The following is a 254,406-nucleotide window of genomic DNA, read 5'->3' as shown; positions in this document are numbered from 1 at the left end:
TTGAACCCAGTGATTTCTGTTAACACCCTTCGCCAGAAAAAAAGTACATATTTACACCCCCGCCGCATGTGAACATACTGTATATACTTGGGTATAAGCCGACCCAAATATAAGCCGAGGCACCTACCGTATTTTTCGCTCCATAAGACACACTTTTCCCCTCCTAAAAAGTAAAGGGAAATGCGTGTGCATCTTATGGAGCGAATGCAGGGGGGGGGGGGAGGCAGGCGGAAAAAGCCCCCAAGAGCCACACAAACACTCCACGCTGCTCATGAAAGGGAGCGCTGAGCAGAGCCTGGGATGCATACAGGCTCTGCTCAGTGCTCCCTTTAAATAATATTGTTTTTCTTGAATTCCCCCTCTAAAAACTAGGTGCGCCTTATGGTCAGGTGTGCCTTATGGTCAGGTGCACCTTATGGAGCGAAAATATGGTAATTTTACCACAAAAAACTGGGAAAACTTATTGACTCGAGTATAAGCCGGTTCACCACACCACAAACCTCCTGGTGGGCCGGGGTGCGTGTGTGTGCGCACACATGCACACACGGCAGAGGGGGCTTCTCTCTCCCCTCCAGCCCCTCTGTCCTCCTGCCTACCTAGGCTGCTACCGAGAGGCAGAGGCTGGTGGCGGCAGCGGCGGAGGAAGAACAAGCAGCCCGAAAGAGCTGCTTTTGGGCTGCTCATTCCTCTGCCGCCAACAGCGACAAAGGTGGTGGAGGAGGAAGGAACAGCCTGAAAGGGCTGCTTTTGGGCTGCTCGTTCCTCTGCCGCTGCCACCACCAACAGCGGCAAAGGCGGCAGAGGAGGAAGGAGCAGCAGCCCAAAGGACCCTCACTCAAGTATAAGCCGAGGGGGGCTTTTTCAGCATAAAAAATGTGCTGAAAAAGTAGGCTTATACTCGAGTATGTACAGTAATTCCCAATGGTTTGCACAGTGACTTCCGGCAAAGCCTGCTGTTGCTTAGTGTTAAGTTGTGGTGAACATATTAGACAACACAGTGATTCTTCAAACAGCTCTTGTTTATTCACAGGCCAGAACAGCACTGAACTGAAGGCTTCAGTCAGCCTGCTTATATAGAGCTCCAGTACAACGTAACTGTAACAACTTTCTGTAACTATCCAATCACTGAACGTCACTTTCGATCCCTTATTTGCATATCTGGACCTGAACTATCTAAAGTATCCCCCTGCTGGCCCAGGGTGAGAACTTCAGTACATAACAGAAGGGATACCATATTGCAGGGATACCTTGGGGCAAGAGGGTCCCAGACCATGAGGTGAGGTGAAGCAGCTGCCCTGGGCATCAGAACCCCCCGAGGCAGTGCCCCAAAGGCACCCCACCTTCCCTGCCACTGGTGGTGGTGGGGTTGGCAGCACGCCCAGCTAGGGGAGAGATTTGCCCCTTGTCCCAGCACAGTAACTGAAGCATTTGAAAGCAGCCAGAGATCATGGAAGTGCTCGTGCTTCCACAAACCCAGGCTGTTTTTGACAGCCCTGCATGACCCCGTGGGCCTTTTTCTGGCCGAAAAAGGATGTTATTTGAAGTTGGGGGTTGTTGAAGCCTTGAAGGCCCCGTGATTTCAGCCTGCAAATGCTTCCTGTGGCCAGACCATTCAGGTCCAAGGCCGTTCTCATTCAGGGAAGGAATGTTCAACAGCAGCCGTCTTACGGAAACATAAATAATTCTTACCACATGCATTGGGGAAGCTGGATGTTATTATATCAGCTTTCCCCACAAAGTTCATGCGCAAGGCATTAAAGTTCTCTGGCTAGCAGGGGCTGTTAAGTGTGGTGTTACGAGGGCGTAAGAAGCAGAAAAGAGATACAAGAACGGACAGTTTTTCTTCCTAGGCTTTTGTGCAGAGTGAGGGAAATGGAACAGATGGCACCCATAGCTTCCAAGTCTCCTGCTGCAGCTTTTGGTTTTTTTAAAAAGGAAGTCAGGGGTTGAATATGCACAGGACTTCATGCCGCATCTAGTTCAGGGCTGACTGAGATATTAAATGTGTACACACTCTGCAATATTTGGGGCTAGCGATGATGCACCCATAAAAGCCCCAGAGAATAAGTAGCTCAGCCAATCAGCTGGGTTGTTCTTCTGAGAAGAACTCAGTATTGGGCCAATTGGTCTTGACTCGCAGGGCTCAGCAAACTTTTTCAGCATCTATCTATCTATCTATCTATCTATATCTATCGGGGGAATGAATGAATTCCTATGCCCCACAAATAACTCAGAGATGCATTTTAAATAAAAGGGCACATTCTACTCATGTAAAAGCACGCTGATTCCCGGACCATCTGTGGGCCAGATTGAGAAGGTGATTGGGCCGACTCCAGCTCCCAGGCCTTAGTTTGCCTACCCATGGTTGAGTGTTTAAAATGCAGTGGTACCTCAGGTTAAGACTTTAATTCGTTCTGGAGGTCCATTCACCACAGTTCAAGAAGGACACTGACAAACTGGAACGTGTCCAGAGGAGGGCAACCAAAATGGTCAAAGGCCTGGAAATGATGCCTTATGAGGAACGGCTAAGGGAGCTGGGCATGTTTAGCCTGGAGAAGAGGAGGTTAAGGGGTGATATGATAGCCATGTTCAAATATATAAAAGGATGTCACATAGAGGAGGGAGAAAGGCTGTTTTCTGCTGCTCCAGAGAAGCGGACACGGAGCAATGGATCCAAACTACAAGAAAGAAGATTCCACCTAAACATTAGGAAGAATTTCCTGACAGTAAGAGCTGTTCAACAGTGGAATTTGCTGCCAAGGAGTGTGGTGGAGTCTCCTTCTTTGGAGGTCTTTAAGCAGAGGCTTGACAACCATATGTCAGGAGTGCTCTGATGGTGTTTCCTGCTTGGCAGGGGGTTGGACTCGATGGCCCTTGTGGTCTCTTCCAACTCTATGATTCTATGATTCTTAACCTGAAACTGTTCTTAACCTGAGGTACCACTTTAGGTAATGGGGCCTCCTGCTGTCACCGCACGATTTCTGTTCTCATCCTGAAGCAAAGTTCTTAACCTGAGGTACTATTTCTGGGTTAGCGGAGTCTGTAACCTGAAGCGTTTGTAACCTGAAGCGTCTGTAACCCAAGGTACCACTGTACTGGAAGTGAGATGGCTTCAGTAGAAATGTTATAAGGAAATAAGTATAAATAGATTAATAGAGTATTAAAGGAAAAATAAGGTTAGAATGTGTTAAGATAATTATAGGATAGAAAACAGAGGAAGATGGAAAGGAATTGCTGAAACAACTAATAGAAGTGGAATACAAAAAGGGAGGTGTGAGGAGGTCATGGAATTAAGTGAATGAAAGATAAGATACGGAATGTGTTTTAAACTGTTTTTGTTTGGTTATGTTAGTTTAATGTGTCAGTGTTATTTAGTGTTTTTGTATTGTATTGTTCTTTTTTTCCCCTTCTCTTTTTTTGCTTGTTGTGTTGTGTTTAAATTGTTGGAAAAGTAATAAATATCATTTTTTTAAAAAAAGGTACCACTGTACTGAAAATGACAGAGTTGACAACGCCATAGAACACCCTAGGAAAAGCACCCACATCTGTCAAGCTATGATAGTATCAGCAGCACGTTTCTAAATTAAAAGTGAACTGAAGTTTATGTTGAGGGGTAGACTATAAGTTTACAGAATGACTAAATAGCCCAAGCCAAGTTAGGAAGGCATGTGGGGAGGTTACCCTACATTTCTTTCTGCACAGATTGACTTTCCATTGCTCAGGCTATGGAAAACTGCCTGTTCTACCTTATTTTGACAGGTGAAAAGAGGCTCAGCATGGATTAATGCCGGCCTGGAAATGGCACAAATAACTCAGGCACGAACTGCAGAATCAATGCCGAGTGCAGAACTGCATCAGCAACAGTCCAAGGCTGCAGAATGTATCCCCCTGGCAATATCTTTCGCTAATGGAGCCTCTAAATCTGCCTGTTTCATCAAGATGTGGAGAGCTAAGAGCTCTGTGGTAACAAGCCGACCGAATTCCTGTACTCACGTAGCTGGCAAATCTAGGTTTCTCTTCTGTCAAGGGCTTCTTCCAGAGCAGGCTGGCTTTATTTCCTGTGTTTTGTTTAGTTTAAATAGATCACAATGAATGTTTCATAAGGGATATAGCAGGGGTGGGTGTCCAAATGTTGACGAACTACAATTCCCATCATCCCTGGCCATAGGCCATGCTGGGATATTGAGATGCGAGGGTCCACGCCTTGGTCCTGAGCTAAGTTTCCCCTCCCCTCACAGCTCTTTGAGAGAAATCAAAAGACATTGGGAGCCCAGACCACTATTTGCAGTTTTGTGGCGCTTGTTCACCGTCAGTTTTTCAGCATACAAGGGACACGATCCATTCATTTCTACACACATTTTTGCAACATGTCCGCCCAGACTTTAAATGGCATTACGTTGAAAAGAGAACACAGTACATGTTACTAGGGAACTTTACAGGCACAACTGAGCAGATAAAAGTTACAATGCGGCAAGGCAAACCCCACTTGCTCCTAGTTCCAGAATGCAAGCCTTGCACTTGAAAATGGACAAGATCCTCTTCTCCAGTGCAACACACACACACACACACACACACACACACACACACGAGTTTCCTTCTCTAAAGCACCAGCAAAACAAGATACATCTCTACCTCGGATGAATACACCCCTACCTGCCTCTCAGAACTCAAGAAGCAATTTTGGAGCAGCGCGATAATTATGCCGTGGCAGCCTTGATAGCGTTCAATATCACAATTTGTATTGGCGATACGAGGAGCCAGAAAAGTTTCCTGTTTTGATCTCACGACACTTGAAAACAAGGTTGTTATGGTCTACCTTCGGAGATAATGTTAGATCCGTGCCCTACTCACCTTTCCTGGCTTGTTTTATCTTGGGACTCAACATAGCCCTCCTGATTGCAAGTACAATTTACTCCTCGTCTTCATCATCCTGCCCTCCTCTTCCCCATCTTACTGGTACTCAGATGAATCCCCTCATCGCAGCATCTCTTGTCCTGTTTGTCTGCAGCAAGCTCCTGCCTGCACCAGCCTCTTCTCTGCTGCCTTGCATTTAGCTAAATAAACCATCGTGCATTATTTATCCACCAGGCCAGAATTAATTCCCATCCAGAACCAGCCATTAAGTGCCTTGGTAATTAGTGCCAATAAATCACGCGGAGAACAGATACAAAAGGCCTGGCCTCCTCTGGCTCTGTCCTTCGTCTAATTGGCTGGGCAAGGACTTGAATGCTCCAGCCCCACCTTCTTCCTGGCTTCTACCAAACACACAGTCTATAATTTGGCAAGCATCAGAAACAGATTTCTCCAAGCCTGGAAAAATAATGCGCAGCAAGGCAGTGTAGACCTAGGTAAGCTGTGCATGGAGGCAGAAATAAGCAGCTATTATAATAATGATCATATACTGTACATATGGGCGTGGGACTGTTTGTTGAAGTAAGGGTAGCAAAATCACAGCTAAGAAGCTCAAATCATATATATATGACAGATACCCTCAGATATGCAGATGACACAACCTTGATGGCAGAAAGTGAGGAGGAATTAAAGGACCTTTTAATGAGGGTGAAAGAGGAGAGTGCAAAATATGGTCTGAAGCTCAACATCAAAAAAATGAAGATCATGGCCACTGGGCCCATCACCTCCTGGCAAATAGAAGGGGAAGAAATGGAGGCAGTGAGAGATTTTACTTTCTTGGGCGCCATGATCACTGCAGATGGTGACAGCAGCCGCGAAATTAAAAGACGCCTGCTTCTTGGGAGAAAAGCAATGACAAACCTAGACAGCATCTTAAAAAGCAGAGACATCACCTTGCCAACAAAGGTCCACATAGTTAAAGCTATGGCTTTCCCAGCAGTGATGTATGGAAGTGAGAGCTGGACCATCAAGAAGGCTGATCACCGAACAATTGATGCTTTTGAATTATGGTGCTGGAGGAGACTCTTGAGAGTCCCATGGACTGCAAGAAGATCAAACCTATCCATTCTGAAGGAAGTCAGCCCTGAGTGCTCACTGGAAGGACAGATCCTGAAGCTGAGGCTCCAATACTTTGGCCACCTCATGTGAAGAGAAGACTCCCCGGAAAAGACCCTGATGTTGGGAAAGATGGAGGGCACAAGGAGAAGGGGACGACAAAGGATGAGATGGTTGGACAGTGTTCTCAAAGTTACCAGCATGACTTTGACCAAACTGCGGGAGGCAGTGGAGTGCCTGGCGTGCTCTGGTCCATGGGGTCACGAAGAGTCCAGACTTTAACATTTGAAAACTTTACTTGTGGAAACTTAGAGTTACAGATTACTAATTAAAACGTAATATTTACAGTCACATGCTTATTCAAGCATGGGCCTAAAGTCTCTTCTTCTAACTTCCAAGCAGCTGTATTTCCCTGTCTTTCCAGAGCTCAGCACTCAGCCTTCTGTAGCTCCTATGAGAGATGTCCACTTTTACCTTCTCCTGCAGTGTGGTCCTCTTTCAAGCAGAGAAGAAGCACTCCAGCACTCCATTCAACTTAGCAGTATTCACAGTGGATCTTAAAACACAGTCATCTTGCTTCACATGAAATGGAGTCTCTCCTAAACTAGATAACCTAAACTAGATAAACCATGTGTGAGGGTGCTGTTGGCAACATCTGGTCAATTGCCCAGAAAAGCAGAGAGGCAGGGACACAGCGAGCTTTTCCATTCTGTTTTTATCAAGACACCTCCATGAAGCACCGTTCAGTAACTAACGTTGCTCTGTGAAGCTCCACCCTCTTCTCTGTTACTTCCCTATTCATCAGACTCCTCCTACTTCTGATGGCAGCTGGTCAGGACCACTTGACTTTGAGCTTTCTTCTCTGCTATCCTCAACGAACACCTGGTTTGGGGGGAAGGTACAGGTTCTGGGAGGCTCTCAAGTGACAGTGTCTCTTTCAACTTCTGCTTAGGCTCTGCCTGTTGAATGCTATCAAAGTCCTCCACCTCATCTCCCATTATCTCCCAGCTTTTGCCCTCATTGTCCTCTGGAGTGTGCCCTCTGCCAAACCCCTCCTGGAGGTCTATACTCTCTGCCCCTTCCTCCTCTCTGGAAGACCCCTGGGGAGGTGGTCTCCACCACTCCTCTACATCTGCCCAGTCCCTGACACCATCTGACCAATGTTAGCCAAGCACATGAGAACTACTAGAGAACTCTCTAGAAATCAATTATGGATCAATAAAATTTAAACATACAATTTCAGTGAATTAATTTACAGTCGTACCTCTACTTACATATCCCTCTGGATAAGGAATCTTCAGGTTACGGCCACGGCAAACCCGGAAATGTATACTTCTGGCTTTGCACAGAAACATGCTTCTATTTATGTACTTTTTGGGTGTATCCGGAGGGTCCACTGTACTATACTTAACCCTGTTGCCTTCCCATGCATAGAAAGGAGGAGGCTCTCTAGAAAGAAGGCAAAGGCCACAAAGTTGATGGCTACCATAGCCTGGTCCCGGATCCTCCCTGACATTTTGGCAAGTTCTGCAAATTCTGTCATCTTCACCTGCCACTCCTGGATGGTTGGTATATCTTGTGCTTTCCATCTTTGGGCCAGGAGGCTTCTTGCAGTGGCCGTCGCCATGTATATTCATTCTTATAGACATCCTCAGGTTTGAGCACCGCATTGCGAAACTTGCATAAGTGCAAGTTTTGAAGAATAGCTGTGTTTTGGTTTGCTCGTTGTTTTGGAAAGCAGAATTTGAGAGATACGGCTTTAAATGCACACAGGATAATAATAGTAATAATAATAATAATAGTAATAATAATAATAATAATAATAATAATAATAATAATAATAATAATAATAATATATTATTTATACCCTGCCCATCTGGCTGGGTTTCCCCGGCCACTCTGGGCAGCTTCCAACAAAACACTAAACACAATAACCTATTAAACATTAAAAGCTTCCCTAAACAGGGCTGCCGTCAGATGTCTTCTCAAAGTTTGGTACAGTGGTGCCTTGCAAGACAAAATTAATTCGTTCCGCGAGTTTTTTCGTCTTGCGATTTTTTTCGTCTTGCAAAGCACGGTTTCGGGAAAGTTTTGGAAAAGCTTCAAAAATCACCAAAGTCTTCAAAAACCTCAAAAAAGGTTACCACACCGCGTGCTATGAGTTGCTCCTCGAAGTCAAGTCGCAACTGTATTAACGGTTTTAAGACAAAGGAAACAAACTTGCAAGACGTTTCCGTCTTGCGAAGCAAGCCCATAGGGAAAATCGTCTTGCGAAGCAACTCAAAAAACAAAAAACCCTTTCGTCTTGCGAGTTTTTTGTCTTGCGAGGCATTCGTCTTGCGAGGTACCACTGTAGTTATTTTTCTCTTTGACATCTGGTGGGAGGGCGTTCCACAGGGCAGGTCCTATAGCGTTGTCCTTAACAGCCAATTGGTCTCCAGCAATGAGCAGATCACTATGTTTGGATCCACTTCAACGACAAGCTTTACTGACAGATTCCGAGATCAAACTACTTGCCCTACATGACAAAGGGGTTTCCTACTCAAAGTCATCCTAAATTGGACTGGATACAATGCAAGAAGGAGGGGCATTCAACTTGCTTTGAGCCTTTTGAAAGAGGACTAGGCCAAAAGCAGAGTAAAAGTGCAATAGAGAAAGTGACTCTCATTTGTTCTCAGGATTATCGGGTGCCCCTTGGCCTTTTTCTGCATGGACACCTGAGTCTGAGGGTACTTCGCTTGCTCCTCCTGAATTTTCAGAAAAAGCTTATTTGTAATGAATCCATGTGGCCACATGATGTCATTATTGCCTCAGAAAAGATGAATGAATGCTCTTTAAAGCTGGAGACAGATTCCTCTTTCTTTTTTTGAGTGGCAAAAGTTATTCATAACCTTTCACTCCTTTCTAAACACAGTGCTGGATTTAGGGCGGTGTAGGCGGTTCTCCCGCACAGGTGCTAATAATAACCTAATGAAAATAAAATTAAATAAAAAATAAAATAAAATAAAATAAAAATTTACTTATACCCTGCCCATCTGGCTGGGTTTCCCCAACCACTCTGGGTGGCTTCCAACAAGAGATTAAAATTGTTTGGACCAAGTCCCCCAACCAGTGCGGCAAAGTTGCTAGGATGTCATGCTCCTTGTTCTGGTGATTACTCCATAACAATAATAACTCCTGGGAGACTTCCAACAGAATATTAAAAACACAATAAAACACCAGTCATTAAAAACATCCTTAAACAGGGCTGCCTTCAGATGTCTTCTAAACGTCAGGTAGTTGTTTATTTCTTTGACATCTGGTGGGAGGGCGTTCCACAGGACGGGCACCACTACCGAGAAGGCCCTCTGCCTGGTTCCCTGTAACCTCACTTCTCACAGGGAGGGAACCGCCAGAAGGCCCTCAGAGCTGGACTTCAGTGTCCGGGCTGAATGATGGGGGCCATTTAGGGCTTTAAAAGTCAGCACCAACACTCTGAATTGTGCTCAGAAACGTACTGGGAGCCAGTGTAGGTCTTTCAAGACTGGAGTTATATGGTCCCAGCAGCCATCCCAGCCACCAGTCTAGCTGCTGCATTATGGATTAGTTGTAGTTTCTGGGTCACCTTCAAAGGTGGGTCACCCACATTGAGTGCATTGCAGTAGTCCAAGCGGGAGATAACTAGAGCATGCACCACTCTGGCGAGACAGTCTGCGGGCAGGTAGGGTCTCAGCCTGCGTACCAGGTGGAGTTGGTAGACAGCTGCCCTGGACACAGAATTGACCTGTGCCTCCATGGACAGCTGTGAGTCCAGAATGACTCCCAGGCTGCGCACCTGGTCCTTCAGGGGCACAGTTACCCCATTCAGGGCCAGGGGGCCAAATCCTTGTGACTTAAAAGCACAATTGATCACATTTGATGTTTTCTTATCTCGGAGGGGTTTGAATTTGCTCTCATTGTCTCAGAAAGTGTTCCCATGGGCTTCTGTTAGGAAGGTTATTTAACTCCTGATCTTGTAGGACTCTGTCTGCCATCAGCCCCAGCAAATGTGGCCAACGGTCATTGCTGATGGGAGTTGGAGTCTATCAACAACTGAAGAACACGAGGGCAGGTTGTGTGTCGCTCTAACCCCTTGACTCTTCATTGCTCCGGCTATTCATAGGTAAAATATTCACCAGATTGCAGAGGGGAAAATCCTTAGAACTGCAGATAGCCTCCACACCAGTCTTTACCCCTGCACATAATGCTTCAGTGAGTACACATGCTCCCACAGCCTCCCGCCTCCAGACGTAGGCATATTTGCATGATTCCACTTTAACAGAACGGAGCAACCAATATTTTAGTTTCGTTTGATATACACACCCAAAAGTCGTCTCAGAGAGCTTGGGCTCCCTCCCACCCCTCACCACTCCAGCTAGCCTTTGGGGGGGCGGTGCTGGAGCATACCAGTTCCTCCCAGTTGCACTGGGAGAAAAAGACCGAACAGACTTTTGCCAGGCAAGATAAATGAACCAGGGTCTGCTTTCCAGGTGGCAATCTTCATAGCCCCAAGCCTACCTTTTGCATCAATGAGAACAAGTGAAACAAGATTGAGTTTCTATGACCTCACATTCTTAAAATAGCAAGCGCTAAGTCCACCCATTCATACTGGGGCAACAGCAAGGGGACATCTGTTGTTATAGGGCTGCATGAATGGTGAAGACACTGCTGGTTCATCAAGCCAGGGCTTTGCCTGGGCCACAGCAAATGAGTATGTGTGAAATGATTTTGGTACTTGTTATGTACTGAAGTTCTCACCCTGGGCCAGCAGGGGGATACTGTAGATAGTTATGCAAATGAAGGATCGAAAGTGACGTTCAGTGATTGGATAGTTACAGAAAATGGTTACTGTTGCATTCTAAAGGTAAAGGTACCCCTGCCCGTACGGGCCAGTCTTGACAGACTCTAGGGTTATGCGCCCATCTCACTCAAGAGGCCGAGGGCCAGCGCTGTCCGGAGACACTTCCGGGTCACGTGGCCAGCGTGACAAAGCTGCATCTGGCGAGCCAGTGCAGCACACGGAACACCGTTTACCTTCCCGCTGGTAAGCGGTCCCTATTTATCTACTTGCACCCGGGGGTGCTTTTGAACTGCTAGGTTGGCAGGCGCTGGGACTGAGCAACGGGAGCACACCCCGCCGCAGGGATTCGAACCACCGACCTTTCGATCGGCAAGCCCTAGACGCTGAGGCTTTTACCCACAGCGCCACCCGCGTCGCCGTTTACATTCTAGTGGAGCTCTATATAAGCAGGCTGACTGAGCTCCTCAGTTCAGTTCTCTTCCAGCTTACAAATAAAGAGCTGCTTTGGAAGAATCGCTGTGTCGTCTGATATGTTCGCCCACAACTTAACAGTACTGTGATAGGAATTTTATGGTCTTAGATATATAGTAATGTTCATAACCGCACGTACATAGATCAGCACAGGAAGACTGACCTGAAGCCATTTTGATTCCTAAACTGAGCAAATGTTTTCTCTGCAAGGTCAAAATGGAAAAGCCTCCCCATTGTCTTTTCCTTCACAAATCCTGTCTTAAGGGTATGTCTGTGTTTGAACAGGGTGTGAGCCTGTGACCTGGCCCAGGAACTAAGTATTTATCACTACAAAAGAATGGCCAGGCTCCCCAGGCAATCCAATCAAGTAACCTGCCAGACAGGAGATAAACAACAACAGGAGAAAAACAATATTCAAATTTCTGTTTTAGACCGCCTTTTGTGTGATGTATCTGAGGGGTGGTCTTAGGTTACACCCCTTCTGTGATGTATGTATGATGTTTCTGGGGGTGGTCTTGATCTACAGGGTGGCAATTTCAAAAGTCTTTATAAGGCCTTGCACGCCATTTTTCTGGGTTCCTCCTTCTCTCCTGCAGGTGAGGGGAGCACCCTGTTGCAACAGATCAATAAAGATCAAGCTTACTAGCTGCTTTGCTTCTCAATAATCTCTGGTTGGCCTCTGTTATTCTCTCCTACCAATAGGGAACCTATGTAAGGACTCTATATGGGCTCTTGGATACCCCATAAGGGGAAAGGGAAATTTTTCTTTACAACAGTACTAAAACCCAAGGCATAGCTTTCCAAACTGTGTGTCGCGACATGTTGGTGTGTCGACTGCAATGTTTAGGTGTGTTGCACGAAGGCTCCCTGTGCTCCTCCTGGGGCTGGAAAGGGACCAGTTTAACCTCTGGTTTGCTAGTAAAACTGAATGAATGTGTTGTGAAATGATGCGTATCTAAAAAGCGTGTTACCAACGTGGAAAGCTTAGATATAAGGCTTAATATTGCTTAGAATCATGTTACTTGAGAGCAGTGGCAGCTGGGGCTCATTGGACCTGGTGGGCTTGCCCCCTAAACCCTAGAAATGATTGTTTGTTTATTATTTTATTGATTAAATTTGTATACTGCCCTAGATCTGCAGATCTCAGGGGCGTTGCAACGTTAATAAATAAGCCAGCAGTGGCTGCCAAAATGAAATGAAATGCAAGCACAATCTTAAGGCTGCATCAGCAGAAGAATAGTGTCTAGATCATGAGGAGTAATGGTTCCACCATATTCCAGACTACTCTGGCTGCATCTAGAATATTGCATCCAGTTCTCGGAGCCACATTTTAAAAAAGATGTTGACAAAATGAGGCCTGCCCAGATGCATAGGTGCCTTCAAGAAGAACATATGTTTAGAGAAGATTGGGAAATGTTTATTGAATGTATATGGGGAAATTGTGTACACCTGAAAACGTTGGCAGCATTAAGATAAATTCAGCAGTGCAAATAAGGTTTGATGGATGTATTAATGGAATATTGGATCGTTTAGTTTTTGTAAGATATGCAGGAATCTATGATATGTAAAATGAACCATGGAAGGAGAAGAAGGGAAGTTGAAATATACTCGGAGTCGAGAGTGGATTTCATGCTCTTTATTCAGCTCATAGTGGTGAGGAGGAATGGAAGTTCCCCCACAATATCTGCTTTATATACATTATTTACACAATGGGCTGCACATGATTGGCTAATTCCGGGATTCTCCTGTAGGCCAATCAGGTTGCGGATTCACTTCCACCTGGAGCTGGATTGGGTGGCTCCTGCGGACCAATCAGACTGCTGCATTGTTCTAGGACCAATCAGAATGCTGCATTCTGAATCCTATTGTTCTAGGACCAACCAGACTGCTGCATTTTGGATCCTATTCAACTCAGTACATAACAGAAGTCATTGATATTTTAAGGATGTTAAAATGAGTGTTTTAAATTGTATAACAGAAAATTTTATTAAACATTTATATAGTGCTACCTCCGGTTATGAACTTAATCCATTCTTGAAGTCTGTTCTTAAGCCAAAACTGTGTTTAAGATGAGGCGCGCTTTCGCTAATGGCTCCTCCTGCTGCGCAACTTCCGCTCGCATCCCGAGGCAAAGTTCGCAACCGGGAGCATCTACTTCTGGGTTAGCGGAGCTTGTAACCTGAAGCATTCGCAAGGAGGACGGTACGTAACACGAGGTTCCACTGTATATAAAAAAGAACGGGCAGCCCCCCACAAAAACTGCAGCAGCTGTGCGTGCATGCCGCATGGCATGCTCACCTTAACTCGCAGCATTGCACATACCCCGTGGCCAGCGTTGAATTTTCTCTTGGGGGCCCCCAAAAAATTTAAAGGGAAAAAAAAAACCTTTCCAAAATATAAGATGAAAAACAAATAAAATAAAACGTACATACAGCAACAGTGTTTTGTGTTGTGTAGGCTTCTATGGTGTAAGTCATGGGCCCCGCCTGCTAGCCTGCTCCTTAAAATATCACTGGTTTGCTCATTTCTATATACAGTGGTACCTCGGGTTAAGAACTTAATTCGTTCCAGAGGTCCGTTCTTAACCTGAAACTGTTCTTAACCTGAAGCACCACTTTAGCTAATGGGGCCTCCTGCTGCCGCTGCGCCACTGCCGCACGATTTCTGTTCTCATCCTGAAGCAAAGTTCTTAACCCGAGGTAATATTTCTGGGTTTGCGGAGTCTGTAACCTGAAGCGTCTGTAACCCGAGGTACCACTGTATAGGGTGCCTACATTCTGCACGGACTGGTTGCATGACAACATGTGCAAATGGCTTGAGATACCTATTAGGTCCAGAAATTACCATATAGCATATATTCAACACAAGAAAACTGTGACAATTTGTTGTTGACAAAGGACAGCTGGGCATATAAAGGGCCCCATTACCTTCAGTAGCTTAGGGCCTCATCAAACCTAAATCCGGCCCTGCCCGTGGCGTGCACACGAAACATCAACCTGTAGAAATGGGTGGGTGGGCAGAGGCTCAGAAAGTTTTAGGTAAATGAGTTCTTAGCAGAAGCAACTTTCGAAGCAAGGGCTTCTCAACTGAGAGCAGCATCTCTAGCCAGGTGCTACGCCAAACTCCCACATGCCAAGTCCCCCCTGCCCCCCCCCCCCAGCGCCACCAGACAAGCAACCCCTGCCCTTGTCGTGCATTTTCGCTCCAACAGAGCTTGTGGTCGGCTCTCCTTTGCTCCACTTCTGCTTTTGCCAGGAAATAAGCACACAACTGCCTAGTCAAGTGAATCTCAGTAGAAAGTGATAGGAGAGAGAGAGACAGCTCTAAGATGACCGGCAGCTCAGAACATGCTGCTGTTGTCTTTGGCTAGAGGCGCGGCCGGCTCCAGCGAAACACCAGCCCAGGTATGTTCAAATGGCCCTGCCCTCTCTCCAGTTCCCCTTTCAGATCATTGCTGGCTGGTGCCTTCTGTCAAGCTGCCGTCCCAGAGAACAGAAAGTACGTATGTGAGAGTTCAGGTTGTGGCAGCGTGGCAAGAGGGTGGCCAAAGGCAGACACAGGGCGCTACTACCAATCATAGAAGCCGAAAGAGGAGACAGAAGGCAGAGAGGTAGGAAGACTGGGCTGAAGTACAGCTGAGAATTTTATATCTGCTCCACGCTTCCCATACACGCATATCCTGATTTGCTAATTATTAACCTTGTCTCCCCTTTCTTGATTCTTTTCTGCTGTACTTTCTGTCTGTGCTGGTAGCACAGATATTTCCACTTAACACGGGGAGTCATAGGGCTCCCCAACCCGACACTGGGAATTTGCAGATATTTTATCTCTTTTTCCAAAGGCAGGAGGCTGAAAGGAGCACAGGGAATTTCCTGAGCTCGGGAGGGTCAAAGTCAACAAAGGGGTGTCTCTTAGCCAGAGCTATCCATTTCTCTGCAGGGCTTTTTGAAAGCTCTGCAACCTTTCTCTAAAAGCAAAGGGTGGTATTCAGTTAGGTTTTGCTCAGTGTAAAAGGTAAAGGTAAAGGTACCCCTGCCCCTAGGGGCCAGTCTTGCCAGACTCTAGGGTTGTGTGCTCATCTCACTCTATAGGCCGGGAGCCAGCGCTGTCCGCAGACATTTCCGGGTCACGTGGCCAGCGTGATAAGCTGCATCTGGCGAGCCAGCGCAGCACACATGGAACGCCGTTTACCTTCCCGCTGGTAAGCGGTCCCTATTTATCTACTTGCACCCGAGGGTGCTTTCAAACTGCTAGGTTGGCAGGCGCTGGGACCGAACGACGGGAGCGCACCCCGCCGCGGGGATTCAAACCACCAACCATGCGATTGGCAAGTCCTAGGTGCTGAGGTTTAACCCACAGCGCCACCCGCGTCCCTTTTGCTCAGTGTAGACCCACTTAAATTAATGGACATGGCTAAGTTTCATTGGGGACGCAGGTGGCGCTGTGGGTTAAACCACAGAGCCTAGGACTTGCTGATCAGAAGGTCGGCGGTTCAAATCCCCACGACGGGGTGAGCTCCCATTGCTCCTGCCAACCTAGCAGTTTGAAAGCACGTCAAAGTGCAAGTAGATAAATAGGTACCACTCTGGCGGGAAGGTAAACGCCGTTTCCATGCGCTGCTCTGGTTCACCAGAAGCGGCTTAGTCCTGCTGGCCACATGACCCGGAAGCTGTACGCCGGCTCCCTCGGCCAATAAAGCAAGATGAGCGCTGCAACCCCAGAGTCAGTCACGACTGGACCTAATGGTCAGGGGTCCCTTTACCTTTACGTTTCATTGATTAGGGTTGGTTTAGTTGAATACCACCCAAAGTGATGTACTATGAAAGAGCCCATTAAGGTGGACTGGTAGTGGTTAGACCGGCACAAAAAATGATTGACCTCTCAGCTTAGCCTGGTTGTAAATCACTGGGTTTTGGGTGTTGCAGGGAGGAATTTGGCCAGATTATACTCTCGCCTCCCAGACTTGTTTTCTGACTACTTATACAGAAATAACCAAGGCTTGCAATGGTGTAGCACTAGTAAATGCACTTCTTCCACCTTTTGCAACCTGAACCTTTGTAAGCATGCTCAGATAAACTTCTGAAGTTTATAAAGAACCCAAAGTTTTCTCTTCTCTCCTCCAGAAGCCATATTGGACTTTCTGAAGCAGCTGACACAAAGAGTTCACTGGTACTACCAATTGAGAGGGGAATTTGCTCAAAACAGTTTTGTTTCTCCTTACGCCTATTGTATACAGTTATCAAATGCACTTTGCTCCACCGTGGGCTGTTAAAAACGGTTAGATGGGTTTCATTTCCTGGTTCTTAGGCACTAAAAGCCGTTCCTCATGTACCTTGCATAGCCTCTTTGTGACCAGTTAAGAAAGCAAACTCAGGGCTAGCAAACACATGAATAACTGTATTGTTAGAAAAGTTGGGTGCCACCCCCCTCTCTCTGCTGAACAGTGGCAAGAGCCCATGGTATTCCAGGCACTCACCTGGGGTCTGAGAATTGAGACATGGCAGAGACTGCCGTAGCTTTCCTATCACCTGCCAGTTACCCTGATAACATTCCAACCCCCCACCCCCAAGTCTCTGTTCACACGCCAGGGAAAGTGGGGAGGGCAGTTCTCTTGTATTGCCAATGGCTCTCAATTGCCCTATATACCATATTTTTCGCACTATAAGATGCACCACACCACAAGACGCACCTAGTTTTTGGAGGAGGAAAACAAGAAAAAAAATTATTCTGAATCTCAGAAGCCAGAACAGTAAGAGGGATCTGGCTTCTGGGATAGCCTCTTGCTGTTCTGGCTTCTGTGATAGCTGTGCAGCCTGCATTCACTCCATAAGACGCACACACATTTTCCCTTACCTTTTAGGAGGGAAAAAGTGAGTCTTATAGAGCAAAAAATATGGTAAATGGCTCTTAATGGCTCTGGCTTGGCCTAGGAGTTCCTCTGCAGCTGGTATTTCTCCCTTTCCATCCCAAGTAACCAAAATCCTACCATTTATTAATTTCTAGGGTTTAGGGGGGGGGGTCCAAATCTTCCAAATTACCTGTCTGGATAAAGAAATAATAGTAGGGCTTGTGGAATAGTGGGCTGTTGCTAATTCTAGTTAGAGCAATGCTAAGATGCTTGTGCTACTTGTGGCAAAAAGTCAGGGCCAAGTTGGGAAGCATTGTGGAATTTGGTTTCATTTGCCGCAGCTGCATGGAGTTTATTTCAGATGATGTTTCTTTCAGCTGGTAAGGGGAGAGAGAGAGACTTTCTGCTGTCCATCAGGCAATGGCTTTTTCCACCTGCCTTACCCTAGAAGCCTTTTCCAAACCAGGACTTTGAGAACAGAGCTGGGAAGAAAAAAAAGAGGTGTTCAGGGATATTTGAAAATAATAATTTTATAAGTTGTGCGTCCTTGTTTCTCAATTTGACCCTTTTACGTGGTTTTGTATGTTTTGTGGTATTTTATGCATTGCGACTTGCTGTTAATTTTATTGATTATAGATTAGTAATTCTTCATTGTAATAAGTGTCAACTGATTAATATTTGCTAGTATTTAATTTCACCATTTGCTATTATATTATATTGGATTGTTGAATAATGCTTTATTTAATATAAGTTTTTTTTTAAAGTTTGTGATTTTTTTGTATTGGATCAGATTGTTATGACATGTGTGACCTTTGCTGTCTATTTTGTTGTTTCTTCAGCTCGTAAATGACCTTGGGTATTGCAATATAGAAAGGTGGTATACATAAAGGGACGCCTGACCATTAGGTCCAGTCATGACCGACTCTGGGGTTGTGGTGCTCATCTCGCTTTATTGGCCGAGGGAGCTGGAGTACAGCTTCCGGGTCATGTGGCCAGCATGACCAGAGCAGCACACAGAAACGCCGGTTACCTTCCCGCCGGAGTGGTACCTATTTATCTACTTGCACTTTGACGTACTTTCGAACTGCTAGGTTGGCAGGAGCAGGGACCGAGCAACGGGAGCTCACTCCGTCGCGGGGATTCGAACTGCCGACCTTCTGATCGGCAAGTCCTAGGCTCTGTGGTTTAACCCACAGCGCCATATTAGAAGTGAAATGAAAACAATGTTGCTGCTCTAATTTTTTTTGCACCATTTTCCAGCAGAATTGGGGTCCCAAACCCTTTGCTCACCTGGAGATTTGCCTCCCATGCACTGTTGCTAATACATAATCTTAGAACCCGTTCCAACACTACCTTAGCCTTGTGATTCTTCTCATTCCATTCTGCCAATATAGGAACTCATAACTCGGATAGGATGGATTTAGAAACCCTGAGGTCAGTTCTGGCCCCGGGTAGGGGAAGTGCCATCGGAGTGTGTGACACAACCGCGTCAGTGAACTATAAATGTCAGCTTTGCATGTTACCACAAAAATGTAGGAAGAAGCTTTGCTCCAGCTGCTTCCATGGCACTGCCGTAACCTCTGAACTGTCACTACAGGGTGATGGGCTGCTCTGTACAGTGAAATGGAGACCTTGCTCTCAAACCTTTCCCACCGTTGTCTCAGCACAGCAACTCATCTGTTAGTGTAAGACACCCTGCAAAAAAATGACATTTTGGTCTTTCTTCCCAGATCACTTTGACCCAAGCATGGAGGCTGAGCTAGAGTTCCCAAAACAGCTGGAGAAGGAGACGGATTCACCTGACAAGAATGCAGGCCGGGATCAAGCCCAAGCTGGCAATGTGATGGTAGTCAAAGCAGAACCTGCTGAGCTCAGTAAGGAAGATCAGAGCAAATGCCCTTACTTCCTATGGGAGACCTTAAGCAAGCAGTTCATGGAATATGGGGAGATGAATCCAGCAGAGCTACAAAGCCAACTTCTGACCTTCTTGCCCATCTTTCTGAAGGTTGGTTGGATCTCTACCTATTGCGTATTTTTGTTACAAGGTCTTGCTCATACTGAGGGACGGGGTTGTTGTTGTTTAGTCGTTTAGTCGTGTCCGACTCTTTGTGACCCCATGGACCAGAGCACGCCAGGCACTCCTGTCTTCCACTGCCTCCCGCAGTTTGGTCAAACTCATGCTGGTAGCTTTGAGAACACTGTCCAACCATCTCGTCCTCTGTCGCCCCCTTCTCCTTGTGCCCTCCATCTTTCCCAGCATCAGTGTCTTTTCCAGGGAGTCTTCTCTTCTCATGAGGTGGCCAAAGTATTGGAGCCTCAGCTTCACGATCTGTCCTTCCAGTGAGCACTCAGGGCTAATTTCCTTAAGAATGGATAGGTTTGATCTTCTTGCAGTCCATGGGACTCTCAAGAGTCTCCTCCAGCACCAGAATTCAAAGGCATCAATTCTTCAGCGACCAGCCTTCTTTATGGTCCAGCTCTCACTTCCATACATCACTACTGGGGAAACCATAGCTTTAACTATACGGACCGAGGGACGGGGTAGGATGGTCAAAAGAACCTCTCTAGTGTGTGCATGTGGGGGACAAGGTGGCAACCCTCCCCACAAAACTGCAACCACTGGAATGTCAACAGCCACCATTTTACTCCCTCTCAGCAACAGTAATGGGTTTCAAGAGGCGCGCAAACAGAATTTGACTGAATAGGAATGATTTTGCTGGGTACCTCGGTTTTCGAATGTCTCTGTTGATGAACATTTTGATTTTCGAATGCTGTAAACCTGGAAGTAAATGCTTCAGTTTTCAAACTCGCCTTGGAAGTCAAACATGTCACGCGGCTTCCGCATTGAGTTTTCCGTACTGAGGTTTCCGTACTGAGTTTTCGGTTTTTGAATGTTTCGGCACTTGAACAGTCTTCCGGAACAGATTACGTACATTCGAAAACCGAGGTACCACTGTATGTCACAAAGTAGAATTTGCAGAATATCTGGGAATTTTTTAAGTGGGAGAGAGAAGATTTACATCCACACACTATGGTATTGCAGAATGACCTCTTCATGGGTCACCATGACTTACACTGGTGTCTGGAGGTTGCTGTTGTTCTCCCTTCCCCCACTGCTGAAATTAGGTTTGAAAGAAATCTTCTTGTAGCCAAGAGAAGAATTTTTTCCAAGCCTATTTGATCTTCTTGAAGGCTGCAGTTGGGAAGAGAGAGTTAATTCTTGCTACCCCAGTTGCACTCTACATGAAATCCAGCCCACACCTCTGGGTGTGTGGGTGTGGGTGTGTGTGTGTGTGAGAAAGAGAGAAAGAAAGAGAAAGACCCACAACTAGGGTTGGGAAATCCCAGATTTCAGGGTCCAAACCTGCGACTTAGCAGCGGCCCCTGGTGATGTAATTAAGCATGACAAAGTTAACCACAGCCGCTGAGAGCATGTCATTCAAATGAAAAACAACAGTCTAACAAATGAGGAAATATGTCACTGGTTGGAAATTAAGATAGAAACCTCTGATAAGGTGGAGTGTTCCTCTTGTGGGTTTTCTCTTGTGGGTATTTCTTTTTGCATTTTAAGCTGCATTTTAAGCTGTGTTCTAACTTATATTTTAATCAACTGGGTTTTTTTAAAAAAAATTATTATTATTTTACTGTATTTATATTCAGTGTTAGCCGTCTTGGCCGGGGAGGGCGGGGTATAAATAAAAAATTATTATTATTATATATACAGTGGTACCTTGGGTTAACAACTTAACTCGTTCTAGAGGTCCGTTCTTAACCTGAAACTGTTCTTAACCTGAGGCACCACTTTAGCTAATGGGTCCTCCCGCTGCCGCCGCTGCACGATTTCTGTTCTCATCCTGTGGTAAAGTTCTTAACCTGAGGTACTATTTCTGGGTTAGCGGAGTCTGTAACCTGAAGCGTCTGTAACCTGAAGCACCTGTAACCCAAGGTACCACTGTGTGTGTGTGTGTGTGTGTGTGTATTGCTGTTGCAAAATTGTACACGCATGTGAACTATTCTTGTGACCAGCCAGTTTTAATGACGCAATGGCCAACCCTGTACTGTATGTAGGCTTTTAATTTCCTTCTGATCTCAATATCTAACCTCTCCCACCAATGCTTATACTACTACAGTGGTACCTCGGGTTACATACGCTTCAGGTTACACGCGCTTCAGGTTACAGACGCTTCAGGTTACAGACTCCGCTAACCCAGAAATAGTGCTTCAGGTTAAGTACTTTGCTTCAGGATAAGAACAGAAATTGTGCTCCGGTGGTGCGGCGGCAGCAGGAGGCCCCATTAGCTAAAGTGGTGCTTCAGGTTAAGAACAGTTTCAGGTTAAGAACGGACCTCCAGAACCAATTAAGTACTTAACCCGAGGTACCACTGTACTATATTATTAGCTACTCTTTAAGGTGTTTAGGGAAAACAAACAAACAAGGACGAGTCATTTTAAGAGTTCACAGGAATATCTAGCATGAACATCCACATCTGAGATCACCTGTGCAGGTCTACCTGTCTGGAATATTAGCAGGGCGTGGGGACAGCAGCACAAGGCAGCTCAACCTTACAAAGCTTTGCTTGAAACAGAAGCAGAGATGCAAAATTTATTCCCCAAGCTTTGTGTTTAAGATGGGAGTTGTTGGCCACTGGAGGACAAATTGCAAGGATCCTCTTTTTTCACACCAGGAACAGAATCTTCCAAACTTGTTCAGCTAGATGGCTCCATTGGAGTGGTTTTGAGAATGCTGAGGTTGCAGGTTCGATTCCCATAAGAGTCTGTTGCATATTCCTTCATTGCAGGGGGTTGGATAAGACTGTCTTCAGAGTCCCTACCAACTCTGAATCGATGATTCTGATTGAAACATGGACACAATTTATTTCCCCAAGCTCTGTGTTCTGGGAGCCAGAAATACTATGGGGCTAGCAGAAGTCCCTTTTGTGAATCAGTATAGCTCAGTCTTCAGTCCAGATTTTAGTTCGGAAAAGTCTTTCATTTTTCCTAAACACGCTGTCCACCCCACCATCATTTTCCCCCTGTGTCCTGTCATAGAATCCTACTCAATATGACCCAGAGTAGAACTCTGACGTATAGTTAGCAGAGTAAAAACTTAAACACTTCGCAGGATTCCCCAAAAATAGACCAGAGGCAATTGTATTTCATTCAGCAGAGCTTTACTGCTACTGAAGGCAAATGAGCATCATGGTCACAAATCCAGTATATTCAGGATTGGCACAGTCCATAAGAAATCCAGTTGCAGCAGACTTAAACTTACAATAATTTATAATAAGTCTAAACATTAACACTAAGCATACACACAAGGAAAAGAGATAGAAAGAGAAAGTGAAACCCAGGCTCCTTCTGGCCTAATAATAATAATAATAATAATAATAATAATAATAATATAATTAAGGAAGGAAGAGAGGGGGAGAGAGAAGGAAGAGAGAGAGAGAGAGAGACCGAAGGAGAGAAAGAGAGAGAGAAGGAAAGGAGAAAAGGAGAGAGAGAAGGAAGGGCGAGAGAGAGAGAAAGAGAGAGAGAATGAAGGGACAGAGAGACAGAGAGTGAGAGAAGGAAGGAAGGAAGGATTGGAGAGAGGGCGATAAGGAAGAGAGAGATAGAGAAAGAAAAGGAAGGGGGGGAGAGAGAGGAGGGAGGGAGAGGTATATAAATTTATACCCCTGCCCATCTGGCTGGGTTTCCCCAGCCACTCTGGGTGGCTTCCAACAAAATATTAAAAATACATCAAAACATCAGTCATTCAAAACTTATCCAAACAGGGTTGCCTTTAGATGTCTTCTAAAAGTCAGATAGTTGTTTATTTCCTTGACATCTGATGGGAGGACGTTATAGTAAGCATGATCTTGACAGAAGAGATAACAGAACCTGTTTAAGCCAGCTCTACTCGGCTTCTCTGAAGGAATAACCCAAACATCATGAACCTTCTGCTTGCGTCTTTCACACAGAGAAGCTTCCAGTACCCTCTAGAGTTAATTAGAATAGGAAAGATCTCTACACATCACCTCAATACTTTCTGCACTAATAAATGCAAACTGACATATCCAGTGATTTCGTTATGCCCATTACTGGGGCTTCTGATTAGAACCCTCCACCTTCAAATGGGATTGGGAACTTCCCAGTCAAACATTTTATTTTCTTCAGCCTCTGAGGCAGACCCCACTACACTTGCTTCCCCCTGAAATTATCCACCTCTCCACTCCACTTCAAATAACAATAAATATATCCTCCAGTCAGAACTCTCCCCTCCCCTCTCGTTTCTCCTCACGTCAGTCTCCTTCAGTCAGTCCTTGCCCTTGCCTCTTTGGACTCACTTGAGAAGAACCAAAGGCCAATCACAGGCGGGAGAAGCCTGTGAACTTGGGATTCGGCTGGCACCTCTTGTGCCTCCCCTACTCACGGGGAAACCCTGTTTTAGGGATCCGGAGTGACGTGGGGTGAGTGGCGCGGTGCTTTGAATCAACCGCTTCTTTCACGGAGTGAAGCCGCATTGCTGTTGCCGGAGAGCGCTGACTTTTTCCTGTGGACAATTGGACTTGAAACAATTACCCGTGAGTAGACTGGAAAATTTGGATCTTCAAATATTCTAATTTGGCAAAGTAGCGGGAAGGCTCTAAACAGGAAGTCCGCCTCCCGTTTTTGTAAATAGATTGAAGCAAAGGCGCTACAAACTAAAGTCTCTGAAAGTTTTTGGATAAAGGATTAAAATTCCACTGGTTAAAAATATCAAACCCCCCTTGGAAGCAGGAGAAGAGGGGGGAAGCTGTGGACCCAGGGAGAACCTGCAGGAGAGAGGGAAAAGTAAACTACCACTGCTCTGAACCTGGGGACCGTCTGCCTGATGACGTTTGGGGAAGGTTCACTGACAGAACGGATTTGACAGATACTTAAAATTAGAAAGATACTGTTTCCATTGATCTCTTCTGAGTTTATTAAAGGGTGAAAAATAACTGAAAATCGAAACTGTTTCTGTGACTGAAAGAATTGATACATTTTGAAACTGCTACCCTCTAGAGGGAGCATGTGAAACTGTTACAGGAGTGTAACAGGGTAAACTCCAGCTGCAAGATAAAGTCTCTGAGATTGACCTTGGACTATTCAAAATGCTGATAGAAGGTATTGTGACTGCATTACTCAAAATAAATCATTCACTTGAATAGCTGCACAAAAATGTAGATGACATGATCTTCAAACTTGACAGCCGGGAACAGAAAGTGACTAACTTGAATCAAAAAGCAAGCAACAACATGGACTTGGTACAGGAAAATATCTTGGCAAGACAAATGGTGGAGGAAAAGGAGAAAGATGCCGTTGTGAAACATAAAGTAACTCAAGAAGGATCCTCAGTTCTACAGAGGCAAATCGAGGATTACAAATGGAGGCCCTGCATGATTGATTTTAGCAAAAACCAGAGCTTGAGGATGGGACCCTGGCTTAAGGATGGGACCCAGGGATTAAGTGACATCTGGGACATGGGTTGGGGCCTGGAGGAGCTTGAAGCTGTGGGGGCCTATGGACTTGGAGGAATCCTGAAATACGTTCTGAAATATCCTATGGACCTTAGTTTCAAGTATGGAAATTTGGCTGAGCTGTTCAGAAGGAACAAAAGTTCTGTTAGGTTGGAGTTTTCCCGAGATTTGCTGCTGAGTATCAAAGAATATGAAGAAGATCCACAGAAGGGACTTGAAAAGAATTAAGAGCCTCGGACATAAGATCTCCAGGTTGATGGAATATATGGATTTGACGGAAAGGACTGGCAGAATCCGAAACCAGGGAGAGGAGAGGGTGGAGGAAGATTGGGAAACTAAAGCTTATATTTAGAAATTTTGCAAAATTAATGATTGTTAGAAAAATCGTGGAATGTTATTATATGGATTTAGTAGAAATGTTAGAAGAAGTTAAGAATAGATAAGTAATTTAGTTATAAAGGGAAATAAGGTTAAAAAAATATGTTATTTACAAGACAATAAAAAACAGAGAAAGATGGAAAGGATTTGCTGAAATAATTAGAAGAATGGGAATACAAAAAGGGAGATGTGAGGAAGTCGAGGAAACAAGGAAATGAAGGATAGAATATGGAAAAGGAGAGATGTATTTTAAACTGTTTTGTTTAGACTTATTTATGTGTTTAGCTTAATGGGATTGGGTTGGGGTTTATATTATTTGTATACTGTATTGTATTGTGACTTTTTTTGTTTTTTTCTTTCTTTCTTCGTTTGTCTTTAAATTTTCTCTTTTCTTCTTTTTCTGTAATCTTTAAAAGCAATAAATATTATTAAAAAAAAAAGAGAAGAACCAAAGGCCACCTCACTGTCCCCTCCCTCTTCTTGAGCCCAGACCAGTTATTTTCCTTTCTCTGTGCTTCCTCCCAGCACTGAGTGCTTGTCCACATATTGCTTGCCCCACACCTATAAAGCCTGGGTCTGAGTGGTTTTTCACTCGTCTCAGCTCTCCAGGCACAGGTCCAAGTGCTTTTCCATTTGCCCCCACTGGTTTCTCCAGGAAAACCCGCTCCTCACTGCTGAACTGGAGCAAACATTAATCTGGAGGGAACCCGACTGACATTTGCTCTGATTCAGTGGTAAATAGCAAGGTGGCAGGGCAAGCAGGAGTTTGGAGACGGAGGTTAATTGGGAGAAGAGATGAGGACAGACTTCCTCTCCAAAGTCTGTGCAATAGCTTGCAGAGAAGGAGGTTAATTGGGAGAGGGAAGCGGTGGAGGAGGAAGGCAGACCCTACCAGAATGACCGCTCCCCACATTAAATGGGGGCACCCTTTGCATGGACGCACACAGCCCCTGGACCCTGTGCGGCTCCATCAGCATAGGCTTGGCTTTGCCTTCCCCCAGGTGGGATACCTGGAGGTCTCCGCCTACCTCAGTCAGTTGTCCAATGCCGCCTGGGGGAAGCGTTGCCAAGGAGACCAGGCCAGGTAGGGGAGGGACTACCTGCCCACACAATAGAGGGAGGATCTTACCTGGGAATCCTCAGTTGGCTCCAGAGCTTCTCCCATCATACCCACCCTCAGTTAAGTCTTATCTTGCAGGTTAACCTTTTCTTCACAGGTATGCGGGCGCTGCTACGTCAAGGTCGCTGTTGAAGGGCCGGAAAGGAATTCCCCTGCATTGGCAGGTTTTTGCCTTTCCTGTAGCAAAACGTCACAACTTTGGCGGTATCAGGCCTTGGGCAGAATCCTTTAGTCTATCTTCCTCTTTGCAGCGGCGATACCAGGGTTCCCCGTTAAAGGGGTTTTGAGGGGAGGCTTTGACCGCACACCGAGAGGTCATCATTGCTCTCCCCTGCGGCAGCGGCGTAACGGGGGCGGCTATCTCTGCTTGAACATATGTTCTCCAGAGCTGGCCCATCCCCCCCCCCCACTGGATAACCCTGATGTTCCCCAGATCCCTGGCTGGGGACTGGGGAGGGATAAACACCCAATGCCTGAGCCAAGGTCTACCCACATCTGAAACATAATAAAGTTGTGGCCAATTTAATCCCATAGCATGTTGTCTTGAGTCGTTATTCCACATGAGGGGGGGCCACCCAGGGTTTGGGGGACTCCGCCTGTCCACGCAAAGGAATATGCAGCTGTATCCTGCTAGACAGAAGCTTGCAAGCTTCCACCTGCCTCTTGGGTGGGGGCAGCAAACCTGGACACTCCAAGTGGGTCCTGAAGATACGACAACCCTGCCCAACACAGGTTCTCTAGTTTCACATGTGCCCACAGTAATCCCTACCCTATGTCATGTTACATTTGATTTCTAACCTCCTCATTTTCTCAAGTCTCATGAGTCTTTCAACTGGCTTCACATGATTAAAATGCAGCATTATTTTTCAACATATATATAGATAGATTTCTAAGCATAGTCACAGGACTTTTCTTGAGTGGGCTCCAGCTCTGCCCTTTAAACCCCGCAATGGCCTCCATTTCGGAAATTAACTTACGCCCTCGTTTTCATGCAACATGGGAATTTTAGCCAATACAACAAAAAGTTCCCCTGCAATGTGATTCTAATGAAGGCGGGTGACTCTTTCAAAATATACCCAGGCGTCATAACATTTCTCTTCTTCCCCTGTCCATCAGTTCCCCACCAAAGGAAAGTAATAGAATTTTCAGGGCCTCCTTAGTCATTCTGACTCACAGCCACATGATTCAGAGGGGAAATGCGATTTATTCATTACAATTGCACGGCCAGGGGAACCTAAGTTCACCGTACAAAATAAATTGTGTTGTATCTTGTACTGAATGTCCATAAAGGTACGATGCAAATACAAGTACATTTTTGTTTTTATTTTATTTTGCAGTCTCTGTTATGTGTCATCCTTTAAATCCTGCCAAGTCTGTCCCTCCAGAAGGGCCACTACTGGTTTATTCCCTTGCCATTTTCCTCTGCTCTAAGTCCTCCTCCTCAGCTCTCTTCTTCTCTGCTTACAAAGCAAAAATGGACACACACCCCCGCTCACCCCGCACCTCTGGTTTCCTAACCCCTTTTTTCTACTAGGCAAAACTAAACAATTGTTGTTGTTTAATCGTTTAGTTGTGTCCGACTCTTCGTGACCCCATGGACCAGAGCATGCCAGGCACTCCTGTCTTCCACTGCCTACCGCAGTTTGGTCAAACTCATGCTGGTAGCTTCAAGAACACTGTCCAACCATCTCATCCTCTGTTGTCCCCTTCTCCTTGTGCCCTCCATCTTTCCCAACATCAGGGTCTTTTCCAGGGAGTCTTCTCTTCTCCTGAGGTGGCCAAAGTATTGGAGCCTCAGCTTCACAATTTGTCCTTCCAGTGAGCACTCAGGGCTGGTTTCCTTCAGAATGGATAGGTTTGATCTTCTTGCAGTCCATGGGACTCTCAAGAGTCTCCTCCAGCACCATAATTCAAAAAAATATAGAGCGCTTAGTATGACAGCACCTGCCAGAACAGGGCACACAAGATTATCTGCTAGCAGATTTGGGAGGCTGGTGATAAACGTTATGTTACATGTTACTGCTAGGATAGCAGGAATGGAAATTAATGTCCGGGAAGCAAAATCAGTGTATTTAATACCAAACGGACACACACACCATTCTTACTATTTTTGAAATATGTTTTAGGCCTGGGATCAGTCAGCTGGCAACATCTGCATCCCAAACACCCACCTTTTAGCAAGCGAGACGTCGAAGCTTCTGGCGAAAGAAATCAAGAAGAAGCTGAATGGGAAGCCTGCAGGTGAACCATAATAATAATACTAATAAATTTTATTTATACCCCGCTCCAGCCAAGGCCGGGCTCAGGGCGGCTAACAACCAATAATAAAAACGAGTTGAATGAATACAACTTAAAAACAAGATTAAAATACAACATTAAAGCATTAAAACAATTAAAATTAAAATGCAGCCTCATCACAGGAGGAGAAAGGAAAAAGAAAGAGGGGGAGGGAATCAAATTGACTCCAAGCCAAAGGCCAGGCGGAACAACTCTGTCTTCAGAATGTTGCTTCTTCATGTTACCTGAGTTGCAGACCCAGTTACAGTGGTGTAGCATGGGGAGGACCACTGTGCTGGTCCCGAGGGTTAACCGTGCAGCGAGGTCCGAGTCCAGTCCGAGGTCGAGGGTGCGGTATGGATGCCGTCCATCAAAGCTGAAGCGGAGTCCAAGGCAGGGAGTGGGGTGAGGTCAGGAACTCTGGCAGAAGAGCAGGACAGGGTGCAGGCAGGAACAGGCTACCAACAACCTGGGACTGGGGCTGGCTGGCTTTTATCTGCCCTGAGACATAGGGCGGTCCCGGTCCACAGGTGACTCGCCTCTCCTGGCCTGGAGGTGAGGACTCCTCCTGAGAGAACTTCGTTCCCTCCGCCTCTCTGCCCTGAGCCTCTGCAGCTCAGGAGAAGCTGGAGGGTTACCGGACCCAGAGGCAACCTCAGCTTCCCCTGACAGGGCTGAGAGTGGAGCACCTGCAGGCAATGGGTCCTCTCAGGAGCCAGAGCAGACTCAGCTGGTGCCTGCACCTGAGGATCCAGCACAGGTGAGGACCCTTCAGGCTCAAGCCCCAGGCCCAGCTCAGCTGGTTCTGGAGGCGAGGACTCCCGTGCAGGCTGGGATTCCTCAGGTTCAGCCTCCGAGTCCGAATCCCAGGCCATCACAACCGCAGGGGCAGTTGTCCGGGGCACAAAATTGTTAGGAGTACACAATGGCAACACCCAGAGCTGCCTCAATACAGCTGTGTGCTTCTGTCACTGGGCTCTGTTGAAAACGGCTTCTCCATGCGGGCCAGGAAGTGACCAGACAATGGACCGACTCTGCGTTTCTTATCTCCGCGGTTGTGATCTCCTGGGTGATGCGGTTGAATGCGCATGTGTACTCCATCCATTCCCCTCCCTCCCACCCCCTGCTCCATGTGGCCCCGGGTTCTGGCAACCCTGTGGAGGCCCCTAGGTAGGCAGTCAAAACCTCAGGGAGCCCTACTATTATCTAGTGGGATAATATTCAACTAAGAAAGCTTGAGACGCGGGTGGCGCTGTGGGTTAAACCACAGAGCCTAGGACTTGCCGATCAGAAGGTCGGCTGTTCGAATCCCCATGACGGGGTGAGCTCCCGTTGCTCGGTCCCTGCTCCTGCCAACCTAGCAGTTCGAAAGCACGTAAAGTGCAAGTAGATAAATAGGTACCGCTCTGGCGGGAAGATAAACGGAGTTTCCGTGCGCTGCTCTGGTTTGCCAGAAGCGGCTTAGTCATGCTGGCCACATGACCCGAAAGCTGTACGCCGGCTTCCTCGGCCCATAAAGCAAGATGAGCGCCGCAACCCCAGAGTTGGTCATGACTGGACCTAATGGTCAGGGGTCCCTTTACCTTTAAGAAAGCTTGAATGCAATTTTATTTCAAGATCAAATCAATATTATTTTGATCCGTTGTCACGGGGCCCCTAAAAGGCGTGGGACCCATACTCTGGTGCCTACACTGCCTGTTTGGCACTGTGGCCCTGCTAGCAACCCATGCTACGCTAATGCCCAGTTAATATTCCCTGGGTGAAATGGGTCCATGTTGGTTTGACCCCGCAGAAATTGGGACCGCATTTATCCCAAACTCGGCTCCCGTCCCAGAGACTTGTTTATCCCCATGTCAGAGTGTTGGTTCATAATGAAATTTGGAGGGGAGGCCCTTCCAGAGGAAGGTGACTGACAGCAGCAGGGATAAAGATGGAGGAACGTAAGCTCCGAGGGAGAATACACAGAGCAGACCACTGTGGGTGACAGCTGGAAGAGGGCGGTGCCTTTTCCTTGGACGATTGAGACTCGCCATGCCAAAGGAGAAAGGAGATTCTCATAGAGAAAGGACTGTGCCAACCATGACCAAAGGCTTTTCATAGAATCATAGAATCATAGAGTTGGAATAAACCACAAGGGCCATCGAGTCCAACCCCCTGCCAAGCAGGAAACACCATCAGAGCACTCCTGACATATGGTTGTCAAGCCTCTGCTTAAAGACCTCCAAAGAAGGAGACTCCACCACACTGCTTGGCAGCAAATTCCACTGTCGAACAGCTCTTACTGTCAGGAAGTTCTTCCTAATGTTTAGGTGGAATCTTCTTTCTTGTAGTTTGGATCCATTGCTCTGTGTCCGCTTCTCTGGAGCAGCAGAAAACAACCTTTCTCCCTCCTCTATATGACATCCTTTTATATATTTGAACATGGCTATCATATCACCGCTTAACCTCCTCTTCTCCAGGCTAAACATGCCCAGCTCCCTTAGCCGTTCCTCATAAGGCATCGTTTCCAGGCCTTTGACCATTTTGGTTGCCCTCCTCTGGACACGTTCCAGTTTGTCAGTGTCCTTCTTGAACTGTGGTGCCCAGAACTGGACACAGTACTCCAGGTGAGGTCTGACCAGAGCAGAATACAGTGGCACTATTACTTCCCTTGATCTAGATGCTATACTCCTATTGATGCAGCCCAGAATTGCATTGGCTTTTTTAGCTGCCGCGTCACACTGTTGGCTCATGTCAAGTTTGTGGTCAACCAAGACTCCTAGATTTTATAGACCTACTGGTAAAGAGCTGCTGCTTTTAGGCTGTTTTAGGTATTAGATATTTTATGGTGCTTTATTGTGAAGCCACCCTGATTATGTACTTGAGGGATGGGGCAGAAATCGAAGTAACAGAGACACAAACAGTGGGATGAGAAGAGTATGTTCTGTAACAGCCCTACTCTTGGGCCTTGAGCAGAATAGAGTACAGTGGTACCTCGAGTTAAGTACTTAATTCGTTCCGGAGGTCCGTTCTTAACCTGAAACTGTTCCTAACCTGAAGCACCACTTTAGCTAATGGGGCCTCTTGCTGCCGCCACGCCGCCGCCGTGCGATTTCTGTTCTCATCCTGAAGCAAAGTTCTTAACCCGAGGTACTATTTCTGGGTTAGCGGAGTCTGTAACCTGAAGCATATGTAACCTGAAGGGTCTGTAACCCGAGGTACCACTGTATTGCAGGCATCTGTTCAATAACCTAAGCATTCTGCTGTTTTTCCCCCAATGTGTTTCTTCCCCCTTTACTCTTCAATGGCAGAAGAAGCCCAACTGGCTGTGTGGCAATTTCTGCAACGGAAGGACGAAGAAGAGCCGGATGATGGTTATGTGCTCCTGAGATCTGTCTACTTACTTTCCCTTGATCACATGGTGAGATAAAACATTGTCCTCCTCTGCCCCTGACTTGCCACTCGAAGGAGCTGGTATGAATTCCCCTGTGAGCGCCATTCACTTACCTGAGTCAGTTCTAAGTGAAGCCGTTTCCACTTCAATGATATTGAATTCAGCTGTTACACAAAACCTATTGCGTGGCGAGTTCCCACCCCCCCCCCAGTGGAAATAAAGACACATGACAAAATTTATTTAAGGTTAATGGGCTAAATATGGCCGCAACTTTATTGGTTACAGGTGATGAGCGGTATTGGCTCAGGCATTGGTCCTAACAGACTATCCGGCTTCAGCCTGTCTGCTTGAAGACTGGGAAGGGTTAACCACCAGTAGGGGGAGCCCTGCTGATGCACATCAACTAGGAACTCCCCCGGGGTCACCGCTCAGGGGCGTGCCTTAGGCCCTCACCTCAATAGGCTTCGGACGGGGCCACACCCCCCGGAATCCTTTATCGGACTACCCTTCACTATGCGGGGCAGGTGATGGCGCTTCCTCCCCTCTTCCATCTACAAAACAATACCAATGCCTAACCGCCATTACCAAGAAAGTTGTGACGATTTGCTACGAGGTAGGTGAAAACCAAGGGGCTGGTGCCAATTTGGCAAGTGGAAAAATCCCTACCAGGCCCCTCAACGGCGACCAACCAAGGTCCATAGCAAGGTCAAGGAACGAAAAGCTTAAAGGGCGGGAGGGTGGGAAACAGGAACAGCTGGTATGCGGGAAAAGAGGGAGATCCCCAGCCGCGCCTGCGTTTAAATCTGGCGGGCCACACCTCCAAAGCCAGCCGATTGGCTGGCCAGGGGGTGACACGGCTGGGGATTCCCCCAATCGCGTGGGGGCTGGGACGCCCGCAATCCCACCTCCTCTGCAGGTTGGAAGTGGCTTTAGTTTAAGAAAGTTTGGTTTCTTAAGGTCCTATTGTTACGAAGTTTGAAAACTTCTAGCTGAAGAAGGTAGGTCTCTGCATACCCAATTGATCGCTGCTTATTTAGGGCAGTGGTGAGACTGAGGGCTCGTCCACCCAGCTGCTTGCCCCATGGCTTGAAAGTATAGGTCCAAGTGGTTTTCTTCATGACCTGCATTTTCTAGGCATGGGTGCAAGTGGTTTTCCCCTTGCCTTGCTCCTTACTCAGGGAAAACCCACTCCTTCGTGCTCAATTGCAAATGGCAATACGGGGAAACCCAAATTGCTGTTTGCTCTGGTTTCCCCCAGGGCAAAACAGCACGATGAGTGTGGATGAGCCGTGAGGCTGTGTGGGCACACCAGCAGAGCTTATCTAGTCTGCCCTATACTGCAATGACCCTGCTGCTGCCCTGCCCCATGCCAGCCCCATTTAAATAAACTGCATCACCAGGGCCAGGAAGGTGGCTCCATGGCTGCTCCCCACCCCACAGGCTAGTGCTGTCCATACCAGAATGCTTTTACAGATTGGGCAGCAGCCATGGAGAGAGTGCAGGATGGTAAGAAGAGTGAGAGGGTGACCTTCAATGTTTATTTAGGCCAGTACCTCCAATATGAAGATAGCTGTGCCCCCCATACTCCACTAGGGTCACTGCTAGCTCCTTGAGCTGTGGGTGTCTGCTATCCTAGGCTCTGACAAGCCCTGTTTGTGGTTTGAATTAAGACCTCTGCCTCACGACACCCTATAATTAGTTATACGGTGGCAGTGTATGAACTTGCCAGGGCCGGCTCATACATGGGGCAAGGTGAGGCAACCGAACTCAGGCGGCAGGGGCAGCAGATCCTGATGTATATCTTTATTCCCCTATTGTTCCTGATGTTGATTCCTCGCCCCTTCTTTTCTGGTGGGGAGGGGGCACTGTTTTTTGGGGTCTCCTCAGATGCCAAAACATCTTGGGCCACCCCTGGCATTCGTCATATTCTAGTTTACGTACCAGCTGATCTGTTGCCTCAGCCTAACAACTCGTCGCTTTCAGCCTTCTCTTCTCCAGGCGAACATAACTCTCTTTCCAGCTTTTCTCACAGGACTGTTTTCTACACCTGAAAGAGGCTGGTAGGATAGAAGCCCTGAAATGAGGGTTAATGCAATCAGCTTTGCTTTCCCATATCCAGGAACGAGGAACCCGGTGGAATATAATCAAATCTGGGCTCCCAGTCGCCCTGTTCCAGTGTCTATATTTCTTCTTTGCCTTTCCCCTGGAGGAAGCTGGTGGAAACACTGGGATGAGTCACTCCGAACATCAGGCACAGGAAATGTTTGTGCAGGTAGGGCTTGATGTTGTTGTTTAGTCATGTCCAACTCTTCGTGATCCCATGGACCAGAGCGCGCCAGGCACTTCTGTCTTCCACTGCCTCCCGCAGTTTGGTCAAACTCATGCTGGTAGCTTCGAGAACACTATCCAACCATCTCGTCCTCTGTCGTCCCCTTCTCCTTGTGCCCTCCATCAGGGTCTTTTCCAGGGAGTCTTCTCTTTTCATGAGGTGGCCAAAGTATTGGAGCCTCAGCTTCACGATCTGTCCTTCCAGTGAGCACTCAGGGCTGATTTCCTTCAGAATGGATAGGTTTGATCTTCTTGTAGTCCATGGGACTCTCTCCTCCAACACCATAATTCAAAAGCATCAGTTCTTTGGCAATCAGCCTTCTTTATGGTCCAGCTCTCACTTCCATACATCACTACTGGGAAAACCATAGCTTTTACTATACGGACCTTTGTCGGCAAGGTGATGTCTCTGCTTTTTAAGATGCTGTCTAGGTTGGTCATTGCTTTTCTCCCAAGAAGCAGGCATCTTTTAATTACGTGACTGCTGTCACCATTTGCAGTGCTACCTCAGGCAAATGGAGCATCTGAGCATCTCAGGATGGGGAAAATATCTCAAAGCAGGAGGTGGTGTTATTGTGTTTAAGCCCAGGGAAGGGTCTGCTTGGCTAATAGCATCTGATTCTTCCAGTTGTTCTTTGCTTCCAGACAATGCTCAACATTTATGCAGAAGACCAAGGGGTGGAGGAGCTTCTCATGGCTACTGACCTTCAGTCTCTAATCATAGCAGCAGCCTCATTTTGGGACCGAGGTAGCCCTTCCTGGAAAGGACCCACAAGCCGCGTTCTCCGAACAATTTCAAAGGCCCAGTCCAGAAACACGATTTCATACTTGCAAGGTAAAAAGAACCATGTTCTTCTGTACTTATGAGATGGAGATGACCTGCGATCATCATAGATATCATGGATCTGTATTGGTGTTGTTTGGGTTCAAAGATTATTTCCCAGGGCTAAGAAGTGAATGATATCCCATAAGGCAGGCATAGGCAAACTCCAACCCTCCAGATGTTTGGGACTACAATTCCCACCATCCCTGACCATTGGTCCTGTTAGCTAGGTATGATGGGAGTTGTAGTCCTAAACATCTGGAGGGCCAGAGTTTGCCTATGCCTGCCATAAGGTGCTTCCCACATAGACTTCATTGAAGAGTGCAGCAGCTGTGAAGAAAGCAGATTATATGTAGGGCTAGGTGATGTCTGGTTTTCAGCTTTGCGATATATCAGCAGCTAAACATCACAATATATCGATATATCACAATGTTTGCAATAAGGATGGAGCTATGTAGAGACATTGGCTGGCTTCACTGTTTTCATCACATTGTGATGATTGCATAGCAACACATCTCATGATTCACAATATATTGTGATATCAAAAATTATGAAACCAATTATCATGGTATGGACTTGAAGCTGGTTTTGAACAATATATTGATATATTAGGGCTGGGCAATACATCAATATATATATTTTTATGTATACATCAATAGGGACGCGGGTGGTGCTGTGGGTTAAACCATAGATCCTAGGACTTGCCGATCAGAAGGTCGGTGGTTCAAATCCCCGTGATGGGCTGAGCTCCCGTTGCTCGGTCCCTGCTCCTGCCAACCTAGCAGTTCGAAAGCACGTTGAAGTGCAAGTAGATAAATAGGTACCACTCTGGCGGGAAGGTAAACACCGTTTCCATGCGCTGCTCTGGTTCACCAGAAGCGGCTTAGTCATGCTGGCCGCATGACCCGGAAGCTGTACGCCAGCTCCCTTGGCCAGTAAAGCGAGATGAGCGCCACAACCCCAGAGTCGGTCACGACTGAACCTAATGGTCAGGGGTCCCTTTACCCTTACCTTCATACATCAATATATCATCCAAAATCAGCCCTAACACACATCATGAATGGTGATACATTGCCAGGTCAAAAAGTATGAAACCGATATCACAATATGGACTTCAAACCAATTTTGGATGATCTATTGATGTCTTGCCCAGCCCTAAGTATATGATAGGGATTATTAGCAAAAGGACTGAAAATAAAACTGCCACCATTGTAACATCATTACGTAAGGAAAAAGGCATATTGTTTTGGTCACTGTATCTCAAAAAGGATGTTGTACAGCTTGCAAAGCACAGGAAAAGGCAACTCAAATGATCAGGGGGCTGGAACAACTCTGCTATGAGGAAGGGATATATTTGGACATTGTTATGGGGGCGGGGAGAAGATGAGTAAAGGAAGGCGGACATGAAAGAGGTTTATAAAATGATGCATAGTCACTTTGAAGGTGACTCGGAAACTACAACTAATCCAGAATGCGGCAGCTAGACTGGTGACTGGGAGCCAAGACCATATAACACCGGTCCAGAAATACCTACATTGGCTCCCAGTACGTTTCCGAGCACAATTCAAAGTGTTGGTGCTGACCTTTAAAGCCCTAAACGGCCTCGGCCCAGTAGACCTGAAGGAGCGTCTCCACCCCCATCATTCTGCCCAGACGCTGAGGTCCAGATCCGAGGGCCTTCTGGTGGTTCCCTCATTGCGAGAAGTAAGGTTACAGGGAACCAGGCAGAGGGCCTTCTCGGTAGTGGCGCCCGCCCTGTGGAACGCCCTCCCATGAGATGTCAAAGCGATAAACAACTACCTGACATTCAGAAGACATCTTAAGGCAGCCCTGTTCAGGGAAGTTTTTAACGTGTGATATTTTAGTGTATTTTTGGTTTCTATGGAAGCCGCCCAGAGTGGCTGGGGAGGCCCAGCCAGATGGGCGGGGTATAAATAAATTATTATTATTATTATTATTATTATTATTATTATTATTATTATTATTAAGAAAGTGGAGAGAAAGGCTTTGTCATATATGAGTCATCCAAAGAAAAAATGAAATCAATTGGCAGGCGATTCAGGACAGACAAAATAAGCGATGCGATAGCAGGGAATTAATTTATGGCATTTGATCCACAAGATGTATTGTAGCGCTGGCCAAGAAGTAGTGGTCTGATTTACCCAGTCTTGGACATACCCTTGGGTACTGAAAGTGGAAGTGTTGAGCTTCCGTAGTTAATATTTACCCGTTTTGCTTTTTTAATTATTCTTTCTAGCTATGGATTGCATCAAAATTTCCGTTCAGAGTTTGTCCAGGCTTGCTGACTCCCTGTCTCCTCGTGATGTATGCGAAGCAGTCAACATCATCCTGTGCTTTGTGAGGGATTCGTACCTGATCTCTCCTGCCTTGCTTTTGGAGTTTGAGAACAACGGGGGCTATCAGCTCCTGCTGAAAGTGTTTCTCAGGCAAGTCTGTTGATACAGCCTGTTGGTTGTCACAGAGTGATGACTGTGTGTTTTTTCGTTGAGTAATTCTATTGTATTTTGTCGCGAGACTCTTGATTTCATTAATGCATGCTTCTTAGGACTCAAGCTTTCTAGCCACAAGTCCATGCTTTCTTGGTCCGTGTCCAAACTCTGCTTTTAATTTTGCCCTGCCTCTTTCGTTAGGAAAGCCACCTCTTTAATGCTGAGCAGAAACTAATGGCAATTTGGGTTTTCTGCAGAACTGGGTTTTGCTCCAATTCAGTGGTAAATAGCTGCTGTTGTTTTTTCAGGGAAAGGGCCGGGGCAAAAAACCCAAAGAGCCTGGAAGTGGAGCTTTAGAGTTCCATTTGACAAAAAACTCAGTAGAGCATGAGACTCTTAATCTCAAGGTTGTGGGTTGGGGCCCCACGTTGGTTGAAAGAGTTCTGCATTTGCATGAAGTTGGACTAGATGACTCTCATAAAAGGTAAAGGGACCCCTGACCATTAGGCCCAGTCGTGACCGACTCTGGGGTTGAGGCGCTCATCTCGCTTTATTGGCCGAAGGAGCCGGCGTACAGCTTCCGGATCATGTGGCCAGCATGACTAAGCCGCTTCTGGCGAACCAGAGCAGTGCATGGAAACGCCGTTTACCTTCCCACTGGAGCGGTACCTATTTATCTACTTGCACTTTGACGTGCTTTTGAACTGCTAGGTTGGCAGGAGCAGGGACCGAGCAACGGGAGCTCACCCCGACGCGGGGATTCAAACCCCCAACCTTCTGATTGGCAAGTCCTAGGCTCTGTGGTTTAACCCACAGCGTCACCCGCGTCCCAGATTCTCATAGCCCCTTCCAACTCTACATTTCTATGAAAGCACAGCCCTGTGCTGAGAAACATGGCACAAAGGGAAGTCTGGATGAGCCCTAACTTCACTTTATTTCCCACCATGGGTTGCAAATTTAATTGTTGGGTCTCTGTTACACCATACTGAGCTGTGTTTGGTCCTTTAAAGACCAAAACAATATGTTTGGCAGAGAACCCAAGATCCCCAATCCTGAGTTTACATCCAACATCCAACATTCAGATTTCTGGGTTTTCTAACATGTCTGCTTCTTCTAAATTCCTGACCCAGAGAGGGACAGCTCTGATGAGTTCCATTTTGTTCTGGTTCTGCGTTTTAATTTTGGGTAGGCAGCTATTAACTCTTTTCAACCAATATGGCGAAACTGTTTGAATCACGACAGGAGGAGCACCAGGCTAGTTGTATTAAGCAGCTGTGCATTGTTCAAAAGGGGAGATTAAAGTATGGTTACCAGATATCCCCATTTCCCGGGGACAGTCCCCGAATTTACAAATCTGTCCCCGGACAAAATCCGTCCCCGGAATGTCCCCGGATTTCATTTAATGTCCCCAGATTTATATTTGAAGTGTTGTAGATTTATTAGTAGGGAATGAATGTTGCGTGATTGGTTCAACAGCACAAGACACATCATATGGGGACTTCCGACAAGCCAAAATGGCAGGCGCCACGGCAGAGAGCAGCTCCTGAAGCCAGCCAGAGCCAATTGCTCTACCAGGCTGACTCCGGGCTGCTGAGACTGCCGCTGCCACCGCCACTGCCTAGGGGGAACCGGGGACGCCCGGTGCGTAAACGGGGGGAACCGCTCACCCCCCTATGACCCAAATTGAGACAGGAGCAAGAGTGTCCGGCCAATTGGCTGACTGCCCAGTGGCGCTCCAGGGCCAGGAAAACCCCAGAGTCGACACAGGGAGAAGGAGGAGAGGAGAAGAAAAAAGAGAAAGAGGAAGGAGAAAAAAGAGGGAGCCCCGACCTTGCCTTGTTGCCGCTGCTGAGGAGAGGTAGGAGAGCACTGGGAGGGCAAAGACACATGGCCAAGCCCAGGCCTGACCTGAGCCTACTCCATGGTGGCTAGCGCTCCTAGAGAGCAGGCCAGGACCCAGAAGAAGGCCACACGACAGAGGAGACCGCAGAAGTGAAGATCGTTCTGCCCGTACACTGAGGTCCAGCTCCAAGGGTCTTCTGGTGGTTCCCTCGCTGTGAGAAGCCAAGTTACAGGGAACCAGGCAGAGGGCCTTATCGGTAGTGGTACCCACCCTGTGGAACGCCCTCCCAGCAGATGTCAAAGAGAACAACAAGTACCAGACTTTTAGAAGGCATCTGAAGGCAGCCCTGTTTAGGGAAGCTTTTAATGTTTAATAGGTTATTGTATTTTAGTGTTTTGTTGGAAGCCGCCCAGAGTGGCTGGGGAAACCCAGCAAGATGGGCGGGGTATAAATAATAAATTATTATTATTGTTGTTGTTATTTTAAAAAAATAACTTTTTCTTCCTCTTTTGGAAAAAAAAAAGTGTCCCCAGGTTCTTTGAAAAAAATAATCTGGTAACCTTAGATTAAAGGCTCCCCTTGCCATATCCTCCCCCCAGTGAATTGTGTTCCAATCTGCACCTCTGTCCAAGGATGGGGATCAGTTAGGTTTACAGAAGAAACCAGATTCCACTGTTCCTCCCATCACTATCTGGACAACATGATGTCATAGCTAGTCTGATTATCTCCTCCCTGGTCTTGAATTAGTCAGTCCTAATTTCAGCCTTGGGTATCTTTAGCTGTTCCTTCTCTCATATATGTCTTCTTGGGAATTCTGCACTGCAGCAGAGGCAGTGAGGTGCCTGGTTGCTGTTTCCACATGTGATAACTAAGTTCTCCATCTGCCTTTCCAGATATGAAGGGCTGCTGAGCAGCAAAGAAGACGCCAGTATTAAAGAAATGCTGGATTTCCTGGCACAATTGACTGTTTGCGGGAAAACAGAACTGAAGGTTTCAGGCAATATTACACCTCCCCAGCTGCCGCAATTCAGTGCTAAACAGTCCCCTTCTCCAGGTATGTATCATGTGGCCAATGATGTGACGGAATTTGGCTGCATGGCATGAAAATGTGAAAGGGGATGCGGGTGGTGCTGTGGGTTAAACCACAGAGCCTAGGATTTGCCAATCGAAAGGTCGGCCGTTCAAATCCCCGCGACGGGGTGAGCTCCTGTTGCTCGATCCCAGCTCCTGCCAACCTAGCAGTTCGAAAGCACATCAAAGTGCAAGTAGATAAATAGGTACCGCTCCAGTGGGAAGGTAAACGGCGTTTCCATGCGCTGCTCTGGTTCTCCAGAAGCAGCTTAGTCATGCTGGCCACATCACCCGGAAGCTGTACACCAGCTCCCTCGGCCAATAAAGCGAGATGAGCGCCGCAACCCCAGAGTCAGTCATGACTGGACCTAATGGTCAGGGGTCCCTTTACCTTTACCTTTATGATTTGTGGGGACATGCAACCAGGAATTTAAACACAGCCTGTGAAAAAGTGAGCAGAAATCAGGCATTCAACACTTCCATGGCTGCCAAGAGTAGTTGGTTCACAACATAAAAAAAGAGATCAGAAGTGTGTTCCTTCATTATGGATCATTTCCATAATTAATTGGAAAAAATGTTTTAAAGCACCCCCCCCAAACCCCCAGAGTCCTTTCTGTTGGGGATAATTCAGACTGAAATTCCCAGGTGTCAAAAAAGTTATTTAGGTTTGCTGCTACTGCGGCCCGTGTTTTGTTAGCCCCAAAATGGAAAACGAGCGAGGTCCCAGCCAAAGAAAAATGACAACTTAAGTTGACGGAATAGGCACAACTTGCAGACTTAACATATAGAAAAATAAAAGAACAAGAAGAACATACTTTTAAAGAAGATTGGAAAATGTTTATTGACTACGTGGGAAATAATAGTGTACAGCTGAAAACGTTAGCAGCATTAAGATAAATTCAACAGTGTAAATAAGTTTTGATGGATACAATAATGGAATACTGAACGGTATAGTTTTTGTAAAACGTGCAGGGATTTGTGATATGCAAAATGAACCATGGAAGGAGAAGAAGGGAAGTCATTGATATTTTAATGATGTAAAAATGAGTGTTTTAAATTGCAAAACAGAAAATTTAATCAAAATTATATACAAAAAAGAGAAGTGTGTGTCTTCAAACAGTAACAGTTTTAATTCTGAACATTTGGACCAGAAGTGGTCATGCTTTGAGAATCCCCATCTAATGCGGGCTTCCTCAATGGAAGCACCTCTCGTTTAAGTGCCAAACATACCAAACATTGCAGCAGGACCGCCATCGTTAATTTCCATAGCATTTACATGACAGCAAAGCTTGCTAGATTTTCCCCAGTAATGTCTTACGAAGAGAGCTGTTAAGACTTTTTATTTAAAAAAAGAAGTGGTTGCAAATTTTTTTTTTTTTTTTTTGCTCTATAAGACTCACTTTTTCCCTCCTAAAAAGTAAGGGGGAATGTGTGCGCGTCTTATGGAGCGAATGCAGGCTGCGCAGCTATCCCAGAAGCCAGAACAGCAAGAGGGATTGCTGCTTTCACTGTGCAGCGATCCCTCTTGCTGTTCTGGCTTCTGAGAGTCAGAATTTTTTTTCTTGTTTTCCTCCTCCAAAAACTAGGCGCATCTTGTGGTCTGGTGCGTCTTATAGAGCGAAAAATACGGTAATCACCCAGGGAGAATACCAGAGAAATTGCTGATGCTGTTGTTTTCCCCCCACAGGAAATACAGTGAAAAACCTGAAAGCCTTCCAGGTGCTGGAGTCCCTTTTTCGGAAATCGAGCAACGCAGAGCTCTGCCAGCACATCTTGCTGGCCCTGAAAGATATCTGGACCTGGAACCCCATGAACTTTTTCCTCCTGGAGTGGTCTCTGCAGCCCATTTCCCAGTTTGTGGGCATCATCCCTCTCAAGCCCACGCTGGTCCAGAGACAGTTCTTCCAGTTGGTGGAGTCCTTGGTGCTGGATCTCTCGTACATCCCCCATGAGATCCTGAAGGATGTTCAGGGCTTGATCAAGGAGAGTCCTGATCCACTGTGCACTTCACTTGCTCTCCGCTGCCTCCACAACATCACACAGAGGGACCTGCTCTTCACAGATATCTTCAGAGACTCGGGGCTCTTGGGAATGCTACTCGCGCAACTGCGCAAAGAGGCGAAGATATTGAGAAAGAAAGGTACAATGCATTAACCACACCTCTCTCTATGTCAGCGGTTCTCAACCTGTGGGTCCCCAGATGTTGTTGGACTACAACTCCCATCATCCCTGAGCTCTGGCCTTGCTAGCTAGGGGTGATGGGATTTGTAGTTCAGCAACATCTGGGGACCCACAGGTTGAGAAAGGCCGCTCTATGTAGTGCAGTTTCAGCCAGGCAGCATGGATGCTGGTGGCGCTGTGGTCTAAACCACTGAGTCTCTTGGGCTTGCTGATCAGAAGGTTGGTGGTTCGAATCCCCACTATGGAGGCGACCAGGAAGGGGTTCATATTGAATCCTGCCTATAACGGAGCAGGATTTAACACTCCCACCCCCACCACTAGGGCTGAGCAAAGTCTGGTCTTCAGTATCATTCTATATCACCAGCTTAACATTGTGATATACCTATATATCACGATGTCTGAAATAAGGATGTAACTATGTAGAGGTGAACGAGGTAATGTCCTGGTAACTGCTACTACAAAGTGGTCGTTGGGATGTTGGTGGCTCTGTGCTCTAAACCAGTGTTTCCCAACCTTGGGCCTCCAGCTGTTTTTCAACTACAATTCCCATCATTCCTGACCACTGGTCTTGCTAGCTAGGGATGATGGGAGTTGTAGTCCAAAAACAGCTGGAGGCCCAAGGTTGGGAAACACTGATCTAAACCACTGAGCCTCTTGGGCTTGCCGATCAGAAGGTTGGTGGTTCGAATCCCTGTGACGGGGTGAGCTCCCGTTGCTCGGTCCCTGCTCCTGCCAACCTAGCAGTTCGAAAGCACAGCAAAAAGTGCAAGTAGATAAATAGGTACCGCTCTGGTGGGAAGGTAAACGGCGTTTCCATGCACTGCTCCAGTTTTGCCAGAAGCAACTTAGTCATGCTGGCCACATGACCCGGAAACTGTACGCCGGCTCCCTCGGCCAGTAAAGCGAGATGAGTGCCGCAACCCCAGAGTTGTTCGTGACTGGACTTAACTGTCAGGGCTCCTTTACCTTTACACCTCAGTCAGATAGTGGCATCCCTCTACTTCCTGTTTGCTCACCTGTTCAGCTTCAACAGCCCTTGCCAGTTCCTCGCGAGATGGCATTGTTTCCTTTCGGGAGTTGGTTTTCCTGCTTGATTTTAGAAATGGCCCTCCTCCACAAGAAGCGTTGTTGCTGAGGCAATTGGTCCGGTTTATTTTTATCCAGGTGGAAACCAAGCAGCCTATCAGGATCAGGCGATGGAAAGAGAGCTCACCAATAGGACACTGAAGCTGGTGGCTGCTCTTACAGGAGGATCTGTTAGGAACACAGGTAAGAAGAGTCCATGAAGCGCTGTTGGCCACTGTTTATGGTTATGTGTCCCAGGGACTGGAGAGGAGACCCCTTATTCAAGTATGGAGAAGTGACCCACACTGGTATTCTGGATTTCCTCTCCAGAAGGGCCAATCTGCTTTATATTTAGTATTGTTCGATTAAGGATAAATAGATTGTCTTTGCTGGATTAATTTCGGTTTCAGACATTTAATAAAAAACTGGCAATTTTCGCTCCTGTTTCTTTTTTTGGATAATAATTTTTATTAGTTTTCAATTGCAATCTAATAATAGCCTCATTATAACAATACCATTTTATAATACAATTAGTAATACCAATCATCCTGATACTGAATTATATAATTTAGGGGGTCCCCCAAGTGCTAGAATTGATTGATGATTTTCTTTATTTCTGCATTCCAAAATCTTAATAATTTCAATTACATACTGGTCATAATAATAATCCCTTATACAATAACTGCAATATTAATAACTTCTATTTGTGTTGACACATTAAATGATTTATAGAACTACAAGTGAGGCACTCAAACTATATCCTTATTCTTCCTGTGTGTGGCAATTATTCTGTCTGTGGTGTTTCTTCGTGTCTTTGTAAAATGTTATGTCCGTCTTTTCCCAGTTGTTGCTGTTATCCATCATGCCTTGGGCGGAGCTGATATCCCATTGCTGTTCCAGAAATTTCTCCCTCACTCTGTCCCATGCTTCCTTGTTTTGCAACTTTAACAACAGCTGCAAAATCCACTCTGTCCCAATAAATAACCTGTTTTCACCATTTTCCCTCTCAGACTGGGAAAATAACAGCCAAATGAAGCCTTATCTCAAATTTTCACTCCCGTTTCCGTGTTTGCTAGAATTGTCCAATATTGCTATGTGTGATACTGCAGAACGCTTAAAGATGGGGGCCCTCTAATTTGCTATTTTCATGCTTTTTCCATGCATGAGTGAATTTCTAAGCCATTGTTTCCCAAACTTGGGTCTCCAGCTGTTTTTGGACTACAACTCCCATCAGCCTTAGCTAGTGGCAAGGGATGATGGGAATTGTAGTCTGAAAACAGCTGGAGAAACACTGTTGGGAAAACACTGTTCTAAGTGCGTTAACTCTTCTCTAGAGTTAGAACTGACATTATTCACTATAATCCTTATATTTGTTTTTGGTGATTCTCGGCTAGCTAGCTGGTCCTCTCCTTGAAGACCCTGGATAATTTATGCAATAGGATAAAACTAATATATCTTCAAACTTATGTCGGTATGCAGCAATCCAAGGTGTGGTGTGGTCATGGATCAGTTAACTATGTTTACTTACTGCTTTAGTGGTTCTCAGAGACTACGGGATGGTGCCATATATCAAGATTTTTATAGACGATGAATTGTACCGAAATGATACCCTGACTATCTTGGAGCATCTCTCAGTTATCAACCCTGAGGAGTACATGAGCATCATTGTTGGGGCCTTGTGCTCTTCTACCCAAGGGGAACTGAACTTCAAGCTGGATCTACTTAAGGTGATAAATACGAATTGCTCTTCCTTGTTTATTTAGTTCCCCTCCCTCTTTATGTAGTAATACGTGATGGCTGGGCTTGATCCTTTCTACTTTTGTTTTCTCCTCCTGCACTGAATGCTAAGGAAATTCTATATTATTGATTGATTGATTGATTGATTGAATGATTTTGTATACCGCCCTTCGCTGGGGTGCCCCTGAGAGGCCTGCGTCCTGGCGCAACGGACCACTAAGTCCTATGGGAAAGACGGCTCTGTATAGAAGCGCAACAGGCTCAATGGTAATGTTTGTAACAAATTTCTTTACTAGTTACTTCCTAACATGCGAATCATGTACACCATATACAATCCTTAAGGTATATAACCTATTTAATTAAATCCAATGCAGATATATTTCTTCCTTCTTAATATATTCTTATGTTACACAGTCTCCGAAGGATTAAGGAAAGGTCACCGGAATGTCATGGAAAATATTGATCATAGTATTATCAAGTGTCTATATTTATATTACCATATTTTTCGCCCTATAGGATGCACTTTCCCCCCTCCAAAAATGAAGGGGAAATGTGTGTGCGTCCTATGGGGCGAATGCAGGCTTTCGCTGAAGCCTGGAGAGCAAGAGGGGTCGGTGCGCACCAACCCCTCTCGCTTTCCAGGCTTCAAGAAGCTATCCGCAAGCCTTGGGAGCCCAGTAGGCGCGCCCCAGGCTTCGGACAGATATCCGCAAGCCTGGAGAGCGAGAGGGGCTTGCGGATAGCAGCCTGTTCAGGGGGCTGGGGTTGGGGGAAGCTCGGGCTTCCCCCGCCCCCAGCTCCACAAGCTCCGGGAGCTAAGGCGAGGTTGCGCAACCTCGCCATCGCTTCCGGACCCCCAGCCCCGAGGCTAAAAACGAAGCCAGGACAGCTAGCGGGATCCATCCCGCTCGCTGTCATGGCTTCTTTGCTCTTTGGGGCTCGGGGGGAGAAATAATATTTTTTTCTTTATCCCCCCCCCCCCCAAATAAGTGCGCCCTATGGGCCGGTGCGCCCTATAGGGCGAAAAATACGGTATATAGAACTATTAACGAAACAAAGAAATGTCCAGAAACCTTGTTCTGCCTACCCAGCTACCTGGGCCAGCCTGCCTGTGTCTCTGCCTGGACCAACGTGCCTGTGTCTGCTACCTGTACTTGGCAATCTCATCAGCTGTATTGTCCGTGACATTCCGGTGACCTTTCCTTAATCATTTGAAGACGGTGTAACACAAGAATGTATTAAGAAGGAATAAATATACAGGGACGCGGGTGGCGCTGTGGGTAAAAGCCTCAGCACCTAGGGCTTGCCGATCGAAAGGTCGGCGGTTTGAATCCCCACGGCGGGGTGCGCTCCCGCTGCTCGGTCCCAGCGCCTGCCAACCTAGCAGTTCGAAAGCACCCCCGGGTGCAAGTAGATAAATAGGGACCGCTTACTGGCGGGAAGGTAAACGGCGTTTCCGTGTGCTGCGCTGGCTCGCCAGATGCAGCTTTGTCACGCTGGCCACGTGACCCGGAAGTGTCTCCGGACAGCGCTGGCCCCCGGCCTCTTGAGTGAGATGGGCGCACAACCCTAGAGTCTGTCAAGACTGGCCCGTACGGGCAGGGGTACCTTTACCTTTACCTTTAAATATACAGTGGATGTTCGGGTGGCGGAACGTGATCCGTGCGGGATGCACGTTCGCAACCCACAGTGGCGCACCTGCGCATGCATGGGTTGCGATTTGGTGCTTCTGTGCATGCACAAAGTGCAAAGACTCTCCGCCCTGGAAGAGAGGGGAGTGGTTGTGGGCGGGAGCCCGAGCACCGCCCCTAGCAGGGGGCGTTAGCCCCCTGCCTCCACCTCTCCTGGCTGGCGCCCACGCCCCTTGGCAGGCACCCAACCAGGTGCCTCCGAGGGGGCGTGCTCAGGAGCCTTTTGCTGCAGCGCCAGCCTCTCCCCGGCCTCATTCTTAGCCGTCGTCTCGTCACGAGTCACCCACCCTCCACTCCCTTTGAGTTAGGGCTTAGGTCATTGGCCTTGCTATGGACCTTAGGTTGGTCGCCCTGGTTGTCCAGGGGGCCTGGTAGGAGTTTTTCCATTTGGCATTAGGCCTTTTGGTTTTTTCGCCTACCTCGTAGCAATCGTCACAACTTTTGTGGTATTGGTGGGTAGGTTAGGCATTGGAATAATGTGTTGTGGTGTGTCGAAGGGCTAGGTGTGGCCATCGCCTATGCCTTCAATTTTTGGGTATTCCGTTAAAGGAATCTGGCAGTCGTGTATTCTGTCCGATGCCTGCTTGGCGGGAGGCCATGGCACGACCCTCGGTGACATCAGGGGTGAGCCTATAGTTGGATTAGCATCAACAGGCTCCACCTACTGGTGAATAAACCCACTTGTTTTAGAGATCCAATGCCTAAGCCAATACCTTTTCACTGCTGTAATCAATAAAGTTGTGGCCTTTCCTTGCCCATTAACCTTATATCATGTGTCCTTCTGTATTCATTTCACATTGCGGGGGTCAGGTCCTTGAACCACAATTTAGCGCTTCTGCGCATGCGTGACCACCGAACCCCGGAAGTAACCCGTTCCGGGACTTGCGGGTTTCGGTGGTCCGCAGCCCAAAAAAATGCACCCTGAAGCGTCTGTAACTTGAGGTATGACTGTATATTCATTGGATTGAATTAAATAGGTTATATACCTTAAGGATTGTATATGGTGTATATCCTGGACTTGATTCGCATGTTAGGAAGTAACCAGTAAAGAAATTTGTTACAAACATTACCATTCACCCTGTTGTGCTCTATATGTTGTAACTACCCCATCAAGAGGGGACGCGGGTGGCGCTGTGGTCTAAACCACAGAGCCCAGGGCTTGCCGATCAGAAGGTCGGCGGTTCGAATCCCCGCAACGGGGTGAGCTCCCGTTGCTCGGTCCCAGCTCCTGCCAACCTAGCAGTTCGAAAGCACATCAAAGTGCAAGTAGATAAATAGGTACCACTCTGGTGGGAAGGTAAATGGTGTTTCCGTGTGCTGCTCTGGTTTGCCAGAAGCAAGAGCAGGCAACCTCCTGTCCATCTGGTCATGGGAGCCACCCACTAACAGTGCCTCCCATCTTATCTGGATTGAGCTTCAGTTTATTGGCTCTCATCCAGTCCATTACCGAGTCAAGACCATGATCCAGAACATCCGCTGCCACACCTGCAGATGTAAAGGAGAAACAGAGCTGTGTGTCATCAGCATATTGCTATTTCGTAGCAGGCCCTATTCATCATTGCCAGTACATCTGTGAGAAGGATTTCAGGCCAGATGGGAACACTATATCAGCTATGTAAACAAGTCAGTTCTGACTCCTTAGTTTTGCAATCATTTCAAGTTTCTAGGAGTTGATCAGATTCTTTAAAACAGGGCTTGTGTTCTAATTTTCTGCATCCCACCCCACAGCTGGGGTGGGGTGGTCTCCTGCCCCCAGAAAGGTTTAGACAAACATTTCTTACTATAACCCTACCTTCTAGAATGAAAGAAAACCGCAACCCACTCAAAGATGCCTTCCATCCACTGAAGAGAATAAACTTACCGCAGTTGATCCAACAATCTTTTTAAGAATGAGTTTGTTGCATTACCTGATCCAGTGATAAGCAATGCAGCTTTGGTGCCTAATTCTGACAAATTATAACTGTGTTAATACATAATGTAAGAAAATGAATTTGTTATATACAGCCCTTGGGACAGTGATTACATTATGCACAAATTCAGATTGATTTGCTAATATATATTTAGCTGTAAAACCCCAAGCTCAAATGTGATTAGCTCTACAGTATTCCAGAGTGGCATGAGGTAGGCAATTATGAGGAATAACGAATAATGCAATGTGAAAATAAATTCTGTTAGCTGTAAATGAGTTAGGGGGTTCCACTGCAGGCAAACCTTTTATAGATTCAAGCCAGAAGGACAGACAATTAAACTATAAGAGAGTTAGAGCGAGAAGAAATGGAGTTACTCCTGACCTTTCTAGATATGTGTCAGAGCTATCCTGATACTTTGAAGTCCAACTGATTAGATTTATGCTCTGTTCAGGAGCCTAGTATGATACATTAGCATGCAAAACTGAATGACAGTAATAAAGTCCTCCTCCTGTGTTTCTGGCAAGCCCCCTTCTCACCCATTTGATGGGTTAAGGGGAAGAGAGAAAGAGAATTTGTGTGCCGTGATGGAAATGTTTCACCTCATCTACTTGGTCTGTGAGCACTTAGAAAAGGATGCTCTGAATAATAGGCACCAACTCTATGGGGCTGAGGACAGCACCCCCAAAAAGGATGTGGGGACAGCCCCCAGCCCTCCCCACAGCAGCAGTGGACCCCGCCAGGCTTCCCTGGGCCTTGTGGCCTGCTCCCAAGGTGCGGGACATCACACGTGTGTGTCGCACATGTGACGTCATGCGTACACAATGAGCTCCCCGCAATGTCGCGCGGAACTGGCTGCCTCTGCTGTCATTACTAAGAACCAGCATGGGTTTCTAAAAAACAAGTCATGCCAGAAGAATCTCATTCCTTTTTCTTGATAGAGTTACAAGTTTGTTCCAAGCGCCTTATTCTGGACAGTTCAAGTTTCTCAACCCTATTTTCCAGGGACAGTCCCGGATTTACAGAAGCCCTCTTGGTTTCTGATTTGATCCCAGAATGTCACACTTTTCCTTAGGATGTCCCTATTTTCATCAGAGAAATGTTGGAGGGTATGGAGTTATGTGACCCACGAGTCAAGGGGATGAGTAACTATACCACCTTTAGAATACATCTGAAGACAGCCCCCCCCCTTTTAAGTTCAATGTTTTAATATATTTTCATATACAGTGGTACCTCAGGTTAAGTACTTAATTCATTCCGGAGGTCCATTCTTAACCTGAAACTGTTCTTAACCTGAAGCACCACTTTAGCTAATGGGGCCTCCTGCTGCCGCTGCGCCGCCACAGCCCGATTTCTGTTCTTATCCTGAAGCAAAGTTTTTAATGTAACCTGAAGCATATGTAACCCGAGGTACCACTGTATGTTGGAAGCTGCCCAGAGTGGCTGGGCAACCCAGTCAGATGGGTGGGGTACAAATAATAAAATTACTATTATTATGGAACGGGACGTCCCTATTTTCATCGGAGAAATGTTGGATGGCATGTTGTTGCTTTTTAAATGGAGGATCATTCAGTCGAGGGAACCCCATTTGCATTTCGGTACATCCCGAAGGTTTACAACCTACCACACTGAGCCCTAGGCCCAAATCACTCCTTTAAATTCCTAGGAGTTTATCTCACTGAAGACCTTACTTGGAAAATAAATACAACCAGATGGTTACGAAAGCCCAACAGAGACTCCATCTCCTCAGAGTATTGCAGAAGAACGATGTCAATCAACATTTGATGATCTCCTTCTACCGGTCCACAATAGAAAGTGTCCTTTCATACTGCATCACAGTGTGGTACGCTGGTTTGACATCTTCTGATAGGAAGTGCCTACAGAGGGTGTGAATACAGCACAAGATATTATGGGCTGTCCCATGAATCCACTGGATGAAATAGCGGAAGAACGTTGCCTCAGGAGAGTGAGGAAAATTCTCAGGGATGATTCACACCCTGGCCGGCACTTTCTTGATCTCCTGCCCTCAGGCTGAAGATATAGAAGCATGATTAGTCACACCAACAGGGTAAAGAACAGCTTCTATCCGTGGGCTGTTAGGCTGCTGAATGAAAAGATAACAACAAGGCAACTGACTTTCAGGTTTGGTGTGTGTGTGTCAGTAAACGAGGGGAATTAAGACTAAGAGAGGGGTGCTCGTGTAATCTCACTGTATACAAGTTGTACAAGTGACAATAAAGTATTTCAATATTCAATATTTAAAGTTTACAGAGCAAATGAAGTGATGACTAAGTATTTTCTTCCTTTCTCACTCTCCAATTCCAAAGTCTCTCCTGAGGACACTGGATAATCCCAAGGGCCGTTCAGCCTTCAGAACCAGCAGTGGTTTTAATGGGCTGCTCTCTCTGCTGGCTGACATGGAAGGCGCGTTGCAGGATCCGCCCTCAAGCTTGTGGGCCCCGTTTGGGCCTAGCCACATAATGGAGCTCGTATTGCATATACTCCAAGCAATAGCGGCTGCTATCTATTCAGACGCTGTCAACGGTGATTTTTTCCAAAAGAACGGGCTCTTTGACAAGATGGCGGAGGACCTTGGCTTGCTAGGCTGCTTCTCAGGACAGAAGTGGGGTCAGATTCCAGTACAGCTCCACGCAACACGGTCGTTTGCTGAATTTTCAAATGCAGCTGTTTCCTCACCCGAGTCCTTTCCTACCTGGCTTAAAAGCTGCATAATTATACTCAGTTTCCTTGACAACATGGCCAAGAGGAACCCCTTCGAACTCAAGAGCTACTTGGTGGACATGAAACTAGGTGTAGATCAAGTCCCTCAAGATGTAAAAGAAAATAAACCAGAAGAAACTGAAGACAACTTTGAGCATTCAGGTGAAAATAGAGCACCTGTAGACCTACAGCCAGAATTCAAAGACAGGTAAGTTTTTGACTACTATAAGTACTAAAAAAATGTCTAAAGATGCTTCTGTTATTATATTTTTACAGCATTCTTTTCATATGGTAAGTGAAGGGGGAGACATTTTATTCAGCTTCCATGAAACAATATGTGAATTGAAATACATGGATCCTTCGCGGTTTGCACTACTCTGGGTTTCATAAAAAAGCTCTTCAGGCAAATATTGTGTACTAAAAGGTGTTTGTTTTTTTAAAAGGAAAAGTGTGCATAAAAATGTGTATGTTTGTGGGGGGAAAACACAAAATATAATAGGGGAAATTGCTTGAAAAATGTATATTGTGAGAAATTGCATACAAAAACCTTGCATGTCAGGAGAACTGTGAATGGAAGTGCTGGTGGATTTTCACGAGGACTGTGGCAAACTGAATTTAAGTTTGGAAAAGTAAGAATCTGAGGGAAACTGACAGCAACCGATTTGTCCATCTCCATGTGCAGTAATTAACTGGCAGCCTGCTTCTGTGCATGTTGACACAGGATAAAAGCTCAAACGCCGTATAACATGACAGGAACAAAACTGCCTCTAACTTGGTTTAGAGCCCAGCTCGGAAGACAGTGATTGGAAGTGGGACCTTTCTTGGTATGAAGTGATGGGCTGAAGGAAGGTTCAGCATTTATGCCCACGGGCCTATTTTGTGCTCTAAAATCAGACATGCGCAGAAGATTGCAGCTTGGCAGCCTATTTTTTAAACAGCTGTATATTTTGCTAGTGTTGTGGAAATATAGAGAATGGCCTTGCAAAAAAAGTTGGTCTTTTTTTAACAAGGGAAATTCTGAGGGCCATATAACATAGTACAGTGGTACCTCGGGTTAAGAACTTAATTCGTTCTGGAGGTCCGTTCTTAACCTGAAACTGTTCTTAACCTTTGTACCACTTTAGCTAATGGGGTCTCCTGCTGCCGCCGCGCCGCAACTGTGCAATTTCTGTTCTCATCCTGAAGCAAAGTTCTTAGCCCGAGGTACTATTTCTGGGTTAGCGGAGTCTGTAACCTGAAGCGTCTGTAACCCGAGGTACCACTGTATGTTGTTCATAGATGTTTTGAGAATGGTATGCCCAGTATAATGTGTTCCTCTCTCAGCGTGCCTTAACATCTGTTCCAAAGTGTCCACCAACCCTCTGGAGCAGATTTTGCAGGTACACGTGGAAGTCCTGTTACACAAGAGGAGGTCTGTTGTGGATGCAACCCAAAGCACAGTACACTGATACCTCTAGTTACGTACACTGATACCTCTGGTTACGTACTTAATTCGTTCCGGAGTTCCGTTCTTAACCTGAAACTGTTCTTAACCTGAACCACCACTTTAGCTAATGGAGCCTGCTGCCACCACGTGATTTCTGTTCTTATCCTGAAGCAAAGTTCTTAACCCAAGGTACTATTTCTGGGTTAGCGGAGTCTGTAACCTGAAGCGTATGTAACCCGAGATACCACTGTATACTCTTCTGCAGAATTATGCAGCATATAGAATTATGCTGTGCGGCTGGATGCGCACCTACAATAGCATGACAGTGTGCTGGAGGGCCACAATGACAAGATGGTTGTAACTGACAGCCTCCCCTTCAGATCTCCGTAGTTTCAAATGCCGCCAATACTTCTTTTTTTGTGAGGTTCCCATTATTATGTGCAGTTGCCAAACATCCTGCTACGGCTTCCTCCTTCGACTCCTCTGTATTCCCACTTCCTCCTCAAAGAAGCCGTTTCTTCAGAGGCCTCACGCCAAAGAGCAGCGAGGAATCAAGAATGAGCCGTCCATATGGAAACCTGCCTTAAACAGAGTCAGGCCACAGGCCTACCCAGATCGTTGCAGGTAGATCTCACCTTAGGCTGGGGTTATGTTCCTGACTATTGTGTGCATAAGCAAAATTATGTAAAGCCCGAATGAGCCCTGGAACAGCCCTGTGTGACAATCTCTACATGTCCAAAACAGGATGATGATGATGATGATGATGATAATAATAATAATAATAATAATAATAATAATAATAATAATAATAATTTATACCAGAGCCAGGCTCAGGGCGGCTAACACCAATAAATCACAGTAAAAACATAATAGGGGGGAAAACCCAATTTAAAATACAAGTTAAAGTGCAATTTAAAATGCAGCCTCATTTTAAAAGTAGCCAATAACTTAAGACCATAAGGGGGTTGGATAACTCCAAAGAAAATATGGGCATCCTACCATACCCTCTGACGTTTCTTTGATGAAAATACAGTGGTACCTTGCAAGACGAATGCCTCGCAAGACAAAAAACTCGCTAGACGAAAGGGTTTTTTGTTTTTTGAGCTGCTTTGCAAGACGATTTTCCCTATGGGCTTGCTTCGCAAGACGGAAACGTCTTGCAAGTTTGTTTCCTTTTTCTTAACACCGTTAATACAGTTGCGACTTGACTTCGAGGAGCAACTCATAGAACGCGGTGTGGTAGCCTTTTTTGAGGTCTTTAAAGACTTTGGTGATTTTTGAAGCTTTTCCAAAACTTTCCCGACACCGTGCTTCTCAAGACAAAAAAAATCGTAAGACGACAAAACTCGCGGAACGAATTAATTTCGTCTTGCGAGGCACCACTGTAGGGACATTCTGGGATCAAATCAGAAACCTAAATCTCTAAATCAGGGATATCCCTGGGAAACAGGGACACTTGAAGAGTCTGTTTCTGCACCAGGAAGTTGTGAACTAAGCAAGAAATTCTAGCATAATCAGTTTTATGGGACCTCAACTTGCAGCCTCACCAATGAAAAATGTATCTTCATTGGCTCCTATTTATCAGTTATTTTTAACTTATTGCTTTAGTCACATCCAGAAAAGTTTCTTACCCCTGAAATTTGTAGCTTTACCACAGAACTGGGGATGGCCAGAACTTGGTCCTGTTCATAATTTTGTGCGTTGCCATGGGAGCTGCATCCCATGTTAATTGGGCGTTTGTGTGCGTGAAACAACCACGTGGAAAGTCATGTGGGTCTTTCCTTCCCACATGTTGCCTTTCTGGGAAGAATGGCAACAATCCAGTGAGAAATAACCACATGATCTGCCTCACCTTATTTGTTGTGTCAACCACACGGTGGAACCAGTAGGGTGGACTTTTGTATGTTACGTAACATAGAAAACCTATTTACAGTACTTCCACGAGAGAAATACTCCCCACCCACCCAGTGCTTTTATCTGTTCCTATTTTATCTGTAAGCCAGCCATCTTGAATCATTGTCAGTGAAAAAGGCAGGCCATAAACAGATATAAAATATAATATAAAAGTAATAATGAGAATAACCTTATAACCCACACTCAGGCTTCTTTCGATGGGGAAAGGTCTGTAAGAGGGCTTTCTGCCCGTGGATGGGCCATCATTTTCTGCTAAGGCAGACCTCTACCGTGACCAAAGTGTTTGTTTTATGAAAAGCGTATGAGGAATGAGGCTGTCGGGAAAGAGTTGGCATTCATGGGTGCAAGCGATGTTCTCTTTCTGCTGCCTAATGTGCTGGAGCCCAGTGGGCCTGCAAGCCAGGAGGAATCTGAACAAGAACAGAAAATTTGGGCATGTTTGCGGCAGTGGTGTTTTTCTAGAAAAAAGAGGTGCTGGAACTCACCACGAACGTTTCCCTTGTTCTCTTACGATGGCAAAGGAGCACCCCTGAGAGAGGCTGGAACCAAGTTCCTGTGAGTTCCAGCTGAAGAAAGAAAAAGCCCTGGTTTTCAGTGATATCATTCCTCCCAACCAACCTCCTGAGCGATGTGAATTTGGGAATAAGTTCTAGCATAGTCAAAGGTAAAGGGACCCCTGACCATTAGGTCCAGTCGCAGACGACTCTGGGGTTGTGGCACTCATCCCGCTTTATTGGCCAAGGGAGCCGGCGTACAGCTTCCGGGTCATGTGGCCAGCATGACAAAGCTGCTTCTGGCGAACCAGAGCAGCGCATGGAAACGCCATTTACCTTCCTGCTGGAGTGGTACCTATTTATCTACTTGCACTTTGACGTGCTTTCAAACTGCTAGGTTGGCAGGAGCAGGGACTGAGCAACGGGAGCTCACCCTGTCGCAGGGATTCGAACTGCTGACCTTCTGATCAGCAAGCCCTAGGCTCTGCGGTTTAACCCACAGTGATACCCGCATCCCTTCTAGCATAGTAGAATGTGTCGTCCCCCCCAGGTTCACACATTAAAAATGTGAGGCTTGTATTTATCTCTGGTGTGGTCATTAGGCAGTTGGGGGACACTGGTGACAGTTATGAAAGTGCCAGTTTTGACCTGCCAAGTTCAAGCAAACAGCAATTAACTTTAATAATATTTAGAAACGGCAATCTTAATTTTTGTTGCAGGGCAATCTGCAAGGAAGCAGCTGGCTGAGAGTGAAGTAAGATTCTTGTGGCACTGGAGGGCAGTATGTGTGTTCTGTACTACTATAGAAGCTGCTTTGTAAACTGATGTTCATACAGTGAAAAAGCGTTTACGAACAGTTTAATTACTAGTATTCAGTATTTAGGGCTCGACCTTTGTAAAGCACAGTCCTGTCATCATTTGTCATGGAGCATCTTTGAAACAGATGCCCATTCTGGTTGGCATTTTGCCACCATCCATGCGTTTCCAAAAGTTGGGGACTGCTTACTTTTAAAAAATGATTTGTTAATTGACAAGTGCAAACTCTCAAGCATTTGTAGAGGGGCAGGATGAATGCTCTTTCCTCTCCCTATCCTGTGTCAGCCACAGGACTGTTTAGGAGAATTGAGAGCTTGGTTTCCCGGCTGCCATTTTTTGAACCAGCCTGAACATCGTGAAGAAAGGTTGATGTAGCTTGGGAATGTGTGGCATTTTGCTTTGACTGGACAGCAGTGGAGCTGTTTCAAGATCCAGGAAGGGGTCTTTTTGTTACTTATAAGAATTCTAAGGTCTCATAAAACATAAAACATAAAACATAAAATATACAGTGGTACCTCGGGTTACATACGCTTCAGGTTACAGACTCCGCTAACCCAGAAATATTACCTTGGGTTAAGAAGTTTGCTTCAGGATGAGAACAGAAATCGTGTGGTGGCAGCAGGAGGCCCCATTAGCTAAAATGGTGCTTCAGGTTAAGAACAGTTTCAGGTTAAGAACAGACCTCCAGAACGAATTAAGTTCTTAACCCGAGGTACCACTGTAATTTAAAAAATAATATAAAATATAAAATAAATGTTCAGAAGTCCACAAGGTAAACACACACACGTGTGTGTGTGTGTGAGAGAGGGCGAGAGAGAGAGAGAGAGAGAGAGAGAGAGAATCGTTTTTACTGGTTTTACAAATACAAAATACAAATGAACAGAGAATGAAAAAGTACAGTCAAACCCAGGTTGTCGAACATAATCGGTTCCGGAAGACCGTTCGACTTCTGAAATGTTCGACAACCGAGGTGTGGCTTCTGATTGGTTGCAAGAACTTCTTGCACTCAAACGGAAGCCTTGTCAGACTTTCGGGTTCCGAAAAACATTCGAAAACCAGAGCATTTACTTCTGGTTTTTTGGTGTTCGGGAGCCGAAATGTTCGAAAACGGAGCCATTTGAGAACCGAGGTTTGATTGTATATTTATATAAAGAGATTCTCTGAACTTCAAGACTCGCTCCCCTCCCAATCTCCTCTATGGGGTCTCATTTTAAACATCTACTACTGCATATTCATCCATGCTCCAATTTTTATATCAAACCATATTATCCATCGTAATTTTTACACTAGAAGTGACATCAAAATCCTGCCTTTGTTTCTGTCTGCTTATAGTGGTCTCATAAATAACTCACAATTTTTTCCCATTCTTTCATAAGTTTTTTTCCTATTGGTTTCTGAGTTTTCCAGTCAGTTTTGCCATCTACACGCATAAGTATATAAACCACATGTCTGAAAAAGTATAGGAGAGCAATCCTGAAGCCATCTTGACTCTTAATTACCTCAAATATTTCCTCTGCAGAAGGAAATATCTTGGAAAAGCCTTTCCCAATGTCCCCCCACCCCCCACTTACAAATCCTTCAAATCCTGTCTTAAGGGCATATTTTGTGTGTGAATATACCTGTATTCAGAACTAAAGTCTTTACCATTTCAAAAGAATGGCCAGACTTACCAGCTAATGCAATCAGTAAATATCAGGTATCTTGTCAGACAGCAGACAAACCACACCCTCAAATTTCTGTTGTAGACCGCCTCTTTCTGTGAACTATGTATGACGTTTTCTTTTTTTTGGGGGGGGGGTGTCTTTGGCTAAGCGGATGGGCAATTTCTAAAGTATTTTAATCATTCTTGTGCATCCTTATTCTGGGTCCTCACCTCCTTGCAAAGGGGGTGGGAAACTGCGTTGCAACAGAAAAATAAAGATCTACATTGCATTTCTGCTTTATTAAACTTTATTAGAACTATACATACAATACATTTTACAAAAACAAAGCAAACAAAAGCAAAACACAACAAACAAAACAATACAGTCACAACAAACAAAAACACCAAAAAAATGTTCTCTTGACTTCCATTCATCCCCTTGTGTTATCTGAACTTCATTTTCTACTTCACCCTTTTTATTTTTATTTTTCTAGATGTTTAGAATTACTTTTTTATTTATTCCTCTATTGTCTTGCAAGATTCAGTCCAGACCTGTCAAAGCATTTCGCTTTTTACAGTGCTGATTTATATACTCTCTAAAGACATTCCATTCTTTATCTAGTCTCTGTTTTGAGTTGTCTCTTAGTCTTCCCGTCATTTTGGCTAATTCTATATATTCTATCTTCACCTGCCAGTCTAATATGGTTGGTATCACTTTTCCTTTCCAATTCTTTTGCTATTAAAATTTTAGCTGCTGTTGTCGCATACATGAAAATTCTTCTGATTTTTATTTAAAAATTTTTTTTGTATTTCAGTGGTCATAATGCCTAATAGGAAGGCTTTTGGTTGTTTTTTTTAAAGGAATGTTTACAGATTTTTTAAAAAGTTCGTTGTACATTGTATCCCAGAATTCTCTTATTTTCACACAACTCCACCACATATGCAACGTTTTACCATCTGCTTTTTTACACTCTGGTGTCTCTTCAGGTTGTGTAAATCTTTCAATTTCTACATCGCATTTCTGAATGCAAAATGTGTACTCTAAGAATGTGCTGAAGCGCCTCTTCCCTTGTGCTGTGTGGAGTGTGTATGTGTGTTTAGGGCTCTGGAAAAGGAAAGAACTTCATTAAATGCTTTTCTAAGTGGTAAAAAGAGCTCCAGTTTTTCATGAACTGTGCTGTGCTGGCGGTTGGTGGCTTCCTTATAGAGGCAAGGCACCTGTTTCCTGAACTGAGCTTGCCCTCCATCATGTCAACACATGGTCATATCAACCATGAAAGACTTGTCCCCTAATTAAAAGGTAAAGGTAAAGGACCCCTAACTATTAGGTCCAGTCGTGGACGACTCTGGAGTTGCGGCACACATCTCGCTTTACTGGCTAAGGGAGCTGGTGTACAGCTTCCGGGTCATGTGGCCAGCATGACTAAGCCGCTTCTGGTGAACCAGAGCAGTGCACGGAAACGCTGTTTATCTTCCCCCCAGAGTGGTACCTATTTATCTACTTGCACTTTAATGTGCTTTTGAACTGCTAGGTTGGCAGGAGCAGGGACTGAGCAACGGGAGCTCACCCCGTTGCGGGGATTTGAACCGCCAACCTTCTGATCGGCAAGCCCTAGGCTCTGTGGTTTAGACCACAGCGCCACCCACCTCCCTTTTTTTGTTTCCCAATTAGCCAGTGTCAAAGCTTCTAGGCAGTGCCGTATTTACATATAAGCTAAACAAGCTATAGCTTAGGACCTCTCTTGGGGACCCCCCCCCCAAAATTTAAAGGAAAAAACACCTGGGTGTACATTTCTAAAATATAAGATAAAAAACAAGTAAAATAAAACCTACATACAGCAAGAGTGTTTTGTGTTGTGTAGGCTCCTATTATGTTAGTCATGGGCCCCGCCTGCTAGCCTGCTCCCTAAAATATCACTGGTTTGATCATTTCTATATATAGAGTGCCTGCATTCTGCATGTGCAAATGGCTTTAGATACCTATTAGGTCCATAAATGACCATATAGCATATATTCAACATAAAAAACAGCGATAATTTGTTGTTGACAAAGGACAGCTGGACATATAAAGTAGCTTAGGGTTTCATCAAACCTAAATCCGGCCCTGCTTCTAGGGAACAATGTCCCCCATTTGGGAAGTTCTCCTGGTTAAGTTGCTGTGGATGATTTATATCAATCCACAGATTTCGGAAGAAATACATGGGAGTCCAGAGGATTCCGTTCAGCTGCCTAATATGATAAATTCCTCATTTCTGAGTTGGTTTTCATGAAGTTATAAAATGAGATATAACCCAGAGATTTGCTCAACGTCTCTACAACGTTCTCAGCTGAGATTTAGCTTCATGGTGGAATTTTGTATTGCCAACACATTCAGTGTTTTGATCACTTTGCTATTATAAATATTTTGGCTATTGTGTGTGTATGTGTGTGTGTGTGTGTGTGTGTGTGTGTGTGTGTCCCTCATATGTGTTGTTGTTAATTCACTTCACATGTATGGAAGTGTGGGGAACCTCTGGCCCTCCACATATTGCCGTACGACAACTTCCATCGCCTATGGCTAATGCATCCCCCCCTCTAAGTCTCTTATTTTGGGAGGGACCTCCCCAGGGCTCACCTCTTGCTACCTTTATCATCACACTTTCTTTTGGTAAACTGATTTCTTTGGGCTTGCAACATCACCGATGGCATCCAGCTCCAGCCTTCCATTCTCATTAAAATTACCAATTATCTTAAAGCTATTTTTGTATGGTTTGTAGATTATTATATCCAGTTCAATATGCAGAAGACAGATTTATTATGTTTCACCTTAAAGCTTTACTTTTGCCTTTCAACAAGTTAAGAGATTGGGCATTATCTTTGTTTTGACTCATATTTCTGCTCTTCCGTCAGTTCTCTTTCTGTAACATGAGAAAAATATATATGTTCCTTTAAATCTGCTGGCTCTGTTAAATCTCTTATTCAGACCTACATTCTGTCCTGCATTGACAACTGCAACATTTTATTCACTGGTCCTCCTGTTTCTCAGCATCTTATCTCTGTTTTCAGTTCTGCTTTCTTCATGTTTTATATGTTTTCCTTCCCTGGTTTCCTCTACTATTTTGCAGTAGGTTAAAACAACTTTTAACAAACAGTTGTCTGTTGTTGTTTAGTCATTTAGTCGTGTCCGACTCTTCGTGACCCCCTGGACCAGAGCACGCCAGGCACTTCTGTCTTCCACTGCCTCCCGCAGTTTGGTCAAACTCATGCTGGTAGCTTTGAGAACACTGTCCAACCATCTCGTCCTCTGTCGTCCCCTTCTCCTTGTGCCCTCCATCTTTCCCAACATCAGGGTCTTTTCCAGGGAGTCTTCTCTTCTCATGAGGTGGCCAAAGTCTTGGAGCCTCAGCTTCACGATCTGTCCTTCCAGTGAGCACTCAGGGCTGATTTCCTTCAGAATGAAGAGGTTTGATGTTCTTGCAGTCCACGGGACTCTCAGGAGTCTCCTCCAGCACCATAATTCAAAAGCATCAATTCTTCGGCGATCAGCCTTCTTTATGGTCCAGTTCTCATCTGTTTATCCCACTATAAGAAATTATATTGTCAGTACAACCTTTCTCTCGTGCATTAATTTCTTAATTTCTTATTTGACTTATTTCCTGTTCCTGCACTGATGTATAGCTTTTACTTTTTGCTTCTCTCCCAATGCTAGTTCAGTGTCCCCCCACCTTTCCTTCTGTCTCAGGTAGTTGGTTTGTGCGTGTTTTTTTAATTGTGAACCTGTGAGATGTTTTTGATTTCTTCTGCCACCTAGTGCATTTTATGGCCGCCTGTAAGGGTTGGGCATTTGCCATTTAAGATACGAATCTACCAACTTCTGAAATTAGTTTGTGTGTGTCCCGTATGTTTTGTCCAGGTTATATTTGATCCTAAGAGATGTGATTTTGGATTACAGATGCTTGAGGAATTTCATCTGTGTGAGTCTGGATGTGAATGGACCTGATCCACATCTCATGGACTAATGTGTTGATTGTCACTTAATCACCCATAGGTTTTTGTAGTTTCCAAATTGTCCACTTCTCTGCTCATATTTTGAGGGAATATAAAAACACATATTTTGAGAGAAAAACACATTTATAAATACATGTTTAGATACTTATTTAAATGTGGTGTGCATGTATGTGGATCAAAACATTGCAGATTAATGTGGAAATGGAGCAAAATGAATTTATGGGTGAACATATTGTCACAGAATGGAAGCGGACCGATTCCACCGTTTAGATTGTGGAAGGATCTGTCAACTTAGGTCCTCCCAGTTTCTCATTTTCCTGCCAACTTAAATTGGGTTCTTCACATTTCTACAGCATTTTGTAAACTTTCTTTAAAAAAACAATCCTCGTGGAAATTCTTCGATATTTTTGTGCAACTTTCTCCCAATAAGCACATTTTTGTAGGCAATTTTCACAAGCAGTTTCTGCTGATATAACACGTGTTTGCACATTGTTTTCACTGGTATATTCATTTTTATGCACATTTTAATCTATTATATGCATTTTTCTAAACGTTGGTTTGTTGAAGAACTGCATTGCAAAATTCGGATTAAGTGCAAATTTGGAATTGACCTGTAGCTCAGTTCCATGCATGTTTGGTAAGCATAGGTAGGATCATTGTGTATCTCTGATTGCAATATCAAATACTGAGCTGTCCAGCAAACTGAAAACTATAGTAGCTAAATGGATCTTACATTTGTCTTAGTACCAGGGAATATGAAGCAGTGTATTACGGTCATGTTCCTGCTCTGCTTGTGAACTTCTAGACTGGGCTATAGAAAAATGCTGGAGTAGGTGGACTCCTGTTTGACCCAGCAAGGATATCCTTATGTTCTAAACTGTTGTCTTTTATTACACACTGATGTCTATCTGCCCATACCTCTAGAGTTACGTTAACTCTCTCCATGTCTTTTCTCTTCAGGTTAGATGCTGAGGACGGGGAAATTGTGTGTCCTGGGGCTCTTTGTGTCATGGTGAAACTGATTTGCAAGCTCTACAATGAGGCTCACCCAGAAGTAAGTCCTGCCTTCATAGTCATTTGTTGGCTTTTTGGTTCCTTAGATTACAAGGCCCCATAAGATCAAAAGCAAATGTTGCATTGCTTTCAGATTAAAGGATTCCTTCCAGCCTCTTTTGAGTGGAGCCTAGAAGCCCCACTTTGGGAAAACAAATGGAATTGCTGCAGCCTTTCTTTGCCCTAGTACTCAGCTCTGAAAGATGGGGAGGCATCCACTGAAGGCCAACTTCCAGAAAGGGCAAAGGTAAAGGGACCCCTGACCATTAGGTCCAGTCGTGACCGACTCTGGGGTTGCGGCGCTCATCTCGCTTTATTGGCCAAGGGAGCCGGTGTACAGCTTCCGGGTCATGTGGCCAACATGACTAAGCCACTTCTGGCGAACCAGAGCAGCGCACAGAAACGCCATTTACCTTCTTGCCGGTGTGGTACCTATTTATCTACTTGCACTTTGACATGCTTTCGAACTGCTAGGTTGGCAGGAGCAGGGACCGAGCAACAGGAGCTCACCCCGTCACAGGGATTCGAACCGCCGACCTTCTGATCGGCAAGTCCTAGGCTCTGTGGTTTAACCCACAGTGCCACCCACGTCCCAGAAAGGGTAAAGGGAACCTTTATTCTAGAAAGGTTTACCCATCAAATGATCTCTTTACCCATCAAATGATCCATCTGCTGACAAGGGAGGGGGCAATTTGTATTTTTATCAGGGTGTTGCCCAGCCCAGTACTGTCTCTATTTTATTTCTCCCTCTTTATGCCAAATCTCCTTATGTCCCCCTGAATCTGTGCAGAATTTTAGGGCATTTGGGAAGTGTGAAATTTTAGGGCATTATGGGTAACTGAGTTCTTATTAATCTATTATTCTCTCTGTATCTGAGATCTGATGATTTCATCCCAGAATTCACACAGATCAAATTCCTTAAGCATTCCAAACTGAAAGCACAAGCTCAAAAGCAAACATTATTAATTTAGAATATTTATATCATGCTTAATAATCCCCAGATGCTTTCAAATGTATGAATCTGAATGCAATGGGAATAAAAAATGGGAATAAACGAGAGCAATACGTTCATAGGATCTGCAATGTAGAGAAACACAGGTACGGTTCCCAAGGCTATAAAGTTGTGAATTGCACTGGAAAGGAGGAGATGAAAACTACTTAAAAGTATATGGCATGTTGCTGAATGACACTGTTGCCCTTAGACTTCACCCTCATGCAAAGTTGTGAGCTCGTCTGCTGATTTCTAATTGCACCTCCTGTATCCCTGACGAATTGTGGGAGTGATTTGTAGGAAAATCAATCTATAAGCTGGGGAAACAGAGACTAGTTTCCTGCCACCATTAATTTTTTTTCACTAAAACCCCCTTTTTACTGGAATGAGCATCCCTGAAAACAGCACATTTTATTCAAAACAAGGCAATCTTGTTATTGGCAGGACTGCTGTCATAATGAGAACAATCAATTCCTTGTACTCCATTATGGCCATATTGAATTTATTTGGGAGATTACTTGTTTACTTAGCCAAGATCAACATAGGTTTGCTTTTCTTTTCTTGACCTTGCTTTTCCCCCACTGAAATAATTATTAGGAAGTGCAATATTTAAAGCACAAAAAGCATTAGAAGCTACTTTAAAATATCTAGATTAAGATGCTCTCTCGGTTCTTGGAGAATTGGAGAACATGGTCCCTTAAGAGTTCTTGTGAAAAAACTCTTAGAGATGGAGAAGAGTCCATTTGGGCTTTGAGCAATTTCAGTGTGTTTCTTTAGGACTGGCCTGAACTAGTCATTAACCCATCCAAACCCAGCTCATCGGCCATGTACTTGTGGCCTAGTGCCACCCTAGCTGTACAGACCCAAACAGAAGAATTGTTAGGCTGGCAATAAGAAGACATATATTGTTGACTTCTGCTGCAGCATGGTACCATTGGCTCTACTCAGGACTGGGAAGAGGCCAAAGATATAGCAATAATAGCTCATTATGGTTTTCAAAGTAGTGATGTATGGAAGTGAGAGCTGGACCATAAAGAAGGCTGTTCGCCAAAGAATGGATGCTTTTGAATTATGGTGCTGGAGGAGACTCTTGAAAGTCCCATGGACTGCAAGAAGATCAAACCTATCCATTCTGAAGGAAACCAGCCCTGAGTGCTGACTGGACGGACAGATCCTGAAGCTGAGGCTCCAATACTTTGGCCACCTCAGGAGAAGAGAAGACTCCCTGGAAAAGACCCTGATGTTGGGAAAGATGGAGGGCAGAAGGGGAAGGGGACGACAGAGGATGAGATGGTTGGACAGTGTTCTCGGAGCTACTAACATGAGTTTGACCAAACTGCGGGAGGCAGTGGAAGACAGGAGTGCCTGGCGTGCTTTGGTCCATGGGGTCATGAAGAGTCGACTATGACTAAATGACTAAACAACGAAGCTCATTATTATATTATTTAAAATCCCACCATGCCCCGACCATTTTCTTTTCTTTTTTGGATTTTTGGCAATATTTACAAAATCCCAAGAGTACGAAAAGACAATTGAAACACACCCTGCTCGCCAAAAAATGCATAGCAAGGCAAATCATTTCTGCAAAGTCACACGGAATTTGTTCTTTGCACAGTTAATACAAGGAGACTTACCATTAATTTTGCCACTTTTCTCTCAAGTTTATGTAGCTATAATATGTATTCAGCTAGCTATAACAATGAATTCTGATTAATTTACCACAATACCATGCAGTTTGATACCTCTCTTTCTTCATGTTTTGTGACCCAGCTAGATTTGCTTCCCAGATGTGCATAGCCTACAAAGGTGTTAATAAAAAAAAAAGGTAAAGGACCCCTGGATAGTTAAGTCCAGTCGAAATCGACTGTGGGGTGCAACACTCATCTCCGCTTTCAGGCTGAGGAAGCCAGCGTTTGTCCACAGATAGCTTTTCCGGGTCATGTGGCTAGCATGACTAAACTACTTCTGGCACAACAGAACACTGTGACGAGTGCCAGAGTGCACAGAAACGCCATTTACTTTCCCACCACAGTGGTACCTATTTATCTACTTGCACTGGCATGCTTTCGAACTGCTAGGTTGGCAGGAGCTGGGATAGAGCAATGGGAGCTCACCTTGTCACAGGGATTCGAACTGCTTACCTTCCGATCAGCAAGCCCAAGAGGCTCAGTGGTTTAGACCACAGCTAACCCGCCACCCGTGTCCCTGCATAGGCTATAGGGAGACTAGAGGGCCAATTATGGCCATTCAGGTTTCTCTCTGTGGCCCCCAGGACTCTTTCCAGGCTACAATCCCTCTCGATGAATTATCCTTATAGTCCTCATGGTTCTCTGCCGGAGCTAGAACAAATTTGAGACAAAACTTCTGAAAATTCTCTTCTGCGAATTCTGATGGTGAAAATAAGTGTTAACATTAACCATATATTCAATATGCGGCATCAGACATTTGTGTTCAGTTCCCAGTAGGACTATAATATGATAGCTGGCATGGAATAGCAGCTAGCTTTTGATGAAACCTGACTTATGGCAGTGAACATTTGATACAATCTGACAGCAGGCAGGGAACTATAATCGGTATTTGACAGTTGCCTTGAAACAGAATCTAATAACTTTATATGAACCCCATTCATTAATCCTGTCCATCACTACAAGCAAATTTCAAATTTTTATTCCGAAGCTGGATGCTGAATTCCGGGGTGAGGTTTCTACATTAAAGTCCGGCTCTCAGATTTGGAGAATCCGACAAATGCTGCCCTTTTTTATGATTCTGATTCATCTCTAGTTTATGTATATCCCATGAGAGTGCAGGTTTCCTTTGGAGAAATTAGCAAGCCCCTCATCTTCTTTTTTAAAAAATTTTATTGAGTGTTTATTTAGTTACTATATAATAGAATATAAAATATAGAATATACAAAATATAGAGTATCGAATATTACATTTGTAGATTCCCGTTTTCAGCAGTACATTCCATTTCGTATCTATTTCATTACTGAACACGTGTATAAATAAATAAATAGTTTTCTTATTTCTATGATGGTGACTTCCCTCCACCACAGCTCAACATCTTTTGATATATTTTTAAACTTACCATTGTGTTATATATATTAGTTACCTTAACCCCAAGAACAATCTTACGATAATTTTTTTCTTAGCTTTACCAATGCCTATCGATAAATTTAATTTGGAATGAAGTTTCATCATATATTCTTCCAAGCAGACCCATTCCTTCTTGAGTTTCTGATTCGATGGAAGTCTAATGGCTGCTGTCATTTTGGCCAGCTCTGTAAATTCACACAATTTGTTTAACCAATCCTCTATTGAGGGGACAATGTCCCCTTTCCAGTTTTTAGCTATTAGTAACCTGGCAGCAGGGGACGCTGGTGGCGCTACGGGTTAAACCAAAGAGCCTAGGACTTGCTGATCAGAAGGTCGGCGGTTCGAATCCTCGCAAAGGGGTGAGCTCCCGTTGCTCGGTCCCTGCTCCTGCCAACCTAGCAGTTCGAAAGCACATCAAGTGCAAGTAGATAAATAGGTACCACTCCAGTGGGAAGGTAAACGGCGTTTCCGTGCGCTGCTCTGGTTCACCAGAAGCAGCTTAGTCATGCTGGCCACATGACCCGGAAGCTGTACGCCGGCTCCCTCGGCCAATAAAGCAAGATGAGCGCCGCAACCCCAGAGTCGGTCACGGCTGGTCAGGGGTCCCTTTACCCTTTACCTTTAACCTGGCAGCAGCCATGGCAAGCCCCTCATATTCTTTTCTTTCTGTTCCCTCCCCTCTGTCGTTTCAGCTATCATGGGAAATCCAATACGCTGTGGCCAATCACATCCAGTCCTTGATGAAGATGGAGAAGAATCGCCAGGTGGCCTGTGGAGCTGGCCTGCTGAACGCTCTTGTTACCTCCTGCTTAGAGGTGCTACACAATGACAACAACCCCTTGCATCTGCCTCTAATCAGACTCTTTGAGAAACTTGCATCCCAGTCAATTGAGCCCAATGTCTTAAGGTACTTCCTTTCAGGGATTTTGGTTCTGGAACATTAGGGACTTGTGGTCATCTCCTCTTGAGGCAAAGGGGGATTGAACCCTCTTTGTAGCTAAGATGCTTAGTAGATGCTTTGTCTGCATCAGGGGTCAGCAAACATTTTCAGCAGGGGGCCGGTCCACTGTCCCTCAGACCTTGAGGGGGCCGGACTATATTTTGAAGAAAAAAATGAACAAATTCCTATGCCCCACAAATAACCCAGAGATGCATTTTAAATAAAAGGACACATTCTACTCACGTAAAAACACGCTGATTCCCGGGCCGGTTTGAGAAGGCGATTGGGCCAGATCTGGCCCCCGGGCCTTAGTTTGCCTACCCATGGTCTGCATGTTAAGAAAAATCTGTTGTTGGAAGCACAGAAGTTGACAACCACGTTCAGAATGGTGTCCCTTCCCGAAGATGGCATTTCTCAATTTGTGCTAATGCAAGTTATTTGGCGTACTTTCATGCTGTATTTGATTAATCTGCATTTATGAAACAAATCAATATTTGCACTTTAAAGTACAAAAACCAACAGAACAAAAACTAAAGAAGCCTGTTATAATAATCTGAAACATGCTTACCGTATTTTTCGCTCTATAACACGCACCAGACCATAACACGCACGTAGTTTTTAGAGGAGGAAAACAAGAAAAAAAATATTCTAAATGAAACAGTGGATGTATGATTTTTGTGGTTCATGCTGTGGCCACAGACATGTGATCCGACAGTTTGGAGTAGCCCAATGCAAAAATCCTGAGGATCCATGTGGATCCATGCTTTGTAACCACGTTTTTGCACCACTGTGACCCTAGGCAACAGTGGGTGCGTGATTTTTTTGGTGCAAGATGTAGCCATGGACATGCTATGTGATCTGATGGTGAATTTGGGGTGACCCAATGCAAAAATCCTGAGGATCCATGTGGATCCGTGCTTTGTAACCACGTTTTTGCACCATTGTGGCCCCAGGCCACAGTGGGTGCATGATTTTTTTGGTGCAGGCTGTAGCCATGGACATGCTATGTTATCTGATGGTGAATTTGGGGTGACCCAGTGCAAAGATCCTGTGGATCCATGCTTTGTAACCACATTTTTGCACCATTGCAGCCCAAGGCAACAGTGGGTGTGTGATTTTTTTGGTACAGACTGTAGCCATGGACATGTAATGTGATCTGATGGTGAATTTGGGGTGACCCAATGCAAAAATCCTGAGGATCCATGTGGATCCGTGCTTTGTCACCACGTTTTAAATAGGGAGGGAAGGAAAAACACAGAAGGGACAAGAAGCACAAGAGGGGTGTGCGGAGAAGCAGCTGGCTAAGAATGCAGGGGAGGAGTTTAACGGGGTGGGGGGGGAGGAAAGGAAGGCAAAAGTCCCCCCCCCCCAAGCCAGCCCTCTCTCTCTCTCTCCCCCACCTGCATGTTTTTCGGCTGCCTGCGAGTCCCTAGAGCACGGAGAGGAGGAGGTGGTGGGCTGGAGCCTGCACGCAGTGTGACTAGGAAAGAATTAGAAGGAAGGACTCGATCCTTTCCTTAACCCTCTGCTTGCCAGGAGGGCAGGGGATGAGTTTGAGCAAACGCAGCAACAGAAGCGGGTGGGCAGTAAGACCCTGAGGCAGAATGCAGGAAAGCAGCAGCTTCCACCTTCCCTCCGCCCGCCCGCCCGATCTTATTTTTGCCTGATTTTTGCCGATTTTTGCCCCTGCGAGTCAGCTCCAGGGACCACACATTCGCTCAATAACACGCACAGACATTTCCCCTTACTTTTTAGGAGAAAAAATCTGCGTGTTATAGAGCGAAATTTACGGTAATTTTTCCAGCACTGTTGGCTTTGGCTACCAGTTTAGGATCAGTCCCAATGGATAAGCATACTTATCTGTATTATAGATATAAAATGAAGCTTCCAAGTATATACACAGCTAAAATGTATATATATGTGTGTATATATATATATATATATATATATATATATATATATATGCAGGTTTTGGTGTCCTCGGGTATCTTCCCGTGTAAAAGTTGGGGTGTCTAGGCGACGTTTCGACGAGGTCTCACTCGTCATCTTCAGGCTGGTGCTTTCGGCTTCTTGTTACTGGAACAGAGCATGCTCTGTTCCAGTAACAAGAAGCCGAAAGCACCAGCCTGAAGATGACGAGTGAGACCTCGTCGAAACGTCGCCTAGACACCCCAACTTTTACACGGGAAGATACCCGAGGACACCAAAACCTGCATTCCTGTACCCGTGAAAATCTACGAAAGCATATATATATATATATATATATATATATATATATATATATATATATTTATTACTGGCGTGTGCCTTACTTAGTAGCATGCTTAGATTTCAGATAAGGATTAGCCAAACTGAATTCATTTCTCACTAAAATTGACAGGCTGAAGACTAAGCTATACAGTATTTAAATTAATTTATTTAGTGAAATGGAAGCATGGCGTACAAGTGAATTGGTGTGTGTTGATAACTGTTTTTTGGCCTCTGACCATCTGTCACTGCAGAAGAGCAGCAACTATCATCCCCACCTGACTGCCCCCCCCTTTCTTCCAGTAAGGACTGGGCTCCCTCTGGAAGAGTGGAAGAAGGCAGATTTTGGCAGCTGCTATTTTTTTACTGGGTTAGGCTGCCTCACACAAAGGTTCCTGTCGCCTTTGCTTGGCCATGTGAGCAAAATCTTACTTTCTTTGACTTGCCTTTTTCAGACAGTTCCTTTGCCTCAGGACAACATGGCTGCCTGTAGCACCAGGGCCTGGTGTAAGTCCATCCTCAACTTCTCTCTGTGACAGAAGTGGTTCATGTCATGCATCTTGGAATGAAGGTGAGGCTTGGCCAGGAGCAGAAGTTCTGCAAAGCTCCTGACTGGCATTCTTGGGTGGGAGCTATCTGGCTTCCTGAAAGTTCTTTGGCAGTAATTGTGTTTTTTCCATGGATGACAGCAACAGTTCATAGGCGTAGCTGCCCTGAAGAAAGGGTAGGCTTTGTCAGGAGCTCAGCCTACTCTTGAGTAGGACCCTGGTAGAGACACATGCCCGACTGGCATGTTCCCTCCCTCCTGGTCAATCATTCAGGAGCTTCAAAAGCTTTCTTCTGCCCAAACATCACAGCAACCAATGCCAAAAGACACCGGCACACTTAGGGATCCGCAGAGTTTGTGCATCATGCATGACAGATCTCAGCAACTCAGCATTTTGGCTAATCTACTTTATTTACATATAAACACACATGGAGCACTGCAACATGGCTCCCTCTCTCCAGCATCAGATAGCAAAGAGAGAAAGAACAAAGGACAACTGTCCCACTTCACTGAACACAGTAACACAAACATCCTGTCTCTGTCACTTCCCACTCTGTGGAGTCAAAACATACACCGTCATGTGATAGACAAAAATCCCATGACTGCAATCATGGAGCAGGAATTCTAACAGGCTTCACGTTGCTGGAATAGATTTGCTTTTGATCTGATCCTTCAGGGCTTTTATAACTTTCTTATGCCCTGTCTAAAGTAACAGAGCCTATATCATACCCTCCAACATTTTCCCGATGAAAATAGGAATGTGTCGCTTTCAAAACTGCAATAGCAAGTAGCCGATGTGTAGCCACACCTGTATTAGATAATGTTACTGTCTTTTATTTTCAAGCAAACTAGATTGAAAATCAACTGTTTTGCCATAGGGTGGCGCTGTGGTCTAAACCACCAAGCCTCTTGGGTTTGCCAGTGAGCTCCCATTGCTCTGTTCCAGCTCCTGCCAACCTCGCAGTGTGAAAGCATGCCAGTGCAAATAGATAAATAGGTACCACTGTGGCGAGAAAGTAAACAGCATTTTTGTGTGCTCTGGCACTTGTCACAGTGTTCTGTTGCACCAGAAGTGCTTTAGTCATGCTGGCCACATGACTCGGAAAGCTGTGTGTGGACAAACGCTGGCTCCCTCGGCCTGAAAGCGAGATGAGTGCCTCAACCCCTTTTTACCTTCTAGGAGAAAAAGGGAGAAGTTCATGGCACCTCTTTTTCTAGAAAAATAGCACTGGTTGTACAGATCAGCCCTCAGATCACAGTCCTAACTCCCAGTTGTGGAATGCTTTGCTGTGTTCCTATAGCTACATTTCTTCTTCCTCCAGTTGCACCTCTCAGAAGTTCTTCCTTGAAGGCAGAACCCAAGATCCATAACAGATTGCATGACACTATGCGTTTGCCGTTATAGGTTCCGTAGTCACTACAGCGAAAAGTTCCGCAGATCTTCATCGGGCTTCCCTGGGCTCAGACGCATCCTGGGTATCCAACAGCTCTGCCGTAGCTCTCCAGGCAGCCATGAGCCTGGTCTCCATGACGACGCCACGCAGCCTGGATTCCCATCATGCCTGCCTGGCACCTTCATTTGTGGAATTTGACATGTCCCTGGAAGGATACGGGTACCGCATTTGCTTGTGCCTCTCTAGCTTGGCACTAACACCCTCTGCCTTTGGCCCCATATATTTTGCATTCCATTTGCAAGAATGGCACACAGCTTCATTGTGGTGTCACATTTCACATTGGACACATAATCTGGTGAACTGGGTTGGATTCCCTGCTCTTCCACATGCAGCTGCTGGGTGACCTTGGGCCAGTCACACTTCTCTGAAGTCTCTCAGCCTCGCTCACCTCACAGAGTGTTTGTTGTGGGGGAGGAAGGGAAAAGGAGATTGTTAGCCGCTTAGGGTAGTGATAAAGCGGGATATCAAATCCAAACTCTTCTTCTCTTCTTCTTTCGTATTCCTGTCACTTTGCCAGCTTGCAGACAAATTGCCTATTTCTGAGAACAAAACAGGTCATGGGTCAAATGTACGGCAATTCCATGCTAAGGGTTTCTCAATTCTACCCTGTGATGATTTATAGCAGGGGTCAGCAACCTTTTTCAGCCGTGGGAGATGGCCGTGAGAGTGCCCCTGCCATTGAGATGAATGGGGAAATCCTTTCACACCCAGGGCCTGCATATGTACTTGAGAACCCATCCAGTGCGTGTACCCCCTGAACCAAGATCAGCATCTTTGATCCCACCTTCTGTTGATGTAGGATTAGGCAGCCTTTTGAGTTTGCCTGGAAATCTTCATCCCGAAGAGCAGAAAGGAGGCTAATTTGTAGACACATGATGGTGGTGGTGCTACCACTATTGGTGATGCATAGCCTCCTTGGCTGCCTATGCTTTGAGGTCCTCCCAAAGATTTTCAGTAAGCAGGTAGCCCAGGAGGTAAGCATGAAAACCTCGTCCCCATGTTTTCCTCACCTTTTCCCCATTCTAGAGAGCAGTTTCTTTTCACGAATGGTCAAATCCATCAGAAAATATCGTTACTGGGCAGTAAGAGATGGAGCCTATCCAGCCTTGGCCCTGTTTCTGTGGAACTCCTTCCTGTTGGATATAGGTTTAAATCCCATCTTCATTAACATTACACGAGCCTCCAAATATTTTTGTTTCAGTCTGCTTTTAATGGAGGTGCTGTGCTGGATATTTAAACTGCTACTGTTTCTTTTCATTTTCATTGGTTTTATTTTAACTGCTGTGCCGGCTGTTAAGTGCTTTTGTATTTATAAGGAGATTGTTTCAATGCGTTGTATAGTTTAAACGTTAACTTGAGTGGCCTTGGGAGGGCTTTGCACTGAAAGGTGGCATATAAAATATTGAAAGTAAAATAAATGAATGAATGAGGAATAATAAGGATTAGGTAGGGGGGAGTCTAGAGCAGGCGCAAAGCTGATTGCGAGAGACGTATTCAAGTAGTCTTTTGATTGCTATCGATCTATCAAGATACCAATATTGTCTTGTCTTTCTGTGCTTTTCCAGTTGTCTGTTTCTTCCAGCATTGTCTACTGTTCTGGGCCCCAACGCTGAATCCTCCATCTTGGGAGGAACTGGGAAAGGTAAATATTTCCAGGTGAACATAAAGTCTGGTGCAAACTGTGAGAAGGACTTAAAACTACCCACATGATCTACACCCTTCAACCATTTGAATGTGGGGAGGGAGCTGACTGGGGAGGAGCAGGAAGCAAAGGAAGAGCAGAACCTTCTTTTCCCTGGCCAGCTATCGGCTGGCACAGGGAAACGGGTGGCGCTGTGGTCTAAACCACTGAGCCTCTTGGGCTTGCTGATCAGAAGGTCGGCGGTTTGAATCCCCACAACGAGATGAGCTCCTGTTGTTCTGCCCCAGCTCCTGCCAACTTAGCAGTTCGAAAGCACACCAGTGCAAGTAGATAGATAGGTACTGCTATGGTGGGGAGGTAAACGGCATTTCCGTGCACTCTGGCTTACATCACAGTGTCCTGTTGCGCCAGAAGCGGTTCAGTCATGCTGGCCACATGACCTGGGAAGCTGTCTGTGGACAAATGCCAGCTCCCTCGGCCTGAACACGAGATGAGCACCGCAACCCCATAGTCGCCTTTGACTGGACTTAACCACCCAGGGGTCCTTTACATTTTTATCGGCTGGATAGGTAAAGGTGAAGGTACCCCTGATCATTAGGTTCAGTCATGGGCAACTCTGGGGTTGTAGCGCTCAACTCGCTCTATAGGCTGAGGGAGCTGGTGTTTGTCTGCAGACAGCTTCTGGGTCATGTGGCCAGCATGACTAACCCGCTTCTGGCGAACCAGAGCAGCACACGGAAATGCCGTTTACCTTCCCACCAGAGCGGTACCTATTTATCTACTTGCACTCGGAGGTGCTTTCGAACTGCTAGGTTGGCAGGAGCTGGGACCGAGCAACGGGAGCTCACCCCAGCGCAGGGATTAGAACCGCCGACCTTCTGATCGGCAAGCCCTAACCTCTGTGGTTTAGACCACAGCGCCACCCACGTCCCTTTATAGTCCCCTTCAATTGGAAGTATAAAGGAGCTGCCTTGTTCAATGCCAGACCATTCAGTTCAGTATTGTTGACACTGACTAGATGGCTCTCCAGGGTTGCAGGCAGACATGCTTCCCAGCCCTTCCTCAAGTTGCCAGGGATGGAAGCTGGTACCTTATGCTCTGCCACTGAGCTATGACCCATCCCCTACACTTTACAGGTGTTGAAGCATAAGGCCCCTACTTACCAACTTGCATTCTGACTGTACATTAATTCAAATAATTCAGGGGAGGTCGGGTAGACATTGAAGTCATCCCACAGGGACAGGGATGGGAAGGCATGCTTCACAGGTTAATATTTTAGGGAGCACTCCTCCCCCAGCCAAGATGATAAACCTGTTCAGTGCCCTCCATTCAGGTTCTCCACTTCTTCTGTGTGGAAAGTGAGGTTGTGCTTTTCAGGAGCTCAGCCTACACTTGAGTAGGACCCTGGGAGAGACACATGCCCGACTGGCATGTTCTCTCCCTCCTGGTCGTTCGTTTGGGAGCTTCAAAAGCTTTCTTCAGCCCGAACATCACAGCGACCAATGCCAACCGACACCGGCACACTTAGGTGAGGCGTTCTCAAAGTAAAGGAAGGATTGAACTCTGATTAAAAAGAATACACACAGAGGCTTGAACCAGCAAGACTCGGGGAAGGGTGCGTATAATAATCTCTCCCTCCACCCCCTGGCCCAGGTCGTTTTATTCACAAAATAACTTTTTACAGAGTGTTCGAAAGAACCAATCAGATGTCTTCTGAGCATTTCAACAAATCCCACGTGGGGACAAAGTTAAACTACCAAAACTAATTAAGCACACGTATTTCTGGGGTAAACAAAACAGAACTACAAAGGAGTGCATCTGGCAACCCCTGGAGGTGATAAACAAGCAATATACATGATAAGAAGTATGGCCAGGAAGACAGTGATCATTATCACCTTCAGGTGAGATCTGTTTCCTGGCCCTAAGATTAACATCCTAAGATTAACATATCAGAAAACCTACATCAAAGAAGCTTGCCCACTGTCTTTGATGACCCAGGATGCCTGCCTGACGAAGCAACTGGCAGTGTACATGACTGGTCAAGAAAGAGAAACGGAACAGGGATGCAGAGGTGTAGATTGATCAAAAATCATATCAAAATAGTTTAAACTCGGTCAACACAATGCTTTCATTGCTGACACAGATGGCTTACTGTATATTTGTTATGATTCCTCATAGCGACCGCACCTGATCACTACACTTAGGGATCCGCAGAGTTTGCGCATCATGCATGACAGGCCTCAGCAACTCAGCATTTTGGCTAATCTACTTCATTTACATATAAACACACACGGAGCACTGCAACATGGCTCCCTCTCTCTCTAGACAGCAAAGAGAGAAAGAATAAAGGACAATAGTCCCACTTCACGGAACACAGTAACACAAATATCCTGTCTCTGTCACTTCCCACTTTGTGGAGTCAAAACATATACCGTCATGTGATAGAAAAAAACCGCATGACTGCAATCACGGAGCAGGAATTCTAACAGTGCTCCCCTGACATTAAAGCTCCTGGAGGCAGACACATTTCCTTGTGCCTCAGGATAACTTTGCACTACCTGCAACCAGGACAGTCCAGGCGCATCGCTATCGGTTGTACTTGACTTGCAACCTTCCTTTCTGGTTCTCTAGGCCCCAGGCCGTTCCCCCCATTGGATGGCCTGACTTTCTCCTCCTGGTTCCTGGTCAGCAAGATGGGCTCTGTTCACAGCGGCCACCCTCTCCGGTTCCTCACGCTGGTGCGTCACATGGCAAGGACAGAAGAAGAATTTGTCTGCTTTGCTGTGAGCTTTTCTCCCATGGATGGCTGCCTGACCATCTCCACTGAGGAAGTGGCATTCCAGGCCCTAGGTAAAGCCTGTGTAGGGTGAGGGCCAGGGCCCATGAGTGGCCTTGGTGAAAATGCAAAAGAAAAAAGCTTGCTAAGATATATAAGACAGAATCAGATAAGTGCTGGAGATGCAAAGAGGTTGAGGGAACATTCTTTCCTAGGTGGTGGACCTGTAAAAGGGAAAAAGAGTACAGTGGTGCCCCGCACGACGAATGCCTCGCAAGACGGAAAACCCGCTAGACGAAAGGGTTTTCCATTTTTGAGTTGCTTCGCAAGACGATTTTCCCTATGGGCTTGCTTCGCAAGACGAAACGTCTTGCTAGTCTTGCGATTTTCCCCCCGCTTCCCCCCCTTTTTCTAAGCCGCTAATAGCCTTTTAGCAGCTAAGCCTTTAATAGCCACTAAGGCGCTAATAGCGCTAATCCGCTTAGCCGCTAATAGGGTTGCTTCGCAAGACGAAAAAACCGCTAGACGAAGAGAATCGCGGAACGGATTCTTTTCGTCTTGCGAGGCACCACTGTATTGGGAAATAATCCACAATGAATTGAAGAAAATGTTTAAAAGTACTTTTCAAAAAACAACAACACCCAGAGTCCTTTTTGTTGGGGATAATTCAGATGGAAATTCCCAGGTGTCAAAAATGGTTATTTATGTATGCTCCTACTGCGGCCTGTGTTTCGTTAGCCCCAAAATGGAAAATGAGCGAGGTCCCAAATTGTACGTTTCTGAGCACAATTCAAAGTGTTGGTGCTGACCTTTAAAGCCCTAAACGGCCTCGGTCCAGTATATCTGAAGGAGCGTCTCCACCCCCATTGTTCAGCCCAGACACTGAGATCCAGCACCGAGGGCCTTCTGGCAGTTCCCTCATTGCGAGAAGCCAAGTTACAGGGAACCAGGCAGAGGGCCTTCTCAGTAGTGGCACCCGCTCTGTGGAACGCCCTCCCACCAGATGTCAAACAGAACAACAACTACCAAACTTTTAGAAGACATCGGAAGGCAGCCCTGTTTAGGCAAGCTTTTAATGTTTGATGTACCACAGTATTTTAATACTTTTTTGGAAGCCGCCCAGAGTGGCTGGGGAAGCCCAGCCAGATGGGCGGGGTATAAATAATAAATTATTATTATTTTATTATTATAAAGAAGAATGGCAACATAAGCTGAAAGAATATGCGCAGCTTGCAGCCTTAACATATAGAATAAGAGGACAAGAAGAACATATGTTTAAAGAAGTTTAGAAAATGCTTATTGAATATACGGGGGGGGGGGGGAATTGTGTACGCTTGGAAATATGGGCAGCATTAAGATAAATTCAACAGTGTAAATAAGTTTTGATTGATGTAATAATGGAATACCGAATGGTTTAGTTTATGTATCATATGCAAGGACTTATGTTGTGCAAAATGAATCATGGAAAGAGAAGAAGGGAAGTCATTTTAAGGTTGTTTAAATGAATATTCTAAATTGTAAGAGAGCATATAACCGAAGGCAAAGCCAGCATGAGGTGCCTTTTCTGGCAAGGAGAATCTCCCAATTTCCAGATGCATTACTGACCAGAGAGTAGGGTCTCTTTGTGGCTCCCAACTTTCAAGTCCAGGGCTAAAGCCAACATTTTCTTCTTTTCTTCTTTTTAAATACTGCATTTAGCTCCCTGCACTTCCCCCCTTCATTACACCATTAAGCAAGAAGGAACGAGGTCCACCCATCTACAGAACGGTTCGCAACCCTGTTTGCAAAAGAAACATTCAGGAATCTGCTAGGCTCCCCTCCTAATTAGTGCTACTTTGAAATTCCCTTCTAATCTACTTCTTTGTACATCTGTTAATTTCTGCTGCTTCTTGTTCCCAGTTGTGGTATCAACCCCAAGAAAACCTTCCTTCTTGAGGTTCTTTCCTGCAGAAATCTTGGATTTATAATGTCCTGAAACAGGGGGTGGTTCTCCACCTGGCACTGTAGGGGACAAACAATTTGCTGGCCTTGCCTTCTGCGGGAATAAGAGTCAAACTTTTGCTTGTCCCCTTGCTTGCTGACGCCATGGTAAATCCAATTTCTGCGTAAAGCTGAGCCAATGTACAGATTCTGTACTTAACAGTCACCGTTTCCTTCTGAGGGTCTTGCCACATACTTTCACACAATAAATAAGCAACGGGTGCTTATTTGTCCGGTGGGGGGGGGGCAGACATTTTTCTAGACTTGAAACAGCTCTGATTTAGGGATATCACATTTGCTAACACTCAAACTGCAACGTTTTAACATTGGGTCTTCTGCCACGATTGTGAGTGCTGCGTGGAATGTCATTGCACAAATGTTGCCGGCAGCTGCACGGATAGTCTTAAGATTCCCCAACCCCTCCTAGTCAAGATATATTTCTCCAGGGTTCTTACCCAGAGGAGAGATGTATTTGCAGTCACTGAGGAATCCTAATGTTGTTGTTGTTTAGTCGTGTCCAACTCTTCGTGACCCCATGGACCAGAGCATGCCAGGCTCTCCTGTCTTCCACTGCCTCCCGCAGTTTGGTCAGACTCATGTTTGTAGCTTCGAGAACACTGTCCAACCATCTCATCCTCTGTCGTCCCCTTCTCCTTGTACCCTCCATCTTTCCCAACATCAGGGTCTTTTCCAGGGAGTCTTCTCTTCTCATGAGGTGGCCAAAGTATTGGAGCCTCAGCTTCACGATCTGTCCTTCCAGTGAGCACTAAGAATGGGTAGGTTTGATCTTCTTGCAGTCCATGGGACTCTCAAGAGTCTCCTCCAGCACCATAATTCAAAAGCATCAATTCTTCGGCGAACAGCCTTCTTTATGGTCCAGCTCTCACTTCCATACATCACTGCTGGGAAAACCATGGCTTTTACTATACGGACCTTTGTTGGCAAGGTGATGTCTCTGCTTTTTAAGATGCTGTCTAGGTTTGTCATTAGGAATCCTAATATCCACTGACAATCAATAGGAATCAAGTCCTTTCATGGCATCTAGTACTTTAGTTGGAATGTTACACGCTTGTATTTGTTGTGAATGACTTGCTAGCTTCTGCCATTGCAGACATGATGGAACCTGAGTTTGGAGACCTTGGGCGGTCCTCTGCCTTATCTCAAGTCCAGTTCAGGTGTGCCAAGCTGCTAGTGACCAGGCAGTGGCATCATCTGGCGGTGACCGTGGCTAAAGAAACGAAACAGACCTGCACCATTTCAGCCTATGTCAACGGGCAGAGAGTTGGCTCTGCAAAGGTAATCACTTTGTGCTCAGGTGAGATTGACGCTGGGCTTATTCATGCTGCCTCTCGCCCCGCTGCTTTCTTCCCGGGAAAACTGCTCCCGGGAAAAAGACAATCCTAGAAAAATAGATATTGATGGCATTTTACCATTGCACTGCGGAGAGCGTATTAACTTATGGTCTGTGTGTGTGATTTGGGAGCTGCACGGCCAGGGAAAAAACAATGCTATCCAGGGTTGTAAAGACTGCAGAGAGAATAATTGGGTGCACTCTTCCCACCTTAGATCAAATCTATGCTTCCAGGTGCCATAAGAAAGCGGAAGAGATAGTGCAGGATAGTACGCACCCCGGAAATGATCTCTTTCAGCTTCTGCCTTCTGGAAGAAGGTACAGGGTTATAAAAACTAGGACTAGCCGTCTGAGAAACAGTTTCTACGTAAATGCAATTCTGGTTCTAAATGCAGCATAAGGGGTCTCTATAGTATAGTGTATTTTAAAATGGGGTTTTAGAGTTTTTAGGGGTTTTTGAATGTTTTATGTAGTTTTGTAGTAGTTTTATGTAGTTTTTATGTAGTTTTATGTAGTTTTTCAATTTAATTGTTCTGCATGGGACAATGACAATAAAGATATCGTATACCGTATATTGGAGAGAAGGCTTCTAGCTTAGCCTAGCCTAGACCTGAGTTCCAGGGGGAGCTGACTGAGCTACCCAAACGTAGCATAGCCGTTCAGCAGTTCCTTTTTCCCCCTGTTGCAGATGCAATACATCCAGCCTCTCCCAGGCAACTTTGTCTCCATGGACCCATCTTCCTTTATCGACGTCTACGGTTATGTGGCTACCCCACGGATTTGGAAACAGAAGAGCTCCTTGACTTGGTGCCAGGGCCCGATGTATTTGTTTGAAGAAGCTCTCTCCGTGGGAACCCTGCAGCTTATTGCCAACCTTGGTCCGAGATACTGTTGCAACTTCCAAGCGGTGGGGTTTAAAGGTAAAAGTTGTTGCATGGCAAGTCCCCCTCCCCCCTTGTGAAATAAAGACACAGGGCACGGTATTTAAGGTTAATGGGCGAAAAAAGGCCACAACTTTATTGATTGCAGGAATTGAGCGGTATTGGCTTAGGCATAGGTACTATCAGCTAACCGGCTTTAGCCCGATTGCATGATGACCAGTAAGGGTTAACCACCAGTAGGGGGAGTCCTGCTAATGTACATCAACTAGGAGCTCCTCCGGGGTCACCACTCGGGGGCGTGCCTTAGGCCCACACCTCCATAGGCTTTGGACAGGGCCACACCCCCCGGAATCCGTTTACCGGACTACCCTTTGCTTTGGGGGAAGGTGATGGCACTTCCTTCCCCCCCATATCTGCATAACAATACCCCTACCAATGCCTAACCGCCAATGCTGAGAAGTTGAGACGATTTGCTATGAGGTAGACGAAAAACCAAATGGCCGGTGCCAATTTGCCAAGTGAAAAAAAATCCTACCAGGCCCCTTAACGGCGACCAACCGAGGTCCATAGCAAGGTCAGAGTGTTAAACTAAAGGGTGGGCGGGGTGGGAAACCGGATCTGCCACCCCTCGACCAGCAGATTGGCTAAGCAGGGAGATGACATGCCCGAGGATTCCCTCATTCTCGCGGGGGCTGTGAGCCAGCCCCCATGTGCGTGGGGAGGGCGTGGGCCCGCAACCCCACCTCCTCTCTATTTTGGAAGTGGCTTTCCCGCAGCCACTTTTCGCCACTGTTTTAAAGGTTTCCGTCAGAAGAGAAAGAGAGCTCCATTTGGCTGAGTGCCTGCCCTCTGTATAGGCTATTCCTTGCCCTGTCAGCAATGTCTAGGCAACACAATGACCATATAAATACGCAATAGACAATCTTTATAGAATCCCTTCAAACCATAACAAGTACAAAATGAAATCTTTAGTCTCAAAGTCTCTGAAAATCTTTAAATGAAGTGAAGTACCAAACTTTGTGGGACGCGGGTGGCGCTCTGAGTTAAACCTCAGAGCCTAGGACTTGCCAATCAGAAGGTCGGCGGAACAGGGTGTGCTCCCATTGTTCAGTCCCTGTTCCTGCCAACCTAGGAGTTTGAAAGCACATCAAAGTGCAAGTAGATAAATAGGTACCACTCCGGCGGGAAGGTAAACGGTGTTTCCGTGCGCTGCTCTGTTTCGCCAGAAGTGGCTTAGTCATGCTGGCCACATGACCCGGAAGCTGTACACCGGCTCCCTCGGCCAGTAAAGCGAGATGAGCGCCGCAACCCCAGAGTTGGCCATGACTGGACTTAATGGTCAGGGGTCCCTTTACTTTTGCGTGGACAGGCGGAGTCCCCAGATCCCACGCGGTCCCCCCATCATGTGGAATAACGACTCAAGACAACGTGCTATGGGATTAAATTGGCCACAACTTTATTAAATTTCAAATGTGGGTAGACCTTGGCTCAGGCATTGGGCGTTCTCCCTCCCCAGTCCCCAGCCGGGGACCTAGGGAGCATCAGGGTTATCCAGTGTGTGTGTGGGGGGGATGGGCCGGCTCTGGAGAACATATGTTCAAGCAGAGATAGCCGCCCCCGTTACGCCGCCGCCGCAGGAGAGAGCAATGACGACCTTTTGGCGTACGGTCAAATATGATGTCCAACACTGAACAGTGATTCTGGATATTGACTACTGTTTCGTAGAATTCTTTGCCAGCGTGGTGGCAGAATATCTTTATTTCGAATGAATGTATGTAAATGAAAATATCAAATGCTGTGGAACAGTGCTCATGTAATAATGTAGTCACAATGACAATTGACTTTTACTCGCTGAAAGTAACGCAGCGAGGTCTCCCTGACTCAATTCCTTCAGCTTGAGACGTTTCCCCTCTAGCCTATCACTCTGGAGCCCTCCCCAACAGACACGGACTGGACATGGGGTTTGAGCACCCCCTCTGGGCCTGCCTGGTCCATTGTTCAGCAACATGTAGGACTCTCCTGGAGCAGGTTGTGAGAGAAAGAGAGCCAGCAGGACTGATTCTGTCCTGCTTCCGGATGGTGGAGCTGCCTTCTTCTGTGTCGTGAAATTCTACTCAATATTGATCCAGAGTGGAACTCCGACATTTAGTTAGCAGAGTAAAAACTTAAAGACATTGCAGGATTCCCAGAAAATAGACCAGAGGCAATTGTATTTCATTCAGTGGAGCTTTACTGCCACTGAAGGCAAATGAGCATAATGGTCACAAATCCAATATATTCAGGATTGGAACTGTCCATAAGAAATCCAGTTGCAGCAGACTTATCTTAAATGTACAATAACTTATAATAAGACTAAACATTAACACTATATACAGTGGTACCTTGGTTCTCAAATGCCTTGGTACTCAAACAACTTGGAACTCAAACACTGCAAATCTGGAAGTAAGTGTTCCGGTTTGTGAACTTTTTTTGGAAGCTGAATGTGCTCCATTTTGAGAGTTACGCTTCCGATTTGAGTGCCACACTTCTGTTTTGAGTGTTACGCTGAGGTCTGTCTATTTATTTTGTGCTTTTGTTTTTGCGGCTCTCTCCTTTTGTTTTTGTGACTGTGTGGAACCCAGTTCCACATTAATCATTAATTGAATGATTGTGTGACTGCAGTACATTGTTTATTGCTTTCATTTTATGGATCAATGGTCTGGTTGGATAGTAAAATTCATGTTAAATTAGGGGTTGTTTCGGAACTTGAAATATGGGTACCCCCAACAAAAATTTAAAATTCGGCTTTGTAATTCGGAATTTATGTGATGTGATTTGATTTGATTTGATTGGTCGGTTAATAAAAATGATTTATAAAATAATAATTAGGGGTTGTTTTTTTAAAAGTCTGGAACGGATTAATCCATTTTGCATTACTTTCTATGGGAAAGCACACCTTGGTTTTGGAACGCTTTGGTTTTGGAATCGACTTCCGGAACGGATTAAGTTTGAGGACCAAGGGTCCACTGTACAGAACACCACACCAGAAGGAAGAGAGATAGAAAGAGAAAATGAAACCCAGGCTCTTTCTGGCCTTGCTATTATAGTCAGCATGACCTTGACAGAAAGAGATAAGAGAACCAGTTTAAACCAGCTGCACTCAGCTTCTCTGAAGAATAGCCCAAAGCTCTAGCACCTCCCAGCTCGTTGCTTTTCCAGCCTCTTCCCCATTGACCTACCACCAAGACCCAGGGTTCAATTCCTTGCCTTCCCTGTCCTCCCTTGGGGGGCGCGCAGTCAGGCAATTACAAATTTGCTCATGTGTTTTTCTGGTTTTGTGCAAATCTGGTATTGAAAGAGCTATATTGTATATGAATGGGGAAGGATGGGGTGGGATATCCTCTAATAACTAATGCTGGAGGGAATTGGTCCTTTCTCACCTAAATGATTGCTTTGCCTCACACTGAGAGTAGGCCATCTCCTTGCGTTGTCCTTAGGCGCAAGCTCTTGTAGCAGTGTACTGACTTCAGCCTTGGTAGCACAGGAGAAGATTTCATTTGGAATCAACGCCATGAACTCATCTTATACCACAATCAAAAATATAAAAGACTTCTATGGCGAGGTGGACGGTCGCCTGATCGCTAAAGAGGTTAGTGCCTTTTGGCCTTTTGCTGAACAGTGAAATGAGAGATTTATTATTATTATTATTTTACAATTTCACAAAACACAGGAGGCTGTAGGATAACCCACCATGGGAGAGGTCTTAAAGGGAGAGCACTGTGGCCAAACAAGGCACAACTCTTACTCTAAAAATGTAGCCAGTTAGCTTGTTTGAAGGTCCAAGTAAATTGATTCTGCTTTGGACATCTAGCAAATTCAGCCATGGGTCTGTCATTGTTCTAAAAAAGAGAGAGACTTTTCTAGAAATCTTTAGGCCTGAGTGTGAAGCGAAAGCTGAAAGTTCCCAAAATCTGACCTGAAACAGTATGACCCAAAGTTATGTTTTTTAGTTTGCTTTTTCTTCATGGAGAAAGCCAGGAGCCTGGGCAGAAAGCAGGGTTAGGGGGCTTCTCTTCTAAAATTTAAACTGCACATTTTTTTTGAGCCTCTGAATCTACTGTTTTTGTAAACACACAGGAAAGCGGGTAATGAACATGCACTAGAGCATAGTTAGAAAAACATGATGTGCTGGGTGTTAAGTTGTGGGCGAACATATCAGACGACACAGCAATTCTTCCAAAGCAGCTCTTTATTTGTAAGCTGGAACAGAACTGAACTGAGGAGCTCAGTCAGCCTGCTTATATAGAGCTCCAGAACAATGTAACTGTTGCAACTTTCTAAAACTATCTGAACGTCATTTTCGATCCTTCATTTGCATAACTATCTACAGTATCCCCCTGCTGGCCCAGGGTGAGAACTTCAGTACATAACACTGGGATTGGTCTTGATGACCCCTCCCCCATGGTCCCTTCAAACTCTACGATTCTAAGCTACATGGACCAATGTACTTGGATCAAACTTTTGACATTTACTTTGTCAGATTACTGTTTCATCCAGCCTAGAACTGCCTTTCCCAGTCCTGTTACCCGGGATCTTGTTTACGTAGACCAAACCTAAAGCTATGCATGCAATGTATGAGCAATGTGTGTGTGTGTGTGTGTGTGTGTGTGTGTGTGTAAAAAAGTGTTTGATCCCCTGCTAAATTTGCCCGTTTGCCCTCTGACGAAGAAATGACCAGTCCATAATTTTAATGGTAGGTTTATTGTAGCTGTGAGAGACAGAATAACAACAGGAAAACCCCCAGAAACCCAGAAGACAAAAGTCAGAGATTGATGTGCATTATAATGAGTGAAATAAGTACAGTATTTGATCCCTTTGCAAAAGATGACTTAGTACTTGGTGGCAAAACCCTTGTTGGCAATTGCAGAGGTCAGACGTTTCTGGTAGGTGGCCACCAGGTTTGCACACATCTCAGGAGGCATTTTGTCCCACTCCTCTTTGCAGATCCTCTCCAAGTCAGTAAGATTTCGAGGCTGATGTGTAGCTGTTGTTATTCCGTCTCTCACAGCTACAATAAACCTACCATTCAAATTATGGACTGGTCATTTCTTCGTCAGAGGGCAAACGGGCAAACTTAGCAGGGGATCAAATACTTTCCCCCCTCGCTGTATATATATATATTCTTGTAATTGCTGTGAGCTGCTAGACTTGCTCTGAAAGGCATCACATTTGAGCTCTGAGGTCACCCCCCCCCCCGAGCCTCTGGGTCTGAGCCTCAGGCATTCTGGCTTCCACATATGAGATAAGGAGATTGCAATGGCGCATTAGGTCCTAATGCAGCCTGTGTATCGCAAATCAAACTCTTCCCCCACTTCACGTGACTTACCAGAGGCAGAAGCGGTGACCTGGGAGGCTGAATAAAGTGTGAAGGTTTTGCAAAGGCATTAGACACTCTTGAATGTGCTCTGTTCATGAAGGGAAGCCGAGCGCCACAGGAGGCATCCATGCACGCCAATAACATCAGTGCGGTGTTGAAAGCATTTGCCAACCTATGCAAGATCCTAGCAAGGCCTTTAAGCCTAATGGCATCTTTGAAAATAGTCCAGAATGTTTAAGCTATTTCCTTGTAGGACTAGAATGGTCAACGGCTCTGAATTTCTCCATCGTATGGTGCTCAAGAGGGATGCGGGTGGCGCTGTGGGTTAAACCACAGAACCTAGGACTTGCCGATCTGAAGGTTGGCGGTTCGAATCCCTGCGATGGGGTGAGCTCCCGTTGCTTGGTCCCTGCTCCTGTCAACCTAGCAGTTCGAAAGCACGTCAAAGTGCAAGTAGATAAATAGGTACTGCTCTGGCGTTTCCGTGCGCTGCGCTGGTTCGCCAGAAGTGGCTTAGTCATGCTGGCCACATGACCCGGAAGCTGTACGCCGGCTCCCTCGGCCAATAAAGCGAGATGAGTGCCGCAACCCCAGAGTCAGACACGACTGGACCTAATGGTCAGGGGTCCCTTTACCTTTTACCTTTATGGTGCTCAATAGGTTTTTTTTCCTTTCAAAATTATCCTTGCCATTTACCTGCCTTGTGTGACACAACAACTCCCTCTATTTTTCAGCTGGAGCTCTCTTCTCGTGACAGCACAACGCCAGTTTTCATGTCTCGAAATACTGCAGGGAAACTTCCAGGCCCTTTAAGAACTATCGGATCAGTTGCTGTAGGCCTGTACGGTAAGCAGAAATGAGGGCCATGAACACTGAAACATATTAAGAAGTATAACCTAACTAACTAACTAACTAACTAACTAACTAACTAACTAACTAACTAAAATTAAGAAGTCTGACCAGAAGCAGTGCACAAAGGAGGGTTGTAAGACCGAAAGCCCTTTAAACATCGCTACAAATCACGTGAAAGCCTTTTTCATTTGGTGGGTGGCTACAGTTGGCGTGATGTTTAAACCGCCCAATGGGCTGAATTAGCACACAAACATTTCTTGGCTGTACCAATTCTGTGGTCAGGACACACAGGATTGGCCGACACCCCAACCACCCCTGGACCAATGGGGGCAAGCGACTGGAATTTAATTCTTTAGTGGCGAAGCTCTCAGCTACATCAGCTCCTAATGTGCAAGCGATATGCAAAAACAGTTCCTGCTAACTAGCTGTCTAGGCAAACTGTGACTGCAGACCCATGCTCCCCATGCCCCCCCCCCCACTATTTGGGGGCACCTGCCTGTCCCTGACAACTGAAAGTTGCAAGTCCAGGTCACCTAACTTTTCCCCTTACCCTGTGCAGATCACTCAAGAAAAATGACTTTTTTGTAGCTAGGACAATGTTTCATAGGCTCTTGCTGCATATGTAATTTCCCAAAGCACTCATAAGGAGGACTTTACCAATAAAACCAATGAACTTTTTGATAGAGGGAACTGAGCTGTGCTGTCTTAGCACTTTTTGCAAATATATATATATATATATATATATATGTCTTAGTACTTTTTGCAAATATATATATATATATATATATATATATATATATATATATATATGCAGGTTTTGGTGTCCTCGGGTGTCTTCCCGTGTAAAAGTTGGGGTGTCTAGGCGACGTTTCGACGAGGTCTCACTCGTCATCTTCAGGCTGGTACTTTCGGCTTCTTGTTACTGGAACAGAGCAGGATCTCAGTGTTTGAGTTCCTATAAATACTGTTGAGGGGTGTGGTGTATAGCCTCCAATGTTCTGGGCAGAGAGGAAGTTCCCAGGCTAGTGTGCCTTTTCTTCTTTTGTTCCTTAATTACTTGAGGGATGTCTTGAGTGATTTCTTGAGTGATATCCTGAGTACCACTTAGGTGGGTCATTAGGTGTGGATTAGTTGCTAAAGCCTTTGTGTCTTGACCTCTTGAACTTTGTGAAGAGTTTTTCTGAGAAGATGGCTGTACTGCACTTAGTTGTGCTCTGGCTTGGCTTCGTGTATAGGGGCGAGCTGTGGTTTTGTGGCCTGTGCCAGCCAGATCTGTGTAGGGATTGCAGGGGGGTGCAGCATCCGGAGGTGTCAGTTTTTGTGGGGAGGGCTAATTTCCAGATGTCTGGCAAGCGGGATGTGTCGTCACGCTTGTTCATGTTGTGAGGGTGTTTCTCTATCTCGATGGCTTCCATGATTATTCTCTTGTGGTGATGTTCCATGTTAAAGAGCAATTTGGAATCTGCAAAATTAATGGAAGCCATCGAGATAGAGAAACATCCCGCTTGCCAGACATCTGGAAATTAGCCCTCCCCACAAAAACTGACACCAGATCCAGAGGCACACAGAACGCCATCACCAATCAACCACACCAGACCCAAACCCAGACCCTCTCCACAGATGAATTACAGACACCATCCAGTAGCCAAACCATGGTGGCACCTCCGGATGCTGCACCCCCCTGCAATCCCTACACAGATCTGGCTGGCACAGGCCACAAAACCACAGCTCGCCCCTATACACGAAGCCAAGCCAGAGCACAACTAAGTGCAGTACAGCCATCTTCTCAGAAAAACTCTTCACAAAGTTCAAGAGGTCAAGACACAAAGGCTTTAGCAACTAATCCACACCTAATGACCCACCTAAGTGGTACTCAGGATATCACTCAAGAAATCACTCAAGACATCCCTCAAGTAATTAAGGAACAAAAGAAGAAAAGGCACACTAGCCTGGGAACTTCCTCTCTGCCCAGAACATTGGAGGCTATACACCACACCCCTCAACAGTATTTATAGGAACTCAAACACTGAGATCCTGCTCTGTTCCAGTAACAAGAAGCCGAAAGTACCAGCCTGAAGATGACGAGTGAGACCTCGTCGAAACGTCGCCTAGACACCCCAACTTTTACACGGGAAGACACCCGAGGACACCAAAACCTGCATTCCTGTACCCGTGAAAATCTACGAAAGCAAATATATATATATATATATATATAGGTAGACCTAGTGATGGATGTTCTGCTAGGTTTTACTCAGCATAGACCTATTGAAATGAATTTGGTTATGTTCATTGATTTCAGTAGACCTAGTTCGAGTAAAACTTAGTTGAATATTTCCCTTCCTCAATTGTTCTACCTTTGGCATTTATTAAAATTTTGTTTTTTTAATAAGCTTTTCTTGGGTAGCAAAAGCACATACACTGTCTCTGCTTTCATTTCATGGAGCCATTTTCTACAGATCAGTTACATTTGATGTGAGCCACGAATGTTATGGACAGTGCAGTGGTACCTTGGTTTGCAATCGCTTTGGATTACAACCGTTTTGGATTACAACGTCAAACCCGGAAGTGCGTGTCCCTTTTTTTGGATTACAACCCATTTTTTTTTTTTGGGGGGGGAAGGCCCCATTGGTGAAAGCACACCTTGGGTTACAACCTGTTTTGGTTTACAACCGGACCTCCAAAGTGGATTATGGTTGTAAACCAAGGTACCACTGTATGAGGTTGTGGGAGAAAAGAAGGTTGTGTGTGTTAAACTTTAATTATTTTACGTACTGTATGTGCAAATATTTTGTGTTAGTGTCATGTGGGTACGTTCTCTTTCTATTCATTTACAGTGGTACCTCAGGTTAAGTGCTTAATTCATTCCGGAGGTCTATTCTTAACCTGAAACTGTTCTTAAAGCACCACTTTAGCTAATGGGGCCTCCCGCTGCTGCCGCTCCGCCGGAGCACGATTTCTGTTCTCATCCTGAAGCAAAGTTCTTAACCCAAGGTATTATTTCTGGGTTAGGGGAGTCTGTAACCTGAAGTGTATGTAACCTGAAGCGTATGTAACCCGAAGTACCACTGTATTCGTTTTTGCTGGCGGTGACAGAAATTGGGGGCCCCTTTAACTTGTTTCCTTCCTGTAACTACATAGCTAGAAAGATGCACAATTGTATGTAATAAAGAAACCTGATTCTGCTGTTGGGCTTTCCAATCTCTTTTCTCTCTCCTTGTTGCTTTCTATGTTTTTGATTTTTTTCTGAATGGGACTATAGCGAGTTTGCCTCCTCACTTTATTCTCGCCTTCCTTACAGGGACCCGGGTTTTCCAGTCCTGCCCAGCAGCGGTCAGTCTGAACTACGTAGGAGGCCCTGCGATTATGCTGGGTCTCCTTGCCATGGCCCACGATGACCACACTGTGTATGCTGCCGTCAAAGTCTTGCACACTGTTCTCTGCAGCAGTGCAATGAGCGAAAATCTAATGAGACAGATTGGTGGGTACCAGGTGAGATGTTAATTCCTTTTCCACAGCAACAGTGGTCTTCCTTATCCCTTCACGTGGTGTTTTATTTGGGCAGCTGTTTACCAGCTCCATCTGGTACCTAGGCTGAGACCCTATCTGCCCACGGACTGCCTCACCAGAGTGGTGCATGCTCTAGTTATCTCCCGCTTCGACTACTGCAATGCGCTCTACATGGGGCTACCTTTGAAGGTGACCTGGAAAATACAACGAATACAGAATGCAGCAGCTAGACTGGTGACTGGGAGCAGCCGCCGAGACTACATAATACCAGTCTTGAAAGACCTACATTGGCTCCCAGTACGTTTCCAAGCACAATTCAAAGTGTTGGCACTGACCTTTAAAGCCCTAAATGGCCTCGGTCCAGTATATCTGAAGGAGCGTCTCCATCCCCATCGTTCTACCTGGACACTGAGGTCCCATGCTGAGGGCCTTCTGGCGGTTCCCTCACTGCGAGAAGCCAAGTTACAGGGAACCAGGCAGAGGGCCTTCTCGGTAGTGGCGCCCTCCCTGTGGAATGTCCTCCCACATGTCCCAGATGTCAAAGAGAATAGCAACTATCTGACTTTTAGAAGACATCTGAAGGCAGCCCTGTTTAGGGAAGCTTTTAATGTTTGATGTATTACAGTATTTTAATATTTTTTTGGAAGCCGCCCAGAGTAGCTGGGAAAGCCCAGCCAGATGGGTGGGGTATAAATTATAAATTATTATTATTGTTGTTGTTGTTGTCCATCAGCTTGGTTTGCCATTCCTCTCTGGTCTTCTTTCCACCTGGGCAGCTGTTGTTCCATACATAAAAAGTATTTTCTGCTCCTTTGGAATATCAGCACCTACAATTCCTAATAGATTTTCACTGCACTCTTTCTCCAACAGACAGAGGAAAGTAGCATTCTATAATTGCACAATCCAATTCAGTATTGATGATTTTGAATTTTCAGAATTACTTCCGTTCTTCAGTGGAAGAAGATACACTGGGGAAGGGGGGGATTTCTTATTCCACCCACTCTCTTTAAAAACCAGGCTGTGCCAGTTAGACAGCTTTTGTCAACTTCAATATTTCTGTTTCCCATTTTCCCAATCATAAGTTTGCCCCATTTCCACATCAATTTGCAATTTTAAAAAATAAAGTTCTCACAAAAAGTTGACATTTTACTGCACATTCCCCCCGATATACCTATTGGTGGATGTACTTTTTCCTAATATATATGTTTTTGCTATCAGTTCTTCCTAGCGTACTGCATTTTTATACGTGTTTTCTCCTAATCGAAGCATTTTTGGTCTACGTTTTTTTTGGGGGGGGGGGGTTTGAGAACTGCACCGCAAAATTCATATATTGTTTCAGGAAGTGTGAATGAGGTAGGTCTGCGTTAAGGTTGTGAACCAAACTGAATTCCTCCTCCATCCATTTGCAGCTCCTGGCATACCTGTTGAAAAGAAAGATCCATTTGTTAAACAGCAGAATTCTGCAACTCGTCTTCGCCATTGCGGGCATTGCTGAGATCAGCCAGGACGCCCCCACTATCAAGAACTTGGAGGCATTCCAGCATATTGTCTGCTGCTTTGAGGTAAAGATGCCAAATCTCTTTCATACTTTTTTTTTGGGGGGGGGGGCTTCCCCACTCTATAGAAAGCAATCTCATTCCGTATAAGCCTCACTGAGTGAGGCTGCTGACCTGTGTCCAGGTCGCACCATTTTGGTCAGCATGCAAAGTTTACCTAACGAACAGAACACAAGCCACTCAAAGTTCTGAGTGCTGTTCCTTTTGGCTTTCAGCTTTGGTGCCATGCCCCTGAAAATATGGAGATTTCTCTCTTTGAACACCTAACAGAAATCCTACAAACTTCAAGGTAGGTGGGCTGGTCAGCATGTTCATGGAGCCTGGAATCAGGGGCTAAACACATGCAACACATTTTGTGGGGTGAAGGTGCGGCCACAACATTTGTTTGAATTCAGCGGTCGCAAACATCCAGTCATGCACATTTCCTCCATTCAGTTTTGCTCAGCTGTTCATGGAGCAAGGGGGGCAGGCCTGAAATTCTCCTTATGCTCAGCTTTTAGAACAGGGACAGACTGCAATCCACCAACTGACCACTGACCAACTCCCAAGGGAGCCCATGCTACTTGCTAGGAATCTTACAAAGAATGCTATGTTACATTGGCTCCCAGTACGTTTCCGAGCACAATTCAAAGTGTTGGTGCTGACCTTTAAAGCCCTAAACGGCCTTGGTCGAGTATATCTGAAGGAGCGCCTCCACCCCATCGTTCTACCCGGACACTGAGGTCCAGCGCTGAGAGCCTTCTGGCGGTTCCCTCATTACGAGAAGCAAAGCTACAGGGAACCAGGCAGAGGGCCTTCTCGGTAGTGGCACCCGCCCTGTGGATCGCCCTCCCACCAGATGTCAAAGAGAACAACAACTACCAGACTTTTAGAAGACATCTGAAGGCAGCCCTTTTTAGGGAAGCTTTTAATGTTTGATGTATTACAGTATTTTTATTATTATTTTTTTGGGAAGCCACCCAGAGTGGCTGGGGAAGCCCAGCCAGATGGGCGGGGATAAATAATAAATTATTATTATTATTATTATTATTATTATTATTATTATTATAAATTCAAACAGTTTTTAGTTTGAAAGAAAAGCAGCTGGGTGAAGTCCTAGCGTGAAACATGGTCCCATGCTGGTTTCCCACTGGAAATTACTCTCCAATTTTTGCTATTTGTCCCCCAAATGTGCTGTTTACTTCCAAGGATACAGTCAAAGGCAAATAGCAGGTGGGGACGCTGATCTTATTTTGTCCATGAATAGAGATAAAGGACTCATGTGGCTATTGTTACTTCAGAACATAACTGGAAGCTTAAGAGTGCTTTTTTAAAATGCGTGTTTACTATAATTTGTAGCTTCACACTAAAACAGACCCCGTGGGATATGTTCTTAAAGGCACATTCAGGAACATTTAACAGATATCAGGAATGCCTTACAACTGCCAAGAAATCTCAAGTATGCACTCTTCTTTTGTAATTTTAAAACATATTGGAGACCTGTGAATTCTATTTCCTTCTCATTAAAAGGCCTTCCAGGATCCTGATAATGTTTTCTACTGACTTTTCTAAGAAAAGCATTTATTTCCACCGACGTACAGCTCCAGAAATCAATACTTTTGTTTGATTTGAACTCTCTAAGTCAGGGCAAATATCAAAGAAGAGTTATGGGCCTGAGGGGAGGAGGTAAGGAGCAAGAGGTGAAACGATGACAACAATTTATCCCCCTGGCTGACACTGAAAACTATTTGATTTCTCCGTCAGTCTTTTGACGGGTTGCCAAGGCAACATCAGAAGTCAAAGGTCCAGAAGGTAGAGCAATTGTATAGGAGAAATGCAGATTTGGTTGTTTTCATCATCTTCCAAGAAAGGTGGCTAGTGATCCTTTTGTCTGTTACAGAAAAGGAAGCTGGGATATGGAGCTTGCTCATCGGGTGAAGATGGTACCCAGGCTTTTTATTCTCTTCAGTGACCCTGAGATCACACGCTCTCGCATCGGCAGGATCTGTACCGTACTGTCGCATTTGCTGCGCTACCATTTCAGCATCAAAGATATTGATTGGTATTATCATTCATCTTTCACAAAGTGTGTGTGTGGGGGGGCAGGAAGAATCTATAGGAAGTAGGATCGAGACAAACACATCACCCTAAACTTTGCACACACACCCTTTCAGGTCTTTTACCAGTTTATTTTTTGAGGGATGGGTTATGAACGCTTCTCCAGTTCACCCATTGTGCTGAGGGGAGCCGATCAATACCTCCATCTTCCTAGTGACTTGCAGTACAGCGAGGGAAGGCAGAGAGCATCTTCACCCAATTTCCTAGGGAATAGTTCTGTGACTTTTTAGAAACTAAGAAACACAAAACATGGTTCTAGGAATTAAAGTGGGTGCCATATTAAGGGATTCTGTGGTGAACAACTTATCACATTTTTTAGCCAATTAGAACAGTGTTCTGAGCTCACACTAAGAAAGATGCTAAGTGTTATCGTGCAGAACTGGTAACGCTACTGACAATTGATCGTTTCCCCTTTCTTTGAAAGGGTCGGCTTGTTCTTGGTCTACACTTTATACCCATCCTCTGTGGATGAAAGCCATACCTGCCCGGACTATGAAGATGGTAAGGACTGCCGAAATTGGGAAATTTTGGAGCATGATCCACGAAGAAATAAAGAAAATATTAAGAATATCATATAGTAAAAGGCCAGAGGCATTCCTTTTAGGAATTTTAAATGACGATATTCCAAAAGACAAAACTATTTTTTTCTTATACGCAACGTCTGCAGCAAGAATCCTGGTGGCTAAGTACAGTGGTGCCCCGCAAGACGAATGCCTCACAAGACAGAAAACCCGCTAGACGAAAGGGTTTTCCGTTTTGGAGGTGCTTCGCAAAATGAATTTCCTATGGGCTTGCTTTGCAAGACGAAAATGTCTTGCGAGTTCCTGCAGGGTTTCCCCCCCTTTTCCCTCCCTTTTTCCCAAGCCGCTAAGCTGCTTAACAGCTGATCCGCTAAGCTGCTAAGCCGCTTAACAGCTGATCCGCTAAGCCGCTAAGCCGCTTAACAGCTGATCGCTAAGCCACTTATCAGCTGATCCACTAAGCCGCTTAACAGCTGATCCGCTAAGCCGCTAAGCCGCTTATCAGCTGATCCGCTAAGCCGCTAAGCCGCTTATCAGCTGATCCGCTAAGCCGCTTATCAGCTGATCCGCTAAGCCCGCTAAGCCGCTAATGGGCTTGCTTCGCAAGACAAAAAAACCGCAAGACGAAGAGACTTGCGGAACGGATTCTTTTCATCTTGCGAGGCACCACTGTACTGGAAAGGGAATCAGTTACCCACTAGGGGAGAGTGGCTATGTAAGCTCTCAGAATACTTAGAATTAGCCAAATTGACAGACATAATAAGACAAAAACCAAAAAGTGAAGTAAAAAAAGAATGGGAGTGCCTAAATGAATACCTCAAAAGTCAAGGTTCGAGGGCAGAAATCTGGCTGAGTCTGGAAGAACCTTGTGAAGTGAAAGGATATGAAAGAAGGATTTATCTCTAGATGTTAGGATAGAGATGATAAAGAAAACAGGAAAACAGGAAGACACAATGAGAGATAAAGGAGGTGCTGTGGGATTGGTGGAAGTCAATGTCTTGTTGTTGTTGTTTTAGTGTTTATAATATTAACTTGTAAGATATGGATTTGGTTGTTGTTGTTTGTTTTTTTAGTTTTCGAATGTTGATTTTTGTGTGTTGTGTGTTGTTATTTTTTGATATCTTTCGTGTTGTTGTTGTGTGGAAAATACTAATAAAATTCATTTTAAAAAAAAGAAAGGAAGATGGTAAGGACTGGCACTGTGTTGAATATTCAAGAGGTTCCATTTACACAAATAAATAGTGATTTCCACAGCTGCAGTGATGCAGCTTGGCTATTGCCAAGGCTACTATAGCAGGGATGAGTGGGCTGGATGAGTGGGTTAGATTCACACTAGGGGCGCAGAAGGGATGGAAAGGCTGACAGCATCTGGAGAGCACCATGTTGGCTATTGCTGCCTTAGAGTGTGGCTCTTTTAGAAATAAAACAATTCTCATATTCATTTTTAGTTCTCGGCTGTTCCAAACCTTTAGGAACTAATTCGCTTTTGCCTCACCGGGGGGACAAATAAGATTAAACCAGGTTGTTCAGAACTTCATGCACATCTGTTTTCGTCTTCTGATTTTTAGGCTTAGGCCAAACATCTGGGAAAATGATTTGGCTGCGAAACCAGCTGCTGAGAATGCTGCTAGATGTGATGCATTCCGATCAACTTTATTTTTCCTCTGAGTAAGTAGGATTATGGGGCAGAGGAAGGTGAGAGGTGGGGCAGGGCACCAGATGTTGGTGTCACACGGGGTGCTACTAAAATTCAAGATGCCAAGGTCCGTCACTGGTCCTGACAGAACAAATGTAATAGTGTGGTATTGAATTTCACCCTGTGGAGTGCCAGAGAGCTTTGTGAAGCTTGTCACTATGCTGAATTTCCAATGCCCTGCTGAATTACCCATGTAGTGCCATGGGCACAGGGCCCTTTACAAGAATCAAACATTACCAATTGTGTCTCTAAGGTAAAGGTAAAGGGACCCCTGACCATTAGGTCCAGTCGTGACCGACTCTGGGGTTGCGGCACTCATCTCACTTTACAGGCCAAGGGAGCCAGCATACAGCTTCAGGGTCATGTGGCCAACCAGAGCTTCTGGCATCCCGCATTGTGTCTCTAGGTGGCGTCTTTTAACCAGGTTGTCCTCCACACAGGATCCAAGAAGAGGTGTTCCAGACTCTGGGGCCAGACTGGTTCATGATGTTCACACAAAGCCACGTACACCCAAGCACAGTTGTGCTGGCTGTGAAGTTTCTACTCCATTTTCTCCACAATCGCACACTCCTGCATAAATTTAAAGAGGGGATGATGGCTGGCCTCTGGCTTGAGAACAGCTCGGCGGGGCTGAATATTTTGATGGGTAGGTCCTAAGTACTGTATTTTTCGCTCCATAAGATACACCTGACCATAAGACGCACCTAGTTTTTAGAGGAGTAAAACAAGAAAAAATATATTCTGAACGAAACAGTGGATGTATGATTTTTGTGGTTCATGCTGTGGCTACAGACATGTGATCTAATGGTGAGTTTAGGGTAGCCCAATGCAAAAATCCTGAGGATCCATGTGGATCCGTGCTTTGTAACCACGTTTTTGCCCCAGGAAACAGTGGGTGTGTGATTCTTTTGGTGCAGGCTGTAGCCATGCACATGCTATGTGATCTGATGGTGAATTTGGGGTGACCCAATGTAAAAATCCTGAGGATCCATGGGCTTTTACCTCCCCCCTCCCAGGCAGCCTCCCCTAGCGTCCCTTATCTCTCTCCCGATCCCACCGATCAACTGTTTCCTTTCAACACTCCCTTCCCTCTTGTTTGCCTTAGTGTCTTTTCCTTAGGTAGAACAGTTTTTTGCTCCTCCTTTTCTTCTAATTTATCTCCTTATTGCTTTAGTCTTCCTGTTTCCCCCCTTTGCAAGTTTGCTGTCTTTACTTCCCCCCTGCCAGGCAGCCTCCTTTATCTCTAGCGTCCCTTATCTCTCTCCCCAATCAGCAAACTATCAGCGGCTTTGTTCCAACACTCCCATCCCTCTTTTTTTTTTTTTAAAAAAAAAGCATGATCTGCTTTTTGCCCCTGGGCAATTCAGCTCCAGGGACCACACATTCACTCCATAAAATGCACAGACATTTCCCCTTACTTTTTAGGGGGGGGGGGAAGTGTGTCTCATAGAGCAAAAAATACGGTATACTTGTTCTTGTTACATCAAGCCTGATCAATGTTCTGCCATTTCTGAGTGGTTTAGGAGAGTGTTACTTTTGTTGTTCTTGTTGTTTTTTGATTTAGATAATTTAAAGAGTTGCCCCCATACCTCTGAGTGCAACCCATACCTGCTGCCTGGATTTGCAGAGCTCAAAACATTTCTGAGCAAGTTTGTTCATGTCCCTGAGATCTACTTTCTTCTGTCGGGACTGTTTTTGGCCACCCCAGTGTTTGAGCCACCAGATGAAACCAAGGTAGGTTCTTGAAAAGTAACATTTCTCCATAACAGATGAAAAACGGACCTAGTTGATAATTATGCCAGAATGTCGATCTCACTAATTTCAGGACATCAGTCAATGCTCTGTGTGCTGGCAATATTCTGCACAAAAGCAATTTTGTGGTTCTACGTATGGTTGCATCAAGATTATTTTGGTGCGATGTGCATAAGTCTAGCCCTTCACAGTAAAACACAGCACAGAGAAGGCTCTTAATAAAGCAAATCATGGGTGGTTTTTTTGCAGTAATTAATGTGCAATGTGGAAATGCAGAGAGGGAGAGAAGACATGAATAAATCGGAGGAACTGACAGCCATGACCAAGCGAGCAAAGCACAGTGTTTGTGCTTAACAGACTGCTTTACTCCAAGCGGTCCTAGGGTGGATTTCAAAAATGTCACAATTAAAGCAAGTACAATTTACATAAAAATAATAGAACCAAGCAACCAGTAACAGCAGCAAAACAGCAGCACACAGCAATGCCATTTCAAAAACCTTGAAAATGAAAAGTAGAATGTTGGTTTCGATTTGGAAGCACGGCGAGGCGATTTGAAACTCCAGAATGTAATGAGAATTTTGGAAGCACCCCTATTATAAAATTCAAGACTTCCTCCAGACTCACTGCCCCATATGTCAAACTTAGCCGTTTGGTTGTTTGGTGGAGGAATATGTAGCTGCTGCGTTTAGACACGGGAGCAAGTCCTCCTCCTGTAGATTCACAGTAAACCCTTCTTTCAGGCAGATTTGGACTCGATGTTGCAATGGCTGCTGTACAACCACTGTAAGGATGCTGTAGCCAGAGTTGGGTTGTGCGCGGAGGGAGCGGTTCTGCTGCTCGAGATGGTGAAGTCCATAGTGAAACAGGTGAGCGCTGTACTGGGAATGTTGCAGGCTAGAATCGGATAGGCTGGAGGGATGCTTGAGGGCAAAACACCCATTCTACAGTGGGGAAGGGAAGACTGCCAAATGGTTGGCACTTGGGAGTCAGGCAAAGTGAAGTCACCTTTGAAGGTGACCCAGAAACTACAATTAATCCAGAATGTGGCAGCTAGACTTGTGACTGGGAGTGGCTGCCAAGACCACATTACACCGGTCCTGAAAGACCTACATTGGCTCCCAGTATGTTTCCAAGCACAATTCAAAGTGTTGGTGCTGACCTTTAAAGCCCTACATGGCCTTGGCCCAGTATACCTGAAGGAACATCTTCACCCTCATCATCCAGCCTGGACACTGAGGTCCAGCTCTGAGGGCCTTCTGGTGGTTCCCTCTCTGAAAGAAGTGAGCCTGCAGGGAACCAGGCAGAGGGTCTTCTCGGTGGTGGCACCCGCCCTGTGGAACGCCCTCCCATCAGATGTCATCAGATGACTTTTAGGAGACATCTGAAGGCAGCCCTGTTTAGGGAAATTTTTAACGTTTGATGTTTTATTGTGTTTTTAATATTCTGTTGGAAGTCACCCAGAAGTTATTATTATTATGGAGTAATCACCAGAACAGGGACGCGGGTGGCGCTGTGGGTTAAACCACAGAGCCTAGGGCTTGCCGATCAGAAGGTCGGCGGTTCGAATCCCCGTGACGGGGTGAGTTCCCATTGCTCGGTCCCTGCTCCTGCCAACCTAGCAGTTTGAAAGCACGTCAAAGTGCAAGTAGATAAATAGGTACGACTCCGGCGGGAAGGTAAACGGCGTTTCCGTGTGCTGCTCTGGTTTGCCAGAAACGGCTTAGTCATGCTGGCCACATGACCCAGAAGCTGTACGCCGGCTCCCTCGGCCAATAAAGCGAGATGAGCACCGCAACCCCAGAGTCGGTCACGACTGGACCTAATGGTCAGGGGTCCCTTTACCTTTAATCACCGGAACAAGGAGCATGAAATCCTAGCAACTTTGCCTCACAGGTTGGGGTAGCTGGTCCAAATACATCTGGAGGATCACCTGTTTCCCCATCCCTGATCTAAACTGATCCTAGCATGAACACCTGACTGGCTCAAACGGAAACAGGTAGAAATTGGCACAGGGTGATTGAAAACTGCCACTGCCATAAGTTGGACGTGACCAACAAGCCACCATGTTAGTTAAACCAGGAGTGGGGAACTGTATCTTGGCCAGAGGGCCAGGTCAAAAAGCGCCCAACCCTCCATTGGTCACTTTGACTGTCAGTCATGTGATGTGACTTTGCAAAAATGACCCTGGAGGGCAGATGTTTGATGTTTTGCCGTGCTTGATGTTTTAATTTGTTGGAAGCTGCCCAGAGTGGCTTGGACAACCCAGTCAGATGGGTGGCATATTAATATTAATAATAATTAATAATAAGGCCTGCAGCAGAGATTTCTCATGCTGGGTTAAAGGCTTCTTGAATCGGTATGTTAACAGACAAATCCTATGTTTGTATCCAAGGGACGCAGGTGGCGCTGTGGGTTAAACCACAGAGCCTGGGACTTGTCGATCAGAAGGTTGGCGGTTCAAATCCCCACAACGGGGTGAGCTCCCATTGCTCGGTCCCTGCTCCTGCCAACCTAGTAGTTTGAAAGCACGTCAAAGTGCAAGTAGATAAATAGGTACTACTCCGGCGGGAAGGTAAATGGCATTTCCATGTGCTGCTCTGGTTTGCCAGAAGCGGCTTAGTCATGCTGGCCACGTGACCCGGAAGCTATACGCCGGCTCCCTTGGCCAATAAAGTGAGAGGAGCGCTGCAACCCCAGAGTCAGCCACGACTGGACCTAATGGTCAGGGTTCCCTTTATGTTTGTATCCAGACTCCAGCAGGTACAGAGGATTCGTGGGAGATCACTTACCCAGGGCACATCATGCAGTTCATCTACCTCGTATATCACAAATACTCCGAGGATCCTCTTTGGTACAACTCTGACTTCCTCCAAGCCTTAGCCCTGGTCATCTTTCCCTCTGCAGTATCTCAGGTATGAACAGCCAATTGTTTCATGGGCTTATTATGTTGATTCTGTCCCTCAGAAGACAGTGATGTAGCGACTGTTGACATGAGCAAAATTACATATCTGCGCCCCTAAGTGCAGGATTGCTTTGTTTGACCAGAGTGAGGGTCAAGATCCTAGCATGGGTCCTCTCCACTAGGATCCAAGTCTGGATCATGCCCTTCCCATCGAAATCCACCTCTGTGTCCTTTTCTGTTAGAAACTGATGACACTTTTCTTTTGACTTTAACGTATAACAATTTTTCATTTCTCTTGCTACTAGTTTTTGATGCATACAGTGCTTATAATAATACATAATAAATTTTTATTTATACCCCTCTCTTCCCGGTTCAGAAAACCGGGCTCAGGGTGGCTAACAACAAATTTAAAACACTTAATTGTAGAAGCAGCATAAAATACAGTATAAAAAATGAATAACCATAAAATTCAAAGTTCAGAAATCAGTTTGGGGGAAATCCATCTAATAAGCATTAGATAGTCACCAGGGCTAGCTGGCTGAATCAGTCCTACTTAGCCTCAGATCTGCTAAAATATTAAATAAAAGGATCCAATTTTAAAAATTGTGATATTGCATTGTACTGACTATTATTATTACAGTGGTACCTCGGGTTAAGTACTTAATTCGTTCCGGAGGTCCGTTCTTAACCTGAAACTGTTCTTAACCTGAAGCACCACTTTAGCTAATGGGGCCTCCTGCTGCCGTCGCGCCGCCGGAGCACGATTTCTGTTCTCATCCTGAAGCAAAGTTCTTAACCTGAAGCACTATTTCTGGGTTAGCGGAGTCTGTAACCTGAAGCGTATGTAACCTGAAGCCTATGTAACCTGAGGTACCACTGTAGTATTATTATTATTTTATTTTCTGCACCACCCTTTTCTATGAGAAGCCAAGAATGAATGCCGCTATCCAGTCCAAAATATTGTTTGAAGAATGTCGCTCCCTGATTCTTTTTCTCTTTCTTCAGGGCAGTATTTCACCTTCCAACAGCCTGGCGACTGACTCTGACAGTAAGAAAAACAATGCCATTTCCGCTTCCCTGCACCCTGCTAGGAAACAAGTGTGGGACTTCATCCGCCTCCTCCTGATGGAAAAAATGCTCGTTTTCTCCGCCGAGAGACAGTGGCACCCCTTGGAGTTACTTCTTGAGGTCGGGTCCATATGACAAAAATAGCACCCATCCCTTGATGCTGTGTCCTTATGAAAACACAATAAAACATCAAACATTTAAAACTTCCCTAAACAGGGCTGCCTTCAGATGTCTTCTGAAAGTCAGATAGTTGTTTATTTCCTCGACATCTAGTGGGAGGACGTTCCACAGGGCGGGCGCCACCACCAAGAAGGCCCTCTGCCTGGTTCCCTGTAACTTGGCTTCTCGCAGTGAGGGAACCGCCAGAAGCTCCTCAGAGCTGGATCTTAGTGTCTGGGTTGAAGGGTAGATTAGCCAGCTGTATTACTTTAAAATAATAATAATAATAATAATAATAATAATAATAATAATAATAATAATTACTTATACACCGCCCATCTGGCTGGGTCTCCCCAGTCACTCTGAGTGGCTCCCAAAAGAATATTAAAAACTCAATAAAACATCAAACATTAACAACTTCCCTAAACAGGGCTGCCTTCAGATGTCTTCTAAATGTCAGGTAGTTGTTTATCTCTTTGACATCTGATGGGAGGGCGTTCCACAGGGCGGGTGCCACCACTGAGAAGGCCGTCTACCTGGTTCCCTGTAACCTCACTTCTCGCAATGAGGGAATCGCCAGAAGGCCCTCAGAGCTGGACATCAGTGTCCGGGCAGAACGATGGGGGTGGAGACGCTCCTTCAGGTATACTGGGCTGCTAACCACCAGAGCCTTGAGGTGCAGTGGACAGGAAAAGGGGTGCTTTGAGCTCCCCCACTGTTCCTCTCCCCACTCTTCTCACATGAACTGGGGCTCCATACACAAGCATAGTCTCCTGAATGGGCTTGAAGATTCATTGTTAGAAGTTCCTTGGAGACTCTTGGCTGGGAACAGGCTTTCTCTTTAGGGTCTGCCTTATTGGTACTTCCTGCAGACTCTGATGATTGCTATGTTATTGCTGTGCAGGCTTCTGAGGAGAACGCCACTGCTGAGCAGAAGAGGTGCTTCCAGACAGAGCTGTTACTTTCCATCATAGATATCTTCTACATAATTGGCCAAGAGGATGGAGAGGCCTCAAACGCACAAGGTGAGTGCCGCAAGTAGCTAGGTCTACTCCATATATGGGGAGAAAGAAGGTAGGAAGGCTATGGTTGAAAGACCTACATTGGCTCCCAGTATGTTTCCGAGCACAATTCAAAGCGTTGGTGCTGACCTTTAAAGCCCTAAATGGCCTCGGTCCAGTATACCTGAAGGAGCGTCTCCACCCCCATCGTTCTGCCCGGATGCTGAGGTCCAGCACCTAGGGCCTTCTGGTGGTTCCCTCACTGCGAGAAGCCAAGTTACAGGGAACCAGGCAGAGGGCCTTCTTGGTGGTGGCACCCACCCTGTGGAACGCCCTCCCACCAGATGTCAAAGAGAACAACAACTACCAGACTTTTAGAAGACATCTGAAGGCAGCCCTGTTTAGGTAAGCTTTTAATGTTTGATGTATTATAGTATTTTAATATTTTTTTGGAAGCCGCCCAGAGTGGCTGGGGAGGCCCAGCCAGATGGACGGGGTATAAATAATAAAATTATTATTATTATTATTATTATTATTATTATTATTATTATTATTATTATTATCATTATCATTATCATTATGGATCACTGGTCAACATCAAGTGGACCAGACCAACTGGTGGTGCTAGGAGTCTTCCGGAACTCAGTGGACTTGGGACTCAGCTACATTAGTAAAATAAAATTTTAAAAAGATTTTTAAATGCATTATAACACTGGGACACCAGATGGCGCTGTGGAGTACCGTCTTTCAGCAATGTGATTTCCCACACGTTTTCCTGAAAAATTTTTTTTGAAGTGTCTAGATCCAGCCTTGGTCTGATCCAGCGAGAGACATTTCTTATGTTCTTTGAAGCAAGAGTGCTCACGACCACTCAACATATATTACCAATATCCTATCTATAAAAAGGTGCTTAGCGCTTTTGCCCTTTAAATGTAAAATGTATAGAAAGGGAGCACAGAAAAAGTGCATTTGAGTGACATTTCCCCCCTCTAGAACTCAGGATAGTCCAATGAATGACAGGCTGCAGACTTAGTACAGACATAAGGAAGTGCTACTTCACAAAATATTCATGGGATTTGTTTTCACAAGATGTGGCAATGACTACTATACAGATTAGGAATGAGCTAAATCAATATTTCTGGGTTGTGTCATTTTCACGTGGGTTCATAAATCTGTTCCGTCACATTTCCTCATCAACCTGTGAATTATTATTATTTTTATTATAAAGAAAATACGTACGATAGTTTGTATCCATCATGTATTTTAAAATGTGTTTCCTCACGAAACGCATATTTAAATTGGCAATTTGTCTCAGTGCATGAATTTCTAAATGTATCGTACCCCAAGATGCAGATTTTAAAAATACGCTTTGGATATATTTTCTGAGCTGAATTTAAAAGCACTTGAACCTCCTTATAATTGTAACTTCATTCAGTCTCCTTCAAACAAACAAACAAATGACTTTCTCCTTGCCACCCATGGGTGTTGCCAGATTCTGTCCAACAATATTTTTTTTTGTGGCGTGGGGATTCCAGAGGTTATTTGCAGAGTCCCGCTATCCAAATCATGGGGACGTGGGTGGCGCTGTGGTCTAAACCACAGAGCCTAGGGCTTGCCGATCAGAAGGTTGGAGGTTCGAATCCCCGCGATGGGGTGAACTCCCGTTGTTTGGTCCCTGCTCCTGCCAACCTAGCAGTTCGAAAGCATGTCAAAGTGCAAGTAGATAAATAGGTACCGCTCCAGCGGGAAGGTAAACGGCGTTCCGTGCGCTGCTCTGGTTCACCAGAAGCGGCTTAGTCATGCTGGCCACATGACCCGGAAGCTGTACGCCGGCTCCCTTGGCCAATAAAGCGAGATGAGCGCCGCAACCCCAGAGTCGTCCGCGACTGGACTTAACGGTCAGAGTTCCCATTACCATCTAAATCATTAACCTAGCACGATATAATTTGTGTCTAGCAAGCCACGTGAGCAAATGGTTTAGATGAGGTTTATTTTTTAGACTCTGGATAGCATAGGACCAGGGACCCGGGTGGTGCTGTGGGTTAAACTACAGAGCCTAGGACTTGCTGATCAGAAGGTTAGCGGTTCGAATCCCTGCGATGGGGTGAGCTCCTGTTGCTCGGTCCCTGCTCCTGCCAACCTAGCAGTTCGAAAGCACCTCAAAGTGCAAGTAGATAAATAGGTACCGCTCTGGCGGGAAGGTAAACGGCCCTTTCCGTGCGCTGCTCTGGTTCACCAGAAGCAGCTTAATCATGCTGGCCACATGACCCGGAAGCTGTATGCCGGCTCCCTCGGCCAATAAAGCGAGATGAGCGCCGCAACCCCAGAGTCGGTCACAACTGGACCTAATGGTCAGGGGTCCCTTTACCTTTACCCTTACTATCTAAATCATTAACCTAGCACGATATAACTTGTGTCTAGCAAGCCACGGGAGCAAATGGTCTGGATGAGGTTTCTTTTTAGACTCTGGATAGCATAGGACCTATGCCATTGGGAAACAACACAGAAAGTGATGTAAGGAGCACAAGTTACCAATTGCCAATGAGGATCTGGTGTCTAGGGGATGAGCTTGGCTCTTTAATGATCTAACACTCCTGGGTGCATCAGCAAGATAAACTTGCTGTTTTCCACACCCTTGTCCCCTTTTCGATCCACTACGTTACAGAAATGGAAACCTTCTTTTCTACCTTGCAGGGAACGGTGGTGCCAAAAATGCTTCGGAGCCGGCCATGCCTTCACTTCTCGTGAATATTTCCTATTTTATCCAGAAGCTGGTAGAGAAGCTTTACGCAGGAATGTTTGCCGCTGACCCTAGAAAAGTTATTCTTTTCCTTGCAGAGCAAGTGATTGTGGTAAGGGGCTTCTTTGCTTACTTTCCAATGCAGCTCTAAAGTCTCCTGGTGCAGAAAATTATCCCAAAACTTCGTTCTATCAAATTTAATTTCCATGGGAGGAGGTGGTAGTTTTGACAGCTCCCTGGTTATATTCTTGTGCAGTCTACTTGGATGGGGAAAACAGTGGTTGGATACAGAAACTCCCGCACAAGAGAGGTGGGGGTAAAGAATAATTATTGTGATGCACACCCCATTATGCATCTTACCAAAAGCAGTGGGGGAGAAGACAACAGCTTCAAAGCCAGGGCACACTATCAGCAGATCAAACTGCGCACACAGAATAGGTGTGAGGCTTGTGGAAGCATACTACAACTACAGATTTATTAATCATAAATCAGGACAAAGAAACATGTCGTCTCTCTCTCTCGTCTTCTCAGAGAGAATGGGGAAAAAGCAAAAGCTATACACAACGGAAGTTCCCAGCAAGCTGTGCTGGAATGTAAACAGACATGTGACACGCAACAGTTTCACACGTCTGCTCCTTAAGGTGGAATGGAAATGTCAACAGATTCCCAGACCATCTGCGGGCCAGATTTAGAAGGCGATTGGGCCGACCCCGGCCCCTGGGCCTTAGTTTGCCTACCCATGTTCTAGCTGGTTCAGCTTACTCTCATGTGTGGAGTACTGATGCGATAGCTATCTTCAAATATCTGAAGGATCGTCGCACGGAAGATGGAGCAAGCTTGCTTTCCCCCCTGCTCCGGAGTGTAGCACCCAAATCAGTTGATTCAAATTACAAGAAAGGAGCTTTTGACTCGACATTATGAAGAAATTTCTGACAGCAAGAGCTGTTCAACAGTGGAATGGGCTACCTCAGAAGGTATCCATCTTCAGAGGTCTTTAAACAGAGGCTGGATGGCCATCTGTCATGGATTTTTTAAAAGCTGTGGTGATGGTATTGCAGGGGGTTGGAAAAGATGACCCTTAGGGCAGGGGTCAGCAAACTTTTTCAGCAGGGGGCCGGTCCACTGTCCCTCAGACCTTGTGGGGGGCCGGACTATATTTTGAAAAAAGAAAATGAACGCATTTCTGTGCCCCACAAATAACCCAGAGATGCATTTTAAAGAAAAGGACACATTCTACTCATGTAAAAACACGTTGATTCCCGGACCGTCTGCGGGCCGGATTGAGAAGGCAATTGGGCCGCATCCTGCCCCCGGGCCTTAGTTTGCCTACCCATGCCTTAGTGCAGTGTTTCCCAACCTTGTGCCTCCAGCTGTTTTTGAACTACAACTCCCATCATCCCTGACTAGCAAGACCAGTGGCAAGGGATGATGGGAATTGTAGTCCAAAAACAGCTGGAGGCACAAGGTTGGGAAACACTGCCTTAGGGTGTCTTCCAGCTCTGTTATTCTATGATTCTTACAAGGGCTTCATGGTGGCAAATGATGGGCAGGCATGTCTCCACTATATGCAGTTTCACCCAAGTCTCTGTCCCCTACCCACAAGTCCTTAAATACCCTTTTCAAGATGGGTGTGAGCAGTGGCTTTTCCCCCTTTAAAAAAAATGTTTAGGGGTACTCTCATTTTGACTCAAGAAAACCACCATTTTATAGTTCAAATCTGGGGAAATTAATACAGTCAATGGACGAAACTGACCACTCACCGTGCTAGATTTCAACTCCTACTTCACACATTAAATGCCCGCTTCTGCCTGAGACTCAGAAAACACAGTGACAGGAAATGAGGCCGCCATCGGGGGTAGCAACGGAACTGATGATTCACTGTGCTAGAGAAGAAACTTTTTTTAAAAAAAAAAACAATAATTAATTTATTCTCCTATTAGATTTACAAAATGTTTAGGGGTATGCATACCCCTGCATCCCCCCAAGAAAAAAAGCACTGGGTGTGACAGACACTCCAGTCCTGAACAACCAAAACACAATTCGATGAGTGATACACCAGAAGCAAACAAATCTACATGACGGTGAAGTTGCTTGACAACCTAGAGCAGCGGTTTTCAACCTGTGGGTCCCCAGATGTTGTTGGACTACAACTCCCATCATCCCTGAGCTCTGGCCTTGCTAGCTAGGGGGTGATGGGAGTTGTAGTTCAACAACATCTGGGGACCCACAGGTTGAGAAAGGCTGACCTAGAGGAACATGCCTGCTTCCATCTTGAACAAGAAGGCATTTTCAGTAACGAAAAAGGGCAATTTGACTATTTTTTTTTGCTCCATGCAAAAAGGGGTCCACTATTTACTAAGGCCTGAATCTTGGATGCTGGGTCTAGATCCAAAGGAAAGTTGGCTTTATGCCAGGCATGGCCAAACTTGACACTCCAGATGTTTTGGGACTACAACTCCCATCATCCCTAGCTAACAGGACCAGTGGTCAGGGATGATGGGAATTGTAGTCCCAAAACATCTGGAGGGCCAAGTTTGGCCATGCCTGCTTTATGCTCAGACCCAGATCTGCTATGTTCTGATGCTTCTTATTTTCTTCTTCCAGGTCACAGAAAAGGGTTTTCTCCACAAGGAAGCCGTCCTAAGCATTCTGTACAGCAACTTGAACCGAGCCATTCTGTACTACCTGTCTACCTCCCTTCCTGATCAGCAGAGGCTGCTCAGTGTTCTACAGACTCTGCAGCAGCAGTGGGACGTCATCTTTGCAACGCACAACTCTAGCCTGGACTTCACCACCTGCCTTCTGTATTGCCTGTTGCAATTCAGGCCCATGAGGTAGCAGAGCCGTCTTTCCCATAGGGCTTGGTGGTGCGTCGCACCAGGGCGCCAGCCTCTCAGGGGCGCCCCGGCAAGTGGGGGAGCTGTGTAGCTTTGCCGGAGGCCTCCCCTTTCCCTGCATGCCCTCCAGCTGCGCCCTGCCAACCATAAGGCTGGTGGACGTGCAGCTTCCCTCCCAAGCCTCCCGCAGAGGCCCTTATACAGTTCTATGGCATGGCCACATTTGTAAGACCGTGCATGGTTTTGCTCAGCCTGTCCCCAAAAGAACTGACTCTGCGACGTTTTGCATGTGCTCCTCTAATGATCTGTGATCCGGTTGGGTGTCCCCCCAATAACTGTAAGCAAACGTGCTGTTCATTCAGTCATGCCATGCCTCTGTTTACAGCATCGATCCAGAAAACCATGAAGCAAAGCAGAGAGCAATGTCGGATTCCCGTGTTTTCCTGGACCCAGGCGAAGGAGGGGGGAGGATGGATGATACCTCTGCTTTAAAGAATGGTAATGTATACAAACGCGGGTGGTGCTGTGGGTTAAACCACAGAGCCTAGGACTTGCTGATCAGAAGGTTGGCGGTTCGAATCCCCGCGACGGGGTGAGCTCCTGTTCCTCGGTCCCTGCTCCTGCCAACCTAGCAGTCCGAAAGCACGTCAAAGTGCAAGTAGATAAAGAGGTAGCACTCCGACGGGAAGGTAAACGGCGTTTCCGTGTGCTGCTCTGGTTCACCAGAAGTGGCTTAGTCATGCTGGCCACATGACCCGGAGGCTGTACGCTGGCTCCCCTTGGCCAATAAAGCGAGATGAGCGCAGCAACCCCAGAGTCGGCCACCACTGGACCTAATGGTCAGGGGTCCCTTTACTTTTAATGTATACAAATAATGGGGGTTCTCTTAGGATAGCACTGTGTTACACTGTGTTCCTCCAAAAGCTTGCCACACTATGACAGTGAACGCTCACACCTTCCCTTGTGGGCGCCCTTTGCAGGACTGTGCGCAGCACCTCAGGCCACGTGGGACTCACCAGCTGGTTGGGCTGGCCCGCCTCCCTGTGCTACTCATTGGGGGTTCCCACCAAACCCCAGTTAACCTATCCGCACTGTTGGGAGGCGAGGCCAGTTGCATAAATTGGAGCTGATTTGTCTGGAAGCTCAGCCAGGCTGATAGCAACAGTTGTCCTAAGTCCCAATTCTAGAAGGGGAAATTACCTTGCTTCCTGGTGGCACCTTCTCCCACCAAACACTTTCCCCATTTTTCTTTGTTTCTAGTTCAGCAAGACATCTGGAAGACAACTGAAGCCATCTGGATCCAACTTCTCTCTCAAAGGAGAAAGGATTTGGAAGATGCCTACAAGATGTCTCTCTCTACAGAGACAGCAGTCAGCGCTGAGAAACTGAAGATGACCGACACGAGTCCTTTCTGGGAGGAAATCATGAGAAAGGCTTGGAAGCATTTTCTAGGTCTCTGTTCTTGAGTCATGCAAAGCTTTTAACAGAATCAACTTCACAGAATGTTTTTTTTTTTAAAATGGCTTGGAGACTGGTCTCTTTTGGAGTTACCTGTCATGATACCATTTGATAAGGTAAAAGGTAAAGGGACCCCTGACCATTAGGTCCAGTCGTGACCGAATCTGGGGTTGCAGCACTCATCACGCTTTATTGGCCGAGGGAGCTGGTGTACAGCTTCTGGGTCATGTGGCCAGCATGACTAAGCCGCTTCTGGCGAACCAGAGCAGTGCACGGAAATGCTGTTTACCTTCCTGTCGGAGCGGTACCTATTTATCTACTTGCACTTTGATGTACTTTCGAACTGCTAGGTTGGCAGGAGCAGGTACCGAGCAACGGGAGCTCACCCCGTCACGGGGATTCGAACCGCCGACCTCCTAATTGGCAAGCCCTAGGCTCTGTGGTTTAACCCACAGCGCCACCTTGTAAACTTTACCATGACATTTTGCTGCCTGGTGTCAGAAGGCAGGATAGGCCATTGATATTCCCCTCACGAAAGTTCATAGAAATCAGGTCAGCTGACAGGATGTCCCCTCCCAACTCTCTGAGAGTCACATGGCTTTCTCCAGGCAGGCAATCACCTGATTCGTTTCAGTTTACACCACCAAAAGGAGATGGTGACCCAAGCAAGGCAAAGACTGATGGGCCCAGAGGTTGGGAATGAATGTAAAACTAAGGCAAAGTCAGGATCCTGGATGAAGACCAAGACGCAGTTTAAGTTTAAGACCACATTGAGCAGTGTACCATCCCCTGACTGCATTTGGCCTCCTAAATGGCTGGTGCCATTTTCTACAGCCATTGACTTCTTCTAGGCTGCAGTAATCATCATCATCATCATCATCATTCAATATATATACCCCGCCCTTCTGGCTGGGTTTCCTCAGCCACTCTAGGCGGCTCCCAACAGAATATTAAAAACACAATAAAACATTAAACATTTAAAACTTCCCTAAACAGGGCTGCCTTCAAATGTCTTCTAAAAGCCAGATAGTTGTTTATTTCCTCGACATCTGATGGGAGGGCATTCCACAGGGTGGGTGCCACTACCGAGAAGGCCCTCTGCCTGTTTCCCTGTAACCTCACTTCCTGCAGTGAGAGAACCACCAGAAGGCCCCCAGAGCTGGACCTCAGAGTCAGGGCTGAATGATGGGGGTATAAGAAAGTGTTCACAAGAGCAGAATTCAGGGCCCCCACTCCCCTGTCTGTCTCTCTTTTTCTTGATTTAAAAATAACTTTTATAAACAAGGATCACAGGAATGATAAATGATACAAAAAAAATAGACCAAGTCTTCTTATGTCATTCGCACATCACAAAAATACAACACGTGGTTCATTAATAGTGGTCAATGTATAAGTTCTTGGTTGGTGAATTTACCATAGCTAAATGTCCAATAGGGAGCCCTTGCGATTAGATTAAGTATGAGTAAGAGTCATTTTTCCTCTTAGGTCACCAATGAAACATAATATAAAGTGTTGGTATACTATAGGTGAATGTGTTAGGGTTGCTTCCTGTTGTTGTTGTTATGAAATGAGCTGAGGCGATTATCTGGAGTTCCTCAGATTTCTTTCTCCCTTATCTGGAGTTAATTTGGGTCCAACCAGCACATATGAGTGTTTGGTGGGTAATGAAAGGACTGTCCCAAACCCAAGATACCTTAAGGGGCTGGTATGTGACCATCTAGGGACGCGAGTGGTGCTGTGGGTTAAACCACAGAGCCTAGGACTTGCCGATCAGAAGGTCGGCAGTTCGAATCCCCATGACAGGGTGAGCTCCTGTTGCTCGATCCCTGCTCCTGCCAACCTAGCAGTTTGAAAGCACGTCAAAGTGCAAGTAGATAAATAGGTACCACTCCGGCGGGAAGGTAAACGGTGTTTCCGTGCGCAGCTCTGGTTCGCCAGAAGCGGCTTAGTCATGCTGGAAGCTGTACGCCGGCTCCCTCGGCCAGTAAAGCGAGATGAGCGCCGCAACCCCAGAGTCGGTCATGACTGGACCTAATGGTCAGGGGTCCCTTTACCTTTACCTTTATGTGACCACCCACATTTGCCATCTTATTTGGGTTTTAAGCCAATGTTACTATAATGACTTATGTAAAAAAATATCGGGGATTTTTGTTTGCTGATAATTTTTTGCTAGGTCGCCTCCACCACACTTGTAGAACTGGGGAGAGGGGAGGACTTTTAAACTGGTGTGGACACGCTTTCAACTTACCGTAAATCCCATGCGCATACCTGGTTCATGTTCTTTGTACCTTCTGACGTATTTCCTAACCTGTAGAAACCTTTGCCTGCTTTGGTTTCAACAACTGTTTCTTCCCCTTGGTCTTCAGCGTCAGAAAAGAAAATTCCCCAGAGCAAGATTCCAGCTCAGCCTTCAGACAAGCCGCGTTCTTGGAGTGGAAGCTGGTCTCCAGCGGTGAAACTGACCCCCAGCCGGAACCTGAAGCAGACAGGATACAAAACGCAGGTAACATGCATCTTCTGATCACCTGAACAAATCTTAGGCTTTAGGCAAGGCGTCTGGTAAGAAAAAACAAAACTCAAAGGGCCTTGGCAAGTGCCTGGCATCAAACCAGGGTGGTAAAGCAGGGGCGAAAGTAGTCTTTATTTCCCTCGGGTCAAAGACCCAGTTTGGCACCCCCAAGTGCATTTCTGTGCGTGCGTGTGTGTGTGTGTGTGTGTGTGTGTGTGTGTGCGCGTGCACACACACACACACACACAGGCTGGGAGCCTCAATGGCCCCCCTCTAGAGACTTCACCCAGGACAAAAAGCCAGACTAGCTTTGCCTCAAAATGTATCTGCTACTTTTTGTTTGTTTCTAGAATTTTACTTTTTTTTACAACATATCAAAAACATTCACAACACTTACCCCATATTTCATATCTATACATTTTAAGAATTGCCAAACAATTATTAACTTCCTCTTTAAACTGTTAAATTTTTACAGAACCCAACGTAAGAATGAAGACTGTTCTGTTTCAGCTTTATTTATTCTCAAGTTCTTTAAAAAAACCCTCTGTTATTATATATTAAAAACAACAACAACAACAACAACATTTTTTTATTTATAGCCCGCCCATCTGTCTGGGTTTCCCCAGCCACTCTGGGTGGCTCCCAACAAAATATTACAGAATAAAACTTCAAACATTAAAAACTTCCCTAAACAGGACGGCCTTCAGATGTCTTCTGAAAGTCAGATAGTTGTTTATTTCCTTGACATCTGGTGGGAGGGCGTTCCACAGGGAGGGTGCCACTACCAAAAAGGCCCTCTGCCTGGTTCCCTGTAACCTCACTTCTCACAGAGAGGGAACCGGCAGAAGGCCCTCAGAGCTGGACCTCAGTGTCTGGGCTGAATGGTGGAGACGCTCCTTCGGGTATACTGGGCCGAGGCCATTTATTTTTACTTATAATCTACATCAGGGGTCAGCAAACTTTTTCAGCAGGGGGCCGGTCCACTGTCCCTCAGACCTTGGGGGGGGGGCAGACTATATTCTGGAAAAAAATATGAACGAATTCCTATGCCCCACAAATAACCCAGAGACGCATTTTAAATAAAAGCACACATTCTACTCATGTAAAATCACGCTGATTCCTGGACCATCTGTGGGCCATATTGAGAAGGCAATTGGGCCGGATCCAGCCCCCGGGTCTTAGTTTGCCTACCCATGATCTACACCAATGTGGCCTATGCCATGTTCGTAACAGTTCATCCACTCCATCCGATCCCTGTTACTAAACAGAATAATTTATCTAGAAAGTTTATTTTCCTCAGATTTCTTTCTCCCTTCCCTGACTCCCATCCAGTTAAACCCAGCTCTTAATACCCCACTCAGTGATTGCAGGTACTGTACCTCTGCCTTTTCCTAACAATGTGCTATTAAAATTCCACATTAAATTAAAAACCCTATTCCCGTTATTTATTTGTGGCCAATTTTCTTGTTTTGAGTTGAAAATGAAAGATAGGAAATGTGGAGGGCCTAAAAATGTAAAGGAGGCAGCGATCCGTGGGGGTAAGAGAGGTTTGACTGGGAGTTGCGTGGGAGAAAAAGTCATCTCCTCTGACACTGAGGTCGCGACCCAGTCGTTCTCCGTCTGCTAACGTCTTGAGTCGAAATATATTTGTTATCAGCATAATTTGGGCTTTTTCTCCAGCAGTGCAAAGTACAGCAAATGTTTAATAAGAAGGCTCAAGGCTTGTCCTTTTCCTCCTTTTGTTGAGCGACTCGCTTCCAGGTGTGCTGTGACTCCATGATACAATTGAGTGCTGGCACCAACTATTTGCCTTGGGGTCTGTTTAATTATTTCTTAAAATTAATTTTGATTATTACAGCTGATTACACCTCAGTGAGCAAAGTAATTGATATTTGTTAATGCATCCCAAGGAACGCTTTGTACAACATGCTTTTTGCTGTTGAAGGTTAAAGACTGTTATTGGTTTTCCCCTAAATATGCCCACATCATTAGTTCTCGCAGCAGAAAAGGTTGCCATCTGGAAAAGGCAGCACAGAGACATTATTCAGGCACAAGTGCATGAAATTGGTGTTTCTGCGTCTTCTGTCTTTCTTCGCTGAAAGGGAGAGGCTCATAATTAAAGGAAGAGCTGGGTTCTGGGACATTACTCATTTTGTGTTCTTCTTTATCATGTCAGCGCCTGACAGCTCCGAATCTGATAAATTGTGCTTTCTAGTGTGACACGGAACCAAGTTTCCAAATCTTTCCCTGCTCCAGGCAGTTGTGTGTTTATGTGCTTCTTAGGCCGGCCGGCCTGCTCTGCAGTGGACAAAGATACTTGCAAGAGATTGTCTCTGTAGCAGTCAGATACACAAATGGGTGCAGACTTATTTTTCATGAAAGCAAGATGGCTTGAGTGTCTCCCCTAAGGCCAGACCTGACCTTCTTTTAGCTCTGGTGCACTTTGCAAAGAGATTAGCCGAGTGTGAGGATGGCTGTTTGACTAGGACTCAATTTAAGTCAAATACCATGGCTTAACCAGTGGCCAGCAATAAATAAATCAATGTTGTTCAGACAGAAAAGGAGCAGAAATAGGAAGTCGTTTAGTGATATTTCCAATCAAATTTTGTTCAGTTTTTGACTACTTTTTAAGAGTAAATTTAATACGTGAGTGTCAAGCACTTCCTTTCAAAATTTGGATTTGGTAAGTTAAAAAATGGTTTACTTACAAATTTTCCAAAGGTCAGATTTATGCGCTTTTCGATACAGGAGTCAGAAAAGTTGCACAGGCAGTAAAACGAAGCTTAGTTACAAAGTGGCAAAAGTTCCGAGACTATTGGCATAGGAACTCAAGAGGGGCTGGTGAGATCCATGCAGCTGAGCTGGAGCAACCAGCTCAAACCTTTTCACATGCTGAGCTTTTCAACTAGACTGAATACAATAGGCTTGATTACCTGTTTCCTCCCAAGATGCTGGGAAGTGATAAGTCCTGCAGGACACCTTACTCTATGGCATTAACCCCTTCGTGTATTAATTAGACTTAACCATATTGGTCTTATGAGGCTGGTTATCCCAGTGGCATAGCTTACCTTACTGCCACCCGGGGCGGACAGGCACACCTGAAGGTGCACACACAAGGGGTGCAGAGGGAGCGTGGGTCTCCAGAGCTCCCTTGCACGCAGGAGCCCAGCCAGGGAGAGGGGCAGCTTCCACCCTGCGGGAAGCTTCTACCCTGACCCGGAAGCCTGACCCAGGAGTGCACAGCCTGGTGGCGCCCGGCCATTGTTCAAGCTTCAGCCTAGTGGAGGGGTGGGACACAGATATGCTGCCACTGCCTCTCCCCTCCTCACCAGTGCCTCTGCCCCCAGGTCAGGCCTGACTCCCGGGGGCCAGGAGGGCTAGACCTGGCTGCGCTACACCAGGTTATCATGCCTCGCACAACGGAGCCTTGGGTTGGGGCAGAGATGCTGCCTCTCTCCTCCCCTGCTTCCACCCCCCGGGTCAGGCCTGACCAGGGAGTGGAGCCACTGGGCCAACATGCGAGGTTGGGAGAGCAGCCTCCATTGCGGCCCAGCCTTGGCCCGCTCGCCCTCCCTCTCTCTTGCTCGGCTTAGGGGCAGCACTCGGTGCAAGCAGGCATTCCTTTGCCGACCGAGAGTAAGAGCTTCCACCGCCAGCAGCCTAAAGGGCAACTGGGCACGGCTTGGCCTTGTCTCCCTGCAGCTTAGTGCCGCCCCCCGGGCACCCCCCAAGCTACGCTAGTGGGTTATCCCACATGGTTTTTGTCACTTCTGTATTTGGCTACAGCGAGGAGAGAGATAAACAAGGGCCCAGGTTGGGTTGACACCTTGGCTTAGCACACTGAAGTGTAAGGTAAAGGATGGTTAAGTCCAGACAAAGGTTGCGGCGCTCTTCTTGCTTCAGGCCAAGGGAGCCGGTGTTTGTCCACAGACAGCTTTCCGGGTCATGTGGCCAGCATGACTAAACCGCTTCTGGCACAACGGAACACTGTGACGGAAACCAGAGCGCACGGAAATGCCATTTACCTTCCTGCCACATTAGTACCTATTTATCTACTTGCACTGGCGTGCTTTCGAACTGCTAGGTTGGCAGGAGCTGGGACAGAGCACCGGGAGCTCACTCTGTCGTGGGGAATCGAACCACCGACCTTCCAATCAGCAAGCCCAAGAGGCTCAGTGGTTTAGACCACAGTGCCATCAGCTCCCTATGGAAGTGTAGGAGCAAAAAGGAGGAGGGACAAGCGAAACTGCTGTGAGCTCCTCTCTGGCAGCCTGTATGTTCTTGCAATCCTAAAAATCCATAGTCTAGCTTGACATGTTGTGTGAACCAGATCAGTGAGTGCCTGATTGGAAGATTACAACTTGTTATAGAAGATCTCTAAGGATGGTCTGAAGCTCAACATAAAAAAACCCAAATATCATGGCCACTGGTCCCATCACCTCCTGGCAAATAGAAGGGGAAGAAATGGAGGCAGTGAGAGATTTTACTTTCTTGGGCTCCATGATCACTGCAGATGGTGACAGCAGCCACAAAATTAAAAGACGCCTGCTTCTTGGGAGAAGAGCAATGACAAACCTAGACAGCATCTTAAAAAGCAGAGACATCACCTTGCCAACAAAGGTCCGTATATTTAAAACTATGGTTTTCCCAGTAGTGATGTATGGAAGTGAGAGCTGGACCATAAAGAAGAAAGGTAAAGGTAAAGGGACCCCTGACCATTAGGTCCAGTCGTGACCGACTCTAGGGTTGCAGCACTCATCTCGCTTTACTGGCCAAGGAAGCCGGCGTACAGCTTCTGGGTCATGTGGCCAGCATGACTAAGCCGCTTCTGGCGAACCAGAGCAGCGCACGGAAACGCCGTTTACCTTCCCGCCGGAGCGGTACCTATTTATCTACTTGCACTTTGACGTGCTTTCGAACTGCTAGGTTGGCAGGAGCAGGGACCGAGCAACGGGAGCTCACCCAGTCACAGGGATTCGAACCGCCAACCTTCTAATCGGCAAGCCCTAGGCTCTGTGGTTTAGACCACAGCGCCACCCGTGTCCTATGCCAGAAGAAAGGGGACAGCAAATGCCACTGAGCTCGGTGAAACATCTAATTAAACATTTTTAGGATTGCTCAAGGGACGTGGGTGGCGCTGTGGTCTAAACCACTAAGCCTAGGGCTTGCTGATCAGAAGGTCGGCGGTTCGAATCCCCCATGATGGGGTGAGCTCCTGTTGCTCGGTCCCAGCTCCTGCCAACCTAGCAGTTTGAAAGCACATCAAAGTGCAAGTAGATAAATAGGTACCGCTCCAGCGGGAAGGTAAACAGCGTTTCTGTGTGCTGCTCCGGTTTCGCCAGAAGCGGCTTAGTCATGCTGACAAACATCGGCTCCCTCGGCCTGTAAAGCGAGATGAGCGCCATAACCCCAGAGTCGTTCGCGACTGGACTTAACTGTCAGGGGTCCTTTACCTTTTTAGGATTTCTCTGCTGTTCATGTTGTGTTAAGGAACGGTCTACCAAGCTGAATTGCACAAAGCCCTTTGCAGACATGGGGTTTGCATAGCAACTAAAGCAAGCAGGCGGTACATGTCAAAATCCCTTTTGAGACTTTCTCTTGCTATTATGTTTGGTCTGCTATTTCTATTCTTTCAAGAGCCAAACAAGCAAACATATAATTATATTTCTGTGCATCATTTGTGTAACATCTTTATCTTCATAATAGAAGGATAATTAACATCACTAATTATCTAATTAAGTTCATTAAGCATCTACCGACAGTGCACTATGAAGCTGACATTATGTTCCACTGTCAACAAATGCTTTGATTTCTTAAGTAATTAAAATGTAAATTAGCATGCCATTAAATACACAAGGGGAGTTTTGAATCTGAAATTCATTTCAAAACTGCTCATGGCAACCCTCTTTTTTTTTGCTTTCCTTCAGTGAAACCTATTGCTATTAATGATGTATATTAAACTCTTTCCCCTTTGCAACATGAATGCCTGCTTTGATAACTAGCTTGCAACTAGAACACTGTGATGTAGCAAAAGGCAGGGAAATCATGTGAAGATACTGATCTGGGTGGGTTTTGTGAGTCCAGGAAGCTGTCTCTGGTTTGTATTACTGAAATATATGTTAATTTGCGACACCATTGCTCACACAGAGAGACCGCAGGTACATATATGTTGGTCTAGCGACATGTTACCTAAACGTTTCATAATATGACTTTGGCTTTGAGGTTCTTGTGAATGAGGGAGGCCTTGAATCTTATGTCATCAAATGAATCAGAATCAGAAGAATCTTTATTTGCATCAGCCACTTTTGTTGTTTAGTCGTTTAGTTGTGTCCGACTCTTCGTGACCCCCTGGACCAGAGCACGCCAGGCACTTCTGTCTTCCACTGCCTCCCGCAGTTTGGTCAGACTCATGTTTGTAGCTTCGAAGACACTATCCAACCATCTCGTCCTCTGTCGTCCCCTTCTCCTTATGCCCTCCATCTTTCCCAACATCAGGGTCTTTTCCAGGGAGTCTTCTCTTCTCATGAGGTGGCCGAAGTATTGGAGCTTCAGCTTCACGATCTGTCCTTCCGGTGAGTACTCAGGGCTGATTTCCTTCAGAATGGACAGGTTTGATCTTCTTGCAGTCCATGGGACTCTCAAGAGTCTCCTCCAGCACCATAATTCAAAAGCATCAATTCTTTGGCGATCAGCCTTCTTTATGGTCCAGCTCTCACTTCCATACACCACTACTGGGAAAACCATAGCTTTAACTATACGGACCTTTGTTGGAAAGGTGATGTCTCTACTTTTTAAGATGCTGTCATTGCGCATCAGCCACTAGCCATAGCAATAAAGTAAAATGTATCAAGATAGAGGTAAAAACTTAACTATAGAAAATACATTTTGGGGGTTTACATCAACAATCAAATGACAGATCTTTTTCTAATTGCCCCCGCTAAAAACCTTGCAGTTTTTGCTGTCACCTGGTCACCTTGATCTGCTAGAAGAAAGAACACAGTAGCAATAGTTGAGCAACCCAACATGGACAATAATAGAGGGGCAATAACTTCACTCCTTAAATCTTTCTAAAGAGTGCAAGAAGCACATGAGCCATGGGCTCAATACTACCATCTCCGCAAGGACATCACCATTTTCCCAGTGGAATATTTTGAAATCGACCCTCAAGTACAGCCGAAGGCAGCATATTCAATCTTGCGAAAGTGAAAGCGCGCCTGTATTTTGGAATTGTTAAATTTTGCAGATAGGGTGCCAAAGTGTCAAAATGACTAGGTGGAAAATAATCATACCACGGACAAAATTTCCTTATTGTGGCCAAATTGTTCTGTCGGTCAGTATCATATAAAAAGGGAAAGGACCCCTAACAGTTAAGTCCAATCGCAGACGACTCTGGGGTTGCGGTGCTCATCTCGCTTTTTAGTGAGCGGGCGTTTGTCCACAGACAGCTTTCTGGGTCCTGTAGCCACCATGACTAACCCGCTTCTGGTGCAACTGAACACTGACACCAGAGTAGTGCACGGAAACACCATTAACCTTCCTGCCGGAGCGGTACCTATTTATCTACTTGCACTTTTGGCGTGCTTTCGAACTGCTAGGTTGGCAGGAGCAGGGTGTGCTGGTCCCAGGGGGGATAAGGTACTATTACCGTAGGCCAAGATCAACAGGGAGCCGGGCGGGGTAGCAGGAACGATGGTAGGGCAGAAGCAGGAAGCCAGGCGAGGAACAGGAACACTGGTAGGGCAGAAGCAGGAGTCCAGGCGAGGAACAGGAACACTGGTAAGGCAGAAGCAGGAATCCAGGCGAGGAACAGGAACACCGGAGAGTCAGAAACAGGAAGCCGGGCGAGGAACAGGCACACTGGGAGTGCCGAACAAGGACTGGGTAAAGCAGATACTTCACAACGACGTTGCTCCCGCAACCTGGGACCGGGCTGCCTGACCTTTATCTTCTTCTAAGGCCGGGGGCGGTCCCGGCCCCCAGAAGCCCCGCCTCTCTTGGCCTTAAGGCGAGCACTCCTCCTGGGAGACACCAGTTCCCTTCGCCTCTCTGCCCTAAGCCTCTGCAGATCAGGAGAGGCCGAAGGGTTACTGGGCCCCGGGGGAGGCTCACCTGTAGCCACTGAGTCTTCCAGCACCTCTGGGGCCTGAATGATTTCACCTGGTGCCTGCTCTTGAGTTTCCTCAGCATCTAGGCCTTGCCCCAGTTCAGCCGGCCCTGGAGGCGGGGACTCCTGTGCCGGCTGGGATTCCTCCGGATCGCTCTCAGACTCGGAATCCCAGGCCATCACACCATCCCCCCTCCCAGGCCCCCCCCTCACTTGAGGGTCCGGACCCGGCTTGCTGGGGTACGCTGCATGAAACTCCCGGATGCAGGCAGGTGCGTGGACGTTGACCGCTGGTTCCCAGGAACGGTCCTCTGGCCCATACCCCTTCCAGTCAATGAGATACTGCAGCCTTCCCCTGCGGTATCGGGAGTCCAGAATGCGTTCCACCTCGTACTCAGGCTCTCCCTGCACCAAAACTGGCTGCGGTCGGGGACGGTTCGGGTGGAACTCGTCGGGTGGGGCCACCGGACTCAGAAGGGACCTGTGGAATACCGGGTGAACATTCAGGTGTGCTGGCAACCGGAGACGGAATGCCACAGGCGAGACCTGGTCCACGATAGGGAACGGGCCGGTGAACCGGGCGTCCAGCTTCCGCGAAGGTCGAGAAGGGTGGAGGTGGCGAGTGGAAAGCCATACCAAGTCACCGACGTGAAGTTCCGGCCCCACCTGGCGGTGGCGGTCGGCCTGGACCTTGTACGCCTCCTTGGCCTGGCGCAGCTGCTCCATCAACAGCTGTTGCTGGGACTGGAGCTCCTGAAGCCACTCTGTCACCGCAGGGACTGCAGATGCCGGCAGCACATCCGGAAACAACCGTGGATGAAGGCCATAACTGGCTTGGAACGGGGTCTGCTGGGTGGACGCATTCACCGCATTGTTATAAGCGAACTCCGCCAATGCTAGGTGGTCGACCCAGTCGTCCTGCTGGTAGCTGCAGTAACACCGGAGGTACTGTTCCAGCACCGCGTTCGCCCGTTCCGTCTGGCCATCAGTCTGTGGGTGGTAAGCAGATGAGAGACAGACCTCTGTTCCGAGGGCCTGGTGCAAAGCACGCCAAAACCGGGACGTGAACTGAACGCCGCGGTCGGACACTACACGCTCAGGTAGGCCATGCAGGCGGAAGACATGCTGAAGGTACAGCTGCGCGGTTTCCTTAGCTGAGGGTATGGATGGGCAGGGGGCACAGTGCACCATCTTCGTGAAGTGGTCGGAGAAAACTAGAAGGCAGGTGCAGCCACGAGACGGGGGTAACTCCACTACAAAGTCTAGAGAAACTGTGTGCCAAGGACGTGGTGGAACCGGCAACGGCTGAAGAAGGCCGGGGGGTCGCCCGGTAGGCCCCTTGGCCCGCCTGCAGACGTCACAACCAGCGACGTAGTGAGCCACGTCAGCCTTCAAACGGGGCCACCAAAACTCACGGCTTACCAGATGGGTGGTCCGATACCGCCCAAAGTGCCCCGCCGCTGGAGCGTCATGGGTCATCCGGAGAACCTCAGCCCGCAGCGGCCCTGGTGGGATGTACAGGCGCCCGTGGTGCAGCAGAAGACCCTGATGCGAGACCAGCCCTGGATACTGAGGGCATGATCCTTCGGCCAGTTCCCGGAGTCGTTCCTGGGCCCAAGCGTCGACCCGCTGCTGTTCCCGCACCCGAGCCTGCAGTGGCTCAACCTCCTGGGTGGCCAGGAATGCAGCTGGTGGTAGGATCGTGGTGGGTGCTGCTTGCTGAACCGTGTCTGCGTTGTCTTCAGGTTTCCGGGACAGGGCATCCGCCTTCTGGTTTTGGGAGCTAGGGATTTAGCGGATCCGGAACTGGAACCGGGAAAAGAACAACGCCCACCGGATCTGCCTTTGGTTCAGCTTGCGGGTGGTCTGGAGGTATTCCAGGTTCCGGTGGTCGGTTCTCACCTCCACCGGGTGTCTTGCTCCTTCAAGATGGTGGCGCCAAACCTCAAAGGCCACCTTGATGGCCAGTAGTTCCCGCTCCCACACGGTATAGTTACGCTCCGCTGGAAGGAGCTGGCGGGAATAGAAGGCGCAGGGTAAGAGTGGCGCTTCCGGTTCGTGCTGCTGAGACAAGACGGCACCGAGAGCCGTACTGGAGGCGTCAGTCTCTACCACAAAGGGTCGAGAAGGATCCGGATGTTGCAAGATTGGCGCTCTCTGGAAACAGGCCTTCAACCCTTGAAATGCCTCCTCCGCCTCCTTGTCCCAGGAAAACGGCGTCTTGGGGCGCAGAAGCCGGGTCAACGGGGTGGTGCGGTGAGCATAATCCGCAATGAAGGTCCGGTAATAGTTGGCGAACCCCAGGAAACGCTGTAGGTCCTTGCGGTTCCGAGGTGCCGCCCATTCTCGAACCGCTGCCACCTTCCCAGGATCCATCTGCACCCCACCTGGTGAGAGTCGATGACCCAGGAAGTCCACTGACTGCTGATGGAACTCGCACTTGCTGAGCTTTGCATACAGACGATGCGCGCGCAAGCGCTGCAGCACGGTCCGGACATGGCCCTCGTGGCACGCCGGGTCACGGGAGTAAACCAGAATGTCATCCAAGTACACCACCACGTACTTGTCTAGCAAGTCCTGGAACACGTGGTTGATGTACCGTTGGAACACAGCAGGCGCGTTGCACAAACCAAAGGGCATAACCAGGTATTCGAACTGTCCGTACCGGGTCCCGAATGCTGTCTTCCACTCATCCCCGGCGCGGATCCGAATCAAATTGTAGGCTCCCCGGAGGTCTAGCTTGGTGAACACCTGCGCCCCTTGCACCCGCTCCAGTAACTCCGAAATAAGGGGCAAGGGGTACCGGTCCGGGATGGTAATTTTGTTCAGGGCCCGGTAATCATGGCAAAGGCGGAGCTCCCCACATTTCTTTTTAACAAAGAGCACTGGCGCAGCAGTGGGCGAGGTAGAAGGTCTAATGAACCCATGCTCCAGGTTCTTGCGCAAGAAGTCCTGCAAAGCCTCGCGCTCTGGCTCTGTTAACGAGTATAAGCGACTCACCGGTAGAGGCGCTCCGGGCTGGAGGTCTATGCCGCAGTCAAAGGACCGATGCGGCGGCAGCTGGTCTGCCCCCCGTTCCTCGAACACGTCGTGATAGTCCCGGTACTCAGCGGGGAGCGTTGCAGCAGCCTCCTCAGTGGGCGCAGCTGCTAGCATCTCAGTCTCAGCAGGAGAACTGGGGTCTGGGAAGTGTACAGTCCGTTTGACCCAGTCAATCTGCACATTGTGAGCCTCTAGCCAGTCCATCCCAAGCACCAGGGGGAACCGGGGCATGGAGGCAATATCCAGAGTTCGCATCTCACGGTGCTGCTGGAGGCACAGGACCAGGGGCTGGGTCTCTTGAGTGACGGCGCCCGAATGCAGTGGCCGTCCGTCGATTGCCTCCACCTGTACCGGTTCTGGCTTGTTCCGAAGTGGCACCCGATGCTGGGCAGCAAAAGCAGCGTCCATATAAGAGCGGGTTGCCCCTGAATCCACCAGAGCATGGGTGAGAATCCATGGCCCTCCTGGAGGGTATAGATGTACCGGAACCATAAGGTGTTGTAATTCAATTGGTGCGGCCCCATTCTGTGCTGTTTGGGACCCCAGGTAGCCAGGGCCATCAGCTACTGGGGTTGGCGGTTTCTCAGGACAGGACCGTGCATAGTGTCCGCTTCCGCCACAATAGAGACATAGATTCCCCTCCCGACGCCGCGACTTCTCTGCGGGGGAGAGGCGTGGCCGCACTGCCCCAAGCTGCATGGGTTCCTCCAATGACTCAGCTGGGCCTGTGGGGCTGCTGGTAGACACTGGGGCCGAGAACTGGAGGTGCCGGCGGCCCCGAGCCTGACGCCGGTCCTCTAGCCGATCGTCTATCTGTAGACTCCGCTGAATAAGGGCGTCTAGCGTGGTGGGGCGTTCCATTGTGGCCAGCTGGTCCAGTATCTCATCTGAAAGCCCCTCGAGATACTGGTCCCGAAGAGCAGAGTCGTTCCAGGTCAAGTCCTGTGCCAGCAGCCGGAATTCTGTGGTATATGCGGCCACCTTGGACTTGCCCTGTCTCAACCGCCGAATCGCCCGGTTGGCTTGACTCCCCTTCTGAGGGTTGCCGAACGCGGCCTCCAACAGATTGCAAAACCCCCCGTAGTCTGCCAGCAAGGGGGAGTCTTGCCTGAGCAGCGGCAACGCCCACTTGGCCGCCTGGTCCTTTAACAAACTAATCAAAAAATGCACCTTGGTGCGGTCGTCAGGGAAGTTCCGGGCGCGCCCCTGAATATACAGCTTGGCCTGGGCAAGGAACATGGGAAAGCTGGCCGGAGCCCCATCAAATTTCTCAGGCAAGGCCACTGGGTACTTGCCAGAAGCCGGGGCGTCGGCCCCAGGAGCCGGTAGGGCGTCCAAACGCTGCTGTAGTGCCGTAACCACGTTACTGAGCTGCTGCACGGTGTGCCTCAAGGCCTGGTTCTCCTGGGCTATTGCCAACAATGTAGCCGCTTGGTCAGCCATGGCCTCTGACTCTTCCCGAACGCACCCCAACAAAGAGGGAGTGCGGGTGTGGCGGGAGCAAACTGTGCTGGTCCCAGGGGGGATAAGGTACTATTACCGTAGGCCAAGATCAACAGGGAGCCGGGCGGGGTAGCAGGAACGATGGTAGGGCAGAAGCAGGAAGCCAGGCGAGGAACAGGAACACTGGTAGGGCAGAAGCAGGAGTCCAGGCGAGGAACAGGAACACTGGTAAGGCAGAAGCAGGAATCCAGGCGAGGAACAGGAACACCGGAGAGTCAGAAACAGGAAGCCGGGCGAGGAACAGGCACACTGGGAGTGCCGAACAAGGACTGGGTAAAGCAGATACTTCACAACGACGTTGCTCCCGCAACCTGGGACCGGGCTGCCTGACCTTTATCTTCTTCTAAGGCCGGGGGCGGTCCCGGCCCCCAGAAGCCCCGCCTCTCTTGGCCTTAAGGCGAGCACTCCTCCTGGGAGACACCAGTTCCCTTCGCCTCTCTGCCCTAAGCCTCTGCAGATCAGGAGAGGCCGAAGGGTTACTGGGCCCCGGGGGAGGCTCACCTGTAGCCACTGAGTCTTCCAGCACCTCTGGGGCCTGAATGATTTCACCTGGTGCCTGCTCTTGAGTTTCCTCAGCATCTAGGCCTTGCCCCAGTTCAGCCGGCCCTGGAGGCGGGGACTCCTGTGCCGGCTGGGATTCCTCCGGATCGCTCTCAGACTCGGAATCCCAGGCCATCACACCGGGACTGAGCAACGGGAGCTCACCCCATTGCGGGGATTCAAACTGCCGACCTTCTGATTGGCAAGCCCAAGAGGCTCAGTGGCTTACACCACAGCGCCACCCAGTATCATATAGGCACTGTCTAATTAAATTATTTGCTTTACTGAAGCCTAGTGTTAATAACTGTTATGGTGAGAAACCAGAAAAGTAAAGCTTTTGGCTGAGAATTTTAGTCCAAGCGCTCTCATATGTCATCTCATGCAGCTATGCATTTATACTGGCTGCAATTTATCACAAAGAAGAAGAAGAAGAAGAGTTTGGATTTGATATCCCGCCTTTCACTCCCTTTAAGGAGTCTCAAAGCGGCTAACATTCTCCTTTCCCTTCCTCCCCCACAACAAACACTCTGTGAGGTGAGTGGGGCTGAGAGACTTCAGAGAAGTGTGACTGGCCCAAGGTCACCCAGCAGCTGCATGTGGAGGAGCGGAGACGTGAACCCAGTTCACCAGATTACGAGACTACTGCTCTTAACCACTACACCACACTGGCTCTCTTGCAGAAACTCTCACTGAATGGGAATTGTGCAAGAGCAGATACGGCCCCTTTCTCCACTGTCTACCATCCACAGTTGATCTTAGGAATGCCCAGCCTGTGCTCTGATTGTCTTCTATTCCTTTCTCTTTGTGATATTCCACGAAGTGCTTTGCCACAAGGTGACATTGAGGCTCCGCAACTGTGGTTTCTCTTCCCGGCAGTTGCTGCTTCCTAAGTGTAGCTGGTTGGAATGGGGGGGGGGGCGGTGGTGGGAGGAAGATGGGGCAGAGAAACAAGGATTTTCATTTGGCTTGCTATTCCCCAACCATGTGGGGGTTCAGTGCAGTTGGCAATGTGCATTAGCCTCCTAGAGGGTTAAGGCGCTAAGTTTACACGAGACGCCCTAATGGTTGGAGCTGCAGTCTGTTGAAACACAAAATGAGCATTTGATCCCGATTATGAGCGGCAGTGAGAATGAGATGTTTAATGAAAGTGCAAAAACAGAATCGCTCGTTCTGTGACTGTCCCCAAGAAGCAAAATGAAAGGAGATCTTCTCTTTTGCATCCAGCCGTTATGGATAACAGCTTAAAAACCATTCAAGTAACAAAGTTGCATAATCACACAGGGGTGGGTGTGTGAAACTACTTTTATTATAATCATTACGTCTTCATTTAGAAAAGATTCGTACTAATCATATACTGGTTTTCCATAAGCCATGGTTTTCCCAGTAGTGATGTATGGAAGTGAGAGCTGGACCATAAAGAAGGCTGATCGCCGAAGAATTGATGCTTTTGAATTATGGTGCTGGAGGAGACTCTTGAGAGTCCCATGGACTGCAAGGAGATCAAACGCATCCATTCTGAAGGAAATCAGCCCTGAGTGCTCACTGGAAGGACAGATCCTGAAGCTGAGGCTCCAATACTTTGGCCACCTCATGAGAAGAGAAGACTCCCTGGAGAAGACCCTGATGTTGGGAAAGATGGAGGGCACAAGGAGAAGGGGACGACAGAGGACGAGATGGTTGGACAGTGTTCTCGAAGCTACCAGCATGCGTTTGACCAAACTGCGGGAGGCAGTGGAAGACAAGAGTGCCTGGTGTGCTCTGGTCCATGGGGTCACGAAGAGTTGGACACGACTAAACGACTAAACAACAACAACAATCATATACTGACGTAAATGATAGGATGTGAATTAAACAATTACAGTCGTAACTTGGATCCCGAAGGGACGCGGGTGGCGCTGTGGGTAAAAGCCTCAGCGCCTAGGGCTTGCCAATCGAAAGGTCGGCGGTTCGAATCCCCGCGGCGGGGTGCGCTCCCGTTGCTCGGTCCCAGCGCCTGCCAACCTAGCAGTTCGAAAGCACCCCCGGGTGCAAGTAGATAAATAGGGACCGCTTACTAGCGGGAAGGTAAACGGCGTTTCCGTGTGCTGCGCTGGCTCGCCAGATGCAGCTTGTCACGCTGGCCACGTGACCCGGAAAGTGTCTTCGGACAGCGCTGGCCCCCGGCCTATAGAGTGAGATGGGTGCACAACCCTAGAGTCTGGCAAGACTGGCCCGTACGGGCAGGGGTACCTTTACCTTTACCTTAACTTGGATCCCAAACGCCTTGGTACTCAGAAGTTTTGGCTCCTGAATGCTGCAAACCTGGAAGTGATTGTTCCGATTTGCAAACGTTCTTTGGAACCTGAACGTCCAATGTGGATTCCGTGGCTTCCAATTGGTTGCAGGAGCTTCCTGCAGCCAATCAGAAGCCGTGTTTTGGTTTCCAAATGTTTTGGAAGTCGAACGGACTTCCGGAACGGATTCTGTTCAACTTCCATGGTACAACTGTATTTTAAAAAGCATTTGGAGTTCTGAACATATTCAGAACACTGTCATCTTTCTCAGTGGGGTTGTTTGCAACAACCTTTGCAGCACCTGACTCTCAAATGTTGGGACTGTTGAAATATATACAACAAGAAATTAATCAAATTGAGCCGTGTGACTCAAATTGGGTCTACTAGACCCATTTGGGGTGAAAAAAGCAATGTCTTCAACATTTCTCTGATGAAAATAGGGGTGTCCTAAAAGGAAAAGTGGGACATTCTGGGATCAAATCAGAAACCAGGATGGCTTCAGGAAATCTGGGACTGTCCCTGGAAAACAGGGACATTTGATGGTCTGATAAAATTGTTTCTGGGGCCCAGGATTATAGACCTAGGAACTAAAGCTTCATTAGTTTCATAGCAGATCCACTTCTGCTTACTCCCACACAAGACCACCGGCTACCTAATCTGCCCTCTCCTAAAAATGCCATCCATTCCCATTCTCTAGGGATTGCTTCCTGGTAAAGGAAATACCGTATTTTTCGCTCTATAAGACACACCCGACCATAAGAAGCACCTAGTTTTAGAGGAGGAGAACAAGAAAAATATATTCTCTTGCTCGCTGCGCAGAGCCTCTCCAGCAAAGCGGCAGGAGAAATGGAGCCCCTTCCATTTCTCCTGCCGCTTCACTGAAGGGGCGCTGCACAGAGAGGGAAAGCTGCGCAGTGCCTCTCAAGCGAAGTGAAGTCAGAACAGCAAGAGGGATCGCTGCGCAGCGAAAGCAGCGATCCCTCTCGCTCTCCTGGCTTCAGGGATAGCTGTGCAAAGCCTCTTCAGGGCAGGGGGGGCGTTCCTGGCTTCAGGGATGGCCATGCAACCTGCATTCGCTCCGTAAGACTTAATTCGTAAGTACTTAATTCGTTCCGGAGGTCCGTACTTAACCTGAAACTGTTCTTCTTAAGCTGAAGCAGCACTTTAGCTAATGGGGCCTCCTGCTGCTGCCGCACCGCCGAAGCCCAATTTCTGTTCTTATCCTGAAGCAAAGTTCTTAAGCTGAAGCACTATTTCTGGCTTAGCGGAGTGTGTAACCTGAAGCGTATGTAACCTGAAGCGTATGTAACCCGAGGTACCACTGTACCAGCATTGCTTTTCCTAGTAGCTGCCTTAAACTACCAATCGTTAAACATATCTGAATGTTTCCCACAGTCTCCAGCTGTATAGGATCTCACTGCAGGGAAGTGGCTGCCATATAGCTTTGTCTATGTATGTTGATCGGTAGAGAGGGTTTACGTGCAGAGCTAAGCCGTGAAGGAGACTCCTGGCTCATTGACTTCTGCCCGCTGGCCTAGTCCCTTGGTGAGGGATTCTTCCACTTTCTAGGTCAGCCTTTATGGGAGTTGGGCATGAGTTATGTAATAGTTTTGTGAGGCCGCAACCGTGATTATGAGCTTAATGATGCTTCAAGCAAACAAACTCTAATGGCTTCCATCAGTGCTTTACAGTTTGCTTCCTGGAGAGGAGTTGCTGGTCAAGTGCAAACACAGAGCTGGATGCTGGCCAGTGTCAACTGGGATTCCATAGATCTTGTAGCACATTAACTTAAGAGCTCGGACGAAGCAGAAGCAGGACAGTTTGTTGTGAAGAATTGCCATGCCTCTGGCACGTAAGGACTAGGTAAAGGTAAATGTACCCCTGACCGTTAGGTCCAGTAGCGAATGACTCTGGGGTTGCGGCGCTCATCTCGCTTTATTGGCCGAGGGAGCCGGCATACAGCTTCCGGGTCATGTGGCCAGCATGACTAAACTGCTTCTGGCGAACCAGAACAGCGCACGGAAACGCCGTTTACCTTCCCGCCGGAGTGGTACCTATTTATCTACTTGCACTTTGACGTGCTTTCGAACTGCAAGGTTGGCAGGAGCAGGGACCAAGCAACGGGATCTCGCCCATCACGGGGATTCGAACCGCCAACCTTCTGATTGGCAAGCCCTAGGCTCTGTGGTTTAACCCACAGCGCCACCCGCGTCCCTCATGTAAGGGCTACAGGATGATAAAGCCTGGCCATCATTCTGAGGCAATTTGACCAAGCTTGCTCTAGAATAAACTTGTTTCTGTGGGATGTGATCCATGAGAGGCAGTCAAGTACAACATTCCTTGTAATGCTAGAGAAGACATGTGGGGGGATGTTTGGTCCAGCCAGTCGAAACTTCCTGTTCCTCCTGGCTGGAACATCCTTCCTTTTGCATGTGATAGAAGGTGGGTGTGGCTTTACCTGTCCAGGCAACAAAAGGATGAGGCACGCAGCACTCTCTCTCTTTGGACTTCCTTCTACGTTTGATCAGCTATTAGCTAGGACTGCTCTACTAGCTCTCAGCTAGCAGAAGCACTGGGATTATTCCCCCATACAGGGTAGATCCCCATGTACATATTTGTAACTAAGTCTGCTTTCAGGAATCCAACTGTGAACTGATGTGAGTAAACTGATTTTATCATCTTTAAATAAGATTGTGGCATCTTTATTCTTTTTAAGAGGGATTCAAGGGAACTTACCAGGAACGTACAATTCAATCTGAGACAGATTGAATTGTATAATAGTGAGAGGCTCGCACAAGCCTGCAACCAGTTATCTTCTGTGCATGAGAAGGGGAATGTAAACTCTGCTAAGTACAGGAACTTGCTAGTGCAAGTTAGGAAGGATAATAATAAACTATTTATCCTCTCCTGCCACCTTGAGCATTCCCACAGTTTCCTCTTTTCTTGAAATGACTCGGTGTTAATTAACAAGCCATCAAAGCTGGGCTGAGTATAATGAAGTATCTCTTGTTGGCTGGAAGCCTTGCCGAAATAAAAAGGGCAGCCTTTATCAACCATGAGTGCCCGGATATTGTTGGACTACAACTCCCATCATCCCTGACCACTGCTCCTGCTAGCTAGGGATGGTGGGAGTTGTAGTCCGACAACATCGGCTGACTCAAGGGTGATGAAAGCCACTCTAGGGCATAGCTCAGACCATGCACAGATCCCATTCATCTCAATTAGAGTCAACCAGGATGGAGTTTGTCCATTTGCTGTTGTGTGCCCCTCTCAGCCGGCCCAACCTTCATGGGGGACAGAACTATGGGCACTCTTTGCCTCTGTATTTGCCAGGCTATTATAAAATATGATTATTTAATTATACTGTTAGGTCGCTTTGAGACTTCTTTTGTATAAAGCGACAAAGAAATGTAATAAATAATTAAATTTGCAAAGCTAGGAAAGTTGGGGAGAATTAAAGGGGACACCGTATGCAGCTCTCTAATATTTAATTCCTCCCCCCCCCCCCCGCCTTTCTGTTTGCCAACATTTCGGCCGTTCACAATAATAACTTTAAAACAGCGATAAAGGCCGTGCAGGCATTTAGAATGCACATTGTAGTTTAGCATCAGTAAATCCAATCAACCAGCCTTTGTCTAGCCAGAGGCCATTACAGAAATCAATAAAGAACAACACATTTGAAATATGATAAAACATAAAAAGGATGTAATAACATGGAATATTTTAGTAAAACTAGAGTAATATAGGGCTGCCCCTTTTATCGTTTTAAGGGGGACATTCAGGTGAACAGGGAGAAGGGGGGTGGTTTACCGTGGGGCTAGTGGTAGATTCTTATTCCCCCTTTTTAACTTGAGGGGAGGGGCTTACAGTGGTTTACAGGGGTTTCTTACATTTTTTGTGAGGGTAAGTTATTTTATTTCTTAAATCAAAGCAATATATATCTATGTCTGCCTGTCCGCCTGCCCATCTATCTTTTTGACAAGATCAAACATCAACATTCTTTCCAATTTAAGCATTTTAAAAGTAAAATTAATTTTATTCAAATATGCTGGGTCGTAATGTTTTTTCACAGAAAGATTACATTATTTCCTCCAGGAATGACTTTCCTAAAAAAAAAAAAAAAAAAGGTAAAGGTAAAGGACCCCTGACAGTTAAGTCCAGTCACGAACGACTCTGGGGTTGTGGCGCTCATCTCGCTTTACTGGCCAAGGGAGCCCGCATTTGTTCGCAGACAGTTTTTCCGGGTCATGTGGCCGGCATGACTAAGCCGCTTCTGGCGAACAAGAGCAGCACACAGAAACACCGTTTACCTTCCCGCCAGAGTGGTACCTATTTATCTACTTGCACTTTGACGTGCTTTCGAACTGCTAGGTGGGAGCAGGGACCGAGCAAGTGGAGCTCACCCCGTTGCAGGGATTCGAACCGCCGACCTTTTGATTGGCAAATCCTAGGCTCTGTGGTTTAACCCACAGCATCACCCGCATCCCACAGTATATATTAGATGCATACAAAGCCAGTATATGTAAGCCTAAGTAGGTATTTGGTCAAACAATTGGTGTAGCAAATAAATGCACGCCATGCATTTTTATAAACAGCTATGTGAACTTATCACTGACAGGTTGCTTGTGACAGGAGAAACATTTTTTCCTTGCCAATGAAAATTAGTAAATGAATAGAAAGAGAACCTACCCATGTGATGCTGACACAAAAAGCTTGCGCACACACTGTGTAAAAGAATTAACTACCCCTCTACTACCCCCGAACAGAAGGTCGGTGGTTCGAATCCCCGTGATGGGGTGAGGTCCCATTGCTCGGTCCCTGCTCCTGCCCACCTAGCAGTTCGAAAGCACGTCAAAGTGCAAGTAGATAAATAGGTACCACTCTGGCGGGAAGGTAAATGGTGTTTCCGTGCCCTGCTCTGGTTCGCCAGAAGCGGCTTAGTCATGCTGGCCACATGACCCGGAAGCTGTACGCAGGCTCCCTCGACCAGTAAAGCGAGATGAGCGCCACAACCCCAGAGTCGGTCACGACTGGACCTAATGGTGAGGGGTACCTTTACCTTTACCTTTTACCCCCCTGCTCTCTCCATAGCTCTCACTCCACTCCTCTCTTCTCCCCCAACCTTGATTTAAAATCTGAGATTTTGATTTAAAATCTGTGGTTTGTGCATTTCTTTTCTTTTCTTTTAATTTTTATTTACAACGTAAAGCCCCACCCCCCCGATACAGAAATCCACCCTCATTAAACGGGAACGTAACATACAATGAGCATAACATCCAACAATACAAACAACCAAATAAAAGACTTCCTTTATCCTGTATCTGGCCTCCTTATTTACTTCTTATAAGCTATTTCTTTTATGAATAATTATTAAGATTTTTCTAGTTATAACCTAAATAGCCACAAAGTCTCCTGCAGACATTAATCAAAACAAGTCCAAGTATGCATTTTAGGGCACTGTTTTGTGAAGTATTCTCTGCATTTCCCCCGTGCTTTTTGAAACTCTTATCTTGTGTGATCCGTAGTTGCCTCTGTTAATCTAGCCAGTTCAATATACTCTAACAGTTTGTCTTGCCATTCCGTTTTTGTTGGCACAGTTTCTTTTTTCCAGTTTTTAGCAACTAGGATCCTTGCTGCTCCTGTGGCATAGAGGAATATTTTCTGATCTTCTCTTGCTATACCTGTGTCCGTTATCCCTAGTAGAAAAGCTTCTGTATTTTTCATAAAGTTATACTTCAACAATTTTTTAAAGCTCATCATACACTATGTTCCAGAAGCTTTTGGTTTTTTCACAGGTTGTGGTTTGTGCATTTCAATTTAGGGCTGAGCCAAATATGGAGCAGTGTTCACAAACCACTTTGTAACATCTCCTTACTCTTTCATCAGGACTTTGTATCGCGTCTGGAAGAATACCGGAGAAATGGTCAAGAACTGTATGCGCTTTTGTGCAAGGACCATGCTGAGGTAGGAAGCCCCAACCTCACTTTTCTGCTCCTAGCCAGGGCTAGTCATGGGCACATGGGCTACATTCCAGCAAGGGAGTTGTGGTGTTTTGAACATAGCATTGGTACATTTGCAGTTTTTTGGGCAACCTAAATGCAAAACATCAAGGGCAGCAGAACATCACTGAGTTTTGGGAGCCCATGCAGCATTGCTGAGCAACATGGACTCGGAAGTGCAGGTGTCATTGGTCTGATGTTTAGTTGAATAAAAAGCGGAAGCAAGGGCTGATCTCTGCAGATTAGTGAAGGGTGAAAATCTATCAGTTTCCCTCAGTTTCTCTGTTTGGTGATCTCCCCTGCCCCCAATGCTGTTGACAAAAGAGTTTTTCCACCCTTAAGTTCAGTTTGTCCCATTTCCACATCACCTTGCAAACATTATTTTAAGATTGGCACAGAATTTTTTATACAGCGGTACCTCGCAAGATGAATGCCTCGTAAGACAAAAAACTCGCAAGACGAAAGGGTTTTTTTGTTTTTTGAGTTGCTTCGCAAGACGAATTTCCCTATGGGCTTGCTTCGCAAGACGAAAACGTCTTGCAAGTTTGTTTCCTTTTTCTTAAAACCGTTAATACCCAGGGTGCATTAGAGGTGCAGTTGCGACTTGACTTCGAGGAGCAACTCATAGCACGCGGTGTGTTAGCCTGCTGGAGAATGTTGGGGCCACTTCTTAAAATTACTGCAGACTTAATACAGTGGTGCTTCGCAAGATGAAAAATTCGCAAGACAAAAAATTCGCAAGACGAAAAAAACCCGCAGAATGAATTAATTTCGTCTTGGGAGGCACCACTGTATATGCGTTTTTTGCTAGCAATTGCTGCTAAAATGCATTTTCAGTGCTATGCACATTTTTTGTGCGTGCTTCCCCTAATATATAACACTTTTGTTGCTGGATCAAAACATTCTTGGAAGTGCAAAATTCCAAGGGGTGCTGCACTTCATTTTCCCTACTTGTTTGAGAAGTGTGTTTTAGGTAGGTAGGCATTAAAATGGAAAGCAGTTTCTTCTCCATTCATACTACAGCGTAATGTAAAGGACTCCTTTGCAGGCTTCATTTGACAGACCTAACCGTACGTGCTTTTTTACACCCAAAATGGGATAAGGGCAGCTATGTTGGTTTACTCACCTCTATTTGCACCAGTGGGTAGATTAGAATTTGGACCACGTACTGCTCACACACTCCCCTGCTTGGTGGGAAAGGAATGTTTTTTCCCCTTTTAAGTGCAGTAAGTATGTGATTTTTCTAACGAAATATTCTACATAGGAACATATAATAGTTGATAGGAATGGCTACATTAATTGTGATTGACAAGCCATTAATCGACGACTCCTTTTGCATTTAATACATTTACTAGAAAAACACCATATACATGCATATTTGATTTTTTAAAATATATATATATATAGAATTACTGGGTTTTCCTCTGTTGTTTGTAATTATTTGATTGCTTGCAATAAACTGAAGATGATAGTGGTGCGGCAAAACAATTTAATACAAAAACTCTCAATGAAATGTAAATGGTTGTTACAAAAAAGGGGTTGTTGTTTTTTTAAGTTGCTTGAGCCAGGAAAGCTGCTGAAAGTCCAAGCAGACTGATGGACAAATCGTGTGACCTTATCTAAGGCAGCGTCTTGTACCATTGGAGGTCTCAGGGCTGCAACCTCAAACCTGAACCTAACTTCTGGAGCAAGGGGCAGGGAAATCTTAATAATGGGGAAGGGGTCCTGTTTTCTGCCTCCTGAAACATTCCTGTATAGTGCAGGGAAACTGCACCAGTTCCATATTTGGGGGGACATGAACTGTAGGAGAGAAATCTGAGATAGGAAGGTGCTCTCACAGTGTACCTGAAGGAACATCTTTAGCCCAGTTGTTCAGCCCAGACACCTATGGCCTTCTGGCAGTTCCCTCGCTGCAAGAAGCGAAGCTACAGGGAACCAGGCAGAGGGCCTTCTCGGTAGTGGCCCCTGCCCTGTGAACCCCCCCCCCCATTAAATGTCAAGGAGAGAAAGAACTACAGTGGTACCTCGGGTTGCAGACACTTCAGGTTACAGACTCCACTAACCCAGAAATAGTACCTCAGGTTAAGAACTTTGCTTCAGGATGAGAACAGAAATCGGGCTCCGGCAGCGTGGCAGGCCCCATTAGCTAAAGTGGTACCCTGGGTTAAGAACAGTTTCAGGTTAAGAATGGACCTTCAGAACAAATTAAGTTCTTTACCCGAGGTACCACTGTACATAACTTTTAGAAGACACCTGAAGGCAGCCCTTTATCGGGAAGTTTTTAATGTTTGATGTTTTGTTATGCTTTTATATGTGTTGGAAGCTGGTCAGAGTGGCCGAGGCAAGCCAGTCAGATGAGTGGGGTATAAATAATAAAAAAATTGTTATTAATTATTATGTGGCTACATATGTATGGCATACAAACTTTTCTGCTTCTCATAGCCTAGGTTTCCGTGGTAAAGGTCTCCCACTTCAGCAGCCCGATGAAATCTCTGAATAAATGTAAGAAAAACAAGCTGAGTTTTGAGTGTTTTGAGTGTTTTGAGTCTTTCTTCGCAGAGGTTAATGTGTGGGTACAACAAATCTGCAAAAGCCTGGGCAGACCTTGAGGAGCAGCTGGTTCGGAGAGGAGGACCTTGGGCATCAGCCTTAGCCCCTTCTACTTCAAAGTGGATCCTGGATGGATACGAAGGCCCTTCCCGGATGAGGAAGAGGGTTTGGCTCAGAGTCACCTATCATACAGCTGTGTCAACAAGGAACAAGGTAACATGCCTTGGGGAAAACAAGTGGGAATTATCTTCCATCAGTAATGGCCTTGTAAGACTAATCATGAGGGGCAGCTCTTCCCTCTAGAACGTTGGCACCTGCAGTCAAACGTCTGTTGTCGAATGTAATCCGTTCCGGAAGCTTCCAAAATGTTCGACGACCAAAGCACAGCTTCCAATTGGTTGCAGGAGCTTCCTGCACTCAAGCGGAAGTCGTGTCGGACATTCAGCTTCCAAAAAAAGTTTGAAAACCGGAGCATTTACTTCCGGGTTTTCGGCATTCGGAAGCCAAAACGTTCCAATACAGGGGTGTTTGGGATCCGAGGTTTGCCTGTACAGTCATACCTCATGTTGCATCCACTTCAGGTTGTGTTTTTTCAGGTTGCGGACTGCCAACACCCAGAAGTATGGGTTACTGCCGGGTTTTGGCAGTTGCACATGCGCAGAAGTGCTGAAGCACAACCCGCATGTGCGCCGACGCGCAGATGCGGGTTGCGAACGTGCATCCCGCACTGATCACGTTCACAACCCAAGCGTCCACTGTACTTCTTTTGGTTCACTTGCATATTACCAGAAGCCTTGAAATAAACTCGGACGGCTTATCAGGGGTCCTCCATCTGGCGGATGTTGCCACAGAAGAGCAGACTCTGTATCAGCTTAATAAATGTGCTGGCCCTGAGGGTTAACCATGCGGCGAGGTCCGAGTGCAGTCCGAGGTTGAGGGTACGGTATGGAGGCTGTCCATCAAAGCTGAAGCTGGGTCCAAGGCAGGGAGTCGGGTGGGGTCAGGAACTCTGGCAGAGGAGCAGGACATGGTGCAGGCAGGATCAGGCTACCAACAATGTTGCTCCCGCAACCTGGGACTGGGGCTGGCTGGCTTTTATCTGCCCCGAGGCATAGGTCGGCCCCGGTCCACAGGTGACTCGCCTCTCCTGGCCTGGAGGAGAGCACTCCTCCTGCGAGAACTTAGTTCCCTCCGCCTCTCTGCCCTGAGCCTCTGCAGCTCAGGAGAGGCTGGAGGGTTACCGGACCCAGAGGCAACCTCAGCTTCCCCTGACGGGGCTGAGAGTGGAGCACCTGCAGGCAATGGGTCCTCCATCCCCTCAGGAGCCAGAGCAGACTCAGCTGGTGCCTGCACCTGAGGATCCAGCACAGGTGAGGACCCTTCAGGCTCAAGCCCCAGCCCCGGCTCAGCTGGTTCTGGAGGCAAGGAATCCTGTGCAGGCTGGGATTCCTCAGGTTCAGCCTCCGAGTCCAAATCCCAGGCCATTACAATAAACCATGGCTTGTTGGGAGAGAATGATATCATGCCCGCAATCTCCGCCCTCCTCCTTCCTCCTTTCATTCATTGACTTCCATGCTTCCATCATGGTCTCATCATAACACTTAAATCAGGGTTTCCTTGCTATCTCCAGCTGTTTTTGGACTATGGTCCCCATCATCCCTGACCACTGGGTCCTGCTAGCTAGGGATGATGGGCGTTGTAGTCCAAAAACAGCTGGAGACCCAAGTTTGGGAAACCCTGATGATCTCAAAATGAGAGTAGATAAATCCATATGTGATAAGCCCCATCAATGGCTGGTGCTAGTAATTATATGGAACCTCCATGTTCAGAAGGAGTGGGCTTTTAAGTACCAGATGCTGTCGACAAATAAAAAGGAAAGACTGACCACCTGCAAGCCTTGCTTTATCATGGAGGGCATTCTGGACGGTTCATGGAAGGGAATACTCTGAACAGAGTTCCAGTTTGATGTAGAAGTGTGTTGATCTTCCTGTTTTTCCCCCATTTCAGTTGCATAATTCCTCTGCTCAGGCTCATCAGCTGCACGACAGCACATTTGCTGTAACCCCGGAGGAAAGCCAAGGTAATATTCCAGTCTGACGGCTCCATGAGATAAATCTGGTAATGTATGGAAAGAACAGGCAGGCAAGCAGGCAGGCACCAATCTGATTCTGAAAATTGCGCCTGCGCAGAAGCGATTTTTGGCGTCTGGGAATGTGCAGAAGCAATTTCCGGTATCTGCACATGTGCAGACACAATTTCCAGCGCCGCTTGGCAAGTCCCCACGCTGCACTGCACCGGTTTAGCACAGCTCGCTGAGGACTCGTCGAGCAAGTGGCTTGGTTCGGGGGTGGCTCGTGGACTGGTAAAACGGTCTTCGTGGGCCGCATCTGGCCCATGGGCCACACGTTGCTGACCCCCGGTCTAGTCCTCCATGAACATGAAGAACAAGGGACAAGCGTTGGTGTGGGTTTTATGAGTCGGTGAGCGGCAGAACATTTCTGCATGATATTGAGGGAAATCTGCCCTCTTTTGGGTCCTGTATTGTGTCATCTTCAGTGCATTTGCATGTTCAGCCATCCCCCACCTTGCCCTCTTTCCTATTTTTAATAACTTTAATTAGAGGTTTCTATATACTTGAGCGGGATGTGGGTGGCGCTGTGTGTTAAACCACAGAGCCTAGGACTTGCCGATCAGAAAGGCGGCGGTTCGAATCCCTGTGACGAGGTGAGCTCCTGTTGCTCGGTCCCTGCTCCTGCCAACCTAGCAGTTCGAAAGCACCTCAAAGTGCAAGTAGATAAATAGGTACCACTCTGGTGGGAAGGTAAACGGTGTTTCCGTGCGCTGCTCTGGTTTGCCAGAAGTGGCTTAGTCATGCTGGCCACATGACCCGGAAGCTGTACGCCGGCTCCCTCGGACAATAAAACGAAATGAGCACCGCAACCCCAGAGTCGGTCACGACTGGACCTAATGGTCAGGGGTCCCTTTACCCTTTATATACTTGAACATTCAAACTATAGCTAAATAAAGTTGCAGGGAATTCTGAACATCGTAAATAAAGATAGGCAATGAAGGTTCTAGGCGAGTCACCTTGGGGAGAGCATTCCACATAAGAGGAACCATCGCTGAAAAGGCCCCTTTCTTGTGTTGCCACCCTCTGGACTTTTTGTGGAGGAAGCACACGAAGAAGGGGCTCAGATGATGCTTTCAGGGTCTAGGTCAGTTTTGGATATAGAAGGCATTACATATATCAGCCTTGTGTAGAGCAACTTGCCAAATACCATAGTGCAGGCTAGGGAGCAGAAAGAGATCGCTCTCTTTCTCATGTGCCCACTTCTTTGATTTCTCTGCTAGCTGCAAAGGAAGGGAAACTACCGTATTTTTCGCTCTATAAGACGCACCAGACCACAAGATGCACCTAGTTTTTGGAGGAGGAAAACAAGAAAAAATAAATTCTGAATCTCAGAAGCCAGAACAGCAAGAGGGATCGCTGCGCAGTGAAAGCAGCAATCCCTCTTGCTGTTCTGGCTTCTAGGATAGCTGCGCAGCCTGCATTCGCTCCATAAGAAGGATACATTTCCCCTTACTTTTTAGGAGAGAAAAAGTGAGTCTTATAAAGCAAAAAATATGGTATTTTCTGTGAGCATGAGCCTAGAAATGCAGCCTTCCTCCAACTGTCCACTTGGTATAGGGCATTTAAGAAAAAATACTAGCCTGCCAATTTTGACCATGAAGAAGGGACTTGCCCTCTTGGAAATGCAAGCTACTATGGTGGCTAGTAAGTTTGTTGGGCTTGTTTACAAGGCAAACACAACTATTTCTGAGCCATTTATTATTTACTGTAAACATTCTGCCATTGATCCTGTCTTTCCTACTGATACAGGAGAGCAAAAGCTAAATGGAAGAGAAGGAGAGATGGATTGTGGGCAGTTGACATTCTTCCCTGCCCTGCATGAAAGTTTCCAGTCGGAAGAATTTTTGGAAATGTGCGCAGAGCGGAAAATCATCCTGCAAGAGTTTGTACAAGATGAAAAGGTACCATCAGTTGATTCTGGGGAACTTTTGTTTTGCACATCACTGTTCCCAAATGCGTGGTGGGGTGTAATTTGGTGCAGAGAAGTGGAACAAAAAAGCACCTCAGATTCTGTTGAGGCCTAGACTAGACCATGGGTAGACAAACTAAGACCATGGGTAGACAAACTAAGGCCCAATCGCCTTCTCAATCCGGCCCGCGGACGTTCCGGGAATCAGTGTGTTTTTACATGAGTAGAATGTGTCCTTTTATTTAAAATGCATCTCTGGGTTATTTGTGGGGCATAGGAATTCATTCATTCCCCCCCTCCAAATATATAGTCTGGCCCCCCACAAGGTCTGAGGGTCAGTGGCCCGGTCCCCTGCTAAAAAAGTTTGCTGACCCCTGTCACTAGACCAAACAGTTATCTTGTGGTAACTCTATCCTTTGACTTGAAAGGATAGATGGGGATGACACGATACAGGCTGTTTTCAGATTGTTGCTAGTTTGTGGATGTTACTCAGTTATATACCGGCAAACTCAGGTTGCACAAAGTGAATTTCATGCCCTTGTACAACAAACCCGCTTCCAGGCGGAAAAACCCCCAGACTTTTTGAGGTGAAAAAACTGGTGGGGAAATGCACTGCAAAACTTAGGTTATTGATTAGGGCTGGGTGATATATTGATATATCATCCAAAACTGGTTTGAAGTCCATATCAGTTTCATAATTTTTGACCTGGCAATATATCGTGAATCATGATGTGTGTGAGTGTTTGTGTGTGCTATGCAATAATCACAATTCAGGAAAAACCATGAATCCAGCTAATGCCATCCTTATTTCAGGCATCGTGATATATCAGTATATTGCAGTGTTTAGCTGGTGATACATGTATGTCAGGATGTTCGAAACCAGATATTGCCCAGCCCTGTTATTGATTGCAACATCATATGCAGGGCCGGATTTAGGTTTGATGAGGCCCATAGCTACTGAAGGTAATGGGGCCCTTTATACGTCCAGCTGTCCTTTGTCAACAACAAATTGTTGCTTTTTTGTGTTGAATATATGCTATATAGTATTTTATGGACCTAATAGGTATCTAAAGCCATTTGCACATGTTGCCATGCAACCAGTCCATGCAGAATGTAGGCACCCTATATATAGGTAAAGGGACCCTTGACCATTAGGTCCAGTCGTGGCCGACTCTGGGGTTGCAGCACTTATCTCGCTTTATTGGCCAAGGGAGCCGGCGTACAGCTTCCAGGTCATGTGGCCAGCATGACTAAGCCGCTTCTGGCGAACCAGAGCAATGCACGGAAACGCCGTTTACCTTCCCACCGGAGCGGTACCTATTTATCTACTTGCACTTTGACATGCTTTTGAACTGCTAGGTTGGCAGGAGCAGGGACTGAGCAACAGGAGTTCACCCCGTTGCGAGGATTCAAACCGCCGACCTTCTGATCAGCAAGTCCTAGGCTCTGTCGTTTAACCCACAGCACCACCTGCATCCTATATATAGAAATGAGCAAACCAGTGATATTTTAGGGAGCAGGCTAGCAGGCGGGGCCCATGACTTACATCATAGGAGCCTACACAACACAAAACACTCTTGCTGTATGTAGGTTTTTTTTGTTTGTTTTTTATCTTAAATTTTGGAAATGTACATCCAGGGGTTTTTTCCCTTTAATTTTTTTGGGGGTCCCCAAGAGAGTGGTGCCCTAAGCTATGACTTGTTTAGCTTATATGTAAATCCAGCACTGATCATATGACTTCCCTTCAGACGATTCAGAACGATTGCTCAAGAAACAGCTCATTTGCTATTGACTTGAATGTGTCTCCACGTGAAAAAACTCCGCACATAGAAAGTTAGATGCTAGGGAGAAGTGTTCTCTTTGATGAGCTAGTTTTCCATGTATAAGAACTGAGGGCAGCACTCAGACAGGGTCCTCTGCCTCCAGCCGTTCACAGTACAGTATGTTTATATTGGATTTGCAATTAATAATGTACAATTACTTGCAATTACAACCTATTACAGTGGTGCCCCGCAAGACGAATGCCTCGCAAGACGAAAAACTTGCTAGACGAAAGGGTTTTCCGTTTTTTGAGTCGTTCCGCAAGACGAATTTCCCTATGGGCTTGCTTTGCAAGACGAAACGTCTTGCGAGTTCTTGCGAGTTTGTTTCCTTTTTCTTAAAGCCGCTAAGCCGTTAATAGCCGCTAAGCCGCTAAGCCATTAATAGCCGCTAAGCCGCTAAGCCATTAATAGCCGCTAAGCCGTTAATAGCCGCTAAGCCGCTAAGCCGTTAATAGCCGCTAAGTCACTAAGCCGCTAATAGCCGCTAAGCCGCTAATCGCTGTGCTTCGCAAGACGAAAAAACGGCAAGACGAAGAGACTCGCGGAACGGATTAATTTCGTCTTGCGGGGCAGCACTGTACTGCCTTTACCATGGAATTGGTGAGGAAATTACAACCTCCCTCTCCCCCCCCCCCCCCCAATATATATCCTTCATTAACTGCAACTTTATATAATGGCATTTTGTCACTGTAGCACTGCATTTCAGAAATGTTAAGGAACACTGTCGGGCCGATATGTCCATCAGTCAAACAAGGTCCTCTGAAAGTGATACATATATGTTTGCTTGGACTTTAGGTTTCTTGTAGATCGAGACAACACAATTAAACTGTTCCGAACAGTGTAACCTCAGTGAGACAGGTTTTGCTTGCCTTGGCACATGTAATGTTGCTACCCATGTTCCACACTGCTTTGTTCCTCTGTGTAACTCCACAGGAAGCCACGAGACATGCCAGAAGCATTCTTTTAGCAACAGCTAAGTCGATACAAATTTTAGAAAGCTGCAGGAGGTAACATTAGCCGTTATATGCTCAGTTAGCATGCTAATTCAGTTAGTCTGCTGGCCACAGAGCAGGAACAAGCTCTCTCACAGCACTGCTCCTTGATAATCACCTCTTCCGTACCAAATTGCTTGCGCTGGCTTCTGAAACAGTTTGATTCTGTAAAAATGTTGTTGTATGTGGAACTGCGCACTTTGGGTTTTCGCAGAGATGGGCAAATTCTCGACGGCCGTAATTACTTTTGGGAGTGCTTGCATTAGGAAAGAGATAAACCAAATGGATCAGCTTCTTTCACTCTAAAGAACCTGTGTTTCTCTTTGAACCTGTCTTCGTGCATTTACCACATGTAAACATGCTTGGTTTTCTTAGGATCGGGTCCTAAGATACCTCAGATGCTGGGGTTCTGAAATGTCTCTGTGCCGTTGTGTATGGTTGAAAAATAACTCCCTCTTTCCCATAGAAGGAATTAGCAGAAGAAAAGCAAAGTATCTGGAGACCGATTGAACGGGAAAGATAAAGAAGGGATGGGAAATAAGAACTACATTGTTTGCCCAGTCGAGATCAAGGAATATACTGAGATTGTGTTATTTCCAAGCTAAAGTCAAATCATAAAAACTCCTCCAGTGTTTTGTGTGGAACTGCCTTCAAAAATGTTCCAGAAACTTCAGTTGGTATGAATCACTGCTTGAATATTTAACTGAGACCAGGTATTACAGTGGTACCTCGGGTTACATACGCTTCAGGTTACATACGCTTCAGGTTACAGACTCTGCTAACCCAGAAATATTACCTCAGGTTAAGAACTTAGCTTCAGGATGAGAACAGAAATTGTGCTCCGGCAGCACGGTGGCAGCAGGAGGCCCCATTAGCTAAAGTGGTGCTTCAGGTTAAGAACAGTTTCAGGTTAAGAACGGACCTCCGGAACAAATTAAGTACTTAACCCAAGGTACCACTGTATGTACATATTACACCAGTACAAAATAATTAATATGCATAAATAAAGATCCTGAAAGTGTCTATTCCCAGCAGTAATTAATTTCTAATTAGAACTGATGCACTTTTCCAGTTATATATGTACATTTAAATGAAAGATACATATAAAACTCTACCTCCATAATGTCAAACTTTAAAAAATACATTTTAAAAAACCTTTCTGGCTACTGCCATTAACCATGTTTCTACAATGGCAATGAATGCAAAGAGTTTTTCTTTTTCTTTTTTGGAGGGATACCATTCTTTACCCAAGATTAACTCAATAGTCTTACGATATAATACTACAAATCTCTTTCACAAAAAAAGAAAAGAAAATACAGCTGCAAAAGCATTTTTGCTCTGTTTGAAAGACTGACTTATTAAAAACCAAGTTCATAAAATGACACCACGAGGGGCTGTGTCCTGCTACTAATGGCTCCACCCACGGCTGTTACATCACACCCACCAGTGTGGGTGCTCCATAGTAGGATGTACTCATAGAAAAAAATGTAATATTCCAGATAGTGAGCAGAAAGACAGTTTCAGTTCTGCTTGGAATTTACAACCGAAGAGAAATGATTGGCTAATACTAATTGCCACCCATCTGAAAGCAGCCCATTTTCAATTATATATTGAAACTGTATATAATCTTGTACCAACAAAATTAGGACATGTCTTTAATATCAGACGTATGTCACTTAAATCCTTTCTTTTTTGCATCCCTGAGTGAATTGAGCAATCCATTGCTCATTGCCCCGAGAAATATCTTTGGAGGTAATTATTCAATTATTTCATGTCACCTTTGCATCACTGAATAATTATTCTAGTAACCAATGAACTTGTTCTGTGTTCTGCTCTGAGAAAAGGCAAGTTTAGTTAATCTATGTTAATTTCAGGCTCTACGCTGCTTCATTAGGTAACAACACTATTTTCCCTGGGGGCACCTTTATAAAGCTACCTCATTTGGGTCCGAGCTTGGATGCTTGTTGGGGGGGAGAGAGAGAGAATGATTGAGACTGTGAATGTGTTCATTGATGGAAAGACTTTGCTTCAGTTGAGTTGATTCAATATGGCTTGAGAACTGCCAAGTTGGTTGTGCAGGATTCCAGTCCTCCAAGGACTCAAGTGCTAGATATGTTCTAAGGTAAAGGTAAAGGTACCCCTGACCATTAGGTCCAGTCGCGAACGACTCTGGGGTTTAGGCGCTCATCTCGCTTTATTGGCCGAGGGAGCCGGGGTACAGCTTCCGGGTCATGTGGCCAGCATGGCTAAGCTGCTTCTGGCGAACCAGAGCAGCGCACGGAAACGCCATTTACCTTCCCGCCGGAGCGGTACCTATTTATCTACTTGCACTTGATGTGCTTTCGAACTGCTAGGTGGGCAGGAGCAGGGACCGAGCAACGGGAGCTCACCCCGTCGCGGGGATTTGAACCGCCAGCCTTCTGATCGGCAAGCCCTAGGCTATGTGGTTTAGACCACAGTGCTACCCACGTCCCTAGATATGTTCTGGAAAAGTCCTACGAGATCCCTTCATCCGTCATGGAATTCTACTCAGTATTGATCCAGAGCAGATTCCAATGTATAGTTAGCAGAGTAAAAACTTGAACACGTTGCAGGATACCCCAAAAAATAGACCAGAGGCAATTGTATTTCATCCAGCAGAGCTTTACTGCTCCTGAAGGCAAATGAGCATAATGGTCACAAATCCAATATATTCAGGATTGGCACAGTCCATAAGAAATCCAGTTGCAGCAGACTTAACTTAAATTACAATAACTTATAACAAGTCTAAATCTTAACACTAAGCAAACTATGTACAGAACACCACACCAGAAGGAAAAGAGATAGAAAGAGAAAGTGAAACCCAGGCTCCTTCTGGCCTTACTTTTATAGTCAGCATGACCTTGACAGAAAAGATAACAGAATCGGTTTAAACCAGCTGCACTCAGCTTCTCTGAAGGAATAACCCAAACATCACGAACCTTCTGCTTGCTTCTTTCACACAGAGAAGCTTCCAGTACCCTCTTGAGTTAAGATCTCTGCACATCAGATCAATACTTTCTGCACTAAGAAATGCAAACTGACATCATCTACAGCTTTCTAAGCAGCTTTCTAAGCAGCTTTCTAAGCAAAGAGAAGGAAGCATTTGTAGGACGCCCATCTTCTTCAATGTTCATTTAGGTGTTATGCGGTCATCCACTGGGTCTCCTCTGCCTTAAAAGGACAACCGATAGAGTTGTCTCACAATCCACACAGACTGGTTCCTGCTTTGCCTGAGGAAGTAGGTTCCTCCCAGTCACAAAAGACCCTAATGTTTGTGGTAACTTGGCTGCCTTCTTCTTCTCTACTCTTATGACTAGGGCAAGGACGGGACAGCGGGTTGGCGAAACTGAATCTGTCCAGACACACTGGTCTAGCCAATTTGGCTCTCCCACTGTTGGATCCGTGCAGCCCCAACCTTTTTATTGTCTTGCTCCCCTGCAACCTAGTACAGTGGTACCTCAGGCTAAGTACTTAATTCGTTCCGGAGGTCTGTTCTTAACCTGAAACTGTTCTTAACCTGAAGCACCGCTTTAGCTAATGGGGCCTCCTGCTGCTGCCGCGCCGCCGGAGCATGATTTCTGTTCTCATCCTGAAGCATAGTTCTTAACCTGAAGCACTATTTCTGGGTTAGCAGAGTCTGTAACCTGAAGCGTACGTAACCCGAGGTACCACTGTACAAGGAAAGCTATCGTATACCCTTGACCGAAGAACGGTACACTCCTTCTATCTGGGATGGTCGTCCTCTTCCACCGAGCGCGCAGCTTCGGGAGGGACGCACATGGAGCGGTGAGGGAGGAAGGGGACACCCGCCTAGCCAGCCAGATCAGCCGAATCAACCCTGGCGATCAATGGGGTGACAGATGTCGCAGCCAGATCGCCCTCACATCCAGATACAAAATTCATCCCATCACTATCCAGGTAGAAATGTTGCTGAATGTACCATGCTTTTCTGTCTATTAGACGCCCCATGTGTATTTTGGGGGACTGAAATATCAGAAAATGGGGGGAGATGACAAAAAGTTGTTGAGCTATTTTTGTGGAGGATTGCCCCCCTTTTTGGGGGGGATTACCAAGGGTTCTTGAGCTTTTTTTTTTAGGGGGGAATGCCAGAAATTGCTCACCCACACACGTTGCAAAAACTGCCTCCCGTTTGTTCCCTCACCGTTAGAAGCTGCCAATCACCCACCCAATTGCCACAGCGTCGGCCAATCAACGCCACCCATTGACGCAGCAACCAATAACACACACAATAGCTGCTGACAGCCATGGCAGCAACCAATCAACGCCCACCCCTATGCACTACCCATGTATAAGACAACCCCCACTTTTTAGCATAATTTTAAAGGGAAAAACCTAGTCTTATACAGTGGTACTTCGGGTTAAGGACTTAGTTCATTCTGGAGGTCCGTTCTTAACCTGAGGTAACACTTTAGCTAATGGGGCCTCCCGCTGCTGCCGCACCACCACCGCGTGATTTCTGTTCTCATCCTGAAGCAAAGTTCTTAACCTGAAGCACTATTTCTGGGTTAGCGGAGTCTGTAACCTGAAGCATATGTAACCTGAAGCGTCTGTAACGCAGGGTACCACTGTACAGTGGTACCTTGGGTTAAGAACTTAATTCGTTCTGGAGGCCCCTTCTTAACCTGAAACTGTTCTTAACCTGAGGTAACACCTTAGCTAATGGGGCCTCCCACTGCCACGCAATTTCTGTTCTCATCCTGAAGCAAAGTTCTTAACCCGAGGTACTATTTCTGGGTTAGCGGAGTCTGTAACCTGAAGCGTCTGTAACCTGAGGTACCACTGTACACGGAAAAGTATGGTATTTGAGTAGCAGGATATTGCAAAACAAAAGAATGTAAGCTAGCAAAGAAACAGCGTAGTAATCAATGATAGACGGGTGTACCTCTTTTTACCCATGAAATGCTCAAGAATATTTAAATGGTGGCCACTGTTTTGTTGGTAAAATGCGCTGCCTGCTTCTCTCTTTAGATTACATGCAGGCAATCGGTGGTGGTCGTTCAGGGACACATTGTGTTGGAAGGAGCTCTTCTCTTTGGCCAAGAACATTTCTACATCTGCAAGAATTTCACTGTGTCCCCGCTGGGGGAAGTTTACTGCACAAAGCACTGCATAACCAGGTGAGTTCTTTCATCCCCAAGATCAGCTCCCATATCAAGATAGACATACCATTTTACAAGAAGAGGAAGAAACAGAATAATTGCCACACACAGGAAGAACAAGGATATAGTTTGAGCGCCTCACTTGTAGTTCTATGAATCATTTAATGTGTCAAAACGAATAGGAGTTATTAATATTGCAGTTGTTGTATAAGGGATTATGATGATGACCGGAATGTGATTGAAATTAATAAGATTTTGGAATGCAGAAATAAAGAAAATAATCAAACCATCAGTTCTAGCATGCGGGGGGCCAACTTATCTAAATTATATCATTCGGTATTTGAACGATTGGTTTTAGTAATTGTATTGTTAATTGGTATTGTTATAATGAGGCTATTGTTGGATTGTAATTGAAATCTAATAAAAATTATTATCAAGATCAGCTCCTTTCTACAATGCTGGGGAACCCAACTGCCATAAAACAGCAGCCCTTGGCAAAACATGCCCTTTCTGAAGTGTCATAAAATAAAAGGTAAAGGTAAAGGTACCCCTGCCCGTACGGGCCAGTCTTGACAGACTCTAGGGTTGTGCGCCCATCTCACTTAAGAGGCTGGGGGCCAGCGCTGTCCAGAGACACTTCCGGGTCACGTGGCCAGCGTGACAAGCTGCATCTGGTGAGCCAGAGCCGCACACGGAAACGCCGTTTACCTTCCCGCTAGTAAGCGGTCCCTATTTATCTACTTGCATCCGGGAGTGCTTTCGAACTGCTAGGTTGGCAGGCGCTGGGACTGAGCAACGGGAGCGCACCCCGCCGCGGGGATTCGAACCGCCAACCTTTCGATCGGCAAGCCCTAGGCACTGAGGCTTTTACCCACAGCGCCACCCGCGTCCCCTTAAAATAAAATAATTTAAAATAAAATAAAATAGCCGCATCTATATCATGATCAAATCCCAATTCAACGCCCACAGACACAGGGACCCATATTGGCATATTGCTTGCTGTTGTGTGCTTAAAGTGCTTCCACATCAAAGTTTTCGTCTCCTTCAAAACAAGTTGTTCTCTTGGATTTTTCTCCCGGTTCCTGTCTACATCACTCCCCCAAATTTCTGCATTTACACCCCTGTTCTCCTCTGTTTTTCTGTGCTTTTCTTTTTTCTGTAGCTTTTCTGTAGCTTAGAGCCAGTGTGGTGTGGTGGTTAAGAGCGGTAGTCTCGTAATCTGGGGAACCGGGTTCGTGTCTCCGCTCCTCCACATGCAGATGCTGGGTAACCTTGGGCCAGTCACACTTATCTGAAGTCTCTCAGCCCCACTCACCTCACAGAGTGTTTGTTGTGGGGGAGGAAGGGAAAGGAGAATGTTAGCCGCTTTGAGACTCCTTAAAGGGAGTGAAAGGCGGGATATCAAATCCAAACTCTTCTTCTTCTTCTTCTTCTTCTTCTTGTACCTGTGATTATCTGTCGTTGTTACTTGTTGCTCCTAAGAAACTTTCACTGTTGCAGTTAGGTTTGCCTGTTTGGGGAATGGCCAACCCAGTGCCCACTGGTGCTGTGAAGACTTCCACTGTAGCCACAGATGTTGAGCTTTCATTTTAAAACAGAAAGTTAGTCTCTAGCGCTCTTAGAAATAAGGAGCCCTCAAAAACGTACCCACTACTCCAAAATGGTTGGTGACCTCTGGCCTGTGTGTATTTCGGATTTGAGCTTCTTTCTTTCTTTCTTTCTTTCTTTCTTTCTTTCTTTCTTTCTTTCTTTCTTGAAGCCAAGTTACAGGGAACCAAGCAGAGGGCCTTTTCGGTAGTGGCACCCTCCCTGTGGAACGCCCTCCCACCAGATGTCAAAGAGAACAACAACTACCAGACTTTTAGAAGACATCTGAAGGCAGCCCTGTTTAGGGAAGCTTTTAATGTTTGATGTATTGCAGTATTTTAATATTTTTTTGGAAGCCGCCCAGAGTGGCTGGGGAAGCCCAGCCAGATGGGTGGGGTATAAATAATAAATTATTATTATTATTATTATTATTATTATTATTATTATTATTATTATTATTATTATATTCTTTAGCTATATTCTTCCCCTCACTCAGTCTTCCTACTGTTTGTGTAGCATCTTTGGGCAGACGCTTGTTTGTATATGTTTTCTGTGCGAGACATGTTTGGGAGACTTGAGAAATACAAACAACAAAATCCCCCCTGACACGTCCTCAAAGTGGAATTTTAATAAAATTAAAAGTTCCGTCTGAATTTTGAATTGCTTTGCTTTCGGGCATTCCACTCAAATGTGAATTTTCACACTTCAACTCTGAAGTAAAATGCACATAGAGACAAAGAGTAATAAAGGCTCTGAGATGCTGGCAGAGGTCAGGCCTGTATGCAAATTTCAAGTTGAATGCACTTAAATGGTCACCCCCCAAAACAGGGGTGTCCAACAGGTCGATCACTATCTACTGGTAGATCCCTGGGAGGTTTTGGTAGATCGCGGTCGATCTCCTTAGCATTGGTAAAACAGAATCCTGCCCCGTCCCCTTGCCCCGTCCTCCATTTGCAGAACGTAAGATGGAGTTTACCCAGTGACGCTGCTTGTTTCCCCAGTGATTTGCTGGTGAGTGGCTGTTCCCCTTTCTCCCTTGAGCTGAGGTTTGAATTCTAAAAATCCGGGGCTGTCCTCTTTCCTAAAATGCTCAACAACTGTGACCTGAACCCCCCAAAAGGGGGTAGATCACTGCCAGTTTTTACTCCTGTGAGTAGATCACAGTCTCTTGGGAGTTGGCCACCCCTGCCCAAAAAGAAACAGGCATTCGGATCCTTCAAATTCTTCTTTTCTGTTTTTTTAAAATCTGATTACCATATATTTCGCTCTGTAAGATGCATCAGACCACAAGACGCACCTAGTTTTTGGAGGAGGAAAACAAGAAAGAAAAAAAATTCTGAATCCCAGAAGCCAGAACAGCAAGAGGGATCTGGCTTCTGGGATAGCCTCTTGCTGTTCTGGCTTCTGGGATAGCAGCGCGAAGCCTCTTCAGGGCAACGGGATGAAGGCTCCCCCTGCCCTCAAGAGGCTTCGTGTGGCTAAGGCAGAAACCAGGAGCCCCTTCTGCTCCTCCTCCTGCTTTGCAGGAGAGGCGCTTCGCTGAAGGGGCGCTGCGCAGCTCTCCCTGTCTGCGCAGCGCCATTCGCTCCATAAGACGCAGTTACACTTCCCCTTACTTTTTAGGAGGAAAAAACTGCGTCTTATGGAGCGAAAAATACAGTGATCAGGGGAGAATTCCCAGCTTAACCTCTAATCCATAAGGCTCCAAGACCTTGAGAAATGTAATTTCCCCAAGGTTTGGCTGCACTTTCCGAGGGCGGCAAGAACCTTATGCCCTGGCACCAGAGAGAGGGGGCAAAGACCTCCTCATTCCCTGTGGCACTGCCAAAGGGCGGCAGCTGTTGCTAAGGAGAAGAGGCTTGGTTGAGCTGGAAGTGAACGGGGCTGACTGAAGGTAGGGGCTGGGTGACATCTTTTACAAGATAGATTGGCTCAGAAAAAAAGCCAAATTACTGTATTTTTTGCTCTATAAGAGTCACTTTTCCCCTCCTAAAAAGTAAGGGGAAATTGGCTAAAAAAGCCAATGCAATTCTGGGCTGCATCAATAGGAGTATAGCATCTAGATCAAGGGAGGTAATAGTGCCACTGTATTCTGCTCTGGTCAGACCTCACCTGGAGTACTGTGTCCAGTTCTGGGCACCACGGTTCAAGAAGGACACTGACAAACTGGAACGTGTCCAGAGGAGGGCAACCAAAATGGTCAAAGGTCCGGAAACAATGCCTTATGAGGAACGGCTAAGGGAGCTGGGCATGTTTAGCCTGGAGAAGAGGAGGTTAAGGGGTGATATGATAGCCATGTTCAAATATATAAAAGGATGTCATATGGAGGAGGGAGAAAGGTTGTTTTCTGCTGCTCCAGAGAAGCGGACACGGAGCAATGGATCCAAACTACAAGAAAGAAGATTCCACCTAAACATTAGGAAGAACTTCCTGACAGTAAGAGCTGTTCGACAGTGGAATTTGCTGCCAAGGAGTGTGGTGGAGTCTCCGTTTTTGGAGGCCTTTAAGCAGAGGCTTGACAACCATATGTCAGGAGTGCTCTGATGGTGTTTCCTGCTTGGCAGGGGGTTGGACTCGATGGCCCTTGTGGTCTCTTCCAACTCTATGATTCTATGATTCTATGTGTGTGTGTCTTATGGAGCGAATGCAGGCTGCACAGCTATCCCAGAAGCCAGAACAGCAAGAGGGATTGCTGCTTTCACTGTGCAGTGATCCCTCTTGCTGTTCTGGCTTCTGAGATTCAGAATATTTTTTTTCTTGTTTTCCTCCTCCAAAAACTAGGTGTGTCTTGTGGTCTTGTGCGTCTTATAGAGCGAAAAATACGGTACTTCTGATTTGGGGGGGCAACAGGTTAGCTTGTTTTGCAGAGCCAATCCAACCTGATTGTTGATTGTGTACAGAAGAGGAGTAGAAAAACAAGGGAAACACTCCAATCTTCCTGTTAAGGATGACAAGTCAATGCTGCAGTCCTTGATTAATGTCCATTTCCTGTTTTCCTTCTAGCATCGATGATACATTCATTCATAGCTTGTGCGACAAAGACCCGGCCACGGGACAGGCTACATGTTCCTGCCATTCCTACAGTGACATTAAAGAGATCCACCCGATGTGCTTTCTTCTACAGGTAGGAACCAGCTGTTAGCATGGACCTTTCCTTTGGTACAGGATATCTGACAATATGCGGCCGCAATATATGGCCTTGCGGGTGCAAGAAATATAGCTGTACGATCAGAAAAGAAAACGGAGGGGGGAATTGTAAGCATGCGTGGACTGTGAGTGCTTCTTTGGCTAGCAGTCGTGTTGACATTTGTAGGGAGGGATCTGAGCTATTTCCCTCCCCAAAGTTTTGGGAAAGCATTGCTGAGGGGGGATGTTAGGTGCTTCCCTTTCTGGCGATCTCTGTAAAAGAAATTCCACACTGAAACCTTGCATTGGTAATAGAATATAACAGAAACTGTTATGTACTGAAGTTCTCACCCTGGGCCAGCAGGGGGATACTGTAGATAGTTATGCAAATAAGGGGTCGAAAGTGACGTTCAGTGATTGGATAGTTTTAGAAAATTGTTACCGTTACGTTGTACTGGAGCTCTATATAAGGAGGCTGACTGAACCCTTCAGTTCAGTTCTGTTCTGACTTGTGAATAAACAAGAGCTGTTTGGAGAATCGCTGTGTCGTCTGATATGTTCACCCACAACTTAACAGAAACAAATTGTGGATTTTGAAGAAGACAAAAAATAGAATCTGAATTTTGGCAACACAGTCCTGGTTTCTTCAGGCTGAAGGAAAATGTTTTGGATGTTATTGGATGGTATTCAAGCATTCTTCCAAGCCTAAGAATATAGGGAAGGGCCTTGGGCAACTGGTGTTTGAGAAGCAGCTGAACGAATAAACTAAAGTACTGAGATTGGCTCAGCAAAACCACAATCTGACCTGGAAACCTGGATTCGTTCCTAACCGGGGAGAGCAAATGGGTTGCCTGGATGGATGGAGCTAAGAACTCCTTACTGTTGGTGGCAAAGAAAAATAGTTATAAAAGGGATTATGCCCTGGATGCCAAGATCTAGGTTTGGGGCAAGTACTTTTTGGTGAGAGAACACCAGCAGAGATTTAAAATGCAGGAAAACATGCAGGAAAGTAAAGCATGGAAATATAGGCTGTTAGACCTTTAAAAACCCTTGTGAGTTCTGACACTTCCTTAGCATAGAGAAAAAGCACACATTTGGTAAGTTAAAAATGGTTTACTCACAAACTCTCCAAAGGTCAGTTTCATGTGCTTTCCCATACAGCATTCGGGAAAAATTGCACAGGCAGTAAAACTTGGCTTAGTTACAGTGGTGAAAGTTCCTAAATTATAGGAACTAAAGAGTGGCTTGTTAGAGCCATCTGCTAAGCTGGAGCAACCAGCTTAGGCTCTTCATATGCCAAGCTTCTCAGGTAGACTGGAGGGGGGAACAAAGCATTTATTACCTAGTTCCTCTCCAAGATGAACTAAGCCTGGCAGGACAGCTTACTCAATGATCTTAACCCCTTCGTGCATTACTTAGATCATGCATTCCCTTTTCCATTGTAACCTCAACATTCTGCCATTGGTTTGTTCTCACAGGAGATTGCCTTGGAAATCTTCTTCAGAAGTGGCTACTCCATATTCCTTGTATTCCACAACAGTGACAGGACGAAAACCCTGAAAAGGTACCTCATATGAGAGCTCAAAGTTCCCAAAGGCTCTTTAGTGCACTGACGGGCATTCCCTCCTGCCTGATCCTGTGCTAACTTCCCCCAGTGACGCAACAATGCCATTATTCTTGTCAGTCTGTTGGACTGCAATTTGCTTTGGGAGGAAGAACTCTTTGCAGCCCTGTTCAGGGAAGTCTTTAATGTGTGATATTTTATTGTATTTTTGGTTTCTATGGAAGCCGCCCAGAGTAGCTGGGGAAACGCAGCCAGATGGGCGGGGTACAAATAATTTTTTTATTATTATTATTATTATTATTATTATTATTATTATTATTATTATTATTATTTGCTCCACTGTGACAAGTTTTGCCTTCAACCGTTATTAAGGTAAAAGGTAAAGATACCCCTGCCCGTACGAGCCAGTCTTGACAGACTCTAGGGTTGTGCACCCATCTCACTTAAGAGGCCAGGGGCCAGCGCTGTCCGGAGACACTTCCGGGTCACGTGGCCAGCGTGACAAAGCTGCATCTGGCAAGCCAGTGCAGCACATGGAAACGCTGTTTACCTTCCCACCAGAGCGGTCCCTATTTATCTACTTGCACCCGGGGGTGCTTTCGAACTGCTAGGCTGGCAGGCGCTGGGACCGAGCAACGGGAGCGCACCCCGCCGCGGGGATTCGAACCGCCGACCTTTCGATCGGCAAGCCCTAGGCGCCGAGGCTTTTACCCACAGCGCCACCCGCGTCCCACCTCAACCGTTTATTACCCTGTTGAAAAAGAAGGCTGGTGAAACTGTCACAATATCTTGGAAATGTAGCTGAATATTGCAAAGCAATTTCCCAGGTCCCTCCTTACAAACATGAGGTTTTATTTTTCATATTATCAGAATATCAAGGCATGTATTTTTCTCCTGGACCCACCTGTCCTGTATTCTGGGATTTGTAGTCCACATTGCGCAGCGCAAATTTGCAAAATGTGTAAATATTTTACTCAGCCTGGCAGCCTACATGCAGAAACCTATTTCGTTGTTGAGTAATGCTTCCTGGTATTGCATGTGCACTAATAGCTGAAAAATGACTATCCCGCAATCCACACACATCAACAACAACAACTGCCCCTCCATGTAATTATTTCCTGAGCCAGTTGGTTTTTTTCCTGCTAGCATATTTTGATTTACAATTGACTGAATAAGGTTATTGCTGGACAGCTATGATATTCTGTTAACAACTTCCTTCAAATAATATGTGAGTGTATGAGCTCATATATTTCTGCTGTGTTTGTTGCTTCTAGTTGTCCCTTCTCCTCAGCCTTGTCAATGCTAATCTTAATACATGGGAAATGAACTGGGGTTATGGAATAATTGTATGTGGAGGGAAATTCGATTTTTACTTCCGTGTGTGTGTGTGTGTGTGTTCTACTCTGAGAAGCTGAAGGAGACGCAGTGGTACCCTGGTTTAAGAACAGCTTAGTTTATAAACAACTTGGATTAAGAAAGCGGCAAACCCGGAAGTAGGTGTTTTGGTTTGCGAACTTTGCCTTGGAAGCAGAACATGTTCCTCTTCCTGTTGAGTGTGTTGCATTTGTAAATTGAGTCCTGCATTGCTATGGGAAAGCACGCCTTGTTTTAAGAATGCTTTGGTTTAAGAACGGACTTCTGGAACATAGACCAAGGTACCACTGTATTTGCAAGGTTCTCCCAGTCCTGTCAGCAGCTTGTCTTGAGCACATAACTGATGGTTGAACTACACTGGGGCTTAGCTGGCAAAACATACAGGAATCCTTAAAAGTTACCGTATTTTTCGCCCTATAGGACGCACTTTTTCCCCTCCAAAAATGAAGGGGAAATCTGGGTGCGTTCTATGGGGCGAATGCAGGCTTTTGCTGAAGCTTGGAGAGCGAGAGGGGTCGGTGCACACCAACCCCTCTCGCTCTCCAGGCTTCAGGAAGACATCCGCAGCCTAGGCAGCCCTGCGGGAGGTCCCGCAGGGATGTCTAGGCTGCGGATAGTAGCCTGCTTCCCGGAGCGTCGGGCGTCCTGAAAGCAGAGCGCCCGGCGCTTTGGGAACACATCCGCAGCCTAGGCAGCCCTGCAGGAGTTCCCCACAGGGCTCCCCATGCTGCGGATAGCAGCCTGCCGCCTGGCGCGAGGGGTGCCCTGATGCAGAGCGCCCCTCGCGCCGGGCAGACATCGGCCAGCCCCACAAGCTCGGGGGACAGCAGGGAGGCGCAGCGCCGCCATCCAGCTGTTCCTCGACCTGGTTCGGTTTCCCCGACCTGCTTTTGGGGGGGAAATAAAGGGGGGGAATTCCTTTATTCCCCCCCAAAAAAAACTAGGTGCGTCCTATGGGACAGAGCGTCCTATGGGACGAAAAATACGGTAATTTCTAAAGCAATTATGATTTCTGAGCATGAATCAGCCCTTTCTATTGTTGCTGTATTTTCTTCATTCCTGTTCAGATTTTATTCGAAGAAGCCTAATCTGAAATCGAAAGGCATCACGGAAGCATCAATTAATATAAGGTAACAACTGCATTAATTAATTCACTGATAAGCCTTTCGTTCTCTTTTAGAACTGTAGCAAGCATTTTAAAGCAATGTGCCCCCTGTTACCTGGGTGTGCTGGGAATTGTATATGGTGTATATTAGTTTACACATATTATTCATGTGCAAACTTTTGTATGGATCTTTTTATCTATTAAAAAAAATGTAATTGTATAATTAACTGGGCAGAATGGATTTATGAGCGAACACTTGCAAAAGTGACAAAAGTGAAGTAGAATGTGTTGACTGCCCCCCCCCCTTTAGCTAGCAGTAGTCAAAAGAAGAAGAAAAAGTTATTTGCAGGATTGATTGTGGGTGAGAAGGTACAAAAGACTGAGGTTTGTGAAGGCTTGCAAAAGAAAGTTGAATCTTTTCTTTAGAGAAAATACAACTCTTGTGTGTCAGGAACATCAGAACAGCTCTCTACTCAGTCAGCAACCAGAAACCAGAGCTTTCTGAACTCTTCCTCTCAGTCTGGCTCATTCTGCTATGGCTTCGCTGCGTGGATGTGAATATAACAAGCGAAATGGTAATCCATTTCAACATAAATAATAATGGTAATTTTTTTGTTTGCCTTTATCATTATTTTTTTAATTCAAAGATGAGTGACAGTGATATGAGTTACAATAACTGAAATAATACGTAGGTAAAAATATTCCAAGAAGAAATTTAATTGATCACTGGTCGCTATTTCTTACTTAGCATTCTCAGAGTGTTTAAAACATTCCCAGTCTTCTTCACACTCATTAACTGTACATATTCCTTGATTCACCTAAAGAACTCAAGTTAAACCTCATAGAGCAGAATATGCACCAGGAGGTTTAGTTTGGTCACAATTGAGCATGCACTTCCAGAATCGACACTAAATTTCTGGGAAACGAGCTACCATAGCCACTAGAGGGCTGTGGAAATTTGTTTCCCAGGGTTTTTAGACTTGTCTACTCATGTTCTATGGGATGCAGGTGGCGCTGTGGGTTAAACCACAGAGCCTAGGGCTTGCTGATCAGAAGGTTAGTGGTTTGAATCCCCACGATGGGTTGAGCTCCCGTTGCTTGGTCCCTGCTCCTGCCAACCTAGCAGTGCGAAAGCACATCAAAATGCAAGTAGATAAATAGGTACCGCTCCAGCGGGAAGGTAAACGCCATTTCTGTGCGCTGCTCTGGTTTCACCAGAAGTGGCTTAGTCATGCTGGCCACATGACCCGGAAGCTGTACTCCCTCGGCCAATAAAGCGAGATGAGCGCCGCAACCCCAGAGTTGGTCACAACTGGACCTAATGGTCAGGGGTCCCTTTACCTTTACCCATGTTCTATCTGAAACGAAAGGGGAGCATGGGTTGCCAGGTACATTTTTTCCCTAGCTCTCCTACCCCACTGTTTAGTTGGAGCTTCTTCGGGTCCTCTCTGCTTGCCTCATAGACCAACTTATTTTCTAAATTGTTGATGCTGGAGAACGAGATCAGTTGAATCGCTTGCCTGCAGTAATACACCTGACTTTCTTCGCTCTGAACATAGAAACTCCAAAGCTCCAGTATACGTGCACCGAGGCCATAAAAGAAGCTGATAGAAATGGCAACATTCAAAATCGGGTGGTCACCATATGCAGCGACCAATAGGCCAACCGCAACTCTTTACTGGCATGAGGAAGGAAGGCAGTCTTGTAAGCAGTTTAAAGAATTTGGATTTGATATCCCGCTTTATCACTACCCGAAGGAGTCTCAAAGCGGCTAACATTCTCCTTTCCCTTCCTCCCCCACAACAAACACTCTGTGAGGTGAGTGGGGCTGAGAGACTTCAAAGAAGTGTGACTAGCCCAAGGTGACCCAGCAGCTGCATGTGGAGGAGCAGGGAAGCGAACCCGATTCCCCAGATTACGAGTCTATCGCTCCTAACCACTACACCACACTGTCTCCAATAATAACTGATACTGCATTTGAGGTTCATTTAAAACAACAACAACAAGTTGGCACCCAAGTTTGGCCTGAAGCAAAACTTAAAATGAGTTGGGACATTCCTCCTTAAACAAAATATCCGAGGAGTCCTGAGGGAAGTCAAAAGAGTTTCAATCAGCCTAGTGCACTTTCTCAAGGGAAGAGGGAGTTCCACACACCTCTTCAAGCACTTTAATATAATATACAGTGCTACCTTGGAAGTCGAACGGAATACGTTCTGGAAGTCGGTTCGACTTCCAGAACTCTCAGAAACCAAGGCGCGGCTTCTGATTGGCTGTAGGAAGCTCCTGCAGCCAATCAGAAGCTGTGGAAGTTGCACTGGACATTCGGGTTCCAAAGAACGTTCGCAAACTGGAACGCTCGCTTCTGGGTTTGTGGAATTCGGGAGCCAAAACGTTCGACTCGCAAGGCCTTCGGTATCCAAGGTACGACTGTAGTTTTGCTTTCTTACGCTCTTTGCAAAACAGGAAGTGTGCGAATATTTTTCAGTGAATCTTATGCCTTATAACCATAGACTCTGTGCACATTGCCAGCTTAAAAATCAGCGAGGTTGTCTGTGTTTTGAATTAGATTTGTGCATTGTATAGTTGGCCGTATTCCTAAACTGCCCCCTGCCAGTAGGTGGAGAAAGGGACCTGGATGTCTCCATAGGGCTTAGGTTTTTGAACTGGGTTGAAGCTGATCTGGGGGAAATGCAACAAAACACAGTATTTCTAAAAAGGAAAAAGGTAAAAAAAAAAAATACAGGAGAGATGTGGACTGCCGTACGTATGTGTCTTCATAAACCAGCCATAGGAGCACGGTGAATGCAGAGCAAACAGAAGTGTGTGTTCACAGCTTTCGTTCCCCAATTCTTTTTAATTGTTCGGAAGGTATTGCTCCTCCGAAGGCAGCTATCAACATGTTAAAAACAATACATGACGTCGCAAATCACAGTACAATTTGAAAACGTCACCCGAAGCACAACAATACATTAATTGGTGTTTTTTTTACCATACCTCGCTGTGGCGGACAGAACCAAGCAAAACCAGTTTTGCTTTTCCCTTCCTTTTAAACGAAACCAAGGTTAGTTGCCATATGAACTCGAGTCTAATGCACCATAGAATCTAATGAGCGCACCTCTCTTTTCAAAACCTTGAAACCAGAGAAATATTTGCTGGCAAATGTAAATGCACCATTGAAGGTAATGCGCACCCACATTTTCGCAATGTAATTTGGCCAAAAAGAAAGGTGTGCATTAGACTTGAGTAAATGTGGTATAAACGTTAACTTTGCAGAAACAAGGGCATTCCAAACTGGTGTGTATTCTGTGGCCAGAGTGCTTAGCTTGGGTACAGAAAGCCCTACAAAGTTCGCAGAAGACCTTGAGCAAGTCACTATAGTATATTTTTTTTAAAAAATGTGCCTGAGCATGTTTGTTATATATATATATTTCCCTCTCTCTCCCCCTCACTATCCTGACAGCAGTTTCTTTTAAGGTGACTTGTACCCATTGCATGGTAGGGTTCACTGTGTGTGTGTTTGCAACACATCATGTAAGCCAATGATGTGTGTACCTTGCAACAAACAAGAGGATCCAGGGCACAAGTTATCAGACTTACACATGCTGGACTCTACATGCCTGTATGCTACTATATGTTAAATGCAAAAGATATATGGTTTGGGCAAATGAATTATTTCGAGTGATCATGCATTTGGACAATGGTCATATGCCTATATATATATTTTTTTGTGTGGTGTTGCGCAATCAAGGCCAACGATCGACAATTTGGGGCTGGTTTTGGTTGCCAGGACAAAATTTGCTGCTCTTTCTCTTCTTGAACTTACCCTGCACCTGCACATGAGATCAGGGGCAATATTGAAATACTTTATTGTCACTTGTACAACTTGTATACAGTGAGATTACACGAGCACCCCCCGACTCAGCTCTCTTAGTCTTCATTCCCCTCGTTTACTGACGCACACCAACCAAACCCGGAAGTCAGTTGCCCTGTTGTTATCTTTTCATTCAGCAGCCTAACAGCCCACGGATAGAAGCTGTTCTTTACCCTGTTGGCGCGACTAATTATGCTTCCATATCTTCTGCCTGAGGGCAGGAGATCAAGAAAGTGCCGGCCAGGGTGTGAATCATCCCTGAGAATTTTCCTCACTCTCCTGAGGCAATGTTCTTCCACTATTTCATCCAGCGGATTCACGGGACAGCCCACAATATCTTGTGCTGTATCCTCTACTCCCCGTCCCCTATCTGCTAAGTTTGGAGCTGGAGAGAGGGATGGGTGTCAGAGCTGGAGGAGAGGACCAGCAGTTTGCTTTGGTCATGGGTGGCAAGGCACTGCCAACACCTCTGCTGCCAAGTACCCAAAAAGCCACCCTCTCCAGAACTAGAGAAATAGGTTGGGATTATTTGGGGGCTGAGTAGGAAAGTATTCAGGCTCCACCACCCAACCACAAAACATCAACCCTCACTATTCCTCTCTAAGCTAAAAGGGAAGGTTGGGTTTTGCTTTAGCAGTGGACAGGCAAACTCTTGGAGTACTTCTTCCACCCAGTGCCCAAACAGTCCCACCCCTCTTCTTCTTGGACAGGCAAGGGTCTTCTCCATAGTAGTGCTGAATATCTGAAGCTCAGCGCAACTGTGGTGATGATCCCTGCACATTCCTCTAGCCCCAAACTGAAGAGCTGCTCTTGCCATGGGTGAGAGTGGCCAGCAGGTTTATGGATCAGGGCTCCAAGCCTGGCAATATGTGTATATTGTTTTCTGTTTGGTGGACTGACACATGCTTAGTAGTAGTGGAGAACCTCTTTTAGTGGGTGCAGAGCTATGTGATCAAGAGCACTTTTATTGCTTGGGGACAGATTACACTGACTGGATGCAAAGGGGCCACACTGTGCCTTGCCTCTACCTCGCTATTGGCCGTGCATCCATCGGTGATGGTTGGTAGCCCATTCACCTCCAATCTGCCTGGTTCTCCTTTGCTGTAGAATTGGGCGTCATGAGGCTCGAAAAGTTTGGCTTTCTGAGCGGGGCAGGCGCAGTGTTCTTCAGTTTGTTCAGCTTGTCCCTCTCTTCTTGACACTTCCTCAAGCATGGGTAGCAAAGATCTTTTTCTTCCACCACGTAGAGTGTCTCGAGGCGCTTAATGTGGTCAATGTAGAGCTCCTCTTCTGTGGGCCCAGGAAAGGGATTCCGCTTGGAATTCAACTTCTTGAGTTTAGGGAGCTTTGCAATGCTGTTTGGGACGCTCTTCAGTAAATTGTCAAATACGCCAACTTCCTGGAGCTCCTTCAGTTGCCCCAGGGTGGTTGGGAGGTTGTCGATGTGGTTGAGGCCAAGATTGAGATTACGCAAGATCTTGAGCTGGTTTAGCTCCATGGGCAAGCTCCGGGCCGTTAGCTTGTTGTTGCAAAGATTCAGGAAAATGAGACCCTGTAGGTTCCCTATTGTTTCTGGCAGCTTCTCAATCTGGTTGCTGTGCAAGTCCAGCCAGCGCAGGTTCGTGAACTTGTCAATTGAGTCTGGGATCTTCTTGAGCATGTTTCTGCTGAGGTCCAGTTCGTCCACATCGTTCAGCTTCAAGATGCACCTGGGGAAAGTGGTGATGCCCATCTTGCTGAGATCAAGGCGACGTTTCCCGTCAAATGTGATCTTGATGCAGTTCTTAGCAACTTTCAAGGTGACCTTTTTCCCCTTGGGATTTTTTCCCCCCTTAGCCATTCCCAGCGAAAAGAGTGTGGCGCAGATTAGATGAATTAAAGGAGTCCAAGGAAAGCGTCCCAATGAGATCTGCTGCTGCTTATTGTTGAACCTAAATGAAAAACACATACACATATGTAATAGTTCTAGGGGTTGCTCATGCGTAAGCCCACACCTGGCTAGGTTGCCTAAGTGAACCTTTTCTGTCCGGACAGCCACTCACCCGTGGCTGTCTCAATCGCTGGCAGAATCCGTCAGTGGGCGTTTCTTAAACTTCTTCCAACAAAGAAGTTCTTTCACGCCCAGTCTCCTCCAACTTTCCCTGCGCGGAAGCCTTCTGCGCAAGGAGGGCGTAGGCAGCGGAGGACCCTTCCTCCCCCCGCTGGTTCCCGGCAAGGAGTCACGTGACCCCCTCTCAGATTCCCCCATCTGCCCCCCTTCTCCACTGGAGCTAAGCTGATTCCCTTCCCCAGAAGATGGGCTGCCTCTCCCAATCCCGGGATGCTCTCTGGGATCCCTCTGGAGCTTGCTCTCTCCCTCCGGCACTGATGGCAGTTCCCTGACAACATATAACTGTTAAATCTATACAGGTCACTCCTTTTTGCTGGGCAGGGTTCTCTTATTAAAATACTGTTAATACAGAATGACAGAAAGCTTCTTCCCCATGCACCAGGTGTGCAAGCTTGCGTGAGCTGCAAGGGCAGCTGGAGGAGCAGCCTCAGCAAGCCTCTGGCTCATGAGGAGACCCTCCCCAGAGCCTGAAGGGGATGTTGTCTTCATCCTGCTGCTGGAGGGGCAGCAGGGCTTCCTCAGCTAATGCTCAAGGAAGAAGCTGTAGCGGCTGCGCTACCCCGGATGCCAGCTGTTAGGCAGGTAGGCTGAGCAGCTCAACAAAGACATGATGAGTTTGGCCCAAAGTTCAGTTGGTTCAGCCTGTGCCCCTAGATTTTCAGTTGAGTCAGGGCAGTCAGATACAGTACTCTTCTTCAGTACCAATCCAAGGCCAATAAACGTATTTGCTGGAGGAAACCATTGAAAATTACTGTAACTATTAAGCCAATTTCCTTCCATTTGCCTGTTCGATATACACCCACAGTCACCAAATCCATCACAGCATGGACTCTTCCTGTGAATGCCTTCCCCTTAGTTCTCTACAATGAAAGTTGGTTTAAAAAAATATATGAAAAAAATGCACAAATAGATACACAAATTGCTTTCCAGTATACATTATCTACATATTCATTGACATACATCTACAACTGCCCAACAGCTCCCCCATTGGCTTTCTTTTATCTGAAGCGTTGTTTGTTGATTTTGTGCATGTTTAAGTTGCTTGTTGCTAGCTGCGGCTTGCATGTCCAAAGGCTGCAAGTCTACCTATGTTTACCCGGCAGCAAGTTCCAGTGGATTCCCTGGGACTTACTCCCAGGCAAGTGGGGTAGTAAGGTAAAGGTAAGGTAAAGGGACCCCTGACAATTAGGTCCAGTCGTGGCCAACTCTGGGGTTGCGGCACTCATCTAACTTTATTGGCTGAGGGAGCCAGCGTTCAGCTACCAGGTCATGTGGCCAGCATGACTAAGCCGCTTCTGGCGAACCAGAGCAGCGCACAGAAACGCCGTTTACCTTCCCGCCAGAGCGGTACCTATTTATCTACTTGCACTTTGATGAGCTTTCGAACTGCTAGGTGAGCAGGAGCTGGGACTGAGCAACGGGAGCTCACCCCGTTGCGGGGATTCGAACCACCGACCTTCTGATCGGCAAGCCCAAGGCTCTGTGGTTTAACCCACAGCGCCACCCACATCCCTCAACCCCACTTATATGGCAGTAAACACCCCAGAATTCAATGCGGCTTACTTCTTCGTAGACCACGGTTAGGATTGCAGCCGTAGATGGCTTTGTGATGGGCCGTTATGTGACAAGCCACTTTATTAATTTTATCTTTAAAGGTGGCACTATACTCTTTGTTGGTTTTGCTGCGAAAGACCAACCGGGGCGCTCCTCTGGAAATCCATTAACTTTGAAAGGAAATGCACAAGGCAGGCAATCAATTTGTAAATATCTGTTGATTGCTGAGGTAGGCACATCGATTGTCCCGGGCGGTGCGCTTAAAAAAGAATAGGTATATTTCCGCATCAGTGGACTAACAGAAGGAAGACTAGTGTAAGCTAAACCAGTTGCAGCAGAATGCCAAATGAAAGTGAAAAGGGCCAATGGAATGAAAGGATGAAAATGCCACTGAGTGAGGCACGTCCCTAGGTAAACTGCAAGAAAGAGTGTTCTCCTTCATGGAGAGCACATGTTGCAGAGGGGGCCGCCAGGACACTCCAAAGTTGTGGGGCGGGCTAATTGATCATTGGCCACTGATGCGATTGGGCTTCCCTTGTTGTTGGGAAGAAGTTAATGTTGCCATTTGTTGATTGACAGCGAGAAATGCTAAAACTCCTTGCACGAGGCTAGGGTTTCCTCTTTTCGCCTGTGCATCGGATTGCCCGCCCGTCCCTTCATATTTAGGGTTGTTCGCTTTGACCTTGCTATGCCTGTCACGGGGTCGTCTGCTCTTGGGGCAGGGGCCCAGTAGGAATTTTGTCCATCTGGCTGATTGGCTGGGGCCATTTGGTTTTTGCCTACTGTGTAGCAAATCGTCACAACTTGTAAGGTTGTGGTTAGGCATTGGTTTATGGTTTGGTTGGTTGAGGGGCATGGATTGGCTGTGCCTGCCCCTCTAATGCTGCTGCTGCAAGGGATTCCGTTAAAGGAATCAGGGGCTAACTATTGCCTGTCCACCCTGTCAAGGGGTTTTGGGCCATTGCAAGAGCTCCTGGCTGCATTTGGGGAGGGCTGAGGGCAGGTTCCCTGCTCCGTCGCTAGCCCCAAATGTATTCCCCTTTTCTGACTTTCGCATGCGTGCGGAATGTCAGTCTGTCCCCCATGGTGGGGGCAGATAGTCGCAACCAATGCCTAAGCAACCACTCACATTTTTGTATTTTAATAAAGTTGTGGCTAAAATTATGCCAAAAACCTTCAACAAAAAATTTTGTGTGATGTGTGAGTTATTGAGGTGGCCCTGGGGACCTCGACACGCAAAATACAGTACAGTTGACTCACAACTTGTACATGTTTAACCCGTGCAAGTGCAGTTTTATGCGCTTGGCAGCTGGACAGCTGCGCTTGCACAAATTAGACGCCCTCAAAGTGGACAGCTTCCCGGGCTCTGGAAAGGTTGAGACGTCTGGGGCCATCCATGCAAATGCCTCCAGAGGCTTCATGAGTCCTTCCCAGAGCCTGGTAAGCAAGGCAGAGACTTTAAAAGCTCTCCACCTTGCATAAGAGGAAAAGTAAAAAAGGTAACGGACCCCTGGACGGTTAAGTCAAGTCAAAGGTGACTATGGGGTTGCGACACTCATCTTGCTTTCAGGCCGAGGGAGCTGGCGTTTGTCCACAGACAGTTTTCCGGGTCATGTAGCCAGCAGGACTAAGCCACTTCTGGAGCAACGGAACACTGTGACAGAAACCAGAGTGCACGGAAATGCCGTTTACCTTCCCACCACAGCAGTACCTATTTATCTACTTGCACTGGTGTGCTTTCAAAGTGCTAGGTTGGCAGAAGCTGGGACAGAGCAACGGGAGCTCACTCCATTGCGGGGATTCGAACCGCTGACCTTCGGATCAGCAAGCCCAAGAGGCTCAGTGGTTTAGATCACAGCACCACCCACGTTCCTATATAAGGGGAAAGACCCATTTGGTGCACCAGCTCTGGAAAGGAAGGGATAGTCACAAGGCAGCATTTCTGGGGTTGCTCTGACTAGATGTGATTTTGGCTTTACACGCAATCCCCGGAACCCAACCCCCAAGCAAGTTGCGAGTTGTCCGTACTTTCCGGAAATCGTTTTTTGGCGCTTTTTGTAGGTGCTTGCAGGGTAGCGATGAGCACCGGTTCCACTTGGCTGAGCCCCAGCTGAACCGAAATCTCCAGCATTTAATTGTGAAGAGTCAAATCACCGTTTTGATGAATGATTGTTTGAGAAAGAATATAGATTTGTCTACAACACTCCTCTCCATTAGAAAGGTTTCATTACAAGCCCTTCAGGCTTTTTGACTACTCATTAATCATGTGCAAGTACATAGACGCAGGGATCAGATGGGAGATAATGCATTTCAGCTCATTTCAATAACATACTGCGGCCCTTAACAATTTGTGCCAGGATCCCACATTCGCCCCAAACACTTAGCTTTCTCCAAAATAAAATAATGGCAGGGAACAACCTTGGCTCCCAATACAGATCCATCTGGCCTTTCAGTAAGACTCTACTCCTGGAAGAGACTTCTCAGATCTTTTTGTTTTCGTGAAAACTGTATCCACTTCGTATCACTTTTTTATTTAGTCAAAGCCAGTAAGATGGTCTGGAGAAGGAGAACGTTGTCTACCCTAAAGAACAGCATCCAGATAAAGCCAGCTTGGGCCTGATTAACAGCTGTGATGCTGTTATCAGGATTGGGATTCAGGTTACCAAAATGATTTTTTTATTTTTGGGGGGAAGTTAGAAAATAATTTAAGGAAAAGTCTTAACTGGAGCCAGGTAAGGTTGTTTAGAGTCCAGTAGCTACCATTACATGCAGGGGGAAAGTACTGGTGTATTTTGCAAGCGCAAGTGCATTGCTGACTGTCACCAGAAGTATCCCCTCCAAGGTTTGTTAAAAATTTTCCGATGAAAATAGGCGCTGCTAAAATGGGTGGGGTGGAGGAAATCTTCATTTTAGCAGGGGCTTCAATGACCAGGAAGGGGTTCGTATTGAATCCTGCCTATAACGGAGCAGGATTTAACACTCCCACCCCCACCACTAGGGCTGAGCAAAGTCTGGTCTTCAGTATCATTCTATATCACCAGCTTAACATTGTGATATACCTATATATCATGATGTCTGAAATAAGGATGTAACTATGTAGAGGTGAATGAGGTAATGTCCTGGTAACTACTACTACTAAGTGGTAGTTGGGGACGTGGGTGGCGCTGTGGCCTAAACCATTGAGCCTCTTGGGCTTGCTGATCAGAAGGTCGGCTGTTTGAATCCCCGTGACGGGGTGAGCTCCCGTTGCTCGGTCCCATCTTCTGCCAACCTGAAAGCACACCAGTGCAAGTAAATAGGTATTGCTCCGGCAGGAAGGTAAACGGCGTTTTATGTGCTCTGACTTCCATCACAGTGTCCCATTGCTCCAGAAGCACTTTAGTCCTGCTGGCTTGGAAAGCTGTCTGTGGACAAACGCTGACTCCCTTGGCCTGAAAGTGAGATGAGCGTCACAACCCCATAGTCGCCTTTGATGGGACTTAACTATCCAGGAGTCCTTTACCTTTTACCTTTACCTTAAGTGGTCTAAAACAGACACATTTTACTTATTTTAACATATTGTTACAACTGTTATGTTATAGTACAGAGCAACAAGGACAGAAAGAATCAGGAGGGAAGTGATGACTGGCTCCATGGTTTTTCCCATATCATGTTTTTTTTACATAGCACACATGCACACATTGTGATTCGTGATATAGCGCCATGTCGAATTTTATGAAACTATTAGTGTGGACTTCAAACTGATGCTGGATGGCGGATTGATACATTGCCCAGCCTTACCCACCACTCATCAGCTTGATGAGCAAGGAGTTAAATCCTGCTTTGGGCACCAGTTTTCTGCCAATTGCAGTGCCACAAGTTGATTTGCAGGTGTGCAAGGCTTTGAGAGACTGGAGTTTCTAGGCAGAGAGCAGACCGGACTGGGAAGGCCTGGGACTTGCTTTGCCGACAAATGCCATATTTTTCGCTCCATAAGACACACTTTTTTCTTCCTAAAAAGTAAGGGGAAATGTCTGTGCGTCTTATGTAGTGAATGTGTGGTCCCTGGAGCCAAATTGCCCAGGGGCTAAAAGCAGATCATGTTCTCTTTTTTTGAAAGAGGGAAGTAGGTGTTGAAAGGAAGCAGCTGATCGCAAGTGATCGGAAGCGAGATAAGGGACGCTAGCAATAAAGGAGGCTGCCGGGGGGGGGGGGGTAAAGACAGCAAACTTGCAAGGGGAGGAGACAGGAAGACTAAAGCAATAAGGAGAGAAATTAGAAGAAAAGGAGGAGCAAAAAACTGTTCCACCTAAGGAAAAGACACTAAGGCAAACAAGAGGGAAGGGAGTGTCGAAAGGAAGCAGTTGATCGGTGGGATCGGGAGAGAGATAAGGGATGCTAGCGGAGGCTGTCTGGGAGGCGGGAGGTAAAAGCCCATGGATCCTCAGGATTTTTAGATTGGGTCACCCCAAATTCACCATCAGATCACATAGCATGTCCATGGCTACAGCCTACACCAAAAAAATCACGCACCCACTGTTTTGTGGGGCCGCAATGGCGCAAAAACGTGGTTACAAAGCACGGATCCACGTGGATCCTCAGGATTTTTGCATTGGGCTACCCCAAACTCACCGTCAGATCACATATCATGTCTGTGGCCACAGCATGAACCACAAAAATCATACATCCACTGTTTCGTTCAGAATAGTTTTTTCCTTGTTTTCCTCCTCTAAAAACTAGGTGTGTCTTATGGAGCGAAAAATACGGTAAAAGCAGAACTTCTCTGTATTCTGCATCAGACAGGCAGGTGGCGTTGCTTGTTTTTATGAGTACAGTGTTGGGGTGTGACATTCTGGTGGTGGAATTGGGACTGCATGGCGCAGACACATCGCTGTGAGCACCAGGTTGTCTCTTGCAGTGTGTCCACACACACCTAACCTTGCCTCTGCTTCTATACCGTCCTGGTAAGGTGGCAGAAACGCTGCCATCAGCTCCTGCCCTCACCTGGAGTCATCAGGTTTGTGGCTGAGCTGAGATGTGAACTGGGAACTCCCAGATAGACAACAGCTTCTGCTACTAACCTTATCCCATTGGGGCTGATGAACTGAGACCTTGCAGTATTGCAAGTCAGGCAGCAAGCTTGACATCCCCGCTAAATGCATAATAAATGGCTTTGCTCACATGCCTAATCATTCTTCCCACCCCATTGCATATCCACGCGCCCCCTTTCCCCCTCACGCCACATTCCCCGCTGAATTCCTTGGGCCCAAATGAATGCTCTCTGTGGCCGCTCTGGCATATTCTGTTTAATTTGAAGGAGAAAGTCTGCACATCGTTGAAAAACAAGGGCCCTTTTCTGTGAAGCCAGCCATGTTGTTTTTCTACTGCAAAGCCAGCTCTCGCTGTTATTTGCAACTTGCATGACTCGTGCAGACAGAATCTGAGAATGCGCCATTTGTGTGCATTCTAATGTAAGAAGCAGAGTCTTTCGCCTCTCCAAGACACAGTGATATTGGGTGCTCAGCTCCCATTTTCTCCCAAAGTTTGGGGGGCCAGATTCGTCGCTCATTCTGTTATTTTGGGACAGTGTTGTCCCAAGGAAAGGGTTAACCCACCCATCCCTGCGTGACAAGATACAGATGAACACATCCTCTCCACCCTGTGGCTAAATAAAACCAACCAGAGGAGCATTTCAAACGAAACTTTCCATGCCACACATATAGTTTGACCCTTGAATGACAGACACACATATCAAGTCCCTCTGTTAGGAAACATACAAATCGTGTATCCCGGCTTACTTGACGGCTTTTTCAGCCCTCCTCCTACATAAAACTAAAGAGATGGATTCAAACTGCTTTGCTTTCTGCAGGCAGGCTGCATTAAACTAAAGAGAACCTCCATTTCACAAAGGCTGTGATGTGCAGGTTCTGTTTGGCTCTCAGCAGCTTGCTATCGGAGAGCAAAGCAATTGAATTCATCTCTTTAGTTTCATCTAGGAGGAATGCATGGGGGGGGGGGAGCCTTTAAAAAGAAAAAGGTAGAAATGTTCCTGGTATCAAACCCACACAAGATATTCTGTGTAGAGAGTTGATGAAGAGGCTTCATCGGAGCAGCTTGACGGTGTTGCTAAGCTGCTGTATATAAACAGAAAAGTGCATCAGCTACTGGCACCTTGGGAAACTAAGCAAGCCCGCCGAGTGGATCTGGCACCGAACACAAGCTTTTTCTGTTAGCAAACTTCTTCCACTAATCTCCTTCAAACAATGGGTCCTTATCGTTGCCACTGTTTGGAAGTTAGCGGGGGGAAACCTGAACTGCAAGGGAAATGTTTATCCCTTTCAGATTTCTACAGGATTACAAGCTCTAAAATCTAAACTCTAAAATAAGGTAGGATCTGCTTTGGGAGAAGTTGACTTACCCTGTTCCTGTGATATTCTAGTCAGCTCTTGTGATGCCGCCTGTGAAACTTTTGGTTCCTAAGCAACAGGAAATTCCAAGCCCTTGGAGACCATTAGCATATGCCTGCCTGGTTTGCAACATGCCAGGTCAAAGGCGGCGCCCCTGGCTGCACCTCCCAGTGAAACGGGCAGCTCCAACCAGCGGAAGCCACTCAGCCCATGACTCAGAACAGGGTTGTGAGGCTCTCTGCCTGATCACCTTATCTGGTAGAATTCTGTGGCTGAAGGACAGATCAGGCTGATACGCAAGAGGCCTCATAGAATGGTAAAGGAACGCCTGGCCATTAGGTCCAGTCGTGGCTGACTCTGGGGTTGCGGCGCTCATCTCGCTTTATTGGCCGAGGGAGCCGGCGTACAGCTTCCGGGTCATGTGGCCAGCATGACTAAGCTGCTTCTGGTGAACCAGAGCAGCACACGGAAACGCCGTTTACCTTCCCGCCGGAGTGGTACATATTTATCTACTTGCACTTTGACATGCTTTTGAACTGCTAGGTTGGCAGGAGCAGGGACCGAGCAACGGGAGCTCACCCCGTCACGGAGATTCGAACCACCGACCTTCTGATCGGCAAGCCCTAGGCTCTGTGGTCTAACCCACAGTGTCACCTGTGTCCCTAAGAGGCCTCATAGCATCCGTGAAATCATTGCCCTGTGTCTAACCCTGGCGACGTAGCAGGGTGAAGCAACAGACCCTCCAACATTTCGCCAGTGAAATTAGGGATGCCCTATTCCATAATTGGGAACACAGGTGGCGCTGTGGGTTAAACCACAGAGCCTAGGACTTGCCTATCAGAAGGTCAGCAGTTCGAATCCCCGCAACGGGGTGAGCTCCCGTTGCTCGGTCCCTGCTCCTGCCAACCTAGCAGTTCGAAAGCACGCACCAAAGTGCAAGTAGATAAATAGGTACCGCTCTGGCGAGAAGGTAAACAGCATTTCCATGCACTGCTCTGGTTCGCCAGAAGCGGCTTAGTCATGCTGGCCACATGACCCAGAAAAACTGTCTGTGGACAAACGCCGGCTCCCTTGGCCTGTAAAGTGAGATGGGCGCCGCAACCCCAGAGTCGGTCACGACTGGACTTAACTGTCAGGGGTCCCTTTACCTTTATTCTGTAATAATTACTTTATTCTTTATTCCTGGCCCAGCTGACTGGGTTGCCCCAGCCACTCTGGGTGGCTTCCAACACATATGAAACATAATAAAATATTAAAAGGCTTCCCTATACATGGCTCCCTTCAGATGTCTTCTAAAGGTTGTATACTTACTTATCTCCTTGCCTTGGGGGGTCACATAATTCCATACCCTACAGCATTTCTCTGATGAAACTAGGGGCATCCTACTGTACCCATTTTTTTTAATCAATAAAGCACAGTGCTCATTTGGTGGCTGTCAGGTTTCACCTCTGCTTTCTACTTTTACGCTCTCTACCTCCTGAAAAAAAATGTTCAGGTGGGAGAGGAAAATGCTCTCTCACCCACAGGGCTGGTCCTACCTCGGGTGGTAGATGCTGTGAAATGGGCGCATAAGCCCCCGGCCATTCCTCTTTGTTGGAACTGTTGTAAACAAAAATTACCCTTTCCCCTTATGGTGTATCCAAGAGCCCATTTAGAATCCTTACATAGATTCCCTATTGGTAGGAGAGAATAACAGAGGCCAACCAGAGAATATCGAGAAGCAAAGCAGCTAGTAAGCTTGATCTTTATTGATCTGTTGCAACAGGGTGCTCCCCTCACACACAGGAGAGGAGGAGGACCCCCAAAAATGCTGTGCAAGGGCTTATAAAGATTTTTGAAATTGCCACCCTGTAGATCAAGACCACCCCCAGAAACATCATACATACATCACAGAAGGGGTGTAACCTAAGACCACCCCTCAGATACATCACACCTACATCACAGAAAAGGCGGTCTGAAACAGAAATTTGAATATTGTCTTTCTCCTGTCCTTGTTTTTCTCCTGTCTGGCAGGTTACTTGATTGGATTGCCTGGGTCACAGGCTCACACCCTATTCATATCTTAAATGTGCCCTTAAGACAGGATTTGTGAGGAAAGAGACAATGGGGAGGTTTCCCACTTTGACCTTGCAGAGAAAACATTTGCTCAGTTTAGGAATCAAAATGGTTTCAGGTCGGTCTTCCTGTGCTGATCTATGTATGTGCTTGGTTGGTACACTTATGAACATTACCATATATCTAAGACCATAAAATTCCTATCACAGAACACAGTTCTCTGTGTGCTGTATAACCTGCCTTTCTACGTTAACCTGCTCAGTGTCTGCACATGGAATGGGGACCATAATCTTGTCCTTTGCCTCTGGCGGCAACATGCCTTGGGCTGGCCCTGCTCACCAGCAATGGTGACTACAGTATTCCAATACAGGGGTTGGCTTGTCCCATTTCACCTGTGTTGTAACTCTCTTTTTTTTGGGGGGGGGGGGAACCATTAGTGGTCTCAGTCGTGTCCAAACTATTGCTATGCAACAATTTAAAAAAAAATAATCATAAAATTTATACTTGATTTTTAAAAGTCTCAAAGTGGTTTACAAAAAGATAAGACAACAGAATCAAGCAAAGTTCACATACAAAAGCATACTAAAGTTGAAACTTTAATAACAGATTAAAATTACCTCAATCTATCTAAGCATTCTAAGACAGATAGGCATTCTAAACAAGAATGTTTTTAGCAAGCACTGAAAAGAGTACAAGTGGAGGCTCCTGCTGGATCTCAATAGGCAGGGAGTTCCAACATGCAAACGCTGCCACAATTAATAAAAAGTGGGGTATAAATTTAAAAATAAGTAAGCACAACTAGCTGATACAGTGGTACCTTGGTTCTCAAACTTAATCCGTTCCGGGAGTCCATTCGACTACTGGAACAGTTCGAAAAGCAAGGCACGGTTTCCAATTGGCTGCAGGAGCTTCTTGCACTCAATCAGAAGCTGCGTCGGACGTTCAGCTTCCGAAAAACATTTGCAAACCGGAACACTCACTTCCGGGTTTGCAACATCTGGGAGCCGATTTCTTCAGCAACTAAGCCGTTCGGGAACCAAGGTTCCACTGTACTGGCCTTTGCCACTACTCCTTTTTCACAGCGGAAATTCTCAACACGATCTTTTTCCTCTTCCTTTTTTTGCAGGAGAAGTGCTGGAAGGGAGAAGACGATGCTCTTGAAGTGGCAGGTAAAGAAATGGAAATCCCTGGTTTCAAACTAACTTTGAAACTAACGAGCAGCAAGTCACAGTGCATAAAATAACACAATACAGGTTGTGAAACAAAGACACACAACTTATAAAATTATTTCCTTTTTAAAAAAAATCTCAGCACCACCCGCATCCCTAAGCAACCTATAAGCCACTCTAAAAGAAACATGCACAGACTACTATGTGTGAAACGGACAATCAGTTATGAGTAACTTCCTTCACAATGCATATTCGTGTAAATAATGATCACCATATACCAGGCATAGGCAAATTCAGCCCTCCAGATGTTTTGGGACTACAACTCCCATCATCCCTGACCGCTGGTCCTGTTAGCTAGGGATGATGGGAGTTGTAGTCCCGAAACATCTGGAAGGCTGAGTTTGCCTGTGCCTGCCGTATACATTTTGACTGTTCCTGACTTCCTTGGTAGGCTGAGGGAGGACAAAAGAAGCTTCTTCATACCATGTGGAATTGATTTATGGAATTCACTTCTAGGAAGTATTCCGTCGGCCACTAACTTAAATGGTTGTGTAGGGTTTTTCTTTAATGATTAGGCAAATTGACGGAGGTGACTAGGTCCGTCACTGGCTGTGAGCTACCATAGCTCAATGGAACCTCACTAAGCAGAGGCAGCAGATCACTGAATCCCAGAGAGTGGGGCCAGTAGACCCTCCTGGCAAGGTGAGAGGTTGAGGAAACGTAGCGTGTGAGGTCTGTGAGGTAGAACCTCTTTCCAAGAAGGAGCCATATCCAGAACCAGAACCCATTCGTGTTAGCAAATGATACCTTCCTTCTCTGAGAGGACGTAACTGTTACTGGAGATATTCTACGGGTCAGTAATCCTTGCTTCTGTGTTGTGGCAGAGGAGAGAGATCAGCAACTTTGACTACCTCATGTACCTGAACACTCTGGCCGGGCGCACCTACAGCGACCTCATGCAGTACCCAGTGTTCCCGTGGGTGCTTGCTGACTATCACTCCCAGGTGAGTCTTCATTCTTTCTTTCTTTAAAAAAAATAACAGCATCTTTATTGAAAATTCAAAAAAGTACATAACTATATGTGCCCCAGACATGGTGAGACGCAAACGAAAAAGAGAAACAGAACCTGTGCAGAAGGAAAACAAAGAGGACAGGGGGGAAAGTCCAAAGCTGCGTATTTTACAAGGTTGTTATTGTACTTCATGGGACGTGGGTGGTGCTGTGGGTTAAACCACAGAGCCTAGGACTTGCCGATCAGAAGGTCGGCGGTTCGAATCCCCGCGACGGGGTGAGCTCCCGTTGCTCAGTCCCTGCTCCTGTCAACCTAGCAGTTTGAAAGCACGTCAAAGTGCAAGTAGATAAATAGGGCGGGAAGGTAAACGGTATTCTCGTGCGCTACTCTGTTTCACCAGAAGCGGCTTAGTCATGCTGGCCACATGACCTGGAAGCTGTATGCCGGCTCCCTCAGCCAATAAAGCGAGATGAGCGCCGCAACCTCAGAGTCGGTCATGACTACTTGCATTTTGACGTGCTTTCGAACTGCTAGGTTGGCAGGAGCAGGGACCGAGCAACGGGAGCTCACCCTGTCGCAGGGATTCGAACTGCCGACCTTCTGATTGGCAAGTCCTAGGCTCTGTGGTTTAACCCACAGCGCCACCTGCGTCCTGTAATGGGGTCCAGTATATTCTAAATATTACTTTTTGTTGGCTGAGCCTCAATTTAAGATCCAGAGACACCCTTGTTATAAAACAGTTTCCCACTGTGTGGTTGAAACGGAGATCAAGGTGAGTCTTCACTCTCCCAAGCCTACCATTCTTTCGTAGGTGGAGTGGGGTGTGTGTGTTTCGGTGTCTTGCTGTTGGGCTGATTTGTCGGGGATTAGCGTTGCCCCCTTGCTGTGTTTTGCCTGTGTGAGAAAGATCTATTTGTGTTTACGTGCCAGACTCTGGACCTTACCAATCCCAGCGCCTTTCGCGACTTCACCAAGCCCATGGGGGCGCAAACCAGAGAGAGGAAAAGGAAATTTCTCCAGCGTTACGAAGAAGTAGAGAAGAGCGAAGGTATTTGTCCCATTTCTACCCCCACTTTCTGTATACGTTGGGAAGAACCAGGAGTATAAATTATACTCCTGTTTCTTTCCAACTTTATACTGTATAATGTGGTTATGATGTGGTACTGCACCAGCAATTACTAGGCCAGGGGTAGGCAAATTAAGGCCTGGGGGCCAGATGTGGTCCAATCGCCTTCTCAATCCGGCCTGCGGATGGTCTGGGAATCAGCGTGTTTTTACATGAGTAGAATGTGTGCTTTTATTTAAAATGCATCTCTGGGTTATTTGTGGGGCATAGGAATTCATTCACTCCCCCCCCCCAAAATATATAGTCTGACCCACCCCATGGCTGAAAAAGGTTGCTGACCCCTGTACTAGGCAATAAGTTGTCAAGGAGCTGTCAAGAAGCCAGGTCATCCACAGGGCAGGCACACACACAGGAGGCAATTAGCTCTTTATTAACAGAAAATAACAACACAGCAGAGTCCTCTGGTTCACCATAATCCAGCTAAGATGTTGCTGAAACTGACCACTAGCTCCACTCTTCCCTCTCTAGCCTTTTCTCTGGATCATAGCTGTCAACTTACAGATTTGAAAATAAGGGACCAGCAGCCTTGAAAATAAGGGACCAGCAGCCAAAATAAAGGACCTGCAGCCTTACCTGTTCCAGGCACTCCAGTCTTCCTGTCCTCCTGCAGTCTGGTCAAACTCATGCTGGTAGCTCTGAGAACACTGTCCAACCAACTTTGTAACCAGAGGTTCAACTGAATAGAATCTGAATCACATGCACCACAAGGCCTATGCAGCCTCAACTTAAGATGGCTCCCCGGCCTGGCTTTGCACTGCAAAGTTTGCAGCAGCACGTGCAACAAAATGGCGTCCAGCATTCAAAAACACCCTCAGCTTGCATTAACTAGCCACACACAAGGCATGCAAGCTCCACCCCCCAGTTTTTCTTAGACTTCTTATTGGGTGAGCAACACAGCCAAGCAACACAGTTGAAGCCTCCCTCCTCCCTGGCCGGCAGGGAGGGAGGGAGGGAGAGGAGCTGCTTCCTTTGAAATTTAAGGGACATCATTTCAGGGACATCCATCAATAAGGGACAGCAGCGGGACATGGCACTGGAATAAGGGATTGTCCCTTCAAATAAGGGACACTTGGCAGCTATGCTCTGGATCCCGACCAAGTAGACGAAGGCTGCATCGAGGGGCTGGGCTCCTCCTCTGGGCCTGTCTGACCCATTCCTCAGCAATGTGCAGGACTCTCCTTGATCGGGGTGTCATCAAGGGGGAGGCAAATCAGGACTGGAACTGTCCTGCTGCTGTGAAAAGGGCCAACTCTAACTCCTCTCTATCTGAGTCTGCACTTATACTGTGGCTCTCAGCCTCTAAGCTTGTCCTAGAAGGCCCTCCTTCTCCTGACCTCCCTCCCTTGATCACTCAATCCCCCGGCTTCTAGCACCTCCCAGCTCGTCTCTTCAGCAGACTACTCTTCAGTGTTCCACCACCAGGGCCGTCTTAACTATAGGCGTTAGGGGTGCAGGGCACCCGGGCACCAGGCTCTCAGGGACACCAGGCTGAGAGTCCGGGGTCCGAGAGTTTGAGCCCGGGGAAGAGCCCACCTGCCGGAGCTCCGTGGCGGGTTCTTCTGCTGCGGGCAGCTCTGCGCCGCAAGTTCAGGGGGGAGCAAGCCAGCGAGGCATTGAGGTAGCTGGCGTCTGGCTCTGTCCTCCTGCGTGCCTGGGATTGGCATAGGGCCTCTGTGCCCTGCTCTGCCCTGCCTGCGCACCTCAACTATTAAGTAGTGGGTAGACACAGCAGACGACACAGAGATTTCTCCAAGTAGTTCTTTATAAGTAAGCTGGAACTGAACTGAACAGCAAACAGCTCAGCCGGCCTGCTTTTATAGGCAGCCGGCTGTCAACATTGCAACAACAGCCCAGGGTTTCCCGCCTAAATTAACTTATGTGGACCTGAGTGAAAACTATATACACAATGCTTCAATGCATAACATCAATGGCCGGCCCAAAGCACGTTGCCTTAAAAAAGGTAAACAACTCTGGGCAACCTGCGGGGGGGGGGGTCATCTCCTTCTGTGCCCTCCATGGGGGGCCCTTCGGCAGGAGGCTCCCACCACTCTGCCTCATCCAGCCAGTTCCTAATGTAAATGGCCCTGCAACCCCTTTGCCATTCCTAAAGGTGGGGTACACTTTGGATCACGGTTCTTCCGGGCATTTATTTAAACTTATTGACTTCTGAAATTTTTAGCCCATCTTTCACTAGCTAGCAGATATTCCCAAGCTTATGAAAGGCAAATACAGTGGTACCTCGGGATACAGACGCTTCAGGTTACAGACTCCGCTAACCCAGAAATAGTACCTCGGGTTAAGAACTTTGCTTCAGGATGAGAACAGAAATCACGCGGTGGTGGTGCAGCAGCAGCACCAGCGGGAGGCCCCATTAGCTAAAGTGGTGCTTCAGGTTAAGAACAGTTTCAGGTTAAGAACGGACCTCCAGAACGAATTAAGTTCTTAACCCAAGGTACCACTGTATATATTTTTAAAGGGAAGACCTTGGGCTGTCCTATGCTCAGGCATATGACTGCCTTTATCTCCTAGAGAGCTGGTGCAATTGAGATCTGGCCAGTCAAGGTATGGCAGGCCTTTGAATGTCACATGTGGTAATTGTAGTTTGCAAAATAGCTAATGGATCCACATTTGCAGGTAACCTCTCAGCCCAGTGCCATTACTGCACCCACTACTCTTCGGCAATCATTGTGGCCTCCTACCTGGTTCGCATGGAGCCATTCAACCAGATCTTCTGCTCATTGCAGGTAGGCGATCGACTTCCATGCAGGGCTGGTTGCAGCCAAAATTGTGAATACGATGATGAAATCCTGCACTTAAGCCATCCCAACCCCCCTACGTTGACTGTCCCTTGGCAACTCTGGCCGCAATTGTGTGTTTGTGGAGGGTTGACAAGAGTCCCACAGGTGTAGCAAACTGGAAAATCTTGGGGCATGCTACTGTTGTTGGCACCTGTCTGCCTGGGGAGACAACGAAGGAATATTCTGTTGAGGCTCAGCTCAAACTGTTGGAAGGTTGCTCTAGTTGTAAAGACCGATTTGGGAAGTTTTTAATGGTTGATGTTTTAAATATTTTGTGGGGAGCTACCCAGAGCGGCCGGGACGACCCAATCAGATGGGCAGCATATAAATAATAAAGTAAGTAAAGTAAATAATAAAATAAGTAAAGAGTTTAATTCTAAACCAATAATATTAGTACCTGCGACTTTGAAAAGCAATTAATTTTTGCTTATCTGTAAATTGAATTGTTAATTTTTTTATGATATTGTGATATTAAATAGAAGTGAATGTTTCCCCCCCCCAAAGAATTGCTTCTATTTCTTCTTCTTCTTCTTCTTCTTCTTCTTCTTCTTCTTCTTCTTCTTCTTCTTCTTCTTCTTCTTCTTCTTCTTCTTCATGTTTTCTTGCAGCCAAGGCAGATGAAGGTGTAATCTTGTGCTGCTGCAGGTGCCCCATGCTGTTTCTTCTCTCTGCGCTCCTCCCAACAAGAAGAAATACCTTGGTGCATCTGCATCAGCACAACTGGACGCCTTCATCTGCCCCAGCTGCAAGACATGTCTCTCCCTTATTGGTCTCTACAGCCACAGCAGGGCTATGCACAAGGACGGAATTACAGGTGTCTGACAACCTCAAAAGTTGTGTCTCAATGGACAGGCCTTTAATGCTGTATCTCATACCCTCTAACATTTCTCTGATGAAAATAGAGACGTCCCGTTCCATAATGATAATTTTACTATTTATACCCTGCCCATCTGACTAGGTTTCTCCAGCCACTCTGGGTTGCTTCCAACATTAAACATTTTTTTTAAAAAAACTTCCCTATACAGGATTGCCTTCAGACAGCTTGGGGAAAAGACAATTCCATACCTTCTAGGGTTGCCATACATCCGGAATTTCCCAGATGCACTCGGAATACTGTGGTCGAAAGCAGTGTCTGGGAAATAAATAATATTCCATTCAAAAAGAGCATTTTCTTTTTTTGAACTTAAGGTGACGCTGTGGGTTAAACCACAGAGCCTAGGGCTTGCCGATCAGAAGGTTGACGGTTCGAATCCCCATGACGGGGTGAGCTCCCGTTGCTCAGTCCCTGCTCCTGCCAACCTAGCAGTTCGAAAGCACATAAAAGTGCAAGTAGATCAATAGGTACCGCTCTGGTGGGAAGGTAAACGGCGTTTCCGTGCGCTGCTCTGGTTCGCCAGAAGGGGCTTAGTCATGCTGGCCACATGACCCGGAAGCTGTACGCCAGCTCCCTCGGCCAGTAAAGAGTGATGAGCACCGCAACCCCACCGCCACGACTGGACCTAATGGTCAGGGGTCCCTTTACCTTTAAGAAGGCCCTGCTCCTCTGCTACTTCTTCCTTCACCACCTGATTTTACCCCCTGCCCAACATCCCCCCCCCCCCACGCCGCAGGCTAATGGAGTAAAGCAGCTTCCCTTGGGGGTATTGCAGGGTTTTATTTCTTTCCAGAGAGCTCTGATTTCGACGTTCAGGGGTTAGAAGGGTTCAGGGTGGCCTGTCAAAGCCCCTGGGTTCGAATCCATGCCAGGCTCAGATGAACTGGGATAATAGCTAGGATAGTTAGCAGAGCTAAAAGGCTCTTATGTTGTGGGTTTGAGCCCCACGCTGGGCAAAAGATTCCTGCCTTGCAGAGGGTTGGAGAGGGTGGCTTATCCAAGTCTGGGGATGCAAATGTGTCTGCCAGCCACTTTAGCCCAGAGTCTGAATGTTTTGCAGCCATTCCTCCTAAAATAAGTAATGACCACTCCCTGCATAAAACAGGGGGCGTCTTTTGCGTGGACGCACGCAGCCCCTGGACCTGGAGCGGCTCCATCAGCACAGGCTTGGCTTTGCCTTCCCCCAGGTGGGATACCTGGAGGTCTCCACCTACCTCAGTCAGTTGTCCAATCCCACCTGGGGGAAGGGTTGCCAAGGAGACCAGGCCAGGTAGGGGAGGGACTACCTGCCCACACAATAGAGGGAGGATCTTACCTGGGAATCCTCACTTGGCTCCAGAGCTTCTCCCGCCCTACCGACCCTCAGTTAAGTCTTATTTTGCAGGTTAACTTTTCTTCACAGGTATGCAGGCGCTGCTACGTCAAGGTCGCTGGAAAGGAATTCCCCTGCATTGGCAGGTTTTGCCTTTCCCGTAGCAAAACGTCACAACTTTGGCGGTATCAGGCCTTGGGCGGAATCCTTTAGTCTATCTTCCTCTTTGCAGCGGCGATACCAGGGTTCCCCGTTAAAGGGGTTTTCTGAGGGGAGGCTTTGACCGTACGCCGAGAGGTCGTCATTGCTCTCCCCTGCGGTGGAGGCGTAACGGGGGCGGCTATCTCTGCTTGAACATATGTTCTCCACAGCCGGCCCATCTGCTCCCACACACTGGATAACCCTGATGTTCCCTAGATCCCTGGCTGGGGACTGGGGAGGGAGAACGCCCAATTCCTGAGCCAAGGTCTACCCACGTCTGAAACATAATAAAGTTGTGGCCAATTTAATCCCATAGCACGTTGTCTTGAGTCATTATTCGACATGACCGGGGGGCCGCCACCTGGGATCTGGGGGACTCCGCCTGTCCACGCAATGGCTGCAGGCTAGGAGAGTCCTGAATTCACATGTCTTAAATTGAGGAGAGAAGAGGCAGGAGGGGTTTTTTTGGTCTTGTTTTTGCTAACAGCTCATAAAGTTGTTGCGGCTTTCTCCCGTTCTTCCTTTCCGCATTCCAAGAGGAGGAGAGCCGACTAATTCTGATATAAATATATGCAAATACATTTATTAATATAAGAAATACTGCAAATCAGTTATTGCTTTCTTTATAAATAATACAGGCTTATGTTTAAAAAGATATTACTTCCTCCAAAATGCATTAGACAGCTGCAAAAAAATTACATTTTTCTAGATGGTAATATCTTTAACCGGATTTGCGGCACTAACAACATTTCCTATGTAGATATTATTTTTATTTAATACAGGTAACCTTTTTATTACGAATCACATTGTTTCTCTGGAGATTACCATCACCTTTCATAAAAGCTGTAAAAGCAGATGAAGAAGTGTCAGTCTAGGCACAGCTGTGTGTATGCAGATGAGATACACGCTTCGAAAAGAGACTTCAAGGAGAAACTTGTTAGCTTCTGGTTTCTAAATATGGTCTGCCTGTCTACTAACATGCTTCAGTTTTCCACTGAAATTTGACTCTGAGGGTTGATGTCTGTTAATGATTAACTTCGCAGTGACCTTGAAAGTAAGGCTTCTTTTGTTTCGCACTGACAGGACACACAGCAGACATCACTCCCTGCGATTAAGTACAAAATCTGACCTGGGCAGCCCAGCCGAGCCCAATGCTTGAATTACAGGGGTGGCGCTGTGGGTTAAACCACAGAGCCTAGGGCTTGCCGATCAGAAGGTCGGCGGTTCGAATCCCCGTGACAGGGTGAGCTCCCGTTGCTCGGTCCCTGCTCCTGCCAACCTAGCAGTTTGAAAGCACGTCCAAGTGCAAGTAGATAAATAGGTACCGCTCTGGCGGGAAGGTAAATGGCATTTCCGTGCGCTGCTCTGGTTTGCCAGAAGTGGCTTAGTCATGCTGGCCCCATGACCCGGAAGCTGTACGCCAGCTCCCTCGGCCAATAAAGCGAGATGAGCGCCGCAACCCCAGAGTCGGCTACGACTGGACCTAATAGGCAGGGGTCCCCTTACCTTTACCTTTACTCCCCTCTTTTGTGACGTCTCCCTTCCCACTGTTTTAAAATGACTTCAAAAGTTACAACTGGTGCAAAGTCAAGAGGACTTTTCCATTTCACTAATAATAATAATTAATAAATATTTTTTTTATTTATACCCCTCCCTTCCCAGTTCAAAAACCCGGCTCAAGGCAGCTAACAACAAATTTAAAACACTTAATTGTAAAAGCAGCATAAAATGCAGTATAAAAACATGAATAACAATAAAATTCAAAGTTCAGAAATCATTTTAGGGGAAATCCATCTAATAAGCATTAGATAATCCCCAGGGCTAGCTGGCTGAATTGGTCCAACTTGGGCCAGCGAGGAGGCCAGGGGAGAATTAGCTGTGGGGTCTCAGAGCGGGTGATCTTCATAAAAGGGGAGGGGGAGGGAAGAGAAGGGAAATAGAAGATCAGGCTGAATTCAAATTAAAGGCCAGGTGGAATAGCTCTGTCTTACAGGCCCGACGGGAGGGGGTTAAATCCTGAAGGGCCCTAGTCTCATGGGACAGAGCATTCCACCAGGTCAGAGCCATCACTGAAAAGGCCCTGGTGGGCTAAGGGCCCCCTATGATTTCATACCCTCTGACATTTCTCCCATGTAAATAGCAACATCCTGTTCCATACCCTCCAACATTCCTCTGATGAAAGTAGGGATTAAAAGCGGGACATTCCAGGATCAAACCAGAAACCGGGGCATCTTCTGTAAATCCGGGGTTGTCCCTGGACAATAGGGACACTTGGAGGGTCTGTAATTTGAGTAGTGTGCCAGTCATCAGGTTTGTGGTGGTGGCACCATCTTTCTCTGTCCAAAGAAACGAGAGTTTCTCAGCCAGTGATCATCAACCCCTGTAGGCAACACACATTTTCAAAGAGGGCAGGAAACTAACTCAGCCTTGCAACTTTCCCTGTCTCTCTCTCTTTCATCCCACCAACCAAGGGAGGCGGTTTTGATGTTGCCGAGAGAATGTTCCATAGCATGAAGAGCACCTGGGACTCGGCCTCAAGAGATAACATGACGGACGTGAGGGAGCTCATCCCTGAGTTTTTTTACCTCCCCGAATTCTTAACAAACTGCAACCAGTTTGCACTCGGTAAGTATTTATGCGCTGCTGAATTTTCGCCTGCAAATAATTTGGGAGCAAAAGTAACTTTGAGGAAGTTGAAATGTGCTGTTGGGGCTGGGAAAGGCCTTTCATATTCCCGCTGTCTTTTCATGCCAGCTTGCAACCCAGACCACTTACTCTCTTGGCAACATTTCCCCCCCACTCACATCGCACATCTAGTTGCAGGATTTCTTCCTGACAAGTGTGTCATGAATCGCAGAAGGAACGTGGTGATAATATAGTGCAGGGGCCAGCAAACTTTTTCAGCAGGGGGCCAGTCCACTGTCCCTCTTGTGGGGGTCCGAACCAATTTTTTGGGGGGGAAATGAACAAATTCCTATGCCCCACAAATAACCCAGAGATGCATTTTAAATAAAAGGGCACATTCTACTCATGTAAAAATATGCTGATTCCAGGACCGTCTGCGAGCCAGATTTAGAAGGCGATAGATCTGGATCCAGCCCCTGGGCCTTAGTTTGCCTACCCATGGTATAAAGGTAAAGGGACCCCTGACCATTGGGTCCAGTCGTGATCGACTCTGGGGTTGCGAACCAGAGCAGCGCACAGAAACGCCATTTACCTTCCCGCCGGAGAGGTACCTATTTATCTACTTGCACTTTGAGGTGCTTTTGAACTGCTAGCTTGGCAGGAGCAGGGACCGAGCAACGGGAGCTCACCCCGTCGTGGGGATTCGAACCGCTGACCTTCTGATCGGCAAGTCCTAGGCTCTGTGGTTTAGCCCACAGTGCCACCCGCGTCCCTACCCCTATAGTGCCATGTAAACAAATTAGAGTTTTAAAAAACTAGCTAGCCTTGCCCCCTCTGTCATGTGATCATGGCTGGTCTCACTGCCCACCACACACTGAAAGATGAACGCAGGGGTGCATCATTTGGGGGGGGGGTGCCAGGGGTGCTGCGGCCCCGGAGGCACAATTTTTAGGAGGAGCAAATCAGGCGCCCCCAGCACAGCCTGGGATGGCGTTCCCCTCCACAGGTGTCACCACACTGAGGGGGGGGGGGATCTGCCTACAAAGGGGCACTTTGGCTGGCCAGGCTCTCCCCTGTATGGGTGGGCAGGTGGCACTTTGCTCCAGTGGGGAGGTGGGCAACCTGCCAGCATACCCCTGGGTGTGTGTGCACACCTAGCTGCCCCGGGCACTGGCAACCAACGCTAAGCCACTGGTTGAATGTCTCCAACAGGGGTCTTGCATTCATGAAGGCTCCCTCTGCATTTTTGAACCTTGCACATTCTGGGTCCTGACTAGCCCAAGGAGCTCCACACTGCAGTTGTTTGCACCCCAATGTGCAGTGAGAACAATGTGCCCCAAAAATGTTATGGCCCTGCCAGGATGCCCATTGGAATGCATATTTTCCTGCTCCTTTCGACATCTAGTAAAGGTAAAGGGACCCCTGACCATTAGGTCCAGTCGTGACCGACTCTGGGGTTGCGGTGCTCATCTCACTTTATTGGCCGAGGGAGCCAGCGTACAGCTTCCGGGTCATGTGGCCAGCATGACTAAGCCGCTTCTGGCGAACCAGAGCAGCGCACGGAAACGCCGTTTACCTTCCTGCCGGAGCGGTACCTATTTATCTACTTGCACTTTGATGTGCTTTCGAACTGCTAGGTTGGCAGGAGCAGGGACCGAGCAACGGGAGCTCACCCCGTCACGGGGATTCGAACCACCGACCTTCTGATCAGCAAGTCCTAGACTCTGTGGTTTAACCCACAGCGCCACCCGCTTCCCTTCCTTTCAACATTCTAGACAGTCACAAATCTGTGCTCAGATGTGCATTTTTTAATCAGAGGTGCAGAGCTGCAAGGAGGAGCACAGACTCCATGCAGTCAGAAATCTTAGGAGGTAATATTCCTTGGCATATAATCCCAGCATCAACGGAAATATTCCCCCCCCCCCCCGCCCTGCTCCCACCTCCAAGATGATTGCATCACTGGCACAGTTCTCATTACTAAAACAAAATAAGGAAGGAGGCACACAACGCAATATGGTTAATGTAGTGTCTTGCCCAAGATGAACTAGATCAATTTCTGTTCATGAATAAGGATCTATGAAATGTGCTGTTCCACCCTTTGGATGAGCAGCAAAGAATCTCTCTTTGAGATCATTTATCATTTTGGAATGGTTTCTTCAGTGAGACTGAACAGTGTATTATTTGATTTACACACTTGTTGCGTTCCTGCTGTTACGCTGTCTGTTTCTTGTTTATATAATGCATTCTCAATTATTTCTAAACTATTTATGTTCCCCAGATGTATGAATTGTGTGGCACTGACATTTCAAAGTTGTATCTTTTTGCTATTATTATTTATGTATATCATTTCTATCTTACTGATTTCCTCCTCTTTCTTATGCAAATAATAATGTTACAGATTTTCTTTTGGGGGGACCCCTCTAACTCCTGGAAATTAATAAATGGTAGCATTTTGATTATTTGGGATGTGAAGCAAGACTCTCCTGGCTTCAGCAGAGAGGGAGAGCTGCGCAGCGCCCCTTCAGCCAAGCGGGAGGAGAAATGGAAGGGGCTCCGTTTCTCCTGCCGCTTCGCTGAAAGGGCGCTGAGCAGAGAGGGGGAGAATTTCTTTTTTCTTGTTCTCCCCCTCTAAAACAAGGTGCGTCCTATGGTCGGGTGCATCCTATAGAGCGAAAAATATGGTAAACCTGGTTCTCCCCAGCCTAATGTCAAAACTCTAAACCTGCCTTCTCCAACATGTCGTGGAAATGAGAGAGCTCATCAGCCTTCAGATAAGTTTAAACGATATTCAGGAATCAAATAATGTTTTTTTGGTCGCTTGCAGGAAGCTTGCAAGATGGAACCTCGCTGGGTGACGTGCTGTTGCCACCCTGGGCAGAAGGAAGCCCTCATAAGTTTATCAGCTTGCACAGACAGGTCAGTGTGACAAGGCATGCAGTTTGGATGTTTTGGGGGCTGATGGCCGATCAAAAATAGCACCACATATTTACGTTGAATTGGGTGCCTGCTAAATTTGCTTTCTGGCCCAGGAATAGTGATGGGGAGGATCCATGAAAATGTATATATTAACACTACCTTTTTTCTTTGTCTGCTGGCTACTGTTCACAGTCACTCAGCACTCCCTCAGCCCTAACTTTGGTGGTCAGTTTTATATCTGCTTCATTTATTCTCAAGAGATTTCAGTCAAACTTTGATGCGTTTATAGCTACAGTGGTACCTCGGGTTATATACACTTCAGGTTACATACGCTTCAGGTAACAGACTCCGCTAACCCAGAAATAGTGCTTCAGGTTAAGAACTTTGCTTCAGAATGAGAACAGAAATTGTGCTCTGGCGGCGCGGCGGCAGCAGGAGGCCCCATTAGCTAAAGTGGTGCTTCAGGTTAAGAACAGTTTCAGGTTAAGAACAGACCAAGCAATTTCTACATCTTGAGGGTTAACTCAGGGATTAGTGGTAGAGTCCACACTACTATGTGGGCATTCCAGTAAAAAGGACCCTTCCCACAAAGGCAAAATATAGGATGGTGTTTTCAGTAACAAGGTAACTCAGTGAGTATTGGGTTTCAGGCACTGGAGAGCGATTACGTCAGCAACCATATCCACCACTGGATAGACCTGATCTTTGGCTACAAGCAACGTGGCCCAGCTGCAGCGAAGGCTGTGAACGTCTTCCACCCCTATTTCTATGGGGATCAGGTGCACCCGGACAGCATCAGCGACCCACTCATCAAAAACACCGTCTTGGGGTTTGTCAGCAACTTCGGACAGATTCCGAAGCAGGTACAGTGCAGATGTGGGGGGGAAGTGAGTCACCAAGAGTCGAAAGCCTTCTCCAATTTGAATCCTGAGTGGGACGCAGAATTATAGGATTTTGCAGGATATCAACACCACTGATGATCTAACTTGGGGATGCATCTGGGCTCTAGGTGGTAGGGCACTCTACGAGTAAAGTCCTGATTTGTTTCTTTCATCTTCAGCAGGTAGACAGTGAATTGAATATCTACCTTGGCTGAGAGCTTTTGCATGGACGCTGTATGATTGAGGCTTTTTGAAATATAGAGAGTGGATTTCATGTTCTTTACTCAGCTCATAGTGGTGAGGAGGAATAAATGTTCCGCCCAAAGTATCTGCTTTATATACATTATTTACACAATGGGCTGCAAGTGATTGGCTAATTCCGGAATTCTCCTGTAGGCCAATCAGGTTGTGGATTCACTTCCACCTGGAGCTGGATTGGGTGGCTCCTGCAGACCAATCATACTGCTGCATTGTTCTAGGACCAATCAGACTGCTGCATTCTGAATCCTATTGTTCTAGTTCCAATCAGACTGCTGCATTTTGGATCCTATTGTTCTAGGACCAATCAGACTGCTGCATTTTGGATCCTATTCAACTCTGTACATAACACTTTTTAAGAGAAAGAGACAGCACAATTAGCCATGCGAGGTGCCTTGCATCACAAAATGAAGTTGTGTTTGCGGTTGTGTGTGTGTGTGTGTGTGTGTGTGTGCATCTCTTGTTGACTGTTGTTGACTCTCAACCTTCCACTGCTATTCTTAAGGAGCCTGTACTGAGATGCTGGTCCCCAGTTTCTCCAATCAGAGTTGACATATTTCCCTCCTTGGGGGCAGCCCCACTGCAATCCGTTTATTCCCAACCAGCTGGCACAAAGCAGCACTGGGAACAGAAATGCACACAGACGCAAGCGTTTGCAGCTCCCTGAGCTCTGATTTCTGAGCAGCCTGCATCTGGTCTCCCTTGTCCCACTTAGAATCTCTCGTGGTTGCCGATAACTTGGAAGCATCATCCCTGTGTCCTGTTTGAAGCTGATCTAAATGGTTTATCTGTATGGGGGCGAAAATCACAGCACTCGGCAAAGGCTATCAACGGAATACAAAGCCCTCCCATTTCCTTCCCCCTCCTTTTCCCCAGCCTTTTTCAAAGTGAGATGACTCTGCAAGGAGTTGCTGATAGCGTTCTCTGCAGAGCTTCTGCTGCAGGCAGAGACTGGCCGTCCTGGGGTTTTGTGATAGGGGCTGTACCTCCCATTTAAAGGCATGGTGCAAATTAGTATCATGAAAAGGGATGGAAGCATCCGTGTTGAAACGATGGGCATGGTTGCTGCCACTACACATTAATGAGCACCAAGAGGGTATTCAGTTCTGCAGAGGGTATGAGATCCTAAAGCGCACTTAATTCGGAAATAAATCCCACTGCGCACCATGGAAAACCAGCGAAATCTGCTTCCAAGGAAACACTCTTAGGATGAGAAGCATAATAACAGTCCCCTTTTAACTAAGTCTTTGGCTGATTGACATCCGGTGCCCTTTAAAAACATGTTGGGGAGGAGGGAATTATTGTTCTTGTATTTTGTGTTTTTATATTATGATTTTATGCTGTGAACCGCCCTGAGGCGTGTGGGTATAGGGTGCTACACAGATTAGAAACAGGGAAAGGAGGAATGTGTCAAACTGAGCCTTTCCGTTATAGGGCTGCCTTGACTTCAGCTGCCCTCTGTTGATCGTTTTGAAAACGTGTTTGCTTCGTGCATCCAGTCTTGGGGTCCAGCCCATTTTATGACTAAGCACTCAGCTCTGAAAAGCAATCCTGTTCTGAGTGGCGAGAGTCGGGATGTTTTCCTTCCTTCCTTCCCCGTGGCACGTTTATCCCGCCTTTCGCAAGTTAATAGCACCTGATAGAACATTAATACGATTTGTTGTGCACTGTGAGCATTTGTTGTTGTTTAGTCGTTTAGTCATGTCCAACTCTTTGTGACCCCATGGACCAGAGCACGCCAGGCACTCCGGTCTTCCACTGCCTCCCGCAGTTTGGTCAGACTCATGTTTGTAGCTTCGAGAACACTGTCCAACCATCTCGTCCTCTGTCATCCCCTTCTCCTTGTGCCCTCCATCTTTCCCAACATCAGGGTATTTTCCAGGGAGTCTTCTCTTCTCATGAGGTGGCCAAAGTATTGGAGCCTCAGCTTCAGGATCTGTCCTTCCAGTGAGCACTCAGGGCTAATTTCCTTAAGAATGGATGCATTTGATCTTCTTGCAGTCCATGGGACTCTCAAGAGTCTCCTCCAGCACCATAATTCAAAAGCATCAATTCTTCGGCGATCAGCCTTCTTTATGGTCCAGCACTCACTTCCATACATCACTACTGGGAAAACCATGGCTTTAACTATACAGACCTTTGTTGGTAAGGTGATGTCTCTGCTTTTTAAGCGAGCATAGAAAGCAATAGAAGGAAGGCTTGTGCAAAATTGCAGCAGAATCAAAAATACCGGAAGAAAGTGCCAACGAAAGTTGGAGCTTACTGACGCATGTTTGCACCTCCTTGTCATCTGGAAGGGCTTTGCTTTGTATATCACCTTCCACAGTGGGGAAAGCCCTGTCGAAGAGTGTCATTGTTTTCTCAGCAGCCCTGAGACTTGGGAAAAGCCCCCCCCCCAAAACCCACAATGGCTACTTATACATTGCCAAAAGGAAGAAAATGCATCACACACCTGGAAAATAAGACCCAAAGAGGACAGTGATTTGTATAGAGTGTGCATATGCTGACTTAGATAGATACATTTGTGCAATGTGTCTGGAGGTGGTTGGAGGATGGATGGTGGCTAACAGATTGAGGTTGAATCCTGACAAGACAGAAATGCTGTTTTTGGGGGGGCAGGGGGCAGACAGGTGTGTTATAATATAATATAATATAATATAATATAATATAATATAATATAATATAATATAATATAATATAATATAATATAATATAATATTATGCAGAAGTAATTTTTTGCTACTTTTTCTTCTTCACAGCTTTTCAGCAAACCACACCCAGCCAGGAATACCTTGGGGAAGCATTCAATGAGCAGAGAAAGCATACTCTTCTCTCAAACAGCTAGTCAGTTGCCTCCAACACTCAACAACCTGCATAATCTGAAGCCTTCCTCAGTTGCTGTCAAAGGTACAGATTGTTTGGGGACTTTAGTGCAGGGTAGCGTGGGGTGGAAGAGCACCTGATGATGGCCATTGCTGAGATTCAATGCACATTTGTTCGATGGGATCAGGTTCCCTACGAGCAGATCTAAAATCTCTGGACCCGCCCAGTGACCAAGGGACCAAAAGCAACTGAGAGGCTCCACTGTCTGTCTCCCAGGAATTGCATAATGGCAAAGGGAAGACCTGACTGGCTCCATCCATCAGCCAGAGAACAAACTGATGCATGGAACTGCTAGGGAACAGCTCCTATTATCATCAGCTAAAGGAATAAGTCGGGACGCGGGTGGCACTGTGGGTAAAAGCCTCAGCGCCTAGGGCTTGCCGATCGTCAGGTCGGCGGTTCGAATCCCCACGGCGGGGTGCGCTCCTGTTGCTCGGTCCCAGCACCTGCCAACCTAGCAGTTCAAAAGCACCCCCGGGTGCAAGTAGATAAATAGGGACCGCTTACTGGCGGGAAGGTAAACAGCGTTTCCGTGTGCTGCGCTGGCTCGCCAGATGCAGCTTTGTCACGCTGGCCACGTGACCCGGAAGTGTCTCTGGACAGCGCTGGCCCCTGGCCTCTTAAGTGAGATGGGCGCACAACCCCAGAGTCTGTCAAGACTGGCCCGTACGGGCAGGGGTACCTTTACCTTTTAAAGGAATAAGTCAGGCAAATGCACCAATTAGAGAGGAGCATTTATAGTTCACCACTTCATTCTGGCTTTGAAGAACCAATATTTCCCTTATCTTCCATTCCCTTCTTGACCTTTGGAAAGGGGCCAGTTGGATTTCCCTCTCTCCTTCTAAAGGCAGATGCGTCGAAAGAGTTACTTCCTTTTCTTCTTCCCCTTTCCTATACAGAGGCACCTCAAGGACCTGTGGGTCACATTATATGTACTGAAAAGGGAACATTGGCCGTGGGGAAAAACAAAATTTTGATCCCCCCACAGTGGAATAAAGTGTTTTGCTGGGGTTTCGATGACTTCACCTGCTGCCTAGCTGCTTCCGGGTCAGACAAGGTAATCAGCAATGTGTTTCCGGGTATGGCTGCAAGAAACATTCAAAATTATGTCCTCGGGCTGTTTGAGTGGTCATGTGGCCAATAGTTGCAAGCAGTGAGAGATGGGCTGGCAACGTGTATTGAATAAGTTGGTAGAATCGGCTTCCAGATCATCTGACATCAATAAGGGGACTGAACAACAAAAACTATGCCTTCGAAATATCGTATTCAGTTGACAATCTGATCTCATTTCTTGACATCACACCAGGGCTGCTACTGCATTTTTAGAATCTGTATTCCATGCTATTAAATTTACTGGTATTCCCATGGAATGAATATTGTGTAAACTGGGTTGGCATTAGAGCTCAGAATCCTCAGACAGTCCCCAGCTCCCTGGCAGAAACCATTGCTTGCTGGTTGGGTTCAGGAGTCACCCTCCCTTTTAAATACGCACCGTGCCCCTTACCTGGCGCCACGATGGGGCAAACTGGCAGGTAGATCGTAACTACTAGCTTATGTAGCCACCATCAAAATTAGCCAGCAGAACCTACCAATATCAGAGGGAGTCCACAAGGGGACAATTCACCTCTCAACTTAGAACTAGGGACTTTCCAGTAGTGGCACCCATTTTGTGGCACCCCCTTGACCCCACGAAAAGTTAAGTTGGCTCCCCTACCAGGGAGATTTCTTCAGCCATCTGAGATGTTCTAATATACCCTCCCATTGGCCTTGACTGATTTATCTTTTGCTATTCTGCCTCTTTAGTATTTAGGGACGCGGGTGGCGCTGTGGGTTAAACCACAGAGCCTAGGACTTGCCGATCAGAAGGTTCAAATCCCCATGACAGGGTGAGCTCCAGTTGCTCAGTCCCAGCTCCTGCCAACCTAGCAGTTCGAAAGCATGTCAAAGTACAAGCAGAAAAATAGGTACCGCTCTGGCGGGAAGGTAAACGGCGTTTCCGTGCGCTGCTCTGGTTTGCCAGAAGCAGCTTAGTCATGCTGGCCACAAGACCCGGAAGCTGTACGCCGGCTCCCTCGGCCAATAAAGTGAGATGAGCGCCACAACCCCAGAGTCAGTCACGACTGGGCCTAATGGTCAGGGGTCCCTTTACCCTTTACTCTTTAGTATTTATTGTTGTAGTGTTCTGCTGCTTGATGTATTTTTAGCTTCAATTGACGTTTTACAATTATCGTAGTTGTGTTGGGTTCTCTCTCTCTCTCTCTCTCTCTCTCTCTCTCTCTCTCTCTGTGAAGTCACTTTGAAGGCCTTTTTGTGGAAAGGCAGCCCACAAAAACAAATACAAGCAAAATTTGTATACTAATTGTCAACGTTCTCTGAGTGCTACTCCTTAGGCAGACAAAATAGCAGGGCCCAAACCCATGAGGCAGGTGGCAACAGGTTGGGGGGAGGCCCAAGTTTTGCAGAAGTACAAAACAAACAAAACTTTGGGGGGACACTAAGGTGCAATGAGGACTAGGCATGTTTGGTAGCCACCATACATGAGTGGTAGAGAGGGAGAGAGAAAATGCAATGGAGTATCTGGGAAAGGGCATGACTGACTGGTTGGAATACTGAACCAGAGCATTCCTCAGCAGCATTTTCTTGCCAGTCACAAAATAATAATAATAATAACAATAATAATAATAATAATAATAATAATAATAATAATGCAGACTATTATTTGCCTCTCAGCCTCAGCAATATGGGGGAGAGGTTGTCATGCGGTTGTTTTAAGGATCATAAAATGCCATGTGTAAAGAACTTGGAACATTTGCAAGTTCGATATAATTAAAATATGATATTATTTAAGGGTCTAGGCTGCCTTAGTCGCCTGTCATTAGAGATTGCCTTGTGATCCTGGCTCCAACAGGGAGTAAGCAAACCCGTAGAGATCACTGAAGCAAAAGAACGTGCAGGATTTGTATGGGGCAAATGGTAGGCCTCAGCTCACAGAAACGGATTTTCAAAAATAACAATAACAATTCAACTATTTGTTTTAAACAATACTGTCATTTCCTGAAGTGTTGGGGGGTGTCTTAAAAAAAGAATTAAGCATTTTGAACTTGTATACAGCAAACTTATCCCATTAGTTAATCTATACTCCACACAAAAAATATTCTGGTTTCAGAATTAAAAGAAGGCGGCTCTACACGCATGGTTTTTAACATTAAGGAAAGGTTAAGGAATGGTTTTGATAGGGTAGATGGACGTCCGACTCAGGGCTGGATTTAGGTTTGATGAGGCCCTAAGCTGCTGAAGGTAATGGAGCCCTTTATATGTCCAGCTGTCCTTTGTCAACAACAAATTGGCTCTGTTTTTTTGTGTTGACTAAATGCTATATGGTAATTTCTGGACCTAACAGGTATCTAAAGCCATTTGCACATAACAAAATATGGATTTTATCAAAGTAATTGTTGAACTGAAATACAATTAAGAAGAAGTATATTTGGGGGGGGGACGTAGGTGGCGCTGTGGGTTAAACCACAGAGCCTAGGGCTTGCCGATCAGAAGGTTGGCGGTTCAAATACCCGTGACACGGTGAGCTCCTGTTGCTCGGTCCCAGCTCCTGCCAACCTAGCAGTTCAAAAGCACATCAAAGTGCAAGTAGATAAATGGGTACCGCTCTGGCGGGAAGGTAAACGGCGTTTCCGTGCGCTGCTCTGGTTCACCAGAAGCGGCTTAGTCATGCTGGCCACATGACCCGGAAGCTGTACGCCGGCTCCCTCAGCCAATAAAGCGAGATGAGCGCCGCAACCCCAGAGTCGGCCATGACTGGACCTAATGGTCAGGGGTCCCTTTACTATATTTGGGAGGGGGGGTCAAGAGAGTGGGGCCCAAAGCTATAGCTTGTTTAGCTGATATGTAAATCTGGCACTGGTCCTACTATTTGCATTCATAATATCATTCTAATAGGGGGAAATAATATTAAATGGGTCGGTGCTGATGCAGGCCTACTTTCTGAATTTCTTGGGCTGTTTGCTTGTTGATCTTTTACTTTGTTCCTGCTTGCATGGATGTTTATTTTCTCTCTCTTTGTATGTAGAAGGTGACCACATTTGAAATCACAGCTGATTGGGGGGTTTGCCTCTGTGCTGTGTGCCCCACACCCACAACACTCATCACCTCTGGAAGCAGCTCTGCGTTGTGCGTCTGGGAGCTGTCCGTGGCTAGAGATGGAGACGCTTGCTTAAACCTGAAGCAGGTATGATATCCGAGTTCATGTTCCCAGGAGGCAAAATGATTATGCTCAAGGGCACTAGGTGTTATAGAGTGAGAGATCCGTTGACTCTTGGGAAGGCAGGAGATACTGCCCTGCTCCAACAAAGTATCTGTACTGACAAAATAATGAGGATGATGAGGTGTTTAAACACTCAACAGCAAAGGTTCCGCAACCAGTCATTTGCACAAAGTGCATTGTACATCTGAAATCAGAATTATTGAAAACCCATAACTCTAAAATAACATACTCTTCGCTCCAGTCTTTCTGCAGTACAGTGCTATAAGAGACCTGGCTATTCAATGAGTCCTTGTATTAAAATAGCTGTCAAATCAAACGTACGAGAGTGTTACAGTCGTTTCTAGTGCAGTGTTTTGGAGATCTCTGGGGAGTGGATTTTGGATTTCTTCTGCTTGCTCCTGTCATTTTTGTTGCTGTAAAATGGAGGGCTTTGTGGGACTGTTGCACAAATGGTAGAAAGCCTTAAATTATCAGAGTCCACACTTTTGGGTCTCGGTGGGGAACCCAAGTTCCAGGGGTTAAATGTGGCCAAACCACTGACCCTCTTCCAATTTCCTCAAGAGCTTTTGCCTAGCTGGAATATGTCATCAATGCTTTGTGCTTCTCTGGGCTTTGAAAAGGCTTTTTTTTAAATAAAATGTAAAATTTCGAGTCATTCATTGCCCTGCTAATTCTGTTTTTGTAAGGTGGGGGGGGGGAATGAAAATGAAATTAAAGGATCATCATCATCATCATCATCAGGCTGACCAAAAGTCCAGAGGTAGCATTATTATCAATTTATGATGGGGTGGAAGGTTTACAGGCTATGAAGGACTTGCTCACAGATTTATTGACAGCTGCACGGATTATGATAGCTAGGAAGTGGAAGGGGCAAGCAGAATATAAAATGAAATAATGATATAAAGAGGTGTGGGATATAACTATTAATGATAAATTAACATGTGCCATTAAGGCACAATGGGGAATATGCAGGAGAAATGATTTTGAGGAGATGTGGAGGGTGTTTGTAGAATCTGTACCGTTAAAACGGAAAGGGGTCAAATCATCGCAAGAGGTGCTGAAATTTTGGGAGGTTGGATCGTTACAATGGAATGGTCTCGGTGTTGGGGTGCACATTTTTATTCTTATTTGTTTATGATTATTACTTTGTCAAAACATAATAATAATAATAATAATAATAATAATAATAATAATAATAAGAAGTCAACACACAAACAAATAATAATAAGATAATCTGAAAAAGTATACTAACGAAAAGAAAATGCAAAGTGCACTTTGAATCACTTTTCAGAGCTTTCCTCCCACTAGATCGTCAATTCTTCACCCTCGAGGAAATACAGGTGACTAGGCAGGTAGGAGTATAGAAGAGGGGAAATTGACGTAGAGGAAAATTGGTATTTCCCCACCCATGGCTCCTGTGACGATAGTTCAAGGTCCCCCTGGGAGCCATGGCTCACCAGTTGAGACCGCTGGTGCAGGCAACTCTATCTCCTCCTTCAGGACTTCTGCTTCAGGCTACAGCCTCAACAGCTGCAGCTTTTTAAGGCTTAAGGGAGAAACTGCACAGAATTCTGTGCCTGGTGTCATTTGGCCCAAAGTGTGGAATAAGTATGTGAAATATACTCGGAGTCGAGTGTGAATTTCATGCTCTTTATTCAGCTCATAGCAGCAATGAATGAAGCTTTCCCCAAAACGTCTAGCTATATATATACATTATTTACACAATGGGCCCCGCGTGATTGGCTAATTCCGGGCTGTTCCTGTAGGCCAATCAGGTTGAGGATTCACCTCCTCCAGAAGCCTGATTGGCTGCTCCTGCAGACCAATCAGGTCACTGATTCACTTCCACCTGGAGCTGGATTGGGTGGCTCCTGCGGACCAATCAGTCTGCTGCATTCTGGATCCTATTGATCTAGGATTCAGCTCAGTACATAACACCATGGAAACCACAGACTGAACACCTGCAGTGTTTTAATTTAACAGCATTGTTCCACATTATTCCATGCATCACCGGCAGGTCAGGTTCACTGGTGTGTTAGTAGCGCTGTCGTTCTAAGAGAATGCTCGATTGAATGATTTTAAAGCCCCCCCCCAAAACACAAAACCCCCTCGCTCTGAATTGTAGCGGTGCCAGGCAGGTGTATGTGTCTGCTTATATCATGTCTCATTACTGACACGGCAGGGGAAATTATTTTGCTGCGAATTAGGACAAGTCTCCCAGTTAAGGACGGCGACAAGGAGCTCTCTCTTGCAACACACTTGATCCCTCTTGGGAAATTGCTGGGGCAGGTATCTAGTTGCTCTGGGGTTGTTTCTCAAATCTCCGAAACCCTTTGCATCGGCTTCTCTGCTCCCTACATTAAAGGATGCTGCCTGTTCTCTGCTGAAGAGTTCTCTCTCCCTGCGGAACAGACCATTTGTCTTTGCAAACTGAAGGATGCCTTGTGGCTTGGTACTAAATTAGTGTCTCCCTTTGTTGTGGTCTCTGCTTGTTTCGTTTCCCAGCCTTTGTACGGGCACACGCAGCCTGTGACCTGCTTGGCTGCCTCCACCTCCTACAGCATCATCGTGAGCGGATCCGCCGACAGATCCTGCATCATCTGGGACCTGAACCAGCTGACACCCATCGCCCAGCTTCCGGGCCATGAGGCCTGCCTCTCGGCTGTTGCCATCAATGATTCAACGGTAAGATATTCATTTATCATCATCCTCCTGACACGTCCATGAACATTTCATGACGACTTAATGGGTGCCCTTCCCTGCAAGAAACCATCTTGAGACGCGACAGATTGATTTTTCTTCTTTTTACAGAGGTTTCTAATAGTATCCTTAATGCTGAGAAGGGGGCACTAAAAGCAGCCTCAGAGACAGAGCTGAGGCAGGAGGAGGAGGAGGAGGAGGGGAATTGTTACAGGCTGTTCTCTCTGTGCTGGATTCGGCCTCCAGGCTTTTTCGCTTCTGTTTGGTTACAGGCATAGCTGTCAACCGTCCCTTATTTGGCGGGAAACTCCCTTATCCCAGCGCCGTGTCCCGTTGCTGTCCCTTATTGATGATGTCCCTTAAATTTCCCGGGTTTCATGCTCGCCCGGCTTGGGAGGGAAGCAGCGGCTCGGGGTCCTCCGCCGTGAGAGAGAGTGCACATGAGCTGCCACGTCTCCATCTCTCCCTTTTCTCCCTCAGGGGCGCGTCATGAGGAGATGGGTGGCAGCGGGTGGGCAAGCAGCCTCTCTTGCGAGACTTCCGCTGCGCTGCCAGGGGAAGCCGGAGGTGGCGGCAGCAGCTGAGGAGGCGGCCTGAGGGAGGAGGAAGAGGAGGAGATGGGGAGGGACGCAGAAGGGCGGTGCTTCAGCGGCTGCCATGGCGCCCCAACCGCCTCATGCCGGGCTTGCGGGTGGCATGGGCGAGAGTCTCTCTCCCTCCCCCTTCTCTCGGTCGGGGAAGGGCCGGTGGAACTCCTTGCGCCAGGATGACGGCAGCCCAGACGTGCTGCTTATCATACCCTCCAACCAGTGCAGCATCTTCATGTAGTGATTTCCCCCTCTGCATGCCTTTCATAACTCTATTTTTATAAATCATTTGTCCATCCATAGTTCAAATTTTTCCTACAAGTTTTCTGTCAATCCTACCAATGTATGTAACTCTTGACAATAGCTTTCAACTAAATTATAAATTTTCCCCATTCTTTAATAAAGAGGTCCTCTTCCTGGTTTCTAATTCTGCCAGTAAGCTTTGCCATCTCGATGTCGTTCATCAGTTTTGTCTGCCACTCTTCTTTGGTGGGAGTTGTAGACCCTTAGGATCATCTAGTCCAACCCCCTGCAAAACACAGTCAGTCACAGCAAAAGCAGCATGAATGCCGGATTTATGTATAAGCTAAGCAAAATCCCTTATTTTGGCTGCTGATCCCTTATTTTTGAGGCTGCTGGTCCCTTATTTTCAAATCTGTAAGTTGACAGCTATGGTTACAGGTGACCCTCTCCGCATGCATTTTATTTGTTTGAGAAAAACAGAATCTTTTCCCGGCCAAGGGCCATGCCTGCGCCAGCCTGTTTCTTACTGAGAGGAGAATCATAGAACTGCCAAGTTTGAAGGGGACTGCAGAGGGTCATCTAGGGATGTGTAGCTGTCCCATACGGGAATCCAGCCTGCAACCTTGGCGTTATCAGCACCGCACTCTAACCAACTGAGCTAGCTAGCTTGAAATGGCCTCTTCTTGTCTCGTGACGTTCCTCTCCAATAATCCGCTCACGCGGGCGCAGCACTAAATGTAGGGCTAAACTAAATGTCCTATTTGCAGAGGTGTGTCTAAGCTTCTCGACGCCACACCTGGAACTGGAAAACCCATTGGGATTGGAGAAGCAGTGTAGTTTGCTTCAACCACTGCTTCTGTGCTCCAAATCTTCCTGGTAGACACAGAATTGACCTGTGCCTCCATGGACAGGAGCTGGGTGTCATCTGCATACTGATGAACACCCAGCCCAAACCCCCTGATTATCTCTCTCAGCGGCTTCATATAGGTATTAAAAAGCATGGGGGAGAGGACGGAACCCTGAGGCACCCCACAAGTGAGAGCCCAGGGGTCTGAACACTCATTCCCCAACACCACTTTCTGGACACGGCCCAGGAGGAAGGAGCGGAACCACTGTATAACAGTGCCCCCAGCTCCCAGCCCCTCTAGACGGTCCAGAAGGATGTTATGGTCGATGGTGTCAAAAGCCGCTGAGAGATCCAGCAGAACTAGGAAACAGCTCTCACTTTTGTCCCTAGTCCGCCAGAGATCATTGACCAGCACGGCCAAGGAAGAACTTCTTGACAGTAAGAACTGTTTGATAGTGGAACAGTCTCCCTTCAGAGGTGGTAGACTCTCCTTCCTTGGAGCTTTTTAAGCAGAGGTTAGATGGCCATCTGCCATGGATGCTTTAGCTGAGATTCCTGCCTCGCAGGTGGTGAATTAGATGATCCATGCAGGGCTCCTTCTAACTTTATCAGTTCAGAATTTCTGGATTCTGGCTTCGTGAGGCTGGCGTTGTATATTGGCAAGACTATTGAATTTTAACCAGAAAGACACAGGTTCACATCCCTTCTTGCCGTAATGGTCGTTTTGTTATCTACCAGTCACCCTTGCCTGTGTTGGTGGACAGACTATGCCTAAGCCTGCCTTGTGATGTATTGTGAGGGGACGCGGGTGGCGCTGTGGTCTAAACCATGGAGCCTCTTGGGCTTGCCGATCAGAAGGTTGGTGGTTTGAATCCCCACAACAGGGTGAACTCCTGCTGCTTTGTCCCAGCTCCTGCCAACATAGCAGTTCGAAAGCACACCAGTGCCAGTAGATAAATAGCTACCACTGCGGTGGGAAGGTAAATGGCATTTCAGTGCACTCTGGTTTCCGTCAGAGTCCAGTTGCACCAGAAGCAGTTTAGTCCCGCTGGCCGCATGACTCGGAAAACTGTCTGTGGACCAATGCCGGCTCCCTCGGCCTGAAAGCGAGATGAGCGCCGCAACCCCATAGTCGCCTTTGAATGGGCTTAACCGTCCAGGGGTCCTTTACCTTTTAACCTTTTACCTTTGTTATTTACAAGCCACCCTTGCCTGTTTTAGTTGGAGAGAGACCATGCCTAAGCCCGCCCTGTGCTCTCCAGTGATGTAGTGCAATATGTTTCAGGGTGACATTGCCTCTTGTGCTGGGACGGCCCTCTACTTATGGAATGTCAATGGACAGCCTCTGGCTACAGCAACCTTCAGCCCTGGAGCCACCATTTTGTGCTGCTGCTTCATGGAAGTGATTGACTGGGACGTGCAGAGCCTCATAGTCACGGGAGACACAGATGGGACTGTAAAGGTAGGTCTCTCCAGGGGATAGTTTCCACTTTCGGGGGCTCCTCAGCTTGTCCCACCTTGAGGAAAAGTCTCTGGGCTTTTCCTCTCTCCATATTTTAGATGCATGCATTTACAGTGGTACCTCGGGTTACAGACACTTCAGGTTACAGACTCCGCTAACCCAGAAATAGTACCTCAGGTTAAGAACTTTGCTTCAGGATTAGAACAGAAATCATGCGGTGGCGGGGGCAGGAGACCCCATTAGCTAAAGTGGTACCTCAGGCTAAGAACAGACCTCCAGAATGAATTAAGTTCTTAACTCGAGGTACCACTGTAGTTAATTTCACTATCTTGGCTACTCTTGGGCAAGCCTAGCATTTCAAAGTTGAGGCTTGGAACAATGCAAATTTGCTCACCACTAAAACTCTCCCCATACTATTGCTTTTAATTTTATGCAAAAGAAAGCAGATTTAACTGACTTACTTATTAAAGTTTATTTCATAATTTAAGATTATGTAATAATAATTCAACATGCTTTATTACTAAAGTTGATTTAATAATTATTAATGTTTATTATTGAAGATTATTGTGTTTATCTTTTAAGTTCCGATGACCTTTATTTTAAAATATCACCACCTTACATTTCCTCATTAAAAGTTCAAGGTGGCTCATAACAAAATTTAACTGAGAGCCAGTGTGGTGTAGTGGTTAAGAGCGGTAGTCTCGTAATCTGGGGAACCGGGTTCGCTTCCCCGCTCCTCCACATGCAGCTGCTGGGTGACTTTGGGCCAGTCACACTTCTCTGAAGTCTCTCAGCCCCACTCACCTCACAGAGTGTTTGTTGTGGGGGAGGAAGGGAAAGGAGAATGTTAGCCGCTTTGAGACTCCTGAAGGGGAGTGAAAGGCGGGATATCAAATCCAAACTCTTCTTCTTCTTCTTAACCATGAATTAACCATTTTGAGAGATCAGTTGCAATAACATTGAAACACCAAAAACTGGAGCAGTCAAAATTCACCACCAACAACAGTAAAAGTTGATCCAAATAAGCAGAGGCTGTTAGAACCAGTAAAATAAAAGGGAAAGGTGTTTTTTAAATAGCTTTTGATAGAAGACCAAGAATGAACGGGGGTGGGGGGTGAGACATCCCTTTCTCAGGTGACAATCCTACTATTCAATCTATTTTCTTCTGCTCTTATAGGTCTGGAAAGTTGAAAATAACTCACAGGACATTAGTATGAGATCACAAAACAACTCTTCTGAATGCCAAGGAAAAACGGGTAAGGATAACTTGGACAAATCTTCTCTGCGAAAGAGAAGGCATAATGTTGACTATCAGATTAGGAATATGTTGACGCAATCTGGAAAGAAAGGAAGTTGTCGGTTCCTCTTCTCCGGCCTTCTACTCAGTGGCGTAGCGTGGGGGGTGCAGGGGGGGCCGGCCGCACCGGGCGCAACATCTGGGGTTAGGGCAAATCCACGGGTTAGGGGGCGCAAATTACTTGCCTTGCCCCGGGTGCTGACAACCCACGCTACGCCGCTGCTTCTACTGGAGCTCCAGCAAAGCTCATGCCTTTTGCAATAGCCAACCTTTGGCTCTGCTTAGAGAAATGCCACAGAATGTCCCATTTGTCTTGATGCAGATTCCCAGTGGTGGAAGAGACCAGAATATCCCTGCTTTCGCTTTTGGCAAACAGTCCTGCCAGACCAATCTTTGCTCTGGTTACTAGCATAGTGAATTTTGGAAATGCAGTGAGGGTGATTATCTTGTTTTCATCAAAGCATTTGGCAAAGTTCTCCAGGGTGGTCGTTAGCAAACTGGCTAGATATAAGATTGGTTGGCAATGTGGTCAGGTAGATTCCCAATCTGGCTGGAAGACTGTACTGGAAAAAGTGCTTATCGTCAAACGGGAGGAAGGTTTTGAGTGAGCCCTATCTTACTCCAATGTCTGGTATTCTTCAGTATTTATTTTTTTATCAATGACTTAGATCAATGGTTCTCAGACTTTTTTCTCTGGGCCCACTTTCAGAATAAAAATTTGCTTGGATTTTTTTTTTTTTTTTTACTGGTAAGAAATACATTGGAAAACAAAAAGAAACAACACTTGATTTGTAACATAAATCACAACTACTATATAAATATGTTCACGGGGCATCCAGAAAGTATAAAACAATGCAGATCCATAAGAACATGAATCAGTCCCAAAATATAAATGAGCCTCTTACATATGTACCTTAAGTATGTCTACAAACTTAGTGAGAAGTGTGAGCTTGCAGTATCACTTGATGCTCATTTTGGAAAGAGATTTATTCATTAGGGCTGGGCGACAACTAGTTTTCAAAAATTGCAATATTTCACCAGCTAAACAGCGATATATCATTATATCACAATGTCTGAAATAAGGATGGGACTTTGTAGAGGTGAATACCATATTCTGCAAATTAAAAAAAAAAACCTTGATACTTTACTATACTATACCATACTACCATTCTTTGATGGTCCTTGAATCTTCCTGCCACAATTGCCATCCTCTCCTGCCACACCAATGGGAAGACTCTATCTAGACTATTTAAAGAAATATTATAATACGATGAACCTGCGAGCAGTATTCGAGCTACAGAGGTAATCAGATTATACTATGGTGGTTATGATTTAATAGATGGATGCAGCAGAAGGGGAGAAAGAACGACGAGGTGGCATCTGGTCAGCCACTGTGTGAACTAGATGGTGTAGGGATGCGGGTGGCGCTGTGGTCTAAACCACTGAGCCTCTTGGGTTTGCCGATCGGAAGGTCAGCAGTTCGAATCCCTGTGACAGAGTGAGCTCCCGTTGCTCTGTCCCGGCTCCTGCCAACCTAGCAGCTTGAAAGCACACCAGTGCAAGTAGATAAATAGGCACCACTGTGGCGGGAAGGTAAACGGCGTTTCTGTGCGCTCTGGTTTCTGTCACGGTGTCCCGTTGCACCAGAAGCGGTTTAGTCCTGCTGGCCACATAACCCGGAAAGCTGTCTGTAGACAAACGCTGGCTCCCTTGGCCTGAAAGTGAGATGAGCGCTGCACCCAGTCACCTTTGACTGGACTTAACCATCCGGGGGTCCTTTACCTTTTTATTATTATTATTTTACCTGAACTAGATGCTTAATTGGCCTGATTCAGCAGGCTCTTCTTATAAAGTATGACTAAGAAATGGTTACAGAAAAAGAAAGGTCTTTAGCAATATGCACCAATCACATTTCAGAAAAGCAGACTGCTGCGATGGAATAAAAACTGGAGACCTGCCAAGTCTGCAGGAAGCCAGCAGGGGGCTCCTGATCCAAACATTTCTTCCGTTCTTGTCCACCGTATTGAGCTCAAGTCAAATTCAATTGAGCTCCGGGGACGGAATGTAAAGCTTAGAAGTAATGAAAATCCCAGCACTTAAAAACGTAAATAAATGGCACCAGATTAGCTAACAAATACAGCAGAGTCTGATTTTGACATTCGTATGTTTTTGAAATATTTGCGCACACATATGCAGAAAATGCTTTGCAAGTCGATTTTCGGTGCGTGTTATTTCACAAGTGTCACGAGCTTTTTCTGTTCCGTCGCAAGACGCAGTTGGATGAACGCAGTGAACAAGAGATTATGGTTCTGGCACACGCCTTTTTTGCATGTTGACTAAGCAAACGCACATTCACAGAAGTTTCAAAGTTTCATGGCATGGGCAGTTCCCACTTTCCCCAACTGGCATGGTTTTCTGGATGTGGGTGGACTAAGATGTTTATCTTACGTTGACCTAGGGCTGTGCACTAAATCTCATTGTTAGGTCAATAATCCTTAGCATAGCAAGATAATAAATGTATTGTTGGAAGAGAGATTCCACACAGATATTCTTACCGCCGCAGCATCTCTCACTACCAATGAGGCTTAATCCTAGCAGATGCCAGAGTCTGTGTTTCCTAAAAAGTCTACTTACTTTCAAGGTATTTTCAACAGCCAGAGATATTCCCCTGTCTGTTTGGCAACATTATGGAGGGGGGGGGGAACTATTAATCCAAAATGTGGTCATTACAAAGACTGAAGTAACAATGATTGAGTTACAATTTTTGCACAGTGTTCTTGGCATTTAATTATTGGTTGTATTATGAGCAGATTTAGATAAGTTGATAATACCAGGACTTCATGTAATTTGTTTTAACTGGGCAATTACGGGCTGCATTATATCCTGGCAGCAAGGTATTCTGGGGCATCTTATTAAGCACCGAGCCAGTAAACACTGATGAACAATTTTGCTGAACTAGGCATGCAATTTAGAAAGCAATAATACACAAATCCAATTTAGCTCACAATTGATATAGCCACACGTCAGCACATGTAACTATCATAGCCTGCAAATTCAATTGGGACAGGCCCTTCTGGCAACAGCGCAAGCCAGGATTAAATATATCTGTTCTCCAGCTAACAAGTTGCTGACTATAGACAATAACATTTGCCACTTCCCGCAACCCACCCACCCCCAAATGAAAATCCCCAAGCATTTTCTGAATACATATATATATATTTTAAAACCACACTACAGGCAACAAGGTGGAGAAACCGTTCACCCTCTGCCTGGAGATGAATCTCAGCACGACTCCGGCGGAGAGAACTAGCAAAACCATTCCAGCTGTCACAGCTCTGGCAGTTTCCAGGTAATCATTTCAATCGCAGTTATCTCATATGGCCACGAGAGAGCAGACTAAGAATGAATTTGGTCTTGTGGTTTCATTATGAATCAGACTTTTCTGATGGGGTGGGGCGGGCGTATGGCATATAAAATAATGATTTGCCTTAGCAGCAAATGGGGTCGGGGGCTGACAGACCCTGAGGAGCGCTGTGTGAAGAATCTCCCTCCAGAGACCACAAAATCAACAGCTGTCAACATAGTTGCGGGCAGTAAAATTTTTAGGAGCAAAGTTTTCTTTAATCCGCGCCCCCCCTCCCACCGTGCAAAATGATATCTTTATGAATACCCAGACCATGAAAGCACAGCAGAGACCCAAGTACGACAGAGTTGGATTTTTCAGTTTTCAAATTCCAAAAATGAAGGGTGCTAAAAAGCTGTAACAAGACTTGGGAATTCAAAATATATTTTGGTTAAATTAATGTAATTCAGTTTTGCTTGGTAAGTAAAACGTGGGCAGAAATTGCACGGACATCATGAAAGATTATTGTCAAATACTTGCTGTTTATTATTTATTTATTTATTTGATATTATTATTTAATTACATTATTGTTATTATTTATTTATTTATTTATTTAGCATTACCTGACATTTTCAGAAGGTAAAATTAAAATTCTTTGGTTTTCCAAAAGCAGTCAGTGTGCTTCTTCATCAGTCTAACCAAGCTAAATGTCCAATCACAAAAATAATAGCAAATTTGAATTCCTCACACCCAGTGCTTTTTTTTGCCCCAGCCACTCTGAGCAGCTTCTAACATATATAAAAACATAATGAAACATCAAACATTAAAAAAAAAACTTTCCTGTACAAGGCTGCCTTCAGATGTTTTCTAAAGGTTGTATAGTTACTTATCTCCTTGTTTTGGGGGTCATTTAATTCCATAACCTCCCACATTTCTCTGATGAAAATAGGGACAACCTAAGGAAATGCAGGTGGCGCTGTGGGTTAAACCACAGAGCCTAGGACTTGCCGATCAGAAGGTCGGCGGTTCGAATCCCTGCAACGAGGTTAGCTCCCGTTGCTCGGTCCCTGCTCCTGCCAACCTAGCAGTTTGAAAGCACGTCAAAGTGCAAGTAGATAAATAGGTACCGCTCCGGCGGGAAGGTAAACGGTGTTTCCGTGCGCTGCTCTGGTTCACCAGAAGCAGCTTAGTCATGCTGGCCACATGACCCGGAAGCTGTATGCCAACTCCCTTGGCCAATAAAGTGAGATGAGCGCCGCAACCCCAGAGTCGGCCACGACTGGACCTAATGGTCAGGGGTCCCTTTACTTTTTTAAGGAAAACAGATATTCCGGGATCAAATCAGAAACCAGGACAGAGTCTGTAAATCCGGAACTGTCCCTGGAAAATAGGGATAAAATAGAGCCTGACAGCTTCCTAACCCCTCACCAGGGCTGTGATCTGGGGGCAAACTAGAATTTTGTAAAAACGGCAGAGAGATGTAGCTAATGTATAATCTAGTTTGGCCCCCAGCCTATGAGAGGAATTGTCCCCCTTAGTAACCCTGTGATGAGTACCAAGAACACTGTGAACTTGTGTATGATACATTTCAGATTACAGACCAAAACCAAGTCCGCATTTCCAAACCCAGGCACATACAGTGGTACCTCAGGTTACATACGCTTCAGGTTACATACGCTTCAGGTTACAGACTCCGCTAACCCAGAAATAGTGCTTCACGTTAAGAACTTTGCTTCAGGATAAGAACAGAAATTGGGCTCCGGCGGCGCGGCAGCAGCAGGAGGCCCCATTAGCTAAAGTGGTGCTTCAGATTAAGAACAGTTTCAGGTTAAGTACGGACCTCCGGAACGAATTAAGTACTTAACCTGAGGTTCCACTGTAATACGTATTTGCAGGAGAAGGTGGTGTGTGGTTGTCCCTCCCCAGGCGATTTAATAATAATAATAAAATATCTCCGTGTGGAAGGGAATGGTAATTAGAGACTATGGATTGTTACTATTAGCACTTCTTCCACACTGTGCTTCTTCCTTTCTATCAAAAACGGGACCTGACTTGAAAAAATGTTTTCTGTCTTAAGATATGTGACATTTGCGGCAATATTCTCCAGGGCTTTGTTTTGAAACGATTCTGTTCCAGTGAGCACCGGCTGCATAAGACTCTGAAAGATCCAGATGTTGCCGATTGTTTTGTTCCTAAGTATGTCCTTTCTGCCTTCTCCCCACGCAAGGAATTCTTCCAAGCTCCTGGCCGGCGATGACACAGGAAAGCTCTTCTGCTGGTCAGTAGATGAGTAGGAAGAACCATCGTCTGGTCCTCGATGGCCTCACCTGGACGTGAGATGTGCAGAGAATGATGAACCACAATACCAGGCAGAGACAGGTGTAGGTCTTGGGTATGATCTCTGCCATAGTCTAAGCCTAGTATTAAATAATGTGGTATGAACCCAAAGACTTTCTCCTGCCAACCAATGCTGGAGGTGAAGGAAATGTCCTTATTACCAGCATTTATTCTTTCCAGGAAACTTGGCAGCTGTGGACTAAAGCCTTTGACCCTGGCCTGTGAACCCTCTAAAACTTACCGTAACCATGGGGAAGGGGAGGGGGTGTTACCTGCGGTCCAACGCAGCTCCATTTTCTCTCCCCACTGCATCCTTGTTCAGTTACCAAAGGTCTGGTTGTCTAGGGCAGAGGTGGCCAACTCCCAAGAGACTGCGATCTACTCACAGAGTTAAAAACTGGCAGTGATCTATCCCCTTTTGGAGGGTTCAGGTCAAAGTTGTTGAGCATTTTGGGGGGGAGCCAGTGATCTACCACAGACGTCCAGTGATCTACCGGTACATCACGATCTACCTGTTGGATGTGCCTGGTCTAGGGCATGATCATTTTTTGGGAAGTGCCTCTGACTGGCATTGCCAGTGTGCCCACCGGTTTCCTCCTATGGCACCCACAAAAGGCATTGGTAAATGCCCTCTAAAAAAATCCACAATGCACAAGACAGCTGGGTTCCTGTTTGCACTGCCTTGGCCTCACCTAAACTGAACATGCCCCCTTAAACTCACTTGCATGTGCGGATTGGACCCTCTCCCTTCCCTTGTGAACAGAGGAGCCGTCCAAAGAGCTTTTCCCTGAGCGAGTGTGCTGGTAACTGATAGAGGTTCCTTTCCCCCATCAATGGAGGAGCCATGCCCACACCATTTTGTGGTCCTCCTCTCTCCTTCTCTGCTCTTTTGGATGTGGCGGCCATTTCCAGAAGTGCTGCCACTATCCCCTGGTAGCCATCCCATGACCCTTTCTCCAAACGTGTCCAAAGCAGATCATTTGCCCCCAAAAAGGGTTGGTAGACAATGCCCTATGTTAAATAGTATCAAACTTTGATTTGGTATGTGACTGATCCTGCATTTTCCTGGAATAGCTTCTTTTTCTGGTGCAATTTGGGGGTCCATGCTAAAGAAAATAAAGGTTTCTGTCTACTGTGGCTGTCCAAAGGGTTTACTTTTGTACTTCAGGCCCAGTAACACATTAGATCAGGCTTCCTCAACCTCGGCCCTCCAGATGTTTTTGGCCTACAACTCCCATAATCCCTAGCTAGCAGGACCAGTGGCCAGGGATGATGGGAATTATAGTCACAAGCATCTGGGGGGCCAAGGTTGAGGAAGCCTGCATGAGATGCTTATTCATGAAACAAAAACCCAGTGGAACATCACATGCTCTCCACAGAATACCTATGGGGAAGCCCCCTACCTCCAGCAGATCCACGGCCAAGAGTCTCCTGGGAGCGTATCAGGCCTCACCAGCTCCTTTCATTGTTTTCTTCTTCTGTAGCTTAAAATCAAGGGGCGAGGGTGGCGCTGTGAGTTAAACCACAGAGCCTAGGACTTGCCGATCAGAAGGTCATCGGTTCGAATCCCTGTGACGGGGTGAGCTCCCGTTGCTCGGTCCCTGCTCCTGCCAACCTAGCAGTTCGAAAGCACGTCAAAGTGCAAGTAGATAAATAGGTACCGCTCCAGCGGGAAGGTAAACGGCGTTTCCATGGGCTGCTCTGGTTTGCCAGAAGTGGCTTAGTCATGCTGGCCACATGACCCAGAAGTTGTATTTCGGCTCCCTCGGCCAATAAAGCGAGATGAGCGCCGCAACCCCAGAGTCGGTCATGACTGGACCTAATGGTCAGGGGTCCCTTTACCTTTACCTAGCTTAAAATCATAGAGACTAAGGAAACCCATGCAGCTAGGCAACTTGAGATGGATCGAAACACCAAACTCTGGCACTGTAAACAGACGCAGCACTGAGCTGGAGGAACTGGCATTACAGTGCATCAGACAGACAAGGCAGTGCCTATGGAGTTTGCAACAAACCATGGAGAGACAACTTGCATAGGCCAAAACCCAGATGCCCTGTAGTATTCAGTCAGGGCCTTTTGACCACCACCTTTTGACACCGGATGTATTTTGTACTTGGTTCCTGGAATCAAGTGATGCTTCATTGAGGTGGATATTTTGACTGTGCCCAAAGCTGCTTCCATGTATTTTCTCCCATCTTTTTCACAGTTTCAGGTGTCTTGGAAGTACAGTGGTGCCTCGCAAGATGAAATTAATTCGTTGCACGAGTTTTTTCGTCTTGCGATTTTTTCGTCTTGCGAAGCACGGTGTCGGAAAAGGTTTGGAAAACCTTCAAAAATCACCAAAGTCTTCAAAAACCTCAAAAAAGGCTACCACACCGCGTGCTATGAGTTGCTCCTCGAAGTCAAGTTGCAACTGTATTAACGGTGTTAAGAAAAAGGAAACAAACTTGCAAGACGTTTCCGTCTTGCGAAGCAAGCCCATAGGGAAAATCGTCTTGCGAAGCAACTCAAAAAACCAAAAACCCTTTCGTCTTGCGAGTTTTCCATCTTGCGAGGCATTCGTCTTGCGAGGTACCACTGTATTTTTAATTGTTTGTAAAATACAGAACTGTTTTCCAATGTATTGTTTTTATATGTGAAGTTGTTGGTTTTTTTAACTGTTTTATACATAAGCGGTTGGGAATCGTTTTTGGGAATCTGTTTCTGTTTGTTAACGGGTCTGTTTGTTTTATAATTGTATATTCCACTGTTGCAACCTGGCCTGAGACCTTACGGTTCGAAGGGCAGGTTGGTTGATCTAACAATAAATAAATATCTCATTCCCCTGACCGTGTTCCATCAGTTCACAAAAATGGATTTCCATTTGAAAATTATCAAATGGAAGGGAAAAGTTTAGCAGGAGTTTCCCGGGGTGCTTTAATTTTGTTGTGCTTACCTTACTTTTTAGGTGTCTGGTGGGGGAGAGGGGCTTTCTTTCATTCTACAAATCTAACAGACCCTCTAAGTGTCCCTGTTTTCCAGATGTAAGTCTCAGATTTACAGATGCTGTCCCGGTTTCTGATTTGATCCTGAAATGCCGCGCTTTTCCTATTTTCATCAGAGAAGCGATGGAGGGTATGAAGTTAAGTGACCCCTGAGCCAAGGAGATAAGTAACTATACAAAGATATTTGAAGACACCCCTGTATAGGGAAGTTTAATGTTTTATTATGTTTTTACATATGTTGGAAGCTGCCCAGAGTCACTGGGGCAACCCAGCTAGACAGGCAGGGTATAAATAGTGAAATTATTATTATTGAATAGGACCTCCCTATTTTCATCAGAGAAATGCTGGAGGCTATAAAATCAGTGGGCTGGATTCTGCAACCTTCCGAATTGCTCTTTGAAAACCTTATGAAGCCCTTAGCTGCGCTTTCCTGTAAGTTCAGGAATACACGGAAGACCGCCTACTGCTTGTACGGCAGCTGTTTGTTGTTGATTTTTTAAAAAGGAAAAGGAAAAAATTAAGTCTTTTTATCGTTAAAGAAACCGGTGTGGATTATGAAAGGGAAAAGAAAAACTTCCCTTAATAATGACATAATTAGCAAGTGGGGGTTGGAGTGAAGGGACCGGTTGCAAAATGGCTTTCTCTTGCTCCAAGGGCTGCGTTTGGGTCCTTCAGCATCTAACTATGGCGTTTGTGTCGCGTGAGGGTTGTTTTTGGTGCCTGCTTGTGATCTGAATACAGATGGGCTATTTTGAGCCTGTATTTACAAACCTTTTCACTGTGTCACGGCCGGAGCTGTGATAAGTGGGAGTAGGGCCTGTGCAGATCTACTCAAGCCTGGCTAATTGTCCCAAATAGAACGGCTCACTAGAGTGGAAAATAGTCTCCATCTATCTAACTGAAGAAGATAATGACCTTTTAAATAACAGGAGCAATTTTATCTCAATACCTCAATTACTGTGAACTCTCAAAATGTCAAAGTGCCGGGCACTTTCAAAATAACTTAATTTAGACATTTATAGCTCTCAGACACTGCTAGTTTCTTATCTAACCTAATTATGGGTTGTTCAGGAAATGGCGAAGCATCCCAATTAATGTTATTTTTTATAGTGATACATAGGCATGGCCTTTGGCTTCTCCCCCCACTGTGGATGCTGTGATCTGCTCACAGGGCATTTTATTTCGTTCTCTTCCGGCAGATCATGCCGTCTTTCCAACACGGCCACTGTGGGGACCACAGCCTTCCTGCAATGCTCAGGACTTCCTCGTGGAGCAGTCGAGCAGAGGGGTGGGTGTCTGGGGAGCAGAAAAGGCTGATCACAGAGCCTTTTTTATTACAGTTACATCCGTGTTTGGAGGACACCATCAAGTAAAAGCTACCACTTAGTGGATGTAGTAGTTAAAGGTAAAGGTAAAGGGACCCCTGACCACTAGGTCCAGTCATGACCGACTCTGGGGTTGCAGCTCTCATCTCGCTTTATTGGCCGAGGGAGCTGGTGTACTGGCGAACCAGAGCAGTGCAGGGAAATGCCGTTTACCTTCCCGCTGGAGTGATGCCTATTTATCTACTTGCACTTTGACGTGCTTTCGAACTACATCCAAGGATGTAGTAGTTAGGTCCCCATAAATTCTTCTCTGTCCAATCTTTTACACTTGCACCTTCTCCAGTGGGTGCATGCGCAGAAATTAAGGGTGTGCATTGCATACCCTCCAACATTTCTCTGAGGAAAATAGGGGCGTCTCATTCCATAATATATAAATTTAATAAAGTAATTTTTTAAAAAAAACATGTCATCACAATCCCTGCCCATCATGGCTGGTAAAATCTAGCAGGAGGGGATTGACTGTGAGAAGTGAGCTTACAGGGAACCAGGCAGAGGGCCTTCTCGGTGGTGGCACCCACCCTGTGGAACGCCCTCCCACCAGATCTCAAGGAAATAAACAGCTATCTGACTTTTAGAAGACCTCTGAAGGCAGCCCTGTTTAGGGAAGTTTTTAATGTTTGACGTTTTATCGCGTTTTTAATATTCTGTTGGGAGTCGTCCAGAGTGGCTGGGGAAACCCAACCAGATGGGCGGGGTATAAATAATAAATTATTATTACGTTTGTGACTGGATGGGTCCCCCGGCCTCTGTCTCCCAACAAAGGTCTTTATACAGGGCACCCAAGGCAGTTTCCATACCAACATTGCTTCACAAGACGAATTTCCCTATGGGCTTGCTTCGCAAGACGAAAACATCTTGCAAGTTTGTTTCCTTATTCTTAAAACCGTTAATACCCATGGGAAACCGTGCTTCACAAGACGAAAAATTCGCAAGACGAAAAAACTCGCAGAACGAATTAATTTCATCTTGCGAGGCACCACTGTACTTTCTTCATAAGTACAGTGGTGCCTCGCAAGACAAAATTAATTCGTCTTGGTTGCTTGGCTCCATAGCTGTAGTGTTGAGGTGTCCCACAAGGTTCCATTCTCTTATTTAACATTGATATGGGACTTTTGGGAGTTGTCTGCTAGGGATTTGAAAGCACAGGAAGCAAGCCCCATAGAGCTCAGTGGGACTTACATCTGAGGAAACGTGCTTAGGATCGCATCACTTTTTTGCTTTCCCACAGTGTTTTCTGATTGAACTAAGCAACTGGTACACTGCACCCCAACCTTTCACTTGCCTGTTTCTGTGCTTTGCTTAAATTCTTCCTCATTGTGACTGGGTGCAACAACCAGCCGGTTTCGATGATGTTTGCTGCTCCCAGAAATCCTGGACAAGCAGAATACAGTGGTACCTCAGGTTACATACACTTCAGGTTACATACGCTTCAGGTTACAGACTCCGCCAACCCAGAAATATTACCACAGGTTAAGTACTTTGCTTCAGGACGAGAAAAGAAATCGTGCTCCGGCAGCGCGGCAGCAGCAGGAGGCCCCATTAGCTAAAGTGGTGCTTCAGGTTAAGAACAGTTTCAGGTTAAGTACGGACCTCCAGAACGAATTAAGTATTTAACCTGAGGTACCACTGCGTTGTTTATTTTGTTTATATCCTGCCTTTCCTCCAAGGACCTCAAGATGCTGTACATGGTTTTCCCCCATCTTCAGTTTATCCCCAAGACCACCCTGTGAGGTAGGTAAGGCTGAGAGTGGGTGACTGGCCCAAGGTCACCCAGTGTCCGAGTGGGGATTTGAACCCTTGTCTCCCGGGTCCCAGACCAGCACTCTAACCCCTGTACCACATTGGCTGTCTTGCATGGTGTTTGGCCAATTAGCATTGACTGGAGAAGAAGCCATGGGGAATCCACCTTCCTTGCCTTTATTGCGTGGAATGGCTCACATTAGGTATGAGAAGTGTTGTGTTTGTGTGTGAATCATTCCTTAAATGTGTGGGGAAACCAGTACAGACCCATTAGAAACTTTTAACCGGATGGACTCTTTGAGTTTTCCTGTTTAAGAAGACACCTTAAAATGGAAGTGGTCTAAAGAGGTGTGGGATATAGCTATTAATTCTAAGTTGACATGTGCTATTAAGGTAAGACGGGGGACACGCAGGTGAAATTATTTTGAGAAGATATGGAAGGTATTTGTCGAATTTGCACTGTTAAAATGGAAAGGGGTCAAAACATCGCAAGAGGTGCTGAAATTTTGGGAGGTTGTAAAAAAAAATTAAAATAAAATAAGCTGGCGGTGGGGAGAAGACATCTTAGGAAAGAAGAGCACTGGTTGGTTGTAAATTAGAATAACGAAAGGCCGGAGGGCAATGTTACAGTTATTTAAAAATGAAAGAAAGCAAGTGAGACTTTGCTTGTAATGACCCTGCAATGGCATCCAGGCCAAACGAGCCAATTAGAGCAAAGTGCAATCAATTCCCACATCCTGGGATCTCTCGACAGGCAATCTCCCCTCCCGCGCTGTGTCCCCCCCCCACCTGTACCCGCCCATGCTAATGTGATTTACTCCTGTTTGCTGATGGCGATAAAGTTTAATGTGGAAGAACAAACTATATTTAGTCAAAGCTTTTCTCTCTCTCTCTCCGAACGGTAGGACACACAACATTAACGTTAACAGCCTGGTGGGGAGAGGCTAACACTTGTTTCCATCTCAGCATAAGACCACAGTTTACCAATGACAGCAGAAGGATGAGGAGAAATATCATGACTCAGCAACGCAGCCAGGTGCCAAGTTGTCCTAGAGAGGATGTCTCCCTTAAAAGAAAACCCCTTGCCATAAATTTCTATACCCAAAGGTTCCGAGGTGGGGCAGTCTCTTACTTCCACAAAGTACTCCCTCTGGGAACTAGGTAGGGCTGTCAGCAGGAAATGACATCATGGGGGGGGTACTTCCTCTTAGCCCCCCGAATGAGTGTGAGTTCTGAAAGCATGCCCCCTGCCTTCAGAATTCCCATCAGCTGATAGAGCAAAAAGATGAATGAGAAGCAAACCAGTACAACAGACATAAACATTATGTTATGTATATATTGGTGTCATGTAAGGTAATCTTAGGGACGCAGGTGGCGCTGTGGGTTAAACCACAGAGCCTAGGACTTGCTGATCAGGTGGTCAGCGGTTTGAATCCCCGCGACGGGGTGAGCTCCTGTTGCTCGGTCCCTGCTCCTGCCAACCTAGCAGTTTGAAAGCACATCAAAATGCAAGTAGATAAATAGGTACCACTCCAGCGGGAAGGTAAATGGCGTTTCCGTGCACTGCTCTGGTTCGCCAGAAGCAGCTTAGTCATGCTGGCCACATGACCCGGAAGCTGTACGCTGGCTCCCTCGGCCAATAAAGCGAGGTGAGCGCCGCAACCCCAGAGTCGGCCACGACTGGACCTAATGGTCAGGGGTCCCTTTACCTTTTTTAAGGTAATCTTAGAGGTAACATGAGATGAATCTGCAAAACAACCAGCCAATGTGCACTTTCGCCAAGCCACATGGAGAATGTATAGATAATCAGCACATGAACAGGAAATGGTTTGCATGCTCTGGGGATTTATGTATCTCTCTAACAAGGAGAACATGCATGTCCCAGGTGCATTTTGTACATTCTCTGGGCAATATGTGAAAACTTCGTGACATATTTGAGAATGTGCACATGCTGCCAGAATTTGCACACATTTCCAAGTGCTCACAGGCCAACGGTTTAATTATCTGTCCTAGGACCTTTCCCCACCCCCCTTTTGAAGATGGGAACCACATTTTCCTGCCTTCAGTCTGCAGGGACCTCACCTGTTCTCCAAGAATTCTCAAAGATTATAGAGAGAGTCTCTGAGATTAAATCTGCAAGTGTCGGTGCTTGGGAACCCAAAGGAGCATGGATTGGAAAAGCATCCTTGGATTTCAAAGTTCTCTGGGACATCTTCCCACATCTAGAAAACTGAGAACTGTGGCTCAACTGCGAAGCTGGAGCTGCGTCTTAGCATGGGGTGCTTTTGTGGCTTACTCCCATCATCAAAAAAGAATCAAAATGCTATTTAACATTAAAAGTGGGTAAAGTAGAGGGTTCAGCACTCTCAGCTTCAAGCTTAAATGGGGCACCACATAGATTCTCAAGAATAATAAATCTAAAGACCTAATAAAAAAACCAAGACAGGAATGGAAGTAAAAAGAAAAGAAGAGAACGTTTTATCAATAAAGGACACAAAAAAGGAATTTAAATATGCCATCGAAAATAGGACCTGTCCTGGGTTTACATCTTGTTTTCTTCAAAGAGAATCTGAGCGTAAACAGTCATAGTAGGAATGCCTTGCGCTTCCTGGTGAGGTTTGATGAGTTCCAGTTCAGCATAGGTTAGATTCTCATCAGCGATTTTTGGCTGCAAAACACAATTGGAGAAGTGTGTCCATTCAGTTGAGTTGACTGGGTAATTTGGCAGTCTGCCTTTTAGCAAACATGCGACAGCAGTAAAATGAACAACGGCAGCAGCAAAATAAAACGATGGCCCAAAGCCAGGGCTTCCCCGGTTACATATAGAATCAGTTCCTCAAACATGAAGCAGAGGGTGGTATCCAACTGAGATTTATTTAGAGTAGACCCGTCGAAATTAACGGATCCAAGTTAGCCATGTCCATTAAGCTCAATGGGCTTACTCTGAGTATGACTAAATCAACAGCACGTGTTTACTCAGAAGTAAGTCCCACTGATTTAAATAGGACTTAACTCCCAAGGCCTGCAAGCTAAGATGTCTATTGTATAGGCAGAAATACAAAACATGACTTGTGTAGAAAATGTCCAATTAAAATTAGATATATAAAAAGGCAACAAGCAGCAGCAAACCCAAAGTAGAATTGCTTCTCCACCCTGGTCTTCAATATATAGCTCAACAGTGTTCTTCTGAATGCTCCCTGACCTATATTGAAACCTTCAGTACATAGTGCCTAGCACTCACCTAGAAGTCATGGTAACCTTACCGGGACATTCGCAGGAAAACCAAAATGCTTTACAAAGCTATTTTATTACCAACTGTACTGTACGTGTGCGAAACAGGAACCACTTATAAATGCCATCTCTAGCTCTTCGAAAGATTCTACCAACAATGTCTATATATATATATGGACCATAAAGACCATAAAGAAGGCTGATCGCCGAAGAATTGATGCTTTTGAATTATGGCGCTGGAGGAGACTCTTGAGAGTCCCATGGACTGCAAGAAGATCAAACCTCTCCATTCTGAAGGAAATCAGCCCTGAGTGCTCACTGGAAGGACAGATCCTGAATCTGAGGCTCCAATACTTTGGCCACCTCATGAGAAGAGAAGACTCCCTGGGAAAGACCCTGATGTTGGGAAAGATTGAGGGCACAAGGAGAAGGGGACGACAGAGGACGAGATGGTTGGACAGTGTTCTCGAAGCTACCAGCATGAGTTTGACCAAACTGCGGGAGGCAGTGGAAGACAGGAGTGCCTGGCATGCTCTGGTCCATGGGGTCACGAAGAGTCGGACACGACTAAACGACTAAACAACAACATATATATATATATATATATATATATATATATATATATATATATGGACAAAGATACAAACAGATAGAAGGAGCACCTATGGGATCACCCCTCTCACCGGTCATCGCAAACCTGTACATGGAACACTTTGAAACCAATGCTTTAGACAAGTCAGAACACAAACCCAAACTTTGGCTCAGATATGTTGACGACACCTTTGTAATTTGGCCACACGGGAAGGAAAAACTGGACAGCTTCCTCACACATCTCAACAGCCTACACCCCAAAATACAATTCACTATGGAAATAGAAGCCAACAACCAACTTCCCTTCCTTGACGTCCTAATCTACAAAAAACCTGATGGCTCCCTAGGACACACTATCTACCGGAAAAAAACACACACCAACCGCTACTTACATGCACAATCACACCACCACCCTGCACAAATAAACTCCGTAGCCAAGACTCTCATCTCCAGAACCAAACGCCTGGCTGACAAAGACCACTTGACAACTGAGTTACAGAATCTCTCAAATGTGTTAATTGCCAATGGATACCAGCAAAACAGGGTTACGAAGCTAATCCAAAAAGAAACACCCCCCAAAAACCAAGACACAGAAGAAAACAATGGCATGGCCCTCCTTCCTTATATCAAGGGCACTACAGATAAAATTAGCAAAATCCTCCATAAACACAATATCAAAACAGCCTTTTGCGCCAACCAAAAGATAGCCAATATCCTCAGAAACCCCAAGGATAAAATCCAGTTGGAAAACCAAGGGGTCTATGAAATACCCTGCAAAGTCTGCCCAGCCACGTACATTGGACAAACAAACAGACGAATAAATGCACGTATCGCAGAACACAAGAATGCCGTCAAAAAAGAAGAAAAAACCTCCTCTCTTTTCCAACACATGAAAGAAACAGGACACGAAATTAATTTTGCAGATTCCAAATTGCTCTCTAACATGGAACATCACCACAAGAGAATAATCATGGAAGCCATCGAGATAGAGAAACACCCTCACAACATGAACAAGCGTGACGACACATCCCGCTTGCCAGACATCTGGAAATTAGCCCTCCCCACAAAAACTGACACCAGATCCAGAGGCACACAGAACGCCATCACCAATCAACCACACCAGACCCAAACCCAGACCCTCTCCACAGATGAATTACAGATACCACCCAGTAGCCAAACCATGGTGGCACCTCCGGATGCTGCACCCCCCTGCAATCCCTACACAGATCTGGCTGGCACAGGCCACAAAACCACAGCTCGCCCCTATACACGAAGCCAAGCCAGAGCACAACTAAATGCAGTACAGCCATCTTCTCAGAAAAACTCTTCACAAAGTTCAAGAGGTCAAGACACAAAGGCTTTAACAACTAATCCACACCTAATGACCCACCTAAGTGGTACTCAAGATATCACTCAAGAAATCACTCAAGATATCCCTCAAGCAATTAAGGAACAAAAGAAGAAAAGGCACACTAGCCTGGGAACTTCCTCTCGGCCCAGAACATTGGAGGCTATACACCACACCTCCTCAACAGTATTTATAGGAACTCAAACATTGAGATCCTGCTCTGTTCCAGTAACAAGAAGCCGAAAGCACCAGCCTGAAGATGACGAGTGAGACCTCGTCGAAACGTCGCCTAGACACCCCAACTTTTACACGGGAAGACACCCGAGGACACCAAAACCTGCATTCCTATACCCGTGAAAATCTACGAAAGCAAATATCTCACCTCTACGGGGAGGAAACCTTCCAGCTGACAAGAACCTACGAGAAACTAGAAATCCGAAGAGCCACCATCTTATTTGATCTCTTGTTCCTACGCAACTGCCGAGACAACAACTTAATTCCCACATGCTTCCAACTTAAATTCCACTCTAAAACCCCAGCTACCGAAAGGATCCTGAAACGAACTGAACTATCCCTAATCAGAAACGAACTACACAAGAAAAGATACCTACTAAACCAAACCAACAAAGATCTGCTCACTCTTCACCTCAAACTCTGTAACAAAATCCACCCTGCACTCTGGGACAAATGCAAACAACTAGCCGTCTGGAGAGCTGAAACAGAGACCTCACATAAGACAGACACACACACCAACAAACTCCACAAACTAGAGAAACGCCAGAAGCCCAGCCACCCTCCACAACAACCCATGAAACAAACAGTACATAACATATCAAACAGGATCCTCACCTCAACTGAAACCAAAGTACTCTCCAAAGGTTTCAACTTTGCAGTCGCCCCGAGACGCATCCCCACGGAAAACATCATATGCGGAGTCGAAGCTAGCCTAACCAAAATCAACCCAGATGAAGCCAATAAAATCAGACTTGAAGTCACCAACATCCTCTGCTCCAGCAAACCACCCAGAAGCAATTTACACAAAGAAGAACAGAAAGCACTCACCAACCTGAGGAAAGACAACAACATAATCATTCTCCCAGCAGACAAAGGTAATGCCACTGTTGTGATGAACACATCGGACTACCAAGCAAAACTATCAAATCTACTCCAAGACCCTACCTACCAACCTATAAAAACAGATCCCACCACCTATCTGGAAAAAACCACCAAATCCAAAATAAAAGCCTCTCCTATCAGTGAAGAAATCCAGCTAAGAATCATCCCCAGAGAAAAATCATCCAGATGCCCCAAACTCTACGGCCTCCCCAAGATACACAAAGAGGGAACACCACTCAGACCAATAGTCAGCTCCATAGGCTCACCTCTACAAAATCTCGCTAAATTTCTCGCCAAGCAACTTCAGCCCTATGCAGAATCCATCTCTTCACACGTTCCAAACTCCTTCCAGTTCATAGAAACAATAAAGAAGCAAAACCTACATCCCAATGACCTACTTGTGAGCTTCGATGTTGTATCTCTCTTCACACAAGTGCCCATTAATGAAGCCTTGACAGCCATTCAAAACAAATACAATCCCCCCGAATACATCTTGGACCTGACCAACCACTGCCTAACCAACACGTACTTCATCCACAATGGACAAAGATACAAACAGATAGAAGGAGCACCTATGGGATCACCCCTCTCACCGGTCATCGCAAACCTGTACATGGAACACTTTGAAACCAATGCTTTAGACAAGTCAGAACACAAACCCAAACTTTGGCTCAGATATGTTGACGACACCTTTGTAATTTGGCCACACGGGAAGGAAAAACTGGACAGCTTCCTCACACATCTCAACAGCCTACACCCCAAAATACAATTCACTATGGAAATAGAAGCCAACAACCAACTTCCCTTCCTTGACGTCCTAATCTACAAAAAACCTGATGGCTCCCTAGGACACACTATCTACCGGAAAAAAACACACACCAACCGCTACTTACATGCACAATCACACCACCACCCTGCACAAATAAACTCCGTAGCCAAGACTCTCATCTCCAGAACCAAACGCCTGGCTGACAAAGACCACTTGACAACTGAGTTACAGAATCTCTCAAATGTGTTAATTGCCAATGGATACCAGCAAAACAGGGTTACGAAGCTAATCCAAAAAGAAACACCCCCCAAAAACCAAGACACAGAAGAAAACAATGGCATGGCCCTCCTTCCTTATATCAAGGGCACTACAGATAAAATTAGCAAAATCCTCCATAAACACAATATCAAAACTGCCTTTTGCGCCAACCAAAAGATAGCCAATATCCTCAGAAACCCCAAGGATAAAATCCAGTTGGAAAACCAAGGGGTCTATGAAATACCCTGCAAAGTCTGCCCAGCCACGTACATTGGACAAACAAACAGACGAATAAATGCACGTATCGCAGAACACAAGAATGCCGTCAAAAAAGAAGAAAAAACCTCCTCTCTTTTCCAACACATGAAAGAAACAGGACACGAAATTAATTTTGCAGATTCCAAATTGCTCTCTAACATGGAACATCACCACAAGAGAATAATCATGGAAGCCATCGAGATAGAGAAACACCCTCACAACATGAACAAGCGTGACGACACATCCCGCTTGCCAGACATCTGGAAATTAGCCCTCCCCACAAAAACTGACACCAGATCCAGAGGCACACAGAACGCCATCACCAATCAACCACACCAGACCCAAACCCAGACCCTCTCCACAGATGAATTACAGATACCACCCAGTAGCCAAACCATGGTGGCACCTCCGGATGCTGCACCCCCCTGCAATCCCTACACAGATCTGGCTGGCACAGGCCACAAAACCACAGCTCGCCCCTATACACGAAGCCAAGCCAGAGCACAACCAAATGCAGTACAGCCATCTTCTCAAAAAAACTCTTCACAAAGTTCAAGAGTTCAAGACACAAAGGCTTGAGAAACTAATCCACACCTAATGACCCACCTAAGTGGGATTCAGGATATCGCTCAAGAAATCACTCAAGATATCCCTCAAGTAATTAAGGAACAAAAGAAGAAAAGGCACACTAGCCTGGGAACCTCCTCTCTGCCCAAAACATTGGAGGCTATACACCACACCTTCAACAGTATTTATAGGAACTCAAACACTGAGATCCTGCTCTGTTCCAGTAACAAGAAGCCGAAAACACCAGCCTGAAGATGACGAGTGAGACCTCGTCGAAACGTCGCCTAGACACCCCAACTTTTACACGGGAAGACACCCGAGGACACCAAAACCTGCATTCCTGTACCCGTGAAAATCTACGAAAGCATATATATATATATATATATATATAATCACTTGGAAAGACAGGCAAACTAGATGTCAGTGTACTGGAAGATGCAATGATTCTTCAACATCAATTTTGTTAGACTAGTCATGTTGTTTGGATGTCCGATTATCATCTTACAAAGCAACCACTCTATTCCCAACTTAAGAATGGAAAGCGTAATGCTGGTGGTCAACAAAAGAGCTTTAAAGATGCTCTCAAGGCAAATTTATATTTTTTTTAGTATAAACACCGACAACTGGAAATCACTGGCCTGTGAGCGCTCCAACTGGAGAACAGCCTTTACCAAAAGCGCCATGGACTTTGAAGACACTTGAATCCAGGACGAAAGGGAGAAACGTGCCAAGAGGAAGGCACACTTGGCAAATCCTCACCGTGACCAACTCCCGCCCAGAAACCTATGTCCCCACTGTGGAAGGATTGGACTCCACAGTCACTTATGGACAAACTGTTAAGACCATATTCATGGAAGACAATCTGAGTTGGCTATGAGCGATCACAGAGGAGGAGGAGGAAGAGGAGGAGGAGGAAGAGGAGGAGGAGGAGGAAGAGGAAGAGAAAGAGGAAGAAGAAGAAGAAGAAGAAGAAGAAGAAGAAGAAGAAGGAGGAGGAGGAGGAGGAGGAGGAGGAGGAGGAGGAGGAGGTGGAGGTGGTGGTAAACCTAGAAACCAAGTAGATCAGGGAGGTTACATTGGAACTCTCTTCATTGACATGCGCTCTCTCTCTGTCTGTGCTGTGATATATATTAGAATTCAGCCATGTCAGTCTCCATTTGGAGGGTTCAAGTAGTCTACTGCAGATGGTAAAGGCTTTCCACTAGCCTCACATATGAGGAAAAGCATGACTGGATGAACTCTAGAGTTCGGTTTCAGGAGGCTAGGCCCATTTAGCCTTTGTGTTTTGCTCTCGTGGGCACCTTCCGTTCATGCCAAACCAACAGGCCCTTTTCTTCCCCTCCTTGGTTACATTTCTCATTCCAATTCCATCCCAAAACATCATGAATCCAAAAACGGCCCTGCAACACCCAGCTCATGTAAATTTTAGAGCTAAGATTTATGAAATCACATTGTCCAGGTGTATTATTATATTATCTGGAAATTGCATTGTTTTCTTGGGTAGATTATCTCTTTATTCCTACTTTATTCTATTAAGTTTGGATATGAAAAATAACACTCGATTCTTCCAATACGGGTCACTGGGCAGCACTGGCTGATGTGTTACTTTCATACATTTTTATGATGTTCCTATAGTAAACATAATTTAATAAAGCCAAAACACACTAAATAAATAATTGCATCTAGAAAAGCAATAAAAGCAAATAAAATTAGTACTTTCATAAGTGGAAAAGGTACTTCAATTACTGCTACAAGCAACGGCGCACCATAAAATGTGTAGAATAATTTCCCTTATGCATATTTCCAGTATGTAATAATTTGATTGAAAATATGAGGAAACACACAGGAGGTTCAAAATTGTGGAGCACATACAGTTTTCAACAAAGGATGTGTAATAACTGAGCATGGGAGATACAGCTTTATCATAGCCCCTTTCCCAGGCAAAAATCAGAGGAGGGGTATGTGCGCTGCCATTGTCTATCTTTAATTATATTTTGCCAAGTTTGCTTAGTTGGAAAGAGAGCTTTGAGCGGTGAAAGTTAAGATGAAACTTTCCCAGCGTGTAACCGCATAGGCTTCTCAGAACACCATTTTGACCTGGAACTTAGAGCAGCAACAGCTGAAACAAAAAGGGCCCCCAAACCCAACTGCTGGAGACAGCAGGGGGCCCTTCTGATTCCCCCCACCTCCCAAAAAAAAATCTATTCTCGATGCTTTAGAAAGCACTTGTGAAGTATATCATGGAAGAAAATATATTTGGGGCAGATATGTAGAGCCAGTGACATCATCTCTGCTAACGTCCATGCCCAGAAAATGCCATAAAATTGGAACAGATGTTGGGGTCAGCAAGGCAATCGGGAGAACGGCCCTTTTTAATAGACCTTCACTTGAAGGCCAACTGCAATTCACCATTGGCTCTTCTCTTCCTAATACTGTTTTGCCTTGGAAGTCAAACGGAATCCGTTCCGGAAGTCCATTTGACTTCCAAAACATCCGAAAACCAAAGCGCGGCTTCCGATTGGCCGCTGGAAGCTCCCGCAGCCAATCGAAAGCCCCGATGGACATCCGGCTTCCAAAAATAGCTCACAAACCGAAACAGTCACTTCCAGGTTTGCGACATTTGGGAGCCAAAACGTTTGAGAACTAAGCTGTTTGAAAACCAAGGTGCGACTGTACACAAACATGCTGGCGAATAGTTGTGGCAATCTTTGTTTCCCTTTCTGAAGCTGCTGGGTGGTGGTTAATAGTTTTCAGCATGTTTTTGCTGTTAATGGGGAAAGAGATGGGTACTTGACATGATTCGTATGCCAGGCAGTTTCCAGCAACAAGAGAAAAGATACTGCTGGCCTCTCATAACTTTTTCTCTGAATGGAGAAAAAGCAGGTTGGGAATAGCAGTTGTGAAAAAGCAAATGGCAAGGAAGGAGAGTGTTAACCAGCCCTCTCTGCTTAGTGTGGGTGATTTTAAGAGTCACCAAACACCTCTCCAAAGAGGGCCATCTGCAGTGCTACACACTAGATTCATTCACCCATCAACACCAAGATTCGTGATTCTGGTGGGGCAGTCCGTGTAGACTACATCAAACTCAATAGACCAATGGTCTGACTTATGCAACTTCATATGTTCCCAAACACTCCAAGGCTCCAGGCCCTGTGGAAGCACTCAAGGAAAGACTCACAAGGAGCAATGGGAAGGAGGAATCTGACACCATGACACTGTCATGGGCACCGCAAAGATCCCCAAACCGCACTGTACCAATTGGGAGCCCAGTTCTGATTCTGAGGCCACTATGAAACTCTGCAGAGTCCCAATGTGGTCAGTAGGGCTGGGCGATAAAGCAATATTTCACCCAAAATTCATATTGTGGTATTGATTTCATAATTTTGGACCTGTTGGAAAAACCGTGAAGCCAGCCAATGCCTCAACAAAGTTCCGTACTTATTTCAAACCTTGCGATATATCAGTAGAGTTAAAGCTATGGTTTTCCCAGTAGTGATGTATGGAAGTGAGAGCTGGACCATAAAGAAGGCTGATCGCCAAAGAATTGATGCTTTTGAATTATGGTGCTGGAGGAGACTCTTGAGAGTCCCATGGACTGCAAGAAGATCAAACCTCTCCATTCTGAAGGAAATCAGCCCTGAGTGCTCACTGGAAGGACAGGTCCTGAAGCTGAGGCTCCAATACTTTGGCCACCTCATGAGAAGGGAAGACTCCCTGGAAAAGACCCTGATGTTGGGAAAGATGGAGGGCACAAGGAGAAGGGGACAACAGAGGACGAGATGGTGGGACAGTGTTCTCAAAGCTACCAGCATGAGTCTGACCAAACTGTGGGAGGCAGTGGAAGACAGAAGTGCCTGGCGTGCTCTGGTCCATGGGGTCACGAAGAGTCGGACAAGACTGAACGACTAAACAACAACAACAACCTATCACGATGTTGTAAAGCAGGTATCACCCAGCCCTAGTGGTCAGTACTTTTCTTTCTGCCTCCAAATAATTGGGGGGAGCCATAGAAAATCACTTTTGTGGGAGCGAATCAGCCCCATGGGCCAGCAGTTGACCTCCTCTGCTGTAGTCTGTGGGACAGGTTAGGAAATGCCACTGTTGCCAATTGTACCTAGTTTGTTATTACATTTTGCAATGGGCAAAATAGAGGCATGTGCATTTGGTGGAGGCTATATGCATTTCCATTTTGTATATTTCCTTTTTTTTAAAAACGGAAGTATTAGCTATATATATCTGCAACTAAACAGCAAAAGTCATCTAGCACAATATCTGATGATGAGGATGATGATGATGATGATGATGATGATGATGATGATGATGATGATTATTATTATTATTATTATTATTATTATTATTATTATTATTATTATTATTATTATTATTAAAAATAGCCAATATATGTACTGCAATTCTCCATTACCATTTTTGTATTAGGGAAAACTGTACAAATTGGGGGGTTGGGTGGGGTGGGAGAAGTGTCATCTGTAAAAACTGTGTGAGTGTGTTTGTGGGCGGGTGGGTTAAACTCCCTATATCTAAAGTGCTCCTCTACTTTTTACCAAAACTAACAGGCATGAAATCTGATCCTGGATCACTGCAAGCTTGTCAGCTTCAGAACCAAGCCTTCCCTGCTATTTTAGGCAGACCCAGAATTTATTTTGGAAAGGGAGAAGTTTAAAAAGTGCTTACACACACAGTCTGGCAGAAGGATACATTCAAGTTACACATACAGAATCCTTGCCAGCTGTGCTAGCAGCTGTTGAGAGGGGGAGCTGAATTTCGCCCTCCCTGCTCTACATCTCCTTGCCTTGCTAAACAGCTGATGGGCACCATTCTGTAACTTCTCAGAGGTTTCAAGTGAATAGGAGGTCTTTAAAAAGTGGGTACTAGGGCATTTTTCATGGGACACAAATGAAGGAGCCCACCTGATATCTAATCAATGGTCTGAAGGTAAAGGTAAAGGACTCCTGACGGTTAAGTCCAGTCGCGGACGACTCTGGGGTTGCGGCGCTCATCTCGCTTTATTGGCCGAGGGAGCCAGCGTACAGCTTCTGGGTCATGTGGCCAGCATGACTAAGCCGCTTCTGGCGAACCAGAGCAGCACATGGAAACACCGTTTACCTTCCCGCAGGAGCGGTACCTATTTATCTACTTGCACTTTGACGTGCTTTCGAACTGCTAGGTTGGCAGGAGCAGGGACTGAGCAACGGGAGCTCACCCCGTCGCAGGGATTAGAACTGCCAACCTTCTGATCGGCAAGTCCTAGGCTCTGTGGTTTAACCCACAGTGCCTCCCACGTGAATAGGAGGTCTTTAAAAAAATGGGTACTAAGGCATTTTTCCTGGGCCACAAATGAAGGCGCCCACCTGATATCTAATCTATGGTCTACCTTCCAGCTAAAATGAGCTATGCACCTAGAAGGTACAATCAAAACTTGTCACTATAGTTGGGAGGGAATCCTATCCACACAACAACCTGGGTGAAAGTGAGAATTGGATATGCCTTTGTACTTACCAGAAGGACTTTCCTTTGTGGTTTCAGAAGCTTGGGCTTGGGGAAAGAGGTGGATATTGGTGCTGTAAAGGTAAGAACAGAACGGCAGGAATTACTCCTTATTTCTGCAAACTGGGTTCCTTCTAGGACATGCAGAAACACTCCTAAGCTTTGACTCAGGGCAAACCTGCCAAAATAATGGAAAAGCAAGGCAAACGGCACTCCAGATGCAACAGTTTGCGCACAGGAATGCACTGCCTTGCCTAGCAATCCGCACCATCTGCTCAAAAAAGCAGGGTTTTCCAACCACAGCCTTGTGGTCAAACAGAGTGCAATGTTCACACAAAGAACCAAAAGTCCGTATTAAAAACAAACAAACCCATAGCTTTAAAGAGCTAAAAGAAACAGTGGCACCCTGAAAATCAAGGCACAGGCACCCTGATTGATCCAGGAACCACCTTCAAACCAAAGCTTCCATCCTCCAGGCCATGGGTTTGAGCCCCATGTTGGACAAAAGATTCCTGCATTGGAGGGGGTTGGACTAGATGATCCTTGTGCTCCCACATAGATTCAAGATGATTCTATGTTGAGCATCCCACGCCGATTGAGGAATTCCCTGCAGAAGCACTTGCACAACCAATATCCCGTCCTCATCCAGTTACCACTTGGGGAATCTTTCTGAAAATGAGTAATTTTCCTTATCAGTTGCTTGGATGAAATAGTAGGCTTGGATTCACCACCACCCTACCTATCAAACAGCCAGTTGGTGCAATTATTATGTTTGGAAGAATGCTTTCTATGCACACAGCTCCACTTGCTGCGTGAGAGTAAATTACAGTTGGATCAGGGCCAAACCTGGGACGTACTGGAGTTGATCTCCCATGGGTGCTGCCATAGCAGGAGATAGATCAAGGGTGAAGAATTGGATCTGGCCTACCTGTTGATTGTCACCTGTCAGATTTCAAAGGGTGATGTCAGATGGTATCAGAGGAACTGCTGATCAGTGGTTACCACAATCTCCTTTGAAGACACACTTTCAATAGGCTGATGGCACTGGGAGCGTTGCCGTCAAAGGGACCAGCTATAACTGCTGACTGGTGCTAATGGTGAGCCCCTTTTAAAGTCCGTTTAGAACTCTCTCCTGATGCATCAATATCCTTTTGTTATTGTTGCATGGTGTGTACTGTCAGGAGCTCATCCTACACTCGAGTAGGACCCTGGCAGAGACACATGCCCGACTGGCATGTTCCCTCCCTCCTGGTCGACCGTTCAGGAGCTTCAAAAGCTTTCTTCAGCCCGAACATCACAGCGACCGATGCCAACAGACATCGGCACACTTAGGGATCCGCAGAGTTTTCGCAGTTCTTGTGACAGACCTCAGCATTTTGGCTAATCTACTTTTATTTACATATAGACATACACGGAGCACTGCAACATGGCTCCCTCCCTCTCTAGCACCAGGCAGCAAAGAGAAAGAACAAAGGACAACAGTCCCACTTCACTGAGCACAGTAACACAAACATCCTGTCTCCGTCACTTCCCACTCTGTGGAGTCAAAACATACACCATCATGTGATAGACAACAATCCCATAACTGCAATCATGGAGCAGGAATTCTAACATGTGGATCAGTAAACTATGCTGGAAAAAAGATGCAAACCAAAAACTGGCACATCTTCCAGTTCTGGAGTTCATCTGATGTTCTCCAGAACAAACCAGAAGGCCGGTTGAGTCAAACATGAGAAAGAAGCAACTTGCAGACCAACCATGAAACTGAACAAGGGTGGTCCACCCATTGCCAATTCTGGACTGTGAAGATTTGGTAAACTTTCGCCTTGGCCACTTCTTTGGACCCAACAAACCAGCCACCACAACATGTTGCTCAGGAGGTACCACACACCTTTCGCTGGGATGGCAGGAGGCTGCTCAATTTTCTTCTTCTTCTTCTTGATTTTCACAGGCTGTTCTGGAGACAAGCTTGTCACACTGGTGACCGTTTCCCCTAAGCTGAGAAACAAGAGAGCCTGGTGAAGAGAGAGCAGGAGAAGAAAAGCACATAAAACCCCCTCTGGGATGTTTAATTCAAGGTTCATTTTAAAAGGGTAGTCTCATCTCCAAAACCCTAACCAATATCTCCCTTATTAACCATCTCTCTCTCTTGAGCGTTTGTTGGTTTTCAGTTGTCTCCACATCATCTGATGAACCTTCATCACTGTATTCTTATGAAGGCCAGCTAAGCATGCCAGTGTGGAGGCTGAATTTTTGTGAAGTCACCAAACATTATATTCCCTCCTGGTTGCCCCAAGATAGGGATACACACTAGTGGTTGGCTTCCATTTTGTTATTGTGAATACCCGTATTTTTCGGCCCATAGGGCGCACCTAGTTTTTTTTGGGGGGGGAATTATTTTTCCCCCAGGCGTGGGGCTGGGGCGGGGGAAGCATGCTGCTATCTGCAAGCCTGGGGAGACCGGTGCGACTTCCCGCCGGTCTCCCCAGGCTTGCGGATATCTGCCCGAAGCCCGGGGCGCGCTCCGCTGCGCTCCCCGGGTTTCGTGCTGCAGGCTGCTGTCCGCAAGCCTTGGGAGCCCGGCGGGAAGTCGCGCTGGGCTCCCAAGGCTTGCGGAGAGCTGCCCGAAGCCCGGGGTGCGCTCCGCTGCGCTCCCCAGGTTTCGGGCTGCAGCCTCCTGTCCACAAGCCTTGGGAGCCCAGCAGGAACTCCTGCGGGCTCCCAAGGCTTGCGGATAGCTTCCTGAAGCCTGGAGGGCGAGAGGGGTCGGTGTGCACCGACCCCTCTCACTCTCCAGGCTTCAGTGAAAGCCTGCATTCGCCCCATAGGACGCACACACATTTCCCCTTCATTTTTGGAGGGGGAAAAGGGTGTCCTATAGGGCGAAAAATACGGTAATTTCAATCAAAGCAAATGCAGAAATGGGATATCCATTATTAGGAAGACGTTTCTCAAGGGGAAAACAGATGTGATAATCTAATCAGGGGTATTTTGCCAACCTTGAGTTCTTCAGATGTTTTGGACCACAACTCACACGCTGGTTGGGGCTGATGGGAGTTGTAGTCTTCACCCAAAATATCTGGAGGCCACCAAGTTGGCAAAAGCTGATCTAAAATGGTTTGGCACACACATTCACTGCTCTGAAATCACATTACGGATTTCCACCACAACATCTACCACACTTATGTTTCTCTTGGTCTTCCCCCCTAAATTTGATTCAACTTTATTATTACAAGCACTGATGGAGTTTATTGTATCTTCCCCTCTCAGAACACTATGAGAAGTTTGACTCCGCCCACATGTTTTTCTTTACATTAAATTGTTTGTTTTTAAGTATTTATAACCTGCTCTTCACTGAATATTTCAATCCCAGAGCGGGGAAACGATGAAATGAAATAGTAATACGAATGTACAGCTAGCAATATACAAAAATTACAGAATCCATGAAAGCCAGTCCAATGAATAAAACAAATTAATTGCTCCAAAATAAAATAAAGAAAGCTGGTATGGACAACAATTAGAATTTCCAATTTAACCTTGTATCACTATAGTAATTTACACAGAGGCCTAGTTTATACAGAAAGTAGAATCAAGAATACTATTCCCGGACTGCAAAAACACTAATATTTTTGTGCTCCCCTAGAAGAACAACTTCTTGTGCTTAGAGAATCAGAACATCTGGGAATAAACTAGGCTAAAATATTTCCCTAAGGCAAGCATAGGCCAACTTGACCCTCCAGGTGTTTTGGGACTACAACCCCCATCATCCCTGACCACTGGTCCTACTAGCTAGGGATGATGGGAGTTGTAGTCCCAAAACATCTGAAGGGCCGAGTTTGCCTGTGCCTGCCCTAAGGTCTAAGTATTTTACTTGCAGGGAGAATTTTATCAGCAGGAGGTGGAGAGGATTCAACTATAGTCTGAAATGGTGTAGTCCAGGGGTCGGCAACCTAAGGCCCATGGGCCACAAGCAGCCCACGGGGGTCGTTTTACAAGCCCATGAGCTGCCCCCGAACTGAGCCGCCCACTCAGCGAGTCCCCATATGATGTGTCTTGTGCACAACACATCATATGGGCACTTCCAGCGTGGAAAAATGGCGGGTGCCACGGCAGCGAGCAGCTCCTGAAGCCAGCCAGAGCCAACTGCGCTACCAGGCTGGCTCCGGGCTGCCGCTGCCATGTTTCCCAGGGACAGATTTGCAAATCTGGGGACATTCCAGGGACGGAATATGTCCAGGGACAGATTTGCAAATCCATGGACTGCCCCCAGGAACTGGGAACATCTGGTAACCCTATTTTAAGATGAGATATGGATGGCTTTAGGACTAGACACAGGATAGGCCAAAGGGGCCTGGAGCTTCTAGGGAGCTTTATATGGGAGGATATATAAGCTTCTATCCTTGCTCGGAGAGGAAAGGAGGAGGAAGAGCCACGTGTGTGTGTGTGTGTCTGTGTGTACACATACACACCCATTCATAGTGGAAATCAGGGTGCATAAAATCAATTTTTAAAAAAATAAATGGATTTTTTAAAATTTAAACCGGATTTTTATTTTTTATTTAAATTGGATTTTTTAAAAAAATAAAATGCTTTTGGAGGAAAAATCTTTCTAAAGATAGTTTTATTTTTAAGTTATATTATACTCCAAAGGCTATTCATCAGGAAATAAGGATTTGTTTCAAGTTTTTCATGTGTGCTAAAACTCAGTCTAAGTTGTTTTTTTAAAAAAATTGTTCAACCACATATGTTAACAAACATGGATACACATGCTATAATGCTATTGTTTTAGTTAAAATGTTTAAATCGTTCTTAAGGAAATGATTATTTTTCTCCTTCCAATAAAGTATAGCAGATAAGTTGTCCAAATATAAGCAGTTAACTTATGAAACCTCACCATAATTTCATAATTGTCTATGTATTTCTCATAGTATAACCAAATCAGTAATTTTTGATATAACTGTAAAAACTACTTATTATTCAAAAAATGAAACCTTCATCTGGTTGTAAATATTAAGATGATACCAGCAAGAATGAGTCTTTTTGTTAAAAAAAATATGATTTAAATCAAGTCTTATTGACTAGTGATTTAAACTGATTTGATTTAAATCAAATTCACCCTAGTGGAAATAACAATTGCTCTTCGATTTCTGTGAAAAGAGAAGGGCCTGATCAGCCCCACAAATAGGAAGGGGGTTAAAAGGCTGTGGAGCCCAGATTAGCTTCTACCCTCTTGCCTGGGTTATCTCTGCCTCTGTTTCCCCCTCCTCCATTTCCTTTCTCCTTGCCCTCCAACACTGCTGCTATTGCCTAGCAGCTCTCAGAAGTCCACCATCATGGATAGGTATATCGCCACCTATCAGCCGCCAAGTGAACTGCAGCATGATTGCAGCCTAACCTTTTTATTATATGTTAAGATATAGACAATATTTGTCAGACAGAAAATAAGCAAAGCAATCCATATAAACTATCTGGAGACAGGTAAAACAAGATTATATGTATTGTCTCCTTTTCCTACCTGTTCTGGGAACACTTCACCAAGTAATGTTTCACTGTGAAAAACAGTGGAGAAAGAAAAATAGGGGAGAAAGAAAGGCATTCTTTTTAAAAAGTGTGGTACTGCAGAAAATATACCCTTTGTATTCAGGTAAGCAATTACCATCTGCTTGTTACAGGTTAAGGGTCTGCAAGTTGTAAAGCATACGTGAATCTCAAAAAGGTGGAACAGGGGAAAAAGCACATTCTTCATTCAGGCCGTGGCCAGCTAGGTAGGCCCATGATGCAAAGCCACAGGACAATTCAAAGACAGTGTTTCCCTCTTCTCTGGTCCGCAGGCTGAGACCCTAGTTGCCCACAGACTGTCTCGCCAGAGTGGTGCATGCTCTGGTTATCTCCCACTTGGACTACTGCAATGCACTCTTTGTGGGGCTACCTTTGAAGGTGACTCAGAAAGTGCAATTAATCCAGAATGCGGCAGCTAGACTGGTGACTGGGAGTGGCTGCCGAGACCACATAACACCGGTCCTGAAAGACCTACATTGGCTCCCAGTACGTTTCCAAGCACAATTCAAAGTGTTGGTGCTGACCTTTAAAGTCCTAAATGGCCTTGGCCCAGTATACCTGAAGGAGCGTCTCCATCCCCATCATTCAGCCCGGACACTGAGGTCCAGCGCTGAGGACCTTCTGGCTGTTCCCTCATTGCAAGAAGTGAGGTTACAGGGAATCAGTCTTCTCGGTGGTGGCGCCTGCCCTGTGGAACACCCTCCCATCAGATGTCAAGGAAATTAGCAACTATCTTACTTTTAAAAGACATCTGAAGGCAGCCCTGTTTAGGGAAGTTTTTAATGTTTAATGCTGTATTGTGTTTTTAATATTCGGTTGGGAGCCGCCCAGAGTGGCTGGGGAAACCCAGTCAGTTGGGCTGGGTATTAACAAATTATTATTATTATTATTATTATTATTATTATTATTATTATTATTATTATTATATTTTCTCAGCAAATGAAAGAAGGAAGCTTCAAGTGTATTAGAGAGAGAAAGGAAGAAAGAAAGAAATATTATCTGCAAAATCAGAAATGTGATAATTCTATAACTTAAACAAATTACAATGTTGTGGCATGTTTCTCACAAGGCTAGTAGTTAATCAAGCAAAATACTGCCATTATAAAGATAAGAAGCAAAGAAATGTGAATAAAAACAAATTGCATTTGCCTTAAAGTTATGAGTTAAATTTCTCCCAATAACAGTTCATTGCCTCTTCATTATTCCAAAAGAAAACAAAGAAGCCCACTTCTCTGTTCAATTGCTATCCTGTTGTCTACCTGCCTTCCTCATACTTCTAATATGGCATGTCCCAATTTCTTGGGCTCCCAAATATTTGCAATCCATGAATCGGTCATAGGCAGACTCGCTCTCTTCTGGGGATAGCAAACAGCCATACAAGGCTGCCGTCAGTGAGTAAACGGTCATTTACAAATCGTCTGTTAGAACTGTCCCTTTAAGATAGCAAAATGATATTACTAAAGGTTCTTTTGGCAGACCATATCTCTTGGAGGTTTTAATTTATGCTAAAATAGAACCCCAGAAGATGTTGATCTGGGAGCATTATCAGAGAATATATCCTTTGTTCCTGAAGCTCTGGCGTTTCAAATATTGATCTAGCATTAGGAAATATTTGATTCAATTTTGCTGGTGTCAGATACTATATCCCTAAAAACTGAGAGGAATTCTCTTTAACATGTATAATTCATACACATTGTGAGTTGGGGAAGGCTTTAATAGAAACAGAGTAATAAAAACAAACCCAAAACAGTAATGTGCATGGAAATGGGTGATGAATTGTGAGTACTGTTAAACAACTCTAAAAACAAAACAAAAACCCCAATGGGGGTTGGACTAGATGACCCTTGAGGTCCCTTCTAACAATTCTATGATTCATTAAATGAAAAGCAAAAACGTGACTATGTGCAAAACAATATGGCAAGATATGTTGTTGTTGTTGTTGTTGTTTAGTCGTGTCCGACTCTTCGTGACCCCCTGGACCAGAGCATGCCAGGCACTCCTGTCTTCCACTGCCTCCCGCAGTTTGGTCAAACTTATGTTCGTAGCTTCGAGAACACTGTCCAACCATCTCGTCCTCTGTCGTCCCCTTCTCCTTGTGCCCTCCATCTTTCCCAACATCAGGCTCTTTTCCAGGTAGTCTTCTCTTCTCATGAGGAGGCCAAAGTATTGGAGCCTCAGCTTCAGGATCTGTCCTTCCAGTGAGCACTCAAGGCTGATTTCCTTAAGAATGGAGAGGTTTGATCTTCTTGCAGTCCATGGGACTCTCAAGAATCTCCTCCAGCACCATAATTCAAAAGCATCCATTCTTCGGCGATCAGCCTTGTTTATGGTCCAGCTCTCAGTTCCATACATCACTACTGGGAAAACCATAGCTTTAACTACACGGACCTTTGTTGGCAAGGTGATGTCTCTGCTTTTTAAGATGCTGTCTGGGTTTGTCATTGCTTTTCTCCCAAGAAGCAGGCGTTTTTTTAATTTCGTGACTGCTGTCACCATCTGCAGTGATCATGGAACCCAAGAAAGTAAAATCTCTCACTGCCTCAATTTCTTCCCATTCTATTTGCCAGGAGGTGATGGGACCAGTGGCCATGATCTTCGTTTTTTTGATGTTGAGCTTCAAAGCATATTTTGCGCTCTCCTCTTTCACCCTCATTAAAAGGTTCTAACAATTCTACGATTCATTAAATGAAAAGCAAATATGCGACTATGTGCAAAACAATATGGCGAGATATAATGGTATTGCTAAATGCACACAAAAACGTCATTTATCTGCCTCAGCCTTTCCTCATCACTCACCACGGGAGCGTTTTTTGTTGATCAGTGTCTGGCAGAGGACAACCACGGTGAACAACAGGACACTGACGATGCCTATGGAGCACACGAACACAGCATAGACATACAGGTCTGAAAGGCAAACCACGGATGAGTATCAGCCATCTGCTTTCATGTCTACCCAAGAAAGAATACACAAGTTTTGAACAAAAGTAAAAACACGCTCAGAGCCCCGGACCCAAAATCTTGGCGAGAAAGGTGTGAAAGGAGAAGAATATTACAGTGCTACCTCGGGTTAAGAACTTAATTTGTTCTGGAGGTCCGTTCTTAACCTGAAACTGTTCTTGAGGTACCACTTTAGCTAATGGGGCCTCCCGCTGCCACCGCCACGCGATTTCTGTTCTCATCCTGAAGCAAAGTTCTTAACCAGAGGTACTATTTCTGCGTTAGCGGAGTCTGTAACCTGAAGTGTCTGTAACCTGAAGCATCTGTACCAACCATCCATATTGGGCAAGACCAAAGGCCTGTTCTACCAAGAATCTGGTCTTTAACAGGGACCCGACACAGAGGTAAAAAAAGGTAAAAGTAAAGGACCCCTGGAAGGATTAAGTCCACTCAAAGGCGACTATGGGGTTGCGGCACTCATCTCGTTTTCAGGCCGAAGGAGCTGGTGTTTGTCCACAGACAGCTTTCTGGGTCAAGTGGCCAGCAGGACTAAACCGCTTCTGGTGCACTGGGACACCGTGACTTAATCCAGAGCGCACAGAAACACTGTTTACCTTCTTGTCACAGTGGTACCTATTTATCTGTTTGCACTGGTGTGCTTTCAAACTGCTAGGTAGGCAGGAGCTGGGAGCTCACCCCGTCACGGGGATTCGAACCACCGACCTTCTGATCGGCAAGCCCAAGAGGCTCAGTGGTTTAGACCACAGCGCCACCTGCATCCCTTATACCCGACACAGAGGTACTTGATAAAAGGCTTAAATGATAAAAGGTTTAAACTCATTGAGAGAAGTGAGGTTACAGGGAACCAGGCAGAGGGCCTTCTCGGTAGTGGTGCCCTCCGGTCAGATGTCAAGGAAATAAATAACCATCTGACTTTTAGAAGACATCTAAAGGCAGCCCTGTTCAGGGAAGTTCCCTGAGGAATGGGAGGGGTAGAGCTTTTCTATAATATTACACTTTGCCTACATTCAGAATCTGGCAAGTGTTCCACATCCCTTCTCTGGTGGAATTTTGCTGCCTCCTGAAAAGGCTTTACGCCTGCCTCTTAGTCCATTTTCTTCCCCTTTCTCATTTTTACAGCCTTGTTGATATTTTATCCACTACCCTTCTGTCAGCTTTGAAAGCCGCTTCTTGTGATTGACTTTCAGTTTCTGTATTTCTTAGTCACCTGGAACAAGTTAGTTTTGAACTAACTAGAAACGAGAGGATGTGAACATTCCTAACAAAGCAAATAAAATGACTGTTTGGAGATTGCATGAAAGATTTCCACAACGCCAGGAAAATGGGATATCGGAGTTCAAAAACGTTTTGTTTGGCAGATAGTCAACAAAACTGCACATCTTCCATAAAGAAGGGAGGATTTCAAACAAGCAGAGAGACACTACAAGCCAATGACTTCACTCCAAAGGCAAGTGAAGCCAAAGGCTCTAATATTCTATAAAATATTTGTGGTAAGAATCCAACATGTTTAAAACCAGACGCATCGACATGAATTTTAGTCACATTTCAAGAGCAAATGTCTGTCTGTCTCTCTCAAGCTTTTTGTACCCATTTTCTTCTATAAGGAACAGTTTAGATAATTTCAGTTTCTGAAAACTTCCCCGATTTTTGTCCACATTAATTTCTGTTCATTTAATAAGATGTTCTTTAATGACAATGAATGTTGAATACGCAACACTTGCTGTTCTACTCTTTATATTATATTCAGTCTGGCTTACCCACATATAAATGTCCCCCCAATATTTTATTCAAGTTGGCACCAAATCAATCAATCAATCAATCAATCAATCAATCAATCAAGGCAAAGAGCTCTGGAACCCCCTCCCCCACTTACAGAAAGCAGGATTAGGTGCCAATTACATTTAGAGCCCTGAAGCATTTTTTGTGTGACTCCTGGTTAAAGTAAATGTGTAACTATGGCTGTAACCCTTCTAAGAGCTCCTAAAACCAGTGGGTGCAAAATTTTATGGGGTGTGAGTATTTTGGCTTACTTCCCCCAAAAGAAAAAGCAAGGCTGCACAATGGTACTTTTCAGTGGATTCTCACTTCTTCGCGAAGATGAAGAAAGGGGGGAAGTGTATACTTAACCCTCAAAGAACTTCCAGGCCTTGTGGTTTTTCTCAGCATTGGAGTCATCCGAAACTCTGGATGAAATCACTGCAATGGAACACACAACAGCATTGGCAAACTAGTCACACACTTTTCAGAAGGTCTCACTGTGAAAGCGGATTGCAGGTCAACAAAAGCAAGCAGCTTATGCCCTAAGCCAGGCACCCCAAAACTCGGCCCTCCAGATGTTTTGGGACTACAATTCCCATCAGCCCTGACCACTGGTCCTGCTAGCTAGGGATGATGGGAGTTGTAGTCCCAAAACAGCTGGAGGGCCGAGTTTGGGGGTGCCTGCCTTAAGCCATCTAATAAACTTCTCAGCTCAGTGAAATAGCAGAAAACAATGTGGGGTTTGTATCAGGGGCCACATAAAACACAATTATGTTCTTTATGGCTTTAAAAAACTGTGCAGTTGAGATTTTTCTGGGAAGATCTCCCCCCCAAAAAATCGTTTGGGTGCTTTTCTTTGATTTTTAAATATATATATTTTGAAAAAATTACCCCAACTTGCCATACATCCAAGTTTTCCCGGACATTTTGCCGATTCAGCAAAAATCCGCCTGGACGCCATTTTGCTGATTGATGCCCAGGCATGTCCAGGAAAACCCGAACATATGGCAACCATATCTGAATTAAGTGGAACTTTACTTTTAAGTACCGTATTTTTTGCTCTATAAGACTCACTTTTTCCCTCCTAAAAAGTAAGGGGAAATGTGTGTGTGTCTTATGGAGCGAATGCAGGCTGCGCAGCTATCCCAGAAGCCAGAACAGCAAGAGGGATCGCTGCGCAGCGAAAGCAGCGACCCCTCTTGCTGTTCTGGCTTCTGGGATTTAGAATATTTTTTTTCTTGTTTTCCTCCTCCAAAATCTAGGTGCGTCTTATGGTCTGGTGCGTCTTATAGAGCGAAAAATACGGTAACTGTGTATAAAACAAGGCTGTTAGCATTGGCATATGGGATGTGCCAAACGTCCAGCTCCCCAAGCACGTAGGTCTGTGGCGGTGCAGTTTGCGCTGGAAGAAATTCAGTCAGACCCCCAACTTTTCAGGCAGTTCAGTCCTCTACTGGCAGATGCAAAGCACTAAGGCAGTTTCTCTATTATGTAAAGTACAGGCTTCCCCCAGATTCCCAGTAGAAGTTGCTGACTTCAAACGCAAGGCAAGTGCAATTCATAACAGCATACATACAGCACAGAATTCAGTATCAATCTGGCAGAGCTTCCTCGCAGCGAAACAAGGAAGGCAATGAACAGCCTGTGGGATGCAACGTAAGCAGTCAAGTACAACACTTCCTGTTTGCCCAGAGTGGACATACAGGGGGGTGTTACTCCACAGACAAGAGGACTTCCTGTCACACCTGGTCTGGAGCTTCCTTCTCCTGCATGGGACCAGATAGAGGGGCATGACCCCAGGAGACCCCATAAAAGGGGCTGGCCACACAGCCATCCTCCTCCTCCTCCTCCTCCTCCTCCTCCTCCTCCTCCTCCTCCTCCTCCTCCTTCTTCTTCTTCTTCTTCTTCTTCATGCCATGCTCTCTTGATACTGATGTATTTTGCTGTCTGCTGGCTCTCATCCACAAGGACATGGGCTCATTCCCATATGGGGCGAACTCAAACCCTCTTCTGTAACTTTAAGCCAGGCACCCCCAACCTTCGGCCCTCCAGATGTTTTGGGACTACAATTCCCATCATCCCTGACCAGTGGTCCTGTTAGCTAGGGATGATGGGAGTTGTAGTCCCAAAACATCTGGAGGGCGAAGTTTGGGGGTGCCTGCTCTAAGCTAAAGCCTGCCTTCAGGGATCCAACTGTGAACTGAATGTGAGTAAACTTACTTTTAAAAGAAGCTTCTTGTGTCTTCATTCTTTTTAGGAGGGACAAATGGGGTCTTACCAGGAATATACTCCAATCTGAACAAAGCCAGATTGGATTGCTTAAGTAAAGAGATTCAAACGAATCTATCAGCTAGCTTCCTGCTATATATTGGGGAATGCACTCTGCTGCTGACTCAGAAGCGTGAGTGAGGAAGGATATTATTAAATCAATATATCCTCTCCTAGTATCTGCAATGTTCCCACACAGCCCCCTCTTAATTTACCCAAGAATGACGACACCCTTGGCCTGTTCTCGGGTCACAGTCAGGTCACTAATAAGAAGACATGAAGGTGCAAGAATAAGAGAAGCACAAGCTCCAGATTTTTCTTATAAGCAATTAAAGGAACTTCATCAGTTAGAGGCTTGCAGTATACAGTGGTACCTCGGGTTAAGTACTTAATTCGTTCCAGAGGTCCGTTCTTAGCCTGAAACTGTTCTTAACTTGAAGCACCACTTTAGCTAATGGGGCCTCCTGCTGCTGCCGTGCCGCCGGAGCACGATTTCTGTTCTCATCCTGAAGCAAAGTTCTTAACCTGAAGCACTATTTCTGGGTTAGCGGAGTCTGTAACCTGAAGCGTATGTAACCTGAAGTGTATGTAACCTGAGGTACCACTGTATAGAGAAGAACTGGGAAATCTGGGGCCCTCTACAGATGTTGTTAGACTACAACTCATAGATTCAGAGTTGGAAGGGACCTCAAGGGGCGTCTAGTCCAGCTCCCATCATGCCTGGCGGGTGTCCTGCTTGTGGAGGCTGATGGGCGTCAGAGTGCAACAACATGTCAAGGGTTCATGGTTCCCCCACCCCAAAATGGAGACATTTGGCAGATTAACACAAAGTCATTGGCCAAGCCCATGACTGAAAAATGAACATTTATCAGGCAAAAGTTCAGAAACTGTCTCCATATGCAGAATATTTAGCAACCAAGTTCAACACACTGTCGTTGTGAAAGGGTCGACCAATGTGCTGCTGGTTATTTGCGAAGGCGATACTTGCTTTCAACTATTTGGGGGACAGGGGTGGGCTGGTATGGAGGACTCCCTGGTCCTGAATGGGGTAACTGTGCCCCTGAAGAACCAGGTGCGCAGCCTGGGAGTCATTTTGGACTCACAGCTGTCCATAGAGGCGCAGGTCAATTCTGTATCCAGGGCAGCTGTCTACCAACTCCACCTGGTACGCAGGCTGAGACCCTACCTGCCCGCGGACTGTCTCGCCAGAGTGGTGAGTGCTCTAGTTATCTCCCGCTTGGACTGCTGCAATGCACTCTACGTGGGGCTACCTTTGAAGGTGACCCGGAAACTACAACTAATCCAGAATGCAGCAGTTAGACTGGTGACTGGGGGCGGCTGCTGAGACCACATAACACCGGTCTTGAAAGACCTACATTGGCTCCCAGTACGTTTCCGAGCACAATTCAAAGTGTTGGTGTTGACCTTTAAAGCCCTAAACGGCCTTGGCCCAGTATACCTGAAGGAGCGTCTCCACCCCCATTGTTCTGCCCGGACGCTGAGGTCCAGCGCAGAGGGCCTTCTGGCGGTTCCCTCATTGCGAGAAGCAAAGCTACAGGGAACCAGGCAGAGGGCCTTCTCGGTAGTGGCTCCCGCCCTGTGGAACGCCCTCCCATCAGATGTCAAAGAGATAAACAACTACCTGACATTCAGAAGACATCTTAAGGCAGCCCTGTTCAGGGAAGTTTTTAATGTGTGACATCTTAGTGTATTTTTGGTCTCTGTGGAAGCCGCCAAGAGTGGCTGGGGAAACCCAGCCAGATGGGCGGGGTATAAATAATAAATTATTATTATTATTATAAATTATTATTTTTGACAAATCCTAAACGGTTTGGGTCAATTTTGAGCTCTTTCTCGATTTCTTCCATACAGACAGGCCGGCAAGAATTGCAAATGTTTTAATCCATAAAAATAAGGGAAGATTGGACTCACCTTGGATTTCCGTAGACGCACTACTGTTTGACCACGCTGTCCACTTGTTCCTATACTTGCTAATCTCCTGAACTTTGCAAATATAGTGTCCCTGGTCAGCTTGCTGGAGATTCAGGATAAAAAATGTGTACATCGTCCTATGTCTCTCCTCCAGAAGGTGAAGTCTTTGCTTATAGAACTGGCGGTTGTAATTCCCATAGTACTGGACTACTCCATATTTAGTCATTTTGATCATCAGGTACTCTTGGGTCGGTGGAAGGGCAAAGAGCCACCGGACAGCCAGAAGGTTCTCTATTCGTCTTTTTTGAGACACGTGGCAAAAGAGGGTAGCATTGTCTCCAACCACGTATTGCACTCTGGGTCCCGGAGAAACGGTGACATTCAGCGCTTCATAGACACCTGCAAAGGAAAAGATGGGTAAATGCCAGCAGACTCTTGCAAGAGTGTGTGACCTCCATGTCCAATAAATGCAAAGCTATTGCTTTAATAAGGGACGTGGGTGGCGCTGTGGGTTAAACCACAGAGCCTAGGACTCGCCGATCAGAAGGTCGGTGGTTCGAATCCCCGCGACGGGGTGAGCTCCCGTTGCTCGGTCCCTGCTCCTGCCCACCTAGCAGTTCAAAAGCACGTCAAAGTGCAAGTAGATAAATAGGCACTGCTCTGGCGGGAAGGTAAATTGTGTTTCCATGCACTGCTCTGGTTCGCTAGCAGCGGCTTAGTCGTGCTGGCCACATGACCTGGAAGCTGTATGCCAGCTCCCTCGGCCAATAAAGCGAGATGAGCGCCGCAACCGCAGAGTCGGTCACAAATGGACCTAATGGTCAGGGGTCCCTTTACCTTTACTTCAGGTTAAGAACTTAATTCATTCTGGAGGTCCGTTCTTAACCTGAAACTGTTCTTAACCTGAGGTACCACTTTAGCTAATGGGGCCTCCCACTGCCGCCACCGTGTGACTTCTGTTCTCATCCTGAAGCAAAGTTCTTGACCCAAGGTACTATTTCTGGGTTAGCGGAGTCTGTAACCTGAAGCATCTGTAACCCGAGGTACCACTGTATTTAAAAGAACACTGTAAACACTTGAACTCTTTGGCAGGCTTTGAATAACACTTGCAATGTTGCAAAGACTTTGGATATGTTCGGGGACTATAATTCAGATGAACTATAATAAAAATGCAGTTGATTGAGATATTTAAAGGACCCACGGAGGTGAGGAGGAAAGTCCTACGATTCAGATGAATCTTGTTTTATTTCTAAATTTAATTGTGTTAAGTGTGTGATTTATTTTGTAAAACCAATAAATCCATGAAGAAATAAAGAAAATATTAAGAATATCATATAGTAAAAGGCCAGAGGCATTCCTTTTAGGAATTTTAAATGACGATAATCCAAAAGACAAAACTAATTTTTTCTTATACGCGACGTCTGCAGCAAGAATCCTGGTGGCTAAGTACTGGAAAGGGAATCAGTTCCCCACCAAGGGAGAGTGGCTATGTAAGCTCTCGGAATACTTAGAATTAGCCAAACTGACAGACATAATAAGACAAAAACCAAAAAGCGAAGTGAAAAAAGAATGGGAGTGGCTAAGTGAATACCTCAAAAGTCAAGGTTCGAGGGCAGAAATCTGGCTGAGTCTGGAAGAACCTTGTGAAGTGAAAGGATATGAAAGAAGGATTTATATCTAGATGTTAGGATAGAGATGATAAAGAAAACAGGAAAACAGGAAGACACAATGAAAGATAAAGGAGGTGCTGTGGGATTGGTGGAAGTCAATGTCTTGTTGTTTTAGTGTTTATAATATTAATAATATAATTTATAATATTAATAATAATGGATATGTTTTTGTTTTTTTGTTTTTGTTTTCGAATGTTGATTTTTCTGTGTTGTGTATTGTTATTTTTTGATATCTTTCGTGTTCTTGTTGTTGTGTGGAAAATACTAATAAAATTCATTTTAAAAAATTAAAAACAAGGAAAACAAAAAACAAAATTTAATTGTGTTGAGTGTGTGGTTTATTTTGTAAAACCAATGAAAACTATTTCAAAAACAAAAGAAGAATATGCAGCTGTCCCTTACGGGGATCAAACCTGCAACTTGGGCATTGCCACACTCTAACCAACTGAGCTCTCCAGCTGTTTCCTCTTCCTGATTTACACCTTTCCTGATTCTGCCTCTTTTTTGAGCCCTTGGCATGTCTGCAGGTGCCCCTCCTTCCTCCCTAGCAACCAGGATGCGCCTTTCCAGAGGCAGGTTCATCTGAGGCCACGAAGCTGGTTTCTGAAAATACTACTCCGCAATAAGTACAGGTGGGTGTTAAAAGGATACACGGACACATGGCAAATGCAAACTGTGGGGATCCATTAGTTCTAAGAGCTCGGAAGAGCAAAGTAGAGCTAACTTTCTGAAAGCACTTGGGAATAATAGCTTGATACAGTGTTTGGATTCATTCCAGGCTGACAAGCAAGCAACTTGATGACATTTCCGCCACAGGTAGAACGAACCCGAGAAATCTCTAAACTGAGCTAGATACATAAAAAAAGCTTCCTTAAGTCCAGTGTTAAACGAACAGTCAACTCGGTCATGTATCAAATATGGATATTTACATTCTGTCTACCAAACATATGTAGCAAGCACAATGGAGCAGATATGAGGATATTTTGTTTCAACTAATGGGAACAAGCTGCTCTCATCTGGAAACAGCTAACAAACCGGCTTTCAACCTCTCAGTTGTGGCGATTTCATTTCTTTGTGAGCATGTAGCCAACCAGAAAGGAGTCGCAATGGGAAGAAGATGACAGATTGCTTTATGCGCAGGCTCCTATATTGCATGAACTGTTATGGTTGCTGACTGAGAAAAGGTCATATATGGGGAAATTTTAATTTGCCTCCTGGGTTTGAAAAAAAAAAGTTACCTATAAGCAGTGTGTGTGTGTGTGTGTGTGTGTGTGTGTGTGTGTGTGTAAAAATCAAGTTATTAAAAAAAAAATATGTAGCGTTCCCATGGCCCCTTTTAAATGGTGTCATGTACTGTAAATTATATTCTATTTACTTGTAAGTTAGCACTGTTCAAGGAAATACACAATGGGAAACTTACACATTTTTTTTCTTAGAAACAGATGGAAAATCCCAAGAAACATGTGGGCTGCAGTCTAAAAACTGACATCACTTTTGACTTGTAAACTCTTACAAACCAACTCATCACTGTACATATCGCTGCTCCTGAATTTCATGAATTGTGTTGAGCCATTTACAGGGAAAGCAAAGTTGAGCTGAAGCCATTGCCAGCCCGGAAAAAGAGACGTCCCTGGGAATTTTTGTACACCACCCTATACCCACAGCTCTCAAGGTGGTAACAACATTAAATCTCAATATAAAAACACAAAATACATAATAAAAATAAAAACAAGCAACCCAATAACCCCCTCTCTCCCCAACACATTTTGAAGAAGAAGAAGAAGAAGAAGAAGAAGAAGAAGAAGAAGAAGAAGAAGAAGAAGAAGAAGAGGAGGAGGAGGAGGAGGAGGAGTAGGAGTTTGGATTTGATATCCTGCTTTATCACTACCCAAAGGAGTCTCAAAGCGGCTCACATTCTCCTTTCCCTTCCTCCCCCACAACAAACACTGTGAGGTGAGTGAGGCTGAGAGACTTCAGAGAAGTGTGACTGGCCCAAGGTCACCCAGCAGCTGCATGTGGAGGAGCGGAGATGCGAACCCGGTTCCCCAGATTACGAGTCTACCACTCTTAACCACTACACCACACTGGCACTGGATGTCAATCAACCAAAGGCCGGGTTAAAGAGGAACATTTTTGCCTGGCGCCTAAAGATGTATAATGAAGGTGCAAGGTGAACCTCCCTGGGCAGGGGTTCCCAAACTAAGGCCCACTGGCTGGATAAGGCCTGAGGGACTCATTTATCCAGCCTGCATTGACCCTCCTCCGCCCGCTGCCCTCTCTCACCAGCACTGCGCTGCGCAGCTGCCCACTTCCAGGCTGGAGGAGCACCGAAAATAGCTTGTGCGCATGCACAAGTGTTATTTCTGGTGCACATCCAGGTTGGAAGAGGCCGTACACATGCACACAAGCTATTTCCGGTGCTACTCCAACCCAGAAGTGCGACGGAAATAGCGTGTGCTCACGCGTATGGGCATGCGCTCCCCCGCCCTGTGGCCCACCGCACAATCAGCGCTGGAGACACCGGCCCAACGTGCAGTAAGTTTGCTGACCCCTGTCCCTGGGGAGAGCGTTCCACAGAAGGGGAGCCACTGCAGAAAAGGCCAGTTCTCATGTCCTCCGGACCTCTCGTGGAGGAAACACACAAAGAAGGACCTCAGAGAAAGATCTCAGGGTCTGGGTAGGTTCATATGGAGAAGGCCTCGCCCTCCCAGCCAGGAATTAAGACCTGAGGCTTATGTGGGATAAATTAGCAAGAATTTTGCTACTTAACAAAATCCCGGGAACTTACAGCAAACAGGATTGTTTAGCAGAAACATGAGGTGGCATTCCACGCTCTTAAATTTAGTCCAATATGGGTTTTCTGGTTCAAAAAGATGTATATTATCACCCTCTACTCCAATCCTGTTTATTCAACTTGGTTGTTGTTTTTTATTGCATTTACGGTTCTCACTCACCATTTTGCACATTGACTTATCTGTGTGTCATATTAAGAGGATTCATTGACAAATGTATACAGTGGTACCTCGGGTTAAGTACTTAATTCGTTCTGGAGGTCCATTCTTAACCTGAAACTGTTCTTAACCTGAAGCACCACTTTAGCTAATGGGGACTCCCGCTGCCGCCACGCCGCCGGAGAACGCTTTCTGTTCTCATCCTGAAGCAAATTTCTTAACCTGAGGTACTATTTCTGGATTAGTGGAGTCTGTAACCTAAAGCGTATGTAACCTGAAATATACTCAGAGTCGCAAAGTGATTTCATGCTCTTTATTCAGCTCATAGTGGTGAGGAGGAATGAATGGCTGTCCCCTCAAAGTATCTGCTTTATATACATTATTTACACAATGGGCTGTACATGATTGGCTAATTCCGGAATTCTACTGTAAGCCAATCAGGTTGTGGATTCACTTCTATCTGGAGCATGATTGGGTAGTTCCTGCCAACCAATCATACTGCTGCATTGTTCTAGGACCAATCAGACTGCTGCATTCTGAATCCTATTGTTCTAGGACCAATCAGACTGCTGCCTTTTGGATCCTATTGTTCTAGGACCAATCAGACTGCTGCAGTTTGGATCCTATTCAACTCAGTACATAACACCCCTCCCCTCTAAGTTCCAGTCCTGCCCGGGAGGTCGCATTCATAGTCCTTGAGGTACGCCGGCGGCCTACGTGTGCGTTGCGGCCTGGGGTGTTCCCTGGTCCGAGGTTCAGGTTCTGGCTCGTCTTCCAAGGATGCTGGCTGTGATGGGGCTGTTTGGTCTGGCGCAACCGGCTCGCTCAGTCGTGGTTCTGGTTCCGGTATCCTTTCGGCCTCGCAGGTCCTCTCTGTATTTACTGATTCTGCCTCTCCTGCTGGCCCCTCGTGCTCTATGGGCCTCACTGCCCCTCTGTTCCCTTGGGGCTCCTCTGCCCTTTCCTCCTCCTGGTTTTCTCCCGGGAATCGTCGCCGTATCTGGTCGCAGTGGCGGCGCCAGCATTGCCCCCCATCCGTTAGCACCTCATATGACACGGGGCCAGTGACCCTGGTGACTGTGGCGGGTACCCATGCTGGGCCTGCCCCAAAATTCTTTGCGTACACTGGGTCCTGAGCCTCGAAGGTCTGGGGGTTCTTGCCTTCCCCCACCACTACCTCATCCTGAGCTCTATCGGGGTGAAGGCGGTCCAATCTGATTGCAAGGCGCCAACCCATTAGTAGTTCAGCGGGGCTCCGGCCAGTCGTTGAGCTGGGGGTGCTGTGCTGTGCTAGAAGGAATGTGGCAAGGCGGTACTCCCAATCCCCTTGCGTCATGCGGCGAAGGGTGTCCTTGGTGGTCCGCACCATGCGTTCTGCTTGGCCATTGGTGGCAGGGTGGAATGGCGCCGAACGGATGTGGCGGATGGCGTTCTGTGCTGTGAAGGTTTGGAATTCTCCTGACGTGAATGCAGTCCCGTTGTCTGAGACGAGAGTGTCAGGGAGCCCGTGGGTTGCAAACAGCCTGCGTAGTACCCGGATGGCTGCGGACGTAGAAGTGGACGGTACCAGTGCAACTTCCAGCCATTTGGTGTAGGAGTCCACCACTATGAAGAATGTTTTCCCCTGAAAGGGGCCAGCGAGTCCACATGCAGGCGTGACCATGGTGCTCGGGCGGACTCCCAGGACTGGACTGGGGCCCTTGGGGGATCTGGGCGGGATTCTTGGCAGGCCTGGCAGTGTTTGACCCAGGCCTCTATCTCTCCGTCGATCCCCGGCCACCACACATAACTCCTGGCAAGGGCTTTCATTCTTACTACCCCTGGGTGTGTCTCATGTAGGGCTGTGAGGACCCTTTTGCGGAGGGGCTGGGGAACAATGACCCTGCTTCCCCATAACAGGCACCCCTTGTGGGCCGACAGTTCATGTTTGCGGGTTGTGTAGCCGGCGAATTCTGGCCCGGGGCTGCTGCTGGGCCATCCCCTCCACACCCAGTCCAGGACCCGGGAGATGACCCTATCTTTCTTGGAATGGTGTGCAACTTCTTGTGCCTGAATGGGGCGGTCGGGAAGCAGCTCCAGGCTCATAACCTCTTGTGCAGGTGCTGGGTCGGGGCCTGTTTCCGGTAGTGGTAGCCTGCTGAGGGCGTCCGCATGGCCCATCGCCTTCCCCGGACGGTGAATCAGTGCATACTGGTAGCTGGCAAGGAAAATTGACCACCTGAGGACGCGAGGAGACAGCACTTGGGGGGTCTGCTTTTCAGGGGCAAACAAGCCAAGCAACGGCTTGTGGTCAGTCACCACGGTGAAGGGCCGCCCGTACAAGAAATCATGGAATTTTTTTACTCCCTTCACGATTGCCAGACCCTCCTTGTCGATTTGCGAGTAGTTCCGCTCAGTTGCGTTGAGTGTCTGGGAAAAGTATGCCACTGGTACCTCTCTTCCATCCGGGAGTTGGTGTCCCAGGACAGCGCCAATTCCATAGGGCGAGGCGTCGCATGCTAGCACCACCGGCAGCCTCTCGTCGAAGTGTGCCAAGACCGAGTTTGAGACAAGCAAGTCCTTGACTGCCTGGAATGCGGCCTCCTGGCGCTGGCCCCACACCCAAGGGGCCCGCTTGTCCAGGAGTCTGTGTAGGGGCTCCGCTACCGCCGCCTTGTGGGGAAGGAAGGAATGGTAAAAGTTCAATAGTCCCAAGAAGGCCTGAAGTTCAGTCTTGTTCTTGGGCGCTGGGGCATCACAAATGGCCCGTACCTTGTCCCCAGTCGGGTGGACCCCTTCTGCGTCCACCATAAATCCCAGAAAGTCCACCTGAGGCACTCCTAGTAGACATTTTTCCCGCTTCACCTTGAGACCCGCCGTCTGGAAACGGTGCAGAACGGTGCGGAGGCGGTCCTCAAACTCCTCTGGTGTGGGCCCGGCAATCAACACATCATCAAAGAAGGGGGTGACGCCAGGGATCCCTTTAAGTAGAGAGTCCATTAGATTCTGGAATATGCCTGGTGCCACGCTGACACCGAATTGCAGCCGCTTTACCCTGAATGCTCCTCTGTGCGTCACAATCGTCTGTGCCTCTGCTGTGGCCTCATCTACTGGCAGCTGTTGATATGCTTGGGCCAAGTCCAGCTTGCCAAAAATTTTCGACCCAGCCAGGGTGGCAAGAACATGGCTGACCACTGGCACTGGGTATGCATGGGCCGTGAGGGCCTTGTTTATGGTACATTTGTAGTCTGCGCAGATGCGGACCGAACCATTAGGCTTGACGGGTGTGACGATTGGGGTTTCCCAGGGGGCATTAGGCACCGGCTCCAGCACTCCTTGCTCCACGAGCCGGTCCAATTCCTCGTCAATACGGGGTTTCAGGGCGAACGGGACCCGGCGGGCCTTGAGCCTGACCGGTCGTACTGCGGGGTCAAGCTGTAGAGCAATGGGGGGGCCGGTATACTGTCCCAATTTCCCATCGAAAACCCCCGGAAATTCCTTGCATATGGCGTCCACGTCCACTTGTAAGTTAGTGTGGTTCACCCCAGTGACGGCTAGTCCCAGTGGTCCAAACCATGACAATCCCAGTAAGCTAATGTAGGGGCCCTTGACCACCAGCAAGTCCAGTTGCCGCATCCGCCCCCGGTATTGCACCCTGAAGGTCCCCACCCCCATTGTGGGGACCTTACGTTTCTGGAAGTCCCGGAGGGTGAATGGGGCCGGCCTGAGTTTGGGACCCCCAGTAGGACACAGTTTCCTTAAGGTCCTTGCCGAGATTATGGATAGAGTTGAACCCGTGTCAAGCTCCATGCGGCATGGGGTCCCCTCTATCTGTACCTCTACATAAATTTTCTCTACGTTGGGGTGGGGCAACTGGTATACCTGGAAGTCCGTGAGCTCTGTCGAGTTGCCTTGGTGCGTTGGGCCCCGGGACCTGGGGCTCTTGGATTGGTCATCTGATGCCTGGCGTCGGGTGGGCCGAGCCCGACACACCCGGGCGATGTGTCCCAATTTTCTGCATTGCCTGCACTCTGCGTTGCGGAAACGGCAGGTCCTCCTCTCGTGACTTTCTCCACAGCTTGCGCAGTTCCCTCCTTCTCGTCGAGGCAGCTGTGGTGTGTGGGCTGCTTGAGTGCGCTGCTGTACTCGGTGCACCTCCTCCCTGTTGGATCCTGAGTCGTCGGTGAGGTCTTCATGGTGGACCCTCGGTTGGGACGGCTGGCTCGGCCGTGCCTCTTGCGTCGACCTCTCGGCAGCTTCCGTTGCCAGGGCCTCCTCCAGAGCGACCTGGAACGTTAGGTCCTTCTTAGCGTAGAGGCGTCGTTGAAGCCTCTCATCCTTCAGGCCACCGACGAGGCGGTCACGAAGCATGTTCTCCAGCTCTGAGAAGTTGCAGAACCGGGCGGCTTGGCGGAGGGAGGTCACAAACCCAGTTATGGTTTCCCCAGGGGCTTGCCGCTTTGCGTAGAAGGCATTTCGACGAGCCACCACTGAGGGCTGTGGCGAAAAGTGCCCCTTCAGCTGTTCCATTATTGTTTTGTATGGAACAGTAGCGACGTCTTCAGGCGCAAGGAGAGCCCGGGCGATTTCAAACGTCTCCTCTCCGCATACGCTGAAGAATATCGCCCTCTTCTTGGCGTCTTCTTCGTCGGTGACCCCTTTGGCTTCTAGGAGGAAGGTGAAACGGGAGGCGTACGCTTCCCAGTCTCCAGATGCTGGGTTGAATGGCGAGAAGCTGTTGTCGGTTGCCATTCTGAGTTCCTTGTGTCCCGGAGCTGAAGCCTGGATACACGGTGCGAGGCAGCGGTGCGGCAGGTGGCGGTGCTGCGGTGCTGTGTGTGGCAGTCAGCTCAGCGGGATCCCACCTTCGTCGCCAGTGAAATATACTCAGAGTCGCAAAGTGATTTCATGCTCTTTATTCAGCTCATAGTGGTGAGGAGGAATGAATGGCTGTCCCCTCAAAGTATCTGCTTTATATACATTATTTACACAATGGGCTGTACATGATTGGCTAATTCCGGAATTCTACTGTAAGCCAATCAGGTTGTGGATTCACTTCTATCTGGAGCATGATTGGGTAGTTCCTGCCAACCAATCATACTGCTGCATTGTTCTAGGACCAATCAGACTGCTGCATTCTGAATCCTATTGTTCTAGGACCAATCAGACTGCTGCCTTTTGGATCCTATTGTTCTAGGACCAATCAGACTGCTGCAGTTTGGATCCTATTCAACTCAGTACATAACATAACCTGAAGCGTATGTAACCTGAGGTACCACTGTACCTGTAAAACAGGGGTGCCAGCTTGAATAAAATATCAGGGAGGCGGGCCCAGGTAAGATCCGCCCCACATAATTGAGTACAAGACTCAGCGCATACCCCCCATTTGAATGGCAATGGCCATCCACTTTGCAGGGGCCTGACCCCCTGAAATATTTTACTGGGGGGCCGGAGAGACCTCAGTGCCTAGGAGTTGGCTCCTATGCTATAAAACTAGCACGCTCCCATTTACAGATCTGTCACTTATCGATGCCATAGGAACAGTTCGCGCGTCACCCCGTCCCTTCGCTTGCACCCAAACCCCTTTTGAGCAGATCTGGCGCCCGCCTCAGTTCACTTTTCTTGGAGGGGGCGGCAGCAAGCAGGCGCTGCGCAGAGGTCGTCGCGAGGATGCGAGGGGACCGCCACGACCAACTTTCCAAGCAGATCCCTTCCCTCTGCCCTCGGCAGCCTTGGCTCGCCTCCCAGGCGGGCGGACGCCGTCGCAGCTGCTGCCCTGGGCGCCTGGCTGAAAAGCAGCAGCTGCGCACGCCCCGTCCAAGAAGCGCAGAGGGCGGCGGATGGCGGATTCAGGAGACGGTTGCTGGAAGGGACGGGGCGGTAATGGGAGAGAGCTTAGGATGGGGGGTGGGGGGAAGGAAGAGAAGGAGGGAGAATCGAAGGGGGGGGGGAATCCCAGGTCCCGATCGACGTGCGCCCTCTTACCTGGTTTGCCAACCCAAGCAAGCAGCATAAGGACCAGGAGACGCATCGCCCGCGGCGGAAGGGGGGCGATGGGTGGAAGGAAACAAGGGCCGGGCTCCCGACCGCCCTTCCCGTCGTGCTCGCCCCGACTCTCCGTGCCCGCCGGCCGCTTCTCCCCTTCCCTTCCCACCCCGGCCTTCCCTTTCTCCGTCCCGCGCGGCTCAGGCTTTCTGCTTCGGCCGGAGCAAACGGCAGCAACACTTTCCCGAGACCGCCCCGTCGGGGAGGCCCCAGAAGTCCCGGAAAGTCACGCCTGCCCAGCCAGCCAGCCCCCCAGCTCCCACCCCACTGCTCCGCGAGGAGGCGGGGCGAGATCGTCTCTTAAAGCGGCTGTTTAGGAAAAGGACCCAAACGCCGCCCTCCCTCTTCCCCCCCTCCGGGGGGGAGGGGGGTTTAGCTGGAGCCAAGCAGGCAGCCTCTCTTGCTTGGGCAGAAATAGCACAGGGAGAGCCAGGGGCGCATCGCCAGGGAAGCGGGCCAGTTCTATCGGTAGACGTGCCAGCCGAGCGCAGGGCGCGTTGACTGCGCGCACCTGCGAGAGATCTCTCGCGCAGCTGCTTCTCCCAGGGTGGGGTGGGTTGGATTGGGTGAATGTGTCAGGCCAGCCCGCCGTTTCTTACAGCATCCCCTCCCCGCTCTTGCTCCAAACTTGAGCGCACCTGGTTTCCAGGTGACTCACCTGTAGCAGCGTCAGGTAAGCGCAGCCTCTGGGGCGCCCGCTGGAGAGGGAGCGGGGATGTAGAAGGCATTTGGAAAGGGAACGTAGTGGGCTTGGAAAGGGTTAAGTAGAGTTAGCCTACTATTTCCACCCTTCCCCGTCCTTAATTTCAGATCTTTGTGTCCCAGGTAGCGGTGGCCCACTCATGAG

General features: G+C 46.4%; 3 protein-coding genes across 4 annotated transcripts; 1 reads left to right on the top strand and 2 right to left on the bottom strand.

The window, feature by feature from the left end:
- Positions 1–18,332: 18,332 nt before the first annotated feature.
- WDFY4 (WDFY family member 4) lies at positions 18,333–209,822 on the top strand. The gene is made up of 61 exons (XM_077930700.1): positions 18,333–19,110; positions 28,214–28,328; positions 31,655–31,764; positions 33,857–34,009; positions 34,711–34,900; positions 37,146–37,335; positions 40,075–40,235; positions 41,940–42,392; positions 43,598–43,702; positions 45,035–45,225; positions 51,161–51,762; positions 62,794–62,887; positions 67,665–67,879; positions 70,615–70,730; positions 72,112–72,319; positions 73,726–73,802; positions 76,434–76,652; positions 79,670–79,854; positions 80,598–80,829; positions 84,267–84,418; positions 86,881–86,992; positions 90,297–90,487; positions 91,915–92,067; positions 92,277–92,350; positions 93,941–94,102; positions 94,583–94,659; positions 96,248–96,347; positions 96,816–97,021; positions 97,940–98,109; positions 98,868–98,993; positions 100,878–101,039; positions 102,035–102,217; positions 103,161–103,281; positions 105,952–106,109; positions 108,602–108,831; positions 109,220–109,332; positions 110,095–110,286; positions 112,659–112,795; positions 134,150–134,227; positions 136,822–137,025; positions 138,820–138,892; positions 140,693–140,844; positions 148,678–148,826; positions 153,399–153,519; positions 155,000–155,085; positions 157,527–157,589; positions 174,667–174,709; positions 175,594–175,713; positions 176,652–176,769; positions 179,482–179,591; positions 184,504–184,657; positions 187,482–187,573; positions 188,224–188,436; positions 191,472–191,619; positions 192,495–192,652; positions 195,677–195,835; positions 198,377–198,556; positions 201,534–201,710; positions 202,888–202,966; positions 206,245–206,356; positions 208,578–209,822. Exons 1-61 carry the CDS (start codon positions 18,811–18,813, stop codon positions 208,642–208,644), a joined length of 9,591 nt encoding a protein of 3,196 aa, XP_077786826.1. The 5' UTR covers positions 18,333–18,810; the 3' UTR covers positions 208,645–209,822.
- Positions 160,399–171,632, bottom strand: LRRC18 (leucine rich repeat containing 18). Its single transcript, XM_028728891.2, has 2 exons — positions 171,497–171,632; positions 160,399–163,366 (listed from the first exon to the last, which is right to left on the bottom strand). The coding sequence occupies exon 2, from the start codon at positions 163,273–163,275 to the stop codon at positions 162,508–162,510; it is 768 nt and encodes a 255-aa protein (XP_028584724.2). The 5' UTR covers positions 163,276–163,366; positions 171,497–171,632; the 3' UTR covers positions 160,399–162,507.
- Positions 209,823–217,245: 7,423 nt separating the features above from the next.
- VSTM4 (V-set and transmembrane domain containing 4) lies at positions 217,246–253,885 on the bottom strand. Of its 2 annotated transcripts, XM_028728892.2 has the most exons (8): positions 253,500–253,881; positions 242,915–243,313; positions 239,084–239,152; positions 236,795–236,902; positions 233,955–233,988; positions 230,331–230,437; positions 228,452–228,513; positions 217,246–217,464 (listed from the first exon to the last, which is right to left on the bottom strand). In XM_028728892.2, exons 1-8 carry the CDS (start codon positions 253,543–253,545, stop codon positions 217,339–217,341), a joined length of 951 nt encoding a protein of 316 aa, XP_028584725.2. In that variant the 5' UTR covers positions 253,546–253,881; the 3' UTR covers positions 217,246–217,338. The 2 variants fall into 2 exon arrangements, with proteins under 2 accessions (XP_028584725.2, XP_028584726.2); XM_028728893.2 differs by lacking the exon at positions 239,084–239,152 and having other exon boundaries at positions 253,500–253,885.
- Between the last annotated feature and the right edge of the window lie 521 nt (positions 253,886–254,406).

Source organism: Podarcis muralis, chromosome 6 (genome assembly GCF_964188315.1).
Source record: "Podarcis muralis chromosome 6, rPodMur119.hap1.1, whole genome shotgun sequence".
NCBI classification, from domain to species: domain Eukaryota; kingdom Metazoa; phylum Chordata; class Lepidosauria; order Squamata; family Lacertidae; genus Podarcis; species Podarcis muralis.
The sequence above is the reverse complement of the archived record's forward strand: the minus strand, read 5'-3'. Positions and strand labels throughout refer to the sequence as shown.

Excerpts from the sequence above, each read along its gene's own strand:
- WDFY4 (XM_077930700.1), top strand. The coding sequence starts at position 18,811 with ATGACATTTTGGTCTTTCTTCCCAGATCACTTTGACCCAAGCATGGAG. Across the intron at positions 96,348-96,815 it reads CAACTTTATTTTTCCTCTGA|GATCCAAGAAGAGGTGTTCC; the intron begins GTAAGTAGGATT and ends TCCTCCACACAG. Across the intron at positions 137,026-138,819 it reads CTGTGTCAACAAGGAACAAG|TTGCATAATTCCTCTGCTCA; the intron begins GTAACATGCCTT and ends CCCCCATTTCAG.
- LRRC18 (XM_028728891.2), bottom strand. The coding sequence starts at position 163,275 with ATGGCTAAGGGGGGAAAAAATCCCAAGGGGAAAAAGGTCACCTTGAAA.
- VSTM4 (XM_028728892.2), bottom strand. The coding sequence starts at position 253,545 with ATGCGTCTCCTGGTCCTTATGCTGCTTGCTTGGGTTGGCAAACCAG. Across the intron at positions 228,514-230,330 it reads TCCTGCCATCCCAGCGAAAG|CACCAATATCCACCTCTTTC; the intron begins GTGTGTGGTACC and ends TTACCTTTACAG. Across the intron at positions 217,465-228,451 it reads CACAAAGGAAAGTCCTTCTG|CCAAAAATCGCTGATGAGAA; the intron begins GTAAGTACAAAG and ends TGTGTTTTGCAG.